Raw genomic sequence first — 205,627 nt, 5'->3', positions numbered from 1 at the left:
TACACTATGATCAAGTAGGATTTATACCAGGAATGCAGGCTGGTTCAATATTAGAAACTATCAATATAATTGGCCATGTTAATAACCAAATTAACAAAAACCATATGATCATCTCAATAGATGCAGAAAAGCATTTGATAAAATCCAACATCCATTCCTATTAAAAACACTTGAGGTATAGGAATAAATGGACTTTTCCTTAAAATAATCAGCATCTATTTAAAACCATCAGTAAGCATCATATGTAATGGAGACAAACTGCAACCATTCCCAATAAGATCTGAGGAAACAAGGTTGCCCACTATCACGTATTATTTAATATTGTATTAGAAACTTAGCTATAGCAATAAGAGCTGAGAGAGATTAAAGGAATAAGAATAGGCAATGAGAGCCAAATTATCACTCTTTGCGATGACATGATGGTATACTTAGAGAATCCAGAGATTCTGCTAAAAGTTATTAGAAATAATCCACAACTTTAGCAAAGTTGCTGGTTATAAAATAAACCCACATAAGTCATCAGTATTCTTATATATCACTAACAAAATCCAACAGTCAGAGTTAAAGAGAAATTCATTTAAGTAACTACTGATAATATAAAATATTTAGGAATCTATCTGCAAGGAAAATCAGAAACTTTATGAGTAAAATTACAGACCACTTTTCACACAAATTAAGTCTGATCTAACCAATTGAAAATATTAAATGCTCTTGGATAGGGCGAAAATATAATAAAGATGACAATATTACCTAAACTAATCTATTTATTTAGCTTATACCAATCAGACTCCCAAAAACTATTTTAATGACCTAGAAAATAACAACAAAATTCATATGGAAAAACAAAAGGTCAAGAATTTCAAGGAATTAATGAAAAAAATCAAATGATGGTGGCTTAGCTGTACCAGATCTAAAATTATATTATAGAGCAGCGTACCAAAACTATTTGGTATTACTAAGGAATAGATTAGTTGATCAGTGGAATAGATTGGGTTCAAGGGATAAAACAGTCAACAAATATAGCAACCTAGTCTTTGACAAACCTAAAGATCCAGCTTTTGGGATAAGAACTTACTGTTTGATAAAAATTGCTGGAAAATTGAAACTAATATGGCAGAAACTAGGCATTGATCCATACTTACGTAGACCAAGATAAGGTCAAAATGGGTTCATGACCTAGGCATAAAGAATGAAATTATTAATAAATTACAGGAACATAGGATAGTTTACCTCTCAGACCTGTGGAAGGGGAAGATCTTTATGACCAAAGCAGAACTAGAGATCATTACTGATCACAAAATAGAAAATTTCGATATACTAAACTGAAAAGTTTTGTACTAAACAAAACTAATGCAGACAAGATTACAAGGAAGTAATAAATCTGGAAAATATTTTTACAGTCAAAGGTTCTGATAAAGGCCTCATTTCAAAATATAGAGAATTAACTCTAATTTATAAAAATCAAGCCATTCTCCAATTGAAAAATGGTCAAAGGATATGAACAGACAATTCTCAGATGAAGAAATTGAAACTATTTCTAGTCATATGAAAAGATGCTCCAAGTCATTATTAATCAGAGAAATGCAAATTAAGACAACTCTAAGATACCACTACACACCTGTCAGATTGGCTAAGATGACAGGAAAAAATAATATGATTGTTGGAGGGATGGAAAACTGGAACATTGATTCATTGTTGGTGGAGTTGTGAATCGAATCCAACCATTTTGAGAGTAGTTTGGAACTATGCTCAAAGTTATCAAACTGTGCATACCCTTTGATCCAGCAGTGTTACTACTGGGATTATATCCCAAAGAGATTATAAAGAAGGGAAAGGGACCTGTATGTGACGAATGTTTGTGGCGGCCCTTTGTAGTGGCTAGAAACTGAAACTGAATGGATGTCCATCAGTTGGAGAATGGCTGAATAAATTGTGGTATATGAAAATTATGGAATATTACTGTTCTGTAAGAAATGACCAACAGGATGATTTCAGAAAGGCCTGGAGAGACTTATTCAACTGATGCTGAGTGAAATGAGCAGGACAGGAGATCATTATATACTTCAACAACAATACTAGATGATGACCAGTTCTGATGGATCAGGCCATCCTCACTAAATCTAGATCAACCAAATCATTTCTAATGGAGCAGTAATGAACTGAACTAGCTATACCCAGAAAAAGAACTCTGGGAGATGACTAAAACCATTACATTGAATTCCAATCCTATATTTATGCACACCTGCATTTTGATTTCCTTCACAAGCTAATTGTACAATAATTCAGAGTATGATTCTTTTGTACAGCAAAATAATGTTTTGGTCTATGTATACTTATTGTGTATCTAAGTTATATTTAATATATTTAACATCTACTGGTCATCCTGCCATTTAGGGAGGGTGGGGGTAAGAGGTGAAAAATTGGAACAAGAGGTTTGGCAATTGTTAATGCTGTAAAGTTACCCATGTATATATCCTGTAAATAAAAGGCTATTAAATAAAAAAAAAAAAAACCAAATATTGGTATGTGAATGTGATGGAATATTACTGTATTGAAAGAAATTATATATATGAGGGAAACATATATAGGGGAAGACATATATAGACTGATGCAGAGGGAATTAAAACAGGATCAAAAGTACAATAATCATGTCTACAGTAACATAGACAAGAATAACTCTAAAACAATTAAACAGCATCAAATAAGATGCATCTAAGCACAGATGATGAAATATCTCTTTCAATGCTCAATGGTAGAGACTAGAAATTATGGGTAAAAAATGTTGTCTATAGTATCATATCTAGTTGCCATTAACTTTTTCTGTTACAAAGGAAAATTCCATGGAGAATGGAGTGTATTAGAAAGTGACTAGTGAAGAGAACAGGACATCAGTGAAATAAACAAAGCAAAAAGGAATAGCCCAAAGTAGGGAGATTTAAGAAGTATAACATTCCCATTTTTATATATGAATAGAGGCTCCTGAGAGATGAAGTAATGGATTTAGTTAAGTATCTGGGATTCTAACAAAGGGTTTTCAACTGAATCTTTTTTCCACTACCATGCTATTTATACGATCCAGTAAATTCCTGTTTTTTATCTCCTTAGTTTCTACAACTAAGTCTATACCATACCACTTCACCCTGTCCCCTAAATTCTATACCTAATTCCTAAATTTTATTTGTATTATCTGAAAATTCTTTTAATGATTGAATTCTCCTCAAGTGGGATAGACTTTCTCTGGGTAGAGTTCACCCTTCACTGAAGATCGTCAAATGGAGGTTGGACCACTTAGAAATGTTGTCAATTCCTGTACAGATCTTGGTAGGGAACTTAAGGGCTCTCCCAACTAAGATTCGCTGCTTCATTTGCTAAGTGTCTTCCCATTGTGACTCCCCAGTTATTGTAAACTCCTTAGGGGCAATTTGGAGCATTTCCATTTATTCTCTTCCTCCTGCTGAGTACTTCTGATTTTCCACCTGTGGCCATCATGACTCAACTGCCTTCTCACGCTCCAACGTCATCGTCCGGGGCCTTCTCATCCGAGAACGTTCCTCCGCTATGCTGCTTCCTTTCTCCCATTAGTGAGTTCTTCCTGGGAGCTTCCACTGTGGGGGCAGGCCCAGCCTTGCCATGCCTTGTTCCCCTCCCAACAGTGCTTCTGCTTCTCTGGACTCCATTTTTCTTTCTCTCTTTCCTTCCCCTGCCATAACTCCTTAACTCTTTGCTTTTCGGTTCACACTTAAGCATTGATTTCTTATTAGAATGTAAACTCCTCAAGGGGAGGGCTTTTCTTTTTGCCTCAGCACTTAGAACAGCACCTGGTACAAGATGAACATTTCATAAATGGTTGTTACCCTTGCCTTGCTCTGCCCCAAACTTACTCCCAAACTCCAGGAAATAAAGTGCAATATGCTCAATTAATTTCTAGAGAAATAGATCTTGGATGAATGTGCCTTTGGCAGATATCAAAATCCTGGCAGAGTATCCTATAATTTATTCTCGTCAGATCCTATGTAGAATAACCATTTTCACTTGTGGATACTACATTTAAGGAAGGGCAATGACAAGCTTGAATAGTGTCCCCAGGAGCAGGATCCCTATGGTAAAAGGCCTTGAATTCATGTATTGAAGTTAAGAGGAACTTGGAATGTTGGTTTGTTTTTCCCCTGGAAAGGACATGGGTGTGGAGGATGATAATTCAAGAACATTATGAAGGGCCATCATGTGGCAGAAATCTTTCTTGTTCTGCTTGGCTCCAAAGAGTAGCCCTACGGGCTGCAAAAGGGGCAGATTAGATTGTAAGGGAAAACCTATTAGTAACCACCTCAAAATGAAATGGATTGTCTCTAGTAGTAGTGGCTACATCCTCATGGGTCTTTAGATAACAAGTTCAGGGGCCACGTCTTCATTATGTTATAGTGGGGATACTTAGGTGTTTAGCTGCAGGTTGGATTGGACCCCTTTTGAGGTCCCTTCCAATGCTAATTTTATTCAGCTGATGCACTGCCACCCAGGAGTCCAGAGTTCACAATTAGGATCTGTATGTGTCTCTGGAGCATCTCTGGCTTTGGTTGTATAAAATTTGTCAGTTTATAACATTAACTTAATGATCTCAATGAGGAAGAGTGTGTATAGAAAAGTTTATCACTTAACCAAGTAATCTTGCTAAACTAGTCCCCCAGATTTTGATAGCAGCACAAGGTTAGATTTGCTGAAACATTGATTGTATATTCATGTAAAGAGCAATAATTTCTACTTTCTTGTTTCAACATGAAAAGATAATGCTTAAAAGTAACACTTTCTCTGAGGGAGGGACGCACTGCTGACTGACGTGTCTTTCAGTTTATTACTACTTCTTCTTGGAGGGCAGGACATCTGGACTGTCCTTGTAGAAGTGCAAAGAAACCTGGTAGCAAACCGAAGCAAGTATTGTTATTTGGAAGCCTCAAAACCAACCTAACCCAGTGGAACTGAGTGTGATTGGATATAGGACCAGGTTTCCCAACAAACTTTCAGTGAGACCTCTGGGAAACGGCCTGTAGACAGCTAAATTTGCCCACTCTTTTAAGAATGAATAGTAGCAGACAAAAGTCAATTCTATTTTTAACTGGATAATTCATTTACAAAGCAAATTGAGGCCCAGATGAGAAAAGAGACCTGCCAGACATCACAGAGGGCCGTTTTCTGCTTCCAAATCCAGGGGGTTTTCTGCAATGCCATTCTAACTCTGTAATTTGTAATAATTATTTCATCTTTTTACAAAGGAAATTAAGGCTCAGAAGGGATGTGACTATGAGATGGCCACAAAGCTAGTATGTGAACCCAAACAGTATAGTAGGGCCCTAATTACATGTCAGGATCATACTGCCTTAGCTCTTGCTTAGTACTTGTATAGTCTATATTGTGTAATCTAAATTTATACCAGTTGTTCAAGTCATGAAACAACCAATTCTTTTTACAGAGGAAACTGGGGCTCGGAAAGGGAAGGAAACCAATCCATGGCCACACTGGTGTAGGTGTATAAACAATTCAAAACCAGGCATCTTGATCCATTTATAGCCCAATTATATAGTGAGATCTAATAGCAAATATTATAGAAAGTCATCACAATTAAGATGATATTAAGAGAGTGGGGCTTTCTTAACAAAACATCCAGTGTTTTCTGTTGTACTTAGAGGTCAAAGATTATCACCAGTAAGAACCATGCCATTCTTGCACACGGATTATCAGTGATTCCTATACCATTAACAAAGCATTAGTCCTCTCCTTTTAACCCCCCTCCCACTTTCTGGGAGATCTAGCCTTTGGGGGGATGAAGCCGTGAAAGGAATTCTGAAATAAAAGGATCACAATTTTGAAGGGGCTAGAAAAACACTATAGAGATCATACAGTGCAAGAGTCTTAAATCTTTTTGGTGTCAGGGACACCTGAAAAAAGCCTTCTTAGAAAATTGTTTCTAAATGTATGAAAAATATGGTATTATAACAGAAACCAATTACATTGAAATTGCAAAATATATTTAGTATGCCTGTTGTAATACAAATTCCCAGGTCCAGAGAACAAAATAGCAAACACAAGTTTGACACATGTCAGCATTTATTAATCAAAGATGAAGCAAACCCGAGATGGTGAGTTCTTTCCCTTTTAAAACCCAAAGCTTGTTTGTGGTAGCTGGTGGCTCTTTAAAATTGGTCATTTATAGGTTGAATACTATGTAGAACAACTCTTCCTTTTTAGAATCAAATACTAGTTTAAAATGGGCTAAAATAAAGGGTCCTTCTTTTAAATTACTTTGGGTGGGGAAATCTCACAAATCCAATGAGACATTTCTGATGTCAGGTTGAGAACTCAGGTGAAATACCCTTAAAGCACTTTTAGCCTTGAGGTAGCATAATTATGCTGAATTAGTTTTTTTTTTTTTTTTTTTGTTGTTGTTGTTGTTGTTACTGTGAATGGAGGAAGAAACCCTAATTACCCATTTTTAGCCAAAATTTGGCTACATGGATTTAGGAAGTCTTCCATGAGGTTAGTGAAATTATCCTCTTCTATCTTCATAGTACAGACAGTCCTGTAGGGTATTAAAACAAACAGGAAGATTTTCTGTTTGTGCAACAGCTGACTGATTGACTGAAGACCATCAGCAGTAATAACTGCAAGAACAACAATAGGTAAGTGGAGTGAAAAAAACCAAAACAATTTATATTTTGGCAAGGTTGGTTACAAATACAATTTAAGAACAAAAATTACAACATCAACTAACTGAAAACAAAGTATGAAGGATGTCACTTCAAAGGTTTTTTTTTCCTTTTTCTCAGGACAGAATGCGCTTTAAAAAAGAGAGAGAGAAAGGGAAGGGATTCATTTTTTTTTTTTTTTTTATACATTACGAAAAGTCTGGGGTGGGATATCAAACAGAAATGTCATAAGCCAGGACGCTGCTGACCAAGAAAAGCTCTTCTCACTGACTTCACAAGAATCACAAGCAGAGCATCAGAAGGACAAATTATTTCTCTTAGTCTCAAGAACACTGTCTCTTGCCTGTTTTTGCTGTTGAGTTCTTTTATTAACATGTTCAAATGCAGAACTCTCTTCACAATCATCTCTGAGGATCCACAGCAGTTGTTTGTGTGTTGCTTTTTTTTTTTTTAAACAGAACATATAGCTACATTAATCCAGAAAATAAAACCACACAAATTTATCCTTCAGAGATTAAAAAGAAGAGTTAAAGTCATTGGAATAAGATGTATATCAATACTGCTAACCACATTTCAAAGTTATTAAGCTCCTTCTCCCCTCATAACAAAGGAAATGGCAAGATTTGGAAAGGATTGCTTGAATCTGTCTTCTCCCAAGGGAGAATATAATATAAAGGGACTAATAAGAACTGGCTAAGGTGGAGCTTTCTTTTGTTCCATATGATTACTTGCAGCCCCATGAACAGAGGAGATACCATGGACTCTTCAGAAGTGTTACTATCATTTTGAGGTACCTGGGTGGTTAAGAAAACAAAAGAGCTTGATTTTTTTTAGCTTTACTTATCCCCACTGCAAAAGGTACATCTTCAGAGCCCCATATTTTTAAAAATCCAGTTTGGCTGCTACTCTTTCCCTACACTTTGTTATGTACATCCTCATTTCCTCACCCTCAAAGCTCAACTATAGGCCCACAATTGTCTGTTTAAAAAAAAAAAAAAAAAAAAAAAAAAGGAGCTCGTCTTCTGAGCCATATGTCATTTTTAACTAGAATAAATGAGCCCAACAAAAAAGGCTTGAAACCTGTTGGGTTCCTCAGCCATATGGCACAACTATGAGTAAGACTGGAATAATGGGAAGAGATCTTGTAGAATTGATTAGACTATGAACAAAAGGCCTAAAACTTCTTGACATAATCCATATCTATTCCTAGCATGCAGTTTGTTAGATAATCTAAGTGATGCAGATGCATGGTTAATAAACCGCATCTCATTTTGGCTTTTATTTTGGAAATCAATTTGTTAGGGCTGCTCTGACGATACACATACACACACACACACACACACACACGTGTGTGTGTACATTTATGTATACACATATGTGTGTACAGACATATGAGACTCTTACAGCACCTTCTATTACTTTTAAAAGACCAAGTTCATTTACTTAAATAGCTCAAAATCCCAATTACCTGTGGCAAAGAACTATTACTATTCATGCCATTCAAAATTTAAGATCCAAAAATTAGGAAAAAGGCACAAAGCCTTGGAAATATTAATGTTTGCTTTGTGGATTTATCTGATCCAAAACAGACACTGCAGAAAAGAATGGAGTCAGAAAAATATCAAAACATGAAATGTTTTTGAATAGTGCTATATCCCTGTTTCACCAGCATGAATCATAAATCAGACCACAATTCTGAGAAACATACTGTGAGCTCACACAGTGCTCTTAGTAAAGATTCAATCTGTTTTCAATTCATGTGAACAAAACAAACAGAAAATCCCTTATGACGAATGAATTAGGGTTGCTGCTGCCTGAAAGTTTGTCATATGTGTGTGTATGTGTCGCGCAGGGGAGAAGGGAGGTAACTACATGCTGTCATGCTTTTCACAAGTGTTGGCCATACTGGCCATATGCCCATGGCAGAGCACTAGCTCACCTGGTGATAAAAGGTAAATAATTAGGTCAGTTCTATTAGCATCATCATCCACAATGAGAATTATACAACCCCAGACACATAATCACTTGGGCAGGTCCCAGTGAGTCACACAACTCGAAAGAAACTGGAAAATGGGAAGAGCCTCTAGATCTACTATTACTTTGCTATAAATTTAATAATCTTTATGTAATTTTTGTGCTGCTTCTGTGATCCCCTTAAGATGGATTCTTAATTATTCTGATGGAAAAAAAAAATCTTACTGCAAAGCATGTCAAGCAATCAAGGGAACTCAAAATTGTACTTGATATATATTAAATGTTAAAGAGGTGTCTCTTTTCAAACACAAACTAAATTACTTCCCAAATAAGAAAAATAGAACACCAAACATCCTGAACTCCCCAATTACAAAGCCTTTTAAAAAAATTCCTTGAAATAGTAAATGTTGTCAACTTTTTGAAAACTTTAACAAATATAGTTGACATCTGGGAATGTCTAGTTGAGTGAGAAAACACTGTAAAAGAATACAATTGAGGGGAACTCCCTTGAGTCTAGAAATATATTTTTTTAATTTTTAAGTTACAAAAAATAACTTTTTCCTCTTTAAAAAGAGTTTTAAAACTGATCATTCAACAGCAAAACTATGTGGTAATATCTGAGCATTAGAAAGGACTCTTTTTACAGGAGGAACAGGTCAACTTCTCAGCAATATTACTGCCACCTACTGATGTAGACAACTGGAAAGAAAAAAGGTGACAGCAGCTTAATAGAGAAGTTTGTTTGTTTTCTTTTTAGCAAGTTAAAGCTATAACATCTCCAGACCACTTATTCTAAATGGACGACAATTTAGTCATACTAACAACACAGAGAAATTTTTATTTTTAATTGGCTCTCTGTCATCCATAGGAGGCTGAAAGAACAAACTCTCAGATTCTCCCTTTTTCTTCCTTTCTTCCTTTAAGACGGGATTTACTGATGAATGACCTATGACTATGACCAATGTTTCAGCATCGTACTCTCTTCAAAGAATCTCCAAATGCCTTGGAATCACCTGTAACGTGTAGCTTTCAGTAGATAGCACAAAAATCACAGTACCATAATGCTCTAAAGAGAGTTACTTTTAAATATCCAGGTGATTTAAAATTTCAAATCTAAAAGCTACAATTCAGAGCAGATTTTTGACATTCTCAGAGGTAACGACAAAGGAAGAGATCAGAGGCTGTAAATCTTTTCTCCCTGGGAAGATGGGGACAGAACCAGTTTCTGCATCTTTGTTGGAAAAAAAAAAAAAAAAAAAAAAAAAGAATAGCCAAGAGCAGTAGCAGCAGCAAGAGGAAAAAAAGAGGATTTTACACTTTGGACTTTGTATCAGGCACTTAAATTGCTGGAGAGACATGCCATTCTGAACCAAAGATGTGAAAAATGGGTTAGAAACATGAAATTAAGTCTAATAAGTGGAATTTCAGCAGCAAAGTGGAGGCACAGATTCAGCCTTTACCCATCCAAATATGCTGAGACATGTTTTCTAAATGCCCAAAACGACAGCAGCAGCAGCAACGGCAGGAACTGTTCTGTAGTGTCTGTTTTCCTTATGTGTTGTGTTGTTGACAGGAGGAGTTTCTGTGTCAAAATGAGAAGGCACGGGGGAGAAGGGAGATGCTGTGCCTAAATTCCTGGGTCAGTTAGGTCCATGCTTGAACCAAACATTTTCACCAGTTGCTCTTGATAATTGGTAATATTCCTCTTCATAATGTCCATGCAGGGTCCGAGCAACCTCTCAAATGCTTGGACATCCATAACTGCATTTAAAACATGAGGGAAACAAATGAGTAAGTCATCAAAGTAATGGCAAGTCTGCAAATCTTTATACATTTCAGTCCTAGGAATACAATTCTTCATTTCTAGGTATTAAAACTTGAGGCTCATCTCAGATACTACATTTCCTCTATAATGCTTTTTCTGAAAGTGAATTCTCAAATTTCTCAGATCAAAAGAGAGAGAAATATTAGATCTCTCTTTACAATAACTCCCCTCACAATTATACGGTAATCTCTTTGGGGAAAGGGACAAGGATCACATGCAGTTATTAAATAGGAGAGCCAGAATTTGAACCTAGGTCCTCTAATATAAAATGCAGTGTCCTTTCCATTGTATTGTGTTAGCCACCCAAGTGCCAATGGGGCCTCAAATCATTCTAAAACCAAAGGAGGAGCTAGCTGCTCAGTTAGCTGCAATGTGGATCTAAAGGAGATTGTGAATCACCTGCTAAGAAGACATGATCATCTTTGAGCAACTATACAATGCTTATTTTCTTGGGCATATTCTTAGGACTGAGACTGAAGACCCATGATAAATTCCCATGTTGAAATCTGGACTATGTTCTGATTCACTTCAGAAAAATTCTAAGTCTAAATGTTAGTAAGACAGAGGAAAAAGCAGGTTTTGAAAAGAGGGGAAAAAAACCCCACTATACATTTAAAAAAAAAAAAAAAAAAAAAAAAAAAAAAAAAAAAAAGGTTTACCTAAGCATTTGACATCTCCAACTGCATAAGCAGAAGCTGCTCTGGGTTTATTGGTGACAAGAGCAAGCTCTCCAAAATACTGCCCTTTTTGACATCGGGCAATTTCCACTTCATCCTCTGTGTCCTTATTTGTCTAAAGCAAGCAGAGAACATTCAGTTACCATTTTGATTATGCTATGAAAATTTCACTGTGGACATGAACATTTTCACAGTACAGAGTATATTCAATACAATTACTGCTTTAGTATTATGATTTAGCTTTAGTAGGAAAGCTACACTTGTAATGTACATTACAATTTATATTGGATGAGAATCAGGGTTATGGTTTTAAAGGAACTTTTACCAGATCATCCTCTGAAATCTAAAGAGTTTGTTTTGAGTAGCTTCTTAGTTATTGACAGCTGTTAGGGTCTGCCTATAAATGTATTCTGGGATCTATTTTGTAGGATAAAAAGTAGGGTATTCTCTGTGAATGATGACCATTTGAAGCTTAGGCAAAAACACAAGAACATAAATAGAAATGATCCTACCTAAATCACAGACTCTTTCTTGACAAAGAGTTCATTCACAAGGAGACATTTTCACTCTATGCTAAGAATTTAGCTTTTTTAAAAAAAAATTTATTTTTAAAGGTATGTTATTTTTCCAATTACAAGTAAAGATGCTTTTCAGCATTCATTTTAGTAAGATTTTGAGTTCCAATTTTTTCCCTCTCTCAACCTGCCCTTCTCCAAGACAGCAAGCAATCTGATAAACATTATACACATACATTCAATTTTCTTTTTCTTTTTTTTGGTCTTTGTGTTTTGCTGAAGCAATTGGGGTTAAGTGACTTGCCCAAGGTCACACAGCTAGGAAGTCTTAAATGTCTGAGGCCAAATGTCAGGTCCTCCTAACTTCAGGGCTGGTGCTCTATCCACTGCACCATCTAGCTGTTCCACAAACTTCAATTTTCAACATATTTCTATAGGAGTCATGTTGGGAAGGAAAAACCATGACAAAGAAAAAACAAAACAAATAGGTGATAATAGGTTTCTTCAATCCACATTCAATTTCCATAGTTCTCTCTCTGAATGCAAATGGCATTTTCCATCCAAAGTCCATTGAAACTGTCTTCCTGTATTGTTGAGAAGAGCTGTCTTATCATAGTTGATCATGATCACAGAAATTTGCTATTACTGTGTACAATGTTCTCCTAATTCTGCTCATTTCACTCAGCATCAGTTCATGCAAGTCTTTCCAACCTTTTCTGAAACCAATCTGTTCATATTTTCTTTAATAGAACAATAGTATTCCATTACATTCATATACCATAATTTATTCAGCCATTCCCCAACTGATGGGTATGCACTCAATTTCCAGAGAATTTAACTTTCTTAAACAACACTTATATAGGGCCAAGCCAGGGTTTTTAACATAGTCAAAGCAGTGTTTAATTTACCATAAGCAAATTAATTACCATGAAGTACTTTTTAGGGCACACAAAACACAACAGGTAACTGCCTAACTGACATTATGAAGTGGAAGTCCTATAGATATTTTAAAACAAACATTTCAAAACAAAACTCATTATCTCCTTTGCTAAAATTAAAAGTGGCATTGTAAATATTTTTTGTACATGAGTCCTTTGCCTGTCTTTGATCTGGGACTCTGCCTAGTAGTGATAACATTAAATCAAAGAGTATATCCATTTAATGAGTTTTAGAGGATAGTGCCAAATTGCTTTTCAGAATGGGTGAACTAATCAAAAAACTCCATCAATAAGGCACACGTATATCTACCTGCCTTCCCTGCACCCCACCAATATTTGTCATTTTCTTTTTTCCCCATCTTTGCCAATCTGGTGGTTATATGGTGGAATTTCAGAGTTTTAAAATTGTGCTTTCCCTCCCCCGCCCTCCATATCATGGGAGATTTTTAGCATTTTCAATATGATTGTTGGCAGCTTGTTCTTTTTCTGAGAATTGTTTGTATGCTTTGAACATTATCTTTTAGGAAATAGTTCTTGTTCTATATATGGCTGTCACATTTCTATATACTTTGGATATAGAGAAATTTTCTGTAAAGATGTATCCCAATTAATTATCTCTTTTCTAATTTAAATGCATTGTTCTTGTTTAAATTTTTAATTCAATTTTATGCAATTGAAGTTGTCCATTTACTCAATCGAAGTTGTCCATTTTACCTCCTATGATTCCTTTTATCCACTGGTAAAGTATGCTCTTCTTATAGACAAAAGTGAAAAGTATTTCTTTGGCTCCTCTAATTTGTTTATCCTATGACCTTTCATATCTAAGTCATCAATTTGGAGCTTACCCTGACATATAGTATGATACATTGATTTAAACTTAATACCTAGTAGACTTTTTTCCAGTTTCCCCCATAGTTTTCTAGTAGTTTTTGCCACAAATGAGTCCCTACCTCATCATCTAGAGTACTTGCGTTCATCAGATATCTTGGTACTATGTTTGATTGTTCCTAAGACTTGTGTAACTATCCAGTATTCCACGGATCAACTTTTCTGTTTTTAAATTAATAACAGATAGTTTTGATAATTCCTATTTCATAGCTTGCTTTGAGACCTGGGTTCAAGAGCTGCCTGACACATCCTGGCCTGACTGCTGTGATCCTGGGCAAGTCATTTAACCTTTTAGTGCTCTGGGAAACTCTCCAATCAATAAACACTTAATAAGTACCTATTAAGTGCTAGCCACCAGGCTAAGTGCTGGGAATATAATTAATAAAAAGTTCCTGACCTCAAGGAATTTATAATCTAAAAGAAGAGAATACATAAAAAAAGGCAGGAAAACAGGAGGAGTGAAAGTGAAGGAGAATGATAGCTCCAGAGGCTTCTTTGGAGTTGAAATCAGGCAGAGCAGAACATGTAGGGTGCAGCAAGCTGAGTCCAGTTTCTGCTCTCTACATTAAAAAAAAAGTACTGGAGTGTTTGGTGTTTCACCTTCTAGCCTCCAATTAGAGGGGACGGAAAGATTCAGGGAAGTGGTGTCAGTCAGGATTTGAGTTAGCTTAGTTAGTTTAAAAGCAATGACCTTATCCTGGGAGGGGCATCTTGTCTTGTGAAGGTGAAACTAGGCAGGACAACAGGTATAAAATAGAGTAAGTCTCTAACACTTTAAGTTATCTTTTTTTTTTAGTCGGGGTTTCCTTTATCCAAAGAGTCCCTTAAACCAATAAAACAACATTTCCAGTCCTTATTTCTACTGTTACAATTAGTTTTTTCAGGTCAAATGAACAGAACTGATTAATGCCTAATATATGTTAGACATTCAACAAAGCACAAAGAATACAGAAAAAAGACCAACTCCCTTGTCAAAACAAACAAACCCCCAAAACAACAACAACAAACCCCAAAATCAACCCTAAACCAAACCAGTCCCTATTCTCAGCTTAGTGAGATAATGCAAACAACTAACTACATGCAAATCAAATATGTTCTGGGTATATTGGAGATATACTCAGAGGAAAGGCACTAAGATTAAGGAAGATTGAGTCGAAAGGTAGAACTCTACATGAGACTTCAAGAAAGTTAGGAGAGGTAGAGATGAAGAGAGAGAGATATATGGAATAGTAAGTATGCCTGGAGTTTGGAGGAGTAGTGTGTGTGATGAGCACTGTCACTGGTTGCAGAGTATACGGGGCGGAGCAAAACATAAGAAACCTGAAAAAGGAAGAAGGGGCCAAGTTGAGAGCAGCTTTAAAAATCAAAGAGGATTTTATGTTTGATCCAGGATGTAACAAGGAAGCACTGAAATTTATTGAGGGAGACATCTGACATGGTCAGATCTGCCCTTTTGAAAGGTAAATTTGACAAATGGGTGAAGGATGGAGTAGAGTGGGGTGAGATTTGAGGCAGGGAGATCAACTAACAGTCTAATAGTCCAGATGTTCTGTAAAAAATGATGAGTAGCTGATTACAGAAAGACTTAAATGAACTGATGCTGAGTGAAGTGAGCAGGATCAGGAGAATATTGTACACACTAATAGCAAGCTATTGTGATGATCAATTATGATAGACTTAGCTCTTCTCAGCAATATAAGACGACAATTCTAATAGACTTTGGATGTAGATGACATTTTCCATTCAAAGTCTATTGGAATACAGATTGAAGCAAACTATTATCACCTTTTGTTTTGTTTTTTCTTTCTCATAACTTTCCCCTTTTGTTCTTTTTTTTTTTTTCTGCCAACATGCTTCATTGTACACAGCAACAAAATTATGTGATAATCAACTATGATGGACTTGGTTCTTCTCAACAATGTGGTGATTCAAGGCAATTCCAACAGATGTAGGATGGAAAAACTATGGCAACATGAATGTGGATCAAAGTGTATAATTGTCACCTTTTTTGTTTGCTTGTTCTTTCTTGTGTTATTTCCCATATTGCACTAATTTTTCTTTTACAATAATATGACAAATATGGAAATGATGAAAAGGATTGCACATGTTTAATCTGTATCAGATTGCTTGCTGTCTTGAGAAGGGGGAGGTAAGGGAGGAAGGCAGAAAAAAATTTGGAACAAAGTCTCACAAAAATCAGTTGTTGTTTTTTTTTTGGGGGGGGGTGGTCATTTTGTTTTGGCAAGGCAATTGGAGTTAAGTGATTTGTCCGGGGTTACACAGTGTGTTAAGTATCTGAGACTGGATTAGAACTCAGGTCCTCCTGACTTCAGGCTGGTATTGTAGGCATCACATCATCTAGCTGCCCCACAAAAATGAATGTTGAAAACTACTCTTACATGTATTTGAAAGAATAAAATACTACTGAGGGGAAAATATATATATATTTCTAGAACTATGTAAGACAATAGTAATGGATCTTTTTTTTTGATAATGGATTTCAGATAGTCCAATAATTTTTACAATATCTCCTCAATCTAGACAAGACAATTTTTTTTTTTTACAATGAGAAGAGTTCATTTTCTTCTCTTTTTTCCCCATTCTTTTGATTTTGTTTCCAATTCTAATTTTTTAAGGAATTATTTTAGCTTTTGTACTCCTTTTCCATTTGGCCAATTCCATTTTTGAAGGACTTATTTTTGTCAATGAAGTTTTGTACATCTTTTTCCAGTTTTTTGTGCTTCCTTTACCAAGCTGCTCTTTTCAAGATTCTCTTTCCCTAATTTTTCTTCTACGTCCCTTATATGATTTTTAAAATCCTTTTTGAGCTCTTCTTTTTGCAGTTGAGACAAATCCACATTTTTCTTTAAGGTTTTGTATATAATCATTTTGATACCGTTGTCCTCTTCTGAGTTTGTTTTGATCTTCTCTGTCATAACAGTAACTTTTAATGGTCTGATTTTTTTTTTTTTGGCTTTTTTTGCTCATTCTTTAGCCTTTATGATTTCAAAAGCTGAGTGAGGCTCCTGGGTACAGGTAGTTTTCTGTCCAGGGACTAGCCCTGACCATTAGGCTTGTTAAACTGGTGTGTTGGACTATCAAGGTCTGACAGCTGGTCTTACTGTGTTGAGGCTTCCATCACTGGCCTATGCTGGGCCTTCTGCTGGCTTGTCCAGAAACTGTCTGCCCTGATTGGGTTCTCCTTTTACCCAAGACAGAACTCTCCTGACAACCTTCTAAGTTGCCTTGGGTTGGAAAACTGTTTCATTCCTTTTTTGTTGGTTCTGCCACTCTGGAATTTGTTTTGAATTATTTGATAATTATATGGAAATGAATTTGAGAGAGTTCAGGTGAGTTCCTGCCTTACTGTGCCATCTTTGCTACTGCTTCTGTTATTTTAAAGTTCTAGATTCAATAGGTTTTTTTCCTTACTCATTCTTCTTGAGCTGCCTGAATCATCTGACACTATCAATAATCATCTGTCTTCTTGATACTCTCCTCTATCTCTCTGGGTTTTTGGGGCACTACTTTCTTTTGGTTCTCTTCCTACTTATCTGGTCATTCCTACTTAAGTCTCCTTTGCTGGATCCACTGACCATGAGTATCCCAGAATGCTCTCTTCTGAGCCTTCTGCTCTTCTCCTTCTATAATACTTCACTAGGTTTCATCAGTTCTTATGGACTTAATTATCATCTATACACTAATAACTTTCAAATCAGTCTAACAAGCCTTATTAATATCTCTGTTGATCTCTAGTCTCAGCTATTCAATTTCAGATATCTCAAGCTGGAAATCTAGTAGACACCTTATACTCAATTATTTTCCCTCAATTATTGTTGGAAATAGGGGTTTATATGCATCTGAAACTGATGATTACTTTTTAAGTATCCACCAACCATAGGTGTTACAGAACGTAGTTTTTAGATTCTTTCAGTGTATTGATCACTTATGCTGATTTTTTCCTCTTTTTTTTAATCTTAAAATAAATTCTTTTTTTTTTTAATTTTTGACAAAATGATATATTTTTAAAATTTATTTAATAGCCTTTTATTTACAGGATATATGCATGGGTAACTTTACAGCATTAACAATTGCCAAACCTCTTGTTCCAATTTTTCACCTCTTACTCCCCCCACCCCCTCCCCCAGATGGCAGGATGACCGACCGGTAGAAGTTAAATACATTAAAATATAAATTAGATACACAATAAGTATACATGACCAAAACGTTATTTTACTGTACAAAAAGAATCAGACTCTGAAATATTGTACAATAAGCTTGTGAAGGAAATCAAAAATGCAGGTGGGCATAAATATAGGGATTGGGAATTCAATGTAATGGTTTTTAGTCATCACCCAGAGTTCTTTCTCTGGGCGTAGCTGGTTCAGTTCATTACTGCTCCACTGGAAATGATTTGGTTGATCTCGTTGCTGAGGATGGCCAGGTCCATCAGAACTGGTCATCATACAGTATTGTTGTTGAAGTATATAATGATCTCCTGGTCCTATAGCACATATCTTAATAAAGACTGATGACTGTCTTGTTTTGGTCTATTGTTCAAGGAACCCATTACTTATTTGATTTTCCACCCTTTGTTCAAAATTTTTAAAAATTCTCTTTCCATTTTTTTTTTCTATTCCAGAGAGGCTCTCATTTTAAATTTAATCTCAATTAATAATCTTAATTATCATCTTTTGCTGCATGTCTTCCAGGCATACCTCTGGGAAAGCCACTTTTTTTCTCTTTGATTCCATTTATACTGGTTGTGGGATTACTCATTTTATTTGGGATTATTTATTCTTATGTATTCCTGGGCATTCTTTTTTTTTTTTTTTCAGTGTTTATAGGATGCATATTGGTTTACCAGGGATTATACTGACTTCTTCCCAAGTGTGATCTTTATCACAACTGCTACCGAATTCTGACCTTCTTTCTGTGGAGCTTTTGACTGGATGTAGAAGAATTTCCTCTTCTCTCTCATGATTACTTTTGCAAAGTGCATGGGAGAACTGGGCTCCTCGACAAGCTATAAGGCACTAACTTAACCAGACATGAAGGATATGAAAGTGAGTCACACAACCTTGGTCACTTCAGAGGATGGTTGGTGAGGGTAGCAACAAAGAATTAAGCCCCTCAAATTACTCAAGTTACTTAAAAAGTAAAGTCCAGGATAGCTCTCTGGAGGACCAGTCTGAGTCCTTGATCTTAGGAGAGGAGTGAAGAGATGGGATGCATGTGGATGGTCAAACATGAAGTCCCTTTATTCCAAATTCTCTCAGCCTTATATACCCTAATACCTTTATATAACCAATGTGGTTATATTGTGGGGCACATGTGGGGCCACTTAAACAATTTGCTATGTATGTACATGACTCTTTGCCATTTGGTATCACTCTGCTTTAATTATAACACAGATTGTTACCTCAGGAAGGCCGAGAGCCCTTGGGGGATAATGAGCCGAACTAGATGTTGTCAGCAGGGTTCCTTTTACTGGACTAAAGGGTCTTATACCTCACTTAGGGTTCCCCACTATCTGTGGCCTTCTACAAAAAGGTGTCCAAAAAGCATTAGTTTTAATAGCTTAAAAATATATTAACTTTTGTAATAAGTTCCTTGAGGACTGGGACAGTTTCATTTTTGCTGTTGTGTTCCCAGCATCTAACATGTACTTGATATAGTAGGATCCTTAACATTGTGAAAGTGAATGAAATTCTGCAGATACTATATATGATGTAGAAGACAGAAAGTTGATCTCATGATTCACAAGAACTGAGTTAAATTGACTATGTAATCCTAGACACATGACTTCATCTCTTAGTGTTCCAGGAAACTTTATTCTTTTTTTATTATGAATTTAACACAAATATTTTAATAGAAAAAGAATAGAAAAAATTGACATAAAATGATGAACTTGTTACTTAGTTTTAAAAACAATTAAAAAATTGTTTAAAAATTTTTTGAAATTAAAGTATTACATTTATATTGCTAGTAACAAACTGTTCTGCTCATTTGTGCCCCCCTGCTAAATTTCTTTTTGTTCTTTTCCACTCATTTAAAAATTATTGATATCCCAGTTAATTTTTTAAGACTATAAGCAGACCCTTAACATGGTTCATAAAGAAATATAAAAATAAAACAATCTACATGTATAATCAGAAAAAAGAAAACAATAAAAAAAAGTATAAAGAAAAGAAAGCCTATAACCAGATCAATACTGATCTGCAATGGCAAAAGGACACATACACCCCGCCTCCCTGTAGCTCCCTATACCAATGAGAATACAGGTCCAAACCAAAAATAATAATAATAATAAAAGTTAAAAAAAAAAAAAATAAGAGTAGGTTGTAACTATGCTCAGCAAAACATCTGAAATTACTTCCTATATAAAAAAGACCTTTACAAAATACAATATTTACTTTATCTTCTACTTGAAAAAACATTTAAGTAAGTCATTACAACAAATTATTATAATTAATATTTGGCTGTTATGTGCTTTACAAATAAGCAAACAAATTACTATTTAAATACCAGAGATTATTCTTAATTATGACAAAATAGTCTAAGTTATATATAGATGGACAGATTTTACCATAATAAAAAGGCTGTAAAAGAAAACTACCATATTTACTTACATATTTGTTTTTTCTCTGACACTAAATCTCACTTGTGCCATTCCAAATTGTCTTTCTCTGTCCAAGTTTCTCCTGCCCTTTAAAGCCCAGCCCAGATTCCACCTTTTGTGGAAAGTTTCCTCTGTTGGAAGTGATATCTCCTTCTCCTGAAATTTCAAAGCACATCTATACCTTTCTAATGGCATGCACCACATTCTACTCTGAGTTTTCATTATTATATACATATTTTAACTTTCCTATTAGACCAAGAGCTTCCTGGATGGGGGGACATGGCATCAGACTTTATTTCATTTTTTACTCCACTCCAAATGAATTAGCACAGGTCTGGCATATATACAATTGGCACTCACCAAAATTTTTGATAAGACAAACAATAGTTTTAAACTGAGATTCCAACTAGCTACCAGCTTCTCTGGCATAAAAGCCACAACTTTCTGATCAGGCACTAAGTCACAGTAACAAATCTACCTCATTAGTATGATGGCGTAGATTTAATCTACCTATTAATTAAACTTTTAAAATGATTGTCACTTCTCTGAACAGAGTATGACAATAGGTTTCAGAACAGGTCTGAATGAGTACTACAGGTGATAACTCATTATGACAAACCACAGAAGATCTCTTTTGAGGTGGAACTTGTTACAAGAAATGCTTTGACAGAATGAAACTGAACTGATCTCAATGCCTGTGAATTACTAAGTGACAAGCCCAACAGGACAAAGAGGAGAGACATCATATAAATACCACTACTATTCCATTCCATTTCTAGATTTCTGATCTTTTTGTGTGTTTATTTGTTCATTATATATATAACATATATATCACAGGGTCGTTGTGAGAAATGAAATAAGTTTGTATGAAAGAACTTTGAAAAACATTAAGTATCACAGATATGATATTACAGTAATATTTTGCATATTCCATTTTTCTCACAATTCAATCTTTTGGGACTAAGTCATAAAATAAAAAAGGCCTCTGAGCAAACAATGAGTAAACAAATATTTATTAATCTCTTACTATGTGTTGGATGTTAAACTAGGCACTGAGCAATCCAAAAAAGTCCATGTTGTAAAGCATCGTTGGTGTTTTATTTAAAGGAGAGTTCAACAAAGCTCTTTTTTAAATTTTATGATAACAATTCTAGCAAGATTGTGCTTGCTAGTTTCTCCTTCCATGGTGGGTTAAAACCAGTAAATTAAAGGGCAGAGTAATGCTGGAGCTGGTTTACTAACAGCAGTAATAACAGTAGCAACTAACATCTCTTTACCATCTTACCCATTATGAAGCCCTTGGGCCTTGTGAAGTAGAGGTAAATATTATACAGATGAAGAAATGTGGAAAGTTCAGAGAAGTCACATAACTACTCAGCAAATGCCAGTAGCAGAGCTCAAACCTAGGTCTCCTAACTCCAAATTCAGCATTCTTTCCCATGTCACTCATATTCCCTTGAAAACGTGCAATTGAAAGTAAAAGAAAAGATATAAAAACTATAAAAAGGAGACAAGAACCATAAATAATATTCTGGTGTTCATTTAGTGTGTAAAAATGAACAATCCTATAAAACTAATTGGTGTGAAGTATAAATACCTTCAGTACCGACTGAAACAGTAAACAGGGAGTCCTGGAACTAGCTGGGTTTAGAGGAAGCCTCAGCACAAATTGCAGGCAATGGAGAAAAAACCGAACTAAACAAAGTTACTATAGGAACAGAAGAACTGCATTCATCTTCAGAGGATTTTGAAGTAAAGAACAAAAAACATATAAAAAAACTTCCCTACAACATAGAGCAATGTTAAATGACTACCAGCCCCAAAAGAGTTTAGAGAACTAAAAAAAGACTTTACAAGAAAAATTGAGGAAAAACTAAAAAAAAAAAAAAAAAAAAAAAAAAAAAAAATCAAAGAAAAACAAGAGGAGTATGAAAGAAAATCAACCAACTAGGAGATCTAGTCTCAAAGTAGAAAATGATTCTTTGAAAATTAAAATTGGGCAAGGGGAAGCCAGTGAAGTTACAAGAGACCAGGAAATAATAAAACAAAATGTAAAGAATGAAAAAATAGAAGAGAATGTAAAACATTAAAAAAAAAAAAAAAAAAAAAACAGGGGGCAGCTATGTGGCGCAGTGGATGGAGCACTATCCCTGAAGTCAGGAGGACCTGGCCTCAGACACTTAACACTTCCTAACTGTGTGACCCTGGGCAAGTCACTTAATCCCAATTGCCAATGGGGAAAAAAAAGGAAAAGAAAAGAAAAGAAAAACAACAGATCAAGAAGAGAAAACAACAATTGGACTATCTGAAAGATATAATGGAAAAAAACCAACATCATTCTTACATATTTTGAATCCTGCCTGATGTTCTGCTGGGCACATGATAATGTTTTTTGTTTTGTTTTGTTTTTTCTTTTCCAATTTTCCTTTTTTTTTTTTTAATTTTGCATTTGTTTTAAATAAATACATTAAAAAACCAAATAAGAAAATATAAAATACATACACAATGATGACTTTGAGTTTAAGAATGGAATAAATCATGTGCTATACATGCTACTTAAGATGGCAGGAAAGTATGGCAATTCTAGAGAGATTTCCATAAAAAATGGCTCAAATGAAGTGTTAGCATTCAAAGAGGTTACTTCAATTATTTAGAAAATTAATTTTTCTAAAGTAATTCATTGCCCAGTCAAATATGATCAATCTGATTTGATACGCAATTACTTTAGTGGGTATTTTATAGTAAAGGTATTTCAAGTACTGGCCAAGATGTTTGAATATGTAAGATGAATTAATTGTTGAAAGATAAATGTTATGTGATTACCCGAGAACCATTAAGTGCTTTTAGCTCTAGAGCACTTTTCCTCCTTCCTTCATACCATAGCATATTTTCAAGTATTTTATGGAGTGATTATCAAGAGGGACACTAAATGATAAATGATAGAATAGGACTAGATTAATCAATCAATAAGCACTAATTAAGTACCTACTACAAGCCAAGCACCAGGAATACAACAATAAAAACAGAATATTCCATGCCTTTAAGGAGTATACATAATTACCTATGGAGCCTGTGCACAAATACAGGAATACACAAAATGCAAAGGAGAAAGCTGGTGATCTTGGTTAGAAGTAGCAGCTAGGGGAGCCTTTAGTAGTCTCGTGAAGAAGATAGTAACATAATTTAACAAAAACCAAGGGATACAGAAAGGTAGAGTTTTGTAAAGAAGGAAGGCTTTCCAAGGGGTAAGACAAATGAAAAAGATTTTAGATGAAGGGAGAAAGTCATGTGTTAGGAAAAGTAAGAAGGAAGAGAGAACCTTCTTCTGATTTGAGGGATTTAATCTTTAAATTAGTCTCCATTTTGATGTAACCTTAGCAGGATTGTCCATTTTCCTGTTTGGATTTTACTCCTGTTCAGTTGTTGTTAAGACTTTCATAACATATTCATAACATCTCACCTATGCAAATGTCCTTCACACAGTGCTCAATAAGACATATGATGTTATGAAGCCAACCTTGAAACACTGATCCTCTGTACTTAATAGCCATAACCACCCTTGCTTTTACCTTTTGAAATAGAAAATGGTTTTTGGAGAGTACTCACTTAAAACTGAAAATCTTCTCTACTTGCTGTGCCCTATAATATCAATAAAACTTTTACAGGGTTGTATCTTAACTTGTGTTATGTGCTAGAGTTTTCCCACAACATAGGTCAGTTTGGCTATCATGGAAATACATGGAAAATATATAACATTTGAGGAATTTATACAGTTTCAAAAAACAAGATTTGTGGTTTTATATTAAGTTTTTTTCTGTTCTACTATATATATGAAAATAATCATTTTATGTGGTGTTTGTTAAATTCAGAATAAATTTAAACAAAAATGTCTGCAGAATCATTTAAAAAGAAATTATATAACATGAAATAAACAAGTAAACACTGTTAGAAGCTCCCTCTATGGAAAAGCTGTTATAAAGACTTGTTTTGAAAAATACACATATATTTAATATATTTAACATCTACTGGTCATCCTACCATCTAGGGGAGGGGGTGGGGGGGTAAGAGGTGAAAAATTGGAACAAGAGGTTTGGCAATTGTTAATGCTGTAAAGTTACCCATGTATATATCCTGTAAATAAAAGGCTATTAAATTTAAAAAAATACACATATAGAATTATTTAATAAAAAAATCTATCTAGTAATATCATCTAATATGTTAATATGTTTCTCATTTTTTAAAATAAATAGATGACTAAACCAAAACAAACAAAAAAGGACTTGTCTGTTTTGATGGTCTTCTCTGTCATGAAACTTTATCTGCATTTTAGAAGCATGCAGATAAATTAATTAATTTATTAATTAAAATACAATAATATTTAACTGTCTGGATATACTCTTTACCCATCTCTAAGTATTTAGATACATTAAAAAAAACTAAAGCCTAAATTTTTCTACTGGAGACTGCCTTTCAACTCAAGAAAGGGAAATATTATTTATCTATCAGTAACCAAAATATGCAAAGTGAAAATTAGAAGATCACTGAAACAATGTTACTTTCAAATACTGTAATAAAACTGACAATTTTGGAAAACAATCAATAGTTGAAATTATATTGCTTACTTTTTGCCTCATCTAAACTGAACTGTATCCCCCATTATTTAAAATTCCAGTAAAATGACATGAAATTATATGTAAACTTACCTTGCTTTTAATCAGGATTTTCACTTCTCCAGACTCCACAATAAAAAAGCTCTCTGCTTTCTCACCCTACAATACAGAAGAAAAAAAGGAAAAATTCATGTTTACTACACTATCATGTATAGTTGCATCATTATTTATTTTATACTTTACAATGTTCTTCACATCCTAAAATGGTACTATTTAAGTAATTTATTTCCTCTTCTGTTAATTTGGGCAATATGTATTTTTTCTAAGTATTTATCCATTTCACTTAGATTATCAAATCTATTGGCACACAGTTGGGCAAAATAGCTCCTAATTATTGTGTTCTTCACATCCTACTGACAGCATTTTTCAAGGGATAATGAACGAATTTTTCTAAATGAGAAGTCCTTTTTACCTGAGGATATCAACCAACCTATGTTTTAACGACATGAGCTATTCAAGAAGCAGTCCCTTCAGCAACATTCAGTCTCATAATGGTGGACTAACACATACATATTAGTCCAAATTCGTTCATGTTGTCACTATACACAAAGCATTCTCCCCATTCACTTAATAATAGCACATTATAATAAAATGGGCACTGATGTAAGAGACATTCCTAAAGAATGTGGGGTAGCACAAAAATATTGTCTTTCCTTTTGTGACCACGTTTACTTAGGTGATGTCAGGCAAAAGGGAAAGTATAATGAAATGTAAATGGTACTAGAACCGGAATCAGGAGAGATCTAACCATCAAGGGCCCAGATACCAGAGTGCTCCAGTCACTGGGGTGACTGAATAAACCACTATTATCACCCAGCCTGGATTTAGAGCACAGCTGTTATAGGTACTAAGAAGACTTAGGAAAAGGTAAGTCCTATGGTTAGGAAACTTCCTCTTCCTTTTTTTTCTACATCCATATAATTAAAGTTGAAGGCTACCTATATTAAAAACTCTGTATTTCCCTTGCCCCTACCCTTTTTCCATTTTACCAATGGAAGTGACATTCTATTTTCACTCAAAGGAAATCTAGCTCCTCCCAGAAGACGTTATACCTGAATTTATCCTCTCTAGTATTGGCTCTATACTTAGGAAGTCACTTAACCTCTATTAGTTCCAGTTTCTCCAACTGTAGAATAGAGATAATAACAGCACTAAATTTTCAAGGTGGTTGTAAGGATCAAATAAGATGATATTTGCAAAAAGCATGTAGCACAGTGCCTAGCACATAACAGCTCCTATATAAAAGCTTATTTTTCCTGGAATGGAGGAGCTGGCATTACTGAATAAATGCTCTGTCTTGGTGCCTTTTTTAGATTGTTTGGATCTCTGTGGGAGAGACAGCTCTTTTATGACCTTTCACTACTAAAAGGTTTTGATGAGTATGGCTTTTTAATATAATTTCAGGTTAAGAAATGATATTCACTCTTCATTGCTATATTTTTAATTATATCCTTTCAGGTTCTAAATCTTTTGCAATAATAAGAGGAACACCACAAATCAAAACAATTCCACGGTTTCATCACATATTCAAAAAAATGGCATAGAAAAAAGATAGGCATAAAATCAACAATAGAGGGGCTACATAAAGACAACTTGATGGAACCATGAGTTATGCTAAGACTGATCTGTTGCCAGATCACATAGCTTTACCATTATAACAGCTCTCATACTCATATAATCACCACTCTAGTTCATCCTTTGCCTCTGAACTGTCACAGTATCTGGATTGTTCCCACAGCCTCCCTTGCCATTCTATCTTCTGACAGCTATTAAAAGTAATTTCTTCTAAAGCCTATGTCTAGCTGTGTTACTAATACCCCTTTTCCCACTTTGAATGAACTCTAGAGACTCCCTATTACCCAGGGATTAAATATGTAATCTTCTTTCCTTGGCATTTAAAATCCATACACCTGACTCTTGTATTATACAGGCTACCTGTGGTTCCAACTCTCATTTCTACAACTTTGTAATGGTTCTCTTTGCACCTCAGGTTCTCTATGCTCTCACTGCCACCGTGGATTTCCTTGTTTTTTTTTCAGGACTCAGCTCAAGTCTGACTTCCTATTTCAAGTGCTAGTGTCTATCCCAGGTCTCCCTTGCTACTGGTGCCTTTCCCTTTCAGATTATCTTCCATTTACTCTTAAATATCTTAAATATTTCATTGCTTACATGTTTATTATATCAGACTTCACATTCTTTGAGTACAGGGTGTGTTTTGCCTTCCACTGTACCCCTGGCACTTAGAATAGTGACTGAGACAGTTGTACTTAATAAAAACTTAATGACTGACTGCCTAACCAACAAAATGTTCACCCATTTTACAGGATCCTAAACATATATATACCCAAGAAGGAAAAGCCAAAAAGTCAAAATACCGTTAGAAAGACTTTTTGGTGGTAGCTAAGAACTGGAAACAAACCTGATAATCACTGACTGAGGAATGGCTAAAAAGGCTGCTGTAGACAAATGAAATGGAATATCATTACATGTAAAGAACAATGAATATGAACAATTCCAAGATGCATAAGTCTTCTATCAGGGAGTTTTTAATCTTTCTTTGTGTCATGGATCCCTCTGGAAGATCAGTGAAACCTTTGTATCCCTATTTAAAAATAATCATTTTGATCCTACAAAATAAAATACACAGGATTATAAAGAAATTATTTATACATTAAAATACAGTTGTCAAAATAAATTAAAAAAAAATGTGGCCTGGATGGTCTCAGCTCTTCTCTCCCTGAGAAGTCCTACCCCTGATACCCCACCACCTTCTGGGCCCTCTTGCTTGGGATAGCATGGCTTGTGTGTGCATGTGCATGTGTGTGCACATAAAGGACAAGGTGGAGGTGGCCCTGGTTAGCCCAACTTTGCCAGGTACCCTTTACCAGGAAAGTTCATGTGAAACTAAGGCCTGAACTCTAGAGGGCTGTAATTATATGAGAGAATCATGTGCTGAATACTAATGAATGTGGGGAAACCTTCAGGCAGGTGGAACATCTTTTTATACATCAAAGAATTCAGAATGGAGTAAAATCCTTTTGTTTTATTATAAAGGTGAAAAAACCTTCAGATATAACCACGGCCTTACTGTACATTAGAAAAATAAGACTAGAGAAGAATCCTCTCAGTGGAACCAATGTGGGAAACCTTCAATGAAAGAATTCATACTGGATTAAAACCATATAAATATCCTGAATGGGGGAATGCATTCAAAACCAGGAGATACTTTACAATAAATCTTAAAATTCATGCTGGAGAGAAATCCTATAAATATAATCAATATGGAAAGCCTTCAGTCAGAGAAAAAAATCTTAATTTACATGAGAAAATTCATATTGGAGAAAAATTCCATAAATCATTGAATGTGGGAAAGCATTCATCTCCTACTCCTTCCTTACTATATGCTACCTACTGCAGAAAAACCCTATAAATGTAATGATTGTGAGAATACCTTTAGACAGAGAGAAGACCCTATTGATCATCAGAAAATTTATACTGGAGAGAAATCCTATAAATGTAATGCATACTGGAAAGCTTTCAGGCAGAAAGAGAACCCTGTTATACATTAAAAAATTCATACTGGAGGAAAACCATTTATACATAATATATGTAGGAAAGCCTTCACAAACAAGGGTTATTACACACATGAAAGTTCACATTAGAGACAAGTCTTACAAATGTAATGAATGTGATAAAGTATTTAGCTCTAATTCAGGCCTTACCAGGCATTATAGAATTCATATCAGAGAGAAATATAAAATTGTCTTTAGGAGAGGAGAGCCTTTATGCTCACCAGAGTTCATACTGGAGAGAAAACCTACAAATATAATGAATGTGGTAGAGCCTTCAAAGTGAAATCTTATTCTATATCACAAATCCATATTGGAGAGAAGTCTTATAAATGTTTTGAGTATGGGGAAGTATTTAGGCAGAAGGGAACCCTTGAATTTGGAAAAGAACCTTTTCAATTTAAAAAATATGAATATTTAGGCATAAAATAGCCTTTATCATAAGATAATTTACCCATCCAGTTAGTGTACAAAATTTTTCATCTAGAAAGGAAAAATTACCAAACACTAAATCACGAAATTATTAGATATGACATCTGAAATCTATTTCCAATCCCTTCTTAATTTTACAAATGGCACAGCTGATGGGTAGAGAAGAAGTAAATTGAGTTGATTATGATCATCCAAATAGTGAGTGGCAGATATGGGAGTGAAACTGATGTCTTAGCACTACTTCTAGGAATTTCAGAATTGGAGAGGACTTTAGAAGCTACCTAATCTAAAACATGTATGAAAAAATCTTATATCATATGAAACATATCACATGTATATTTTGCTTAAAGATGTCTAGTGGAGGCCTCCCAAGGCAGCCTACTCTTCTTCTATATAGCTTGGGGGTGGAAAGGGCGAGAGTCCATGCATAAGAGATTTGTATGTGTATTCTGAAATGAATATGATGAAAAACAAATACCCTTAGATGAAAATGTATGTTTGAGTCAAAGAGCAACTCCTGGTCTATGTTAATAAAGGAAGCTTTCTCAATGAAAAGTCTCATCAATGAAATTATTGATCTATACATGTCTACACATCAAATAAGATAACATGTAAAGCACTTTGCAAACCTTAAAATGCTATATAAAATGCTAGCTATTATAATATAATGAGTACATATGTAAATAAATATGAAAATGTAATATAATCCAGAATTAAACATAGTACTAATGATAAGGCATTGCCTAGTACACAGTTAGGCATCATCTCATGCATACTCTTAGAATTTACTTTGTCAGAGTAGCAAAGGATAACATTAGCTTTTTTTGGCTATGCTATTAAATGGGTGACTAAGTGAGCTTGCAGTTCACTAATATAGATGTTTCTTATTATCTAACCATAACTCCCTTTGAATTGTGAAGTTGGCTTTTTAACCCAAACATAAAAAAAAAATTTATGTACCTTTATGAAAGTTAATTTTCTTAGATTGGAGGGGAGGGGGAAAGTATGTGAGTCTTAGGTTAAGAACCTTTGATTTATAGAATTATTATTAAGAGAAGTACACAGAATCAGGAAAATAATATATAATTAATATAAAAATGTTAATGAAAAGAACAAAGCTGAATACTGTATAATTATAATGACCAGGCTTAGCACAAAATAAGATGATTAATCAACAATTCTATACTAAGTACCAGGGATAAAAAGAAGTGAAGCAGTCACTGCCCCCACTTATAAACATATATACAAAATAGATATACAGTGTTGGAAGAAAGAGTACCAGCAGCTTAGGGGAGGGAGGTGAGATTGGGAACACTCTCATGGATGAGTTCGTATTTGTGCTGAGTCTTGAGAATGAGAATATGGATCCTAAGAGATAGAAGTGAGAGTGGAATGCTTTCCAGGCATGAGGAAAGCAAATTCAAATATTTAATAAGTCTGGAAAAGAAGGGGTCAAATTGGGAAGAAATTGCCACAAAGTAAGAGCTGGAAAAAAGTATGTGCCCTTCTTCCCTCTTTGCAGAGGTGGAAACTACAAGAATGAAACTTTATTTAAATATACTTGTCTGAAGGATTGGTTTTATTAAAATGCTCCTCCCTGTCCTTACTTGTTTATTCTTTGTTATAAAAGTAATGGCCTGCTGGAAAAGTAAGTGGGGATACATTCCAAAAATCAAGATGACATAAAGGAGAAAAATACAAATAAAATTTTTAGAAAATGAATAAATGTCATCAAGCATAAAAGATACTAGTTGAATATGTTGAATGGCTCAAGGCAAATCTATTTCCATAACAGAAACAATTCAAAGTATTTATCCTAACTACAGAGTGAGCCCAAACTGTCAAGTCCTACACACAGAATTTCAGAGTTCAAAGGGACCCAAAAGTTATCGAATTTAATCCATAACTGAGCTCAAGTCTACCCAATAATATTTCCATCAACTGTAATCCAGTCTTGAAGACTTCTAATGAAGGTGAAATTACTATTTCCTTAAGTATCACATTCTACTTGTTGCTTTGACTAGTGGGCTTCAGTTTCCTTCTTGTTTAATATTGCTATTATTAATACTAACATTTATATACAGCTTTAAGTTTTGCTAGGTATTTTGCTTATATCATCTCCTTTGAGCACCACAACTACCAGGTAAGAGAGGTACTACAATGATTAACAGATAAAGAAAATGGAATTAAGAGAAATTAGGTGACTAGTTTAGGTTTATACAGTCCAGCATATAAACCAGAGAGGGGACAGGAAGCCAAGTCTTTCCTCATTTCAGTAATTCATTCTACTTTATCACACTTAATTGTCTTATTTTAAAAAAATATTTCCCACTTTTTGCCATATTAAAAAAAAAAGGGAAAGATGAAACTAAAATCGATTTTTAGTAGTTTGTGAAGGATTAGGGAATCAACCATAAATTTATTTATTCAGTGGATAAAATGAGGGGAGCAAGGAATACAGAAAGGACAGACTAAGTTTGTGGAACTGGTGATCTCATATTCATTTTGACAATGGAATTTCCAAAAGTAGAAGAAATGTTCACACAACTCATTATTTATCCTATGTGATATTTAAATATATTATGTTGCTTACTTAACCAAAAGTAACTAACGATATTCCTAAGTAAGCAGACTCTATTTTGTTCCTAATAGGCTCTCTGCTCCCTAACTAAAATTCTTAACTCTCTACCCTTTGAAGTCTTGGGCTTAGCACCCCATTCATTTATAGAACTGAGCTGTGCTGATAATCCATCTGAAATCAATAGCTATTGGATAACCTTTTCTCTTTCTCATGATATGGGATTCAACTACCACTCTAATTCACTATTCTCTTTCCTTCTATTCAGTCTGATTAATGAGAGGTATGAGGCATGTAGGTGATGTCCTGCAGGACACTTGTAGTTGGCTTGGGAATGGCAGACTAGCACATAGAAAGGAGAGAAAGAAGATAAAAATATATAATCAAATGCTAAACTGTAAGTGTAAGTATTATCGTTTACAGAAAAAAGATTTAGAAAGTTTGAAGCAATCAGAATAAAAACACGGTTAAGATTAGCGTCAAATTTCTATTAGTTCTTGTATTTCTTGTTTTCCTGGTATAACTGTTACTTCCTTTAGTTTATCTTACCAACAAGGGAAAAGAAGAGCTAAAACTAGCTAAAAATGCTGCTTTTACAATGCTTTAAGGCCCACAAGACATGGGTAAAATTGATTTATTTTATTTATTTTTATTAAAGCTTTTTATTTTCAAAACATATGCATAATTTTTTTTAACATTAATCACTGTAAAACCTTGTTTTCCAATTTTAAATTGATTTATTTTAGATACATATTAAAATATTAAATATGGGACTTCATATAATATGCTTACCTGAGCAATAATTCGTTCTCCATCTTTATAGTTCTTCTCACCTATTACATCCACAATCTTCATTCTCTCTGAAGCCTGCAATAGTCCACAACCCACTGGTTATTGGACAATTCAACTGAAAAATACCGTAAGCCTTCATCAAATATAGAAAAGCATTAAAATACCATCATCAAGTGATTGTAGGTACAAAGAACAAAACAGGATTTCAGAGTTGAATTATCATCTCATCCAACCCACTTCATTTTATAGATATGGAATTTAAGGAACAAAGGGGAAAAGGGAATTTCTTTTAGCTAAGTGCAATGGAACCTGATCACAATATACATCCTATAGAGAAAATTGTATAAGGGACAAAGGTTCTCTTATAGAAAGGATCCAGTTATAAATGTAATTTTTTATCTTTATGATGGGGGTTCCATGGCAAGGACCATAAGGAACAGATAATACGACTTTAGTATATTACTACTCTTTTGCAGTCAATATTTCATTAAAAATATATGAGGCCAATTTCTCAAATTTAGCTTTTTGGATTTCTCTGGTTTTTGTGCTCCTTTTTTTCTCTTACTTGATACTTAATAATATTTTTTTTCTCAATTACATGTAAAGATAGTTTACAACATTCATTTTTGTAAGATTTTGAATCCAAATTTTTCTCCCTCCTTACTTTTCCTCCTTCCTCCCCAAAACAGCAGGCAATCTGACAGAATTTATACATATTTCCATATTACTTAGGTGTGAAAGAAAAATCAGAAGAAAAGGGAAAAACCAAAAGAAAGGAAAAAAACAGGAAATTAGCATGCTTTTAATATACATAATTCTTCCTCGATGTGGATGGCATTTTTCTTCACAAGCCTATTAGAATTGTCGTGTATCTGTGTTTGTCTTTCAAAGTTCCTATTCAGCTTTGGTCTTTTGATCAAAAAGAACGAAAATTCCTCCATATCATTAAAGGTCCATATTTCCCCTCTGATTTACATGGATTATATTCAGCTTTGCAGGGTAAGTTATTCTTGGTTTTAAACCTCTATCACTTCTCCTTTGGAAAATTATTTATTTTTATTGGAAGCTTTTTAAAAACATAAAATCATGCTTTTCAGAGTCCAGTGACTTAAAACTTAAAAAATTTACTTTTTGCAATTATATGAAAAAAACAATTTAATTTTTACCATTGATTTTTAAAATATTTGAGTTCTAAATTCTCTCTTTCTTTACTTCTACTCTTTTTCTTGAGAAGGTAGACAATTTGATATAGGTTATACATGTGAAGTCATGCAAAACATATTTACTTATTAGCTATGTTGTGAAAGAAAACACAAACTGTCTTTTCTTCAAAAAAACAAAACAAAAAAGAAGCCATCCCTAAGAAAAAATTAAGAAAAATTTTAAAGGATGCATTTATTTTCATTCAGACTCAATCAGTCTTTCTCTAGAAGTGGATAACTTTTTTCAGCATGAATCCTTTGGAATTGTCTTGGATACTGTATTGCTGAAAATAGCAAAAGCATTTGATTTATCATAATACAATACTGCATGCAGTTAGTGTGTACAATATTCTTCTTGTTCTGCTCATTTCATTCTGTGTCATGTAAGAATATGTTTAACTGAAATTCTGCTTGCTCATCATTTCTTATGGCATAATAGTATTCCATTACAAGCATGTAACACAACTGATAGGCACTCATTCAATTTCCAATTCTTTGCCACCACTAAAACAGCTGCTATAAATATTTTTGTACTTATTTGTTCTTTTTCATTTATGGCTTTGAGATACAGACCAGTAGTGGTATTGCTGGATGAAAGGATATCACATTTTTATAACCCTTTGGATATAGTTCCAATTTATCCTCCAGAATGGCTGGATCAGTTCATAACTCCACCAACAGATCATTAGTGTCTCAATTTTCCCACATCCTCCCTGATGTTTATCATTCTCTTTTTCTGTCATATGAGTCAATCTGAAAGGTGTGAGGTGGTAGCTTAAGAATTTTTTTCATTTGCATTTCTCCAATTTAGAGGATTTTTCATATGATTACATGTCTCAAAACTTCCTTTTCATATCCTTTAATCATGTCAATTATCTCTTTTCATAAAAAAAAAACCCTAAAAAACTCATTCTCTCACTTACTCTTAGCATCTCTGTCAGCTGTTTTTCCCAGCTAAATTTCAATTAAGTTGTCAACACTCATTGCTTCCAATTCCTCTCCTCCCCTGAAATTCTAAACCTTCTGTAAATTGACCTGGGCCTTTTTATTCAATTAAAATTGCTTCCTTGAAGTCATCAGTGATTATTTTAAAATCTAATGGCCACACTGGAGAGACTTACACGAACTGATGCTGAGTGAAATGAGCAGGACCAGGAGATCACTATATACTTCTACAACAATACTAGATGATGACCAGTTCTGATGGATCAGGCCATCCTCAGCAACGAGATCAACCAAATCATTTCTAATGGAGCAGTAATGAACTGAACTAGCTATACCCAGAAAAAGAACTCTGGGAGATGACTAAAAACCATTACATTGAATTCCCAATCCCTATAGTTATGCACACCTGCATTTTTGATTTCCTTCACAAGCTAATTGTACAATAATTCAGAGTCTGATTCTTTTTGTACAGCAAAATAATGTTTTGGTCATGTATACTTATTGTGTATCTAAGTTATATTTTAACATATTTTAACATCTTCTGGTCATCCTGACATTTAGGGGAGGGGGTGGGGTGGTAAGAGGTGAAAAATTGGAACAAGAGGTTTGGCAATTGTTAATGCTGTAAAGTTACCTATGTATATATCCTGTAAATAAAAGGCTATTAAAAAAAAAAAATCTAATGGCCACTTCTGAATCCTTCTGAACTTATCCTCAACCTTTTGGAAGGCTTTGACACTTCTGAGTATTGATAGTCCTTTTTTCCTGGATGTTCTTTCCTCTGTAAGTTTTCACAACACTTTTCTCCCTGCTTATCTTCCTTTGATGGATCTTCAACAAGGTCACATCCTCTAATTATTATGTTATTTTATAAATATTATATTATAATTATCCTCTATTACACTGTTGTAGAGTCCTCAAAGGCCTTTTCCCTGAGTCTTCTTTTTTTCTCCCTCTAAAAATATCTTGCCTAATAATTTCCTTACTTTCTACAAGTTAAGACATCTTTATATCTCATCTCTACATAGATAATTCCCAGATCTACACATCCAACCTGAACTTCTCTCCACATTGCCAGTTGCTTTTTTGGTATCTCAAAATTAATGAGGTAATAAATAATAATAAACATATTTCTTTCACAAATTCTCCCTTCTTCCAAAGGCCTTCTGTTGTTTTTACTGACTTTTCATTGTATATATCCTGTATGTATAAAATGGCTTGCACATTCTCTTCTCCAATAGAATGTAAGCCCTCTGAGGACAGGAATAATGTTTTTGCTTTTTTTTTTTTTTTTTTTTTTTGAAAACAGGCTTTTACTATCAAGTGTGGCACATAGCAGACATTTAACAAATGTTTGACAAAAAATTGTTACTTTTTATTTCACTTTATATCTTCCTACAGATAAAAAAAATTGAGTTTCCTCAGGGCTTTTGTTCATTCCCAGAAAGTAAAACATATCCACATGACTTTTACCAAGAATTTTGGTAGATGAATGCCTCCTCAAACTGGCATTCTTTATATTCCCAAATGAAACAACAGTCTCTTTCTCAAATAGGCCTTACCTCTAGGGATTTCAGTAGGGGCACAGATTCAATAAACGATTCAAACATTTTCCTCTTCTTTGCATTGTTTTTCAATATGATTCTTCTGAATGTTATTCGGTCCTACAAGAAAAATATAGAAATTGTAACTTTTACATGTAAATGTTAAATGTCTATCAAATTGCAAATAGTATTGAAAAAACTAAATCTTTATGAAAATGTCACTTTAGTCATGGAGTGATGTCATGGCAGAATACTGAGAGAAAATGCCAAAGTGTCTGGCATAGATGAAAACCTGGGAAATCTATCATTTTGTCTATGGCCCAGTGGAGTTCTAGATACCTTCAATTATAATTCTGTAAATTACTAAAGCAAAATAAAAAATAAAACACAAATAAAAAAATTAGTCAGCAGAAAACTTCTTTATCTAATATGCTCTACAGAATCCAAGAAACTTCAGAGATAAGCTATTAGTTTCCATTATGGAAACAAACGACTTAGAGTAATAATCACTGTTCTCCCTATGTCCTCTTTCTCCAGATACATTAGAATATTAATATTTATCCATAGAGCATGATGTTAAAGAGTCCAAGGGGTATACAAAGCTTCCTTGGAGGACTTAAAATTTAACTGGAAAACCAAGACACAAACACATGATACAAAAACAACCTATTAACTGCCAAATGAAGCACTATGGTAATTTAGAGACAGAATCCTAATAGGCTAGATGGTAAAGGAAAGTTTTGTGAAAAAAGTAGGATTTAAGCTAGGCTTTGAAGAATAAATAAGATTCAGAGAGATGACAGGGGAGGCACACAATGAGCAAGGGCAAAGAATAAGTAATATTTAAGTTATGTTTGTGGCTATAGCCTGAACTTTTTTTTATAGATGACCTACCTTTACTAATGCCTGAATGGCCATTAAAGGGATAATGATAACATATTTAATAAAAATTAAAAGTCTGGATTCTCAGATGATTCTTTGTTTTACATTGTGTTGTTGTGGGCAGAAAAGCTTCTGGAAATTATAACCATGACACCTTATAAAACTGGCATGAGCAATAAGGTCATGATAATCTGAGATTAATTTGCCAGATTAGCCTTGGGCTTCTCTCCTCAATAGAATTTTGGAGAAAGAACTATGCTATCTTTATTTTTTCCCCTGTTAGATAAGGTATTGATTCAGATTATAAAATGTGTGCTTTTATATGTGCAAAGCACATAAGAATGTGCTGTAATGTGAGCAAAGTGCTGTCCTCACAATTATTATTGTTCTCATTTTACAAATTAGGAAACTGAGATGTATAATGGCAGAGCTAGTTTAAGTATAACTGAGGTAGTAAGTGAAGCCAGGTTTCCTGAGACCAAGTCCAATACTCTATCCGCTTTAGCAAGCTCCTTTTCCTACTTATTTTTCAATGTATCTCTGAAACATTTACCCAAAATGATCAACATTCAAAGAGTTGCATGCTTCCTGGACTAAAGGTAGCTAAATGTTGAGTAGAAATTACAATAGAGGTTAGGATTAAAGAATCTGTAATCCCTGTTTAATGTGAAAAAATGATCATTATACAATTTAAAATTAATCTTCAGTATATAAACTGGAAAATGTAATATAAAATGGTCCCCTTCATAGAAAGATGAAGAATTTATATTATTAAAATGACCCATGAACCAAATCATTTCTAATGGAGCAGTAATGAACTGAACTAGCTATGCCCAGAAAAAGAACTCTGGGAGATGACTAAAAACCATTACATTGAATTCCCAATCCCTATATTTATGCACACATGCATTTTTGATTTCCTTCACAAGCTAATTGTACAATAATTCAGAGTCTGATTCTTTTTGTACAGCAAAATAATGTTTTGGTCATGTATACTTATTGTGTATCTAAGTTATATTTTAATATATTTAACATCTACTGGTCATCCTGCCATCTAGGGGAGGGGGTGGGGGGGGGTAAGAGGTGAAAAATTGGAACAAGATGTTTGGCAATTGTTAATCCTGTAAAGTTACCCATGTATATATCCTGTAAATAAAAGGCTGTTAAATTAAAAAAAAAAAAAAATGACCCATGAATAAAACAAAGTCAAAAGAATAAAAAAAGAAAGATGATGTGAAATATCTTATTTGAAAAATAGCTGACCTGGAAAATAGATCCAAAAGAGATAATTTAAGGATTACTGGATTACCTGAAAGTAACACTCAAAGAAAGAGCCTATATATCATCTTTCAAAAAACAATTAAGGAAAACCGCTTTGATGTTATAAAACCAAAGGATAAAATAGAAATTGAAGAATGTGCCAATCACCTCCTCAAAAAAAAATCACAAAATGAAAACTCCCAGGAATATTACATTAAAATTCCAGACCTCCAAAATCAAGGAGAAAACACTATGAGCAGCCAAAAACAAACAATTCAAATATTGTGGTGCCATAGTCATGATCACACAAAATTTAGCTGCTTTCATATTAAAGAAACAGAGGGCTTGAAATATGATATTATTGAGGGCAAAGGAGCTAGGATTACAAGCAAGAACCACTTACCCAGCAAAAGCATAATCCATCAGGAGAAAAAATAGGCATTTAATGAAACAGAGGATTTTTAAGCAATCTAATGGAAAGATCAGAGCTGACGAGAAAATTTGACATTCAAATACAAGAACCAAGAGAAGTACAAAAAGGTAAACATGAAACAGTAATCATAAGGGTCTCAATAAAGTTAAATTGTTTACATTCCCTATTTGGGAAGATGAGACATGCTACTTCTAAGCCAGAAGAGAAGGTATGGGTATGACCTGAGTATGTTGAAATGATATCTCCCTCAAAGTAAAGGAGTGATATACTGGGAAAAGGGAAAGGGAGAACTGGAAAGATTTTCTGATAAAAAGGTACACAAGGAAGAGATTTTATAGTGGAGGGGAAACTGCCAACGGGTGAGTGAGTAGAGGGCAATGCCTGAATCTCACTCTCATTGGAATTGGTTCAAAGAGGGAAGATTAGATATATACATTCAATTGTATATACAAATGTAACCTACCCAGTAAGGTAATATGAGGGGGAAGGAGATAAGTGAAAAGTGATAGAGGAAGAATTTTTAAAAAGACAGATTAAAGGAAACTGTAGTTAGAAACAAAATAAAGACTTTTGAGGAGGGGTAAGATAAAAAGAGAGATAAACTGAAGAAAATGGGAGGGAAAGAAATACATAGCCAGTAGTCATAACTGTGAATGTGAATTGTCTCCTTAATGGGTAGGAGAGGGGTGGGAAAGAAGAAGAGAATCTGGAACTCAAAATTTGAAAATATGTTTAAAAAACTACTCACTAAAATATATATATATATATATTATATATATAGCATATATATTTTTAAAAATGAAGTGGCACATGATTTTGTCACCTTATTTATGTATATTTTTGTCTTCAGTATATTTCTTCTTTAAATCATCATAAAAAAGATGCCAATACCAAATAATCTTCCTGAAAACTCTGTTTATTAGACCACTGCTCTGCTGAAAAAACCTTTAGTTTCATCTCCAATGCATGTTCTATCAAGTCCAAACTTATAATATCTTAACATTCAAACTCTTCTATTATGTATCCTAAATTATTATATCTCTACATTAATTTTTTTGATTCTAGTTAAAACAGTTTATTTACTGTTCCCTAAATATTGTGTGTGTTTCTTGAAAGTTGTTTCTTTCATGTGGCACGATTTCTTTCAAAATCCAGCTCAAATCTTACATCCTTCACAAATTTTTTTTCCTAACCAGGTCAGTTGGAATGGCATTTCCTTCCCAGAGCAATTTGTTTGCATAATTAATTTATCAATAAATCCCGAAGTTTCTTATGAACTTATAGAACTTTCAATTACTTAATAAATATATTGATTAAATATGTTACCATTATTTAACTTTTCATGTATTACTATTTTCTCCACTAAACCATTTTACAATTTTTTTAAACATTTATGTTTTAACCGGCACTTGTTTGTACTTTTTGGTATCCTTCAGATACTTTTTGGTATCCTTCAGAATAGGTCTTTGAGCATGGCTGTTGCTACTTCTTGAACACTTAAGTTTACTATATAAAACACTTACAATTTATCTTTACTGGAATGTCAATAAATATTCATAAATAGACATTAGTGACAAACAGATCTGTCTTTTACCTAAAACAAACCATTTTATATTAGCAATTCAAATTCATAAGCTTAAGTTACTTTATTAATTCATATTTACAGATAATCTAAAAAACTCTTGTGATTCCTTCCATTCTGTCAGCGTTATTACAGAAGCAGTCATTTCTTTTTCTTTGTTTTATGGGCTGACTTGGGCAAAGAATTCATCTACTGTCATCTTATAGGTACTCCTAAATTGTTTAAAGGTCTGAACTAGAGGAAGGACGCCAGTGAGTTGGGCAGATCCTCCACAGAGAACTTAGAAAGTAAGTAAGAATCGCATAGAATGAGAAAATATTGATGAAAAAAAAGTAGCATAAAATAACACCATCCTCCAGTTTCAAGACTTGTGGATTTAGAAGACAGAAGACAGAAAATGCAACTCATTTTATATATAGAACTAGAATTTGCATGAACAATAACATCTTTCAAAAAATAATAATAATCACTTTTAGTAATTTCGTCATGACACCAGATCATAGTAAGTATCAATATAGAAAAAGGATAGGTAGATTTAAGCATTGAAAAACTTGATTTTATTTGATCACTTATAGGATTTTCATGTATTTCTTTTTACCTTGTAGAACAAGCTACTAATGAAGGACATATGGAAAATGACATTTCATCTGCAAAGACATCAGAGCACCTTTAGAGGTATGGTCAACAACAATCAGTAATCTTTTTTTTTTTTTTTTTTAAACAAGAAACTCAAGAGTTTTCCACAACAGAAAGTATTTTAATTCTAGCATCTTAGATAAAATGCTTAACTGGGAAGTAACATATTTTGTGGTTATCAGTTTTTCCTCCCATATAAACCTTGTAGTCTACTGGTGTCCGGAGGTAGATTAGAAATGAGGCAAGGTCAATAACTTTAATTATCTAGTGTTTGACAAACCCAAAGACCTCAGTTTTTGGGATAAGAATGCATTATTTGACAAAAATTGCTGGGAAAATTGGAAATTAGTATGGCAGAAACTAGGCGTTGACCCACACTTAACACCGTACACCAAGATAAGGTCAAAATGGGTTCATGATCTAGGCATAAAGAATGAGATCATAAATAAATTGGAAGAACATGGGATAGTTTACCTCTCAGACCTGTGGAAGAGGAAGGAATTTATGACCAAAGAAGAACTAGAGATCACTATTGACTATAAAATAGAAAATTTTGATTATATCAAATTGAAAAGTTTTTGTACAAACAAAACTAATGCAGACAAGATTAGAAGGGAAACAATAAACTGGGAAAACATTTTTACAGTCAAAGATTCTGATAAAGGCCTCATTTCCAAAATATATAGAGAATTGATTCTAATTTATAAGAAATCAAGCCATTCTCCAATTGATAAATGGTCAAAGGATATGAACAGACAATTCTCAGATGATGAAATTGAAACTATTACCACTCATATGGAAGAGTGTTCCAAATCACTATTGATCAGAGAAATGCAAATTAAGACAACTCTTGAGATACCACTACACACCTGTCAGATTGGCCAGAATGACAGGGAAAGATAACGCGGAATGTTGGAGGGGATGTGGGAAAACAGGGACACTGATACATTGTTGGTGGAGCTGTGAACGAATCCAACCATTCTGGAGAGCAGTTTGGAATTATGCCCAAAAAGTTATCAAAGTGTGCATACCCTCTGATCCAGCAGTGTTTCTACTGGGCTTATACGCCAAAGAGATACTAAAGAAGGGAAAGGGACCTGTATGTGCCAAAATGTTTGTGGCAGCCCTGTTTGTAGTGGCTAGAAGCTGGAAAATGAATAGATGGGCATTTATTGAGTAAGTTGTGGTATATGAATGTTATGGAATATTATTGTTCTGTAAGAAATGACTAGCAGGACGAATACAGAGAGGCCTGGAGAGACTTACATGAACTGATGCTGAGTGAAATGAGCAGGACCAGGAGATCATTATATACCTCAACAGCGATACTGTATGGGGATGTATTCTGATAGAAGTGGATTTCTTCAACAAAGAGAGGATCTAACTTTGTTTCAATTGATCAAGGATGGACAGAAGCAGCTACACCCAAAGAAAGAACACTAGGAAATGAATGTAAACTGCTTGCATTTTTGTTCTTCTTCCCAGGTTATTTATACCTTCTAAATCCAATTCTCCCTGAGCAACAAGAAAACTGTTCGGTTCTGCATACATATATTGTATCTAAGATCTACTGTAACCTCTTTAACATGTATAGGACTGCTTGACATCTGGGGGAGAGGGTGGAGGGAGGGAGGGGAACAATCGGAACTGAAGTGAGTGCAAGGGATAATGCTGTAAAAAATCACCCTGGCATGGGTTCTGTCAATAAAAAGTTATTAATAAATAAATAAATAAAATAAGTTAAAGTCACACACACACAAAAAAAGAAAAGAAATATTGTATAGCCAGAATCTTTAAAACCACTTTATAGCTATGAATTAGCAAAAGCAAAAATCAGCCAAGCCAAGACTAAGTTTTTTTTTTTCTCTTAAGCATTGTGACTAGAGTGGAAATCACAGTCCTTGTTCCAGACAATGGATCTGGTTTAAGATTAGAAATCTTTTTTTTTTTTTCTTTTAGATCAAATTTATTTGCATGCAATCGTAAAAACCCACTCTAGTCCATTAAGACTGGGGACCGTTTACTCTAAGGTTATATATTGCTAGCAAGATAAACAAGAGAGCATGCAAATAAATTTGATCTAAAAGAAAAAAAAAAAAAGAAAAAAAAAAAGAAATGAGGCAAGGTAATGTTCGTGGATATTGAAAATGCAATAGTAATTTCCCTGGACTGCTTATCAGATTAATTTGTTAAATTCTTTCTTCCTCTTACCTGACAAACATGAATAGGAAAAATGGTATATACTTTAATAAATTAACAAAATAAGAATTTGTAAATGCTTATTATGACTCCAGCCAAACCACTTTGGGAAGTAGAAGAATGTATTGTAAAAAAAAAAAAAAAATCTGATGTCCTCATGCCCAGGGGAACATATAAGCAAGCCACCATGACAAATGATGATCACAAAGAGGACAAGAACAGAAAACAGGAGATATAGGAAATTAAAGGACAGGACAGGTAAATGAAAGCATTTCCTCCTACTTACCAGGCCCCACAATGAACCTTCTGTTGTGGCAACTATGGTTGCAGCTCTTGGAGTATTGTACATCAAAGCAAGTTCTCCAAAACTGCCACGATTATCATACAGGCCAACACGGTTCGTTTGATTATCTTTTGTTACCAAAATATCATATGAGCCTCTGGAAAAACAAAGATGTTATACAGTTTATTAGATAAAATTATTTCCAACAAAAGTCTATTTATGAACTCTTTGGGGTATATGCCCCCAAGAGCTTATAAATAGGTTCATAAATATACATATACACACACACAGAGTATGTACCTGGTATATGCTCTATACCTTGATTAGAAAACTTTAAAAGCCCTTGTTATTTTAGTTGAATTTTGAGCCATTCAACTTTTTCTGTACTTAACACCATTCGCTCCCATATTCTCTAGAGAACTGTTCCTATCATCAGCCCTTCTTTCTTTATAATTTTCCATTTCTTCCTATCTACTGGTTCCCTACTTGCTGCCCATAAGCATGCCCGTTTCCCCTAATCTAAAAATAAAACAAAACAAAAACCCTCACAAGAACCCATCTTGCCCACCAACTGTCTATACTTTTCCTGACCCTTTCAACTAAACAGATGCAATAAGACCAATATAGACACTGACAACCGTGTATAAGTACAAAAAAAGATGAAGAAATAAAAACAAAATATGGAAGCAATTATTATTTTGTTCAAGATATATATATATGTGTATATATATATATGTGTGTGTGTGTGTGTGTATATATATATATACACACACATATCAACATGGAGATTATGGTTACATTTATGAACATTTGTTTATTTTTTTGGTAATTGCTACTAAGTTTGAAATAATGATAAAATAAATATTTAATACTTCAAGATGCTCTAATTTCATTAATGTGGTAATTACACCTACTATTCATGCAAAGTACAACCCTGTATAAATTAGCATATAATCTCTGAGACTGCCAATGGCTAACAAAAGAGGAAGTTCCTATGGCTAATATGACAATAAGCCTCTGTGAATATATCTAGGCTTGTCCACAGATAACAGACACATAGCTACTTATTACTTGTAACCTTGGGGAAGTTACGCAATACTTGAGAAGTTCAGTTCCTCATCTCTAAAATGAACAGTATAGATTTAGATAACCTAAGGTCTCTTCCAGCTTTAAAACTATGATCCTATGGCACTTTCCTGCTTGGTAGGACCTGAGAGAGATTATTAAATTCTTCTGGAATAACCTTAGAGAGCCCAGAGTCACTTTCCTTCTCCCATGAAGAAATGGAATACAGTTTAAAAAAGAAATAAAACAGGAATTCCTATCTGAGATGTCCTTACTTTAACTAAACTGAAAGTATTTTATAATGAACATTTAAGGCTGAAGTTTCATAAAAAATAAAGAATAGAAAAATGGGAAGAATTAATTATGTGAACTGATACAGAATGAAATAAGATGAATTAGGAGAAAAATATGCAGAGATTATAATAATATAAATAAAAAATATTAAAATGAAGCTAAATAGAGTAGAAAAAATAAGTAAGGAATGGAAAATAAAATTCACTACATAGGTGTAGGTAACGAATTATAAATGGCCTTGATACCCAGCTTAAAACGAGCATCTGAAGGTGGGGAGAATATATATTTCTAACACAATCTATGTCACTCTAAGTATATGATGAAAACAATAACCTTTCATATACCCTACTATAAAAAATCCATTATTAATGATGTCAGGGACCACATATCAGGTTAAACAAACTATGGGTCTTTTAAAAAGCCAGGATAAAACAGGAAACCAATGCAAAGTCTAAAATGGTGGAGAGTGGTTCAATGGGGACTCTAAAAACTATAAAACCTTTGTCTCACAAGTCAAGTTGGTTGAATTTATAATGAAAGCTGGCATCACTCACCAATGAAAACTTACTCAAGCATAATCTTCCTTTATTATCATTATTACTTTTAAAAATAGCCTTTTATTTTCAAAATACATGCAAAGATAATTTAAGATTCATCCTTGTAAAATCGTGGATTCCATTTTCCCCCATTCTCTTCTCCTTCCCCCTCCTCCCCTAGATAGTAGTGTAATTCAATATATGTTAAACGTGCAATTTTTCTATACATAAAAAACGAGAAAGAAAGAAAAAGCAAACAAACAACAAAAAAGGTAAAATACTATATGTCATGATCCACATTCAGTCCCCACAGTCCTCTCTCCAAATACAGATGGCTCTTTCTATCCCAAGTCTATTGGAACTGCCCCGAATCACCACATTCATCACAGTTGATCCATCACATAATTTTGTTTTTGTATGTACAATGTTCTCTTGGTTCCATTCACTTCACTTAGCATCAGTTCATGTAAGTCTTTCACTAGCATCAGTTCATGTAAGTCTTTCTAGGCTTCTGAAATCATCCTGCTGATCTTTTTTTTTTTTTTTTAATTATAGCTTTTATTTTCAAAATCCATGCAAAGATAATTTACATTTACCCTTGCAAAACCCTGTGTTCCAAATTTTTCTCCCTTCTTCCCTTCCAACTCCCTCCCCTACGAGCAAGTAATACAATATTTATTAAACATGTGCAATTCTATACATATTTCCACATTTATCATCCTGCGCAAGAAAAATCTTATCAAAAGGGAAAAAAATGAGAAAGAAAAAAAAACAAGCAAATAATAATAAAAAAGGCAAAAAACCTCCCTACTTTGTGGTGATCTACATTTAATCCTCACAGTCCTCCCTCCTGGTGCAGATAGCTCTCTCCATCACAAGTCTGAATCACCTTATTGTTGAAAAGAGCCATGTCCATCAGAGTTGATCATCACCTAATTTTGCTGTTGCTATGTACAGTGTTCTCTTTTTCTGTTCACTTCACTCAATTCATGTAAGTCTCTCCTGGCCTTTCTGAAATCATCTTGTTGATCATTTCTTACAGAACAATAATATTCCATTACAGTCATATGACTTAACTTATTCAGCCATTCCCCAATTGATGGGCATCCACTCAGTTTCCAGTTTCTAGCCACTCAAACAGGGCTGCCACAAACATTTTGGCACATACAGGTCTCCCTTTCCCTTATTTAGTATCTCTTTGGGGTATAAGCCTAGTAGAAACACTGCTGGATCAAAGGGTATGCACAATTTGATAGTCTTTCGGGCACAGTTTCAAATAAGCATAACCTTCTAGAGCCAAGTTTCTTAAACTGTGGGTCATGCTCTCACATGGGATTGCATAACTAAATGGGGGGACCATGAAAAATTTGGCAATAGGAAATGGTTTCTGAACATACAATGACAAAAAATTCAAAATCAAATGTGTAATGAATCCAAGAATTTGCCTGTGTTAAATTGTGCAACTTCACTGTAGCCTTAGTCCTGAATATACAACATGTGCATACTGTAAACACCATGCAACACTAACAAACGCTGCTAGAAATACCTCAGCTTAGGTTCAAGACTATTATATGTTGTGAAGTATAGTATTTTTACTGTACCTCTTACAAAAACATAATAGTTTAATTACTGAAAATAAAAACTTTAATATTCTCCCACTATCATTTCTTAGCATATTAAGCATCAAATTAACATTTTTAGATTGTGTTAGAATGTTTCCTTTAAAAATTGCTGATATTGCCTTCTTTTTTACAGAAACATAAGTGTTTAACTGTAGCAAGTCAAAAGTCCTTTAATAATCTTCCTTTATCATCACCACTGTATATGTAAGTGTAAACATCAAAATTTAAATTAAGCATAAACAAATGTAATTTCATTAACTAGACCTAGTATTTGAGAAATTAATAGTAATATTTATATTTAAGGAAAAAAATATTATTAAGTTATGGATAAGTGGCTAAACTCAGACAGAAGAGGTAAAATTACTGAATTATTGATGATAACTTGGCAATCTTTACTACCAAGTTGTAGTATACCTACATTTACAAAAAATAAAAAATGTCAAATTATTTTTGTAATACGAGTTGACTTCTAATAATGATGATATTGGAAAAATCTCTTTGCTTAATTTATAAAGAAGTTTTGGTCTTACCATTTTCCAGTTGACAAATGGTCAAAGGATACGAACACTTTTCAGATGAAAAAACTGAAACCATTTCTAGTCATATGGAAAAAAAATGCTGTAAATCACTATTGATCAGAGAAATGCAAATTAAGACAACTCTTAGGTGCCACTACACACCTCTCAGACTGGCTAAGATGACAGGAAAAGATAATGATAAATGCTGGAGGGGATGTGGGAAAACTGGGACACTGATACATTGTCGGTGGTGGTGTGAACTGATCCAACCATTCTGGAGAGCAATTTGGAACTATGCCCAAAGGGCCAAAGGCCAAAGCCCCAAACTATGCTCCAGCAGTGTTTCTATTGGGCCTGTATTACAAAGAGATCATAAAATAGGGAAAAAGAGCATTGTAGCAGTCTTTTTTGTAGTGGCAAGGAAGTGGAAACAATAGATTCCCATCAGTTGGAGAATGGCTGAATAAGTTATGGTCTATGAATGCTATGGAATATTATTGTTCTTCAAGAAATGATCAGCAGGATGGTTTCAAAAAAGCTTGGAGAGACTTACATACTTTGATGCTAAGTGAAATGAATAGAAGCAAGAGAACATTGTACACAAACAACAAGATTGTACGATGATCAATTTTGATGGATGTGGCTCTTTTCAACAATGAGATGATTCAGGCCAGTTCCAATGGACTTGTGATGGAGAGAGCCATCTGCACCCAGAGAGAGGGGAGTGAGTGTGGATCACAACACATTATTTTCACTTTTGTTTTTGTTGTTTGCCTGTGTTTTGTTTTCTTTCTCATTTTTTTCCTTTTTGATATGATTTTTCTTATGCAGCATGATAGTTGCAGAAATATGTATAGAAGAACTGCACATGTTTAACATATATTGGATTACCTGCCATCTGGGAGAAAGAGGAAGGAGGGAAAAAATTTTGGAACACAAGGTTTTGCAAGAGTTAATGTTGAAAACTATCTATGCATATGTTTTGAAAATAAGAAGCTATGTATGTATTTTTAAGAAAGAACAGGACCCCCACCCCCAAAAAAATTATAGTTCTGGCTGTAGGAAGCATGAAACCAGCCAAACTAAAATGACATATTAATAGCAAGCATGAAATAAACTGCAATAAACAAAAGGAATATTTTGAAAGATTTTTAAAATCTTTAAATGAAGAAAAACAGTGTTTTGAGAGATTTGTTACTATCAATAAAAAGCATTTACTTTCATCTTAAGAAACTTTTTAAACTGCAAAAACTAAAAAGTTTACATGATAGGAGAAGATCTCATGTTGACTTGCTGCTATTAAGATGTTAGAAAAAGTATGGGAATGAAATTTTAAAATTCCTTTATCAAATGATACTGTTTCCAAAAGAATTTCTGAAATTAGTAATAACCAAGTCAGCAGCTTTTAAGAGAAGCCCAGTTTGCAATTCAGTTAGATGAAACAACTGATATTTCTAACATGGAATAGTTATCAATTTATGCAAGATATGTTTAAAAGGAATTATGAGGAATTATTGTTTTGTTGCCCTTTGGAAGGACACAAAAGAAGGGAAAATATATATCTTAAAGTCAATAATTTTTTCACAAAGGTTTATAATGGAAAAACCGTGTTAAAAGTCTGTAAAGATGATGCTAGAGCAATGATGAGCAAGTATGTTGTATTTATAATAAGAATTACAACTGACAGTAATTAACATAGCACTTTTACTCACTGCATGATCCACTGGGAAGTATTCATAGCCCAAAAAAATATAATCAGAGTTAGATGTTGTACTTCTTAATGCTATCAAAATCGTTACCTTCATCAAAAGCTGTTCCCTTAATAGCTGTTTGTTTTCAAACCTTTGCAAAGACATGGGCTCTGACCAGAAAACCTCACAACTACATGCAGAAGTAAGATGGTTTAACGTGCAAGTTAAACCAATTACTGAAACTGAAAAATGAAGTTGTTATATTTTTGACTGAGCAGAAATCCAATTTTGTTCATTTTTTTCATAATGACTTATGGATTTAAAAAATGCATTATTTGTTGGATTATTTAGGGGAAAAAAACCCAATGATTTAAACATGTCACTTCAAGGGAAAAAAATGTAACATTTATATTAATTTATATTAAAGGACAAAATTGAAAGTTTTACTAAAAAGTTAACATATGGAAAAATAGGCTAGAAAATGGTTCTTTAGAAGTATTTATAGCTACAAATGATTTTATAATTGAAAATAATCTTCCTCAAGATTTAATTGTAAAAGTTATACCTGATTATCTGAAGTGCCTGGAGATACAGTTTCAGAAAGACCTCCCTCAAAATTCCATAAACCATGCTTAACTGAAATAAAAAATGTCAGTCATCTGCCATTACAAGTTCAAAAAGAATTTGCTGAGTTAACAAGTGACACAGGTTTAAAGTTTAAGTTTCCTTAAAAAACAACAACAACAACAAAAAACCCATTAAATTCATTTTGGCTTGGGAAGAGGACAGAATACCCAACAATTACGAAATGTCCCTAAACAGACTTCTGCTATTTTGTACTACATATTTATGCGAAGTGTTCTGAGTATTGATTATAAAAATCAAAATATCAACTCTAAGTACTCATAAGATGCTCTATGTCCTGCAATACCAAATATTCCATCATGATTTAATTCTTTGGTATGCAAATTTGTTTTCATCTTTACTAACTGGTAAAATTATATATCTATATGTATACACACACATAAAATTTTGTTTTAAAATAAATTTATTTATGATTTACTATCAATAAATGTTTGATTTGTATACCTATTTTATATGCCTATGTATCTGGGGTTGTGTAAACATTTCTTGGGTGAGAGGCGGTCATGAGTGGAAAAAATTGAAGAAGTCCTTTTCTAGAAAAAGGAAATATGGTTTTTATACAGAGAAATTGTTTTACTAGTTCACTGAAGAGTTTAAAGGGAATAAATTACATATGTAGATAAAGGGAAATCAGGAAAGTAAGCTATTTAAAACTTTGGACAATGATATACCTGATGTGTGTTTGTTTTTTTTTAACGTAACCACAGGATTGTTTTAATATAATCAGAGTTTAGAGACAAGGAAAAAAGAAAAACAATACTCAGATGCTTCTCTGGATAAAGTAGAAATAGTGGGACTCTCAAGGAACTGGGATCTGAATGATCAGTTGTAATTTAGGAAAGCAAAGAACCTAAGAATTCCTGGAGTGGATGTCAAGGGACCCGGATTTGAGATTTGTTTCTACCACTACTAATTTCCTATGGTAATAAACTTCCTGAAAACAAGAATCAAATCTTATCTAAATTTCTTACCTTCCTGGTCATGGAATAAATGTGCACCCTCTCCCTGCGCTTTGATTAAGTAGGTACTCTCTACTTCTGGCTTACCCTCTGCCCTGCTCCACTCCCACCCATCACATATAGGTCTGTTACCTGCCATCCTAGAGACAGCTCTACCTTCAGGATGACTCGGTGTTTAGGAAATCCCTTGTCCAACTCTGCCTTATCCAGAGAAAGTAATTAGATTTTTTGATTGTTGTTTTAATGAATTCTTGATTTCCTTAAGAGATGCATGCAGTCTTCCACTAGGAAAGTGAAAGGCTTGCTATACTTTGCCCAAAAAACACATGGAGTAATGTGTTCAATTTTGGGCACTGCCCTTTAGGAAGGGCATTGATAACCTGGGAGGCAAACCAAAAGGGTAAAGTGTATGGAGTCCACGCCATAGGCCAATCAGGTGCAAAGCCCCAGGAGAGACACAAGAGCTATCTTCAAATACCTTCAAGGCTATCACATGGGAAGAGATGTTTGTTCTATTTGATCCCAGAGAGTAAAAGCAGAACTAATGGACAGAACTTGAAAAGAGGCAAAATTCTCAATGGAAGGGAAAAAACAAAAACAAAACCACTTTCAAATGATTAGAGGTATCTAAAAGTAAAGATAGTGGGTTTTCTCCTCACTAGAGCTATGTATGCAAAAGCTGGATGACCATTTCTGTGTAACAGGGAATTTTTTTCAGGTAATGGTTGGACTAGATAGTCACTGGGGTTCTGAAGTTCTCTGATGGTGTGGCCAATCATACACATTGTGTTGGTGTGGTTCTCTAATCTTGAGATTTCTCTTGTAAAATGAAGGTGATTGCACTAGAAGTCCTCTATACTCCTTCCAGCTTTAACGTTTTATGATGTTTATGAACTGGGACAAGCCAGTGCCCTAGAAGCAAAAGGTAGGTTTAGGATAGGGAAAGGTTGAGAAATAATCTAGTCTCCTGGAACAATGGAATTAACTCAGTGTCTTAAAATTCAAGTACATGCTTAAATGGTATGCATTCATGCAGCCAATAACCCCCTTCTATGAACAAAATGAAGAATGTAATTTAGGTGAAATAATTTTCTGGGGAATAATTATGAAAACATACTAAAAGAAATGACATTCATTTTATTCAGTATATAGGATGTCTCATTTCTTCTGGGGCCATATGGGTAAGACAACTTAAAGCAAGATATCTGGAAGAGGAGGCATTAACCAAACTTCTTAAATCTTCCTTTCTCCTACTTAATAAGAACAAGATACGATTATTTCTTCTAAGGTTATACCTTATGTTATTGCAGTACTCTCTAGGTTTATAGAATAGTAATAAAAACACTTAAAACCTAAGGAATTTAAATTTAAAAGAACCTCATTTATTCAACTCAAGTTGTGTTTATTTCAAAAACAGCTTCAAGTAACTCAGGTTACATACATCTCATGCATAGAGAACCAAATAACTAAAGTGTAAAAGATGGCTCAGAAAACTCATAGTTATAAAGGTTTTGAAGGATTCTCAGGAAGTTCTTATTTTTTGCACAGAACAAAGAAAGAAATGTAGCTATTTGCTTGGGCAATTTTTTATAATACATTATCTATTGATATTTTACCATTCTCTCAATATTTTGTAGGCTACCATCAAGCTCATAAATCTTAATGGTTTACTTTTGAATGTATCTATTAATTTCATGAGTAATTCTTATAGATTTATTAATCTTGCAAACTTTTTATGCTATCTTCTCTCTACTGTACTTTCCCATCCTTTCATTTTGTTTTCCAAAAATTATAAACAATTTTGTTTTGCTCAACCTGTTGGGAGATCATTGCTATTCCTAACTCAAGACTTGAAACTTGTTTTCCAAGTGACTATGTTTATCAATGTAGGAAATATGCCTCTGTATGAAAAAATGCATAATTTATTTTTCTAGCACAAAGATCCAAGTTACACAGGATTTAAATGGGTATTTATTTACTTACTTTCAAAATGATTATTTGAAGTTGAATTTCTTTGAATGTTAACTAATATCATATAAAAAGACATAATATATTTATAATGTATTTAATGAGTGTTCAGGCTGGTGGTAGGAGCAGCAAATATAAAGAATAGGAACATACTTATGATTTCATTGATGAAGGAACTTTACCAAAGCAAGTAGGTCCCATCTCTGCAACTAATACACTGAGAAAGTTACCTAGGGTAACCCTAGTTACCTAGGGTAGTTACCTAGGGTACCTTGAACTTGGGTTGTCCAGGCTTCAAGACTAGCTCTCTTATCTTTATAGTCTTGTTGAGAAAAGGCAAAAAAAAAAAACCAATGTGAGATGAAACAACTGAGAATGGGAGTTTTTATAGAAGAAGTATTTTTTTTTAAAAGGAATTTATGAATTCCTAACCAAAAATTCTCTAAAACCCATTACCATTTGGGTAAAATTACATAGTTAAAGAATAGGGAAAACTGTCTTAGAACATTAACAGACCACAATTAAAGTAACTAAAGCATTCACATAAAAATAAACGTACCTAAACAAAATGAAAACTCTCTTCTACATACTAGTTAATTACTATTACTATTTGTGATGATTAACTCTATTTTCTGATTGGTATGAGATAATTATATCCCTACCTACTATAGCCAAGTAATTTTAAAGATATAATAGGTTCCAAAATGTAAGTTTTGGCCATAAGGGAACTGAAGGATAAAAAATGTGACTGAACGGAAATATCTAAGGAATAGCAGGAACTGGGAATGATATGTTAAAAGATCTTAAATTTTAAAAAGGCTTAAAAGGAAAAGGAATGAACTGAATTAAAAGCAAAATCTCTAGCTATCGGGAATAATCAAATGATAGATACTACCTCTGAGACATATTAGTTGTATTATGATAGGCAAATAATTTAATGTCTCTGAAATTCAATTTGTTTCTCTGTAAAATGGACAAAATAATACCTCACTTGTTTCACAAGGTTGTAAGAAGAACTGAATGAGAACATGTATATAAAATGTTTTGCAAAACCAAAAGCACTTTACAAATGTGAATTGTTATCTCATTACTGTCTCATCTCTTTCAACATATTTCATACAGAAATGCTCCTGGAACAAGTTGCTATTTAGGTGTGCCTTTACATATAACTGATTCTTTTTTTTTTTTTTTAAGTTCTATGAATTTTTACAAATAAAAACTATTTGCAGGTGAAAAAAAGTATGCAGGGACACATTCTTCTTCTATAGAACTGCTAAAAACATCCTTTAGTAGAAATCTTGTGGCAGATATGACAAGATGTATGATGTTGTCCAAGTTGTTGTATATACCTTATCTTCTTCTCACATATCTTTGATTTTCTTTGTTTCAGGATCTTTATTTTGAAAGTATTTTGTTTCATATACCTTTAGAGATTATAAGTATTTGATATGGTAACAATTATTTAAGATATTGAAATTTTTGTGACTCAATATTATAGCTACATTAATATTAGGTAAATCTGATCTGTGATAATGGTCCAGTTTCAATTCTATAAGATTCTTTGAGGTTTGTATATGTAGTGTATTAGATTTATCATCTTTCAGACCATGGAAAATAGAGAGCTTTTGATATGTAATTCTAGAAACCAGGTCATTTTGTGTTATTTAGCACGTGTTATATTTTACAACTTGCAAGTAATATGCTGTTTAGGTATTACTATTCCTTGTATAATCAACATTGAACTTTAAATATTCAGGCTCCTTAAGGTTATCCCTTCTGGTGACAAAAAGTGCAATTCAGAATTGTCAACATCATTTACTCAGTTTCTAAAAACAAATTCACATAATTCAGTCAGTTGTGAGATGCTTCTTTGTCAATATTTAATTGACTGGGTTCAGGTGGGTTTTACCATAGAAAGCAAATAAGAGTCAATTCTTAGCCATTTTATTATTATGTTTATCTAGAAAAAGTCCAAGGATGAGCATTCATCTCATAAATACATACATATATGCATGAATTTTCTGTTGACTGTTCCTCAAGTGGATAAAATGATTTATTTTAAAAATTAAACAAGAGAACTGAAAAACAAGTTCATCTTCTATAGACACACAAAAAATTGGACATTTCTAGAAACAGACAGGATGAAAGGAACAGCATGTACAACATCCTATTTTCACAAATTTTAAGTTTTTTGTAAGGTTTTCAAACCATAAAAGTTTTCATCTGATGTGGGCAAACACTGCATGCTTGATAACATGGCACCATCTATTACAGTCTATCATGATATTCTAGCCTCAGGGTACTATTTTTTAAATTCTCAGTTTTATTTTGAAGTTTTTAATTCCATACATGGATTTGTAATATTTTAGTTTAACATCTGGTATCTAATTTCTGAGTCTGGACACTTGTGTCTTTCCAATATATATTCTATTTTGTGACCTGTAGTAATATGTTAGGCAGTTTCTATCATTTCACTGAATAAACTGCTTCAAAGAATAAAGTCGGTGAATGAGTCTGTGAAGGCAAACCTTTCTGTAATTCCTGGTGGCAATGATGTAATCCTGAATTCTTATTATAAATTCTTCTACCTCTATAAATAAATCTGCATATCTCAGCCATTAAAATACTGTTTTCTGGTTGAATTGAATATTGCCCTTTGAGTACATTATTACTATACTCTCGGATAGTAGTAATTTTACAAGCTCTGAAGATCAACAATTTTGGTAATATTTGACAAATCTCATGGTACATATCTTTAATATTGTTTTACGATGCATATATGTTCCAAAAGTATCTGAATAAAATTTCAAACCTGTTTATAGTGTGCCTTTATCACACCTTTCAACTTTCTTCCTCTTTTTGGTTGTTAATACCTCTATAGCTGTCTTAGGTTAATGAGCACTTTTCTGTTAATATCATACAGATTTCTACGTGGACACTTTCAAGAATTATCATCCATTTTACAAAGTCAAAAAATATTGATTTTCATTGCGTAAGTGTTAATTGTTCAAAAGCAGGGAAATAATTTTTACAGCTAGTGTTTCTGATAAAGATCTCATTTCTAAAATATATAAAGAACAGACTCAAATTTATAAGAATACAAGTCATTCCTCAATTTATAAATGGCCAAAGGATATGAACAAATTTCAGATAAAGAAATTAAAGCCATTTATATTTATGAAAAAATACTCTAAATCACTACTGATTAGAGACATGCAAATTAAGGTAACTCTGAGATATTACTTCACACCTCTCAGATTGGTTAAAATGACAGGAAAAGATGATGATAAATGTTGGAAGGGATGTGAGAAAACTGGGACACTAATATACTGATGATTGAGTTATAAAATGATCCAACCATTGTAAAGAACAATTTGGAACTCAAAGGCCTCACAAAGACTATAGAACTGTGCACACCCTTTGATTCATCAGGATCTCTAATGGGTCTGCATATCATAAAAGAGAGAAAGCAATATGCATGCGCAAAAATATTTTTAACATCACTTTTTGTAGTGGTAAGGAACTGAAAACTGAGCATATGCTCTTTAGTTGAGGAATGGCTGAATAAGTTACGAGATATGAATGTAATGTAATATTCCAATAGACTTGTGATGCAACCCAGAGAGAGAACTATGCATACTGAATATGGATCACAGCATAGTATTTTCATCTTTGTTGTTGTTGGTTTGCTCGTTTTTATTTTCTCATTGTTTTCCTCTCTTGATCTGATTTTTCTTGTACAGCAAGAAATATGTACAGCATATTGTATAGCAAGTATATGGAAATATGTTTAGAAGAATTACACATTTGTAACCTATTTGGGGTCTAGGGGAGGGAGAAAAATTTGGAACAGAAGGTTTTGCAAGGGTAAATGTTGAAAATTACCTTTGCAATGTATTTTGAAAAATAAAAAACTATCTTGAAAAATCAAATAAAATATGAATGTAGAGAAAAAAAAATCTTAAAAAAAAAAAAAAAGAGGGAGAAGAACCCACATGTGCAAAAAATATTTGTAGCTGCTCTTTTTGAAGTGGCAAGGAACTGAAAAATGAGTGGATACCCATCAGTTGGGGAGTGGCTGTATAAGTTATGGTATATGAATCTAGTAATGGAATATTATTGTTCTCTAAGAAATAATGAGCAGGTTGATGTCAGAAAAACCTGGAAAGACTTTTATGAACTGATATTGAGTGAAGTGAGCAGAACCAAAAGAACACTGTACACAGCAACAGCAAGATTATATGATGATCAACTGAGATGATTCAAGAAAATTCCAATAGACTTGGAATGGAAAATGCCATTCTCCTCCAGAGAGAAAACTATGGAGACTGAATGTGGATTGAAGAATAATGTTTTTATCTGTTTCTTTTTCTGTCTTGTGGCATTTTCCCTTTTGATCTGATTTCACTTGTACAATATGACAAACATGGAAATATGTTTAAAAGGATTTTAAGTGTTTAACCTGTATCAGATTATCTGATTACCTGGGGAGGAGGGAGATAAGGAGAAAAATTTGGAACATAAAATCTTACAAAAAAGAATGTTGGAAACTATGTGTATTTGGAAAAATAAATACTACTGGGGGGGGGGGGAGAGTGTTAATGGCTCTAAATATGTTCTTCCCATTAAGAACACTTTTGACTTTAGAAAGCCAATTAGTCTTTTGATATAGTGAAGCCTTATCCTTGACAGCCTAGGTCCAATTGTAGTATGTTGAGAATAGGATCAAGATATTTATAAGCATCATCTCTTCATCCTTTGGTTTAATATGGTTTCCAGATTCAGGCTTAAAACAATTAGCTTTTTGTCTTCCTTGGTGCATATGAAGAAATTTATACTTATAGAAGGAACATTTTTACATTGCTGAAAAAAGTTTTCTTAAGATGAAGTAATAAACTAATGTCCTTTCAGTAAAATTACATAAACGTCATTCATATACATCAAATGACTAATAAGATGTTTTGGTATAATTCTCTCTTTGACTTGAATGATATAATCAGTTCTATTCAGAAGTGATGATGAATTTATAGCTAAACAAAACTATATCCAAGTTACGATATATTTTATGTCAACGGCTCCTAACTTTACTGTATTGGTGATGTATAATAAAAAAAAAAATTAGGAAATAAGTTTCATCTTCTAGATGCCCATAGAAAGTATCCTCGGAGGCAGCTAGATGGTTCAGTGGATAGAGCACCAACCCTGAAGTCAGGTGGACCTGAGTTCAAATCTGACCTCAAGACACTTAACACTTACTAGCTATGTGACTCTGGGCAAGTCACTTAACCCCAAATGCCTCAGGGAAAACCCCCCCCCAAAACAAACAAAAAAAAACTGTCATATGTCACTCAGCCCATGAAAGACAGTAAATTTCTGATGTATAATTCTAGTCACCAGGGCATGTCTTTTATTCTGAATGGATTTTATTTTATAGTCTGAAGTACTGTGTTGCACAATATTGGCCATATTCTTGTATAACCTTCACTGATAATTAATTCTAAACTCTAAAAGATAACTTTTTGTAATTTCTAGTGACAATGACCAGGTTCTGAATTGCCATCATAAACCTATCTGCTTTCATAAATAAATTTATATTACTTAGCTACTTCTTTGATGCTTCTTGGGCAATATATTGTTGGCTGAGTTCATATAGATACTGCCTGGCTGACTTTTTGATTCCATTCCTGGATTATCACCATTTCCTAGTAAATCAATTTAAGCTACTTTAGACAAGTCCAATGGCATGTAATTTTTATTGGATTTGCTATTGTTCAGTGAAGTGATGTCTATCCAAAAGTATTTTTCAAGTTTTTAACTTGTTTATCAAGTGTTTTGATGAAAGAATATTAATCTTTCTATACATTCCTTAAGGTGATAAAATCAATGTTTCATTAATATGAATTTTTGTGATGATGATGAAAACAGAACTTGAAATAACTTGGGAGTCATGTCTAGAGACAAAAGGAAAACTGTCTTATTGAACTTGAGTGGGTTTAGAGGGAATGGATTTGGATATAATTTATATAATTTAAGTTCTGAAGGTTCTAGAATCCATAAACTTAGGTAAATTAGCTGGATGGAGAGGGTGGGTTTCAGATCACTACAGAAAACACAGTTCTGACTTAGAATTAAGGGATCACAGCTGGAACTACCAAAGAGTTTCTGATGTCTTCAACAAAGGTCAGTCTACCCAACACTGGTTTCTAAAAAAATGGTATAATAGCAAATGTCATCTTTAAGATGACCTATACCAGATCATTGTAAGACACAAGAGAATACCTATAGCTGATATATGTATATGGCTTGCATTTACTTAATTTCTCTGTTAAATAAAGGGGATCTGAGATTCTAAATGGTTTACTATGAAAGAAAAAAAAACCCCAACAAAGGACAATTGAGGCAGGCCATCATCTCAAAGTCTTTGTGGAAAAAGAATAAAGTTTTTGATCCCTTGGAATCCAGGATTTCCCTGAAGAGGTGTATAGCATATTCTATTGAAGGTTATCTTAGGGAAGTGTTCCATAGTCACAATCATTTAAGGACTTTGAATCAGGGGTCTTATTTATATTACTGATGCAATAAATTGACTATACAACCTTTAAGGTTCAGTTTCCTACCGTTCGATGACATAAAAGTTATCACCATCATCCCCCTGGTCAATGACATGTTCTTCAGACACCACAGTCCTCTCAAACATGGCATCAAGGACCTCAGACAACTGTTCCTACAGCATAAACAAAGAACAAAGGATGACATTTTGTTGATGAGAAGGACTGAGAAGGAGAGATAACTTAAGATAGCTCCTGAGGACTACAACTTATCTCCAATGGTTGTGCTAATCCTACTTTGGCTTGTTGCCATTTTATAGTAGATTCTAAACTATATGCTTTTCTACTATCTAAGAGAAATCTGAGGCTATTTGTAATCCATAAATTGGCAATACACTACAATCAGCTGTTGGAATGCCTAAAAAACACAGATCAAGTGAATCTGCAAGTGATTTCTGAAACAGTATTATCATTAGAAAGGCAGAGGGACATAAAAGAGGAGAGAGCCAGACTTGAAGCCAGGAACATCTGAGTTCAAAACTTGGTCTTTGACATGTAATATCTGTATGATTATGATCAAGTCTCAATCCCTCTGTGTTCTATACCAGAAGCAGTAGGTCCTGAAGCAAATTAAAATGCAACTGGAAAAAAATAACAATACAATGGAACATAAATTATACTCCCAGAGATTTTTACATATGATTTAGTGGTCCTATTTCTATTTGAATGAGATCCCACTGTTCTAATGAACTCTCTAAGACTACAAGTTGTAGTGAAGGTATACATTGAGAGAGGTCATGTCATTACTCAGAAGTTTCCAAATAGTATTAGTAGAAATCAAAGGCCCAATTTTCATCCCTATTATCATTTTTTATTCTCTATTTTAAAATTTGTTTCTTGTATATAGAAAATTTTGGGGCCCAATGTTTCTTTCATTTTAGTAGATTACTTAATCCATTCACATTTAAAGTCACAATTATTAAGTTTTTGATAAGTCATTTGTTGCTTTTATTTTTTATTTATTTATTTTTGCTGAGGCAGTTGGGGTTAAGTGACTTGCCCAGGGTCACATAGCTAGGAAGTGTTAAGTGTCTGAGGTCAAATTTGAATTCAGGTCCTCCTGAATTCAGGGCTGGGGCTCTATTCACTGCGCCACCTAACTGCCCCCTGTGGCTTTTATTTTTTAATACCTTTCCTTTACTGAGTCATCACTGTGCCCCTGATTAATTTTGATTAACAATAACTAATTTGATGCTTATCTATTCTTATCACTTTTGTTTATTTAATCTATTCCAAACTTTTTAAATTTATTTAACTTTCTCATTTCTTTCATTTTATTTATTTACCTATTTTTTGACCTTTTTATTTCAGATAATAAATAGCAAAGAAACTGATTGAGTACTATCACACAAATGCTTTTCATACTGCTGTTACCTGATCGAGATTTTTGAAGAGAATGATATCTTTGCAAGCTTCCTGAAGTCTGGATCTTTGTTCATCAGACTTGGGATGAACCACCTACAAAATAGATACAATTAAAAACTCATTTTCTTTTTCTAGAGAGTGAAAGATTACATTGTTAGATCAAGAAAATTATGATATATTTCTTTCCCCTTAAGAGTGGAGGAAAAAAGAGACACTAAATCTATTCATTGCTTCAGTCAAATCAATCAAGAGTAGTTAGTTATAGATCAGAAGTCATCTCTACCTACCTATTAATCTAAGAAGTTTATCTACAAAGGAAAAACAGAGTACACATCAACTGATCTAATAACAAACAACATAAAACCTACATCAGACAAGTACTTCAAAATTGGTTTTGTCTCATCTTATCAAATGTCCTATAAATATCTTTTGTAAAAAACTTATCATGAATTTGGCAATGCATTTTACAAAAATGGATATTTCATTATTTTTGAACAATAAAGGGAATTTTAAACATTGAAACATTTCAGAAATCTTTCAAAAGATATTAATGTCAAAGTGTATATATCACAGACTTATTTAACTTTTCTTTAAATTAGAAACACATTTTTTTTTTTGAAAAAAAAGATAAATCTACCAATAACCAACCTTACCAAACAACAGACATAGCTAAAGGGAATTTGTATTTCCTCACCTTTGGCTCTGTATCATCTTCTTCATCAGGATTGAAAGATTCAGCACATACTTGATAGAGAAGGGAAAAAAAATGAGGTAAAAAGTGTTGTTATAATATTCTTCCTTACTGGAAAAGAAGAATGAGTAAAAAAAAAAAAAAAAAAAAAGAGCTGGAGAAGGAAATGGCAAACCATTCCAGTATCTTTGGCTAAGAAAAACCCAAATAGAATCATGAAGAATTAGACATGACTGAAAAAAAAAAAATGACTGAACAACTAGAAAAACTTTCCTAAAGAAACTGGGATTTTAGTTGGGACTTGAAGAATGCCAAAAAAAGACAGGAAGCAAAGATGAGGAGGCAGAATATTGTGTGGAGTCATGAGAAGGAATTTCTTATTCAAATAATAGCAGAAGCTAAGTGAAGTGGGTTGTGGTCCCTTTAAGAAACTGATTTGAGAGCCTTTCTGATTGATTTGTGATTCAGATTACTTCCAGCCCCTCCTGGATGATGCATTATCAATTCAAGAAGCTAGGACCTTTGATTCACAAATCCTGGTCAAAAGTACCCCTTTGAATTCCAATAGGAGATTGGGGCTTGTCCCAAACCCCCACTGGATCTGAGCCAACTTGGGCTCTCACAGCCCTCATCAGATCTGAGCCAATTTGGGACTTTACCCATGGGCCCCCTTTAGCTAAATCTCTCATCATAAAAAAGAGCCAAACTAAAATCCTCTCTTTGCGGAGCTTTCAAACATGCCAATAGCATGCTTGGCACCCCAAGGAGCTTCTGTCCACTGGAATACTGTTTCCAGTGCCATCCTCTCTTTATCCTCACCTATTTCCTTAACTAGACTTGTGAAAATTAAAAACTAAAATGCAAAAATTTATTTATATTGTCTGTAACAAATGCCATATGTAAAAGTCAGCAAACTATTCAACAAACTATTAAAGGAAACAATATGAATAATATCTGCAAGTATACCTTTAAAAAAAAACTTGGGGACTATACTGAAGATGTAGGGAAGAGATATACACATACCTGATACTCTTCTACAGTATCTGTTAATAACTGGTGCTGTAAAAGAAAGAAAAAAACAATCAGTACTAAGTATTTAAATTCTGATACAAGGTCATAAAATTACATTTTAGAATAAGATATTTCTTTTATATAGATGACAACATAACTGAATGTCATTTAGAGAATTTTAAGTATTTAAGTATAATTTCTCAACTAATGATTTTAATCATATTTTTATTAATCTCTTGTCTTTATATCACCTTTATTTCCTTATATAGCTCTTCTCCCTTTTTAATCTATGCCTCCCTGAAAACAAATTTTTTAAAAAAAATATTAAGTTAAGGAAGATCAAACATTAATTGTATCTGACAGTAGATTAAATATTCTACACATTTAGATCCCATTTCCCACCTTAGGAGAGAGGAATTTTCTCAACTCCCTGTGCTGTTCTCTTCTTTTTTATAATATAATGGTTCTCTCTGGGAGCAGGTTTCTTGGGGGAGGTTCTCAGGAGGCAGCCTTAGTTTTGGGTTCCATGTAATAATCACTCCAAATGCAGCCAGGTGTTAAAGTAGTTCTTTACTGTTTCTTCCAAAATAGCCCAGTTAGCTTTCTTTGGTTTCGAGAGCTCTTGTTGCTAGCTTCAGCCTTTCTCTGAATCTTGGTTCTGCCTGACTGCAGATTAGCTTCTCAATCTCCTGAACTGAACTCTCACTCTGTCAATCTTCCGTAGTGACTTCTAGCTCTAGCTCAACTCTGACTCATGGCTTCTTCTTAACTGACTGACGCTCCCCTCTCAATCTTTTCAACTGAACCCTGCTGACTGAGCTCAGCTGTTTTTATGCTCTCTCAAAGATTGACTCCTCTTCCGAAAGTGGGATTATATGGGAGGTGTGAATTCACAAAGTTAACTTTGTGAATCTCCCATACTTGTGAACTCCAATGTGTGACCTCTAAAGTGTAAACTCTTAAAGATGCAAAGGTAAGCACACAAGCATTACTTCCATCAATTCCACCTAGTACCTTGTTTCAAATTCTGGCCCATAACATCTCCTTGTAGGATCAGATCAATCATACTGAACCATGTTAAATTAGATAATCATTGTCTCTATCAATTCTAATGACTTAACACTTTGTAAGGATTCCAACAACTCCCCTCCAGGCCCAGCTTGATCATTATAATTGGCCAGTAGACTTGTTTTTTGGTCTCCCCCCCAAACTCTATTTCCATTTTTGTAGTCATTTGTTTATATTGACATTTTCCTAGTTATGCTTGTTTCATTGTATCCATTCAGATCATTCTTCCCATGCTTCTTAGAACCCTCTGTTGGCATATTCTAAATGGCAGGATTTTGTCTTAAATATTTATCAAATATTTGCTTCTCAAAAGTTACTTTTTCTTTTTCTTCTGGGCTAAACATTTTTTTTTTGGTTGTATAAATTTTTAAAAACTGGATAATTAAATTTTCTTCATATTTTATGTTTTAATAAAATTTTATTTAATATGTTAATAATAATTTATTTCCAGGTATTCAGCATTAATGTTTTGTTCTCATTCATATCATTATTTCTACTTTACATGTTTTAAGTCAAATCCTCACTAAAAAAGTGACAAACTTATTTGCAACATTAATAAAACTATCTGAAATTTCATCAATACTCTTCAGATTAATTTCTAGTTCTTATAGGAAATATCAATTTAATAAAATCATATAACCCATCGACAAAAATTCTGTACTCTGCATTTTATGCCTGCCAGAAACAATTCTAAAACAGTTCTGCTTAGAGAAAAATCCAAATTGGCTGAATCCTCATGTCCTTCAAAATTTCTATAATATAGGCCATTTTGAAGTTATAACATTCCTAAACATAGAAAATTTCTGTCAAGAAGTCAAAGTTTAAGGTATAGTTCAATTAACAGTTTATTTCATCAAAGATCACTTAAAATGTTGGTGCACCCCTTGCAAATCATTTTCCTAATGCCTCCTTCAATCCCTCTTCTGACTCTTCCCTTTAAGGATTCTCTTTTCTTGTAGAGGGCTGAAACTCGAGTGGATGCACTGAGGTCAGGACAGCTGAGCATCTGAGGCTAATTACCGATTGGACAATACTCAATGGGCATATGCTTGGAAAATGGCCCTTCCCACTATCCTATGCTGGCTCAATGATTGGTGTATACAGAGGATTGTAAGAGGAACTAGGGGGTGGAGTAAGACTAGCCAGGGTCACTTTGGTGGTAGATGAGGAAGAAGGAGGTTGTGGAAATTCTGCTTCCACCCCCTTCACTTCTACCCCTAAAGACCAAGAATAAAGACTAAGGACTTTTGCTTATTGTGACTCCTGCTGATTCTAAGGTATCCTGGGTGCTAGTGCGGTCATCACATTTGGCATTCATGTCTCAGAGAATCCAATGATTCCTGAGGCTTTCTAACAAGGTGAATTGGAGAAACTTGCATTAAATAATCAAACTTCTTTCTTCTCTTAATTTGACTGTTACTTTAATTCAGCCAGGAAAAGAAGATAATGCTCTTTATAAAATCAATGAAAGATCCCATGCCTAATATAGTAACTGCTCTAATTTTACCCTTAAGGAGAACAGTTTCTCCCTAAACTTTGTACCTCAAAAACAGTAGTTAGGCCTTTCATAAAGGAAAAAGAGTGAATGGATAGTTAAAGAAAGAAAAATTAGATTTTTAAGCAGGTGGACCAAAAACTAAAATAATGTCCTAATAGCATCTTTTAATAGGGAAATAAATAGGAAAGAGGGAAGAGGGTGTGGTTCAGAATACTTTCACAAATTTTCTTTAAAGGGAATAAGGAGGCTTTCTTACCCTGATCTAAAATAGATTTCTAACTTTGCATTAGGAAAAAAACAGGCATATTTTTAAATTTTAAAATGTCTCATCTTGATAATCTTTAACACGTATTATGCCCCCTGTATTTGCAGTGCCTTTTCCTGTCCTTACTGCTTCCATCTATTTCAACCTGGGCAAAAATTCCTTTTACAATATCCATTTATACTTGTTATCAAATCAGTGCAATTACATAATGGTCATGCTTTACTGATGATGGGTCACTGGAGAACTATGCCCTGCAAAGGAACTCTCCCAGTCAGTCAATCTTCTCACTATTTCCCAAACATATTCACATTGTTTACAATAATAAAGAGGAAGAAATAGTGGTGCCTTTTGTTCATATTATTTCCCTGCTCCTTTCTTTCTATCCATTTTTCAAATTGTTGTCCATATATCATCCCCTCTATGAATCCTTCCTTGAATACTCCAGCTCAGGAAAATCTTTCTTCCTTTGAGTCAAAATCCCTCAAGATTTGTGGCATGAGTTTGACACTTAAATATCCCCTTGTAATTATCTTCTATTATTTAAATTATCATTATGGATTCTTTTCTCCCAAATCTGTCCTTTAGGTGATCTTATTTTTTCTATTCCTATGGTTATAAACACTTGCTGAATGTAGCAGCTGGAAAAAAAAATCTTTTCCTGGTTTTCCAAATGTCTGAAATAGTTGATATTTGATGCATTCTCAGGAAAGCTCTCAAGTTGAAGCAAGTTGTGGTCCCTTTAAGAAACTGTATTTCCTATTGATCTGTGATCCCTTTTCAGATTCTTAACCCCTCCTGGCTGAGGCATATCCTCTCTAGGCAAGTTATCTTTCCGGGATGCCAAAGCCTTTGATTCAATTACAAACCCTGGTCAAAAAGCATCACTTTGAATTCCAATAGGAGATCCGGGCTGTCCCAGCCTCCACTGGGTCTGAGCCAACTTGGTCTGTCCCAGCCCCCACTCTGATTTGCTTGGGCTACCCCAACCCCCACTGGTTCTGATCTGCTTGGGCTGTCCCAACCCCAACTAAGACACCCAATATAATAAGCTTCTATCAACTAAAGTCTTTGCAGAAGGACCTTGGTAGCTCCCTTTACTGCCAGTTCCTTCTGTCCACTAAGAACTGCATTCTCAGCACAAAACTCCATTTTCCATAGATCTTCCACTATAGAAGTCAATCTCTTGGTAAACTGATTTTTATTTAACAGTAAACTTTAATTTTGCAATTAATATTCAGGAATGAGTGCATTCTTTCACTCCTAAAACCTGCAGCTAATTTAAAGGGGATTCTTAATAACTCTCTTATAGCCACTAACCTCTAGACCACTCAAACAACATCAAAGTGAAATGTTTAAACAATGTAGCAAGACTAAGATCAAACATTAGAAAATAACTTCTATAAAGTGCATCATCTTTACTTCAAGAGTAGCAGGTATTTCCAGAAAAACAAAAACTTAAAAATTCTAAGGTAATGGTTTTAGAAATATGCTCTTCAAATAGAATAAGCTCTAATTAGAAGCATAATATCTTATGTCATTGCAAAATGTGTTAAGTTCTGAAACTAGTTCTTATATCACAGTACAACTGATTTTCCTTAATCAAAAAATTATCTATGTAGCAGAACAAGACAGAAAAATTAAAAGGTCAGTTTGTCCTAATTATCTAGATTTAATGCTGGGTGTTTGGCAAAATGTATTCTATATGAAATAATAAGAAAGGGGAAAAAATTCCAGGGAAAACATGTATGTTATCATATACATAGTATATGATGTCAAACATTACTGAAGAGAAATAATTACAGTTTTATGATCCTCATTGATTTTCTTATTCTTTCCTCATTATGGTCATACTTTTGACACTAATAAAGCAATACTCCAACTCTGAGACATAACTAGATACTTTTTTTCCTATCACGAACTTCTATAGCCAAGGTTCCTTTGCTGGACAAGACCTTCTACTCAAAAAGGATTTAATTATTTCAATGACCTTGATACAAAGAATTTCTGGCCCTTAGTACCTCAAGTTTCTCACATGTACAATCTAATCACACATTTTGCAAAATGCTTTTCTTAAAAGAATAGGTGTGAATGCTGCTTCCCTATTCAATAAACTTCAGCAGCTAGGCCCCTTTTAACTCTGGGATAAAACATCTTTTCATTTTCCATCTGTTTTTATTTTTTATCATGCTTAAGAATGTATATTAGGGACCATTGTGTCAAGTCTTAAGCTTAACCTGACTCTTCCCAAACAATCCATTTAATATGAACTAATGTAGACCTAGCCCATAACAAAAATGCCACAGAATTTCTAAAAGGCCCTGGTTTTAGCCTGTTAACCCTTTAATTTATTTCTTGTTATTTTTCACACACACACACATATCCACATATATATATATATTTTACAATATGATCACTAAGGTCACCTATCCATTTAGAATGTATTATGATGGGCATATGTTTTGAATGATTATGCTTGCCTTCTCATGGAGGGGGGAAGGAAAGGAAAGAATTTTGAACTCAAAATTTAAAAATCAAACGTTAAAAACAGGTTTTACATGTAGCTGGAAAAAAATATTTTCACATTAGAATGCATTGCAAAATATAATGCAAGATGATGATCTCTAAAGCCTACCTTCTGCCAGACTGCTTTCCAGTTTTCTCAGCAGTTTTTTTTTTTTTTTTTTAATTAAATAGGAAGTTCTTCTCTGGGCAATTTATGTTTTCTATTTTCTCAAACAAGGGATTATCGAGTTCTACTGTTTCTGAATTTCATGCCTAGTCTATTATTATTATTCTAATCCGGTCTGTCTCTCTAGCCTTGAGTCAATACTACATGGTTTTGATGACTGTTGCTTTACAGAAGAAAGTGTTATTCTGCCTTCATTCCTGTTTTTTTTTCATCATTTCCATAAATGTTCTAAATCTTTTGTTTTTCCAAATGAATTTTGTTATTACTTGATTAAGTTCTATAAAGCATCCCCTTGCAATTTGATTGGCATGGAATTAAATGGGTAATTTTGATAGAATTATGAATTTTATTATAGCAGCATGATCCAACTATGAGCAATGAAATACTCCCCCAGCTATTTAATTATTCGTTGATTATTTAAGGAACACTTTGTAATTGGATCTATACAGGTGCTATGTGCTTTGAGAGGCTCACTCACATTTAAAATAATGAGTTAGGTTTATATTTTCCTCTTTCAGTCTCTAAGGAGGGTTTTTCCAAGTTTTCCCCTGTTTTTTATTGTGCTGTAAACATAATATAATGACATATATTTCATACTTTATTTTAAACTTTCCTAAGGAGGCCCTGTTTCCATTGGTTTTCTTCCCTTTACCCCTTTCCTCCTCTTTTCCTGTTTGCTACCTCTTTCCCTTTAGAGTTTCGTTTATTGCTTCCTTTTCCCCCCTTGTTTTTAAACTTGTTACATAATTTCCCCCCTTATATCATATACCAATGATACAAAGTATGGGGTCTATGAACTTATGAAAAGTTTTGATAATTGTATTTCAAAAAAATTCACTTCCTTTGAAATCTTCTAATTTATTTTATGCATTTAAAAACATTCTATGAAAGTACTTTCCCTGGAATTCAGGTTTGATCCTTTTCAGTCAGTTTCAGTGGTCCCTTATCACTTAAAACAATTGTAAATTGCTCTGGCCTTTGTGGCCAGAGCATACAATTTTACCAGAATGCCAAAGAGTACCATGAATTGTGATTATATGACTTTTCTTCAAAAAAACCTTTCTTCTGAACTTGCATATTTCTATAGAGAGTCCTATACTTTCTAGTGTTCTCACTTTCCTTCTATCTATATATCATATCCAGTGGCCAAGTCTTGTCATCTCTACTTCCACAATAACTCTCACATCTGTCCTTTTCTATTCACAAAACCACTACTTTAGTTCATGACATTATTACTTGTCACCTAAACTATTGCAGTAGCTTTTTACTTAGTCTATCTATCTCAAGTTTTTCACATGTACAATCTAAGTACACATTTTGCAAAATGCTTTTCTTAAAGAATAGGTGTGACTATGCTGCTTCCCTATTCAATAAACTTCAGCAGCTAGGCCTCTTTTAACTCTGGGAAAAATATCTTTTCATTTTTCCATCTATTTTTGTTTTCTATCATGCTTAAAATTTATAATATACACATACTTTTATACATTTATAATATATATGATTAATACAGTAGCACCTGGGAATACTTTATAAATAAAGACATATATTGGGAATGTATATGCAAAAATTTTTTTACTAGTAGAGTCCACAATAAAAAAAGTTTAGACACAAATGCTTAAGGAAGACATTATAGTTCTCTTCCATATCAGGCCACCATCACTATTTATTTCTTTAGCACTCAACCTCATCTTAACTACTTGATTCTAATACATATGAGAAAAGAAAAGCAATATTGGGAAGGCATACACTAGGCTAGAATGTATTATGTAGACAAATGGAATTAAAAGTTTAACCGTGGAAGGTCTTGACAGTCAAAATGAAATTTTTATGTTACATGCAATATTGAGCAAATGAAAGGGATTTTATTTTTGTTTTATTTTATTTTGTTTTTTAGTAGAGGAGACTGATTAATACTTGACTGGAAAGAGAAAGAAGTCAGAGTGACAAGTTAGAAGACTATTAATAGCATGTTAGTGATCAAATGAAGTTATCAAGACTTGAATCTGAAAAGCAGTAGTAGGACTGGAAAGGACAGGGTAAATGGGAGAAGACACTGCAAAGGAAGGCTCCAGAGAGATTCTTAGGATGTGACAGATAACGTGCTAAATGAGGTGAATATGAAGAAAGGCAAAACTGTGGTGCCTGTTCTCAAGAAGCTAGACCAAGTCTTCTGATTCAAAATCTACTGCTCTTCCCATTATACCATTCTGTCTATACTATAAAGTTAATCCTTTCTTCCATGGAAATTGAATTCATCAACTAGGTCATAAACAGCATCTTCCTTTGTCAACTATCTCAGCCTCTAAAAAGACTGAAAATTACTGGCATACAATTTGCCTTTAAAATTTTTATTAATACAGAATTACACTGATATATTAATCTATACTTATTTAATACACAAGAAATGAATTTCATCTGTGCTTAGCCACCTAACATTTTAAATAATCACCACAAAAAATACTAAAACAACCCAGGATGCCGGGACTACACAGAAAGAATTCTAACAATTCCTATCCATGAGGAACTTACATTCCATTGAGGTAGATAGCCTAGCATCAATAGACAAATAAATGATAGAAATTTGCATATATACGTGAGTACATAAACAAAAGGTCACAGTAACTGGATGGGAAGGGCGGGGAGAGAAAGGATGTTAGCAACTGGAGGAGAAAAGATATATATACTTATACACTCATATAGAAGGTGGCCCTGAAGGAAAACAAGAATTCTAAGAGCTATATATAGCAATATAAAGGCAGGGAGACAAAAAATGGTGAGTCACAAAAGAGGAACAATAAGAATGGAATTTGAGTAGTTCATAGAGTACAAGAAGGGGAATTATGTATAATAAAGCTAGAAAGGTAAGGATTTAGCCAAGATATGGAGGGTCACAAAGGCCAGAGCAATTTACAATTGTTTTAAGTGATAAGGGACCACTGAAACTGACTGAAAAGGATCAAACCTGAATTCCAGGGAAAGTACTTTGGCAGATATGTGTGTAATGAATTGAAGCGAGGTGAGAGCTGAGGCAGGAAAATCAATTTGGAGGTAATGAGTGACAGTCTAGGGGAGAGGTAATACAGGCTTGAACCAGGATGGCGGCAGCTATACGGGTGCAAAAAAGAGAATGAATACAAGAAATGTTGAGGAATCAGAAATTACAATATTTGGAAACAATATATATGGAAAATATGCTGAAAGAAATCTGAAAAAAATTATCAGAATGGCCACTGGATGTGAATCCAATGTATGATGATATATATTAAATCAGAGAGCTCCAAAGGCTAATGAAAATGGGCAGGGGTGAAGGGGCCTAAAATGTGAAAGATTGAAATCGATATAGTGTTGAGGAAAGTAAATAATGATCACTGGTAAGAACAATTCTGCCAGACTCATGATGACAAATGACAGTTTTCATATCACAAAACTACTATCAAAGTTTGTTAAAAATTAAGTTAACTTTCCCCCTTTTGATCTGATTTTTCTTGCACAGCTTGAGAAATGTGGAAATATGTTTAGAAGAATTGCATGTTTAACCTATAGTGGATTGCTGGAGAGCATAGAGAGGAAAAGGGAGGCAGAAAAATTTGGACAGCAAGGTTTTACAAAAGTAAATGTTGAAAACTATCTTTGCATATAATGGGAAAATAAAAAGCTAATATTTAAAAGAAATCAAAGACAGCTAAAATTCGGTGTAAGATTAAAGGGCACACAAAATGTTTGTGGCAGCCCTGTTTGTAGTGGCTAGAAACTGGAAAATGAATGGATGCCCATCAATTGGAGAATGGTTGGGTAAATTGTGGTATATGAATGTTATGGAATATTATTGTTCTATAAGAAATGACCAGCAGGATGAATACAGAGAGGCTTGGAGAGACTTACATGAACTGATGCTAAGTGAAATGAGCAGAACCAGGAGATCATTATATACTTCAACAACGATACTGTATGAGGATGTATTCTGATGGAAGTGGATTTCTTTGACAAAAAGATATAACTCAGTTTCAATTGATCAACGAGGGACGGAAGCAGCTAAACCCAAAGTAAGAACACTGGGAAATGAATGTAAACTGTTTGCATTTTTGTTTTTCTTCCCGGATTATTTTTACCTTCTAAATCCAATTCTTCCTGTGCAACAAGAGAACTGTTTGGCATGGATTCTGTCAATAAAAAGTTATAATTATTTAAAAAAAAAAAAAGAGTATCAATTAAAGATTAGATATCAATTTGCAAAAAAAAAAGATTTTTTTTAAAATTCAGGTCATCTTGACCCTAAGCTCAGTGCTTTATTTTTTTTTTAATTTATTTAATAACCTTTTATTTACAGGTTATATGCATGGGTAACTTTACAGCATTAACAATTGCCAAAACTCTTGTTCCAAAAAAAAAAAAAAGATTAAAGGGCACAACCATCAAGAGAATTTCATTATTTTCTTTCACTGTCTTGGATCCCAAGACTTTCCTGAGTAATATATGCATACACACACACATACACAATGAGAACTGAAAGCTGATAGCAACATACAGTATCACCAACCAAATGAAGCAAATAAATATTTGTGCATTTGCATATTTCTTTTCTTCCTTCAGGTATATAATTACTTTCTCCAAGCTTATTTGTCACCACTTCACCCTACTTTTTTAGCAAACCCTCTTTCTTTCAAAACCAAACTTACCTAATGAATAATCTCTGTTTTGTCCATTTTCTATTCATGCATTCTCTTAACCCTTTGCAAAATGGTTTCACTGTCAAATGCTGCTCATAATAATATCCTCATTGCCAAATGAGAAATCTATTTCTCTATTCTCTTTCTCTTTGTACCAAAAGAGAATGAGTATTTATGGTATGTGTTCGTTCTCTCTCTCTCTCTCTCTCTCTCTCTCTCTCTCTCTCTCTCTCTCTCTCTCTCTCCTCTCTATATGATGGACATGGAATCAGAGAATAAGAGAGCTTGAAAAGAGCTCAAGGTATATAGGTCAATCCATATATAATTGAAAGCATCCTTTACAAAATATATTTGAAGAATACTGGGGAAGAGAAATTCACAGGCATTCCATTCTAATTTTGGACAGCTCTATTTGGAAATTTTCTTTCCCTCAAACTTAAATCTGTCCTCAGGTTAAAATTCTTCTTAAACACGAAAAACTTTCAAATATTTAAAACTATGTTCTTCCTAAGTCTTCTTTACCCTTGGCTAAACACCCCAATTCTTTCAACTGATACTCAGTTGATAATATCTCTTGAATAATATCCAGTATCTCTCAACATTCTTTGGACAATTAATATTTTTATTTATTTAATATTTAATTAATTTAATTTATTTAAGGGCTAATTATTTAAAGGTATATGGAACTGGGGAGTCCAAGATAAAAAGTGAAATAGTTCTTGCCTTCAAGAAATTTACATTCTAATGGGAGAGATATGTTCATATACAAATATTTTTAGATGTACAAAGCAGACCTAAAATTAATTAGTATGAAAAGGCACAGATGGGAGGACCAGGAAACACCTCCTGAAAAAGCTTATACTTATACTGAATTTTGAAGGAAACCAAGAATTTCAAAAGGGGGAGGTGAAGAGGAAGAGGAGCACTACTAGTCAGAATAAAAAAACAGAAACTGAGTATGGTAAAAGATCAGCATAATCAATATGGGAGGATCAAAAAGTAAAAGGAAATGATGTTTAAAAAGAATGAGGAGTAGGAAGGAGCCAGTCTTCTGGTTTTAAATGCCAAGAAGATACAAGAGGAACAGGGAATCTCTATACTAGGAGTTGGGCTGATATATTCAGATTTGTACTTCAAAAAAAGTGTTTTGAAAGTTATATGGAGGCTATCACAATCCAAATGAGAGGTACTTTGCCAATTTTTCACTCTCTTTACTATACCACAATGCTTTGACTTTTTTGGAAATGGCAGGCAGCCTTTCAATTATCAGCTTTCTATACCTTTCTATATATTAACTTTTCTACATATAATTACAAATCTAAGTGGGAGTCTAATGTTGTTGGATTAGTCCATATGCTATAACTTCAGAATATACTAAAAAAAAGAAAGTTTCTGGCATTCTGGCATTCTAAAATGTAAACATGAAATGGCAAAAAAAAGAAAAAATCATCAAATATGTCTTAGAAAATCATATATTAACTTACATTATATAATTCTTTTTTTCTTTTTATTAACTTTTCATTTTCAAAACAAATGCATAGTTTTCAACATTTACCTTTGCAAAACCTTATGTTCCAAAATTTTTTTTCTTCCTTCCTTTCCCCCATGCCCTTTCCTAATGGGCAAGTAATTGAATATATGTTAAATATGTGTGATTCTTCTATACATATTTCCACAAATATCATGCTACACACACACACACACACACACACACACACACACACCAGATCAAAAAGGGAAAAATGAGAAAGGAAACAAAATGTAAGCAAATAACAAAAAAGTGAAAATACTGTGTTGTGATTCCCACAGTCCTCTCTCTGGGTACAGATGGCTCTCTCCATCACAAGACCATTAGAACTGGTCTGAATCATCTCACTGTTGAAAAGAGCCATGTCCATCAGAATTGATCATTGTATAATCTTGTTGCTATGTACAATGTTTTCTTGGTTCTACTCACTTCACTTAGCATCAGTTCACATAAGCCTCTCCAAGCCTTTCTGAAATCATCCTGCTGATTGTTTCTTATATCACAATAATATTCATATATCCTATATGAATACAAATATGAATAGTTTTTTTTAATTCAGACAATCTCCAACTGATGGGCATCCTCTCAATTTCTAGTTTCTTGACACTACAAAAAGGACTGCTACAAACATTTTTGCACATGTGGATCCTTTCCCTATTTTTTATGATCTCTTTGGGATATAGACCCAGCAGAAACACTGCTGGATCAAAGGGTATGCAGAGTTTAACAGCCCTTTGGGTATAGCAACATGTTGGTCTCCAGAATGGTTAGATCAGTTCACAACTCCACCAACATACATAATAATTCTTAATTATCATACAATCACTATGGCATATTTGAAATATGCAAATAACAGTAAAGTCCTAACCACAATATTTTTTCAAAGTATAGGGCAAATTTTGCTTTTCCTGTGCTAAATGGAAAACAGATTAAATAACTTAACTCTCTCTAGCAGTAACCATAAAACTTCCACAGTAATTAGCTACAAAAGATAGACTGATATGATGTCAATAAGATATACACTGTCTACCTGTCAAATAAATAAGAGGAATGTATCTATAATTGTTAGCTTAAAGTTCAGCTATGAAATTTGAAATTACCTATATTTAAGTACAATGATAACTTAAAAAAATTTGATCTACTAGTCTTTCTTAAATGACATTTAAGTTTCTTAGGCTAACTATTCTCGGGTAAGGATGCTTATATCTTTAAATGAATACTATACATTTAACTGCAATTGTTGGCTGCCAGCAAATGTAAGATTAGAAACATCTTTACCCTACTCAAATTTCAGTGGCTCCCTATTACCTCTCTTTGGCATTTAAAGTCTTTCACAACTTAACCCCTTTCCTCTTTTCCAGTCTTATACTTTATTGTGATCCAGCTTGACCCTGCCTGCTTAAACAAACAAAAAAAAAAACTCCCAGAAACTGTTCACATTTTTGCACTTAAGTTGATTAAATAGTAGATTTTACCCTAAATTGATCTCCCCATTCCAAAATGACTAACTTTGGCAACAGGACTAATATTCTAATTAAGAACATAAACAAGCTGTGTATCCATTTATTTTAGGGATCAATTTCTTCTTAGTGCTTTTAATATTTTTATTACTAAGCATATGCTATCTTATGTTTTCAGTCTTACAATGGATGCAATGCAGTTAGTGAGCAGAAGGCACTCACTAATGCCATCTAGGCTTATACATCAGAAATTCAGAAAGAGGATATTTTGAATGAAAATTCCTTTCTTTTTAAGTCTCATTATTCCAAAAGAAAATTTTTGAATGATGGCACTTTTTTCTTAGTTATTTATATTTTAAATGAAAAGATATCTTAAGGTTATAGTTTCAAAAATCTAGAACAATTCTCTGGAGTTTTTTTTTTTTTTAAGTCCTTTCTTGTGACATTGTATAGTATTATGCTACATGAGTAGAGATGCAAAAATAGGGGAAAAAAGTATTAGGTACAGTCCAGACAAAAGGAAAAGCAAGTCTACAGAGTAAACTATTACTAACAACTTCAGGGAGTATTATTCAGCTATAAAATGACAAGATTAAATATGACATCTAGGGGTTCTTTATCTCTAAGAACTTGCATTCCTATGAGCTAAATATTCTGGTTAATGGATTTAGCACACAAAACAAGATCTTACAGCATAGATATACTACAATTTTCACATTACAATATAAACCATACAACACTAAAATTATGAAGATAACTTTGGATGATTCAGATATTAAATAATTTTTTTTTAATTTCTTTGGTCTTGAGACTGAGTTTCCCTCTCTTGTCTAAGAAGTACAATGGACACTCATTTGCCAAACCTACTGTTGATCAGCAACATAAAAGCTTTTACCTGTTTTGTTTCTGACCTGAACCAGTTCACCCACCCATCTTTATATAACAAAATGACCCTGGACCTCTGCTCCCAAGATTTTCCACTAGTACCAAGCTTTGCGTGGACAATCAGCTTTAGCTTTACTATAGTTGAGAACTTCTAAATTTAAGTAATCTACTGACCTCAATTCCCCCCGGCAGGGATTACATTCATTACACACACTTGAAGATCATTCAGTACATACATCAGGGTAAGAACTGTGTATATATCAGTTATAGAACTTACAAACCATGAGGGCAGGGATAGAAAACAGCCAAGATAATGGAGTATTAGGAAGTATATACAGCATAGTTTCTCCAACACATTAATAACTTCAATAACTCTCCATTAAAACTAGAAAATGTAACAGCAAGTTTTGATCAAGAAATTCAAGGGGAAAAAAATTACAGTGAGTCAATTTTCCAGTCCAGGTATGCACTGGAAAACACAGATGTTGATGCAGAACATTCCAGTTCCCAGGAACTAAAACACCAAAACTGTGTGTAATAGTGCAGTAAGAGATGAGGGGGCCCTGAAACTGTGCAGGATGTAGAAGTGTAGATGTTGTCAACTGGCAACTTTGTTACTCATTACCCAGTTCCAAGTCATCCATCTGGGGCACACTGAGGAGAATTTCATTTACAAACACTCTTTTAGGGAAAGGAAAGATCACAGATCCTAGGCTGAGAATTGATTGAGGAACAAATTCAGTAGTAAAGAGTGGATGGGTAGCTCTGACCCCAGCTAAAAGGAAAAAACTAAGATCTAGCCTACAGTCCACTCTGAAGGTAGGGACTCCAGACCAAAGGAAAGTCTATGGTTCTTTCATTCTGAACCCGCAGCACTTGCTAGCCAATTGGCTGAGAATGACTAATTTCAGCTGCAATATATTCTTAACATTTATCTAGGGAAAAGCCCACAGCTATGTTGCCCAGACCCAAACTGGGGTCAGAAATTACTGGTCTTAGACTAGGAATACAATCATCAGATTTTGTGCTGAACCACACCCACCACCTTTGGGAGCACTGAAAGCATTCAGGTCTCCAGCTTGAGCTATCTTGGATACTCAGGAAGAATAATACTCAATTCTCTATGAAAGCAGCAAAAGAAAACAAAATGGGGGGAAAAAAACAACTTCGTTTCAGACAGTCCAATCCTGAACCCTCCCATAAATGCACATAACTATACTTATGACCATTACACAAAAGACATAGGAGCAATGGCATCAGTGTCAATTCCAAAGACAGTAGGTAGTCTGACTTTTAAAGCACCTAGCCAGGCTGAAAAATTAGCCAAACCCATTAATTACAGCTTAATAATTTTTCTTGTAGATTTGTTTAGACTCATCTTACTAGAGACCTGCTATTCTACAATGACTCACTTAAGGACCACTTCTAAAGCTAGTTCTAACTCCAACTACTGTCACCTCTACCTCAACTTCAAGATGAGCTAGATATGCCATTAGAAGCATATACTAAGGAGGAAAATTAAGAGTTGCTTTCAATGGTAGAAGTATGCTTGGTTTGGGGGAAGATATATTTTTCAGAAAATGCCAGAATGTTTCAAAAAAAAAAAACCTCAATACATAATATGAAAGTAAGTCAATCAGAAAACACTTATTAGACACTTATTATGTGTTCGGGTACTGTGCTAAGGACTAGGATGCAAAGAAAGGCAGAAACACTGCCTGTCATCAAGAGGCTTACATACTAATGGGGGAAACAACATGTAAATAACTAAGTCCATATAAAATATATACAGAATGGATGGAAGGTGATCTTAGAAGGGTTAGCAGCTGGGAAAATCAGGAAAGGTCTCCATAAGAATACAGAATTTGAACTGAATCTTGAGAGAGACCAGGGAAGGGATGGTGAGAAGAGATAACCTAGGTATGGAGGACAACCAGTACAAAATCATGGTGTCTTATGTTTGAGGAAGAGCAAGCAGGACAGCATAATTGAATCATTGTGAGCATGGAGAGCAGTAAAATGTAAGATTGGAAAGGTAAGAAGGGATTAGATTGTGGAGGGATTTAAATGACAATCAGAAGGCTTTATATTTGATCCTAAGGAGTGATAGAAAGCTACTACAATTTGCAGAATGGGGAGAGATTTGACTGAATCCAGTAATCTGGATAAAGGAATTGATCTTTACCTAGACCACTCTGACTGGTTTTCCCCCTTATGAGTTGGGTCACCTTAAAATACAATGTTTAGTACAAAGACATAAGTTCAATATTTTGGGACTAAAATTATATTAGATTCTGCTTATCTTCTAAATCAAAGTTAAGGTCTGCTAGTTAGGTACATGATTACCCAAGAATGGGAAGCATGTTCCAGGGAGATTTGAGCTATCTCATCTTTCAGCCTTGTCTTTTCACGCCTGATCTACAGGGGTCCTGAATGAGAAAACAAGAAAAAGAAAAGATTGGCTCCCAATTTAATAATCTGTTAATATAACAGAAATATAATAATCTCTCATAAAATATTGTGAAAACAAACCACTACTAGCATAAGTAGCAGCAGAAGAGTAGTATTTTGGTTCACTAAATTTTCTATTAACTTACTATCCACTAAGCAGTAAGGAATCAGCAAGGAATCTGTTTTACTAATCTACAGATCTCTACAACCCTATCAACAGACTAGGTGGGTGGTACAATGGACAGAGTGCTGGGCCTGGAGTCAGGAGGGCTATTCCTAATTCAAATCTGACCTCAGATATTTAACAGCTAAGTGACTGGAAAATTCACTTAACCCAGTTTGCCTTGGTTTCCTCATCTGTAAAAATGAACTGGAGAAATAGCAAACCATTCTAATATCTTTGCCAAGAAAACTATCTGTGAGTCACAAAGAGTCAGACAGAACAAACAAACAATATCAATAAACTAAGTGTTTTGAGAAATACAAGCATCTTAATATCACAGACCTTCAAATCAACTAATGAAAGTATTGCTTCAGGACTAAACAGAATTTGAAGGGATAGCTTTCTAGTCCAAATCACTATTACTGATGGAAAATTATGGAAATTTTTAAAAAGCAATTTCTTTTTTCAGATTTCTTAGTGCCTAAGAGAAGGAAGAGAATTTGGAATTCAAAATTTTAAAAAAATTTAAATATAAGAAACTGTTTTACATGTAACTGTTAAATAAATATATATGTATACACACATATATATATATGGGCTGATCACATAGCAATAATGAAGAATGGAAATGGAAAGTCTATGTTCACACACTATTATCTTAAAAAGATCAAAAAAATTAAAATGAAGGTCCCCTATCACTTTGGATGAGTCCTCTATGACAAACTTATTTTTTATTTTATTTTTTATGTTTTTCTTTTTCTTATTTATTTATTTATTCATTCATTCATTAATTTATTTATTTTATTTAATAGCCTTTTATTTACAGGTTATATGTATGGGTAACTTTACAGCATTGACAATTGCCAAACCTCTTGTTCCAATTTTTCCCCTCTTTCCCCCATCCCCTCCCCCAGATGGCAAGATGACCAGTAGATGTTAAATATATTAAAATATAAATTAGATATACAATAAGTATACATGACCAAACCGTTATTTTGCTGTACAAAAAGAATCAGACTCTGAAATATTGTACAATTAGCCTGTAAAGGAAATAAAAAATGCAGGTGGGCATAAATATAGGGATTGGGAATTCAATGTAATGGTTTTTAGTCATCTCCCAGAGTTCTTTTTCTGGGCATAGCTAGTTCAGTTCATTACTGCTCCATTAGAAATGATTTGGTTGATCTCGTTGCTGAGGATGGCCTGATCCATCAGAACTGGTCATCATCTAGTATTGTTGTTGAAGTATATAATGATCTCCTGGTCCTGCTCATTTCACTCAGCATCAGTTCATGTAAGTCTCTCCAGGCCTTTCTGAAATCATCCTGTTGGTCATTTCTTACAGAACAGTAATATTCCATAATATTCATATACCACAATTTATTCAGCCATTCTCCAACTGATGGGCATCCACTCAGTTTCCAGTTTCTAGCCACTACAAAAAGGGCTGCCACAAACATTTTGGCACATACAGGTCCCTTTCCCTTCTTTATGATCTCTTTGGGATATAAGCCCAGTAGTAACACTGCTGGATCAAAGGGTATACACAGTTTGATAACTTTTTGAGCATAGTTCCAAATTGCTCTCCAGAATGGCTGGATGTGTTCACAATTCCACCAACGATGTATCAGTGTCCCTGTTTTCCCACATCCCCTCCAACATTCCGCGTTATCTTTCCCTGTCATTCTGGCCAATCTGACAGGTGTGTAGTGGTATCTCAAGAGTTGTCTTAATTTGCATTTCTCTGATCAATAGTGATTTGGAGCATCTTTTCATATGACTAGAAATAGTTTCAATTTCTTCACCTGAGAATTGTCTGTTCATATCCTTTGACCATTTATCAATTGGAGAATGGCTTGATTTTTTATAAATTAGAGTTAATTCTCTATATTTTTTGGAAATTAGGCCTTTATCAGAACCTTTGACTGTAAAAATATTTTCCCAGTTTATTGCTTCCCTTGTAATCTTGTCTGCATTAGTTTTGTGACAAACTTAAAAAAAGACATGGACAAGAATTGAACAAGATAAGCAGAAATTAATTTGAGATCTGCATCACTACAGAATACCCATGAATTCAAAGATAAATTGGAATATTTATTTAAAAAAAAGAAATATTACTATATTTCAGGTATAACAGGGTAACAAAGGGAACAGGGGTGTTTGTTACTCTTGGTGTCAGAAAGATCAGAATTCAAGTACTGTTCATTCAATTCAAGTACTATTGATATATGACCATAGACATAATATCACAGTGCCCTAGATTACAAATTATAAACTGTCAGTCTGTGTTGGTGAAGAGAATTTCCATACTAAGAATGTGCCCATGCAGATGAAATTGTAGGTTTATACAAGAAAAAAAAATTGTTTTGCTATTTTATTACAATTAAATGCTTTGAATAAACATATATGTAGTTCTTGCCTCAACTATTTTAAAGGAATGAACTATTTATTGGAATGAAGGCTCAAACAATAACCTGCATAATTTTTTTAAAAAATAAAAACATCTAATACCATATCCAGAGTAGCATGAGATTCCAAATTTGAGTTGAAGGGGGCCTTTGTTGGAGAAGTAAGTTTTATCTGCTAAATGGGAAAAAAACATTTATTTCAAATAAGGATTCATGCTCCAGCTAAGAAGAGATACTTTGGAGTAAAGGAGTCTTTTATTTCTTACCAATATTGAATCTCAAGAACCTTTCTTGCAATCTTTAAGAAAGGCTTATTTTCATCAATGATACACATACTTATAAAATGATTAAGTAGATCAAAGAAGACAAGCAAAGATAATCATTAATGTCAGTAAAATTTCTGCAAAAATGACCCTTATATGTTTACTGACATTTACAACAATAATGTAATATCAACACAATTCATAAACTTTGTAAACTGTTTTAAATCTCATTCTCTCTTTTTTACAAAGAAAAACAGCTGACTTGTTCTATCACACACATATTTTGTTTTAATAGTTTCTAAGGTCTTGAGTTCTTTCTCATAGCTATTTCTTCTCATGTATTTTCTAATAATATGACATATCCCATGGATCTTGCTTTAAATTTACAAAATGGAACTGCAAATCAATTTAAAGAATTAGGTTTTACAAATCCAGATAATTATATGCAAGCATCACAGGGAAAACTGTCTTTTTCCTATCCATTTGGTGAATTAATGGAATTAAAAGAAAATGTAATTAAAGAACTCGAAAAGACTTTTAAGATCCAATCTATCCCTGATCAAAAAACTCTTCCATAATTTCCAAAAATGGTCAACAAATCTTTCCCTGAAAACCTCTAGTGATAGAGAAACTTCTACTTCCTAGAAATGAGAGGTGATAAGAGCCTGAAATATAAAGATCATATAAGCAAAGTAACAAGAGATGCTGTTAAAATAGAAATAACAGTATCAGCCAATTGATGTGATATACCCTGGCAAAAAGAAAGAGAAAAATAATGAATGCTGTTTTGGGAATACTGAGTCATATGTAAAGTGAACAGGGTTAGGGGCTGTATGTGATTTCACTGACACAGAGTACTCCCATGAAAGAAAAGGAAACCCCTTCTACCAATGCAGATTGGAACCTTCTACATAAATTATACTCAGAGAGTGCTATCAAACTCAAATAGAAAACAGGGACCACTAAATCATGCATGAAGATCCCTGCAGGTACACACTGAATTAGAACTCACATATCATATCATCTGCATTTAACTGAATTTTCAAATTTGTTAAATATTTCTCAATTATAATGTTATCTTCATTTTTCACTTGAGTGTTAAGAGCTATGTTCTGCCATTTCTGGCCTATAGCACTGTGAAATTGACTTGCTCAAGGTCACTCAGCCATTATATGTTGCATTTGATGCCTCCTTGATGTTCTTTAAATAAGATATTCTATTCATTACTCAAGACATTTTCACTAACTGATGCATATGCTTGTATTTAGCTCTTTCATCTTCATCTCCTAGCATCCCTATCTTCCTTCAAGTCTCATCTAAAATTCCAATTTCTACAAGAAATATTCCCAATCCTCCTTACTTTCAGGGTCTTCCATTATTTCCCAGTTATTCTGTATATCTTATGTATTTAATATTTTTCATAGTTTTTTCCCCTAATGCAAGGTAATTTCTTTGAGAACAGGGACAATCTTTTGCTCTTCTTTGTACCCCATCACATAGTACAAGACCTGGCACAGATTAGGCACTTGATAAATACTTACTGATCCAGAGAAAGAGGTGGTGGACTCAATCCAAAATGATTCACACAGTTTCAGACATGGCCAATGTGGAAATTTATTTTGTTTGACCATGCATATTTGTTACAAAAATTTTATTTCTTTTTTTTTTCCCCAATAGAAGAAGAGAAGAAAATGGGAAGGAGAGATGATAATTAGATTTCAAAGAAAGTAAAAGAAAAGAAACAGGAAGGAGAAAGGAAGAAAGAAAAAGTAAAAAGTCCTTGACTTTTTTCTTTCAACATACAGAAGAAAAAAGAAGAAAAATCAAAGAAATACATAAAAGCAGGACAAGTTTGAAAGTTATATGTTGAATTTATTATATATTTAAAAAGAAAAAACAAGCAATGGATAATTAAAATTTGTAGCTTTATGCCCAGTCTTTTTCTATTCTGGTTTGTATATAGAAATGCCCATTGTATTTGGTGTCAAATTTAGAATATAAAAATCAATAAAGAAATGCAGGTTTATTATTGTAACATGCATGCAAAATAGTACAATACTGTCTACCCCAACAGAAGTCCTGTGGTACCTGCTTTAATGAACTGACAATATTTACTTCTAATAATAGTCATTATCTGTAAATTATGTGGCTTATAATAATTTATTATTTTAAAGTTCTTGAAATTTCCTCCCCAAATTCTGTTTACTTTTAATTTGGTTTTGAATAGTGCAAAAGTTAAAATCAGTTATTTGTCTTCCAAATTACTACATGGTTGAAAATGGGATCTGAATTAATGAGGTTTTATTAAGTATGAAGGATTAAATACTGAATATTCATGTTCTGCTTGGTTTAGCTGTTCTCTATGATTAAAGCCATAACCTTGTTTATTACTGTTGGGGTTGGAACAAATGGCAATTTGAAGATTCTTAAAGTTACAGTAGCCTAATCATACTTGAGTCTATATTTTGGGTGGATCAACTAACAGTCAAGTAATATGCATTCACTAAACACTTATTATGTGCTAGGAGCTGTGCTAAATGCTAAGGATACAAAGACAAAACAGTCCCTGTTCTCAGGAAGCTCACATTCCAATGGTAACAGGATGCAAATAACTATGTACATAGAAGACATACACATGATTGGTCTCAAAGAAGAACAGAATTATATCACTATGTTGAGGGTCGAGTTATTGTGGCTAATAAGACCAATACAAGTTGGAATGTTCTAGTGTAGGTAAGGCACAAATAATCCATGTGAACATCTGGGGTAGATTCTCTAAATTTGCACATCTCCCTTTGAGCGAGCAGTATTACTACTGGGCTTATACCCCAAAAAGATATTAAAGAAGGGAAAGGGACTTGTATGTGCAGAAATGTTTATGGCAGCTCTGTTTGTAGTGGCCAGAAGCTGGAAACTGAGTGGATGCCCATCAATTGGAGAATGGATGAATAAATTGTGGTATATGAATGTTATGGAATATGATTGTTCTGTAAGAAATGACCAGCAGGATGAATACAGAGAGGCTTGGAAAGACTTACATGAACTGATGCTAAGTGAAATGAGCAGAACCAGGAGATCATTATACACTTCAACAACAATACTATATGAGGATCAATTATGATAGAAATGGATATCTTCAGCAATGAGAAGATCCAATTCAGTTCCAATAGAGCAGTAATGAATAGAACCAGCTACACCCAGTGAAAGAACTCTGGGAAATGAGTGTGAACCACTACATAGAATTCCCAATCCCTCTATTTTTGTCTGCCTGCATTTTTGATTGAACACTGGGAAATGATGTGGACTGCTTGCATTTTTGTTTTTCTTCCCAGGTTATTTTTACCTTTCTAAATCCAATTTTTCTTGTGCAACAAGAGAACTGTATAATTATGTACACATATATTGTATTTAAGATATACTTTAACATGTTTAACATGTATGACACTGCCTGTCATCTGGGGAGAGGGTGGAGGGAAGGAAAGGAAAAGTTGGAACAGAAGTGACTGTAAGGGTCACTTTTGAAAAATTGACCATGTATGTTCTGTCAATAAAAAGCTATAATAAAAAAAATAAATTTGCACATCTCATGTTTCTTTTGAATGATTTCAATTCTGGTTTGCTCACGGAGCACCTTCTCTGATAAAGGCACACCATTCTCAGCATTCCTGTGCCAATGTCTCCCATGTCACAAAATCTATTCCAAAGTTCTTAAAACAGACTTTGGGAATGTCCCCGAATTGCTTTTTCTGATCACCTTGTGAGCACTTGCCCTGTATGAATTGGTCATAAAGTAGTCTTTTTGACAAGTGTACATTTGGCATTTGAATGATGTGGCCAGTCAAATGGGGTTGTATACTCTGTGGTAGAATTTGAATGCTTGGAATTTTAGTTTGAAAAAAGACCCAGTGTTTAATAATTTGAATTTGTCCTGCCAGCTGATTTTTCAGAATCTTCCTAAGACAATTCAAATGGAAGCAATTCAGTTTCCAGGCATAGCACTAGTATACCGTTCAAGTTTCACAGGCATACAACAATGAGGTTAGCACAACAGCTCTGTAGACCTTCAGTTTGGTCAGTCTAATATCTCCCCTCTCCCACACTTTCCTTCGGAGTCTCCCAAACACTGATCTAGCTCAGGTGATATACATGTCAATTTCATTATCAATGTGAACATGCCTGGAAAGTGCAATGCCAAGATAAGCCAACGTATTCTCAGCATTCACAACTTCACCATTTACTCTGTAACTGATAGTTCCACATATGGATGGTGTGCTGGCTGATGGAGGACCTATGTTTTCTTGGTGTTAATTGTTAGGCCAAACTTAGCCCAAGCAGCAGACAATCGATGCATATTTTTGCTGCATCTCAGCTTTAGAGGCTGCACTGAATGCACAATCATCTGCAAACAAAAAAATCATGCACCAACACTTTAGTCTTAGCTTGAAGCCTTTTCAAGTTGAAGAATTTAACCATCTGTACAGTAACTGACCTCGTTGCTGGGTGTTCATCCTCAATGAGAGCAACTGTTTGACAACATGGCTGAAAGCACCATGCTAAAAAGCATAGGTTGTCCTATGACAATCACAAGGGGTCTTTCTTTCTCTCAAGATACATACAGGGTAAATCTCTATGGGAAGGCACAAGCTTTGAGGAAGACTGGGATAAATTTCTTGTAGAAGGCAAGATTTTAGCTGAGACTTGAAGGAAACCAGGAAAGGCAGGAAACAGAAATGAGGAAAGCATTCCAGACATAGCCAGTGAAAACCATGGAGTTGTGACATCGTTTCATGTTTTAGGGACAACTAAGAAAGTCAGTGTTGCCTAATTGTAGTTTAGGTGAAGGGAAATAAAGTACATGAAAACTAGGAAGGTAAGAAGGTTCTATATTTGATTCTGTAGATAATAGGGAGCTATTGAAGATTCCTGAGTTGGGGATAAAAGGAAGTGATAAAGATGATCAGACCTGTGCTTTAGGAATATCACTGAGTGGAAGACAGCAACTGAATGGATGATAGATTGGAGTGAAACTTGAGGCAGAAGATCAACTGAAATATGACTGCAATAATTAGAAGTAAACGGGGAAAGAACTCTATAGAATAAAGTAAACACTATTATACTAGGTTATTTTAGGTAACAAAACTATTTTAAGAAAACTATATTTCTTAGGTACTGCCTATATTTACTAGGTTAATAACAGCATCAGCACTAATGGGAGCAGAAGCTCCATGGCAGACTAAACCTCTAGAGTGACATAATACTCTAGAGTGATTAACATAAATTGATAGAAAAATGATTCAACTTACAAAAATGTACTTTAGGGATAGAGAGCTGATTTTAGAGTAAGGAAGACCTAGGGTAATATCCTACCTCTGACACATAGGAAGGTCATCATTTAACCCTTAGTGCCACAGACAATGTACTAAGAAGATATGTAAAAGAACCGTTGCCTATCTACATTGGTAGAAGGAGCTTTCTAGCTCAAAGTTCCATCTATTACCAATAAACCACAGCTCTGAGTATGACAGAACATATTTTTCATGCGACCCAGATGAGACTATAGACTTTTTCATACTTTATATAATTATAAAGCATCTGTAAAATTGTATTTAAAAAAAAAAATGCCAAGGCCTCCCACTGTAGCTGGGGCTGTCTCTTTGTCTTGACCTATATCTTGCCACTGGACTCAGCAGACTCCAGAAGAGAGAATGAGGCTGCCAATTCTGCTCAGTTAAATACAATTCACTCACAAGTCATAATATTGCCTTCCTAATGTTTCTTTTCTTAAGAGAATGAAAGACAAATAATTCATTCAGGAGTTGAGGCAGCAGCATAGAAATGACCAGTGATGAGTTGTGATAAGAAGGTTAAAAGAGATTAAAGAAGATGAAGCTACCTATATTTATTTAACAAAATAAAAACATGTGTTGGTATTTAGAAAGGCTTGAAGAATTCAAATATCAAGAAAGATATTTTCAGTAATAAAAATTCTTCCTAGTATTAAAACAAAGATTATGGGCCAGAGTAATTAGAGAAATACAAAAAATATTAATAGCAACATAAATATTAATCTATAGGTACAAAATGCAAATCACACTAATAAAACTTAAGAGAGCTGCTAGTCTCTTTCCCTCCCAAAATTATTTTGCTTTTATTTTGTACACATTTATTATAAAAATCTCATCCCCAATGTAAGATCCTGCTGAACAAAGACATTCTTTTTTGTCTTTGGATACTATCACAAAGCAGGTCTTTAATAAATGTCTTTGAATTAATTGATTGAGAGCATTCAATAAGATATCTATCTATAAAAATAAAATATAAAAAAAAAATAAGATATCTATCAATGTTAAGACTAATTTATTTAAATTGTTTAATTTATTATTATTTAAATGCAGGTAAATGGCAAATTACCTTTGCATGATATAAAAGATGGGCTGAATAATTTAAAAGCAAAAAGCAAAAGTTAGCATAGATAAATCCAGATTAGTGTGGAGAAATCAATGATGCAGCAGAAAGAAATTTCCATGTACTTGGGGGACTTGAAATTTATAAAGAATTTGGAACTACTCTCAAAGGGCTAAAAAATTCTACATGCCCTTTGAACCAGCAGTGCCACTACTTGGTCTATCTCCCAAAGAAATCATAGAGAAGAAAAAAGGAGCCATATGTGCAAAAATATGTGTAGCAGCTCTTTTTGTGATAGTACAGAATTGGAAAACAGATCAATTGAGCTATGGCTGAATAAGTTATGGTATATGAAAGTTATAGAATATTACCACTCCATAAAAAATGATAAATAACAGTGATCCAAAGCAATCTCAACAAACTTCAGATAGAAAACACCATCTGCATCCAGAGAAAGAACTATGGAGACTTAATGTAAATCAACAGATGCTTTGTTCACTTTTTTTCCCTTTTTCTTGTTTTTTTTTTTTTTTTGCTCTTATGCTTTTTCCCTTTTATTCTGATTTTTCCCTCCCAGCATGATTTATAAAGAAATGTGTATTACAAAAATTAAGATACACTAAAGAAATTAGAAAAAATAAAGCAATAATAATAACAATAATAATAAAAGACAAACAAGCTGATTTTAGAAAGGCCTAGAAAGATTTACATGAACTGATGTTGAGTGAAACAAGGAGAACCAGGAATACATTGTACATTGTAATAGCAAGACTGTGGAATGATCAATTATTATAGACTTGGTTCTTCTCAGCAGTTCAGTGATTCATGGTAATCACAATAAACTTTGGATGGAAAACACCATCCACAAGCAATGCGAGAATTATGGACATTGAATATAAATCAACACATGCTATGTTCACTTTCTTTTTTCTTTTTCTTCTGTTTTATTTTTCTCTCATGATTTTCATCATTTGTTCTAATTTTTCTCTCCTAATATGATTCATAAAGAAATATGGTAAAAAAAAAAAGATGTATGTATATGTATAACCAAAAAAATGGATTAAAAAAACTAAAAAAGGAAGAAACATATATGGAAAATTTGACAAAAGTGCCATGAAGAGTCTGTCTGGGATAGTAACCTGCTATGAATCCTATTCAGCTTCTAAATTGATGAGTTACGAAGTTTTTGCTTTCCCTACTCTACATTTCTTCTTCCTGAAGGATAGTGCAAAAATCCTTTCCCTTTCTGATTCTCTGAGCCTTGGGCAGGTATAGGACTTTCCTACCCTCTACAGAGGATTGAAAGAAAGATGATTACTACCTTTGCCTGTAAGGAAATTTTGTTTTTGCCTCTTTAATTTTTTTTTATAGCTTTTTTATTTACAGGTTATATGCATGGGTAATTTTACAGCATTGACAATTGCCAAACCTTTTGTTCCACTTTTTCCCCTCCTTCCCCCCCATTCCCTCCCCCAGATGGCAGATTGACCAAAACATGTTAAATATGTTAAAGTATAAATTAAATACAATATAAGTATATGTGTCCAAACAGTTATTTTGTACAAAAAGAATCAGACTCTGAAATAGTGTACAATTAACCTGTGAAGGAAATCAAAAATGCAGGTGGACAAAAATAAAGGGATTGGGGATTTTATGTAGTGGTTCATAATCATCTCCCAGAGTTCTTTCCCTGGGTGTAGCTGGTTCAGTTCACTACTGCTCTGTTGGAACTGATTTGGTTCATCTCATTGCTGAAGAGGGCCAGGTCCATCAGAATTGATCATTATATAGTCTGGTTGTTGCCTTGTACAACGATCTCCTGGTTTTGCTCATTTCACTCAACATCGGTTCATGTAAGTCTCTCCATTGCCTGTTTAATTTTAACACTTAAGTTTACCTTCAGTGTTACCTGTCTAAATAAATGGGTACAGAGAAAGGAGGGACTAAGAAAGTTCTTACAAAGGGAACAAGTCAGAGCCAATATAATTATAACAACTGTTTTAAATATTAATATTTCATCCTTTAGACAAGAACTTGGGAAATTGTAGTTTCAAAAGAGGTAAATTACAACTTTACAAACTAATACTAAAGTAGATATCACTGCTGATATTATTTCAGGCTTTGCCCCCATCTAGTGGTCGGTGAGAATATCACAACCCATTAAAAGCTAAGCTGCATTGTTGTGTAGCCCAATGAAACAGTTCAAAAAGTGCCACCTAGTGGCTACCCAAAATATAACATTGTTTTACTTCAAAGACTGTTAATTGCCGTGGTCTTTGCCATGAAAAGGCTGAAATCACCTCTTCTATTCCATCCCCATTCCTGCTCCAGTCTCCTCTTCTCTTAGAATTCTCGCCTTCAAGGTTAGCACATATGCCATGCTCCTAGTGCGAGGTTTTCCTGACGTCCCTCTACTTTGTGTTCCTTCTCTCCTGCCCAAATTATCTTATACAAATGTATCTATCTTTTTTTTTTTTATATAAATTTGAATCAGTTATCTTTATTTTTTTTTAATAGCCTTTTATTTACAGGATATATACATGGGTAACTTCACAGCATTAACAACTGCCAAACCTCTTGTTCCAATTTTTCACCTCTTACCCCCCCCCCTCCCCTAGATGGCAGGATGACCAGTAGATGTTAAATATCAAATGTATCTATCTTGAAAATTTATTCATCCTGTTATCAACAGAAGAATCCATGAAATCTGGTCCTGATTAATTTTTTTCTTTGTGTTTCCAGTGTCAAGCACTTCAATTTCTAGAGAATGTGGAATTCCTTATGTGACTGAAGGATGAAGACAGAAATAGAGCAAGTGATGTGAGATGAGGAGGAAGGAAGAAGGAACTTTTGGCAAACTGCCTCATATTTTCAGGTAAAGTCTTCAGCTTTAAGGGTAGAGAAGAGGGAGAAGTATCAGGAAGAATGAAAATGTATAGAAAAGTTTCTCTGGCAAGAAAAACAGTGAGTTGATTAAAAGGTTTCAAACGATTATTTTGCAGCAGTGAGGACAAGTTGAGATTATACAACAAATCTGTAGTGGATCTAGCCAATAAAATTTTGTGAATTTCTCTAGCATGATTAGCAATGAAGGGAGTTGTTGATCGGAATGTACCTGGTTTGAGGTTTGGCAGGGCAAAATTTGTGACAGGAGAAGTAGAAATTGAAGGGAAGAAGATAAAAGGGATTAGAGGTTATGGTAAGGACAAAGAATAAGTTTCTGGGTGGCAGGAAGAAGAACATGGAGGACAAACATTGGGATCAGATAAGGACTTTCAGAGATCATAAACAGCAAAGTAGAGAACTTTTGGGAAACAGTTAATTCAAAACATACTTCAAAAGTATGACCCATCCCTGTGTGTACCTGAGGAGAAATCGAATAAAGTAGATCATGGGAAATGAGCAAATTGAGAAATTGATAGGTAAGCATGTTTCAGGGAGTATTAAAATGTATTTTTAAGTTCCCCTACTATTGAAGATAAGAGTTTGGGAGGAGAGAGAATATGAGCTAGATGCTGAACTCATAGAAGAAAGAAGTGGAATGCTCTGGAGGTCATCAGATAATAGCAACCAGAATTTTGACTGGATCTTAGAAAGTAATTAATTGAATCTCAGAATAGAGGTTACTGAGTGAAAAACCTGAAAGTGACAAAAGGGAACAAGGAATATTCCAACTCCCCATTTCAACCAATCAGTAAAAGGATAAATAAAAATGTTGAAAAGGGTAGACAAAGAAATTGTTATCAAAATAGAACCAGATCTCATTGAGAGACAGAAGATGGCAGGAGTGGAAAAGGAAAATATTTTAAAACAGAACAAGTTTATTGCTTCCAGAGTACAGCAAGTGTTCCAGAGAACAGAATGGAAGAGATGGGTAGCTTTACTGAGGCAGGGAGCTAGATAGAGGGGGAAGTACAGGAAGGGAGAAATAGAGGATAGTATTTGTGTAATTGCAAATGAAAGTTCAGAAGCACTACTATGGAAAGAATATGTTAATCTCTGCTGAATAAATCCAAAAGGGTTTTTAACAGAAAGGTTCTACCAGAAGGTGGTATCTTCTTGGAGTGTTAGAGAAGAATATTAGAATAGGAATATCAAGTTGTCCAGGTAAGAAATTCAAAGAAAAAGAAGGCATATCAAGTGATGCAAACAAAGCATAGAAAGAAGAATCATGAAAATAATATTACAATAATTCTAATAATGAAAAATAATATAGTACTGAAGCCAGTTTAACACAAGTTTACTGCAACAGAAAATCTTCATTTCAGAGACTAGAGAATAAAAACCACATCCTGCTAGTGAAGTGGAAGAATATAAGATCAGCACTGCATATATGGTTGCTTTGTTGGTCAATTTTACTAAAATAATTTCCCCCCCCTACAATGAAGAATTCATTGGGTAAAGAAAGCATACTGGACAATATTCCAGTGGTAGGCTAAAACTCATATACTAAAGGTGACATGTTATCTTTCCAGGCTGAAAGTTGTGGCATCCAAGCATACCATGCTATTAAAAAGTGCCAAAACTTTATCCTGTTGCAGCACTCAATCTGTATTGTTCCTCCTAATTAGAACATAAGCTCCTTGAGATGAAGGGTTATGTCTTGATTTTCACTTTGTATTCCCAGAACTCAGCATAAAGTCCAGAACACAGTAAAATTCTTTTCCATTCCTATTTCACCATTTGCCAAGGACTGCTTGGCAATTCTAGCTCCACAGAAATTTTCATATTTGTCTCCTTATTCTCTTTCACTCAGAGCCATGACCCCAAGTCAATTTTTTTAAGCAATCTGACAGAAATTAGATTTAGATGAACACAATGTTCTTATGTCATGTTTCACAACAAGCTCAAAATGGATACTTCTTCTGATTGCCTCCTACAACTGGTGAGTTCCTTCCTGAACTTTCATTTGGCCAACAGTAATCTTCTCTTTAGACAATCAGATTCAGATCTTGATTTGTAGATGTCAACCTTGTTATACTCTTGTTCACTTCACTTTCACTTCACTTCACTTTCTTTCATGTGTTGACTTCCCCTATTAGAAAGCAAGTTGCTTCATGGAATGGCTGTCTTTAGTTTTGCTTGTATTTGTATTCCCAGCACTAAGCATATAACACATTTTTTTTTTTTTAACTATTCTAAATTTCATAGCATAAAACAACTGGAAGAGGAGCACATATTTCACAAATTTGCATAGGAATTTATAGATGTTATTAGGAAAGAAAAATGAAATAATTTTGATTACATGCAACTGAAAAGCTTTTGGGTGAAGAAACGTAATACAAATAAGATAAGAAGGGACTGTTATCTGGGGAAAACTCTGCATCAAAAACATAAATAATTAATTGAAATATATAAGATTTTAAAAAGCCATTCTCCAATAGTTAAACAGTTAAAATATATGAATAAAATAACCATAAGAATTATCCACATCACCAATAAAAGAAATATAAATAAAAAGAAGTCTAAGGTTGTTTTTCACCACCCAGTAAATTGGCAAAGATGTCAAAAAATAGAAATAGTCAATCTTGGAGGCATTGTGAAAAGACAAGAACACTAATGCACTGTTGGTAGGGGTATGAACTGGTACAACCATTCTGGAAAATAATACGGAATTTTACCAATAAAGTGAATTATCTATCCATACTTTCTCACCTGAAGATTACATTGCAAAGAATACCTTCTACAAAAGATACTGACAAAAAAAAAAAAAAAAAAAAAAGGGAAGTTATACATACACTAAAATATTAATAGCAGCACTTTTATGGTAGCAAAGAATTTGGAATGAAATATTTGCCATAATTGAGAAATGGCTAAACAAATTGTGGCACATGGAGAAATGAAATATCATACTCTAAGAAATGTAAATACAAAACAGTGAAATAAGCAGAATAAGCAGAACAACATATAAAATGTCAACAGTTTAAATGGAGAGAACAGCAACCAAAACTGAATGTCGTAAAATTATTAAGAACAAGCTTTGTCCTAAGGAAGAAACACAAGATCCCAAGATACAACCAGGTCAATAAGAAAAAACAAGATCCAACTCCTTTGCAGAAGTGAGGGTTCCTAGTATAGAATATTAAATATAATATCAGACCTTTTTTTTGATGTGATTAGTTTTACTGAATATTTCTCATCCTTTTTAAAAATAGAAATATTTGTTATAAAAATAAGTCAGTGGGAAGGAGATACAGGGAGAAAATTACAAAGTGTAAAAACCAAAAAGATCAATAAAATCTATTTAAAAAAAAAATGTTGTAAAATTATAATGACCAAGGTTCCCAAGAAGATGACATTTCTCCCCATTTCATTGTATAAGTGAGGGGTCATGGGTATGGAATACTGCATATAATATCAGATAATTGTGATAGGTTAGGTTGATAGGTTATCTAGAAAAGACTGCATCAATTTATTTTCTGTTTTAATCTTTTTTTAACTCTTTCATATAGAGGATGAGTTTCTAGAGATGGGATAGAAAGAATATAGGAAATGTGGGTGATATAAAAAGAAAATGATGTAAATATTTTTTAAAAAGAAATACAGTAAAATAGTTATTCTATCAAATCCAAGTTTTTATAAGTTAATTCACATCATAATCCTTTTGTTTATGAGTGTGCTTCCACAACAACTACCTACAAGCTAAAAAGGATACCAATTTCAAGCAAGGAATTAGAAACAGAAATATTTTAATACTCCCTTTTTGAAAATACTATCAGAAACAATAAAAGAAAAATGAAACTGGGGCAGCTAGGTGGTTAGAGCACCAGTCCTGAAGTCAGGAAGACCTGAGTTCAAATCTGTACACAGAACACTTAACACTTCCTGGCTGTGTGACCCTGGGCAAATCATATAATCCCAATCATTTCAGCAAAAATAAAAATAAATAGAAGTGTAATAAAATACTGCCACTTTCTCATGTGGAAAAAAAAGGATATTCTTGTATGAAACAGAAAAAAGCATCTTGAAAAGAAACAAACAATTCTAAAGATTTGAGGGGAAAGCTTAAGATAAAAATACTAAAAGGACTTGAATGAAAAAATCTCAGAAGCATAATTACTGACTGCTGTTAGAGATGGCTATAGTGTTTTGCTTCTTAACAACAAATCTGGATATAAATATTTTGGAGTTATGGGAATATGTCATTTCTAACAAAAATGTGAATTTGGAGTTTTCCAACCTAATTTTGAGATAGGTCACAGGAGGAGGCCCTGATTTGAGGCATCAGAAATCAAACCAGAAACTTAAAACATTGAGAAGCTGTTTATGAGACAGAGCTCAGAAGTCTAAAGAATTAAGAACAGAATACCTGAAAGAAGATAGCAAAAGCCAAAGGAGTAGAAAAGCTGACAGAAGCTGGGTACAGCTAAAAAAAAAAAAAATGCTCTGCAGCTGATATAAGGAAATAATCTGATTGGAGGAAAACTAGTATTCTGGGGGAAGTGATTAGCAAAAGCATATCCTTAAATGGTATTAAAGGCTCACAAAGTAAAGGCTTTTTTGTTCTCTACAGGCATCTATTGCATAGAGGAGAAATCACTCAGAAGCTAATTTATGATGTCCTTCATCTTTCACTATGGTTCAAATGGAAAATTCCTCTAATCCTAAAGACAGCAAGACCTAAAAAAGCTTTGTATGAATTTTGGCAGAGATGTTAGGTAACATGTTTAACTTGATTACTGAAATACTGAAAACTTCATTTACCATAATTTAACAGTGAGTTTTAATACAGGGCAAAGTCAACCTTACATAGAAGGATCTGAAAAAAACTCAAGGAAAAAAGGGAAATCATGTCAATATTTTATTTCTGCCTCTAGCTGAAAGTGATCACCAGACAGCCAGACTTATGGGTGATGAACCTTTTTATATTTAGATAAGCTAGAAGTTCTCTAAAAGTAATTAAGTTAGGAACTGCCAGAGCTTATTATGCTCTGCTAGCATGACCTTAGAAAATCCAGACTCATCTTTACTGCCATGAGAAATCATTTGATTAGAACTTCAGAAATCCTAATACAGGTGGGAATTATTCTAACTGAGCTCTTTTAACAGAAAAGTCTTTTATAGAAAGTAAAGTATTCTAGTCTTTTTTAAATTAGACAGCTGCTAAGCAACTGACATTAGAAAAAGAATAAGTTATAAGTTTCAAAGAACAAGGGAGTCATTTGACTACATCACCTGGAGGAAAATCTTTTGTTTGGAAAAGTAGTTATGGAAAAGTCACAGAAAAACAGAAAAAAAGTTGCCAAGATAAGGAAGTCACTGAGAAAAGCAGAAAATGAAAATGAGTAGCAAAGATTTCTGGATGTTCTGCTTCCAGTCTTGGTTAGGAAAATGTTATTTGAATCTGGGTTAAGGGCAGAGGTTCTAAACTAAGGTCCAGTAACTTAGGTGTTTGGTTTTTTTTTAATGCTGGTTTAATGATTCCACAAAGAATAAGATTTATTTTAAGAATATGCATTACAATAGAAAAATAGACACTGACTAATGGGTTTTTCTGTAAAATTTTCAATATTCACTTTATTCACACACATTTCAATTAATGTTATCTCATTTTGTCTAGGTATAAATTATTTTTAATAACACTTTTTTATTTTCAAAATATATGCAAATAGTTTTCAATAGTCACTATTGCAAAACCTTGTGTTCCAAATTTTTCTCTCTCCCTCAACTTCCTCCTCTGTATAGCAAGTAATCCGATATTGTTAAACACATGCAATTCTACATATTTCCCACATTTATCTCGCTGCACAAGAAAAATCAGATCAAAAAGGAAGAAAAAATGAGAAGAAAAAAAAGCAAGAAAACAACAAGAAAAAGATGTTATGATCATATTCAGACTCCATAGTCCTCTTTCTGGATGCAGATGGCTCTCTCTAACACAAGTCTATTGGAATTGGCCTCAATCATTGCTAAAAAAAAAACAATATTGTTGTTGAAAAGAGCCAAGTCCATCACAACTGATCATCACATAATCTGGTTGCTATTTATAATGTTCTCTTGGTTCTTATTACTTCACTTAGCATCAGTTCATGTAAGTCTCTCCAGGCCTCTCTGAAATCATCCTGCTGGTCATTTCTTACAGAACAATAATATTCTATAACATTCATATGTCTTAACTTATTCAGCCATTCCGCAAATGAGGGGCTTCCACTCAATTTCCAGTTCCTTGCCACTACAAAAAGGGCTGCTACAAATATTTTTGTACATATGAATCCTTTTTCCTTTTTTATGATCTCTTTGGGATACAGACCCAGTAAAGATACTGCTGGATCAAAAAGTATACACAGTTTGGTAGCCCTTTGGGCATAGGAACTTTGGTTGTTTTTATTAAAAAAAATTTTTTTTGATAACTGGATTCCAATATAATTAATTTCTTTTGCAAAACCATGTATTTTATTTTCAGAGTTAAAAAATATATATATTCTGAGAAGTTTCAGCAAACTGCCAAAAGGTTCCACGACACAAAAAATGTTAAAATCTCCTGGTACAGAAAAAGGCAATCTAAGGTCATTTCTGGTACAGTGGAGGAAAGAGGTTCCCATTCCCCTCAATTGATGCAATCAGAAAAGACTCAGAATATAATCAGAAAGGTTGTATGTGTGTGTGTTTGTTGATGAGACAAATTTTGTGCTGTTTTTCCCATGAATGTCTGTATATTTATAGGAAAGTACACCAAGGTTAATAGGGAAATGTTTTGTAACTACTGTTCTTGCTATGCCATTTCAGTAATTGCCTTTCCTAAAAGCTGAGTTTTCTGGTTGATTATTGGGAAACATGACAACAATGTAAATGGAAAAAAAAAAACAAACAAACAAAAAAAATGAACATTGTGTAATTATAATGACTAAGTCTAGTCTCCAAATCTAGTTGAGAAAATGCACCAGGGATCTCTCCTCCCTTGTTGTTTGGTTTTGTACAACTTTTTTATCTTTTCTTTCTTTCTTTCTTTCTTTCATGAAAAAGCATTTATTGAACTATTAAGTTCCAAGTTCTTTGTTAAGCATTGGGGATAAGAACTAGAGAAAAGACAATAAAGAGCCATGTTCACACTTGGGGGACAGAAGGCAACATTTTAAAGAGTTCAGATGCTGGATAAATAAAATGAATTAAAACAAAGTAAGGGTAAAGAGAGCCTAAGAAAGGTTGCTTAAAGAAGAGAGCATCTGAGCTGAGAATTAAAGAAAGTCAAGGAAGGAAAAAACATTCCTAGCATAGGAGACAAATAACCAGTGAAAAGATTTAGAATGTAAAATGAGAATGTTGTAAGAAATAGCAAGAAGATTAAGTGTCACGAAATCAGAATAAACTGCAGGAGTTTGGTATAAGAACTCTGGAAAAACAGGAAGAACTTTAAATGCCAGAAGATTTTATATTTGATCCAGGAAGTGATAGAAAGCTACAAGAATTTATCTGGAAGATACAAAGAAAAAAGATGATACCCACCCACAAAGAACTTAAAGTCTAAGAAAAGAAACTAAAGATAGATTACATAGTATTTACTTAGTATACATTGTATGTGGTGACTCCCATTCTTTTTTCACAAGAATTTAAGTTCCTTGATGACAGACTTTTTTCTTTGTATCCTTCTGTCAGCCCTTCTCTTAGTAGACAAGAAAAAGATATTTATGGAATTGAACAAAAACTGACAAATACAAAACAAACTAGAAATATGCATGTGTTTATGTGTGCATATGTATACATATATATAAAATAAAAATATAAAAAAACCACACATTTATATGTGTGTGTGTGTGTGTATATATATGTATAAAATGAAACATTTATGAGATTAGATGAGACAAAAACAAAGGTTTTATTTTACTTACCATAACTGACATCCCTAGAGGCACACAAGGAAGACATATACAGTTTAGAAGTAGCATAAGTTATTAGAAATGATAATATCCAACCCTTTGTTTTCATATATGATTTGCCACAGTCACAAAGGTAATTTGTAAGCCAGAAGTTAAACTCAAAGCTCAGGGCTCCCAACTACCACATAGGACAACACTAAAATTTAACCTGTACTTCACTATTGCTGAGCAAGCCATGAATGTAATTTATATGTATAAAACTTTTTCTGTGGTCTAACATATACATATTCTTTAATCTCACAGAAACTCAGTGTTGAATTTCTTATTAGGATAATATCATTTCTTACCTTGGTTTATGCAGAACATATGGAAAGTACTAGGAAACAACATGATTCATGAGTATCAAACTAATTAGTAAAAAATTATGTTTTGAAGGAAATATGTTAAAATAAATATGAAACAAAATATTTAATCTTTTATTTGATATAAGAAGAAAGCTGTTGCAACTGCATCTGAGCTTTTTCTATAGCACCATGGGCCAAAATTAACATTTAATCATAAAAATTTCATGACCTAAAGTTAGCATTTTAAATAATTTAATAAAACACACTTGGCTACAGCTTTTCTTTAACAAGGAGTACAGATAGAATTATTGATTCAGAGAAAGAAGGGACCTTAGAGATAATATGCGCAATTTCTTCATTTTACAGAAGGGAAAATGTCCCCAAGGCTTTTTAAAAAAATGATAGTGGGCAATAATGTCTACAAAAGTTGAACTTCTAATATTAGAGAAATATGTTTTCAAACAATAAGCAACTCTAACATGGAAATGTTTTCCATGATTTCAACATGTATAACTGATATCATATTGCCTTTTCAATGGGTGAGGGGGGAGCAAGAGGGAAGGAAAGAATTTGGAACACACAATTTAAAAAAAAATGAATGTTATAAATAGATAAAATTCAGGAAGGAAAATCCTAAATGAATAAATGGTTTAAATATGAAGTTGAACTCCAAAAGCAAAATGTTGTCTGACAATTTACAAAAAAAAAAAAAAAAAAAAGTACACAAATAAGGTAGATGATGAAATTCCCCATTTTTCAATATTGCTTTCAAATAGACATCTGTATGATAGCCAAGATCTGATGAGACTGTACAATAAATAATGCCTTGTGCATGGCAAAATGTTTTATGCTTTTTCAAAGTATTTTTACATATATTATCTATATCATCTTCACAGTACCGTAATTAATAACACTTCCACTTTACAGATGGAGAAATTAAAAGATAAACTAAATAACTTTGCCAAGATGATAATACGTCAACTATTAACTTTTGTACTATTTCCTGATAACAAATTTTCATAGAAGTCCTGCAACAGAAAAATCTAATATTTATTGCCCAACCGTTCATTTTTAGAAAATCCTGTAGATGGCATCATTATGTGAGCACCACTAGAAACAATGCTTTAGAAGAGAAAATAAATTAATCCTATCTTTCTTTTTTAATTCTGGCTATGAACACAAATGTGAACCATCTTGCCCATCAAATTGTAAAGACACTCATCATTTTCTGCCTTCCAGATAAAGCCTGGAAATAAAATCCCCTATAAAATCCCTTTTCTTTGATTCAGATTTAATCTAACACTTTCTATGGGAAGTGTGCCATCAAATAAAGATGTCAACAATCTCCCAGAACATTTAACAAGCACCTATTAAAGACAAATACAGGAGAGGTTGGAAAGATAGATTTCAAAGGATTGAAGAATGAATGAAAGGTGAAAAAAGTGAAAGCAAATATTAGAGATTAGTAGGAAGTGGCTGTCAAAAACAGAACCAGAACATATTCATAGGCAAAGGGAAAAGAAGAAAAATGTAGTAGAAATGAGATAATATAAACAGAAATGTCATTTAAATTGAGGAAAGAGAGAAAGGAATAAAATCTAAATCTTAAAAGGGGAGACACTTTTATTTCTTCAATAATCCCACAATTAAAATGCATATTAATTTAGGATAGGGAATTTCTAAGTATTAAAAAAATATGATTACTCATGTATAAACTACATCAAACTGCCTACCATCTTCAGAAGAGGGAAGGAGAGGAGAGAGAAAAATTTGGAATTCAAAATCTTTCTTTTTTGGGCAGCAATTGGGGTTAAGTGACTTGCCCAGGGTCACACAGCTAGGCAGTATTAAGTGTCTGAGGCAGACTTTGAACTCAAGTCCTACTGAATCCAGGCAGATGTTCTATCCCCTGTACCATTTAGTTACCTCAGGAACTCAAAATCTTGTAAAAATGAATGTTATATACCTTTTGATCCAGGAGTATCTCTATTGAGTCTATATCCCAGATAGATCATATAAGAAAAAGGACTGATGTGCAAAAATGTTTCTAGCAGCCCTTTTTTAGTGGTAAGGAACTAGAAATTGAGTGGTTGCCCATCAGTTGGGGAGTGGATGAATAAGTTATGGCATATGAATTTAATGAAATAGTACTGTTTCACAAGAAATGATGAACAGACTGATTTCAGAAAAGCTTAGAAAGATTTAAATGAACTGATGCTAAGTGAGCAGAACCAAGAAAATATTATACACAATAATAACAAGATTATGTGATGATTAACTATGGACTTGGCTCTTTTCAACAATGAAGTGACTCAAGGCAGTTCCAATAGGACCTGTGATGGAAAATGCCATCCACATCCAGAGAGACTGAATGTGGATCAAAGCATAGTATTTTCACTTTGTAGTAGTTGTTTCCTCGAGTTTTTCCCCTTTTGATCAAATTTTTCTTGTTCAGTCTGACAAATATGGAAATTTGTTTAGAAGAACTGTTCATGTTTATAAACCCATATCAAATTGCAACCCAAATCCCTCCCAAATCAAAAACCCAAATCAAAACCCAAATCTCCTCCTTGGGGAGGAGAAAAGAGGGGAGAAAGGGAGAAAAATTTGGAACCTAAAGTTTTGCAAAAGGTAAATGATGAAAATTAACTTTGCATGTATTTGTAAAAATAAAATATTTTTTGCTTGTTTTGAGACAATTGGGGTTAAGTGATTTGTCCATAGTCACAAAGCTAGGAAGTATTAAGTGTCTGAGGCCAGCTTTGAACTCAGATCCTCCTGAATTCAGGGCTGGTGTGCTATTCACTATGCCATCTAGCTGCCCCTAATAAAATATTATTAAATATAAATGCTAAAAATTTTCTCACATGCAACTGGAGAAAAAAGAAAATATTATTTGAATAATCAAAAAAGAACGAGCTCAATAATCTTAAAAAAATATGGAAGAACTTGAAAGAATGAAGAGCAAAATTAGCAGAATCAAAAGAACATTGTATACAGTAACAGCAATACTGTTTTCAGAACAATTTTGTATGAATAAGTAATTTTGACTATTGTAAAAATTAACTATAAAAGACATATGAAGAAAGGTGCTATCTGCATCTAGACAAAGAACTGATAAACAAAGATATAGAATAATTTTACATATATACATATACACAAATAGGGATGTGTGTTTATGTGTATATATATATACACAAATGCATATATACATATATACACACACAAACACACACACACACACACCTATTTGTGTTGAATGGTAGCTATCTCTAGGGTGGGTAGGGGCAAGAGAAAAGAAAAACAGAAAAGATAAATTTAAATAATTTTATTACATATTTAAAAGGGAAAGCAAATCATACATAATAAATTTGTACTTTCGCAAGTATCTTTTATTACACTGTTATGGAAATGTTTTATTCTACAAATTAATAAATAAATAAAAAGAAAGATAAGGAGAAAAAAAATCAACCAAGAATGATCTATTAATTGCACACTTTTGTTCAAGGCACAAAAGTAAGGGATTGAAAGAGGCAGAAGGAAAGAGAAAGAACATTCTAGGCATAGAGAAAATCCTGTGCAAAGGCAAGATCAAGAAAATGAAAGGAAAGATCACTTACTAGACATAGAAATGTCAAGTGATCCATCCTAATCCTAGTATAATTTTTTTGGGGGGAAGAGAAGAGGTATTAAAGTGTAATCAATTTGGAAAGATAAGCTAGATCTAAATTGATAATTGAGAAGGGTTTTAAATTCTAAACCGAGGAGTTTGTTCTTTATCCTAACATTGATACTGAAATTTATTTAAAGGGTAGTGCCCCAAGACCTAAATTTTAGATAAACATGGTAGCTTTATAGAAAGTAGACTTTAAAGAATAGAGAATCAAAGCAAGCTGTAATCAAGGCAAGCGGTGACAGTGTCGGTATATACCACAGGAGTGAAAGATATAGATGGGAGATAAACTGACTAGATTCAGTTTATTCAGGATAACTACTAGAAGACCAGCCTGAGGGACTTGACGTATGGCAGTACCTTTAACCAAAATGAGGAATTCATAAGAGGTATGAATTTAAAAAAAATAATAAGTTGAGGGGCAGTTAGTTGGTGTAGGGAGATAGTGCATCAGCCCTGAAGTCAGGAAAACCTAAATTCACATCTGGCCTCAGACACTTAACACTTCCTGGCTGTGTGACCCTGGGCAAGTCACTTAACTCCAATTGTCTCAGGGGAGAAGGGAGGAAGGGAAGAAGGAAGTAAGGAAGGGAGGGAGGGAGGGAGGGAGAGAAGGAGGGAGGAAGGAGGGAAGAAGGGAAGAAAGAAGGGAAGAAGGACAGAAGGAGGAAGGGAGGAAGGAGGGAAGGAAGGAAGGAAAGAAGGAAGGAAGGTAGATTGAGTTTTGACTAAGGACATCTAGTTAGAAATATCCCAGAGTACTAGAATTCAAGGGGGAAATTAAGTTTATATAGAGGGATCTTTGGAAAGGGGGAATGGAGAATCCTGAAGAAGTTCTAGGACAGAACATTTAAATATATAGTTATGAGGCAGATCACCCCCAAGAAAGAATATTGAAGAATGGCTAGATAGAAAGTAAAACCAAGAAAGGGCAGAATCAAAAAAATTCAAGGATGAGAGATGAGTCAATTCTATCAAGTGTTTTAGAGAAATCAAAAAAGAAGACTGAAGAAAAGGGATTAAAATACATAGAAAAATGGATTTTGGTAAATAAGAGGTCATTGGTAATTTTGGAGAAACCAATTGCCAGTTCAATCAGATAAGTTTAAAAGCCAGATAGAGAAATGAGGGAAACTCACTTACACCAAGTAAACAAACATTTATTTCCTGGGAGGTTAACTGCGAAAGGGAAGAGAAATATAGAATGATAATTTGAGAGTATGGTAAAGTCAGATGAGGGTTTTTTTAAAGAGTAGGTGAGATTCCAACTGATAAACAGCCAAAGAATATGAACAGACAATTTTCAAACGAAGAAATTAAAGCCATTTCGAGTCATATGAAAAATGTTCTAAATCACTACTAATTAGAGAAATACAAATTAAGACAATTCTGAGGTACCACTGCACACCCCTCAAATTGGCTAAGATGACAGGAAAAGACAATGATAAATGTTGGATGAGTATGTGGGAAAACTGGGACACAGATACATTGTTGGTGGAGTTGTGAAATGATCCAACCATTCTTGAGAGCAATTTGGAACCTATACCCAAAGGGCTAGCAAACTCTATGTTTTAATCCAGCAATGTCTTGGTATCTCCAAAAAATCATAAGAAAGGGAAAAGGAGCAATATACAAAAATGTTTGTAGTAGCCCTTTTTGTAGTGGCAAGGAACTGGAAACTGAGTGTTTGTCGTAGGCAAATTGAGCTTGTAATGATTATGCCTCAAAATGAGAGAATTATGAATGGATAGCATAGACTCATTGTTACTGGTTCGGTAAAAGCTGTGATTCGCATAATACCACAGCCCCCTAGCTTTAGCAGAATGGCAGCTAAGACTATGGAGCCCGCAATAAGGGCCTCCATGTGTGCTTTGGACAGTCAGAGGTGGAGGCCATATAGTGGTATTTTTACTATGAATACTCTTATGTAGGCATATCAGAGCAGTGAGATTAATACAGAGGAGTCTATGGTTAGAGAGATTAGTGACATGGTTAGTATTAATTGGGGAGCAGCTGAATAAGTTATGCTATATTAATGTAATGAAATATTGTTATTCTATAAGAAATTTCAGAAAGGACTAAAGAGACTTACATGAACTGATGCTAACTGAAGCAAGCAGAATCAAGAGAATATTGTACACAGTAACAACAAGATTATGTGATGATCAACTGTGAGGGACTTGGCTCTTTTTAACAATGAGATGATTCAAGCCAATTCTAGTAGACTTGTGATAGAGCCATCTGTTGGAATCCTTACAAAGTGATAAATCAGTTGCCTAATTTAGCATGATATTTAGCAAATTCTCTAACTCACTGCCGTATTTAAGTACTCATTGGAGTTCACAAGTATGGGAGATTCACAAAGTTAACTTTGTAACTTTGCGAATTCACACCTCTCTTAATCCCTCCCCCAGGAGGAGTCAACCTTTAAGAGATCATATATAAGAAGCGGCCAGAAGCTGGCTCAGCTAGTTAGTTCAGAACATTGCCAAGAGTTGGAGAGGAGCACTCTGGGACAGACACAGAGCACTCTGGGAGATTGAGAGCCAGAAGCCCTCTCTCGGAGGCAAGACACATCCATTCCAACTTTCACCTTGGTGCTGGCTGGAAACATTCGGAGTTGAGCTAGAGGCAAAAGGCTAGCAACGAGAGCTCTCAGAACCAAGGAAAGCTGAGGCCTCTAAGAAAGCTACCCGGGCCAAGGAAAGTGATAAGAAATAAACATTTGGATTTTATCAGCTGGCTGTATTGGCGTGATTATTGATCTGAACCGAAACTAAGAATGACTCCAGAAAACCTCCCCAAGAAACCTGCTCCCAGAGAGAACCCATTATATTTTAAAGAAGAGAACACCACAGCCATCTGCATGCAGAAAAAGGACTATGGGGACTGAATGTGGATCACAACACAGTATTTTCACCTTTTTTGTTGTTGTTGCTCTTTGCTTGCTTTTTTTCCCCTTTCTCTTTTTGATCTGATTTTTCTTGTGTAGCACAATAAATGTGGAAATATGTTTAGAAGAACTGCATACATTTAACTTTTAGTGAATTACTTGCTGTCTAAGGGAGGAGATGAGGGGAAGGGAGATAAAAATTTGGAACACAAGATCTTTGCAAGGATAAATGTTGAAAACTATTTGCATGTATTTTGAAAATAAAAAGGTATTATTAAATTTTTTTTTAAATTAGGAGAGATTTGGACAAGTTTTTAGAAAGACAGGAATTTATAGATAGATAAAGAGGTTTAAAATTAGGGAGCAATCTGCCAAAAGAGATGAGCGGTTATGAGATCAAGAGTACAAGTAGAGGCATCGAAGTGGTGAATGAATAGAGCACCAGCCCTTAAGTCAGGAGGACCCAAGTTCAAATCTGACCTCAGACACGTAACACTTTTTAGCTGTATGACCTTGGGTGAGTCACTTAACCCCAAATGCCTTAGCAACCCCCCCCCAAAAAAAAGGGAGTACAAGTAAAAGAACTAGCCATGATAAAAAGAAAAGTCAAAGGACTGATTTCTCTAGAACCCAGCTTCTTAAACTAATGGGATCTTACAACTGAGTGTGGGGGTCACAAAATTATGATTTATCAGGAGCAAATTTTTAAAATTTTTATTTGTATATCTATTTTATGTAAATATTGGAGGTATATCATGTAAAAATTTCTCAAATGAAAAGGGGTGACAAATAGAAAAAGTTTAAAAAGTTTAGGAAGCCCTGTTCTAGAGAATACTACTCAATTCCACCACACTCAAAAGTCAGATTCTAATTGCATGCAAATTATATTGAAGATACATTTAAAAATGCCAAATTTTCACTTATCACAGTAATTTCTTTTGTAATTTAAACAATGAAGAGATTAATAAAAATTTGCGTATCATTTTTCTTGAGAGAAAGAGAGATGAGCTATATGTAATCTCAGTAGGTTAACAAGCATTAAGTGCTTATTTTGTGTTAGGCACTATGCTAAGAGGTTTCTCTTTCTTTAACAAGCAGTCTATAGTCTAATTGGGGAGACAACATGCAGAAAATGATGCAAATAAGACATATATACTAAGATGAACATAATCTTAGAAGAAAGGCAGTAACAGTGGGGAAAGAGTGGGGAAAAGCCTCCTGCAGAAGGAAGGATTTGAATTGTCTTCAGAGATACCAGACCACTCCAAGCAGAAGGGATAGCCAATTAAAAAGTATGGAGTAAGAGAGAGGGATGGAATGTCACAGCAAGAAGAGCAGTACAGGTGGATTAAAATTTGTCAAATTAACAAATATCTATTGAATACCTCCTATATGTCAGGCACTGTAACAAGTGTTGGGGAATATATAAACAAGGGGGAAAAAATCTAACTATCAAGAACTTCACATTCTGCTAGAGGATAGAAAGGTAGGAAAGAACAAGTTATGGTGAGCTTTAAAAACCAAAAAATATAATAAAAACCCAAATCTGGAATTATGCTCAAAGAGTAAATACCTATACTCTTTTTTAAATAGCTTTTTATTTTCAAAATATATGCAAAGATAGTTTTCAGCATTCGCCCTTGCAAAATCTTGTGTTCCACATTTTTTTCCTTCCTTTTCTCTCCCCTAGATAGCAAGTAACCCAATATATGTCAAAATTGTACAATTCTCCTATACCTATTTCCACAATTATCATGCTGCACAAGAAAAATCAGATCAAAAAGGAAAAAAATGAGAAAAAAAAAACAAAAAGCAAGCAAATAACTTTTGACAAAAAAGTTTTAAAAACTATGTTGAGATCCATATTCAATCCCCATAGTCTTTCTGGATACATATGGCTCACTCCATCACAAGTCTATTGGAATTTAAACTGCCTATACTCTTTTCACCCAGCAATACCACTATTAGTTCTATTTCCAAAGATGATCAGGAAAAAAGAAAAAGAACCTATATGTACTAAAAAATATTTATAACAGCCCTCTTTGTGGTGGCAAAGAATTGGAAACTGAAGTGGTGCCCATCAGCTGGTGAATGGCTCAATAAGCTGTGGTATATATGAGTGTAATGTAATACTACTGTGCTATATAAAATGAGTCTGATGATCTTATAAAAACACAAATAGACTTCCACATAATAACAAAGAACAAAATGAGCAGAACCAAGATGATGATGCATATGTTTTCTTTCTCATACTTTTTTCTTTTTTTTTTCTTTCTTTTCTTCTTTCACAACATGATTAATATGGAAATGTTTATATAAATTGGATTGCTTGCTGTCTTGAAGAGGGAGAAAAATTTGGAAATCAAAATCTTACAAAAATGAATGTTGAAAGCTATCTTTATATGTAATTGGGAAAAATACTATTAAGTGCAAAATAAATACATAAGTCTTTTTTTAAAATAAATACCCAAATTAACTATAAAGAACATATGACAGAAGAAACTATCTGTATCCAGAGAAATGATAAACAGAAGTGGGTATAGAATGTTTTTACATATACACATATATATATATAACGCACACACATAACATATGTTATATACAATACAAATTTATGTCTAATGGTAGCCATTTCTAGAGTAGAGTGTGGGAGGGGAATGGAAGTTGAAAAAAAAGATTTACATAACTTTACTATATATTTAAAAGGAACAGCAAGTTGTAATAATAGATTTGTAGTTTTATGTGTGTTCATTTTTTAAATACTTGTTTTATTCCATAAAATAAAAATAAAATGAATATATTTTTTAATTATATGATACTGGCTAAGAAATAGCAAGATAGATCAATGGAACAGAGCGAACATACAATTTACAGCAGCAAATAGATATTAAAAATAATAATATGATATACATATACATTCATATTAATACAGATTAATTTGAAACCACCTATTTAGGGAGGAAAAAAACCAAATAGATTTTCTGTTCTTGGTTTTTAAGGATGAACAGTATTTAAATCAGAGTCCCCTAAGGAGCAGGAGCATATGTGAGAGTACTTCATTAGAGACTTTTCTATGTCACAAAGGAAGAAATACATGAAATCATAAATGAAAGACCTCCTAATGTTGAAAGCAGAGTTGTTAAACCAAAGAGGGCTGTTTCCACAAAGAATTATCAAAGACCAGGTGCCCACTAAACTGTGAATAATATTAAAGAAAATACTGAAGAGCATTATTTAAGAGACTAGATTGAACTAATAAGACTGAAGTAACTGAAATCATGACTGATAAAGCTACTGACAACAAAAGAGGCTTTGCTTTTATGATTTCTGATGATCATGGATAAGAACAGCAAAAATATCATACTGTAAATGATCAAAATAGGGGAATATGGAAAGTCTAGGGAAAGGAAAATATGACTTTTTCTTCATCTAGTCAATGAGATTAAAGTAGTTTTGGAAACTTTGGTGGTGGCCATGCAAAGTAGTTTTAGTGGAAACAATAAATGTTGTGGAAACTTCAGAGATAACGTGACTTTAGCAGCAATCAAGATGTTGGCCAGTTTGGCATAAGTAGAGATGCTTACAACAGATTTAGCAATGGTAGAAGAACACTATGGTAAGTATAACCATCATAAAATGAAAGGAAAAATTCTGAACACAGAAGTACTAAGCATTGGGGTGAGGGTGGAGGTCAAATCACATAACCAAAGCAGCTATACTGGCTCCTATAATGGCAATAGTTAATGCAATGAAAGAGCTTAGGGGAAGAGAGCAAGAGAATTGACAGTAAATCTCTAGATTACAATAGATTTGTGGATTAAGCCGAACACAGTATAGGAAGGTCTAGCTGCTACAAGAATACATATTTTAGACAACGCTTCTAGTCTGTGGGGAAAATAAAAATAAAAACAACCCAAAAAAACCCCTGGCAGGAATATAATATATCTGTGACTAATTATATAAGAACTTATTTTAGTTTCTGTTCTGTAAAAAATGTAAAGCATTCCCAAAAAGGTCTTAATTGTAGATTTTTTTTTTTGGTACCATGATGATTAATAACTGTAATAGACGGATTATAATGCTGAATAAATGTGTCTTAAAGTCAAAGAGGATTTTATATTGAATCCTGAAGTTAATAAGGAGCCATTGGAGTTTAGTAAGTAGGAGAATGAAGTAATCAGACATATGATTTAGGAAAATCATTTTAAGAACTGAATGAAAAATGGATTCAGGGAAGGGAGGAGGAGAAATATGATCAATCAAGAAACATTAAGTGCCTACTATGTGCCACATATTGTTCTAAACACTGGGCCGCACACCAGGCCACTCATAAAAAAAGGGAAAAAACCAGCTCCTGTCCTGAAGAAAACCACAATTAATGGACTGGAGACAGGGACACCAAATTTATTGGCAAGTCATTTCTTCCATAAAGTCCCTTCCTTGAAACATTTCGACCTAAGGAAACTCCCATCAGTCTAGTATACAATAATCAGATACAAGCCAAGTGGTTGTTTTCACAAAAGATATAAATGCGAAGGTTGTAAGTAAAGGGGAAAAGGATCCAGAAACTCTCTAAGTCAATATATGTCACCCCTTCTGCCCAATGCTAGGTGATTACTGGATTGTTACATGAATTAATACATGTAAAATTACCATATATCAAATTATTTTAATTCACTTACCATTAAATACTTAACACTTTTGAGAATGGAAAGGTTGCTCATCAAGTTCCCCTTTCCTTCGTAAAAGAGCAGCAAGTCTGTCATTCATTTCTACATAAAAGAATGTGTGGTGGAAGGGAATCAGTTTTAATAGAACAAGAATCAAATTAGTTCAACAAGCTCACTAATACATTAAAAAAAATTCAGAGGGATCAGACATTTCTCTATAGAAATATGAAGTCCCTTTATGTAAGTGGCAAGTAACATTCTATAGCCAGATAAGATCCCCAAAATCTAAGATCTCTGTCTTCTCCAGTAGGTACAATTAAGAGTCTGGCCATTCCAAGTTGACCTTTCTATTTCTTGCTCTGTCAAGTCACATCAACCAACATTTACTAAACACTTATGTCTCAACTGCAGTGCTAAGCATTTGGTAAACACAAAAAGATAAAAGATAGTCCCTGATCTCAAGGGACACACAGTCTAAATCATAATCACGAACCTCCAGGCATTTTATAAATTTTTCATCAAACTTCTAGTGACTAGCATCTTGGAATATGGCTAGGCTGGGACCCAGACAATATTGATTTGCCAGACACACATTTAAAGTCTTGATTTTGTGCTTCAGTAGCCTGACCTTCCAAAACCCTGGGTTACTTCCATAGCAATCTTTAACTACAAGCAACATTTCACAAAATATAGACATATATATATACATAGATGCCTATGCACTGAACATAATGGATAGCATGTCTGTAAATGGATCACCTAGTTTAAAACAACCTCTATTTTAGAGTTAAGAAAATTGAGACCCACAGAGAAGACATGGGTTATCTAAAATCATATATACAACAAAAATAGCAGAACAAAGATTTGATCCTAATTATCTGATTCCAAATATGTTTGTTCTAATACACAACACAGTTCTCTATTACATGTCTCAGAAAGAGGTTAAAAACTTTCAGGAGGTAAGAAAGATGAACATAATTTATGATTCTCCCATGGATGGTTTTTTCCTTCCCAAAACTGTAATTTCAAAAGACTTTTGTATTGAAATATTTTTGTGGCAATTCTCACTATTTCAAAGCACTTACACTAGAAAAAGGGATAGAAAAGAGGAAGTGACCAACCCATACCTGTCAATCAATTAATGATCCACTACTGACTGGAACAAATGACAACCCAAATTGAAATACAAAACCATACAAGTGGTAAAAGTAGTGAATGGCTTTCCTCCCATTTCTGCTCTCCCCTCTAGCACAAAATTTTTGTTTTTAGTCTTCAAGTTTGCTTATGTTTTGCATGACCCCAAGGCCACAACAGCTCTGCCTCTTTACATAACCCCATTACTCCAACAATACTGTCTGTATACTCCAGAGGCCTGTGACTAATTTTTGCCTACTCAACACAAGTTGATCTTAAAATGTTTGTTTCCTATCATTTCAGATTAACTAGGAGATAACCAGTCTTAAGTGAAGATGAAAAAGATTGAAATTTTTAAAAACCTCATATTTTACAAATATATCCAAGCATTATGTAAATGCTTGTTATTATTATCTATACAATATGTATAACAAACTGTTTTCTTCTAGATATTATTGCTCCATGTATGAATTTCACAAGCTTTGTACTTCAAAGGAGGGAATAAGATCAAGTGGTTCATTTACCAAGAGCAAAAATTCGAGGCTTTGGTCAAACCAACCTTGGCAAAAAAGTTTAAACATGTATTTTATAAATGTACTAATTATGTTTTTTCCAAAAACTGATGCTAGCTTATATCTTTAATAATATTACAAATTCAAACATTATTGCATTAACTATTTACCAAATTACTAGATCACTTCTGTGTTGACACTACTTTGAATCTAACGGAATGTTTAACTCAGTACCTTTTTTTCTTCTTAGAGGCAGTGGAAAAAAACAGAGAGGATACTCATTTAAGCAGCATCTATGACATTCATTTTCTGTGTATTCTTGAGGAAGACACTGAATCTTACCATTCTCATCTATAAAATAAGACCTACCTTATATTAGGAGGATTAAATGAGCTAACAGAACTTAGACTAGTGGCTACTTTAAAGTCAAAGTAAGAGGGTTCAAAACCATTTAACACAAGGATCAATTAAAGGAAGCAATTTTGTTTGCCCAGAGAAAAGAATACTGTTGTAGGAAAAGCCTGAGTCATGACAATCGTCTTCAAATATCTGAAGGGATGGCATATGAAAAAATATATTCTGCTTGGTCATGGAGGGTAGAACCCAAATCAGATGTGTACAAGTCACAGAAGCAGGTTTTACCTACTACAGCATAAGGAAAAACTTCTTAACTAGAGTCACCTAAAAATTCAATGTTCCAATATTCCCTGTCACTAGAGGTCATCATAAAACATATTTAGAGCTAGAAGGGACCCTAAGTCATATCATCCAACTACCTAATTTTTCAAATAAGGAAACTGAGGTAAATGAAACCCAGATGTCAATTCATTTAGAACAAGACTGGGGAAACTTTTTTCTGCCAAAAGTCTTTTGGCTATTTATAACATCACTCACAAGTCACACAAAATTATCAATTGAAAGAACTCAAGCAGGGAGAAGTTGTTGTACCTAGCTTTCAGCTCATCATCGCCTGGGTTTGCCTTAGCAAATGATTTCATAAACCACTCCTGATTTAGGATATCATGAAACAGACTTGTACTACACAAGCAAAAAGAAATGGGATGCAAGTCCACATTGGAGAAGTGATTTGGACAAAGAGGGAGAGAAAGGAATGTAAAGTATGTCCAGGAGACAATGAATAAATCAATTCAGCCATAATGGAAGATAAAGCTAGAAAGATAAGTTTGGGTCAGACAGCAAAAAACCTTGAATGTTAAGTTGAAGAATCTAAGTTTTAACCAGTAAGTAATGGGATGTCTCAAATATAAATATATACAAATCCAGCATTTTCAGGAGTAGCAAGGACCAAATTATACCTGAGAATCTCCTCCCTCTTAAATATCCCTAATAATTGGCAATCCAATTTTCAAGTGACAGAGATCACTGTACTTACCAGTGAACAAGTCTAACTGTTAGGACACTTTTCTTATATCAAGCATAAATTTGCTATTTTGTAACTTCTTCCAACTGAGGATAGAGTTTTAAACATAATATTGTGAAGTCTTCCAATGAGGTCAAAAGACCTGGAAAACAACAAATGGTTGAAGTGCTGAGGAAGATTTACTATTTAAGACAAAAGGCCACTCTTTACTGGGGAAAAATATCATGTGATCACAAACACATCTAACAATCCACCAATTTTACTCAGGAGTATAAAACAGCAACAGAAAAGCACATACAAAAACGAAAGTAGCACAGAAAGGTTCTCATTTTTATCTGCCTTCAAAACTCCTACAGATTCAGTTTTTACCAAAACTTTAAGATGTTGTGACAACTTGGCTTTGAGCTGATTTCCTACTGGAAAGCATTCATTGCTATACATTTATTAAATGCTTACCTATTAACTGCCAATGATAAAGAAAAATTGTAAGATGTTATCTCTGCCCTCAAGAAGTTTATAGTATCTGAGTAATGACAAAATGAATATGAAATAGTGAACAAAAGACAGTATTTATAATTATGTGCAAATTATGTGGGAAAAGAGGCAGTGTGGAGAATAAAGAGTTGGTTTGAAGTCAGGAATAATGAATTCAAGTCCCATTTCTAACTTTATCATATAACTCTGGACAAACCCCTTAAACTCTCTCAGTGACCTAGGCAGCTCTTTAAAGACTAAGTTGCAGAGAAGATGCTGATCTAGATAGTTAGAGGGATTTTCTAAATAGAGAGAAAGACTAAGTCTCAGAAATGATAAATAATTTTATTAAAGAGAACGACAATAATGAGACAACACACCAGAATTTAATGGAATATAGCAAAAGCAGTAATTAGAGAAAAATTTATATCTCTAAATGCTTATATCAATAAAATCAAGAGCAGATAAATGATTGGGTATACAATTAAGAAAACCAAAAAAAGAGCAAATTAAAAATCCTCAATTAATTTGGGAGGGAGTAGTCAGTACCAACATCCTTTTGAGGAGGAACCAGCCGAAGCAAAGAGAAAATAAATGGGGGGGAATAGTTAGCTATAATAGTACTTGTAAAAAAAGAATTTTGAAGCAAATTTCTCTGATAAGGCCTATTTTTCAAACATAGAGGAAAACAGTGAAATTCATAAAAAATAAAAGCCATGCCCCAATTGATAAATGATCAAAAGATATGATCTGTGCCCAAAGGATTATACATTCATGTATATCCTTTGACCTAACAACAGTACTATTTGGCATGAATACCAAAAGAGATTTTAAAAAAAGAAAAGAAAGGAAAATAATCTATCCATACAAAAAAACATTTACACCAACTCTCAAAGCAAAAATATTAGAAACTGAGGGGATACCCATCAACTGGGGAATGGCTCAATACACTGTAGCGTGTGCTGATGATGATATTCATTGTTCTGTGGTAGCAAAGAACTGGAATTTTATTATCAATTGAATGCTCTTCAATTGGGTAATTGCTCAACAAGTCATGATATAGGACTGTGATGGAGTAATATTGTATTATAAGAAATGATGAGAATTCTTTCAGAAAAATCTGGGAAGATTTACATGAACTGATGCAGAGTGAAATAAGCAGAATCAGGAGAACATTTTAAATGTTAACAGTAACTATACTGTACAATAATCAACTGCAAATCATTACATTTTTCTGAGTATTATACATACACAATTCAATTACAAAGGACCTATAAAGATGCTATCTACTTCCAGGGAATAAACTAATAAAGAGAAGTATGCATAGTACATATAAATATAAATACACACTCACTCTCTCTCTCTCTCTCTCTCTCTCTCTCTCTCTCTCTCTCTCTCTCTCTCTCATGAGAAAGAAAGGGAGCGGGAAGAGAGAGGGAGAAGGGAAGGAAAGGAAAAGAGAAAGGGAGGAGAGAGCCAGGGAGAAAGAGAAGGAAAAAGAGGGAGAGAGAGAAGAAAAGGGATAGGGAGATAAAAATTAATTCTTTCCTGGACTGTTTCCTGAATGCTCTTCTCTTCTTTCTCTACATTCTCTTTGTGATTTCATCTGCTCATATAGGTCCAATTCCCATGGCTTCTTTCTGCAGAAGATTCCAAAATCTATATATCAGCCTTCATCTCGAGTTATGGTTGCATATTTCCAGCTACATATCTCATAAGCATCTCAAAATCAGTTATATACAAAACGAAATTTTGTCCCTTAAACTTAACCATCTTATCTATTTCCATCAAAGTCACTAATGTTCTTCTAGTTGCCAAGGTTCAGAATATAACCATCCATCCTCAATTCTTCATTCTTACTCAAACCCCATATCCTTTCAGCTACCAAATAACACTGATCCCACCTCCTCAACCTTTTTCACATAAAGAGCCTTTCTCTTTATCTCACCAGTTCAGTATTTCATTACCTCTTACCTGCATAATAGTAACACTCTTTTACAATTCATCCTTTATATAGCTATCAAGTTGATATCTCTTAAGTACAAATTTGACCATGTCATTACCCTTAAAAAGTTTCAAAAGATTTCCAATACCTTTAGGATAAAAAAGTAGACCTTTCTAGAGTAATATTTAAAGTTTTTTACACTCTGGTTTTAGTCTTTTAAAATCTCTCTTTTTATTTGACATCAACAAACCAAACATTTCAATATACAGTCTGGCTTTCAGCCATCTCATTCAACTGAAAATTCTCTCTCCAAAACTATTAACAATCTCTTAATAATAACTTTCTCAGTACTCATCCTTCTTTACCATTCTGCGAATGACACTCTGACACAGCTGATCTCCTCTTCACCTTAATACTCTCTTCAAAGTTTTGAGGACACGACTCTCTCCATGATTCTCTTTTCACTTCTCAGACTACTCCTGTTTTCCTAACCATGGGTGTCCAACAGGGCTTTGTCCTGGGCCCTCCCTCTTCTCCCTCTACACAATTTGTTAATCTCATCACCTTCTATAGATTCAATTATGATTTCAAAGCAGATGATTCTCAAATCTCTTTATACAGTCCGAACTTCTCTTTTGACCTCTAGCCTCACATTTCCAACTGCTTATATCTAAAATTGAATGTCCTATGGATATCCTATACTCAACAGGTCTAAAATTGAAATCATTAGCTTTTGTCCCACTCTCAAACGTCCCTGTTACTGTCAAGAGCACCAGAATCATCCTACTCTACCAGGCTCCCAAAGTAGGATGTATTCCTCAACTCCTCACTATCACTCATCCCCAAGATGCAAACTTTTGCTTGGGTAAGTCCCAGTTAAAATTCCACCTTCTACAGGAAGCCTTTTCATATCCCTTTTAATTTTAGTGCTTTCTTCTGTTGATTATTTCCTATATATCCTGTCTATAGCTTATTTGTACATTTTTATTTTAATATCACCCCTCCCCCACCTTAAACTTTAAGATCAAGGGCAGGAACTGTTTTACCTTTCTTTGTAATACTAGAACATAGTAGGTATTAATAATGTACTTTCTGACTGACTACATTTTGCTTGTGCCAAATCTTTCCAGATTCGTTACATATTACTATGCACTCTATTCTCCAAATTGACATACTTGTTTCTCATACTTGGCATTATATATCTCACCTCTGTGCCTTATTACAAATCCCTTCAAAATCCTACTTCCCATTCAAATGCCACTTCCATGGGCCCTTTTCTTACTCTTCCTGTAGTTAGTGTCTTTTCCTACAAATCACTGTATATTGTTTGTATCTGCTAGTCTAATGTAAGCTACTTGAAAGCAAAAACTGTTCCTCTCTTGTACAAAGATTTTTACTAAAATGGTGAATGGATGAATCATTCAAATCATTCAAAAAGAAAAACCAAATGAATTTGGTAAAGCTGAAAATGAGTTTGAAAAAACTCCCAGCCTTCTCAATAGATGAATAGGAGAGTAGTGGGTGCTGACAAATGATATGTATCATTGACCTTCCTTCAAATTTTGTGAAACATTCTAGGGAACAACCTTCTAATGGGAGACTTTGCATATATCTCAGTCCTTACCAGATTAAGCTCTATGAGGTTAATGGGATGCTATCAAACTCAGTGCTTAGCACAAATTGTCTTTTTAAAACATTCATTTTAAAATTCTGAATTCTAAATTCTCTCACTCCCTCCAGTACCTCCCTCATCCATTCAAAAGGAAAGCAATATAATTATACATGTGAAGTCATGTAAAATATTTTTCCACATTAGGTATAGTGCAATGTTTTATATAAAATTACTATAACTAGGATAAGAAAGGAAGCTGTCAATTGGGAAAATATCCCTTTTAGGAGTCTAATATTGAAGATATAGATGGAACACAAATACACAGAGACCTCCATTATCCTCCATTATTCAAGACCAAGACTTATCCATTGAATAAGGGACAAAGGTTATGAATCACTTTTTCTGAAAGTGAAAAACTAGAAATAAAATTGATTCCCATCAACTGGAGAATAGTTAAACAAACGGTAGCACATGAATGCAATATATAAGAAGAAATGTTGAATATGAAAAATTAAGAAGCATAACAAGATAAACTGCTAAAAAGTAAACAGATTCAGAAAAAAAAAACAAAAATAATAGGGAAAAAAATTAAGTCATCATTGGAATACAGTGTGTTTATGATGACCAAGTTTAGCCTTAGTGAAGAGAAAATAAAATGAAATTTACTATTCTGTCTACTTTGCAGTAGAAGCTGAATGGTTCTGTGGATAAAGGGTTAGATCTGAAGTTAGAAAGGCTGGAGTTCAAATTCATCCTCAGATACTTACTAGCTGTGTGACCTTGGACAAGGTCACTTAATCTGTTTGCTTTAATCCACTACAGAATACAATGACAAACCACGCCAATATCTTTGCCAAGAAAACCCCACACAGGTTCCAAAATTTGGACAGATTGCACATTAACAATCTTCTTTGCAGAGATGGGGGACTACATATTATATGACAATATATTGTGGGACTTCAATGATAATGCTGGTTAATTTTTCTGGAGTGTTTCTCCTTCCTCTTTTCCCCCCTTTTTTATTCTTTTTATTCTTTGTTAAAACATAAATTTCATAAGCATCTATGAAGGACAGGACAAATTCACAAGATGAATAGAAAATTAATTTTAAAAGAGAATGCATGAGACAATAATAACAATAATGACTTGTAGTTATTAGGTTTATCTTAAAACCATAATAACTTTGTTTGCCATTAAGAATGCCAGCAAGGGTAAGAAAATTCTACCATTAAATCAATTAGCATCTTAATCATTGCCTTAAAAAAAAAAAAAAAAAAGCACTTTAATTCAAGGTTGCACAGACTAATAATAGTATTTTGATACTTTCAAAAATCTGCAATTTTACCGGTATGAATACTTCCAGTGCAGATAACTTCTATACATTTCTTTCCAAATTTGGCTAGATCCGTATCCTAGTTGCAAACACAAAGTTCAACATAGTCAAAGTTTTTCCATTTTGCCAAGATTTGAAAGGAGTTACACTCCACTGATAAAAGCTCTCAGGAACACATCTATCCCATGAAAAGGAAGTTTTAAAAAATAGCATAGTCTAGTATAGGGATCAAAAGACTATAGCTGGTGAGTCAAATCTAGCTTGTTTTTGTGTAGCCCACAAAGAAAGAATGTTTTTTACATACAAAAATAGACAGCTGGCCATATTTGGCCATTGGGCTTTAGTGTGCCAACCCCTGGCCTAGTGAATAAAGAGTTGACCTTGGAATCAGGAATATCTGGTTCACATTCCACCTCTTACAAAAAGTGGCCATGTGACCCCTAGGCAAGCAATTAATCTCTCCCAGTATCAGGAAATTAAGATATTAAATTATAGACTAGTTGCTCATCATTAATAGCAGAGGAAGTTTCCTTACTGGAAATTCTATAAACCAGTCAAATCACAGGTCCAGATTAAAAAGTAACTAGCTAGATAGGAGAAGGGAAAAATCTGAACCTGGAGTCAAGAGGATGCAAGTTCAAATCATGTCTCAAACTTTAGTTGTTTCACACTAAGGCAATCACTTACCATCTCTCAACCTCAGTTTCTTGATCTGCAAAATGAGAACAATAGCATCTAATTCACAGAGTGACTGTGATTACATTGCAGTGAGCATGACCTATACAAGAGGTTTCATACAAGTTAGAGCTAAAAGGAAACTTAGAGATAATATAGTTCAACATCCTCATGTTATAGATGTATAAAGAAACTTGTTCAAGAATAAACAGATAGTAGGTGGCAGACATGGGCCATATCTCCAACTCTGGTTCTCTTTGTACTATATACCACCGCATATATATATGATGTTATAAAATAACAAATTTTATCCTGAATGCTAATAACATCCAACTATTTGTTAATCTCTCTATAATTAATCTCCAGAAAGAAAATTAGCAACTTTTGTGGCACTAAGGATAATGCTAAAATTGATTTATTATAGTGAATGTTTTCTTTTATATATTCATATATTTATTCAATTAGAAGCACAAAATTCCTGCCCAAAGAGTATGTGTCATATACATATATTTGTTTCCAAATAACAATAAATGAACATATTTCACAAATAAATACTTTCTGCCCTCTAATCTAAGAGTTTTACATTTCAATTTTTACTTTTTTGTTCTAGACCTATGGATCTAACAAATTTCATTATCATCTTCTAGGAGTTAACAAACTGTTTTTCAACCTTAAAAAAAAAGTAAAATATGTAATCAGTTTATCATGCACTATCAAGCAGTAAGGATATTTAAGTTAAATTCTTTTTCACTTATTTTCAAAGCATATAAATAAGCTTAAACAAAGGCAAAAAACAGAAATTTTCTGAAGTGAAGATATTTTGTATTCAAAGCATGATTCCTAAATCAACTTGTCACCTGTCTATATTTTTCATATAGTTAATAAAGAAATTAGATAATCATGCCAGATGTATTAAATTATCAAAAGATAATCTTTAAAATAACAATCTCTTCCAACTCCCAAAAGACAGAATTCATTCTGTGCTAACTCTCATGTCCCTATGACAATATCCTACATGAATGGGATTTAAAAAAAGACTTTAAAGCTGATCAAAGAAGTTAACTACAAGGATACAAAAGTTAGCACACCATTTTACAAGTCTTAAGAAGATGCCTTTAAAGTGATTTGTTTTGACTAACATGAAAATATGTTTTAAATGACTGCACATGTATAAACTACATCAAATTGCTTGCTGTCTTGGGGAGGAGGGGAGGAAAGAGAGAGGGAAAAAAATTTGGAAAATCAAAATGAATGTTGAAAAACTATCTTTACATGTAATTGGAAAAATTTTGTTCAGCAAAAGATAAAATAAAATAAAATGATTTGTTTAAAAAGCTACTAGATATTGGGTTTGCCAATGTTATCTCATTTGATCCTCAGGATAATACAATGAGGTAGGTGTCATTATTATCTCCATTATACAGATGAGCACATTGAAAGAGAAAAGTTAAGTAACTTGTTAAGTCACACAGAATTCCTAATTCCAATGTTTAGGACACTAAAATCACTAGTCTAAAAAACCAACTAAAAAAGTCAATTAGTAAAGTTGTAAAATTTTTCTTTATTACTTATATTTTCCTATTTCATTAATAGATTTGCCAATTGCTCAACAATATACTACTTCATGCAAAACCTTGCTATATAAAGCATTAATATTTCTGGTACTAAGTAATACAGCCTCATTCTGAAGTTGACAGTAAACCTCATTGAGCTTTTCCTAAATAAAACATTTTAAATAAATTAAAGAACAATGCTCAGTGGTTTTATAATTAGGAAACTTAGTTTTGGTTTTTTTTATTAAGATAAACTCTGGGAAAATCAAGTTGTTGGGATCTGTATTAGGATTTTTAAAAAGTTACAGTATTCAGAGTCACAGACAAGCAGGAATGCTCTGAAATTTAACATTAAATTTATCATATACTTCAAAAGGGAAAAAGCTGTACATAGTAGAGATTTATTTCATTTGCAAATCTCTTTCTGTTCTTTATATATGAAAACATTCATGTTTGTGTTTGTAAAGTTCAAAATAACATGAGAACTTTTTTTAAATTTAAAAAAGAAAAATAATAATAAATGTGTACCTACCAAACAGAAAATTGAATAAGTTGTATTTTATGAATGTAATAGAATATTACTCTACTTAAATATGAGGAATTTAGCCTTCCTCTAAACTACCAAATCTTCATTTTCTTTCAAGCAGAACCAGGAGAAAAATATGACCACAATAATGTAAAGCAAAATAACACCAAAACAATTCCATGACTAATAGAGGACCCTGAGAAGAGATGAAGTACCCCTCTTCCTTTCAGTAGAGAGGTAGGGAACAAAAAGTGTGAAATATTACATATGCCATTCAGATTAGATCACTGTTTGACTGAGTTTGCTTAACAGAGTTTGGGGAATTCTGTTTATTTTGTTTTGTTTTGTTTTTACAAGAAAAGGCTTATTTGGTGGGAGGAGAGGAGATTATGTGGAAACAACTTATATATAAATACAAGAGCTACCAATAAAACACTTAAAATGATAGCAACAAAAGTTTTTACAATCCTCAAGTAAAGCACTGCTTTAAGGCTCAAAAAGAGCTTTCCCATTTTACATATAAGGGAACTTGAAATAAGAACAGGTTTGACAACTTGTCCAAGTACACAAACCAAGTAAAGCACAGCCAGAATTGAAACAAACCAATTCCTGATTCCAGTGAATTTTTCTGAAAAATATCTTGTAAAAAACTGTTTTAAGTTAAAGTTCTTCTAAAACATACTTTTTGTAAACTTTTGTCTGACTCTCTACCAGTTATCATTAACAAGTACCTAGTTGGCAACTGCAGCCCATGAGCACAGCATCTCCATAGACATTTTTCTTAATAATTTAACAATTTATAGTTTCATAGGATTTAGAATATAGGACCTTAGACAGAAATATCTGGACTAATGTTCTCATTTTACACATGAAAAACAGTCCAGGAGAGAAGTAACTTGACCAATAACTTTTAAGTAGTCCCAAGTTCCCTAATTCCAAATATAGTGCTCTTTCCACTACAATAGAAATGCCTAAAAATATTAATTCCACTGTGATTGATAATTGTATCCTTGAAAACATATGTTTTCCTGAAAGTTGTTGTCAGGGTAAGCCATACTACCTTCTCCATAAAATATTCTGAAGCAATCTGGGAAACTTAATGTCTTTTGGACAATTTTTCATAGGATGCATCTTAAATGACAATGTTGCTTTTCTCCTTTCTTCAACCATAGACACTAAACAAGTTTGTTAAATATTAACCAAATTTTACTAAAAGAAATTTCTACATATATATTCATGTGTAGTTATTAATGAAAAAAAGAAAAAACTGATCACAGTAACCAGATTTTTCAAACTGCAACAAATTAAGTCAATTCTGGGATAGAAATGTAAACAAAAGAATGCACAAGCATTTCCTGTTTCGGTGCCTAATTATCTCAAAATAAAACCGAAGAAGAGACTGAAATTTTAGAATTTTAATTCACGTATTTAGACAATGTTTTGGTTCCTAATTGGCTTTTTTAGTTGGGGGCAGGGGGGAGCGACAAGATGTAAGGCCCTGGAGAGGAAGAAAATAAATCTTTTGGGTTTTTAAAGTCAAGTATGTTTAATACCTAGCTCTCTATATTTATTACATCAATGTGTGGCTTTGAAAGACTGTTCAAATCATAATTTCTTGCAGTTTCATTAATACCGAAGCTGAATACATGCAAAAATCAAGTGACTAATTCCCCAACTCTTCTAAAGGCTTTCTTAAAACAATCAAATAAATATGCTAAGCAAAATTATAATTTTTTTAAAAAATTAAACTGCAACTAAGATTTGTAACTAAGGACAATTTTAAGTTGTGCTTAAATATTACAATAGGGTTACTAAATATTAATGATATTAATTTCAAAATGGTGAGCTGCCAAGACCCACACTGCCAGACGTTCCATCAGGTCTTTAAAATGGTCCTTTTGACAGCAAATTTTTTTTTTGCTAGTGATTACATATGCTTTCTCTTTCGCCGTATGCCAAGTGAAGGCCTGGTTTAAGAAGGTGGGCATTAATCCAGCCCTCTAGCTACCTATTACCATTTGCTCAGAAGACAAAACCCCAGCCCTGCAGCCCCCACGCCTCGGAGGACAAAAGGGGACATATTCTAATAAGGCGGTCTGCTTTTTTGGAGTTCCCCATTTTAATCACCACACAAGGCACATTCATCTCCAACTAGCGGGTCCTCCAGTGTGTGAGGGACGGAGGCCACAGCTGTCAGACACGTCCAGGTCACCGTGGGGTCTGCCTGCAAGCTTCCCCGCCCTGAGGGGTGCCAAGGGGCACCCGGCTCTCCGGGCTCCGAGGGGGCACAAGCCGTTGCCAGAACGTTGTTCCCAGGAGGAACTCAGAAACGCCTGGGGGAGGGGGACGCTAAATGGGACCGAGAAAGAGGGGAGAGCGACCCCCGCAGTGCCTAGGGCAGCGGAGGGAGGGGTGGGAGTCCCGAGACCTGAAGGAAGCCGGCACCGAGAGGGCAGGTTTGCCAGCGCGAATCCTGCCAGGGGATCAAAGGGGAGGGGCCGGCGGCCCAGGGGGATCCGAGGAGGTCAGTGCCCCGGAGCTTACGTTCAAAATCTTCGTCCTCCTCGTCCTCGTTGTCTTTCTCCTCGCTCTTCCCGCCGTCTATGCCGAGGTTACGGCTGTTCTTGAGGCGGCTGAAATAGTCCACGGCAAAGTCCACCAGGTCATCGGGGCGGTTCCTCAGCACCTCCACTGTGTAGCCCTGCAGGAGCTCCGTAAGCCCGGGCGGGATCTCGATGTGGCTCATGGCGGGCGCGGGAGTGGGGGCCGCTGGCCTGCCTGCCTCCCTCACACGCGGCCGAGAGCGGAGTCGGGGCCGGGCCGCAGGGGCGGCGGCTCCGCACGCTCGGGCGGGCCGGGGCCGGGGCCGAGGCCGAGGCGCTCACACGCCGCTCCTCCCGGCGCGCAGGGGGCGGTTCCTCACCCGCAGCACGGGCCCAGGCGCCGGCCAGCGGCTCGTCCTCGCACGCGGGCCGGGGCCTCGCTCGGACCGCCGCTTTCGCTCTCCTCGAGGACGCAGCGTGCGCCCGTCAGCCCGTGCCCGTCAGCCGCCGCGGCTTCCTCCTAGTGCTGGACTTCCTCCCCGCGGAGCCGCCGCCCCCTTCTCCTCACCGCGGGCTCGGGCTGTGGGTGCTTCAGCCGCCGCTGTCACACTGGAAGCCCAACAGGAGGGAGGGAAGGACTAGTGCGGCGGGAGGGAGCAGCGCATGCGTACGAAGCCTCTCTTCGCCTCGGGGCGGCCTGCAAGCGCCTCCGCAGCCTCCCTCCCCCGTTCTGGGCGGGCTCCCCCTGACCCGGTGCTCCTGCAGCCGGGGCCCCAGACCGGGATCTCTAGAGAGCTTAGAGCAGGAAAGGCCTGCGCAGGTCATCTAGTACAGCTCCGGCATATTACGGGCCTAGAGTAATTAATCAGTCTTATTCTCACAAGGCAATAGTAGAGTAACTGACATATATCCAAGACTTGCAAAGCCCTTTCCGTACATACCTACATTCATTAATCTCATTTGAGCCTCACCACCGCACGGTGAAGAAAGTACTGTAATTGTACCTCCTTTTAACGAGGAGGAAACTAAAGCTTCATTTTAACTGCAGGAGCTCATAGCAGCAAAGTGTCTGACCTGAAATTCACACCCGGGTCTAACAGACGCAAGCCTAGGCTCTTGAGCTGCCCAAAAGAGGATCTTACCCTGTCCTGAGAAAAGAGGGATCCTTGAACAATTTAGGATAAATCCGAGTTTGCAAAATTGTAGGACACTTAAGGCCCAAAAGGCAAATGAATTTACCTAAAAGGAAATAAGTTGCAAGTACAGGGAAAAGCAGGTGTGATGGATGGATAGAGCAGGAGATGTGTAGTGTGGAGGATTGGTTTCAAAGTCCAGCTCAGCTGCCTACTATCTCTCAGTGCCACCCCAGGCAAGGCACTTCCTCTCCCGGACTTCAGTTTCCTCATTGTGGACAAGCCCTCTATCAGGCAGAGGCATAGGGGCTGGATACACTTTGGCACTTCCTGATTTTCGGGCTTGTCGTTTGCACCCTGCACCCAAGGAGATTATGGGAATAGCTGGTAATCCCCACAAGGGTAGATACTGTTTCTCTTTTTAGTCACTTTAAAGCTAACCAAGGCTCAGGATGTGGAACGTTTTTATTCAAAAATTAAAGGACCCTCAGAGTTCTTGCACTGGAGCCTATGGAGAGTATCTGGATGCTCCCCACTTCCCTGCAATAAGATACCCTACATTCAGAGACCTATAGAGTTATGGTATTTCCCTAGTTGAAACCTCAGTAGGGAAACTCTGGGTTCACTTCAAGTCAATGAGCCCTATAGGGAACAACTGTTCTCCAGACAGAGCTCCTTATTAAGGCTCTACAATTCAAATTAAGCTCTCCTCCATTCCATCAGATGTCCTTAGATAGCATTCCTATCTTTCTCGTCCTTAGTCAATAGTTTCTACAGCCATTGGTCTTTTTTTTTTTTAATGCAATAGTCAGCTTTGCTTCAATGATCCCTCACAAAACTGTTCTTCTGCATTTGTTTATCTCCATGATCTTCTCCAGAAGACCAGGTCAAAAGCAATTGGCTCATGAAAGGATTTCTTGGCCCCTCAGCTAACAGTGTTTTGTATTCTTCCAAAAACACAGTTCTTTCCAATTTTGAAATCTTTTTCTAAATATCCAAGTCCTATTTGCCCATTCTTTACACAACTGGATTGCTCAAAGAAATGAGTTTTCTACTCTAGGTCATCTCATGTTGAGATGCCCCCAGTTTGCTCTACCCCTTTACCAGGACCATGATGCTTTCTGTTCACTTTAGCATCTCTGAAACTTGGACTTCAGAGAGTTATTCCCATTCTCCAACCAGTTTTCTGTCCAATCTTCCTTTGAGAGTACTGGTTTGGAATATGTAAATTATTATTCTCTGAAAGTTTTTCAAATAGGCAAAAACAATAACTCTCACTGATTATTTCAGGGGAAGTACCTATTATGAAAGTAAAATGTTTGTATCTTTATTTTACTTATAAAATAAGGGGTATAAATTAGAAGATTCTTAAGTGTTTTTCATCTCTATTTTTGTCCAAATGTTTAATGTAGTTTTGACCTTTGTTGTTCATTTGATTTGCTAGTTTTGCTAACTAAAAATTGGCCATGTCCTTGGACCCAGGCTTCCTGACTCTAAATTAAGGGCTCTTTTCAGTAAGATTGAGCTTCATCAAAGGCCATTACCATTCTCTCCCCTTCTAATTGTTCCAGTAATCCTGTACACTTGGACTTACCCCAAACTATTCAAAGACCCCACTTTTCTTAGGAAAAAGTAAGGTCCTCTTTTTTATCCAAAACAAAGGTTGTAAACAGAAAACACAAGTGCTAATTATATAGGTCCCATTTTTCCAAAGTACTTTTCTCATTTTGGTCTCATTTTACAGAAGAATAGACTGAGTTCATAAAGAAGAGATTTGCCCAATCCTAAAATTGTAATTACATAAAGTAGAGGGATAGATAATAGAGTTAACTAGGTATTCCTATGTTTTTGAAATGTAAAGAAGTTGACATTTACAAACTGTGGGCACCTTTCTGTGATGGAATTAGAGGGACAACTTGAGATTTGCTAACTAAAAATGGGTCATGTCCAGGAGGGCTTTAAATAGCCGAATTAGAAAGAAAGACAGGGTGATAATCATCAGTCAGACAATAAGAATTTTATTAAGGATATAATTTATGATGCAAAAAAAATGTACAAACTTGCTATAAATATAAGACAAATAATTAACAGGAAAGACACTAAAAGGCAGAGAAGTTGATAAAGGCTTCCTGTAAAAGATGAGATTTTAGTCCATACTTAAAAAGCCAGAGAAGGCAGTAGATAATGTGTATAAGTTAGTGATAAATAGTTCAGAGCAAGTGCTATGTTTTAAAGTTCTCCAATGCCTGGAACAGATTCTTTCTTTATTCTTGCCTTTCCATAAATGTTCTGGTTCATTTTTTTTTACTACTTTATAGGTATGAGGGCAGCAATTTAGTCATGCACCTTTTATCCTTTATCTGTGTCTACTCAATGACCCCGATTCATGTTGTGGTCATATTTTTTGTTTCTTTTTAGAATTTCTTAATTTTGTTTTTACATCCCCTTAATTTCCTAATGTATCTCTTCTTTTCTTCCTTACCCAGAACCATGCCTTATAACTAAAGGTTAAAAAAAGAGGGAAAGAAAAAGTTTTGCAAAATTAACCAGTACGTAAACCAAATCTGACAGCATATGGGTTCCATACCCATAGTTATACCCCATCTGCAAATAAAGTATTATCATCTCTCTTCTCCAGGAATATGCATACATTTTTGGGATTTAGTGTCATTCTTTCTATATATATTGAGCATATTGTTTTCCTGTGCTGTTGCTTTCTTCATTTTGTAGCAGTTCAAATAAATCTTCTGTTCTTTTCTACATTTTTCATATTCATCCTTTATTATGACACAATATATTCATGTGCCAGTTTAACTATTCCCCAATTATGGGATTTCCTTTGTTTCTACTTCTTTGTCAAAAGAAAAATGCTGCTGTAAAGATTTTATTGTCTATATGCTTTTACTTCTACTTTTAATGATCTTGTTATATATGCTGAGCAGTGAGATCTTTCAGTCAGAGTCAAATGAGCATTTTAGTCCTCCTAGCATCATTCCAATTTTTTCTCCAGAATACATAATTCAATTCACTAATCATACAATCTCTTGACATCTTTTATACCACTACACTACTCTTAACATGAGTCTATATTGGCTATAAGGTGTAGGCAGCCAATTTATGCATACACTATGAATCTTTCCATAACCTTCAGGTAAACTGAGGGTCACTAATTCTTCTGAGTTAGCATACTAAGATTTCTGACCTATGGTATCAAAAGAATATAGGAGTTAAAAGGCGCGGGGGGAGGGAGGACAGGAGGGGAGGGGGGAGGGTGTTTTAACAAAAAAGTGCAGCTTGGAATCAGAAAAAGAACTGCACAGTTTGTCTAAGACGATACAGCCTGCTCTTTTTTTCCTCAACCCTGGACCTAACTCATCAATCTGCAGTGCCTGTCCAAAACCCATGTCCTGATAATTCAACCATGGAACAGCTTATCCAACCCACATTCTGAAATCCAGGTAATACATGTGCTTCATCTCCTTTGTTTTTTCAGTGTGGATTTCAAGGCCAATTTCTTGAGTGACCACATCTATCTCACTGAGCCCTTTAAGTGTTTTCCAGGGCTCAATGCCATCCACACAATATTTCAAGGACCTGTAATTTCATTGCTTTGGGTACTTCCTTCAAAACTATAAATCACAATTCCTTTGTAACTTAGTAAATGGTCTTTGAGACTTGCTGTGGCTTAAAAATTTATTGTCCCAACATCAGTGAGCTTCTCCAAACATAGCAAAGTTCATCACCAGACAATTGATGTATAGCCTTTGGTTAGACCCACATATTAAGTTTTTCCAGCTTTGTGGGATTTGCTAGAACTTATGCTTTGCTGGTATGTCTTTCAAGAACCCAGGATCACGGAGAGGCATCAATGGATGACGTCAAAGGAAGAATCCAGCATAATGTCATCTACAGATACAAACAAGCATCTGGAAGATTTCTATTTGAATTCTGCACAGAACACCTTCCAGATGACACTGTTTAATGAGTCTCTCTCTACCTTGATGTAAACCTCCTTTGATAATGCTAATTCAACATTTTCCTTTGGGAAATATCTGTCATGGTACCTTGTATTCTTTCAGCATGTGCATGGAAGATACACTGTTAATATCCTTTTCTCAAGGAAGCTAAATGCTTTTTGACAACTGATACAGCACAAAAGAAACGTTTTCATCTTTAAAATTTTAGAGAAGACTAAATGATCTCTAAGATCCCTTAAAATCCTATGATTTCTGGGATCTTAATTTCTCTAAACCTCTAAGTGAACTGTGAGATGAAGATATGGCCTACTGTAGATTGCCACAGTATTAATATAAGTAAAATAAAATGTATTCAAAGCTAAAATAGAAGAGATTTTAAAAATTATGCACAGTTAGCACAGGAAACCCAGCCTTCCCTGTCATTCACAATCACTAAATCCTGGATATACTTTTCCTCTTTATGCTCACACTAGGAACCACTCCATAGTAGAGCATAATCCTGGTTTGGAAATTCTGCAGACAATTGTGAGAAAGGTCCCCTTGCCTAACAATTTTATAGAATTAAAAACCATAACAAAAATTTCTTTGTGACTAGAAGTTCTCTTAATGGAGCTCTTATTGTCTTGAACCAATGAGTTTTGAGCAAAGGTTTGTTTAGGACACTATGGAAAAAGCAAAAACAACACATCCAGGATTGTTTCCAAGAGACTTAACCAGAAGAACCTCAAATATATCCTTTCCAAGCCCTAGCCTGACAGAACAGAATTTACTTGTGGGGTGCAAACATATTTTATTCCAAGCAACAGATGTTTTTCCAAAAAAGCTATATATCAAATCATATTCTAAGTATACCTTTAAATCATTTTTTCCTCCATCTAAACATTCCCAGTTCTTTCAGCTGATATTCCTACCAAATGATCTCAGTCCTTCCAGGATGCAGGTTGCTCTCTTCTAGACACTTTCCTGAATAGCAGACACTGACCTTCCTGGGTTCAGCTATGAATTCTTAATCCACTAGAGGAGTTAGGAGGGTGAGCCTTTTTAGATTGGGAATTTGACTTGTTCCTATCAATCAGGAGGCCTGAAGTTCTCTTGCCTCCTCCATCTGCCACTAGCTTGCTAAAACCAATCCCCCATGTAGCCCCCTATGGGTATGAGAGTAAAAGTCATCAGTAAAAAATATTTTTAAAAAAAGATGAGACGAGGAAGCAAATGTGAACTTATTGCTATTATTTTATTAGTTTGTGTATTTTCCTTTACAAAACTGTACATTGGATTGATGTGTAACATGTTTTCATTATTTTGTATATTTGGTTTTGTCTATTTCAGATCATAACAATCATTAGAAACAAAAAATAGCTGATTGTGCATCACACTCGATATGGTAAATATGGCTACTGAACCCCTAGGATACCACCCCTTCTCTCCATAGAGTGGAGCTTCATTGAATAGGGCCAAACATGAAAACTTCTTCCCTGTTCAGTTTTAGGCTCCAGGGTTACTGCTAGAGCTGGGTATATAGGTTAATAGGCCTTTGGAATTCCTCTGTTCTGATGCTTAGAAAAACACAAATGACAAACTATGATTACAGAGGACTCATAAAGGGAACATGCTACCCACCTCCTGAGATAGGACAGATTCAGGGTGAAAACTGAGACATAATTTTTTTGGACATGACTAGTGTGGAAGTTTGTTTTGCATGACTCTGTATGTTACAAAAGTTTCATTTTTATTTCTCTTTGACTGGGGGTGGTGAAAGGTAAGGAGAGACAGATTTTCATTCATTGAAAAAATTAAATTTTTTTAAAAATTAAAGAGAGGACTGTGTTTGGTCTCTCCCTCAACCCCATTTGAAGCAGGGACTCCTCAGAGTTATGGCCACAGATGCCCATCAAAGAACCTAAGTCCAAAGGCTAGGGCTGGATTTATTTACCCTGTATCCACATATTTTCCTGAAAGCTTCCTAAATAACTCACCAATTGCTTTTCCCTTAATCACACTAACATTCATCTACCCTCTCCCTTTCTCCTGAACTGCTACATTAAGTTTCAATCTGTAGGAGCTCATTTATTCAAATCCATTCAGCTGAGTGTAATTAATTCATGGTACAGCTGTGTGCAGCCTTGGGCTCCCATGAACCTTTAGACTTCTTTGTTTGGACCATGTGCAATATTAAAGACATTCTGGGGCAAGCTGCAATTCCCATCTCACTAGGATCAATGAAGCAATAGAGCACAGATTCTTAATCTGGGATATTTTAATGAGTGTCCTTTAATATTGGCTTCCTTTGTAATCCTGTGGATTTTATTTTATTAATTAAAAAACATTATTCTGAGAAGGTTCTCCAGTCTGCTAAAGAGGAACATGACAATAAAAACTTTTAAGTGGTCTCAGACCTAAATCAGACTCCTCACCCTCCACTCCTGTTCAGAATAAGCCCAACCCCAGCTTGAGCTGTACAAGAGAAGAATGCAAACTCCTTTGGGAAAGAGTGTGTGATACAGGAGATGGCATATTCATTGGACACGCCGCAGCACCTGTCGGGTTATCCAATTCCTTCCCTGCTCAGCCTGATTTAGAATGCTTAGCCTTCCTTCCAAATATACAGACAGTGTTTGGTTTTGGCCTCCCTCCATGTGTCCCCAGTTCTTGACACAGCCCAAGTCTTTCTCCAAGTACAGCTACAGAAAGTACATAGGACCAAAGGAATTAGAATTGGAAAGTCATACCTCAGTAGAAATGGGGAAAAGGGGAGAGAGGGCCTTGTGTAAGACACAAAAATCCACTGCGTTTTCTACTCTGAATTCTGCAATGGTGTGACATTACAAAAGTCAATTCTTCAGAAACTTTGGGTTCTGCAACTGAAAAATAAGGAATCAGAATACTTTATTTTGAAGGTCCCTCCTAACTCCAGTGTACTGGAATGGAAAGAATGTGGTTTGAGCATCAGAACTGAGTTTCAATTTTAGCTTACTGGCTGTATGACGACTATTCACTCAAATCCTCAGCAAATTTTAAGTATGTAACACTATGAAAAGAAGCCTGGTCCTCCTTAAATGAGGACATGTTCCTAAATGTCCTTCCAGCCCTCTAAAGATAAAGCTTTGATCCCAATTTTGACACCTTCCTTCTCCCTCCCCAATACTCCATTAGATCACATATTTCTTGTAACTGCGTCAGTTTTATAATCTTTCTATGCCCAGCACCCAGCACAGGTCCTGTATAAAACTGATAGCTTAGTAATTGGAACATGGTAAAATGCTTAATAAATATTGATTGATGCTTAGTAAATGTGTACTGATTTCTGGTTAAATGCTTCATGGGTATATTCAACCCCGTATAACGTTAAGGATAGTTACATTCTGCATAGAGTCAAGTGGACCCTCACTGCAGCTAAGTAATCTTTTAACATTTACTTGACTGACCTTCTATCCTGTTTGACAGCTGTGAACAGATGATCCAAACCTCTTCAAAATCACCTACACCACTCTTAGTAGAAAATCCCTTACATACACTAAAAAAAAAAAAAAAAAAAAATGAAATCCATCCTTCAGGAATTCCCTTTCCTCTCCAATTCCACATTGCAAATCTCCATAGCATCCCACTCCACCTCTCTCCTCTCATTCTTTGCTTCAGTCTCAGAGGATGAGGTAAAATGTTCCACTTGTGCCACTGCCTTAATCACCTCCTCTCTCCTCCAGGAATTTGTCTCTTTAATCATCACTCTCTCCCCAGTTTGGTACTCTCCTTATTTACTGATTGCTTCCCTTGACACCTTCAGACATCCATTCACATCTGCCACATTCTTTAAAAAATAAAATCCCAATTTTTTTGATGATGTATCTCCTTTTACGATCATCCCCCATGTCGGTGTCAAATTGATGGGGGGAAGTGCTGCCTTCACTTTTTGAACTTCTCAATCCCTTGAATTCTGGCTTTCCATCTTTATCACTCATCTGAAATAGCACTTTCCAAATCCATAAATGATTTCTTTATTGCTAAATCTACTGTCCTTGTTTAAGTCATCTTTCTTAAACTCACTATAGGATTGGGTTCTTTTTACATCTCTCTCCTCCTGAAATTTCAATGACATTTTGTCCTGGATCTCTTTCAATCTATCAGAATGATCTTTTTTGAACTCTTTCAAAGAACATAACCCATGTTCTGTCCCAATATGGGTAGGTGTACCCCAAGGTTCTATCTTGCACTCTTTTCTTCTATCTAAACATCCTCTCTCAATTCTTTGATTTGTTCCCATAGGTCTCCCAAGCTTAATTATGTCTAAAACAGAATTCTTTTTGCTAAACTCATCCCTTCTCCTAACTTCCTTATTTCGGTCAAGGACACTACCAACTTTGAAATTACCAGGGTTCACAAATCTATAAATCATCCTCAATTCTTCAATCTTATTCATCCCTATATTCACATCAGGATCTGATTAGTATCTCAGTTTTGTAGCAGTCTCTCTCTCCTACATCTACTAGCATAGTACTTGTCACATAGCAAATATTTAAAACTGGTAGAGAGGCAGAAAAAATAATGTCAGGAGACTGAATACAGATTCCAGCTCTATCACATATCAGTTGTGTGATTCTGAGAAAATCACTATACCTTCCAACGTTTCAATTTGTTACCTGTAAGGTAGTGATAATGTTACTCATCTAAAATTATATAACACTTTAATGTTTACAAAATACTTTCTCTTATCTGATTCTCATGAGTTAAGCAGTGTGAATATCGATGGTCTCCCATTCCCAAATCAGGAAATAAGCTCAGGGAGATGGAATTTGTCCACAGAGCTAATAAGATTTAAAGTTTAAAAATCAAATATAGCTCTCTAAATTTCAGGTCCAACACTTTAGGACTAATCATGTTGCTTCATATTCAGATAAAATGATTATCAAAGGGGCATTGAAAAGCTTATAAATGAAAAAGGTTATTATTATTTTTTGTCATTTAAACTAGTAAAACATGAAAATAAGGTTTTATCCTTAGGGATGTTATTATTCCTTTATTATCCCCTAATTCCTAAACAGAGATGACTGAGAAACAAACACAAAAACAAGTCTCCAGCTGGAAGAAAAAAAAAATCAGCTCCAGACCTTGGTGGAGATATTTGGATCAAATTATATATCTACATTAAGCTGCGTGATATGTTCAGCTGATTGGGGCATTTTGACAAGGAAAGACAGTTGAGAGACTTGCCTCATAGTTAAAAAAAGCACCACACTACCCAGTTCCTAAATGCTATTGGTAACAGGCTTTGGAAGTAGGACTAACCAGTGTCAGCTTATCATTAAGTATCACTCTCTTCCCAGTATGGCAAGATCACAGCAATCCAGTCAGTTCTCAAGGGAGAAAAGGGGGTAATGGTTTCCTACCTACATCTCTAGGGATCAACTTTGGGCAGCAGAAGCTTTAGACACCCAATGGGGAAATGGGCCATCTTATGCTCAAGCCCCTGATCTATACTATTATGGTATTTTTATCCCACACCATTGGAGGTATACAGCAAAAAGATGGCTGTGTCTTGTAGGCGATTCATATGTGAAGTCTTTCCTGAGCCTATCTGAGAAGGAATGGCCTTCCCCACAGGATCATATATTTAAAGCTAGAAAGGATATTAGAGTTCATCCAGTCCAAATCTTTTATTTTATAGATTAATAACATGAGGTTAAGCAACTTGCCCATAGTAACAAGATATTTAATGGCAGAACTATGACACTTATACAATGTTGGGATCTCTCTGAAGTATATTTCATCATGACTTTGCCCCTTCTTAATTATAAGTTCTTAGAGTAGGTCATTTCATTTCACCTAGCCTTAGACCCATCTGTAAAATGAGATAAAACTTTTATTACTTAGTTTGTGCACAGTGCTTCCCAAATTAATTGCTATATAGATGAATGACAGATATTAATATCTGAACCTGCTCTGCACATATCACATACATAATAAGCATCAATTAAATGACTGAATGGATAAATTAGTCAGAGGACCCATTCACCGTCCCCCCAGTATTTTCTGACAAGAGATGGGCAGAAAAGAAATAGGGAGCAATTTTGATTTCCTGCTTTTCCCCAACCTTTATTTTCTCACTAAATTTCCATCTAGGGAGAAATTTGTGTAAAATTGTCACTTATCCAGTCCTGGGACTTCTCAGAAATATAAAGGACACCTTCTGTATATTTGCTGTCTCTGACCCACCCCACCCCAGTATCAAATCAAATTAATCCTGTCCTCTGGTCACATTCCTCATGTCACACACACAAACCCATTGCCCTACATAGGACAAGCATCAATAAATCATGCTAGGTAGCACCAACTGGTAGCCAGCTCCACGCCTGCCTGGAAAACTGATAGGCATGAAACACTAGCCAAAATTCTCCACCCTTTGTGGCTAAGGGGAAAGATTCTCCAAACTAGGGAGTCTGGAAGCACAGATCCAGCAATGAGAAGGTCATTGGGGAAGGGGACTGACTCACTGCCACAGGCCTTGGAATTGTGAGGATCTTACCCAGCCTCTTCATGTCCTAGTACCTTCCATCCTGCAAGGACCTCAAAGGAAATAGCACAATAAATTGATAGTTCCTTCCTTACCCCTTTCTTCGGGCCTGACTTCTCAGTCACTTTGTAAAAGTCAATAGCTACTAAATGGAAGAGCTGAGATTCAAAATCAGATCTTCAGACTCTAAATCTCATGCTCTTTCTATGACATGGCACCCTGTCCCAACAGATATTAGAAGGTTTCGTGAGAATCAGGGTGGTTACTCTTACATAATAAAAAACAGAACGGCTTTAAACAAACAGGCCATTGTCCTTTGGGGAGAGAAATGTGCTGACCCTTCAATTGTTACTAAAACTTAACCCAGTTTCATTCATCTGCTAACATTTGCCAGACTTTAACAGCTACACTGTTGCCTTCAGAATCACTGTCTGGAGTCTAGCTGGGACTATATGGGAGGTGACAGAAGCTGGGGAGGTGGCAAGTCCCCTCCTGGAGAAAGAGAATGAGAATATCTCTAACTAGCATTAAGAATGCAGTTATAAAAAGCAGGTTTCTCCTCCAAAGGCCAGAGAGAAATTACTCCCTCCATATGCTTGATGCCATTCAGAGATGTTCCCAGAATGCTTTTCTTTTTAGATTTAACATCCATCAGGCACAGAAAGAAGCAAAAAACTACTGTATTTGAGGACTGTGAATGCTTCTTTGCATAATGTAATGATGATGATGATGATGACAATGATGATTGAGGGTCACATTTAAACAGTGCCCTAATGTTTGCAAAACATTTCACATTTATACATTGTCTTCCATAGCAAATAACCAGCTGTTATCTGGACAAAGACTAAATAGATTTCAGACCCAACTCTCCCAGGAAATAGTTCTGGGACATGGAATGAAGCTGGCATTTGGCTTGAACACAAGTGACTTAACATTGGCTGGGAAAAAGCAGTGGTTTCGGGAAAAGCCCCCACCCACAGGCATCCTCAGGGGGCTCAGTAAAGCCAAGAAGAGCTGCAGGGATAGTTTCCCACTAGAGGCAGAAGCCAGAGACATGAGATGGGTTTTTTTTTTTTTTTTTGTCCCCAAAGCTTCTGGCCTTGAACTCTTTAACAACAAATAATTAACAGACAGAATAAGGACACCACCCAAGGACTATTGACAGATTGTGCCAGGGAGCAGACCACCGAAGCTATCTTGCATGAGGGGGATAAAAGCATGGCCTAACTTCTAATTAGATGAAGAGAGTATAGTCTGAGAGGGGGCAATGGAGCACAGTGAAGAGAACATGGGATGCAGAGTCAACAAACTTAAGTGAGAATCCTGGCTTTGTCATTAACTATGTGGTTTAATGTAAGACACCAGCCTTCTTCAGGCTGCAGTAATCTTACCTATAAAATGAAGGAATCAGGCTCAGTGATTGCTAAGGTACCTTTCAGTTCTAAATCTGATCCTATGAATTAACCAAGTGGAAAGACCAGCAGCCAGTGGTCTTTCCTCTGCTAGCAGGGGCAGAATGGAACTCAGAAAAGCTCCTTCTCATAGAGGGAGGAAAGCTAGTCCATCGTCTGAAAAGCAGGGAGCTTCAGCAGCCGCTTTCATTAGTCCTTGGCATTAGCATTAACTAGTTAACAGATTGCTGGTTGAGTACACAGTCAAACGAACAAAAATCAGAGAAAAAAGGTATTTATTACTTCCTGATAAAAGAGAATCTCCCCGTCACAGAGGAAAGTGTGTAGAAGAGGTTCTCCCACGCACCTAATTTATTCTAATTCCATGACTCAATTGTTGATTCAAAATTGGCCTACTCATAGGTGGGAGTTGGCTGGGGAAGAGGACACTTTCCCACACAATCCTACCAGAATGAGACTATTTTATTTCACTTCTCAATTAGTGACATACAAAATTAAAACCTCAGTATTGACAAGCTAGCAATATGCTCTTAAATATACACCCAAAGACAGCACAAGTGGAGACAGTAAACTATTGTCACATTTTAACATGTGCAATCAAAATTAAAAGGTGTCCTGAGAATTAAATGCTCATCAACTGGTACTTAAACAGTCTCTCAACTGAAGATTAGTTGGTATTAAAAATATGTCTCTGGGACTGTTAGTTGAGATTCACAGCTCTTCTAGAACTGAGGAAGATGTCCTAGGGTAGCAGATTTATAAAAGTTGGGTAGGAATGGCATAGGTGCAAAATAGATTCAGTTTTGACACCAACTACTAACTTCCACCTCCAAAGTCTTATGAAATCTTCTTAAATTATCAAAACTGAATTCAAGTTTCAAAATGGCACACACAGTACCAGCCAAAGGATGTCTTTCAGGCATAAGTTACCCAAAGTTCATTAAGTGCTCTTATTTCTTCATTCTCTTTCCACCCCACCCCCACCGATATGTAGAGCTCTTGCCCAAGTTGACTTATGTTCTGTCCCTTTCATTGTCATTGTACTCCCTTGTCTGGAGAATTTAAGATTTCTGAATTTCATAAACCAGGTGCAATCCAATTTAAGAACTTCATAGCAACTTCAAAGCCAAGGAAACAGGCCTAGGGGGAAAAAAGAGATGGAAGGGATATTAGGAGAGTACTGATTCCCCAAATCATGTGGAGACTAACTCTCTATCCATTTTCCTCTGCTTATAGCTAAAGAGAAATCCATTGAATTCAGGGACATGAAGGGTTCAATCAATAAAGTTGGTGGAGAAGCCATAGCCATGATTCCTGACAGTCATTTTCTCCAGTCTCTCCTGCTGTTCCACATCTAGTAGCTAGGAAACCAATTCAACAATCTTAGTTCACATTACCTACAACTTTATGGCACCCCTGCCCCCTCCATGAAATGGTCATATCCTAGGTCTCACCATCACCTATAATTGTGCCACCTCTGCATGATCTGAATGCTGATATTTCCCTCACAAATAATAACCTCTGACAATCTCTTCTATTGCTTCAGTCAAGGAAATATAAGCTCCTTGAAAACAGGGACTGTTTTTTGTTTTCATTTTTGCATTTCTGGGGGGACAACTAAGTGGTGCAGTGGGTAGAGCACCAACCCTGAAGTCAGGAGGACTTGAGTTCAAATATGGCCTCAAATTTTTAAAAGTTCCTGCCTGTATGACCCTGAGCAAGTCACTTAATGCCAATTGCCTCAGGAGAAAAAAAGAAATTTATATTCATTTTTGCATCTCCAGCAGCTAGTACAGTAGATACTTAAGAAATGTTAGTTGATAATTTAACTGGGGTTTGTGTTTATTAAACCCTTATCTGCATCTTAAGAGCTGAACATAAGGACTACCACATATGAATAAATGCTTAATTGATGCTTTTTAAAACTAGAGCCAGCCAGCTGGTTAATTTCTGAGGTTGTAGGCCAAGGATGTTCAACCTTCAATTTGTGAACTTGTTTTTTTTTTTTAAACATTAAATAATAAATTTATCTCATTTTGATGGTTCTTCTTTGTAACCTTACATTTTAATACATACATTTAAAAACTTGATTCTGAGAAGGGATTCATAGGCTTTACCAAACCCTATATAAGGAATCCAGGACACCAAACAAACAGAGAAGACTTACTCAAGGCAGACAGGTAGTCTCCTCTTTCTGTCAAATAATGAAATGAAAGCTATATACTGGACAGCACCATAACAGATAAGTAATGAGAACATCTTAGTTCTAATTAGCTAGTTAGGATTTGGGCTTCCTCTGCTATAAAATGAGAATGGGGGGGCTCATCATTCTCTCCAATTCAACATTCTATGACTCCCACATCTTCAACATCTAAAACAAGGAAAAAGCTAGTTGAAAATTTAAGAGGCCAGTTAGTTCCCAGTTTCAGATGTAGGCTCAGGATCTTTCTTTTTTTTTTCAAAGTCCAATTCTTTTTGTACAGCAAAATAACTGTTTGGACATGTATACATATATTGTATTTAACTTGTACTTCAACATATTTTACATGTATTGGTCAACCTGCCATCTGGAGGAAGGGGTAGAGGGAAGGAGGGGAAAAGTTGGAACAAAAGGTTTTGCAATTGTCAGTGCTGAAAAATTACACATGCATATATCTTGTAAATAAAAAAGCTATAATAAAATAAATAAATAAATAAAAATGGCATCAATAACTTTTGCACTATCTATCTCACAAGACAGCAGAAAGGAAACACTTGAGTTCTATAGAACTATAAGCAACTAATGTTTTGTACTTACAGCATTTGCTGGGAAGGCACGGATCATTACAGCAGTAAAACCTTTATACAGAGATGCAATACCCTCTTCTCGGATCAACTCTCTCAGCACATCTCGGAAGCCATTAGGGTATTTCCCAGGTGGGGCTGTTGGAGAAAAACAGGCAACTAAGACTTTAAAAAGCTACCTGGGACCACTGTGCTCACAGTGTTACCAATAACATTGAGTCAAGAAAGATGTCTATTAGCAGTGGCTCAGGACACTAGCATGTGTCCCTGGAGAGCATAGCAGCTACCAAAAAAGGCTAAAGCTTTAGGATGACAGACTGAATCAGGAGTTTAATTCTTCAAACACATGTTTGTCTACTGATTCAGTTCTGACCTCCCAACCTGACACAAATAGAAGGAGGGAGTGGCTGAATAATCCACAAATTGTTTTCTGCTTGTCTTTTAAATGTGGTACTACATATGATTTTATAAGAAAAGTAGATTTTATCTTCTCAACTTTTTTTGGTCCTGGTTGATATTCCTGGTACACATACTGATTTAAAGTACATATAATGGAGGCAACTGAGGAAGCCAGCTAGGGATTTAAGCATTGCTGTGGAGATTCCACCAATCAGCAGAGCCGGCTGTATTTGCAACATGTTTTATCTTCCAAGAAGTCTTTTAATCAAAAGCCAAGGATGAAATATGGATGGAAAGTTTACAACTCCCCACCCTGGCAGCCTATTTTTCTCTTACCAGTCTGGAAGCGGGACTTCAGCACATCTGGAGGAATGGCCACAACCCAGTTGAAGATTCCTGCGAAGCCTCCAGCCACCAGGATTCGAGGGGCACTGAGATCACTAACACTGCAGAAAACAAACCATTGCAACAGGATAATTAAGAGCAAGAGAAAGGTTAAGTGAGTCAAGAGAATCAAATAGATCTGCCTGCACAGGAGGGGAAAGAAGAAGTAGGTACAAGAGCAGGTATTGGAGAGGCCTTTCTGGACTATGGTCTCAATGAAAACATTAACAGCTGCAGGAGGTGAGTACACTTCTTAGGCAGCCTCAATGAAGACAGTGAGCTGCAAGAATTGAAAACAAATGAAAACAAAATGCAGCTGAAAAGAAGCTTCTTTTTTGTTCAGACATGACCAAGTGATCCATTTCAGTCCCAATGTGAGACTGTTACTCCTGTCCTATTTGAAGTCAATGAATAAAAGGAGAGTAGGAGATCAATACCTACTACCTAGAGAAAAATGGAGCCAGTTCTAAAAGGCCATGAATATCTCTTACATTTCAGTTCTTTTCTAAGTTAAGAACAGATACCCTAAGGAAGCCTATTCTACTTACCTTTTACCTTCTGGGGTTAGGAAATCTTTCATCCATTCATAAGTCATGAAGTACATCCCACTGGCAGGAACATCTGTTTGTGTCAAGAAAGATACTTACTAAGAAAAAGAAAAGTAAAACTAGCCATTATTCTTGAATTTAAGAATGTCTAATGAAAAGATGGGCCCTCAAAAACAAATATGAAAGACACCTCCCTCCAACCCTTTGCAAAGGCAGGGAAAGGAAGGTGGCCCATGAATGTGCAACCGTATATATAACATCAGATTTTTTTCCCCCAATGTCATTATTAGTTTTGTTGATTTCTTTTCCTCCTTCTTCTTTTAAAGAAAATCTTTATTATAGGGGATTATTCTCTTGGAAGAAAGAGGGAAAGAGATTCAAGGGGGAAATCCAGGCAATGTAAAAAAAAAAAATCAAAACATATATAGTTTTTTTAAAAAATGAAATTATCTACTAAGGCATAGAGGAGTTGGTATGTGGAGGGAGTATCCACAATGAAGAAATGAAGAACATTAAAAAATATTAGAGTACTTTTAGTTTAGCATCAATTTTACTTTCTGAACCCAAAACTAGGGATTCTGCTAGATTATCAACATTCCATTTGAATGATTACAAAAATTTATTTCATCATTATTATTTGAAAATAAATTTTTTTTCACTTAATAGTATTATTTCTTTCCAATTACATGTAAAGAAAGTTTTAAATATTTGTTTTTGTAAGATTTTTGAATTCCAATATTTTCTTCTCCCTCCCCCAAATAGTAAGCCATCTAATATAGGCTATACATGTACAATCATTTTAAACATATGAAAGTACATTTAAAAATTTAATCAGCTTTGCCCCACCCCCCCCCAAAAAAATGGTAAGTGGAACAAAATTCAGTATAGGGCCCCTAAGATTTTCTCAGGAATATCACAAAACCCACTCCCTGCTACAAAGTCTTGAATGGATGGAAGGAACAGATCCATTCCACCACCCACATCAGCCAAGACATCCCCCTTGTGTAACCCCAATTCCATCTCCTCTACTTTACCTTCTCTGCCACATCATAATCTCAACCTAAGGTTCTGCTCTTTTTCCCTGGAGATCTCTGTTCATCACTTCCTTTCCCATCCCAGCTCCTGCAGCCTCTTCCACGAAGTCTGCAAAGAGACCACACTGAGGGTTGCTGACACTGCTCAGCCCTGTGGTACTCCCCCATCCTTTATGGGAAAAGGCTGTCCATCAGTATCCAACAGTCCAGCCTATGTACTATCCCCAAATCAACACATACTCTTGACTGAACTGACCTATTGCCTATTTTGATAATTCTCTAAAAATCTGTTTCCATTTAAAGGCACTGAAACTACTGCTGCTTATAGCCAATTTCTTCTTAAACATGAAAAATAAGACTTTTATCCTGGAAAAAGAATGGAGGTTAAAAAAAAAAATCCCATGTTATGCCTTCTGTTGATGCAAGATATGCCAAAGTATGGCAGTTCTGCATACTTTGGAAAAGGGATCCTCAGTGGTTACCTCGCATGAGTGTAAGCACAGTTCCTTTGTAAATGCCTCTTATTCCAGCTTCCTGATATACTTTTTTGATACAATCCCAAGCACCATGGTATTTTATTTCTCCTGAAGAAGCTTGAATCTGGGTGGGGTTAAAAAAAAAAAAAAAAAAAAAAAAAGTCAGATTATCAAAAGTGAATCAACCCAGGGAAGGGACTAGCCTAGGATGGCAAAGTAAGAAGTACTTAGCAGAGCCCTCCCAAATGTCATTCCAAATAACTCTAAAATACTGCTTCAAATAAAATTATATATCAGGTGAAATAATTTTCCAGCCCAAGACAACTTAGGAAATCAGCAGGAAAGTTCTGTCTGTCCAAAGTGGTGTGCAGCACCTGGAGTACAGCACAGAATGCGTAGTGTAGGCTGTGCCACATCAAGCCTTGAAGGTGGCTGGATTGATGGCAGCAGCAACTTCTAGAACTCAGTCCATGGAAAGTGGAGAAACTAATAGGAAGAATATTGCAAGGGATCCTCTATCAGCACTAAATTCAAGATGGTGTTGAGGGTTTAAAATGCCAGGACCAAAGGGAATGTTAACATTTGCAACCACAAGAGAGAAGGGGCCTCAGTTGCAATTTGAGAGCAGAGAAGTGTGGTGTTTTTTCTTCTTTAAAATAATAATGGTTCTTTCTGGGAGCAGGTTTCTTGAGGAGGTTTTCTGGAGGAAGCCTTAGTTTCAGTTAAAAGTAATAATCACCCAAATACAGCCAGGTGCTAAAAGTTCAGATCTTTTATTGTCTCCAATATACCCCGGTTAGTTTTTCTTAGACGCCTATCTTTCTGCTTGGTTCCAAGAGCTCTTGCAGATTTGTCCCTTGCTTCTGCCTCTGCTTTCTTCAGCCTCCAGCCAGCACTTCCTTGCCTGGGGCTGGGCAGCTTTCTAGAGAGCCTTTCAGACCAACTTTGGTCTCAGTGGGGGAAGTGCAAGAGCCCAGCCACCACAGCTGTGTGAGATGAAGTGAATCTGGTTGTGCCTCGAGACACTCCCTTCTTCAATCTAATTCAGCTCAACTCTCCGAGAGAGCCTCTGTCTGTTTCTTATATATGATCTCTTCTGAGAGAATGGAATTATGGGTTTCTTCCAGAGTGCTCTCTGACCCTGAGAATTTCAAGGGAGGTGTGAATTCAGTTATCTCATACTAAACCCTGAAATCTCCCAAACTTGTGAACTCCAATGAGTACTTAAATACTTCTTGCTGGTGTGAACACAAGCATTGTTTCTATCAGTTGTTGTACTTAGTACCTTATTTCAAGTTCTGGCCCATAACATATCCTCGTAGGATCAGTTCAATCGTACTGAACCATGCTAAATTAGATAATTATTGTCTCTATCAACTCTAATGGCTTAACACTTTGTAAAGATTCCAATAGAGAAGAGTGCTTATGGTTGCTCACAGGGAGAAAAGGACCTTGGTCTACATTCTAAGACAGAGGAAAGCACTAGTAGTTGTGGCTACAGGGAAATGGGGGACTTGGGCCAAGTCCCAGGGGCAAGAGGAGAGCTAACATTGGTGGCTATAGGGAAAAAAGGTCCCTTCCTGGGCAAAGTCCAGAGCATAAATCAGAAAAGCAGAAGGCTACACCTGTTCTTGGATAATACCATCTTAGAACCACCAAAAACATATAGATCTTCTTCCTCCTCCCCCTTCATCTTCTTCTCCCCACTTCCTCACCCCAGCACATTGCCCTCTTTACTCAAGAGAGCAGAATCCAAATTTATCATAAAGTTAAAAATCAAGAAATTGGCTAGAAAATTGAGCAAACAACAGAAGAACATTAATATAACAAGTTACTATGGAGAGAGGGAAGACAAAGAGAAAAACCCAGAAGACAATAATGCCAAACTATAATGTCAACTATAAGCAAAGCCTCAAAGAAAAAGTATAAATTGAATACCTAAACCAGGAAGAGCAAAAACAGAGAAAGAAAACTATACACCAATTTCTTAATGAATACTGATCTAAAAATTTTAAACAACATACTAGTAAGGATATTAATAGTAATATAGCTCAAAGATTATATACACTGTGACCAGATAGAATTTATACCAGGACTGGCTAAATATTAAGGAAACTACCAGTATCACCCATCACATCAATAACAACAATATCAAAATCATGTAATTATCTCAAAAGAACTTTTGACAAAATGCAATATTCATTTCTATTAAAAATATTAGAGAGCACAGGAATAAATGGAGCTTTCCTTAAAATGACAAGTAGTATCTATCTAAAACTATCAGCAAGCATTATCTATAATGGAGATAACCTCTAGTAAGATCAGAGGTGAAGCAAATATAAACACCATGATTATTCAGTATTTTTCCTAGAAATACTAGCTACAGCAATAAGGGAAAGAGAGAGGGGGGGGGGGGGGAAGGAGAGAGGAAGGAAGGAAAGGAAAAGAAAAAAGAAAGTGAAGGAATTAAGAGTAGGTAATGAGAAAACAAAACTATCAATCTCTACAGATGATATGATGGCATAATTAGAGAATCCTAGAGCATCAACTAAAAAACTAGGTGAAATTAACAACTTCATAAAATTATAGGATATAAAATAAACCCAATATGAATCATCAGCCTATCTATATACTACCAATAAAGTACAGCAGTAAGAGAAAGAAAGAGAATTTCCAGTTAGAATAACTAGAGACACTATAAAATATTTGGAAGTCTATCTATTAGGATAAATTGGAGAATTATAAGAACACAATTACAAAACACTTTTCACACAAATAAAGTCAAATTTAACCAGTTGGAGAAGCCATTCTGGAGAGCTTAAAGGGCTACAAAACTATGCATACCCCTTGATCCAACAATCTCACTACTGAGTTTGTATCCCAAAGAAATAATTAAAAAAGAAAAAGAAGCCATATGCGCTTAAAAATATTTGTAGCCTTTTTGTGATGGAAAGGAACTGGAAACTGAGTAGATGACCATCAGTTGGGGAATGGCTGAATAAGTTATGGTAGAGGAATGTAATGAAATATTACTGTTATATATATATAGAAATGATGAACAGACTAATTTCAGAAAAGCCTGGAAAGATTTACATGATCTGACGCCGAGTGAAATGAGTAGAACCAGGAAAACACTCTACACAGTTACAAGAAGATTATGTGATAATCAACTGTGATAGACTTGGCCCTTCTCAACAATGCAATGATTCAGTCCCAATAGACTTGAGATAGAAAATGCCATCTGCATCCAGACTGAATGCTGAATGGAGAATGAATGTGGATTGAGGCATAGTATTTTCACTGTTTTGTTTCTCAAAACCTTACAAAAAACTGAGTGTTGCCATGAATATAATTTCTTCTATTATTATATATCCTTTCTTGAACTAAAAATGCAATCTTTTTTTTAAAAAAATGACGAAATTCTGGGCAAGTCACAACCCCAATTGCCTCAGCAAAAAATAAATAAATGAAAAATAAAAATGATGAAATTAAGGGGTAAGAGAAGACTATACTGGGAGAAAGGGAAAAGGAGAAGTGGAATGATGCAAATTACTTGCCATTAAAAAAGAGGCAAGAATAAGTTTTCACAACTATATTATAAAGCAGCAGTCACCAAAACCATTTGGTATTGGCTAAGAAATAGATTAGCTGATCAGTGGAACAGGTTAGGTTCACAAGACAGAATAGTCAACTATAGCAATTTAGTGTTTGAGAAACCCAAAGAGCCTAACTTTTGGGATAAGAATTCATTATTTGACAAAAACTGCTGGGATAACTGGAAATTAGTATGGCAGAAATTAGGCATGGACCCACACTTAACACCGTATGCCAAGATAAGATCAAAATGGGTCCATGATTTAGACATAAAGAACAAGATTATAAACAAATTGGAGGCACAAAGGATAGTTTATCTCTCAGACTTGTGGAGGAGGAAGAAATTTGTGACTAAAGATGAACTAGAGACCATTATTGATCACAAAATAGAAAATTTTGATTACATCAAATTAAAAAGCTTCTGTACAAACAAAACTAATGTAAACAAGATTAGAAGGGAAGCAACAAACTGGGAAAACATCTTCACAGTTAAAGGTTCTGATAAAGGCATCATTTCCAAAATATATAGAGAATTGACTCTAATTTATAAGAAACCAAGCCATTCTCCAATTGATAAATGGTCAAAAGATATGAACAGACAATTTTCAGATGATGAAATTGAAATTATTACCACTCATATGAAAGAGTGTTCGAAATCATTATTAATCAAAGAAATGCAAATTAAGACAACTCTGAGATACCACTACACACCTGTCAGATTGGCTAAGATGACAGGAAAAAATAATGATGAGTGTTGGAGGGGACGTGGGAAAACTGGGACACTGATACATTGTTGGTGGAGCTATGAACGAATCCAACCATTCTGGAGAGCAATCTGGAATTATGCCCAAAAAGTTATCAAACTGTGCATACCCTTTGATCCAGCAGTGTTTCTACTGGGCTTATACCCCAAGGAGATACTAAAGAAGGGAAAGGGACCAGTATGTGCCAAAATTTTTGTGGCAGCCCTGTTTGTAGTGGCTAGAAGCTGGAAACTGAGTGGATGCCCATCAATTGGAGAATGGTTGGGTAAATTGTGGTATATGAATGTTATGGAATATTATTGTTCTGTAAGAAATGACCAGCAGGATGAATACAGAGAGGCTTGGAGAGAATTACATGAACTGATGCTAAGTGAAATGAGCAGAACCAAGAGATCATTGGTACGTCAACAACGATACTGTATAAAGATGTAATCTGATGGAAGTGGACTTCTTTGACAAAGAGACCTAATTCAGTTTCAATTGATCAATGATGGACAGAAGCAGCTACACCCAAAGAAAAAACACTGGGAAATGAATGCAGATTGTTTGCATTTTTGTTTTTCTTCCCGAGTTATTTTTATCTTCTGAACCCAATTCTCCCTGTGCAACAAGAAAACTGTTTGGATCTGCACACATACATTGTATCTAGGATATACTAGGACATATTCAACATGTATAGGACTGCTTGCCATCTAGGGGAAGGGGTGTAGGGTGGGAGGGAAAAATTGGAACAGAAGTGAGTGCAAGGGATAATGTTGTTAAAAAAAAAATTTACCCTGGCATGGATTCTGTCAATAAAAAGTTACTATAATAATAATAAAAAAAAAAAAAAAAAAAGAATAAGTTTTCACAATGGAGGGGAAGAAGGGGAAAAGAGGAGTAGTCAATGAACCATACTCTCATCAGAACTGGCTCAAATAGGAAATAATATACATAACTCAATAGGGATATAGAACTCTATCTTACCTTGCAGAAAAATAGAAGGGGAAATGGGATATGGGAAAAAGCAAGATGCTCTCGGGGGAAAAAAAAAAAAAACAAACCTTGTATATGACTGTACATGTATAATTTATATCAAATTGTTCACCTTAACTGTATGGACATGTATACATATACTGTATTTGACTTATACTTTAACATATTTAACATGTATTGGTCAACTTGCCATCTGGGGGAGGGGGGAAGGAGAGGAAAAGTTGGAACAAAAGGTTTTGCAACTGTCAATGCTGAAAAATTACCCATCCATATATCTTGTAAATTAAAAGCTATATAATCAAATTGTTCATCTTCTCAGGAAAGAGACAGGGGAGGAAGAACAGGAGATGATTAAAACTAATTTTTTAAACTAATGTTAAAAATTTTTGTTTACTAAAGAGAAAAAAAATCAAAAATTAAATGTAAAAAAAAAATGAATCAATTCAATTGAAAGTGAACTTTATTCTTAACTTAACATTATTAACTGTTGCAGTAGAATTGCAAAAAATAGTGAAAAATTATAAATATCCATTGTTGATATTGTGTGAAAATGGGCATTTTAACCCATTATTCAGAAACACAATCAACTGGTAGAAACATTCTAGGGAATGATGAGACAAAATATACTTTCCACACAGTGATTCCACTGCTTAAAATTATCTCAAAAAAACATTTTTATAAAAAGGGGAGGTGAGGATAAAGGAAGGATTTATCTGTGCAAAAATATGCATAATTATACTAAATATTCTAATAATAAAAAATGGATATAAACTTTTCTTACATTTAGAGATAAACTACCTATGCTAACATAGTAGAATATATTCCAAAAAAAAGATAAATATCCAACACAAATAAATATGGAAATAAAAGGTAATGCAATCCTTTGATCCAGCAGTGTTTCTAAGAGATCTTAAAGGAGGGAAAAGGACCTACATGTGCAAAAATGTTTGTGGCAGCCCTCTTTGTAGTGGCAAGAAACTGGAAACTGAGTGGATGCCCATCAATTGGAGAATGGCTGAATAAATTATGGTATGTGAATGTTATGGAATATTATTGTTCTGTAAGAACTGACCAGCAGGATGATTTCAGAGAGGCCTGGAGAGGCTTACACGAACTGATGTTAAGTGAAATGAGCAGAACCAGGAGATCACTATACACGGCAACAAGACTATACAACAATCAATTCTGGTGGACATGGCGCTCTTCAACAATGAGATGATTCAAACCAGTTCTATTTGTTCAGTGATGAAGAGAGCCATCTACACCCAGAAAGAGGACTGTGGGAATTGTGTATGGACCATAACATTTTCACTTTGTTGTTGCTTGTTTGCATTTTGTTTTCTTTTGCAGTTTTTTTTTCTTCCTTATTGATCTGATTTTTCTTGTGCAACAAGATAACTGTATAAATAAATAAATATATTGGATTTAACATGTATTTTAACATATTTAGCATGTATTGGACTACCTGCCAGCTAGGGGAGGGGGTGGGAGGAAGGAGGGGAAAATATAGAACAAAAAGTTTTGCAAAGAACAATATTGGAAAAATTACCCATGCATATGTTCTGTAAATAAAAAGTTTCAATAAAATAAATAAATAAAGGGGGGGATGGGGTTTGATGCAAACAGAAAGCAGTAGAACTAGAAAATATAACTTAATGACGACAGAAAAGAAGGGAAGAAAGAGAGGAGGAGGAGGAAGAGAAGAAGAAAGTTGGAGGTATCAGAATTTTAGACATGCTTGTGGGCAGTACAATTTTTTATTTTCTTTTGTTCGTTAAATTTCTACCTTGTTATTTTTATTTCTCTTTGGATTATTTGTTTTTGCTCATGGTTATCTTTTTATTATAAAAAATAAATCTTTATGTCAGGGCATTTCCTTAAATGTTTCCCCAAATAGCTAACTAGTAATTTTCAACATCTGGGAATTGAGTGTAAAAATTTTCAGTTAATGATTCATTCATTCAACAAACACAAGCTAAATACCTCTCATACAGAAAATATAATAGTTGGAGAAGATAAATAGATCCTACTTCTATAGTACTTACAGCCTAGTTAGAAACTCAAAACACACACATATTAAAAAACTGGAAAACAATTCAAAACAACGTAAATGATAATTTATTATTGGTCAGGAGTACTACTCCAGAGAGAGACAACAGAAGGTGGGTCTTGAGCAGTCTATTAAAGGAAGGGTAGAATTTGGAAAAGTGGAGATGAATAGGAATAGGAAGCTAGCATTCTTTCAGGTGTGATCTAGTTTTTTGACTGGCTAGATAAGTATACAAGTTTAGGGTAGAAAATGACAGGTCTGTCTTGTTTTCTTACTATTAAGATGACATCAAGATTCTTTTTTCACTCTTGAACTAGATGTCCTATAGCATCTTAAACTCAATATACTCCAAATACAACTCATTATCTTCCATCCAAACCCACTCCCTTCCAAATTTCCTTATTTTGATCAAAGGCACCATTAATCTTTCAACCATCCAGGTTTGCAACTTTGGAGCCATCCTCTGAGCCTAACTTCACTAATCAGTTCCTAAATCCTATTGTTTGTACCTCTCAGATATATTTTGCAACTGTCCCCTTCTCTCTACTCACAAACTTATCACTTTAGTCCAGGCTTTCATCAACTTTTACAGAATTACTTATAAAAAGCCTCCTAAATAGTATCCTAATCTCACATCTTTCCCCACATATATATATCAAAGATTTTCCTAAAGTTTGCAGGTCTGACTAGGTCACTTACTACTTAATAAATTCTAAAAGATCCCTATTACAGCTAGGATCCAATACAGTCTTTCCATCCTTAGTATGCACGTCTTCACACACACTTCAGTCTAGTAAAACTAAACTTCTTCTTGTCCTCAAACCAAGGTATTCCATCTTCTATTTCCATCCCTTTGTACTAGCTCTCTCCCAACTCTGGAACGCACTCTTACTTCACCTCCATCTGTCTCTCTAAAAATTCCTAATTTCCTTCAAAGAGTAGCTCAACCACCCACTTCCACAGTACCAGAAGCCTTTCTTAATCCCCAACTTCTAGTGTATTCCCCTTAAAATTACATTTTCTTTCTTTTGACTGCATATATGTATTATATACTCTATATTTTGTATATATTATGTCCACTAAATTTCGTCTGTCCATGTATGCATTATATCCTCTAATAAAATGCAAGGTTATGTGGACTGCAGACAATGAAAATAATTATTATTTTGAAATGCCCAATAGCAAACATTAGTAATTTGTCAATGGTATAGGCACATATATGTTCTATGTGTATCTTTCTACTAAAAACACTTTCTTTGTACCAGAAAACAATAAAATAAAATGTGTTGGAATCCTTACAAAGTGTTAAGTTATTAGAGTTGATAGAGACAATAATTATCTAACTTAGCATGGTTCAGTATGATTGATCTGATCCTATGAAGAGATGTTATAGGCCAGAACTTGAAACAAGGTACTAAGTAGAATTGATAGAAACAATGCTTGTGTTCACACCTTTAGAGAGCTCATATAAGCAAGAAGCTCTTAGGGACAGAGAGCACTCTGGAAGGAAACCCATAATCCCACTCTTGGATCCCACAATCCCACTTTTGGAAAAGGAGCATAAATAGAGCTTCAGTGAGCCAGTCAAGTCAATTCAGCAGAAGCCCTCTCTTGGAGGCAAGACAGATTCATTCCATCTTCCACCTTTGTGCTGGCTGGAGGCTGAAGAGAGCAGAGGCAAAGGACTAGTGGCAAGAGCTCTTGGAACCAAGAGAGAGAAGGCCTCCAGAAAACTACCAAGCCCCAAATGAAGGAGATAAGATTTTGGAAGAGATAATAAAAGACTGTACTTTAATCCCTGGCTGCATTTGGGGTGATTATTGATCTGAACTGATACTAGGGCTACCTCCCCAAGAAACCTGCTCCCAGAGAACCATTATATTTTAAAGAAGAACACCACAAAAATGTAAACTCCTTGGGTAAAGGAACTATTTCAATTTTATGTTTATTTCTTTAGCACCCAGAAAAAGCACCTGGCATACAGATAACATTTAATGAATGTGTGTAAATGGACTGATAACTAACAGTTTCATATTCCCATAAACCTTAAAAACAGCTTGCATATGTATGTACAAAAGCTGGTATGTAAGGAATAGAAAGATTTTTTTTTTTTTATGTCTAGCAAAGCTCTGAAACTGAAAAGCAAAATCCTTTCTTTCCACTTACTTGTAAGAGACACTTGATTCTTTCTCCAGGAGTCATGATTCCTGTTGTGAACACACCAGACAACATCCCAGCTGCAAACAGCTGGGGATAACTAGAATAGAAAAAACAGAGTAGTAAAGAGACAATGATGTAGTGATGTAGGAAATTACAAAGTTGAAACAGTTTTATATCCAAACACCTGTATTCTGCAAGGCTGCAAAGGACATTTGGAGGACCCATAATTGCAGTGTTATACGGTTGAGGTTTTGGGGTTGGGTTTTTTTAATGTCTTGCTTTGCGACAGCCCCAGTCCAAGGAAGCTAAAGGGCTATGAAACTGTTTTGTTTTTTGTTTTTTTTTTTTTTGCCTTTGCTTTTTACCAAAAATAGTGGGAGGTCTGGATTAAGAAGTAATTTTGACTCATTTTCTAAAGGACACTGTGTGGATACAAGCTGGTTTTTGAGGATCATCAAGGAACTGAGAACATTCTATCCTCCAAGTCTAAACAGTTTAACATTGAAGGTGCATAAAATGACTAATGGGTGTCTCACATTATCAGGAAGGAGACAGTCTTTAACTCTGTGAAGCTGCCTGCCCACCTTTAATACACAATGGCATCTCCAGTTTTTTTCTTATCTAGGGCCAAAGATAGTAACAACAACTGACAGTGCTTTAAGGTTAACAAAATGTTTTATTAGTTTATCTCATTTGATCTCATAACTTCAGGAAGGCAATGGACAAAATTATTACCCACTCTATTTTGAGCAAAAATATGAAAATGATTAGCCATGATTCTATATCCATTAGCACAAGAATCTTTAGCCTGGTATTCTGACTAGCATGGCCTGCTTCAAACTGATCCTGCATCTTTTAATTTCAAATACTCTAGAGATTATGTGAAGGATATCAATGCCTTGGTGTGTTCAGTGGAGAATGAAAAGGTGGTAAAGGGGCTCAGGATCATGCCAAATTAGGAGCAATTCAAAGAAGCTGTGAGGTTTAGCCTAAAAAACAAAGGGATTCTCCCAGATCTTGAAGGGTTGTCACATGGAAAAGATTTGTTCTGATTGGTCACAATGGGAAGAACTGGAGCCAGAGGTAAAAGTTATAAAGAAGTCAGGAAAATGTTCTTAACATGTAATGTTATTAAAAAGTGGAACAGAATATTTCAGGAGAAAGTGGGATATCCCTCATGGAGGTCTTCAGCCAGAAGTTGGATGATGATGTATGCTATAGGGGATTCTTCTACAAGAGATAAGTTGAAACTGATGTTTGGTAAAATCCCTTTCAACTCTGAAATACAGTAAGTTTAAGACCTATTTGGACAGAGTGGCTACAGACCATCAGGAGAGATTCACACTCAAGTGTTTTCACTCCCATTCCTGGTGTTTACCCTCTGCCAACACCCTGGGTGAAGTGGCCTGACTGAGGACAACCCCTGCCCATTCAGAAGCTTTATGTGCCTAATTCTTCCCACAGAGGTCAAATGCTTCTGCCTTTATTCACCTTTGCTCCCTGATATCTGTTTCTGGGCAAGCAGAGTCCATAAAAGGTGGCTCCACTTTCCTGCCTTTATCTGTTCAACATATCTAATTTCCATATTAGAAAGCAAATGTTGTCAAGTGAGTTAATATTTTCAGTTGCTTATGTACCTGAGTTACTGCTCAGGTGCTGCAGCATGGCTCCAAGAACATAGATATAAGCCTTCCAAGTCTCTCTATATTTACTACTGTCTTTGTGTACCTACCAATGATATCATTCAGCACATGATATTAACGCCTGAATTCTAGAAGGACAAGCAGAGATGTTGTCTTTTTTAAGAGCTATTCCTCTCCCAGCATAAGACTCTGTATAAAGTGGGCACTTAGAAATGAAAGGATGAAGAGATGGATGGATGAATGAATGATGGAAGACTCCTGATGCCAAAGCAAACTCTGTGCGCTTTGGCCCCAATACTCACAGAATGCTGGTAGCCCAATAAAGCTTAACAAGTATCCCTTACCGATGTATTTTGGGGCTGAAATCTTGGGACACTTGTAGCTTTCTCTGGAAAATCAGCCCTAAGTAACTTAGGAATATTATACTTGAAAAAGTAGAAAGGACTCTACTGAGCCAATCAGCTGTGAGAGCAGGTATATGTTGTAGGGCTCAAATGTCCAATGACAATAACCCAGATTGCCAGATTCTTTTGCTCCCACTTCTTTGGGGAGAGGATTGAGTTTTGTTTGACTGGGATCCATAGCCCAGCTGGCCTTTTGCTAAAGATCATGGCCAGAGATCTGAAAGGAGATCCTCCTGGGTGCCAGAGCCAGATGCCTAGTAGGGAGTCCCATAGTGACAGATGTGCATTGTCAGAGGGAATCCAGTGTTCCTTATTACCATCTGCTCCCTACTACTGCCATAGCACATGGAACATAGAACTAGCTATGCTTTGGGGGAGGGCTTACTATTTTAAATAGGGATTTCACAATCCAACTTGCAAATGCCTTCTAACTTTAACATATTTCTTTTAACCACTCTTTACTACATGCTTGTTAGAATGAACCAAACACCAAAGTAGATCAGTGGACTTTAGGATCTTCTTTTGTCTCAGTCACTTTGGAAACTTCACCTTCCAAAAAGAATTAAAATAAGGAAAAGAAGGCTAACTGACCTCATTCCTGTGGAGAAATATTAAACCATACATGACCATGGGACAGAAAAGATAAAAACACCCCTTCCTCCTTCACCAGTTCCCAACAATCCAGGAGGGAAGACAAGAACAAACACTTTCGCCTTTGGGTCCAAGAATAAAGATCATGAACCACAGCACTTACTTATGAAAAGATCTTTAGAGCTCATTTAATAATTGTCAACTTACATGAGTATAAGAACATGGTTTTTTTAAGGTAAATTTTTTTTACTATATATTATAATAGCTGGATTATTAATACATTGATCAAGAAATATGCTATAGTGGGAGCAGCTAGTTAGAGCAGTGGATAGAGAACCAGCCCTAAAGTCATGAGGACCTGAGTTCAAATCTGACCTCAGACACTTAACACTTCCTAGCTGTGTAATCTTGGACAAGTCACTTAACCCCAATTGCCTCAGCAAAGAAAAGAAAAGGAAAAAAAAAAGAAAAGTAAAGAAATATGCAATGGCAAAATAACAACAATAATAACAGGTAGTATGGTATAGTAGATAAAGTACTAGAGGTAGAGTCAGGAAGTTCTTGTTTCTTTTTACTTTGGTGATCATGAGCAAACTACCTAACATCTCTAAGACTCATTCAATTCAATAATCCCACCATCAGTTAGTTACAAACAAGTTGAAATCCTTAAATTCTCATACTGACACAGCCTTCATAAATCAAATTAATAATAACCTTATATTGACAAAGAAGTTTAAAGTCTGAAAAAGTGTTTTCATCATAACAGCTATGTGAGGAGGTTGTACAAAATGCTTATTTTACAAATGAGAAAAAAGCCTCTAAAAGATTAAGTCACTTATCTATTATAATAGTGCAGTTAAGTGTCTGAGTGGGGATTTGAACCCAGGTCTCATATCCAATTCCCACACTCTATTCCTTAAGCCACCAAAGGAAAACACTTGGCACACAAAGACTTGTAAAATTTTGGATCAAAGACTAGAAACCACTGGATTCAGTCTAACCCCCTCGTTTCATAAAGAAGGAAAATAAAGCCTATAGAAGGGGAGGACTTACACAAGATCACACATACATCAAGAAGCAAAGCAATCATTCAAACAAGGCTAGGCCAAATCAATTGCCACATCCTAGGTCACATTGGTGCTCTTCCCACTGCACTATGCTGCCTAAATGGTGGATAAAGCTTTGGATAAAGCTTTCCAAAGCACCTTCCCTCCTTACCCACGAACCTCTCCACAGACTACCCTGGAGACAAATTCTGACTGTCGAGGTGTCTTTTATAGGTGGATTATTTGATGGATAAATTTGAACAGTGCCCCACTGTACTTAACTCTGCTTTGCTGTCACTGTACAATGTTCTGCAAAAGAAGGCAGTAGATATGTAATCCAGAACTTTATTACACAAGATCTCTTTTTAGCCTGGACTCTCTTCTCTGACTGCTTCTACTACTGAAACAAATTAAAAATACTTTGTTTTCAGGGATAGGAAAAATATGTATGTGTTCATAGGCTGTATGTATGTGTGTATATATTGTGCATACATATCTACATATGTTTACATAAATATATCTTTTCTAATTAACTATAGTTTGCTGAAGGACAAAAGAGGGAAAAAGAATAAAATAAATAAAGTGTGCAGCAGAGAACAAAAAAATAATTTACAAGGAAGTAAAGAAAAAATGGACATTCATGAATATAATTTCTTCTACTAACATATATACTTTCTTGACCCGGTAATTTGTTGTTAAATATTTTAAATCCTCCCAGATATACTGCTGGGCACATAATAATGTCCTTTTTTGTTTTGCTTTATTTTGTTTTGTATTCCTTTTCTGTTTTTCTTTTTTTTTTTTCAAAAAAATTTTTAAAAATATATATTTTAAGAACAAAAAAAAAAAAAATACTTTGTTTAAAAACAACCAATAAAAGACTATGTGTCTCACTTCCTGCCTTGAGTTTTCTTCAACAAAGAACCTAATGCAGTGGGCCTAAAGAACTTACTTCAATATATCATCTGGGTGCTTTTGTTGTAGTCTCTTCCCCAACCCGAAGCCAAAGAAGCACACAGCAAACATGGGTGTGACACCAACGAGGGGAGCAGCCATTCCTCGATAAAGACCTCGAATACCCTGCAAGACAAGATGCAAACAGGCATGGAAACCACATTTTAGCTTTTAGACTGAGAATGGAAAGGAACCTCTGAGATAGAACATCTAGGCCAACTTCCTCAATTTCCATATGAGAAAATTGAAGCTTGTTGGGTTCTGTGGTTTGCCCAAGATTACACAAATAGTAAATGGCAGAAATAGGATTTGAATCCAAGGTCTCAACTCACACATCTGATACTCATTCCACTCTACCACCATGCATTTTTCATGAGGAAAGTTTCTTGAAGAGGAAAAAGAAAAGAACTTTCCCCTCTTTTCCTTCACCCAGACATCCTGGCAAAGAAGGCAGAGAGCAGGAATCTGACAGGCACTGTTCTGCCATACAGTACCACATTTCCTCAGTTAAGCTCTCCAGCACAGGTGCTGATTTGGCAGCCAAAAAAAGTAAATGTGATCCCAGTTTGCATTAAAATAGAATTTCAAGAGGAAGGGAGAGAAAGGAGGAAGGAAGAAATGTTTGATAAGCATTGCTGTGTTCTGCTGTTCTCTGACCTAATTAGAGCATTATTGGTCCAGTTTGGGATGGCACATTTTAGGAATGGCACTGACAAACTGGAATAGATGCAGTAGGAGAACAGGATAGTGAAGGAACCAGAAACCATGCCATGAAGATAGTTTGGAACAAGAAAATGGCCTTCAAGTATCTGAACACCAAAATCATGTGGAAGGAGGATTAGACCAGTTCTCCTTGGCCTGGAAGGTAGAACTCAGAGGAATGGGTACAAATTACAGGGAGAGAGATTTCAGTTTGACCTAAGTAAAGTCTTCCTAATAATCAATGTTATGCAAAGGAAAATGGACAGTTTCAAAACATGAGGTTTTCAAGAAATGGCTAGATGGTCTTGTTGGCAGGAAGCTCTTGACCTGAGCTCTGAGGAGAACTAGGGATGACAAGAGTGGAGATGTCATAGGTAAGCATGCAAAGGTATCAAAGCCAGCATGTACAAAGACACAAAGGTCAGAAATGAAATGCCACCCAATAGGCAATCTTGTCCAAGAGTGCAGAGCTAGCTAAGGCATAGAGTGTATTCAGGGACACTCAGATGGAAAAGACACGTTCCACAACTTCACTTGCTTCCACTCTAACCAAATGCTGGCCACATGCCCTTATCACCACAGATTTGAACAATTGCAAAAGCTTCTTAATCAAATATTCTCAGGTCTACTTTCTAGTAGAAATGTAGCATGCATTTCTGGATGATTATGAAAAGACAAAGGAACATTATTAACCTACTTGGATTAATTAGAAACTGCAATTAGAACTGAATTTAATTATGTATTTATATTTATCCCATATACATGTGGATTTATCAGCTACATCTAAGAATTTCAAAACGTTATGTTTTTTTTAGATACTGAAAAATTTGGTTGCCCTTTTATCAAAGCCTCACAAAAACCCTGTGAATAAATGCTTGTTAATAGATTCATTAGCAAGATAGAGATTATCATGTTTTTTTTGATAGACTGAGAAACCAAAGCTCCACAAAGTCCATATGGTTCAATGTGATCTTAAAGTTTGGAAGCACAACCCAAAACTCCAAACCCTGAGTCAAAAGAATAATTAAGACTACTTCATGAGAGCTCCTGAAAGGATGGAATTGAGTTTGTTCTTGATTTATAAAGCAGAGTATGAAGTATCTCTAGCCACATAACATACTAGCTGATGATCTTCAAAGGATCTCCTTTGGGTTAAGTTTGCAGGAGCTATTTTTGCACTAACCCTGTCCCCCTTCTGGTTCAAATGATACACAATCATTTCAGGAACTGCAGTGGCCTTTGAAACTCTGTGGCAACCATCAACAGGCTCTGCAAATAGCAACAGTGGATTATATCTTGGTCACTTCAACCCCACCCCATACAAGGAGCACCTCTGAATAGGAAGGGAACCTATATTTATTAGTGTCCTTATATGGGCCCTTTCCCAGTGGCAGTTTTCCTACCAGACCCCACTGTGACAATGAGCCCCTCCTACTCCCTAGTTCTCAAGAACTATTCTTTCCAAACCACTCTCAAACATCTAAGTCAATCACTGCTAAATCTGTTGCTTTTTCTTTCTTCTATATGTCAGTGCCTACAAAAAACAGGGAAGTCAAAGGCTTATTAATTTTTTATGAGATTTTGAAGGGTAACTGGGAAGCTTCTCAGTGAGAACTAGATAAACAAGTTCTTTCCTTTCAGGAAGGAGAGAAAAAGAGGTGCCCTCAGTACATCCTTGAAAATTCCACAAGGCACCTAATATAATAAACTAGGTAATAAATATGTCTTCCAATCACTTCCTTTAACCTTAAATGAATTTTAAACACCTAAAAAAATGACTGTGATGATCACAAAGTAGACAGTGAGCCAGTTTATATTTAAAGGTACTTGAACCAATCTCCAGTGTATTTTAAGAAAAGTGAGCTTATGCGTAATTATAATAATCCACCTTAGCCCCAGGGAAAAAAATGAGGAAATGCATTTCCTTCCCTTTTTACGGGAAAAGTAAAGAACTATGGATATGGATGCAGATAGTGTCTTTCTTTTACACAGTACCATCTTAGGGAAGAGAGGAGGGAAAAATAAAAAGGAAAAGAATAAAGAAATTCATATAACTTCTTGTATATTTGGAGGGAATTGCAAATTGTCCATGGCAGATTTGAAGTTTCATGTGCAATCATCCTTTTTATTATATTGTGCTTTGGGAATACTTGTTTTGTTCCATGAATTAAAAGTAAACAAACAATTAAATAAATGAACTACAAATATGGAATGCTGCATATGATATCCCAACATATTCTTTAAATAGAATTTTTCACCTTTTTTTAAGGCAGGAGAGGTCACCATTGGAAACAGTAGAGATAAAAGAGAGTCAGAATCAAGAATCAGAGAAGGCAGGCAAAAAGGCAAAAGAAGGAGAGGGATTAAGTGAAAGAGTTTGAAAAGAAAATAATCCGCTCATTTTCCTATAAAGTTGATAAGCAACTTTAGGTCATTAAAGGATAATTTAAATGCAAGCCTAAAAGCCTTTCCTCCTCCCCAATCCTGGTTTGAGGCCATTCTTGATCTAACTACCCCAAAAAGGGAGCCATTTTGTAAGAGCTCACACATACAAAATAATAGTTATATTGGTCAGTGACAAAAAGACAAGAAGGAGGGTAAAAAAGAAGAGGCAATATAATGGACATCCTACATTTGAAAGCATAATTAAAGACTGTGTTTGCCTAAAGAAAGTCAAGGAAAGACTTTTACCTCTCCAAAAAGTGTCTTTTTGAAACAGTCAAAGGTCCCAGTGTAGAGGGGAGGTCCTCCTAGCAAGCTCTTCGGCTGAGTCTGTAGCCTTACCTATGGAAAAAAAAAAAGTTAAAATGTAGTTAATTAACTCTCATTTATTCAGGTGACTGAGTGATAAGAATTTCTACTCCTTTTTTCCCCCTTTATTTATTTTAAACTTAAAATAGAAAATAGGAAAAGAAAAAAAATTGCCATGTGCATAGCAGAATATGAGAGAATTCAAAATATAAAGCAATAAATTTTCATTTCAAGAAAGCCTATATAAGAAATACTATACCTTGTGTTCAGAGCTTTCCATCTCTTTCTTTGCTTCCTTATAGGTTTTCTTTTGTTCTCTGCTGGGCCTTTTACTATATTTTTTTTCACTCTCTCTCTCACACACACACACACATATCTATAATTACACACACACACAAACATACATGTGTATATTCATGTGCATCTATGTAAAACTATTATGTTCGTATCTTCTCTATTTCTCACAAGTCAAAAGTCTTTCCATATTTTTCTAAATCCATCAACTCATCATTTCCTATACCACAGCAACATTCTAACATTATATTGTCTAGTTATTTTAAATAATCTAAAACAATACTGACAGTGTATTTTCCTATTTTCATCTTTTGACTAAATATATTTTAGCTTTAGCTTTTGTCTGAAATCATTACTAGCTCTGCCTTTTTTTACATAATAAATTCTACTAGTCATCTTTTAAATTTGTGTGTACCTCATATCCTAACGCTCCAGACTCCTCTGCTTTACTTCCACCTATCATCTCACCCTCCTATTACTTAATAGGAATTCCCTCCCTTATGCTCTCCTCCCCTTTCTCCCTATCTCTCTTGTTTCTCTGAATTTAGAAGATCTTTACAGGATTCCAAACATATATTATTCCCTCTTTCATTCCCATTAATCTATACACCCTTCTATACCCTTCTCTTAACTTATTCCCTCACTCTTGTCTTTATAAATTTAGAAGCCCTTTATTTCTCTCTAAATGTATCCTGTTCTCTCTTTAACCCAAACCTGATGTGAGGATTCCCTCTAACTTCATCTTCCCCTCCCTTATCCCCTTATCTTATTTCTTTCTAAATTTAAAAGATTTTTACACTCTTCTTGACATATATGTATTGTTAACCTCTTTAACTCATTACCAATCAGAGTAGGGTTAAAGAACTATCAGTCATTCTCCCCCTTCTAATTTTTCTTTGTCAGTTCTTCCTCTCATACTTCATTTGTTTAACATAATTACTTTTTACCTTTTCCTACATACTTTTACTTTTTAGAATCATAATATATTCAGTTCTACCCCAATTTTTCTTTTGAACTACCCAATTACTAATGACCATCATATCATGACATACAGTTCACATTTCCATGTATAAAAAATTAAGTTTGTCCTTGCCCTTTTAATTAGTCTTTGATTTATCTCATATTTCTCTTGGGTTTCATATGTCAAGTTTTCTATTAAGTTAAGATTTTTGTTTTGTTTTGTTTTGGTTTGGTTTTTTTGCAACCAAGGTCTAACAATTCATTTAATGTTCATTTTTTTCTTCCAAGATTATGCTTTGCTGCTTGGTTTTTTCAGCCACAACTCTAGTTCTTTTGTTCTTTAATATATAGTGTTCCAAGATCTATGATCTTTTAATGTAGCCACTGCTAGGTTGTGTGGTTCTAACTGTGGCTCTGCCATATTTTGAATTGGCTTTTTCTCTTTGATCTTGGAAGTTCATTATGATATTTCTATAGGTTTTTCTTCTAAGATCTCTTTCTGGTGGTAATTGGTAGATTTTTTTTTTCTATTTCTACTTTCCCTTCTTATTCTATTACTTCAGAACAATTTTCTTTATTTCTTGTATTTTATATCAAGATTCTTTTTTTAATAGTTTTCAGATAATCCAATTATTGTTTTTTCTTCTTGATCTGTTCTCTACATCACTTGCTTTTCTGAGATGTTTCACATTATTTTTTTCATTCTCTCACACTCTCTCTATATAAATATATACATATATATACATACACACACATACATGTCAATAATAATTACTATTATTTCATTGGTCTCTTGTTACTTTGCTGGCTTCCCTTTGCCCAATTCTAATTTTCAAGGAGTCATTTTCTTCCTTAAGATCAAGTGGTTCTCCTTTTCCAGTTGGCTGACATTCTTTTCATAATCCTCTTACTTTTCTTGGATTGTTCTTATTATTTTAAAAAAAACTTTTTTCTTCAATCTCTCTCATTTGATTTTTAAAGGGTTTTTTTTTGTTGTTATTGTTTTGTTTTGGTTTTGGTTCTTTTATGAATTCTTTTTGAATAGATGACTATTTGATGTTAACTCTTTAGGGTAAGGCTTTTTTTACCTTCAGTATCCTCCTCTGAAGAGGAACCCTGGTCTTCTCTATTCCCACACTTTCTATACTTCAGTTCTTTGTTTTTTGCCTGCTCATTTAAACAAATGAACAAAAATAATAGTTTGTTACTGTAATCACCTCTAATCCTAAAATGTGGAGGAAAGTGGCCCTGGCTTCAGGTTCTCCTTTGGTTCTTCCCTCTGGCCTGGAACCCAGACCAAGAACTCCAGCATTCTGTACATGCCCCCAGCCAGCAGCATTCCCGTCCCACTGCTTCTGCACTCATCATGCCTATGCTGGTTTCCTTCTCACCCAGGGTTGTGTCTAAGCAGTACAGCTGGATCTGGTGTAGTTTTGAGCAATCTTCCCCTGCTCAGATGCCTTACTCCCCACACTGTCCCGAGATGGAAAAATTCTGTGGCTGGGGCTGATGCTACTTTCTTACACAGTTATTCAGAGGAGTGAGCCTGGGGGTTCTTACACTTCACACAGATCAAAATTCATGCTGGAATATTTTTTTGGGGGGGGAGGAGGGAGAATCTCCTTTGCTTGTCCCAGAAGGACCACAGTTCTGCCCTCAACTTTTTTTTTTTAATTTTTACCTCTGTATGTTTGCCCTGAGAGGATATTTTATCTTGTTTGTGGAGCAGATCTGGAAAACGTAAAATTTTCTTACCTACTCCTCCATCTTCCCAGAATCCTCTCCTTACTCCCTTTTATCTTTTTGCTGTTAAGCTTTCTAAACATGAAACTGACATCTAAAACTTTTTTTTTCTCAAAATATATTATTCTTTCCAGCCTTTTAGATTTTCACCTTCCATCCCTGCAACTCTACTGAAAATGCACACATGAAAATCCTAATAATTTTCTTCTTTTTTCTGCCCTGATCCATTTAGCTTTTCTGTCATATTCGAAACAGCAAGTCATTTGACCCGTTCTTAAAGTCTAGCCTTGTTTCTCCTAATACTTAACTCTGGCATTTCTGCTACCTTCCTGCCATATTCTCCCCATTTTCTCTCTGCAGGTATCCCCAAAAGAGTAGCTCCTTGGCTTTCTGCTTCATTGATTCCCTCATAAGAACTCACTCACTCACTCACAGTTTCAACAACTCCTCCATGCTAGCAACTCACAAGTAACTTTGAACTTTACTATTTATTAATATTTATAGTCCCTATTATATTTCAGAGGACATGTGTGAAGCTCAAATTAATTGAGAGATAAAGTGCTTTGCTCATTAATTGATCCTTTACCTCTATAGTCAACTCTCCTCTTCCAATCAATGCTCAGACTCATCTTTCTTTCAAAGTACCATATTTTTATGTCACTCGCCTGTTTAAGAACATGTCTCCCTCTAGCTCAGCAAATTATACCCAAAATTCTTACTCTAACATTCAAGGCCTTCTAACTTTTGGTTCTAACTTTTCCTGTTGAAATAGCATAAGACACGCCCAGAGAAAGAACTCTGGGAGATGACTAAAAACCATTACATTGAATGGCCCACCTGCATTTTTGATTTCCTTCACAAGCTAATTGTACAATATTTCAGAGTCTGATTCTTTTTGTACAGCAAAATAACGTTTTGGTCATGTATACTTATTGTGTATCTAGTTTATATTTTAATTTAACATCTACTGGTCATCCTGCCATCTGGGGGAGGGGGGGGGGGGTAAGAGGTGAAAAATTGGAACAAGAGGTTTGGCAATTGTTAATGCTGTAAAGTTACCCATGCACATAACCTGTAAATAAAAGGCTATTAAATAAAAAAAAAATAAAAATAATTTAAAAATTTTTTAAATTAAAAAAAAAAAAAGAAACAGCAGAAGACAATCAAAAATTTGTTTCTATCTTTTTTTTTTAAATAAGGAAAATAGACAACAAGAATAAAAAAGAGCCATTGGCCAAAAAAGAGATGAATAATAATGAATAATGAATAAATGAGAGGAATCACGGATAGACTGTTGAGATTAGTCATTAAAAATCTGAGTTTAAATCCAACTTCAGATATTTCCTAGATGTGTGACCCTGGGCATATCATTTAACCCCTTTAGGCCACAGTCTTCTCATCTGTAAAATGGGAACAATGTTTTGTAAAGCATTTTGCAAACATTAAAGTTCAATATATGTCAGTTATCATTAAATCAGTGAAGAACTCTCAGGTACCATCTTGCACCTATCAGATTGGCTAATATGACAGAAAAGGAAAATTATAAATTCTGGACACTAATTCATTAATAGTGAAGTTGTGAACTGCTCCAATCATTCTGGAGAACAATTTAGGCCCAAAGGGCAATCAAACTGTGTATCTCCTTTAAACAAACAATAGCACTAATAAATCTATATCCTAAAGAGATTATAAAAAGGGAAAAAACCTACATGTACAAAAAATATTTATACCAGCTCTTTTTGTTGTGGCAAAGAACTGAAAACTAAGGTGATGCACATCAATTGGGAAATGGCTGAACAACTCATAGTATATGAATATAATGGAATACTACTTCAGCCTTAAGAAATGACAAGCAGGCTGATTTCAGAAAAACCTGAAAAGTCTTATATGAACTAATACAAAGTAAAGTGAGTAGAATTGGGAGAACACTGTACATAGTACAGCAATATTGTATGGTGCTCAATTATGAGTAACTTAGGTCCTCTTAGCAATATAATGATCCAAGACAATTCCAAAGGACTCATGATAAAAAATGTTATCCATCTCAGGAGAAAGAACTGGTGTAGTCTTATTGTAGATTGAAATGTACTATTTTCATTTTTTCCCCCTATGATTTTTTTCTTTTTGGTCTGTTTCCTCTTTCACGATATGACTAATATGGATATATTTTTTCACAATTGCATATATATTATCTATATTTAAATTGCTTATCATTTTAGGAAGACGGCAGAGTGAAAATCTGGAACTCAAAATTTTAAAAAAGCGTTAAAAATTATCTTCATATGTAATTGGAAATAATATAACATTAAAAACAAAATTAAAAAAAATAACTTTTGAAGAAAGCAAAACAGAAAGCAAATAAACCAGGATAATGACATGGACTATGAAAAACATACCTATCTCTTTAAGAAAAACAAATGAGAATTAAAAGACCAAATAAAATCAATTAATAAGGCCTATATTTTTCCCTTCACTGAGAATAGGTTCTGCCCTGCTCTGCTTAGTCAAATGACTCATTCTATGCTTGCTAGCTCTTTCACATGGAATTCAATTTAACCAACATTGATTAAGCACACATTCTGAGTCAAGAGACAGTGTTACGTACTAAGGATAGAAAAATAAATCCAAAACAGTCTCTGTCCTCAGGGAACTTAGATTTTAGTGGAATAGTAACATGTCTACACATGTTGCAAAATAAAAAGTAATTTAGAGGTAGGGAACCCTAACACTTAGGATTTCTTGGAGGAGATGGCCTTGAAGGGAGATTAGGGTTCCAAGAGACTCCCATCTATATATCCAGGTCAAGTTTGTTCTGAGCCCCAGTCATACCTAGTGAATACCACAAACTCATCATGTCCAAAACAAAATTCATTCTCTTTCCCCTAATACCCATCCTTCTTTTAAACTTCCTTATTCTTTCTAGTCATAAATACACAATCTCCATGTTATCCTTGAATCCAGATTCTTTATCCCACATATTCAATCATTTGCCAAGTCTTGTTATTGCTTCTTCCACAACACATCTCAATGCACATTTGATCAGGCCATTCCTCTAATTCAATAAATGCAACTTACTCCCTACTACCTGTAGGGTCAAAATTGTTCCAGCATTTAAACGTCTTTACAGTTGTCACCTCATTAAGCATTTCCAGTCTTATTATATATACTAGTCTTTGTCCCATCTACTCCAGCATAATCATACCCATTTCTGACTTTCCGTCCTCCAGGGTACTCACTCCAGCTCCCTTCATCACACCATTGCAGCTGTTGTCTTTAAGGGCTGGAATATACTTTCTTCATACCTCTGACTCTGAAAACTCATTTCTTTTAAAACTTAACTTAAACAGCACCCTCTATGTGACTACTCCCTTAATCCACATGCTAAGTATCTATTCTTAAAAATTATATAATATGTATCTTAGATATGTATCATATGCATTTGATATATATATATATATATTTAGAGATCTATATGTTGCCTTCTGACATTTAAAGGTAGGGGCTAATTATTTTTTGTTTTCTGTAACTCCAGTACCATCTGACACAAAGCCAATTTCTTAATAAATACTTTCTTGATTATGGATTTTACCATTATGGATCTGTAACCTCATCTGTATGGGCACTCCATCTATCACCATTCTATGGTACAATGTAGAAGAAACAGTGTTGGACATCAGGAAAAGTGCATATTCAAATATCATAGACTAGATGACTAACTCTAGTTTCAGTTTTCTCATCTGTAAAATGGGGTTGGTAGTAACAATGTATTTCCCATGAATGTTCCAAGAATGAAATAATACATCTGGTATTTTGCAAATCTTGCAGTATTATATCAATGTCAGTCCTTTTATTTCTATATGTGCCTTCTCATCTTGTGACTATTGTTTGCTTTTGCTTTCCCCCCTATAAGTTCTACAGAAAGGACCCACTTAAACACCTTCCTCTATGTCTATTTACTATTTCATGGTTATCAGAGCAGCACCCAGAATATCCATCCCACATTCTGGCAACCACTTTTCCTGGTTTTCAATTTCTGGTCTTAGAATCAACTTATGGTTGGTAACAAATGTGCTGTCTTTTGGTTATACCCACAAGGTGAATTCCCACTACTCTTTGGATCACCTTCCATTTTGATTATTTTTAGATCTAGGTTCTGAGATCTTAGATCTTACATTCTCAGAGAATATCAAAGAGAAAACATGATAATTAAAATATTGATTATATATAGACAACTGTATTATACTATTATACCCTTCAATTTAGCTATTCATGTAATGATCTTATCTCCCTTACTAGATGCTGTTGAGGGCAATTACCAGCCTGCAGTGTTGAGTATTATGAAGGCTATATACCAGAGTTCAACTCTAATCCATCTGATTTGCATTTGAAACCTTCCATATATGTTGTTTTCCCCATAAACTCTTACACTTTTCTTTTAGTATCCCCAGCATACTCAGCATAGGACTTTAAGACATAGTAAGCACTTAATAAATGCTTCATTTAGTCATCTACTCGAAGATTTTGGGCTATTTAATAGAAACAAAGTGATATAATGATAAGAGTACTGGACTTGGGTTCAAAAGACCAGGATGCAAATTCTGATTCGGCCACTCATAAGCTGTGTGACTATGTCAAGTTAATGTATCAAGTTACTTTATATTAAGTTTCTTTATCTTAAAAAATACAATATCCTCCAAGAGAAAAATGATCAAAGGATATGTATAGCAAATTCTCAAAAAAAAAAAAAAAAATAAAAGCTATCGGCACCATAAGAAAAATGCTCCAAAACATTACTAAGAACTGCCCCCCCCCAAATTAAAATAAATCTGACTTCACTCATAGTCATCAGATTGACAAAGATGAAAAAATTAAAAATGACAATCACTATCAAGGCTATGGCAGGGAAGGCACAATGTACTACCAGTGGAACTATGAGTTAATTCAATTACTCTAGAAAGTAATTTGTAACTATAATCAAAAAGTTATAAACTGGGGGCAGCTAGGTGGTACAGTGGATAGAGCACCAGCCCTGAAGTCAGGAGGACCTGAGTTCAAATCTGACCTCAGACACTTCACACTTCCTAGCTGTGTGACCTTGGGCAAGTCACTTAACCCCAACTGCCTCAGCAAAAAAATAAGTGAAATAAAATAAAAATAAAAATTGAAAGCTAAAATCTAGCATACTGTGCCCAAGTGATACCTCTTCTAGGTATATACTTGAAGAACAGTTAACAACATATGTGCAAAACAGGTTAATTGTACATTATTTCAAAGTCTGATTCTTCTTGTGCAACAAAACAACTGTATGGATATGTATACATATATTGTATTTAACATATATATATATTTTTTCTTTTTTTTTAATTTATTTAATAGCCTTTTATTTACAGGTTATATGCATTGGTAACTTTACAGCATTAACAATTGCCAAACCTCTTGTTCCAATTTTTCACCTCTTACCCCCCACCCCCTCCCCTAGATGGCAGGATGACCAGTAGATTTAACATATATTTTAATATATTTAACATGTATTGATCTACCTGCCATCTGGGGGAAGGGGTAGGGAGAAGGAGGGGAAAAATTGGAACAAAAGGTTTTGCAAATGTCAATGCAGAAAAATTACCCATGCATAAATCTGGTAAATAAAAAGCTATAAATATATAAATAAATAAAGGTATTGGACTAAAAAAAATGTGCAAAAATATTTGTAGCATTATTTTTTGTTGCAGCAAAGAACTGGAAACAAAGTAGAAACAAATCAGTTGGGAAAAGCTTAAATAAATAATGATATACAGATGTATGTATACATGGATGTATGTAATGACTTATTGTCATATAAGAAATGAGAAAAGGGATGAATTCATAGAAATATGAGAAGACTTGTATGAACTAGTATAGCATGTGAAGTCATAAATATGAGAATATACAAAATGACCATATCATAAGACCTCCAATTATTATTACTGTTATTAATAACCTGTATTTACAGGGTACTTTACAATTTACAAATCACTTTACATGACATCTTATCTGATGTTCACAACAATCACATGAGGGTGTTAATTAATATCTCCCTTCTACAGATAAAGAGAGAGTTTAAGTGACTTTCTCTAGTATATACAGCACTTCATGCTCAGGTTTTCTGAAACTGAAAATCCAACACTGTTCACTGTACCACCTAACTACCTTAAATAGGATAACATTTATAGAACTCTTTTGAGGTTTGAAAATCATTTATCCATTATCTCATTTGACTCTCACAACAACCCTGTGAGGCTTACAAGTACTAACATTTTCCCCATATTTACAGGTTGGCAGGTTCAGTGCCTTGCTTAGGGTTACAAGGTTAATAAGTATCTGAGGCTGGATTTCAATTCACTTCTTCCTGCTTGTAAAGTCTAATATTCTACCCTATGTCCTACCTAACTACCACAGTGCAATAATTAATTATGACTCTAGAAAATGGATGACAGAATTTGCTTCTTACTCTTAACAGAGAACTGATGGCTAGAAATACAGAACTATATCTATGACTTCAGATATGGCCAATGTATGACTTGACTACGCTTATCTGTTATAAGGGAAGGTATGGGGTTTTTTGGGTGGAAGAGACAGGATAAGAGGAAGATTAAAGGGTATTAGGGATATCAAATGATGTCATTGGCATGCTTTAAAAATTCATAGAAAAGAGAAGGAAATTCAGAAAGGGACAGAGATAAGAAAGGAAGTATGTTAAATTTATTTTTACTTTAAAAGCAAACTATGCTGTATATAATATACCATTTTCAAACAATGTATTGTTCTTTATATTTAAAATGCTTTGATATTATGGTTCTTTATATTTAAAATGTTTGTGTTTATCAAGTTCATAACAGGAACAACACCAACAAGAAAAATGGGACTCATAACTCCTGTATAACCTGTGGCCTTGGCATCCCAAATTAAAAGGTACCATAAAACTATGACTCATGTTTGTACCTACAGCTTCCCCTTAGAACCTCAGATAAAAGTCTAGATCTCTACAGATGTTGGTAAAAGGGCCCTGCACTTTTGGTTACACACCCAGTTAAAAGTTTGAAATAGACAGCAACCTTTATTCAACCCCACAGAAAATATAAATACTATGGCAACTCTAGAAAGTAGTGAGTACAAGAGTAGATGTAACCAGGGTCACTTTAACAAGGTTAAAAATTAAAATAAAAAGCATCTTTTTTTGTCTTTATGTTGAGACAAACCAACATATAAAGGATTCACATTAGCCCATGAATAGTTCACATAACTCTTCTCCCTCTCCATTGAATCCCATCTTCCTGCTTGATATACAGATCTATACAGTTCTCCAGACATAGAGCACCACCCTGTGGTTTGGAAAATCAAGAAAGAGAAATAAATTTAAGATTAACTGTATGGGCAATCAATCAATGAAAGTAATCTGGGGCTCAGGAACTCTTACTACTTTGATACTGTCATTTCTTTTTAAATAATAGTTTTTTATTTTTAAAATATATGCAGATAGTTTTCAATATTCAACTCTGCAAAACCTTGTATTCCAAATTTTTCCTCTCTCTCTTCCCTAGACAGCAAGAAATTCAATCTATGTTAAACCTGTACAATTCTTCTATACCTATTTCCACATTTATTATGCGGCACAAGAAAAACCAGATCAAAAAAGAAAAAAATTAGAAAAAAAAAGCAAAAAGCAAGCAAACAACAACAAAAAAGATTTGGAAAAAGCTATGTGGTATGGGGGCAGCTAGGTGGCAAAATGGATAGAACACCAGCCCTGAAGTCAGGAGGACCTGAATTCAAATCCTGTCTTAGACACTTACACTTCCTAGCTGTGTGACCTTGGGCAAGTCACTTAAGCCCAACTGCCTCAGTCAAAAAAAAAAAAAAGCTATATGGTGATCCACATTCAGTCCCCTAAAAGTCCTCTTTGTGGATGGCTTTCTCCATCACAAGTCTATTGGAACTGGCCTGAATCATCTCATTATTGAAAAAAACCACATCCATCTGAATTAATCATCACATAATCTTGTTTTTGGTATGCACAATGGTCTCTTGGTTCTACTCACTTCATGTAGCATTAGTTCATGTAAGCCTCTTCAGGTCTTTCTGAAATCATTCTGCTGATTGTTTCTTACAGAACAATAATATTCCATAACATACATATGCCATAACTTATTAAAGCCATTCTCCAACTGATGGGCATCCACTGAGTTTCCAGTTCCTTGCCACTACAAAAAGGGCTGCTATAAACATTTCTCTACATATGGATCCATTTCCCTTTTTTATGCTCTCTTTTGTATACAGACCCAGTAGAACCGCTGCTAGATCAAAGGATATGTATGCATAGTTTGATAGTATAGTTCCAAATTGTTCTCCAGAATGGTTGGATCAGTTCACAACTCCACCAACAATGTATTAGTGTCCCAGTTTTTCTACCTCCCTGTCTACATTTATCATTATCTTTTCCTGTAATCTTAGATGCTGTCACTTCTTAAGCTAAGAAGTTGTACAACAGCTCCCCCCAACCTCCCCACACAGCCACTATACCTGGGACTTGGATATCATTAGAGGGAACTAAGTCAACAGAACTTCTTAAGATTTTCCACCCCAACCAGGGAAGTGATCATCAGGGGATGTTCTAACAAAGTGCCAGAATGGAAGTCCCGAACAATGACTTTATCTTTTAACTTTGTTAAGGGGCAATGGATTACTCAGCCATATCATATACATTTGTTGTGAAAAAAACTGCATAAATGATTATTTACTACTGTAAGACAAAATATACTAAGTCCTTGAAATTCAAAGTGTGTATGTGGGGGATCAGTGAGGGGTGGAACTAGGGAAATACAATTGGTACACAGATTTTCACCCCACAAGGATTTATGAAGTACATATGCCATGTGCTATGCACTGTGCTAAGCTTGGGGAAAGAAATTTTAAAATGAGACAGATCCAACTCTCAAGGAGCTTACATTATATTGTTTCTATACACAATGTATGTATACAAAATAAATTATAGTAGAGGAGAGGCACAAGATTAGCAACTGCAGAAATTGAGCAAGCCATCATCAAGATGGCACCTAAGCTCAGCCTTAAGACAGAGGTGAAAAGGAAGCATATTCTAGGAAGATAAGGCCAGCCTGAGGCAGACAGAATGAAACAAGGAAACCAGTTATAAAGACAATAAAATACTTTAGGTGAGAAGACATAAAGATCTGACCTAAGGAGATTCCACTTGTAATAGAAATGAAGGAAGTGATTATATAGATATGGCAGAGGTAGAAATGATAGGATTTGGCAAGTCACTGTCTATAAGGAGAGGAGAAAGAAGTCAAAGATGACACATCAACAGAAATAGAGAAGTTAGGAAGATAAGCTTTTTTGTGGGGGGAAAGGGAAGGAATGAAGATCAGTTTGGGACTACTTGAGTTTAAAGTAGAAGTATCGCATACAGGTAGAAATATTTGAAAAAGAAAATAGTAGCTTTTACGAAATGGCTGGGAAAAAAAAGAGATATAGCTCTAAGAAGAGGATGAGAGGAATATGATTTGGGAACTCTAGTCATCCTAATCTACTCACTCTCTACTTTAAATATCCAATCAGTTGCTAAGTCATATGACTTAATGTTTTATTTTCCCTAACTTTACTGATATATAAAAAGGAATATTTGTTCTTCAAGAAAAGCCTAAAAGAAAGAATAAGCAAAATTCCTAACACAAAAGAATTACAGAATGTCAGAGCTGAAGAGGATTTGTAAAATCACCTAAAATATCCCCATTTTTTCCTTTGCCCTATTATACAGTTTGAGAAACAGAGCTACACAAAAAAGTCAAATTCTTTCTCCAAAGTCACGCTAGGTTATTCTCATTTCCCGCCTCTTGAAATAGCTTGTTTCCTTCAAATCTCAGCTTGTGTGTCACCTCCTGCAGAAGGCCTTTATATCTCTAGATCTTAGTGTCTCTCCACAAAAATTACTACATATTTATTTTTTATATATTGTCTCCCCCAATAGGCTATAAGCTCCTTGAGGATGGGGATTACTGCACTATCAAATCTGATCTTTCTCACCATCCTATTTATCTCTTCCCAATGACAAACGTGGTGTCTGGCACACAGTAAGACTTAATAAATGCCTACTGATTGATTTTGTCTTTTGTTGCCCCAGGACCAAGCACGTTGCCTAGAGCTAAGCAGTTACTTCATAAATACTGATTGAGCCATCTGTTTGTAGACTATAACTAAAGCCATGGGAATAAATGAAATTACTCAAGGAGACATTATAGCAGAGAAGAGGACCAAAGGTTCTCTTTGGAAGGAGACTGCCAGATTTGGGGATAAGAGGAAGATAAGGAGCTTGCGGAGGGTATAAAGAAGGAAATAACTTTCCCATAGAGGTAGGAAGAAAAACCGTGAAAATGATATGTAATAAAAGCTGATAGTGATGAAGTATAGGGTTCCTGGTGGTCAGGGAGTTAAATAATGAGGTTAGTGGCAGGTTTGGAGTTTAGGGAACCAAATGAAGAGGTTTAGTTCCCCTAAATCTCCCTAGGATTTGGCACAGGATAAGGAGTTATGGGAACCCCCTTCTGGTGGCACAGAGGTCCTTACAAACCCGAAAAGCTAGACTGGTAAAAAGAAGTTTATTATTGGCATTGGGAAGTCAGCCTTTGTTATGCATGAATAGAAAGACTGAATTCCTTGGTGGCAAGGTCCCAACAGAGAAGTAAAGTTTTTAATGGAACAGTCCTGACAGAGAAGTAAAGTTTCTAGCAGAAAAATCCCAACAGAGAGGTATAAAGTCCGGTTAGGGAAATAGATGAGAAAGATAAAGAGAGGGTAACCCTGAAAGAGAATATCATTTCAGTGGATAGAAAATTGCTGCTATGTCAGGGAGAGAGGTTCCTTAGCATGGCATCTTAGGTCCTCTGCAAGGACTGAGCCCCAAGTGGGCTCATTTTATAATTGAGGTCTTGGCTACAAGCTGAGGGTTGTTCTTGATGGGTGCAGCTTGAGCTGGAATTAGAATAGAGAATCTTAGAACTGAATGAGTGTCTCTAGGCTGATCTTTAATTCAATGGAAAGCTTAATCAGTAGTGAGATTTATCAATGGGGGTGGTATCCATCTCTCAGGATAAAAGAATGAAGCTGTTTATCCCGTTTCCCTCCGACAGGGTCTTTTACAGAGGCTAGGATTCAAGGAGATTTTCTCTTTTAAGGAGTTTTAGAGAGTTCCAGGGTTCCCCCTCATCAACAGGATAGGGCATCAAGAAATAGATGGCTAGGATACACTGCGACATATTTAACATATATAGGACTGCTTGCCATCTAGGGGAGGGGGTGGAGGGAGAGAGGGGAAAAATCGGAACAGAAGTGAGTGCAAGGGATAATGTTGTAAAAAATTACCCTGGCATGGGTTCTGTCAATAAAAAGTTATTATAATTAAAAAAAAAAAAAAGAAGAAGAAGAACTAGATGACATATCCACACCTAGAAAAGTAACTAACAGTGTCTGAATATGGACTGAAGCATTAAAAAAAAAAAAAAAGAAAAAGAAAAGAAAAGAAAAGAAAGAAAGAAATAGATGGTATATAGTGTCAAATATTGCAGAGATTGAGAAAAATATTGCCAGAAAATAGAGCCAATAATTTTAATAATAAGGAGACCACTGGTGCCCTTAAAGGTAGCTGTGTTACTAGTCGGGGAAAGAGAAATCAAATGATAGCAGGAAAAGAGGAGGTGCACTTTCTAAAAGTCTAGCAATGGAGGGGTTTAGGAAAAAGGAGAGTAACAGTGCTGAATGAATTAAATGGAACAAAGAAAAACAAATGTTCTGACATACAATAAACTTTATAAAACTTGTAAAAATTTATCATACACCACCATCTTTTTGTGTCTGATCACCTGTCTGGTGTGATTTGGCATAGAATTCTCAAGATTTTGACACATTTAATTCTTTGTCATGAAATGACACTTTTATTACTTGTGAATATGCTCAAGAACATCTTGAACAAATCCATTTTTCTAACTCTATAACCCTTCATTACAGAGTGTAATCAAAGGAAAGGTGTTCATCAAAGGGGTATAATCAAGAGAAGAACTCTGATGATTAAAGTCTGTTAATCTTCATCTCTTAAATGTATTGCTTAGCCTTTCATAATATGTGGCATGACATTAAGTCATACTGTTCTATTTCCATTTGGGAAATTCTGTATTTCAGACTTTTCAGTATAACAATATTTTATTAGAATTCATTATTCCCTCAATAAGGAGTCTCTCAAGAAGGTAAAAAAGATTCCTCCCAACATTTTTTGGATGGCTATTTTACAAACCAATGAAAATGCCCAGTTCTTGGAGACACCTGAACATCTAATGATTGTTTTGAATTAAAAATTGAGTTTCACTAACAAAAAAAATTTTTTGCCAATATTCAGTATGCCTGATGGGGTTGAACTATGAAACTAGATTGGGATCTCAGACTCCAAAAAGTCTGGGAAAAAGCATACTTTCCCACACAAGCCCTTCCCAAGTTCAGCAGAGTCATTCAATTGGAAATCTTGGTCAAATCACCCTCCATTGATCTTTTGGGGGTGGCCCGGATCCCCTTCAGAAAATTCCAGAGTGGAAAAAAAGCCTTCAAAATGATTTCATTTATTTGGAGATCTTGGTCTGATAATCAATTCAAACTGCCCTCCAGCCCCCAAGCCAGGATTTGCTCATAAAACAGGGGTCTGTTTACACACTCTTTGTAAATCATCTCATTAAGAAATTTGCCTGCTAAGAGAATTCCTTCTTAGTGAACAGTAAAACTTCCTTTTGAAATAGATTTCAGGGTTCTTATATTCTTTTGCATTTAGACCTGCATCTCAGAGCATAGGGGATCTCTCCCCCTTATTCCCACATCTCAACAGACCAACTTTGAAATGTGTTGCCCCATTTTTTCTTCACAGCAATAATTCGCATTTGTTGTTAACTGATCTTTTTATTGTTCTTCTAACTTTAAAATGTCTAAGCCATACTACAGAAGAATCACCAACAACTCCTTCAATTGCCAGGTCTCTCTGAAAGTCTTTGCTTGCTTTCTGAAAATTAGGCTACTTTGAAGCAGTAATTTGTCATATCTTGGTCTTATTTTTCATTTTTCACCGCACTTTCCTTTATGCTTCTCTGGAACTGATCCTATTTTATTGTGGGTATGAAAGATCTTTGAAATACTTTCCCCCTGAAGCTCTTCAAGATACTGAAATTCTTTTTAAGAGCTACAACTTTTATATATCTCCTTAGAATTAAAATACATTCTTGAGAATCACAGGATTAAAAACAACTAAAAGAAAAAAAAAAAAAATAGAACACAAAATCCAGCATTCAATTGATAAAGAATTCACTAGGGGGACAGCTAAATGGCACAGTGAACAGAGCACCAACCCTGAATTTAAGAGGACTTGAGTTCAAAGTTAGCCTCAAACACAACACTTCTAGTTGTGTGAACCTGAGTAAATCACTTGACCTCCAATTGCCTCAAAACCAAACCAAAACAATAACAAAAAAGAATTCATTAAGAATGGGGATACCAATTCAACTTTCACCTACTCAGTCATGTGTTCCAAGTCAGCCTCATATGAATACATTATGCACGACCACTGCTATCACAGAATGAAACCATATCAAACTTATTATTTGATTCAAATAATTTGCATATTTCTGTAAAACTGGAAGGGCCCTCAAAGATCATCTAATCCAAAATTTTCATTTTATTGAAGATAAGAGACTCCTTCAAGTTGAAAAAAAAAAAAATAAGAGTGGAGCACAGGTAATCTCAATAGACTCGGTATTTTTTTTTTCAGTGCACCAAAACTGAGGCAGAAAACTCAAGCATAGAATTTGTCATGGTTTTTTTTTTTTTTTTAAAGAATGGGGAGGGGGAAAAACAGAGGGATCTTAACATGTTTGCCCAGTCAAGGAAAAAATCTAGTAAATAGTTAAAAATTCATAAGAGGGCATAATTAATGTAGCAAAGTCCAGAAGTAATAGAAATGAGAGAAACATAAGCACATATATGTAAAAACTAATGCTTTCACAAAGAAATAGGCTTCTTCCTGTGATACTGAAGTGAAGCTTATGAAGACATTCATAGGTTTAGGATAAGGACTATTAAATTCTTTAGTCTAATGGACTCCCTTTGACAGCCTAGTACAATTTATAAGCCCCAAATAATATTTTTTTTTCATTAAAGGGAATGCTAAAGAAAGGAATTTATATAGTTCTTACTGTATGCTAGTACAGTGCTAAGCACTTAAATATTATCTCATTTGATCCTCACAATAATCCTGGGAGATAGGTGCTATTATGACTTCATTTTGCAATTAAAGAAACTTAAAAGAAAGTTAAGTGACTTGTCCTAGGTCACACTACCAGCAAGTATATAAATCTCCTGGCAATACTATTTAAGGCCAGTCCTGACAAATAATAATAAAGAGGGGTACAATGTTTTTATGAAATCATTCATTAGGTCCTTATATACAGGGAATACTTCAAAAAATGTCTATTGAATTGAAAAAACAAATATTTAGTGAACACCTATTGCTCCAAAGGCAATAAATAAACATAAAACCATCCACAATTTATATATTATATATTATATTGACTAGCCATAAAGCTAGTCAAGTTCTCTGTCCAAAATCTTTCTAGGGACTCCTCTTAATTAGTCAGAGCTGGGATGAGGCAGCTAGGTACTGTGGAGAAAGCCTGGAGAAAGGAAGACTCCTCTTTCTGAATTCAAATCTGGTTTCTCAGACACTAGCTGTGTGACCCTGGGTAAATCATTTCATTCTATTTACCTTAGTTTCTTCATCTGTAAAATAAGAAGCAAATGGCAACCCATTCTAGTACCTTTGCCAAGAAATCCCAAAATTCATGGGATTTGGACACAATTGAAATGACAGAACAACAAGAGAGCTGAGGTGACCCATTAAAATTATTTAAGACAATGCCCTCATTTCAGAGTAGGAAAATAAAATGACTTCTCCAAGGTCACAGAGACATTAAATATCAAGGTTATATTTGAAGCTAATGCCACCTTCAACCTAGAGTCAAGAAGATCTGAATTCAAATTTGGACTCAGACATGTAATAAATTGATCCTAAGCGACTCACTTAATACTATTTGCTTCAGTTCCCTCATCTGTAAAATGAGCTGGAGGAAGGAATTGGCAAACCACTCCACTATTTTTGGCAAGAAAAATCCAAATGGGGTCACTGAAATGACTGAATAACACCACACTTTAAAGCCTACTATAACATAATAGCTCTAAGGTTCCTGCCTTCAAGGAGTTTATACTCTTAACAGAAAAAAAAAAAAAAAAAAAGATATTTACATTAATCTAAAAAATAAAAGGTAGTAAATGATAAAAGGTAAAATGTAAGTGAAAATAGCACAAAAAGAATCTCTTTGCATTTATTTTGTTCATGTTTATCCCTTAAAGGAATATAAACCACCTTAAAGGCAAGAACCACAAGGTCTGAAAAAATTAACAGGCACTTAACAAATGCATGTTGATTATTCACAAGAGCTTTAATATAGAGTTAGAATTTAGTCAAATAGGAAAAGGAAAGTCATTCAGGACTTTTAAATAAAGGAGGAATGGCTAACTGCAAATGTCTGGAGGGCTATGCTTTCAATCTAGATAGCCTGGCAGCTGTCAAACTAAAAAAAAAAAAAAAAAAAACCATTAGATCCTTCATACAACAGAAAGGGAAAAAATGTTTTCAAAGGAGCTAAAGAAGGTGAGCTCCCATGCTCAGCAATGTGAAAATATTTATCCCCTAACAAGTCCTCATGCCTCTATTCTGCCTTTCTTTAATCTAGCTTTTATAGGTTATATGACCAATTTTTCGCTAGCCATATCACTTCTCACCCAGCAGTCTTTCCCTTATCTAATCTATCCTGAACACTAGTCAAGTCCTCTGCCCAAAACTTTTCTAGGGACTCCTCCCAACTGCCTATTGGATAACTAAATTCAAATTCCTTAGCTTGACATCCATAATCTGGATCCATCCTATCTTTCTACCTTTATATGCGCTCCTGTCAAGCTAAAATCCTCTGTAGTCCTCCCTCTCATATCTTCCTTAGAATATTATCCTTTAGAAATAACCAACAGGAGGATTTCAGAAAGGCCTGGAGAGCCTTACACGAACTGATGCTGAGTGAAATGAGCAGGACCAGGAGATCATTATATACTTCAACAACAATACTATATGATGACCAGTTCTGATGGACCTGGCCATCCTCAGCAATGAGATCAACCAAATCATTTCCAATGGAGCAGTAATGAACTGAACCAGCTACGCCCAGAGAAAGAACTCTGGGAGATGACTAAGAACCATTACATTGAATTCCCAATCCTTATATTTATGCCCACCTGCATTTTTGATTTCCTTCACAAGCTAATTGTACAATATTTCAGAGTCTGATTCTCTTTGTACAGCAAAATAACGGTTTGGTCATATATACTTATTGTGTATCTAATTTATATTTTAATATATTTAACATCTACTGGACATCCTGCCATCTGGGGGAGGGGGTGGGGGGTAAGAGGTGAAAAATTGGAACAAGAGGTTTGGCAATTGTTAATGCTGTAAAGTTACCCATGCATATAACCTGTAAATAAAAGGCTATTAAAAAAAAAAAAAAAAAAGAATATTATCCTTTAGTGAATTCCTAATCATTCTGTAAAGACCAATTCAAGAGAGAAAAAAAAGGCCAACTCAAAAGTTACCTCCACCAAGAAACTTTTTGTTCTCATTCATCTTTATTTCCTTACCCTAAGACCTCACAAAGCACCTTATTTTGCAACTTTGGACCCATTTGTTACACAATATTTCAAAGACTGTGTGCTTATGTTTCAGCTGTAAAGTTCACGAGGATATGGTTATCTTCTCTAAAATTTTTATCTGATCCAGTGCCATACAATGTGCTCCCAACAGAAGGTATTCAAAAAAATCTGATAACTGAATTATCAAATGCAACAAAGATGCCTAGCACATACTAAGTTCTTGGTTTTTTTGCAAGGCAATTGCGGTTAAGTGACTTGCCCAAAATCACACAGCTAGTTTAAGTATTGTCTGAAGCCGAATTTGAAACTCAGGTCCTCTTGATTTCAGAGCTGATGCTCTATCCACTATACCATCTAGCTGCCTCTCATAGTAAGTTTTTTTTTTTTTTTCTCATAGTAAGTTCTCAATAAATGCTCGTGTGAAGTAAGCTTGATTGCCTTTCTGAATAGGATTTTTGCCAGCCAAACAAGTAGCCCCACAAGAGGATTTGTGAGCTTGCCAAATTCAGTTCTTTTTGGGCTTAGACACTTGCATTTGCCTACCTTTTATCCCTCACCCTCAATCCTACAAAACAGGATCAGCAAGAAAAATAATATAAGACAGAATTGATTCAGTGAATCAAAGTTAAAAGAGGCTAGCCTCTCCTGGGCTCAGATTCATGTGAAAAAGAAAGCCTTAAAATCACAGTCTAGCACCTCATTAGATTACATTTTGTCTAAAGGTGAAAATAAAAAAAACATTCTTAAATTGTCTCATAAGAGCTTCCAATCAAAAGGGGAAGGCAAACTTTCCTGATTGCATAAAAAGTATTCACTCCCCACTTAATATAATTCTGTTATGAGCTCTGAACTCATTTTTCTATAGCTAGGATTAGTAGAGTCTCTTTCCCTACACCTGGAAATGATCAACAATTACAATATTTTTAGAACAGTGGTGTTAAACTCAAATACAAATAGATCGTTGTGAGTCACATGTTCACTAAGAAAAAAAAATTAACTACTAATATCATATTTGTATTTATTTTGTTAAACATTTACCAATTATATTTTCATCTAGTTCAGACTCACTAGATCTGAATTTGATACCTCTGTTCTAGAACACCAAGATTCTCAAGTGCCATTTATATTCTTGTAAAATCTGTGATTCTAAGGATCTGTGTTTATTTCATTCATTCATCCCACAAATATTTGTTATGTGAATAAAACTACAAGCATAGTACTATGATAGATAATGAGGGGGTCAAACCAAGATTAGATATGATTTTATCTCTGCTTTCATGAGTCTTATAGTATGCTGAGACGGTACAATCATAAATAACCACAATTTACATAATTCTATCAGAGCTCAAAGAATGTAATGAGAGATGTGAATGGGAAGATTGCTACTCACAAGGGGCTAGGAGAAAGTTTCCAAGAGGAGAAACCATTCGAATTGGGCTTAAAATGTGAGATTTAACTCTCTGGGGGATGTAACGTTCAAGAGTAAATAGAACAAGGTGACTAAAGGCAGAGAGAAAGCTTTGCATTTGGAAATGCAATACAGGATAGAGTTGAAAAGGATGGCTTCTTTAGCACACTAAGTACACAGTTCAGGCAGATAAAGGAAATCCTATAACTTCCCATAGTGGAAAGGCAGGTGTCTTTACCTTTAAGATCTTTCAAAAACCCTCTCCCTTCCATCAAATTACTATGTCTAATTGACTATCACCTCCCCTTTCCATCAAACCTAATAATAGCACTTCATTTTGCATCTCCAAACAGCTCCAATGTTTGCTGTTGTTTAATCATATTCAATTCTTCACGACTCCATTTGAGGTTTTCTTGGCAAAGACATTGGAATGACTTGCCATTTCCTTCTCCCGCTCATTTTACAGAGGAGTAAACTGAGGCAGACAATGTCACACAGGTAGTTAAGTGTCTGAGACTATAACTGAATTCAGCAAGATAAATCTTCCAATACATTACATGACTTCCATCTTTTTTATTCCCTTAGAGAACAGTAAACTCCAAGAAGACCGGGTCTTATCTAAATTTGTATTCACACACACACACACAGCAAGCACCTAATGTTTGCTGAATGAAAAAATGTCCTTATCTATCCACTTGCACAGCTGCAGAATACCAAGACCCAATTTTCACTCGGTTCTTCTCTGGTCTCCCACAAATTTACACTATCTCAGAGCTGGAAGAAGCCTTGGAGCTCATCTAGTCCAATCCCCTTATTTTACCAAGAAGGAAATTGACATTTCTACCCTTTAGCATGAAGGGTGTGAAGGAACAGGTATGAAAAGCCCAGAGAGAAAGACAATACTAGTCAGTAGGTGAAAGGTCTCGCCAAAGGCACAGTGCCGCATCATAGCCCTTTTTCACTACTTCCAAACAAGGCAGCTAAGTTCAGAAAGAAAGATCAGCCTCTGGGTTTTACAGAGAAAACTGAGATCCTGATTAAGAGTCGGGATCCTTATTAAGTCCCAGGCAGACCCCAGAATTGCGAACAAGCCCTTTCTCCCGGACCTCCCCAATGTCCTCATCTGTTTAAAAAAAAAAAAAGACTGATGCTCCTCCTGGGCTCGGCAAGGCCAGCCCACCCAGGGGGTACAGCCCAAGCTCGTGTTCGCCCTCGTCCTCCTCGCGTCCCTCCCTCTCACCCCTAACTCTCCAGAGAAGCCACGGCTCCCGTCATGCACCGCTTCTGCCCCCCGCCCCAGGTCCAGCCCCTCACCGGAAGGAGCAGGAACCCCCTGGACCACCTTCCCGAATAACGGACGGGGAGCTCGCTCCCTCCCTCCCCCAACTCTCCGGCGGGCTCCGGCCCCGACCCACGGGCGGAGCCGCACCTTCCCCCACCTTCACGGTGTCCAGCGGGTGGCCCACGACCACTACGCACGCCCCGCCGAAGCCTCCGGCCAGGAAGTTCTTCCAGGGGCTGATGTGAGCCTTGACCGCCTCTATCTCATCCTCGGCTATGGTACCGGCCTCCATCTCGGCGATTCAGCCCTCGACTCACTACAACTACAGCCGTCGACCTTTCCCCCACATTGGGGGGAAGGAGGCGGGGCCTCTAGCGAGGAGCATGCTGGGAAACGGGAGGAGATTCTGGCCTTGACCCTTGGGCGTCCACCTTAGCCACGCCTCCGTGACCACACCCTCCTGCCTCCCAGAGCCCCTGGACCTCGCTATAACGCTCCCGAGGCTTTCCAAACCCCTAGTTTGCCCTGTCCCGGCGGGGAGAGAAGTGCCAGGTTGGTCGTTCGCGTTTTTCAGAGGAGGAAACTGAGGCCCGGAGAAGGGTTCAAAGTAATTGAAAACCCTGGATTCGAAGTGCGTCTTCGGAGGCGCCGGGATCATAGGATTGAAGCGCTAGAGACGCCCCCTTCCTATAAAGGAGGAGGTGGGATGAGGGAGGGAGGTTAATGGCCCTTGCCCTCGGTCCCACTGTCTGGAGACTAAGCTCTTTGAAGGCAAGGACTGGGTTCCTGCTTGCTTTGCCTTTTCTGTCTCCAGCACCCGGAACGGTTCCTGCGCGTAGGAGAAGCTAAAAGCTTGGACAAGCCCAAGTTCCATTTATGTAGGTTATTCCGTACTACCTGTAGCAGGTGTGTTGGTAAAACAGGTTCTGGATCTACAAGGACCAGATTCAAGTAATGTCCAGAGAGATGTCCAGGCCTAACTAGCGCACCCCACCTGTGCCAGGGACATATACAATCCTCAGACTTGAAAGTTTACAAGGCAGTTTATATACATTATCTCATTGGAACCTCACCAAAACCCTTCGAAGTAAGGTAATAAAAAATAGTATTATTCCATTTTGCAGATGAGGAAACCCTTAGAAATTAGGAGACCTTCTTATGGATAATGCGTCAGTGTCAGAAGCCAGGGCTTTCTGACATGCTTCCCTAAGACGAAAGTGACCCTGAAGAAAAAACAGAAACAAGACTTTGAATAAAATAGTCCATCCCATTGTAACTCACAGTACTAATGGAGGTCAAGGTCTGGATTTGCTCCTCCATGGCAACAGGTTGTGACTTTGTGTTCTTCCATGGAAGCTCCTTCCTGATCCTGGAAATTCCTCTTCTAGGTTCAAGAACTTGAATTATTCAGGATAACACTACTCAAACATCCCATTTCTAGGTCCATACTCAAAACTGCTTGTGCTTAATTTATTGTTGTTCAGTCATTTCAATCATGCCTAACTTTTCATGACCTCCTGCTTAATAAGACCTGGCAGAATTTTGAAGACCCAAGATCACTTCCATACCACACTAAAGTGAATGTTTCCCTCAAAACAAGGTAATTCAAAGTTCATTACATTTAGAGCTAGAAACAACCATCAAGGATATTTCATCTAGTCTCATAGATGAGGAACCTGAATTCAAGAGATTTTCAATTCTATTTAGTAAATAAGCATTTATTAAGCACTTACCATGGAAATCATTTCAAGGATCCCAGATATCTTACTGGCAAAAGCCTACTACCCTAATACCAAAATTTACATGGAAAAGAAATATTACATAGAAAAAAATAATCTTAGAAGAAACAAAATTACCAATTGCCCAAAGGCCAATAGAATTTGTAAGATTCTCCAGGACACTATCTTTCCTACTCAGTGAGTTCAGGGCCTGGCTCATAATCTTTTTCTCCTCCCCAAATCCTAACTTCATGATAAAGGATTTCCACATATGTCCCCTTCATATTTTACTGAAAAATGCCATTTTCCAAAAGTTCCCTTTTCTTTCCTCTACCCACATTTCACATCACTTTGATGTCTTCTCCTACTCTCTCCTCATATGAAAAAGTGACCCTTCTCTTTGCTAAGACAAACACTTGACATGCAGAAGCAATTCCATTCCATCCCATATTCTGAAGCATAATACCCTTCTACATCCCAGCTCCTTAAACTGTAGTTTACAATCTCAAATGGTGGGAGTAACAAAATCATGGTTTATTATCAGTAAATATTTGATCTGTATACCTATTTTACATACCTATATACCCAGGGTCATGTAAAATTTCTGAAGCAAAAAGGGATCACAAATGGAAAAACTTTTAGAAACCGTGCACTGTATTACCACTACATCCTTTCTCACTAATTTTCAGGATCTTCTGGCCACTTCCCTATTGCCTACCAAAAATATTTCCCCTACATTCAAAATGCCATAATTAGATTCATCCAACCCAGAATCTGGCACATGGTAGTGCTTAATGAATGCTTGTTGACTTGACATTACTGAAGATATCATGAGCAGTATTAGGAAGCAGACCTGTCTTATGAATAAGAAACAAAAGATGGACAGTAAATGTTCTTCTGTTACCTCCAGGTATTAAGCAAACAAAATTTCCAATGCATTTCTTAGATCCTTTATGTATCATTTGTAGAAAAACAGGGCTATGAATTAAGTTTCAGGTGTAATGGGCTGAGGTTTGAGCTGATGCGCTGAGGTCCCAAGTACATGAGGCTAGATAGTAATTGGGCTATACTCTATTAATATACATGATTGGATAAAGAATGGTCCCTGCCCACTCTCCGTGCAAGTCCTGATGTGTTGTATAGGAAATGACGATTTTGGTGGGTGGAGGCAGAGAGAGAGGGAGGAAGAGAAGCTGGGGGAGATTGGGCTGGGTTCGAGACTCTGAGCTGCTGGTTGTGTGGCTGCTGGTTGAGCTAGCTTCTTGACTCAGCTGCACACATTGCTATCGCCGATTCTCTTCCACCTCCGATCCTTCTTCACTGAGAATAAAGACTGACGATTTTCCCCTAACCTGAATTCCTGTCTCGTGCTGATCTTAAAATACACGATCTTCACATTCAGGGGCCCAGAGAAATTCTGAGTTTTATCAGTGGGCTACACTTATAAAATCACCGATCCACCAAAGTACCAACACATCCAAATCTTATGAAACCTTTTGCTAGATGTCATGTGGGAAGGGGAGCTAAAAAAAAATGACTAGAACACTGTTCCTGCTTAATAGAAAGCTACTAATCTATAAATATGGACTGGATCTAATTTACGTTGCTCATATTTTTGTTCCATAGATATCTGGAATTAATATTTTAATGTGTGCTTATTTCAGATTATAAATTTACTAATAGAATCTGACCAAATGATTTTGTAACATTTTCTGTAAGGTGTGACCCTCTATATTAAAAACTGAAACAACTTTTATGTATATAGTTTAATTTAAAAATAATTAAGCTATCCCTGTAATTCTGATAATCCCGTGTTCCATTCCAGAACCAGGATTCCCCATTCTTTCATGCTTATCCATGTCAAACTTATGCCTCTCCTATTTCTATCCTATTTCCTCTTCCATTATGTCCTTCCCTTGAACATGCTAACAAAGGTCTACCATTACCACCTCTAGTCATATGAAAACATGATCTAAATCACTGTTGATTAGGGAAGTGCAAATTAAGACAACTCAGAGATACCACTTCACATCTCCAAGATTGGCTAAGATGACAGGAAAAGATAATGACAATTTTGGAGTGTATGGGGAAAAACTGGGACATTAATGCATTATTGGTGGTGTAAATTTGATCCAACCATCCTGGAGAGCAATTTGGAACTAAATTCGCGCTCAAAGAGCTATCAAACTCTGCATACCCTTTGATCCATCAGTGTCTCTACAGGGTCTGTATCCCAATGAGATCATAAAAGAGGAAAAAGGACCCACATGTGCAAAAATGTTTATAAAAGCCCTTTTTGTGGTGACAAGGAACTGGAAACTGAGTGGATGCCCTCAGTTGGGGAATGGCTAAATAAGTTATGGTATATGAATGTGATGAAATATTTTTATATATGAAATGATGAATAAACAGATTTGAGAAAAGCCTGGAAAGACTTATATAAACTGATGCTGAATGAAATGAGAAGAATCAGGAGAACATTATATATAGCAATAACAAGATTATGTGATGATCAACTGTGATGGATTTGGCTCATCTCAATAATAGGGTGATTCAAGATAATTCCATTAGACAAGATAGGAAGTACCATCCACATCCAGAAAGAAAACTATAAAAACTGAATATGGATTGAAGCATATTTTTACCTTTTTTTGTTCATTCTTTCTCCTGTTTTTTCCCCCTTTTGGTCTGAATATTCTTACACAACATGACAAATATGGAAATATATTTAAAAGGATTGCACATATTTAACCTATATCAGATTGCTTGCTGTCTTTAGGAAGGAGAGAGAAAAATTTGGAAAACAAAATCTTACAGGAATGAATGTTGAAAACAATTTTTACATGTATTGAGAAGAATGAAATACTGAGAAAAAAATCATCCTTCCCATTGGATTTATACCTTTATCTAGGGAATTACTTCATATATATTTTATATATAATCTTATATATATGCACATATATGCATATATATAAATATATGCACACATACACACGATACCTGGCAGTAGTAAATGCTTAAAGGCTTGTTGAATTGAATTTAATTATGAGACATGGATGAGGAAGGAATGCCTTCTACATAAATATGATAGCCTTTGTGAAATTACAGAGATGAGAGATGAAAAGCCTGGAGGTAGTTGCATCATTATATGGGAACTAAATGAACCACACTGACTATCCTGTGATTCAATTCTGGAACCAAATCAGTTCCCTTTCTATTCAATTATAATTATTCCACTTTCTATCTTGTGAGAAAACTTGACTCAGTTATGGGAATTGTGAGAAAATTTTATTGCATTGTTTGAACCTAGCCCTAAGTTGCTGGGAAGCTGTACTCCTTTACCAGACTTGTTGCAAAGAGAGGAGGAACCAAGATGGCTGAGAGAAGCCTAGCAGTTACCTGACCTGATCCCAATTTCCTTTGGAAGCAATGTTAAGTCGTATGGATTATGGAGCTACAAAAGCCACAAAAAGACACAGTGAAACAAATTTCCAGCTTATGATAACTTAGGAATTCAGGAAAGGTTTGTCTCACTTGGGTAAAAGGGGAACACAGATGGGAGCCAGGCAAGCCAGCAGAATGTTCTTAGCCACAGCACAAATCAGCATCTGAGATCCCCTCATCTGATTCAGGGGACAGTGGCACAGAAGACTAGCTGTGAGGCCTCTAGTCCCAGTGCAGAAGGCAAACTGCCAGCACCAGAACCCTGACACAAGTGCAACTAGGTTGAACAACCCCAATGAAGTAGATAAGCTACCAGTCCCTGAGGTCCCAGCACAGAAAGCCAATAACCAGGGTCTTGGCTCCCAGCAAAAGAAGCTCATAACAGGGTCCCCTGTGCCCCCAGAAGCAGAGAGCTCAATTTTAAAAAGGAACAAAAAACAAAAAAGGCCCCAAGCATGGAAAGCTACTATGGCAGCAAGGAAAATCAAAACAAACACTGAGAAGACTCTTTAGTCTACATGTGAAGTCTTAAAGGAGAATATGAATCGGTTTCAGGCCCAAAAAGTATTTTTGGAAGAGCTCAAAAAGGATTTTAAAAATCAAGAAAAATAGAAGAAAAATTGGGGAAAGAAATGAGTCTTGCAGGAGAATTATGAAAGTCAACAGCTTGGAAAAAGAAGCACAAAATTAACTTAAGAAAACAATTCCTTAAAAAATAGAGTTGGGAGTGTGAACCACAACATAACATTTCCACTCCCTCTGTTTTTGTCCGCTTGCATTTTTGATTTCCTTCTCAGGTTAATTTTACCTTATTTCTAAGTCCAATTTTTCTTGTGCAGCAAAATAACTGTATGGATATGTATACATATATTGATTCAATATATATTTTAATATATTTAACATGTATTGGTCTACCTCTCATCTAGGGGAAGTGGGGGGGGGGGAGGAGGTGAAAAGTTGGAATAGAAGGTTTTGCAAGGGTCATTGCTGAAAAATTACCCATGCATATATCTTGTAAATAAAAAGCTATAAAAAATAATGAAAATAAAAATATTTTTTAAAAAATAGAGTTGGGCAAAGGGGGGGGGAGGGGGAATCTACTGAAGAAAACAATTTCTCTAAAAATAGAATTGGCCAAATGGACACCTAACTGAAGAAAATAATTCCTTAAAAATTAGAATTGGCAAGTGGAAGCTAATCTAAGAGACATCAAAAATCAAACAGAATCAAAACAATAAAAAAATAGAAAATGTAAAATATCTTATTGGAAAAACAACTGACCTTTTGAAAAATAGATCCAAGAAAGATAATTTAAGAATTATTTGACCATATGAAAGCCATGATCAAAAAAGCCTCTCCAGTATCTTTCAAGAAATTATTCAGGAAACCTGCACTGATACTCTTGAAACAACCCACAAATCAACTCCTGAAAGAGATTCCAAACTAAAACCTCTGAAGAATATAGTAGCTAAATTCCAGAATTAGCAAGTTAAGGAGAAAATACTGCAAGCAAAAAAATAATTAAAATATCAAGGAGCCACTTTCAGGATTGCACAGAATTTAGCCGCTTATACATTAAAGGACCAGAGGGCTTGGAGTATAATATTTTGGATGGCAGAGGAGCTTGGACTACTACCAAGAATCAATTACCCAGCAAAACAGCATAATCTTTCAGGAGGAAGAATGGATATTCAGTAAAATTGGAATTTCCTGATGAAAAGACCAGAATTGAACACAAAATTTGATCTTCAAATGTAACACTCAAGAGAAGAATAAAAAGAAAAACAGGAAAGAAAAAAAAATTATTCTCCATGAGATTAAACTGTTTACATAGATCTAAGGGGAAATGATACTTGTAACTCTTTGAGAACTGTATCTTTATTAGGGCAATTAGAAGGAGTACACATACACTCTTACATGGAAGATGATACTTGTAACTCTTGAAAATTGTATCTCTTATTAAGGCAGTTAGAAGACAGAGGCTGTGGGCATAAGTTGATTTTGGTGTGATAATATAAAAAAAATTAAAAGGTGAAAAAAAGGATTGTACTGAGAAAAGAGGAAAGGGGGAGACAATAGAGTAAATTACATCACGTGAAGAGATGCAAAGGACCTATTACAATAGAAAGAAGGGAGGGAGTGAATATTGTTTAAAATTTATCACATTTGACTCAAAGTCTTACTGCATAGGCAAATAGGAAGAGAAAGGGGAAGAAAAGAAGGGTGATGATAGAATAGAGAAAGATTGAGGGGGATACTGATAAGAAGTGAAACATTGGTGAGAAGGAAAAAATAGGATGGGGGAAATACACAGTAATCATAATAGTGAATGTGAATAAGATGAACTCTCCCATAATGCAGAGGTGGATAGCAGATTAAAATCCAGAATCCTACAATATGTTGTTTATCAAAAAAAAAAAAAAAAAAAAAAAAAACCTCCGAAGCAGAGAGATACACACAAAATAAAGGTAAAAGATTAGAGCATAATATATTGGGTTTTTTTAATTAAAGCTTTTTTTATTTTCATAACATGTGCACAGATAATTTTCAACATTAACCCTTGCAAATTTTGTATTCCAAATTTCTTCCTCCCTTCTCCTCCATTAGACAACAAGTAATCCAATATATATTAAACATGTGCAATTCTTCTATACATATTTCCACAATTATCAGAGAATATATTGTGCTTCAGCTGAAGTAAAAAAAAAAAAAAAAGCACAGCTAACAATCCTGAACTCAGACAAAGCAAAAATAGATCTAATTAAAATAGATAAGGAAGGAAACTACATCTTGCTAAAAAGGTACCATAGACAATGAAGCGATCAATGTAACGATGTAATATCAATACTAAATATATATGGACCGAGAGCTATAGCATCCAAATACTTAAGAAGAGAAATTGAGTTACAGGAAACTGGTGGGAGACCTCAGTGTGTACCTCTCTTAGAACCAGATAAATCTAACCAAAGAAAAGAGTTAAGGAGGTGAAGAGAATTTTAGAAAAATTAGATAAAATAGGCTTCTGAAGAAAATGAAATGGAAATAGAATGGGACATAACCATTTCTCAGAAGTTCACTAAGCAAAAAATTGACCATATATTAGAATACAAAAACCTCACAACCAAATGCAAAAAGGCAGAAATAAATGCCTCCTTTTCAGATCTTGATGCAATAAAAATTGCATGTAGTGATAAATATGGAAATATGTATAGAATTGCACATGTTTAACATATATTGGATTACTTGCTGTTTAGAGGAGGGGATGAGGAAAAGGAAAGGAGAAAAATTTGGAACACAAGGTTTTGCAAGGGTAAATGTTGAAAACTATCTTTCCATATATTTTGAAGTTACAAAGCTATTTTAAAAAGATAACAGGACAAAATATATAGTTAAGAGTCCAATGACTGGTACTGTAAGCATTCTAAAGAAATGGAGAAAGATAGCTAATAATCCCTATTCACATTTTGACATGAGAATTTAGGATTTCAATGATTTCTAGAGATTTGATACCATATTCTACTATATTCCAGAATCCACACAGCTGCCAAATTAACATCAAGTCCCAGAAGCCTCAGTGTTTCTGATAAAGGTCTCATTTCTAAACTATATAATTGATTATAGTTAATGGCTGATTTAAGAAAATCCTCAAAAGACTTAGCATGAACTGAAGTTAAGTAAGTGAGCAGAACCAATAAAACTTTGTATACAGTAACAGTAAGATTATGTGATGATCAACTGTGATGATGGACTTGGCTCTTTTCAAGGCAATTCCAATAGACTTGTAATGGAAAGTGCCATCTACATCCAGAGACAGAACTATAGAGACGGAATGTGGATCAAAGCTTCGTATTTTTACTTTTGTTATTTGTTTGCTTGTTTTTTTCCCTTTCTCATGTTTTTTTCCCCCTTTTGATCTGACTTTTTTGTGAATCATGATGAATAAATATGGAAAAATTGGGAAGATGGCAAAGTAGGTTGGTAAATTTCAAGCTCTTCAGAGTTCCCTCACAAATAGAACAAATTGTGCCTCAGAGCAAATATAGACTGGTGAAAAATCAAGATTTGGAGCAGAACAGAGATGCCCTTAGTACAACCAAGATCTGAAGAAAGATACCAGGCTGGGATTAACCTGGGGTAAAGTGCAAACACCTCCTGGCTAGCTCCCCAGAAATATCAACTGAGGACCTCTTAGGCTAGCTAGTGTAAATGAGGCCTCAGCAGAAACCACATAGATTTTCACCTCCTGAAAAAGTATATCCCAAAGAGTAAAGTGAAATGGCTCCCTGCCTGGAGAGAATTTATAGAACTCAAAAAAGAATTTAAAAATCAAATGAGAGACACTGAGGAAAAACTAAAAAAAAAAAAAAACAAAAAAAACAAGATTATAAAAAGAAAAGTTAACCAAGTAGAAAAGAAAATATTAAATTCTCAAAGATGAAAATAATTCTTTGAAAAGTACAGTTGCTCAAGGAGAATCAGTGAGACTATGAGAAAACAAGAAATAATAAAACAGATTACAAAGAATGAGAAAATAGAACAGAATGTGAAACATAAGAAAAATTAACATATAAGAGCCAATATCAAAGAACAATTTCAAGGGACTCAACATAGACAAATTGTTTAAACATAGGTAAATTGATTTTTTACATGGAAAAATGTATATTATATGTTTAATATTCATATCAACAATAGGGTAGCTCAAAAGAAATATTGGCAAAGTTAAGGTAAAGATAGTAATTATGTTATACAAATGAAATGCAGAGGAATAGATAGAGAGACATTAGAGGGAGTAGGAGAGTTCATAGTTCTGAAAACCTACTCACATCAGGAATGAATTTAATAGGCAACAGTACTTATATACCATGAAGGGTATATAATCCAAAATCTATAAAGAAATAAGGGAAAGAAGGGAAATGGAGAAGCAAAAGGTGAGGGAAGAAGACAAGAGAGGGATCCTTGGGTGGAGGGAGGGTAAGCAATAGCACAGCAAGTTAAGGAGCAGAATTAAAGAGTCAGTAGGGATAGGAAAGATATATATGTGTATGTGGGGTGTGATGTATATGTGTGTATATATGTTTGTACACATAAATATAAACTATAGTTTGCTTGGGGTCATGGGGGAGATGAAAGGAAGAAAGAATAAAGTAAATAAGGTATGTAGCAGAGAACAAAAGAACAATTTACAAGAAAGTAAAGAAAAAATAGACATTCGTGAATATATTTTCTTCTTATATACTTTCTTGGTCTGGTAATGTTATATACTTTGAATCCTTCCTGATGTTCTGCTGGGCACATGACAATGTTCTCTTTTGTTTTTCTTCACTTTGTTTTTTAGTCATTTTCTATTTTCTTTTTTTCTTATTCTTTTTTTTTCAAATAAAATTTTAAAAAAAGAAAAAAATACATGTAGTAAAGGGCCATGGAATAATTAAAATTAATTGGAAATTAAATAATCAAATCTTAAAGAATGAGTGGGTCAAACAATCACAGGAACAGTCAATAATTTCATAAAAGAGAATGATAATAAGACAACATACCAAAATTTAGAATACAGCCAAAGCAGTTGTTAGGGAAATTTTTATATCTCCAAAACCTCACATGAATAAAATGGAGAAAGAAGAGATCAATGAATTGGACATACAATTTAAAAAACAAGAAAAATAAATTAAAATCCCCAACTAAATACTAAATTAGAAATTATAAAAAATCAAAGGAGAAATTAATAAACTGGAAAGTAAGAAAATTATTGAACTAATGAAACAACTGGTTTCATGTTAAAAAAAAAAAAAAAGTAAAAGATAAACCTTGGGTTAATTTGATTTTTAAAAAGGAAAGAAGAAAATCAAGTTACCAGTATTAGAAATGAAAAGGGTAAATTCATACCAGTGAAGGGAAAATTAAAGCAATAATTAGAAGCTATTTTGCCCAACGCTATGCCAATAAATCTGACAATCTCAGTGAAATGGATGAATATTTACAAAAATATAGATTGCCCCAATTAATCAAAATAAAATATTTAACCCCATTTAAGAAAAAGAAATTGAGCAAGTCATCAATGAACTACTCAAAAAAAAATCTCTAGGGCATGATGGATTTACAAGTGAATTCTGTCAAACATCTAAAGAGCAATTAAGTCCAATACTACATAAACTATTAGGGGAAATGGGCAAAGAAAAATTCCTACCAAATTCCCTTTATGATACAAATATGGTATTGATACTTAAACTAGAAAGAGCTAAAACAGAAAAAGAAAATTGTAAACTAATTTTCCTAATGAATATTTATTCAAAATATTAAAATATTAGTAAAGAGATTATAGGAACTTATTACAAGGATAAAACACAATGCCAGGTGAAATCTATACCAGTAATATAGGAATGGTTTAATATTAGGAAAACTATCAGTATAAATGATCATATAAATAAATGAACAGAAATCATGATTATTTCAATAAATGCAATAAAAATAAAAACTTTTGACAAGTTTGACATTGACATTTGACAAAATACAGCACCCATTCCTATTAAAAATGCTAGAGAACATAGTAATAAATGAGTTTTCCTTAAAATAATGAGAACTATCTATCAAAAACCAATATCAAGCACTATATGTAATGAGGATAAGATAAGAGCATTCCCAGTAAGATCAGGGATGAAACAAGGATCCCATTATCACTACTATTATTCAATATTATACTAGAAATGTTAGTTTTAAACAAGATTATACAATGATCAGTTCTGATGGACTTGACTCTTTCCAACAGTGAGTTGACTAAGGCCACTTCCAATGATCTTGTGATGAAGAGAGCCATTTACACCCAGAGAGAGGGATGTGGGCACTGAGTGTGGATTACAACATAGCATTTTCACTTTTTTTTTTGGTTATTTGCTTACATTTTGTTTTCTTTCTCATTTTTTTCCTTTTTGGTCTGATTTTTCTTGTGCAGCAAGATTATTGTATAAATGTGTGTGTATTAGATTTAACATATTTTAACATGTTTAACATATATTGGATTACTTCCCATCTAGGGGAGGGGGTGGAGGGAAGGAGGGGAAAATCTAGAACACAAGTTTTGTAAGGGTCAAAGTTGTAAAATTATCCATGCATATGTTTTGAAGATAAAAGGCTTTAATTAAAAAAGTTTTTTTAAAAAAGTTAGCTTTAGCAAAAGAAAAAAAAGAAATTAAAGGAATAAAGGACAGTGAAGAAACAAAACTATAATTCTTTGCAAATAATATGATAGTAGACTTAGAAAATCTTAGAGAATGAACAAAAAAAAACTTGAAACTTTAGCAAAGTTGCACCATATAAAATAAACCCACATAAATCACAAGTATTTCTATATATCCTCAAGAAAGCCTAGCAGCAAGATATAGAAAGAAAAATTCCATTTAAAATAACTATAGATAATATAAAATATTTGAGAGTCTATCTGCCACGACAAACAATTACAATTAAAAAACATTTTTCATACAAAGTTAGATTTAAACAATTGGAAAAATATCATTTGTACCATTTGGTACTGGCTAAGAAATAGAGTAGTGGATCAGTGGAATAGATTAGGTACACAAGACACAATAGTCAATGATAAATTGGGCATCAACCATCTAACACCCCAATATAAGATCAAAATGGGTTCATGATTTAGACATAAAGGGTGATACTATAAGCAGATTAGTAGAGTAACAAATTAGTCTATGTATTAGATCTATGGATAAGGAAGAAATTTATAGTTAAAAAAGAATAAGAGAATATTATGTAATGCAAAATGGATAATTTCGATTACATTAAATTTTAAAAAGTTTGCACAAGCAAAGCCAATATAGTCAAGATTAGAAGGGAAGTAGAAAGTTCAGGGGGGAAATTATAGCCAGTGTTTCTGATAAAGGGCTCATTTCTAAAATATATAGAGAACTAACTCAAATTTATAAGAATACAAGTCATTCTTTAATTGATAAATGGTCAAAGGATATGAACAGGCAATTAAAAAAAAGAAATTAAAGTCATATATAGTCATATGAAAAAATGTTCTAAACCATTATTGATTAGAGAAATGTAGATTAAAACAACCCTTAGGTACTACTTTACACCTATCCAATTGGCTAATATGATAGGAAAGGAAAATGATAAATAATGATAAATATTGGAGAAGATGTGGGAAAATTGGAACAGTAATGCATTATTGGTGGAGTTATGAACTGATCCAACCACTCTGGAAAGCAATTTAGAACTATGTCTAAGGGGCAACCCAATTGTGCATACCCTTTTATCCAGTAATACCACCATTAGATTGTATCCTAAAGAGATCATAAAAAAGGAAAATGACCCACATGTACAAAAATATTGATAGGAATAGAAATTTAGGAGAATCCATAAATTGGAGAATGGATAAATAAGTCATGGCATATAATTGTGATGGAATATGATTGTGAAATGACAAGCAGGCATATTTCAGAAAAACCTGGAAAGATTTACATGAACTGATATCGAGTATAATAAGCAGAACCAGAAGAAAACTGTATATAGTAAAAGCAACATTTGTGATGATCAACTATGATAGACTTTGTTCTTCTCGGAAATACAATGACCCAAGGCCATTCCTAAAGATTTATTATGATAAATGCCAACCAATTTAGAGAAAGAACTATGGAGTCTGAAAGCAGATTGAAGCACACTATTTTCACTTTTGTTATTGTTTTTGTTTTTTCTCTTAGTTTTTCCCTTTTGTCCTGATTCTTTTTTCACAACATGATTAAGGTGGAAATAATGTTTAACATGATTATATGCATATAACCTATATCAGATTGCTTGCTATCTTGAGGAGAGAAAAGTAAAGGGAGGGACAGAGAAAAATTTGGAATTCAAAATCTTATGAAAATAAATTTTAAAAACTATCTTTACATGTAATTGGAAAAAAAAATACTAAGTACAAAAAAAAATAGATTGATGCAAAGAGTTTTCTCACAATTATACATCTCAAGTAATCCACAAACCTAATCTGAAAACTGGCCTGTATTAATCACCCAATTATTGGTTTCTTGTTATTTTGATTAAACACACAATTAGGGGAGGAGGGAATATCTCTTTTTCTGATTTAAACGAATTATACCTGTTTGCTATCTTCCTCCTGATTTAGAAAGCACCTAATATTTCTTCCAAATAGAAATCAGAAGACCTTATCTTATATCCTAGTTTCTATCCTGCTAAATTGTTTTCTTTTAATGTATAAAATTTATCTGCCTCACCCTACATTTGGCCTGGTGTTGATTTATTATGCAATTGACATGCAGTATTTAATAAAGTGATATTATCTAAGACAACCCATATTGAGGGTATGTTAGTTTATGCCAAAATAAAAGTAGGAAAGGATATGAGAAGGGAAGGAAAATTACTTCTATCATGATGGTTGAATGAAAGTTAAGTGTAAGCCCAGCTACCTTTTATCTTTTCAAAATACCCAAAATAAACCAAATAAAGGATGATATACCTGCCTTGAATGACTGACCTTTATTAAGGACCCACTGTGTTCAAAGTACTATGACAAGCACAGGGCATACCAAGAGAAAAACAAGGGCATTCCCTGCATTTGAGGCACTCACATTCTAATAAGAGGTTAAAGCTTCATAGCAACTTAAACCTCCTATTAGTGGTTTAAGTTGGTAGTAGGGGTAAAAGACTCATGGTCCTGAGGGTAAAGTAGTTCATAATGAATCTTTTAAAATGTAATTTTCATTGATAAAATCATATCTATATCTGGTATTAAATAATTTGACAGTGCCAAACACATTATTTAGTAGCTAGAACTTTCATTTTCAGCCTTCAGTAGCTGTGGCTACAGCATCTGTGGAGATAGGTGATATCACATTTTCATAAAGGTTTCTCCCCTAAGGCCAGGCTGGCAGTAGTGATAATGGTCTTGGACTTACTTCTCCATCAGTGATACTTGGTTGATTATTGGTGTTGGGGATCCATGGAGTCCACTTAGCTTGGATGTTCACAAGAGCTAGGATAGAAATATGGTGACATCAGGAGTAAAGGATTGTCTTTGCAATTCCTAGGTCTCTTGGGTTGTGTGGATCCTGGGTTTTCTCCACCAGAATTCAAGGGGACATATTGGTCAAGGTGATGGTTTGAACCACCTGAAACACCCTGCCTCCAGAGTCACACATACTTTATTTTTTAGATACATGGGGATCAATAATTGGAAGGCAGTGAGTAGGCAGGATAGATACTCAGAGTTAAATCTCTACAAAAGTCACAAGGTAGCACTCTAAATTTTAGCTGTTTCAGTCCTTTGTACACAAATATAGACAATCTGCTTAGAATCTGGCTGAATATTTTTGGCTCCCAGACCAAGTCTCTTGCCTGTCTCTCTATGCTGCCAAGAACCAATTATTCTTGTTTATCTCACCTGATTCAGTCTAGGGTTTAAAATACAAATATTATCATAATTTTATCAAAATGGCTCAATCCCCATCCCATTAAGATTCTTATCTTTCTAACTTCAAGTGACCCAAAGAAATATGGGCACACATTATCAATTAGATTCCATTTAATAAATGAAAAAGAAAACAAAAATTCTCCACATTAAAAATTCCAAGCAATTAAAATCGTGCCAGAGTTAATGAGGTCTAAAATCTCAGCTCTTCAGTGGTCGCAGCTGTTAACAGTTAAAATCTGAGCTCTTCATTTCACTTTTGCCAAAATAACAGACTGTGCAGAGGCCACTTTTAGAGGAGGATTAGCAGGCATTCCTCAAATGTTAAATTCTCAAAGGAGAAAATGGAACAATTTGGCCACCTGGTAGATGACCATCTCCACCCTATCTCTTTTACAGGCAGCAGTCATTTTCTGGCTAACTGCCAGGCTATCTTTGGATTTGGATGGTCACTGGGGGAGGAGAACTTTCTTGTGTAAGTCACATACTTAGGATTGAAGTCCCCCAAAATTTGCATTACAATCTTTTTGCCAATGTTTTATCTGCTGATATATTTTCTCTGTATTTTCCTTTGGGTTTCTTTTGAAATGTTTGCAATGCAGAAATTTCAGAGTACCTCTTTCAGAATTTGATAAAACTGAGAAAAAGATAAACAACGAAAAAATTATATATCTGAACAAATTATTGGAAAAACTAGATATGATAGGTCTTTAGTGATTATTGAATGAAAACTTAAAGGTTATTTTTTTGTTAATATCACATGATACTTTAAGAAAAATTGGCCATGATTTATATCATAAAAAACCTTAAAATGTAGAAAAGTATAAATAATAATTATAGCTAGCATTCATATAATGCTTTAAGGTGTGAAAAGCAATTTGCAAATATCATCTCAACTGATTCTCACAACAATTTTATGAGGTAGATGTTATTATGCAAATTTTACAAGGAGAAAACAGATTTAAAATGAAAGTAATTAGTTCTTATAGGAACTATATTCCTTTTCTAATAAAGAAACTAAGAGGAAAGTAGGATAACTGATTTGCCAGGAATATTAAACACATGTTTATTAAACTATTACAAAAGAAAAACAATAAAAAGCAAAGGAAATAGGAAAAAATATGCAAAATCTAAATAATGTATATATATATATATTAAATATGTATATACACCAAAGATAATGAGAAAAATAAGATAACACCAAATTTTAGAGATATAACTAAAGTAGTTCTTAAATCCTAATTATGTCCTGAGTGAGGAACAAGTTGAAAAGCAAACAGAAATTAGTCTTTGCTGGGTTCCAGGCAAGTCTAAAGCCTATAGTGGAACAACTGATATCTTATAGTATCAGATCTAAAACTATGCTACAAAATTATAATGATCAAAACAATTTGATAATAGGCAGCTAGGTGGCACAGGGGATAAAATACTGGACCTGGAGTCATAAAGATTTATCTTCACGAGCTCAAATCTGGCCTCAGACACTTACTATCCCAGTGTGCGACCCTGGGCAAAGAACTTAATGCTATTTGCCTTACTTTTCTCATCCTTACTAAGTACATGACAGGTTTTATTCTAGACCCTAGAAAATATTAAAAAATGTAGAAGACTTCCAGCAATTCATAAGCAAATATAAGGCTTTGTACACAGCATGCATAGATATTCTCTGCTCATTTCCAGACAATCACATGAAAACTCTTGGGGTTGCCATGTTTGATGAATCACTGAGAGTCCCTTAAATAGCTGATAAGCCAGAAGAGTTAAGGACTCAGAGGAATTGTTAAAAGAAGAAATACCTTCCAGCTGAGGCCTCTTGGCTGTAACTCCCCAGATAACAATATGTTATTCCAATGAAGTATAGAGAAAGATGGTCCTTCTCTAACTTTATATTGCAGTAACTCCACTGCTACTTATCTGGAACCAGGATTCATTTAGGCAGAATTGGGTAGGGGCCCTTAAAGATTTTTTTGTGTTTCTTCTCTTATGATTTTAACCAAGTATGGATTCTGAAAACAAAACATTTTGAGCACCGTATTTGGTGGTCTGCTGAGAGATGCCATTGTGAGTTGGAGGTCGTATCCACCAAAACAACAGTGAGTGGTGGCAATTAGGGAAGAAAGTATCTTCATCAGGAAAGAAATCAAATGTAAGACATTTTTACCAGTAGAGCTAATCAACAATGCCAAATTAACATAAAATATAAAATGGCTAATTACTGGCCTTGCCAAAATTATTTTATGTCCGAATAAAACTTAATGATTGACCTTTCAGAAGATTGTAAGAGTAATCATAAGTTATTACTGAATTATGTTCTAACGGTTCTGATTGGTTATAGAATAAGGATATAACAGACTTCAGTGTAAAAGATAAAATACAATTGAGCTGATAGCTATAGTAAAAGTGCCAGCCTGAGAAGTTGTGAGGGATAATGGGATTGGAGGTCATGGTAAGAATAAAGAATAATGTTATGCATCATAAATTGGAGGGAAAGATAGAATAATAAAAAATTATGATCAAATAAAGGAATTTCAGAATTCGTAAATATAGAAATGGAATATTTGTGGGAAATGACAGGATCCATTGCTTTGTAGCTAAGGTAGGATGGAGGAGCTGGTCATTACAAATAAAGAAACTGAGGAACTCTTGGAAGTTAGATTATTTGAGGGAATATCAATACATATGTGAATTTCCCTTATATGAGGGTAGGAGCTGAGGAGGGGGAAAAGAGTGATCCAAGAGATGTCTACAGGAATCTTGATTGGGTAATTAATTGAAGATGTTATTTTAAATTGCAAGAACCTCAAAAGAGAAAAGGTTAATGAGTAATGGTGACAAAAATGGCCATAGTTAGCAAAAAGCATTCTGATTTCCTTATAAAGATCAGTAAGTACTAGAAAAGGTGGTTAGAGTTTCAGTATCATGAGAAGGGAGTCAGGTCTCTGTGTGAGAAGGAATGAGAAAGGAAAGTGTTTAAGATGAAAGCAAGTCCAATAATTATGAAGCAGGCATCTAGGGAGCACAGTGAAAGGAGGAGGTTAGATCTGCAATGAGAAGTTGGCAGATTTGTACAAACAAAACTAATGTAAACAAGATCAGGAGGGAAGCAATAAACTGGGAAAACAGCTTCACAGTTAAAGGTTCTGATAAAGGCCTCATTTCCAAAATATATAGAGAATTGACTCTCCAATTGATAAATGGTCAAAGGATATGAACAGACAATTTTCACATGATGAAATTGAAACTATTTCTTGCCACATGAAAAGACGCTCCAAGTCATTATTAATCAGAGAAATGCAAATTAAGACAACTCTCAGATACCACTACACACCTGTCAGATTGGCTAAGATGACAGGAAAAAATAATGACGAATGTTGGAGGGGATGCAGGAAAACTGGGACGCTGATGCATTGTTGGTGGAGTTGTGAACAAATCCAACCATTCTGGAGAGCAATCTGGAATTATGCCCCAAAAGCTATCAAACTGTGCATATCCTTTGATCCAGCAGTGCTACTACTGAGCTTATACCCCAAAGAAATACTAAAGAAGGGAAAGGGACCTGTATGTGCCAAAATGTTTGTGGCAGCCCTGTTTGTAGTGGCCAGAAACTGGAAAATGAATGGATGCCCATCAATTGGAGAATGGTTGGGTAAATTGTGGTATATGAATGTTATGGAATATTATTGTTCTGTAAGAAACGACCAGCAGGACGAATACAGAGAGGACTGGAGAGACTTACATGAACTGATGCTAAGTGAAATGAGCAGAACCAGGAGATCATTATATACCTCAACAACGATACTATATGAGGATGTATTCTGATGGAAGTGGATTCCTTTGACAAAAAGATCTAACTCAGTTTCAATTGATCAATGAGGGACAGAAGCAGCTACACCCAAAGAAAGAACACTGGGAAATGAATGTAAACTGTTTGCATTTTTGTTTTTCTTCCCAGGTTATTTTTACCTTTTGAATCCAATTCTTCCTGTGCAACAAGAGAACTGTTCAGTTCTACACACATATATTGTATCTAGGATATACTGTGATATACTTAACATGTATAGGACTGCTTGCTATCTGGGGGAGGGAGTGGAGGGAGGGAGGGGAAAAGTCGGAACAGAAGTGAATACAAGGGATAATGTTGTAAAAAATTACCCAGGCATGGGTTCTGTCAATAAAAAGTTATAATTATTAATTTAAAAAAAAAAAAACTGTTGTGGTCAGCAACAAAAAAAAAAAAGAAGAAGAAGAAGAAGAAAAAGAAGTTGGCAAAGTAGAATTGAGGGAGATGGGAGTATGGGAGCAGGAATAAGGAATGGTGTTTGTGCATTAACAGCCAGGGATTCAAAATTACTGAGATGGGGAAGGCATAAAAAGATGGGAATAAGCTAATCATAAAGGAATGAGTCAAGGCAGAGTTTCAATGAATGAAGAGAGATATGTTGAGGAAGCAAGTAATTATATCTTTCTTAAGGCTCAAGCTCATAACATGTAGCGTTATTACCATGGGACCCAAGAAGCTCACTTCATAACTGATCAGAGCAAATGAAGAAGGGAGTTTGGGGGAGTATGGACTGGAAGCAGAAACTTGCAGATGGAGGTAGATCTGATCTGGAGTAGATTCCTCCAGAATAATTGAAATTTTTGGATAAAGACAGAGATTGAAAGGTCTAGATAGGGAGTAAGTTTGCTGGGGAAAGCTCCAGAATGAATGGACAAATAAGCTAGTGACCTGCACTTATTATTGATGTGGACAGTCAGAGGTGTGTTCCTTCATAAGAAGACACAACTAAAGTTCCAAACACAGACTGACCTTCCTGCAAACTCATCAAGCTGATCAGGGAATTCCCCTGACCAACTTCCTATACATATATTACATAGATTAATAAATATTTTTATTTTGCTATTCTTATTGTGAAGGTCAATAATACCAAGGCCTCTTTTTCATTTCCAAAATATTATGAAATAATATTATGTCCTTGTCTAAAGTCCTTGGTCTGAATGAATGAAAACCTTGGTCTGTACTTAATCAAATCCCAAGGAAACAATGTTCTAACTCTGAAGTCTTTGATTTCCTTCTTATCAAAGATCTAATTAAAGACAATCATATTCAGGGAAGGATTATTTTAGATGACCAAACTAAGAGTTAAAATGTTTTCATTTAATTCTAATTAAGAGAATTTCTCTTAAATTCAATTTGGACCATGCTGAAAGGAGAATCGTCAAAGGAAGTGGTTAAAGAGGGAATATTTCTTTGTTAAACAGAGAGGTGTCCCATATTTTTATCTTAGATTAAATCCAAGGAGGTGATCCTTCTATTAAACCTGGGATTTGGCTAAAGGTTTTCTAAGAAGCTATGATTTCCAAGGTTACACCTCCCAATGTAATGTTAAAAGAAACTGAACATGACAGAGATTAGAGACCAATTCAATAGTTTATTAAATGGAGAGAAATACTGGGACCCCTGGATCCCAGGGCTAGAGGAGACTATCATCTCAAAGGGTCTAGCCCCAAGTATAGAGACAGTAAACCTTTTATGGAATAACATTAACAATGACATAATGCAGATACCTAGGTGAGGATAGCCTTATAGATGGAGGTTACTGATATTCTAATGACGTTAAGGAATGTCTATAACACCTTTATCTCAACCATTAAGAGGGGATGGTCATAACCTTAAGGCAGAATACGAAATTGGACAAATGGAGGAACTGATCACCCCATTAAAAGTGACCTTTAACATTACACCAATACTAACTTTTCTAAAATTCTGTTTAGAGAATCAAATCCTAAAATTAAACTTTGTACCTTTGTTTAATTTTGACTGTGAAACTTTGTCGCTGTTCACTGATCATAAGAACATATAACAAGACATTACTTGACAATTCTAGAATACTAATGAGGAAAAGACATAATGACAAAGAGATGATGGACTCAGAGTACTCATGAGATATATATTTGTTTGGGAATGGTCAATGCAGTATTTTGTGCTAATTGCCTATACATATTTGTTACAAAGGTTTGTTTTTGTTTTTTTATTGGAGAGGATTACAGGTGAGAGAAAGAGAAAATAGAATTTTATATAATAGGAGTTTGGTGTATGTACAGATTCCATCAATTTGCTGATATAACTAACATTTCCACATGGAAGACAATAGTGTGAGAAATGAATAGACATTTATTTGGTTTCCATAGTTATGAAAATTAAATTGGAGAAATGAAACTTAAATTAGAAAATTGAAGCCCACAAGGGCATTAAAGGACATTAAAGGATAATCAGGGGTAGAAGTTTAGATTTGAATGGGAGCTTCCTGAACTTTGCCCTTCCCCTCCTTGGTTAATCTTCATCAGAAAGAATGTAAATTCCTTGGAGGCAGGGACTGACTATGTGATAAGAAAAGGGAGTTTCTCTCTTGGACAAGGAAGATTGGAAGAGCAGAGATGTGACCAACAGCAAGAGCTCAAAGAACTGCTCTGTTCACATTTTGCTTAAAATTGGGCATATTACATGCTTTATAAGGAAAAATGCTAACTTGGAAAGGATCCTGATTGATAAGATCCAGAGGGAAAAAGCAGAGCTAATTAAACCCCATAAAAAGACTAGATCTGGCTTCTGTAATGTTCCCATTCTACAGATTTGAGGTTTGCCCATACTTGAAAGAATGTAAAACAAATCTTTTCTGCATTCAGCAGTGAGTCAGTGGAGTTCTTGGAAAAACATTTTGTTTCTTAGACTAGGGAGATGGAAGTTAATTACCTTGGAGGGACAGTGAAGAATGTATTAACATTCTATAAATTCTATAAAACAAGTAGTCCAATATGTTAAACATGTGCAATTCTTTTATACATATTTCCACCATTTATATGGTGTACAAGAAAAATCTGATCAAAAAAGGGGGAAAAATGAGAAAGAAAACAGAATGCAAACAATTTTTAAAAGGTGAAAATACTATGTTGTGATCCATACTCAATCCCTACAATCCTCTCTCTGGGTGCAGATAGCTCTCTTCATCACAAGACCATTGGAACTGGCCTGAATTACCTCACTGTTGAAAAAAGACATGTCCATCAGAATTGATCATCATACAATCTTGCTGTTGCTGTGTATATTGTTTTCCTGGTTCTACTCAACTTCACTTACCATTAGTTCATGTAAGTCTCTCCAGGCTTTTCTGAAATCATCCTGCTGGTCATTTCTTACAGAACAATAATATTCCATAACATTCATATACCATAACTTATGCAGCCATTCTCCAACTGATGGGCAGCCACTCA

At 34.9% G+C, this 205,627-nt stretch overlaps 2 protein-coding genes and 1 long non-coding RNA gene across 3 annotated transcripts; 1 reads left to right on the top strand and 2 right to left on the bottom strand.

The window, feature by feature from the left end:
- Positions 1-6,408: 6,408 nt before the first annotated feature.
- On the bottom strand, positions 6,409-124,574 carry PRKAR2A (protein kinase cAMP-dependent type II regulatory subunit alpha). The gene is made up of 11 exons (XM_003762239.4): positions 123,948-124,574; positions 62,127-62,162; positions 61,107-61,156; positions 60,422-60,505; positions 59,057-59,163; positions 43,145-43,298; positions 35,885-35,986; positions 32,176-32,250; positions 24,838-24,903; positions 11,154-11,286; positions 6,409-10,430 (listed from the first exon to the last, which is right to left on the bottom strand). The coding sequence occupies exons 1-11, from the start codon at positions 124,147-124,149 to the stop codon at positions 10,297-10,299; spliced, it is 1,143 nt and encodes a 380-aa protein (XP_003762287.1). The 5' UTR covers positions 124,150-124,574; the 3' UTR covers positions 6,409-10,296.
- Positions 40,387-60,605, top strand: LOC116422371. Its single transcript, XR_004232986.1, has 2 exons — positions 40,387-40,698; positions 60,359-60,605. It is a non-coding gene; the product is annotated as an uncharacterized LOC116422371 (long non-coding RNA).
- A 12,657-nt stretch (positions 124,575-137,231) lies between the features above and the next one.
- Positions 137,232-183,146, bottom strand: SLC25A20 (solute carrier family 25 member 20). Its single transcript, XM_003762241.4, has 9 exons — positions 182,913-183,146; positions 160,173-160,265; positions 156,778-156,905; positions 152,148-152,238; positions 142,605-142,722; positions 141,089-141,161; positions 140,493-140,602; positions 139,771-139,895; positions 137,232-138,113 (listed from the first exon to the last, which is right to left on the bottom strand). The coding sequence occupies exons 1-9, from the start codon at positions 183,045-183,047 to the stop codon at positions 138,051-138,053; spliced, it is 936 nt and encodes a 311-aa protein (XP_003762289.2). The 5' UTR covers positions 183,048-183,146; the 3' UTR covers positions 137,232-138,050.
- Between the last annotated feature and the right edge of the window lie 22,481 nt (positions 183,147-205,627).

The sequence above is a fragment of the Sarcophilus harrisii genome, chromosome 1, assembly GCF_902635505.1.
Source record: "Sarcophilus harrisii chromosome 1, mSarHar1.11, whole genome shotgun sequence".
NCBI classification, from domain to species: domain Eukaryota; kingdom Metazoa; phylum Chordata; class Mammalia; order Dasyuromorphia; family Dasyuridae; genus Sarcophilus; species Sarcophilus harrisii.
The sequence above is the reverse complement of the archived record's forward strand: the minus strand, read 5'-3'. Positions and strand labels throughout refer to the sequence as shown.

Coding starts and splice junctions, on each gene's coding strand:
- SLC25A20 (XM_003762241.4), bottom strand. CDS start 183,047: ATGGAGGCCGGTACCATAGCCGAGGATGAGATAGAGGCGGTCAAGGCT. Junction 160,266..182,912: donor ACCCGCTGGACACCGTGAAG/GTGGGGGAAGGT, acceptor TTTTTTCCATAG/GTAAGGCTACAGACTCAGCC. Junction 138,114..139,770: donor GTGCCTTCCCAGCAAATGCT/GTAAGTACAAAA, acceptor TTTTCCCCCTAG/GCCTGTTTCCTTGGCTTTGA.
- PRKAR2A (XM_003762239.4), bottom strand. CDS start 124,149: ATGAGCCACATCGAGATCCCGCCCGGGCTTACGGAGCTCCTGCAGGGC. Junction 61,157..62,126: donor ATACTGTAGAAGAGTATCAG/GTATGTGTATAT, acceptor TTCTCTATCAAG/TATGTGCTGAATCTTTCAAT. Junction 11,287..24,837: donor AAATCCTGATTAAAAGCAAG/GTAAGTTTACAT, acceptor TGCTTGCTTTAG/ACAAATAAGGACACAGAGGA.